This window comes from Ambystoma mexicanum, chromosome 5q (assembly GCF_040938575.1).
Source record: "Ambystoma mexicanum isolate Mex_15411 chromosome 5q, UKY_AmexF1_1, whole genome shotgun sequence".
NCBI lineage: Eukaryota > Metazoa > Chordata > Amphibia > Caudata > Ambystomatidae > Ambystoma > Ambystoma mexicanum.
Window position 1 is genome coordinate 1,200,212,771 of NC_090933.1, and position 288,358 is coordinate 1,200,501,128.

A 288,358-nucleotide genomic window follows, 5' to 3' on the forward strand; every position below is an offset into this window, starting at 1 on the left:
CACCATTACATTTGGTGATATTAACACCTATTTTTTGTATTGTCTAGAAGCAAACGAATCTGTCAATATGTGTTATATTAAATGTGACATTATTGTAAGTGTGTTATTATTTCCATTTATTCGTCCTATAATAATTCTGTCTGATGCATGCCAGTACATATCTAAAGGGTTGGTGGTGATTGCTTACAAATGAAGTAGTCGGTGGCATCCAATATAGACTGGCCCATTGCAATGTATACATTTTATTACTTGAACATATTTTACAAAACTTTTATTTACCTGAAAATAATTTATTTGTGATCGAAACAAACCCTGGGTCCACTTTGTTCCCTTTTAGTACTTTAACAGGCAGAACTAAACCCCACTCTCATATCTGAAATGCCCTTTCATTTATTTGTGACACACAGTTAGAACAAAAGTGTTAGTAAAGAATATATGAACCTTGTTAGTCCATTATTGACAATATCGTAAAGTTACTTTGGATGTGTCTTGATTCTGCTTTGGGGATGTCATAGAAGCATGATATTGCTGCAATAGTCATACTGTTGATGGTATGACTTGCACCTATTGGCATTGTTCACTCTGTTATTCCCAGAAAATCTGCCTATCCTCTAGTAAACATTAGTATTATGGTGGGTTTACAAAATGCAAGAACACATTCTTCTATCTGTGATGTAAGAGCAGAGTGGGTCATGTCAGTTAACAGAACACACGTGGTGCCACCTAGTAGCCATCCCTGGAAGTACACCTGTTCAGAGTCACAAAGCAATGCAGCGTGGGAATGCAAATAAGTTGAAAAGCTTGCTTTGTAGCTCAATATCGCACAATTGTCATTGTCTTATATAGAGTAGCTCTACTTTGTAATGCATCCCTTTATCAACCCAAGACAGACAATATTTAAGGATACATACAACCACTTTTGCCTTTCACTCTGTTTGGCAAACATCAGTAGTGCAGTCTGACATCCAGTGTTTGCAGCATTGTGGCATGCTTCCCAAATAACATCAATGCTACATGTATGGTGTGTTGACCCTTCTGCCTGTACTGTAGGAGTAGAATAGGCCATTTCAGTGAACACACCACACATGTCACAGCGCCACCTAGTAGCCATCCTTATGAACCTCAAGAATGAACCTCTAGCAAGTAACAACCTTCTTCCACGCATACAACCTCTTAGGTACGGTCATATGCAGGTCTGAAGTCAACGCTGTCCCTCTTCCCACTTGACATACCATATTTAGTGGCTTGCCATGGAAAGTGATTTTGACATCTAAATTGAAGATGGCTGCCTTTTTCCTCTTCATTGTCCCTTAGGGCCATGTTTTTTCCAAGTTAGTTCTCTGTAATGCCAGTAAAAAGGGTCTGAAATCATTTCCAATCCACATTAATTCGGAATCCAAGTCTTTCCGCATTATCTTACATAGAAACTATGAAATCAATAGATATTTCAGACTTCAGACCCTAAAAAGTGATGGCCCACATTGATTGCATGGGATTAAAATGCCATATTTTTAGCAATTTCAAGTTCTTTGCTGTCCGAGCAACTGGCTTTGGACTTTAGGCTGTAGGTTGATGATACAGTGCTGGATTTCTTTACTATCATTAACAGTATGCACCACGATGCACCACAAGTGCACCATAAGTGCACTGCTGGCCACCATGGCAGAGTATTCCAGACCCTGGAATTTGTCCCAGATGAAGCAGCACATTGTTAAACATAGATGTGGATTTCATCAAGCTGTCCTCCTTCTTTTAGCACGTGACACCGCAGGGCATTGTACCTTCTTATGACAATGACGCAAAGAGTTTTCGGAAAAAATGGACACACTTTTCTTTTGTCTGGACCCGCGGCACCTGTTCATTATTATACCGTACTGGTTCTTGCGGTTGGTGCATGGATTCCCATTCACTAGGGTTAAATTCACGTGTGGCATCTCCTTTTCAAACAGTCAGCAAGGCCACCAAAGACTGAGTTTTTGCAGTAAGGAAATTGCCCTTGTCCATGCGGCAGCCATTTTGTTGCACCTTGCTGCACTGTATAGGAAGCCATGATAGTGACCACAAACTGGCTATATCTGGGCATTATTGGGTAAAGGAATGTTCAGTGGGGAACCTATTATGTTTGAGATGGCGGTTATTGTGCCCGAGCCCTTTGAACTCTTGTGCATACTGATAATATCTGCGCTAGTTTGCTCCCGCTCATATTTTCTGAAGATGTTTTTAACGGTTGACTGAAAGTTGTTGGTGACGAAACAGTACACAATAGGATCCATACAACTGTTGAGGCTGCTCAGGGTCACTGTAACATGGTAGACAATGAGGCTAACATCGCGGGGCGTTTCGGGCTTGGCACAGATGGCCACCTGACTGACATGGAATGGGGTAAAACAGATGGTGAAGATGATGAGCACCGTGGTGAGAAGCTGCACGGCCCTCATTCGCCGCTCTCGGCTTTGGTGCATGAGGCTCGACTTGGACAGGGCACACATGATCCTGATGGTGAAGAAGGTGATTATGATGAGCGGAAGGAAGTACTCGAAGACCGTCAGGACAAAAAGCTGGAAGAGGCAGCAAGAGGCAACGTTAATGGCCGACGTGAGAATGGAGAACGTCACGACAATGGCGAAGAGCCAGATAAAAACACACATTCCCTTAGCAAAGTTGGGGTTCCTCCACTTCCGCGAGGCCTCCACTTGCACGATGGCCAAGTAGCGGTCAACACAGATGCACGTGAGGAAGAGGATACTGCAGTACATGTTCACAAAGTAGCTGAAGATGTGTACGAAGGAACATGTTTCACATTCCCCTGCACTGTAGTACATAATGATGCGTGTTGGCAAAGAAAAGCCAACTAATAAATCGGTGATGACTAGGTTGATCGTATAGATGACAGAAGTCGTTTTATTCTTGGTCCGAAAACAGAACACGTAGATGGCCAAACTGTTCAACACAATGCCCACAAAGAAGATAATGGAGTTGACCACCATCAGAGTGATCCACAGCTTGTAAAAGGTATTGTACAGTGCAGTGTCCAGGTGGTCCAGGTTGTTTAAGAAAGGACAAGGGGTGCTGTTTTGTTGCACAGCTTGCGTCATTTTGGAGAAATCAGGCTTTTCAGTGGTGGTAGACTGCATGCTTGACCGTTCAATCACCTGAAAAACAAACAGATAAATAGATGAAACTTTTTTATTTTTTCTGAGTACAGATATTATCCTAGATTCAGATTAAGGTTTCAATTAAGAGGAACTAAATAGGAAAGTGTTTCCCAGGGCCCGTTAAAGGGATAGGTAACCTAGTAACTTGTCTAGGGCAGCTTTTGGAATGGGTGACAGACCTGCAACTGTTTGCTCATCTATGTCCTTTGTTTTGAAGATGAGAATGCAGTGGAGTGTGAGTTTGGCAGGCTGGCAGAAAGCTTTCATGAATGCACTCTACCACAAACACCCAAAGGCCTCAGAGTGCTAACACAGAATAACAAACACCCAAATATGAAACAAGAACGTGGAAACAATATATGCACACATTAAAATCAGAAGACAGCTAACAGTTACAAATAATCCTAATAACACTAGAGTGAGACATTTCTGTATAGATGATTAGACCTCCTTCAAGTCGACTACCAGTCTCAAGTTCGAGGAGCCCTTCGGCAGATGTTGGCACATGCTTGGGAAAAGTGGCAAATGACTGGTCCCACATTCCCCCAAAACACAATGCCTGTTCTTCTGGGTACACCAGTCATGCACCTCGAACCTGCGTAAAACCAGAAGTTCTAACAATGTCGGGCCCTGTTGTCTGGCAAAGCCATGCCAATATTTTATTACTGAGAGCCTCTCTAGATTCTTTCCCTCCTGGCTTCTCTATATTAGCAATGATACCATGTCTTCGATCCATGAAGTATTCTCTTGTAGTTTTATCCTTTATCTCTGGCATTTGGGATTTTCCCACCCACTGACTTCGGGAAGTGGCCGGGCTAATTTTCGCATTCACCAATCGAGGTGGACAGGAGGATACTAGTATTGATTTACATACAGCAACAGAAGGTGTAGGAATCGGTGGTCAGTCAAATAGTCGAAAAAGGAGTCGAATGACAAAAATGTCGAAAATTTTTTTTTAAAAAAAGTCGAATGTATTTTTTTTTTATTTATATGTATTTTTTGGGTTCGGTAAGTTAAAAAAAGGGGTTAAATAAAAAAAAAAATAGACAAAAATGGGGGTTGGTGTGGAAACCCCCCATTTCGAAAAAAAACGTATTGAAAAAGAAATTCGACTTTTTTCTTTATTTTGACTTTCAACATTATTTTTTTCGACTAAATGACTATAAACCGTAGGACTCAGAGCCTGAGATTGCCCACTAGTTGCCAATGATGTGAAATGCATCACATGTGGGTGAGATATAACTTTGCGGAGGTGGGAAGAAAGGTCAGTCACACCCAGGACACCACGCCAGAGAACACCCCATGCCCAAACTTTCAATTCTTTCTGCAATTGCTGAACACTCGGCTAATAATGCACACATCACTCACTGGTCAGCCGCCGGACAGACATAAATACCCGTCCCTATCTCCCTTAGCATTCCTTCCAGTAAGAGACGCAAACTTAATTGGAAATGGCCAGATGCGCCTACGTGTTTCAGTGGCGGTCAGGAGCAGTAGGTGGATTTGCATCGTCGTTGGCTTGGCTGTGTGTTCATCTGATCCAAAGACCATCCAGATTTGTTGGGGGCTGCTGCAGATAGGAAAATCCCATACGATGTGGGGTGGGGACTTTGGATTTACCTTGTTTCATTTATTGAGGAAGAGCTGCTGGGAATACATGATGGGGCCTCAGAACACTGTCCAATCTGACCAGTTGATGAGCAGGTGCAAGTGGATCTAGGTCACGTAGCCTAAGCCTCACCCTCCTTCTAAGCCTTGACTCTTCTTTTCTGCTCTTAACTCTTATATCAAGGACATCCCTCGCCTGTGCATCCGAAGTGAAGGGCAGACGAAGAAAAGGGACCTGTTTGGACCTGTTCGGACCGACCGGGAGGACCCAGGCCCAGAAACCAATCCCTCTTAACATCAGGTAAGCTCCCTTGAATATGTGTTTCACTCCTCTCTCCCAACAGCCCATTCCCACAATCACCACTCATTGCCAACCACGCTGCTCACCAGCAACATCATGGACACCGCATCGCAGCAACCTCACCCATGTCACCACACACCCCGTCACCACTCCATCCTCCACCATTACACGAAAAATGATGCTCGCCAATGTCCACGCTGCAATCAACCATGCAGCTGACATCGCCGACCTTATCACCACACATGACTTGGATGCCATCTTCATTACTGAGACCTAGATGACATGCACCTCCACCAGCATCCTAGATGTCCTCACCCCTACAGAATTCTACAACAAGACTGACCAAACAAGCTCAGTGGAGGCCTCACCATCATTGCCAAGGGATCATGGTCATGAACCCAATTGGAAGTTGCCACCATTGGCTTTTTCGAAAACCTATCCTGCCACTTCCCGCTCTCCCCAATGGACACAGTCACTTTTATTCCCATCTACAGGCTACCCATGCCCAACATCTCCTTCATCGAAGACGTCACAGACATGGTCACCACCATGTCTCTCAATGCATGCCACCAATATCTTCCTCAGTGACTTCAACATCCCTGCAACCCATCAACCAAGTCAATGAAGAAAGATCTCCACTGCCTACTCAACACACTGAACCTCACACAGCACACAGAAGAATCCATTTTCAGGAAAGCTAATATCCTCATCCGCGTCACCACCACACTACCCACCCTTCCTCACAGCTCTCCTATTACCTCTCAAGCAAACCCATTGGAAACCATGTAATCAAGACCTTCAGATCCTTCAAGAACTTCCCAGTGGGGACTCTCAAAGAAGACCTCACCAAACTCCACCTCACATGGGCTGATGTATGTCTGATGAACCAGGACTGCAACTCAATTCTCCAAGAACTGAACACCACCCTCACAGACAACATCACCCGCCATATCCCAATGAAACAGTGCACCCTCAAGCATAAACCTTGAAAACCCTGGTGGAGTGTGCTCTTCTTGAGCAGCTCTTCCTCAATAAATGAAACAAGGTAAATCTCAAGAACTCAATCACAACAAACAAACCATCGGAAAACAAGAAAGGAATTGGCGAAAATCCTACAGTGCATCTAACCTCGCCAGGTCTAGGAACTCAGTGCAACATGCATGCGACTTATCAATACTACCAAGGCCAACTACTACTACCATAGTCAAGGTGTACATTGAAAGCAGAGCCCTCCTCAAAACCATCAAAGCCATCAAACACTGCATCAACCCTCTGCCTGACCAACCCATAGCACACTCCACCGAAACATCCATGGCCATCAACTCTTTCTTCATCAACAAGATCAACATGATCTGCCAACACATATACACTAATGCCACAACTGACAGCACACTACAGATCCCATCTATCAAACCACAACTACCTGGGCAACTTTCAAGACACTAACGAAGGTAGACCTCACTGACACATCGTATGCGGATGACATCCTCCCTGCCTCCTTACTCAAGAGCTATTTGACTGAAGCACTCCTCCCTTACCTGACAATCATCACCAAATCCCTAAGTCAAGGCACCTTCCCCTCGACCCTCAAGACCTCAAGACCTGACAAATACTCCTGCTACCTAAGAAACCAACACTGGACCATGATGATCTCAGCAGCTACCACCCCATTACCCATCTTCCCTTTCTAGGTAAGATCTTCAGAGAGCAGTAGACCCACAACTCCTCCAACACCTCAAAGTCAATAACCTCCTTAAGTCCTACTAATCTGGCTACAGACCCAGATGGATTTGTCACCTCTCTTTTTCTGTTTTTCAACCTATGTTAGGTTTTAAACAAGGACACATGCATAGGCCCTGTGTCACAGAATCACACAATTAGAACATGATTAATTGTTTTTGGTGTATTTTGTTTGCAAATGTGAATAATGCATACACTAGACCATCTCGGAATCAAATTGACAGTCTTCACACCTCACATAGTATTGTCTGGTATTCATTGAATATTTGGATGTATATATGTATTTTTCTGAACTAAGAACACAACATTTTGTACACTCATTGTACTGTTTATGTGGTACACAAAAAAGAAAAAAGTAAAAAGTAAAAAAAGTAGAAAGTTAACTGACAGCCAATTAAAGAAAGCGGTTTGGAAGAGAACGAGGTGTATTCGTGTATGCTTGTAGACTGATCTTGCAAACGCAAAACAGCCTTGAGACTGGGTGCCAAGAGCAAAATATTCAAAGCTATTATACTCTCTAAATAGCTTCTGACATCTATGAATGACGAGATGTTGTAAACATTGAGTGGCAGGACGCCTCCTTGTGTATATATTTATAGCCCTTAGTCCTTCCACTAGTAGGGCAGTCCCTTCTATTACATTCAGACCCAGATGCAGCACAGAAACAGCTACCATCAAGGTGACCGACGATGCCCTTCAAATCCTCGATGATGGCCATTGTTTCCTCCTAGTTCTCCTTGATCTCTCAGCAGCATTTGACACAGTAGACCATGAGACACTCACTGACAATCTACATCTCTGCATGGGGATCAGCGAGATCAACCTCAGCTGGTTGAAACCCTGCCAACAGTTTGTACAAAGGTATTCTTCCATATCACCAACTCTACCCATCACCTGTGGAGTCCTGCAAGGATCCATCCTGTCCCCTGTGATCTTTAATCGTTACATAGAACCACTTGTAACCCTCCACTCCACACACCATCCATATTCACCAATACACAGATAACACAAAGATCTACTTCAGGATATCCTCCTTCGAAGACATACTCAGGCTCAAGGCCTGTCTCACAATGATCCAGTCCTGGATGCCCAGTGCTTCCCTGAAGCTGAAACCCTCCAAGACTGAATTCCTACTGCTGACCAACAACACCTAACACCCTGACATCCAGACCTGTCTCTCTGCTATGAACCTCCAGGGATTCACACCCCAACTGACCCTTGCCAAGCCCCTTGGGTTCTACATTGGCAGACACTTCACGTTCAAACAGCACATAGCAAGGGAGACACAAACAGCTTGGTACCAACGTTCTCTCCTGCAGAAAATCAAGCCTTTCATCCCAGAAAACAACTTCAGATCTGTAGTGCAAGCCTTGGTCGTCTCCCACCTGAATGGTGGCAATGCCCTTTCGGAAGGCCTTCCGGCGACTACCGTGGCACCCATGAAATGTCTCCTGAATGCTGCAACCAGACTAATTAAAGGACTCTGCAATTCAACCAAGTCATCTAAACCCTCATCGAACTGCACTGGCTCCCTCCGCAAGCCTGTATAATCTTCAAATCCTGTCGCATCACCTACAAGACTGAAGTTCCCCAGCTACATCACTGAGAAACTCAGCATCTCCTGAAGCCTGTAATCCACCAGAAAAACTGGAATATGCAGACATGAATGACGACAGTGGTAGGAAGGAAAGAACCAGAAGACAGGCCTTCTCTGTCTACGCTCCAAGACTCTGGAAGCTCTTCACCATCAAACCTCTTTTATAGAGTTCAGGAACAAGCACAAGACTTTCCTATTCAAGGAATGGCTCCTCCTTAACACCTAGGTCCACACACCCTGCACTTCCCTCACTACCTGAGTCTCAGTGACCTGCTACCCATTGTCTTCCCCACTGTCTTCCCCACATAGCCAATTGCCCACCCTCCCCTGTTAGCAGATTGTAAAGTGCTCCTGTGCTTCCCGAAGCTAGGCTTCTGCTCAATACATACTGTAATAATAGGTTATTCTTGGAATAGAAGCTTATATTGTCCCTGCTTGTGATGTACCAGTTAAGCTTCTGAAGCTTGCAGTGTTCTTGCTTATACATACCCGGAAAATGTGAGGAATCTGCACTGCCTGTTTTTTTTTCACATGTACTGCAACAGGTGACGGACACTTAAATTGCTACATTCTTTCCTCATTTAAGAGGAACTTGAACTGTTCCAATGCACATTCTCTTCTTGTGAAGGAGGTCTGCACTGCTCACTACTTGTACCATACCCATTCTACATGTGAAGATAGCTCACATTGCCCTTGCTCATGATATATCTGTTCTGTATGTTAGAGAAGCTTGCACATTCCGCTATACCTTATCTGCATGCGGGGGAAGCTTGCACTGCCCGCTGCCTGTCCTATACCCATTCTGTATGTGAGGAAAGCTCAGACTGCTCTTTCTATACCTGCTCTACCTGTTAAAGAAGCTTGCACCTCCCTGATGTACCTCAAATCCATGCGAGGGAAGCTTGCACTGCTCGCTGTCAGTGCCATAACCATTCTGTGTGTGAGTATAGGTCACACTACCTTTGCTCAGGCTATATCTGTTCTTCATATTAGAGAAGCTTGCACCTTCCCGCTATACCTCATCTGCATGGGAGGGAAGCTTGAACTACTTGTACCTATGCTGTACCTGTACTGCATGTCCAGAAGCATTGCTAGAGGGGTCATAAGGAGGCTATAGCCTGCCCCGGGTCTTTTTGTTGCTGCCCTGGATAGAAGCTCAGGTGCTACAACCAAAGGGCTATCTAGCCCTGAGTCCCGACCAGCCCCGACATAAGCTTAGCGCCAGAACTTTTCCAGTACTAGCAACACCACTGTACATGTCTAACGGTGCATCACATGCTTGTAAAAGTGGAATATGCTTGCATTGTAGAAGCACTGCCAATTGCACCCTAGTGGAAATTGCACTGCCCCAACCACTTCTGTAGAAAAATATATAGGGCGGTGACCCCATTTTTTGTTGTCGGGGAGCCTGACTCTAGAGGGTAAATAAGTAACAAAGAAAAAAGCAGAGAGTCAAAAGCTACCCCTCTCTTAGACACACAGGAGGTGCGAGAAACCTACAGGCAGCTAGGAATTATTATGCACTAGCCATTTGATCACACAAACAAAGTGGGAGAAATACTGATAAAACAAAATGGGCCTCATTACAACTCGGCGGTAGCCGTGCCGTTAAAAACGTCAAAGGTGCCGCCAGAGTTGCATTTTTTCCGGCACCCGTGAATGGGAACGATCCGGGTCATGCCGAGCTCTGCGGAACCGGTAATTGCCCATTTGCGGGTGCCGGAATCAAGGACGTCCCGATCCCCATTCTGCCCCACAGCGGCAGAATGGGGATGGGGACGTCGGATGCACCGGCACATTCAGAGTTGTGCCGGTGCTTCCGACATGCTCTGCTCGCGGGTGCTGTTACACCCGCCAGGAAAAACCTGGTGGCTTAAACGGCACCCGCGAGCAGAGCACGTAGTATGGCGGTCCAGGAGCTACGGTACCGGCATGCTTACTGATACCGTAGTTCCCAGGCCGCCATGGTTGTAATGAGGCCCAATGTATTCTTATTAAAGAAGCATACTAAAAACATAAATACTCATCAATTACTGAATGTAAAGCATACAGATCTGTGCAAGGTGAGTTTAGTGACACAATGGGTGATATTTTATGTACTGTCAAACATTATCAGTACATTGCTACTGTCCAATTCTGTGCCTGTTCTGTGGCATGTGGATTGGCCCCGCCCAGACTGCACCATTTCTGGAGCATAGAAGGAAAACCTGCACTACCTCTATTTGAGATGTACACAGACTACATGTGTGGGACGATTGCACCGAACTTGCCTGTACAGAAACCATTCTATTTTTAGAAACACCTGCACTGTCCCTGCTCTGCTGAATGAACCTGGTGTGCACTTGAGGGAAGCTTGTATAATAGTTGCTTGAACAGTTTAATGTAAAGGGAGGTTGCATACTAGCAGCACTTGCAAGAAAAGCACATAGCAACCCTTCTGCGCCCTACCCAGAAAGTGCATTGCTCCAGCTCTACTCAATCTAGTCTGCAGCATGCGGTGGAGCTTGCATGTGGCGGGAACTAGGCGGTGCATGTTTTGCAGCATTTCAGGGAAGCTTGTACTGCCTCCACCCGACCTGCACATATTGCACATGTGTGGATAGCTTGCACATCCCCAACCTGTGCAGAAATCATGCTGCTGTGGGGAAATCTCGTGCTGCCCCTCCTGTGCGGAATGCACTTGAGCAGCGCTTGCTTCGACCCCGCTGTGGTAGCGCTCTGTGCGGTGGAGGGAGTCTTGTGTGGCTCCTGCCTGGAACTGCTCTGCTTGCAGGAGAGCGTGCACTGCCGCTGCTAAGTTGTACCAGTTTTTCATGTGTGGCAAGCTTGCACTGCCCCTGCCTGGGCTGTATTTTACTTATTTATTTATTCATTTTTTGCATTTATAAAGCGTAAAAACAGCCCGCGGGCATCGTGGCGCTGTTACATGGATGGACGACTTAGTTACAGGGCGCTTGCATAATGTGTAGCATTTAGAGACATTACATCAAATTACCTATAGTTCCTGTAACTTTACTGGTAGATCGATGGGGGAGAGGGAGGAAGATACAGTGAGAGATAGCGAGATGAAAATAGAGAAAGAAAAAGAGGGAGCTAGCAAAGCTTACAAGTAAGCGCACCAGTGGTGAAGTGGAGGTAGCACACGGGGGAGATACAGCGCAAGCATTTGAGGTTGTGTGGCCCAGTTGGGGCGGTGCATTTAATGGGCAGGTGCAAAGGACGTGTTTGAACCGGGCTCTGTTCAGGATGCTACAACAACTAACAACAGGTGGAAGGCTAAAACACCTGACAAGAAAGGGAAGCCAAACCTCTCGCAAATAAGGATAGGGTAGACAGAGCAACAAGGTTTAACTCTCAGGTAGGGCCAGTAGGCCGACTCACACAGGGACAATTAGTCCAAACACAGCTCTAGAAATTACACACCAATGATATACTGAAAAACCTATACTTTCATAAAGTCACCACCATACAATAAAAAAATACCAGCATATTATAAAAAACAGTAATGCCTAAACAAGGACCCCTAACCCCAATGTCTATATGTGGCCCCTCTGCCAGAGGTAAGTACCCAACCTAAAATGACAGAGGGATGGAGAGAACCAGGATACTATAAAACCTAACAAATTGGTGACTACCCAGTAGTCTGCACAACTAAGTTCACTGTTCTAAAGACATGCCCCAACCCTAGTAGAGGTAGAAGGCCTGAGACCTGATGGTCTGAGAAAAGGAGGCCGACCCCAACACCCTCCGGGCGCCAGTGAATGTACAGGCAGGCACCCTCTCAGCACCTCCTTATCTGCTAGGACAGCACCATGGCAGAACACAGTAGAGAAGAGGGTGGCTTCACAACAAAGAAGTGCAGGGGAAAAGAGGCCACAGAAGCCGAATCGAAGCTGCAGGCAGCAGGCCCCGGTGTCATACTGCAAGACATCCAAGATACAAAGACAGCGGACCAGCAAAGGAGAGGAGCCTGCACACCAGGAGAAATTAATTAACGCGTAGAAAAGGAGGCAAGGCTTAAAGCCCTCATCAAGTCTACCAAGCCCTCCCCTGTCACACCGCCTGAAAGCAAGGTGAGCCATTGGTAGGGTACGTTGGCCAATCCTGAGAGGGGAGGGGTAATTAAGAAGGAGCTTAGAAGTTGTTAAGTATGGGCTACAGTTGAGTGAGGGCAGTTGGTGTAGGAAGACTTCAGAGAGACCAGAGGAGTCGAGTGCGACAGGAGTGCGGAGGCTATTGGAGAGAGGTTGTCTATAGAGAGTGAATGCGGGGTGAGTGAATTAGTGATAGAACAGAAGTAGAGAGGTGGAAGTAGTAGCTGGGAGTGGAGGTAGTAGTAGTAGGAGTAGAGATAGTGGTAGTGTGAGTAGCAGAGTAGCAGGGAGAGGAGGTAAGTGGCAGTAGCGGCATGAAGAAAAGGCTTGGGTAAGAAGAGGTAGTAGAGCCATAGCGGTAGTAACAAGGAGGCAGTAGCGGTAGAGTGGGAAGAATGGTAGTGAGAGGTAGTAGTGGCCATAGAGGAGGGGAGTAGCAGAGTAAGGGCTAGGGGTAATAGTAGCCACAGAGGCAAGGAGGAGGAAGGAAGGAAGGAGGAGAAGATACACCAGAGGTAGCAAACTGTATTGACAGTTGTGAGTGGAGGAATTGAGAAGTAGGAAGAGTGGTAACATCAAAGGGTGGAGGTAGGAAGGCAGAGTGTGAGATTGGAGGGACAGTATTATAGTGGGAGGAGAACATCTTGCGCCCTAGTGTAGGGAAGGGTCAGGTGAGACGTGTGTGCAAGAAGAACACGTGGAGCGGGGTGGAAGGAAGCACCATCCCACAACATCCCTAGGGTACTAAGCATGCTAGGTGGGGGACATCTAGAAGACCATTAGGGAGACGGGTAGCCATCGTCTTAGGGAAAAATGATTACTCCAGTCAGAAGATCAGACAGACCATTCAATAGAACTAACATCCCTGTTACAGACGCCTGGGCTAGAGAGGAGGGAAAGGATGGGGAAAACGAGCCAGAGAGGAACGACCCTAATGGCCAAAAATCCAAGCCCTGAGAACCCTAGAGAACACCCAAATTCAGTATCCAGTCTGTCTATTGAATATCAATAAAAACCCTTGGACTTGCATCTTGAGTCAGAGTGGTTATTTGTGGTGGGCCTCCCTGTCACACAAGGGAAACACAGTTTCACCCAAGGGAAAAATAGGCTACAATCCCCAAGGCGTAAAACACAATTCACCTTCTATATAGACCTCTTAGGGTCCTGTAACAGTATTAATGCCAAGTCACCCCGAATAATACATTAAGGTCACAAAGAGGATGGGACCATAGTAGACCTTAGCAAAAGGTTCCAAGATTCAGTAAACATTTCACTAGCAATTACCTTCCTGATACATTTCATGGCAAAATATAACCGTTGTTACTAGACTGCAGTTACAGTGTTTCAAGTTACTTTACCATAGCAGAAATTAGAGGGATGACTTTAAAAATGGTTATGAAATCACAGATAAGTACAGAAAAGATTAAACGTGGCCCAGAGCTTACTGGACCAATAGGGGATCTAGAAAAAAGGTCCAGGGGGAGGTAAGGTACCCAGAGTCACTTTACGGAGAGTTCAAGCGTCAGTTCACAGTTCCATGGGAATTGATTGGAAAAGGTAGAGGCCCATCTACTTTGAAGGAGGTAAGATCGACCCAACAAGTGCAGATGCTGTGATGATCGAACCCGGGGAAGGCCACAGGAGACACTAAGGATGTGTTCCAGAGGTCGGAAGCCAAGAAGAAGTTGCAGAACAGTAGGACCCTCTATGGGGAATTATGGTAACTACTTGCCTCCCAGGAATCTCTACCACAGACCAGAGGGCACAGGACCTCACAGTAGACACTCGCAATGGTGGTTTCGGGCTTCAGTGCTTTGAAACAACCTGATAAGAGAACAATTCAATTCCACAGGTACAGGTTTCAGGATTTGGTACTCAAGGTCTTCCACCCTGATCCAACGAAGATCCCAGGGATGCAGGAAAAGAACACAAGCTTTTCCTGGAATATCTACCTTCAAGCCAGGAGTGAAAGATCCAATGAAGAATACTTCGCATCACAGAGGAGGAAGGCCGCTCCACAGCAAACAATATCAGGACATAGACAACAGCTCAAGGGACCTTTGTACCTTCAAAGACGACAACCTGGTGGAGTGCTGAAATCTCAGCACCTCTATGGACTCAGATAGCAGGAAAAAACCAAGCAGAAGATTGTGGCGGTAAACAGCAGTATGCGGCTGTAGAATGGCCCAGAAATGGTTTTAACGTGGAGGGCTCGACTCAGTAGTTATGGGAAGTCACCAGGAGACTTCCAGAAATCCAGACGGGACTTATAGCAGCAAAAACCCAAACCCGGGATATGCTCAAAGGCCCTGAACGTAAGTATTGCCAAGTGAGGGATTTACAAATGGCGAAATCAGAGGGAATCAGTGGGAAAACTCCATCAGGAGGTCAGCAGACCTGGCACCTCCAATTTCAGGAACAGGCAGGCGAGCGAGTGAGTTAGGGGCAGCGCAGAACCTAAATACCCCTGGGTTAGCCAAAGGCCAGCCAGCCAATCCTAAAAAGAGGCTGGGCAGAGGGTCACATGACCAATCATACTGTTTGGCCGCTCAGACTGCCACTCAGGAAAGCCGCCTCCACAGGCTGAGAGGGCTAATTCAGGAACCTATACTAGTCTGAACCAGTTAGGACCAATATGGTGGCTGCCAGGGTCAGCTCACAAACAGTCCACATGGTTAGTATGGCCATTGTAGGGCCACATCGTGGTCACCTAGTGAACGGGAAGCCATAGAAAACATAATGGCTGGGACCAGGATTTAGAAAAATACCATTGGCCCCAATGGCTAACAAAGAGGTGCATTGGACTGGCAATGCGGTAAAATGGCTTGCACCCTTTGTGAAGCCAAATGTGAAGCATAGCTACCACCAAACTATTCCCTCAAACCATTTCATAGTGAAGAATCACTCTCGGGCGGAAATAGGGTGTCTGAGAGGCACTGCTGATATTTGATACCTTATACCTTATTTAAGGTACAAAAGGGATGTAATGGCAGGGTTATTTCAGGAGAAGTGCATGTGGCCACCAAAAAGAGATCAAGGAATGAGAAAAGGACATGGGGAAAAACAAAAATGTTAAGGGGCCCCAAATGTGGCCATAGAGTTCCTCTCTCTTAATTTTACTTGATTTATCTGCTGCCTTTGACACTGTGGCTCATTCTTTGCGATTGTCGTACCTTTCATCTTTTGGGTTTTCTGTTCTGTTCTTTCTTGGTTTGAGTCTAACCTGTCAAACCGCACTGATTCAGTGCCTCGGGCAGGCAAGTCTTCTGTCACTGTCTATCTTCTTCATGGTGTCCCTAGAGTTCTGTTTTGGGCTCCTTTCTTTTCGCTCTTTATACTACTCTTCTTGCTTCAATTATCTCCACATTCGGAATGTCTCGCCATTTTTATGCTGATAAAACTCAACCTTTTCACTCCTTTTCTTCCTTTACTTCTGTTAGTCACGACACTTTGACATCTTCTCTTCTGGCCATTACGTCATGGATGGCTGACCACTATCTTGTCTTAAATTCTACCAAGATGGAAGTGCTCTTTTTTCCTGCAACTACCATTCCTCCTCCTTCTCCTTCTGCTTCTATATCTTTTCCTGATTTTCTGCTTCCTATTTTTTTCTCTGCCCATAACCTGGGCCTTTATCTTGATTCTGAGCTTTTCTTTTCTCATCGCATCTCTTTACTCTCTCGCTCATGCCGGTCCCATCTTTTTAACATCCGCATAGGAAAGGCGACTTCTTAATTTCAGAGCAGTTAAACTCCTAATCTCATCTCTTGTGTTTTCTCACCTGTTTTATTGCTGTTGTATCCTCTTAGTCTCCCTGCTTTGCGATTGGCTCCTCTAAAATCAATCTTTAATTCTTCTGTTCGTATTATTAGCTCTCTCTCACCTCGTGATTCTATTTCTCTTTATCCTCTCTTGGAGGCCGTCCTTTCCTTCTTATATTAAACTTAACTTTCTCTGTATGGTCTTTAAATCGCTCTACAATCTTGCTCCTCCTTATCTTTCATCTTTGGTATCCTTCTACGTTCCCGCTCGCTTGCTTCATTTTCAGTCCCTCTTCCTTCTGTTTGTTTCTCGTCCTTCATGTGTTTTCTCCATGTGTTTCCTGTTTTCTTTCTTTTTCCTTACTTGCTCCTTTACTTTGGAACGCTCTCCCTCTTTCTCTTCGTTCTTTGTTTTCCTATGCACTCTTCTGCTCTGTGCTCAAAGCCTATCTTCTTTTGATTTTGACTTCATGAATTGTAATCATGTCATTGTACTGTGATGTGACATTTGTACAGCGCTTTGACGTATATCGCTCAATAAATAGGGATTCTGGCTTAACAGCAGGTTTCTAGGATTCTTGGGGTTTAGGTGGCAAATTGATATTTCACCTAGGGTAGCATAAAAACCTAGTCTGGCCCAGAATGTTGGTTTGCCTTTTTGAGGCGCTATGCCAGTTATAATAATGTAGGCATGCAGGCGCCTCCAGATCTGGGAGCACCTATTGATGTTGAAGCTTATTTTGAAGAACAATGTATTTTGGTATGAAATACAGGCATATAATGCATTCTGGGAATGGTATGCATAGCGAAGCTCTCTTTTCTTTCAAATGAGGCAACAATATCAGAAATCTCAATATCAATGTTATATGAACGCCATATCCCTTATATAAAATACACATGACATTCAGACAAACAATTGGCTTCCACCAATTACTCTGCACGACGCTTGCTTGAAGTACAGTGTTTCTGGATAGACAAGAAATTACCCCAAGTGCAGTTAAAGTAATAATGCAGTATTACCACACAAATTGCAGCATTGTTAATTCACCATAGTCATGTTGTAATTGTAATGTGGTGATTTATAATGCACCTAATACCCAGAGCAGACCCGGGGATCAAACTTGTGTTACTCTGCGTTGTCTTGTTTCCAAGGCGAGCACCTTGTCCCTGAGCTATCTTCCCGAGCTATATGTAGGGATGCCTAAACAAAGGAAACCCAGAGCATGGCTGTTGTATTCGAAACAGTTTATCACACCACACCTAGTATCACACTGTAATGCCAAAGACGGGATGTGCCAATGCATGGGCTACATGGTAAGCTTTAATGCAACATTACTAATGATCAGATCATCCATGGCAGAAAAGACTAACAGTAGTCATGCCATTCTGTACCTCAGAGGGAGTTATTTGTTCGCAACACAACCCAAGAAAAATGTAGCACAGACGTTACTGTGCGTTGAGTGATGTGGGTTTCCAAAAATGTTGAACACATGGTATACATATTCTATATAACGATGTTGGTAGGCCTTGTCTCTGTAATATCTTTTCAATGAATTACATATTAAGGCCACCCTTTGCTTAAGCATTGGGAGGCAGAAGTAAAAAAGGTCTGATATTGAACACTTTCAAGTAATAAGGTACAGCGTGTAAAGCGCTATCATGTGGAATTATATGCTTTACATGTATATAGATAAGAATGCTTAAGTGCTGAGTTACAGAAGAATTAAACATTTTTTGTACATGTTCCATATGCACAAGGAGTGATAGTTTAAGAAATGCTATCAAAGGTGATTGTGTGCTTTTAAATTATCGAAGAGATTGACCTATTAACCAAATGATAGAAGCTGCGTGCATTTTCAGAAATGTAATTACAGTGCGTTTTACTCAGAAACAGAGATTACAATTCATCCTGATGAATTCTCTGAAGCAACCAAGGGAAAGAAACATGTAGATAACAAAACAGATGCACATTAACTGTACTTTAACTGAATATGGTTGAGAAAGCTTAAACATTACAAAGCTAATGTAGTAATACCCCCACACTGTTTAGATATATGCGTAAAACACATGTTGCACAAGATTTTATTACAAGGCTGTTTTTGTAATAGTTTGCCACACTGTTTGGACATGTGCTTAAAATGTGTAGTACAAGAGTATTATGGATGCTAAATGTTATTTTATGTTACTTGGCATTTATATAGCGCTCTATATATCATTGGTATGACCTCAAAGCGCTGGTAGGTTGAACGCCCTCGGGAATCGTAGTTCTGGTCAGTAGAGAGAGATAGTGTCGTACGGCGAGTGGGTGCACCAGATATGTGTGCAGCTGATGTAATTATCGGTTGGTAGATGCATCCTAGCGTTAGGTGTGGTGCTGGAAATATCAGTTGGATGTGTGCAGTCTGGGCTCTGGCTGCGTTAGGCCTGAAGGACGCACATGTGAGCAACTAGGCCGGAATGTCCTCGGCTAGCTGCCTTTTATTAGGATGATAACGTGTTCATGGGGTAAAATCTTTATGTGAAAAGCTATGCTGAATAAGTAATAAGAACCTAATGTATGGTAATGAAAAGATTTGTAACAGAGGGCACACAATGCAGTGATTGTAAATGCTAACACGTCTGTGACTGTACTGTCTAGGAATCAGGACCTCATAACAGCTTCAGTGGAATTCCTTGAAGAAAATTCTCATTTGGAAAATAACACTTCCACTGGTGCTAATCTGAATAGTGAGACCTAATTACAACATTACTACTGGTGCAGTAGCAAAGGTAGTGTCTTTCCTAGATTACCATTGGTGGTATTCCAGAAATTCCATTTGATATTTTCTTCTGTCCATGGATAGGGGCAGTGTACAGTAGTGGGCCGTACCACTCCTGCACATGTTATTCATGTACTTAAGGGTCAATTCAGACCCTGTATGCACTAGATGGCAAGAGGGTGTGCATCAGAGATGTACACTCTTTCATACCTTTCAAATCTTCCCATTACAACGTTTGTCCTCTGTATTGAATGAAAGCGTGTACATGTCCATGCTGGACTGGAACCATTATATTTTTGAATTCATTCTGGAGAAAATGGAGTGCAAATGCTCCTCTGCATACAGCAAGGTAGGTTTTTGTAAATGATAAATGATAAATGATGACACAATGATATACATATTGTACAGGACAATCTTGGAAGGCTTGCTTGTGTATTTGTTTTTTTAACAAATTATAGATTAAATGCATTCTTTGTTTAAGCATTGGGATCCTCAAGTAAACAAATTCTGAGATATAGCACTTTCAAGTAATAAGGTGTATCCTTGTCATGTTGAACGAGGCACATTACATACATTAAGATAAGGGGGCCTGATGATTTAATACTGATTGTTTCCATAGGAAATTTGGAGAAGCAGCTTGCAACTTGAGAGTTGCTGTTTCAGTGTGTTCCACCCTAAAAAGAAGATGAAAAGTATTCTCATCCTGATGAATTCCTCGCAGCATCCAAATGTAAGAAACATGTCGATGCCAGAATTAACTGCATTTTAATTTGTATATTGTAGAACAGATGAAAACAATGCAAAAGGTATTTTGCAATGACCCCTGAACCATTTACCAATATCAGCACAGGTCAGTGCACAGGGCCGCAGAGAAACACGCCACACACCCTTGCACAGTGTACCACAAAATAGGGAAAACCTTTGAGGAGCAGAAGGAGCAGGGAATCTCAATTGCATACAACAATGTATTAGACCAAGATGTAGAGTGGGTCTAGTCACAAGGACCCAGCACATATAAAATTGCATTGTGTTTTAGAAAACATCAACAAATATGCCAGTTATGGAGAGAGGCATTGATTGTGCCAATCTTTAAAAAGAGCAACAGGGCGGAACCTAGAAATTACCGCCCTCTCGCCCTTTTGGATTCTATTGGCAAGTTATTTGCCTCTGTACTCTTGCGGGACCTGAGAAAGTGGGCTGCGAAGAAGGAGATTTTAGACCCGAGACAAACAGGGTTTGTAAGGGGAGTGGGTACGGCCCTTAATCTTTTTTATAATAAACTTATTAAAGGAAGAAAGACTTGAGGTGGGATCTAACCTGTTCTTGGCATTTATGGACCTTGAACGGGCCTTCGACGGGGTCATCAGGGGCCGTCTTTGGGCTAAACTCAGAGCATGGGGATGTCCAGGGGACTTAGTGGAGGTTACAGAGGCCCTATATACGGGTACCTCTGTACGCATTAGGTTGTCTGGGAAGGGGACACTAACTCTTACAATCCTTACATTTAGAGGGTTAAAGCAGGGATGTGCCTTGGCACGGCTACTCTTTTGCCTATACATGGCGGATCTACCATCCTCTCAGTTAGAGGTGCAAGCTTTCCCGCCAAAAATCAATGGAAGTGTGGTTCCCTGGATTCTCTTTGCTGATGATCTAGTTTTTCTGGATCTTACCCCGATTGGACTCCAGCGCCATCTTGTGGCCTTTGAAGCTTACCTAAATAAGAATGGCATGAAGATCAATGCAAAAAAATCTAAAATTCTTGCCATGAAAAAGGCGGGAAAAGTAAGAAGGGATAACTGTACTTGGAAAGTGTGAGGTTCCACTCTAGAAAGGGTTGAATCAATAGTATACCTGGGAGTTACACTAAGTAAGAATCAAAATGACTCGGCCCAATTGACCTATCTGTGGTCGAGAATGATCCCACTGGTAAATCAGGGTAGAGTGTTCCAGCGTCGATATATTAGAAATTCACCCTCATACCTATAACAACTTTTTACAAGCAAAAGATTGCACAAATACTCACGTATGGGGCTGAGGTGGTACACCTCAGTCTACCTGCATGTGTGATAAGGTTGGAATTAAGGTTACAATCATTGGAATTGATGGTGGTTTGGAAAATCATGTCCTTTTACAGAAAATGCTTCCTGTCAGAGGACATGAAGCCCTTTGAGATCCTGACTCTGGATAAAGGCCTGGTAAAGGGGCGGTTAGAAAGGTGGAGAATGAAGGTGGAAGCCTTTTTGCAGGATAAGGTGGTTCAGATAAAGACCCTACTGCACAATCCAATGGCGGTTAAGAAGAAATTGCTAATTAGTGATTGGATCTCTACGGTTGATCAATGTAATGACATGAAATCGAGAAAATGTGTGCGGGTGGATACAGGGAGGGTTAATGAATTGCCAATGTATCCGAAGAAATTTCCCTGGCCAAAGTACCAGGACATTCTGCTCAGATGTCACCTAAATATTTTAAAGACCAGAGAAGTACAATGCAGAAGGAAAATGCCTGGGGTGGATACTGCAGTTTGTCGGTACTGCAGATTGACTCTTTCAATTGAGACCCCGGGGCATCTAATAATGCATTGTGATGCTGTATCAGAGATTAGATCCTTCTTTTTAGATGAATTTAGACATATGGGGGAAACCTTGACTAAAAGTGAATGGTGGGAATGGGTGCTGATATGCGATCAGATCAAGTTGATCATTGCTGTTCTGAAAATGCTGGCTACACTAGTATTCATTCATGAAGATGCTTGAAGGGGGGGATCAAAGATAATCTGGAGGATGTGAGGAACCATGAGGAAAATTCAATTTAATGAGTTGAACGTTAAAGGTTTATTTTTAGTTGACATATATGTGTTTTTTCCTGTATGATTGACTTGTAACCAATACAACTTTTTAAAAAATATGCCAATTATATTCTCTTACATATTCATTGAGAACCCTGAAAACCTGACTTCATTATTTGGTAAACAAGTTCTCTCTAGTGTAGAAACAATTCCTCCACCTACGGCAATAATATGAAAATGAATTTTGGATGCCAGTAGTTTAGTTATTGTAGAACTCTTTTGCAAATAAAGAGGACAAAACACAGTTACTTCAACAGGGCAGAACTAAGAAGGAGGCCATTTGTGTTGCAGGAAAAGCGGGACCAACATGGGTACCCCTGTTTTATTTTTTCATGCAAGGCAGATGAGAAGATTTAGAAACTGACAGAAATGTGGATATGCTGCAAGTGCTCAACCAACCAATATGAGGACTTCCACTGCACCATCATTGTGGTAAATTGACAAGAAACCCTGAGGAGCATAGCATCACGAAACATTTGCCTTGAGGCGAAAGCTTTTATGGAATGCAGCACATTATTATGACCAAATAAAATGCTTCTTAATGTAGTTACCTCAAAAAGATTAATAACTGAATGAGTCATACTGAGTATTTAATGAGAATCAATTTTTGTAAACTTCGACTTGACAAGGGCCACGAGTGACACGCAAGTTCTCTGAGGGCAATGTGAAGTTAGGTTGGCAATTTTTGCACAGCATTGTGTTGGGGGGGCAGATGAATGCGTCATCCAATACCACAAAGGTGAGAGACGTTACTCTTTGAGACAGCCGTTCCGCCCTTATCCTCCACAGGTCCTGCAGGGCTTGGGGACTGTGTGAGCAGGAGATAGCCAAAGCTTCAAACTAACATTGTAACAATAGAAAAGAATGCATTATACATGAAGCAAACCTGCACTCCACATGAAGAACACGCACAATAGGTAATATATCCATTTACACATGGACCATTAACATAGCATCCACAGACATGAAGAACACTAAGATGACCAATGTACACAGTTAATGCAACATGAACGACACGCAAATATAGCTTGTTAACATGGAATAGCTTGTTAACATGGAAGAAAGAGTGTCATTGGGCAGCCATCTTATTAATAATTGAAGCACGTCTCTGAACGAGCACAGGCCTCAAAGCTGAATCCACAGAAATACTTATCCGTGCAGAGCTCACACAGTGGCTGGCAACTAGTGCCAAGGTTAAAGTGAAATTAGGGAGGATCGGAACGACGGAACGATGGAACGAAGACACGAGATAGAAATTCCCAAGATGCAAGCAGTATACTCCCAGATTAATTAAAGTTGTATAAGAGCACAACCTGACTTTGTTAGCCAGTTGCAGTACAACAGTAAGCCAAAAGACTGTAGAATAACTCAAGAGTGTCCCCAGTGGCAATAGAAAACACAACACACACATTAATATTAGCAGAAATCCTGATAAATAGAAGGTAAATCTATTCCAAACATGGTCCCTTTGCATGTGACCCATAATTGCAGAGCAAACACAGATAGGACACCTGCCGTACTCCCTAAATGCACACGTAAACATGAGATGCCAAACAAAGCCAAGTACAAAGGGATTGCCCAGTCTCATAGCCTGAGCATGAGGAATGGTAACTTTTAATTGAAGGAAGAATGGTCCATGGGCCCCTTTCCTGTTACTCTATGTCTGGCTCATAGCTAAACGACCTGTCATGTATACATGGTTGGTTAGCAATATGACAACATATCAAAATCCTTAAAGTCATGCCGTCCATCAAGTTGTATGCCAACCAACCTCTTGACATGAAGATGATGCAGTTTAACCTTCATCAATATAGCGGTCGTTACATCAGATACTTGTAACCCAATAAACTGTTTAACCTGTATGGAATCTATATGTAACCAAACCCACTAACGTAACACCATTCCCCGGAGGTTTTGTAAACTGATATTATGACGTCAGTGCTGATGAGTTTGTAAAATTTAAGCAATTGTGTTTGAGAAGTATGTTTAGAGCAGTGCGAATTGAATGTTTTTATGCTGTCCTGGCCTTGTTTCAATATGAATAAAGTTGGGTTTTGCCATGCACGTTGTCTTCCCCAGTCTGGTGTGCATTGACTCCGATTCCTCTGGGTCTATTTGGGATTCTGGGCTACCTTAACAATTACAAAATTGGTACAGTCGTTTTCTGGAGTGTGACAAAGCCCCCAGCCTCACTCCTATGGTGGGTCCAGCTGCTCTCTCTGTTTTTGATGCTGGGCCTGGGTTGGTGTGTGAAGGATTCCCTAGCTATGCTCATCACACCAGATGCAAGATAAAGAGGATAGTCACATTACCTACCTAGTGACCTGTGGCCCCTTAAGAACAGGGCTTAGAAATGTGCAGAACTCAGCCAGCTCTTTAAAACAGGACTTGCGTCCTGAGGGGGGACAAGAAGTTGTAACGCTGCTTATCTGTCTCCAAAACGCGATGAAATACTTCTGTGGTGAAATGGAGTGAAAGAACAGCATAGCCTGCGAGCTTGGAAGATCCGCTCAGAGGAAAAAGTGTGAATCATTGAACACACATTAGCAGGCTTAGGCAAGATGCATGTGCAGGCATAGGGAAGATGGTGGACCAGTTATTTATTACCTCAGCCTGCTTCTTCAGTACTGATTGTTACCCACAATTAAGCACACCTGAGACAAATAAGTGATTACTCTGGGCCAATCTCTAAAGAGAAACAATACAGATGCAGGCCCTTATACATTGCCTGATCCTGCTGAAAAAAGGAAGGTTTAGACCAGATTAATTGCGCTTATCCAAATAAAATTTGAATCCATCAAATAAGTCATATAAGTCGTTAAATCAGGGAAAGAACATAAATCTAGAAAACATTTTGAATACATTTTTTAAAAATGGACTTTCTCAGACATGTCTTCTATTCAATTTTCTAATAACCCCTGCCGACACGTTTTTCGACCCAATCAGTTTTTATCAAGGCAAACAATGGGTTCGAAATGACCGTAATTGTCACACATAGCATCCTTAAACAAAACACAGTTACAGAGTACATCCAAATGGAAGCATGTAAATCCAAAACAAAATCCATCATGACATATACACAAAAATAATATTGCATTTCCCCAAAAAAATCAAATAAAAAGGCTCCAAACAGACTTCAGCCACAAACAAGAAAGCAGAAAACAAAAAATGACAACTAAAATTTGCACATTTGTTTAAATGCATGTATCTATTTGACATTAGTAGTCATGCAGTTATAGGATTACAGTGTACCCTGTCTATTAGCATGTTAATAATCTATTAACATGTGTTGTACAGTCTGGAATACATGCAATTTAATATAAAGAACTCCAATATCTCATTGGGTTCAGCCACAAGACGTCACACCTATGTATTCAAAATAAAACTATTGAATTCAGTGTGTGATAATTTAAAGCAGGCACAAAGGTGTTCCACATTCCACCCAGTGCGGTGGTAGTGTGCACATCTGTCTATGCAGCATGCTACCCACTGGTGGGTGTTAAATGTGTGAGTTTAAAATCACCTAAAGGGACCAGTGCTATTCTTATTCCAATAGTGATTCTCCAACATACAGGTCCTCATTCATACAAGTGCTACTTGGGTTATCTGTTTGAGCTGCGGCTGACGTCATGTGTACGTGGCATGCGACGTCACGCGTACGTGACGTGTGATGTCGTGGCTGTGACGTGAAAAGATACATAACAAAAACCCTATGCTATTACGACATCTGGAGCCTTTTGTTGTGTGCATACAATATTATGTACAGTTTACAAAATACCAACTGTTGAACAATGGTGATCTACCATTGCCCAATGGATCCCAAGATGCTGCAGAACAAGAAGTCTAGCACAAGTGCTACCATTGTATGAAAAAGAGTCCCTATTGCAAAATGAATGGTCTTCCTATGTGCATCTGTTAATATTGGGAGGTTCTCTTAAAGCGAAATGGATCCTCTATTTATTTAATTAATTGGATCAAATTTTACCAACTGGCTGCACTATATAAACAAGCAAGATTTGGATTGTAGCATAAAGTTAATTTCCCGTAATTGGTTGGGTCAATAGTCTGCAAAAATAAAACCCCTGCAAGTGCCATGAAGCTGGTAATTAGGTCTGAACATAAGTGGTTAGTCTTTTGAGTTTACTGCACAAAAATACCCATACTCGCTTTTAAGTGGAAAAGTTTGCTTTAATTTGACAAACCACAGCTCACAAAAAATGCTAACCTAGCTCCTTGGCCTTACAGACTAACATATCCTTTTTGACAAATTGGCAAACAATTAAATAAATAAGAAAGACAAACGCTCGTCCAAACCGTCGCTTGCTTCCAAACCTTCACTGCCCCTTAAATTCCCCCCGCGGCGCTCTATGCACAGGCCTGTGCAGCGCACAAAATCACCCCGGGGGAAACGCTTGCGCGTTCCCTCCGGTCACCCCCTTGCAGTCCGGGATTGTTAATGCACTCTTACAGTGTGTGTGTAAATCAATCTTGGCACAACCATAAATTAGAGGGATGACGTAACTTTAGATCATTACGCCACCACTATCCCCATGCAAATACATTCATCTGATCAATGGCAACCGAGCCGCGAGACTAGTGGCGTACGTATGAGACAGTAGAGGAGTGACTTTGTAGTAAGTTGGAGTGCAGAACACTTTGGGAAGAGTGGCAGTTAGAGAGAGGAGAGAGGCAGAAGAGAAAGCGTTGGTTGGAAAGAAGAGAGGAGTGGAGGAGGAGGAGGAGGTTGAAGTGAGGCGGAGGCAAACTAGCTGGGAGTGGTGAAGTGGAGGGATGGACACAGATCAGGGCGAGCAGGTGGGCTTGAAAGCAGAGGTGAAGTATTGAAGCAGAGGTGGAAGAAGTTGTAAAGGAGACAGAGGTGGAGGGAATGCTAAAGAAACAACGGGAGGAAGACGTGAAGGAGGAGGAGTGGAACATCACTAATTATGTGGAGACGGCGAGAACTACAGTAGAGTGAGAGGAAGGAAAGTAAAAGATGCGAGCTACCAACAGAGGCTTGCACAGGAAGTTCCCCCTTGCAGGATGTCCCCTGAAAGACTTTTCTGTTCCTTTGCCTTTTCCTTTGGTCCCTTCTGTTTGAAAATCCCAAAGTACACTACCTTAAATGCATTCCCCCGTCTCATGACTAGCTGTAGAAATCACTCGACTTCATGACAGTGGGCAATGCGAAACTGGACGTTGCCAATTGTCTCCAATCGTTGTGGCAACATGGCACATTTTCTAGGAGAGATGGCAAATACCATTGTGATGTTGTAACAATATCTTTGGCTAGAGCAATATGGAGCTGGCATGGTGATGCGGCAAGTGGCATGACAGTGTGGATAGAGGCAGGATGGTACATCGAGCTGGACTCCTGCATATTTGGAAGCACTCTGGCACAATTGGACATTACACCTGGAAGGTTGGCACAACGATAATCCTTAGCAGCACCACGCAATATGATTCACAGCACTCTGGATTATTTGAGCAAGACTCAGATATATGTTGGGAGTACCTGGGCATGTGAGTGCAGCACCCTGCGACATAATAGCATTCAGTTTCATTAGTTAACACAAGTCCTTTAGTGTGCATCAGATAGCCTAGTGACGCATTTAAAGCGGCTGTAATTATGTATTCTGGCACAATAGTTCCAGCTGGCATGTTTTCATTGATTGTGGCAGCAACTCTGTCCGAATACTCAAATATAGCGTAAACTGCTTCCAAAAATATTGCACAATGATTTGTCTACTGCGCATCCAACATTTGTAACGGGTGCCCAATTTTGTGAAGGGCACATACATGATTTAGTAATAGACATATCCGTGTATACTTCGGTAGACATCCCCCTCCGAAGTATTGCACTGTTCAAAGTATTCCAATTCATAATGGTCTGTAGCTCATATGTCTGTTCAATTTCTTTGTGCAATTCAGGTGTCAAATACAAGCACAAGTGCCCATTACTCAGCTTTCCTTGACTTTTTTCAATTGTCACACACACACACAATTGAGTTGGCACTGGCCACCGGCCGCCACATGCGGCTGGGAAGCCTCGCATGATCAGCCCTCCAGCAGGATGACTAGTTTGTTTGTTTGTTTGTTTTATTTATTTATAATGCGCTCCAGACCCTTAGGTTACCGGGCACAGCAGCAAGTATATGCGAGACTTACAATGTTACAATGTTACATGAATGAATTTACAATATTACAAAATTACATGAATGTACAATTAGCGGTTGCAGTATTTACATGAATGTACAGTTAGCAATATACAGAGTTAGCAGTTATAAACATAAACATAAGACTAGTGGGAGTGTGTTTCAAATGATATGCTTTGTGAGGCACTTAATCTAAAAATTCAGTTTCATGTGTCCTTCTCTGTTTTAGGGCTGTATATGTAAAATCGAACAGACATGCTCAGACTATGCATGCGTGTTCCTAATAATGGCACTGCAGGGCAAGTGTCTTAAAAGATCTCTGTCTGCCATGGTGCTTTGTCCTTTGCCCATGCAGTGTCTGACATGTCTGACCTGTGGCATGGTGAGGGCATCCCTTGAGCCACCTTTCTGAGAATCAGGGATGCAACTGGGAATTTGCTTAGCATACTTTCTGGCATTCCCCTACAACATATATGTTGCCTTGGGGGCAAGGTGCTTGTGCAAAATGATTTGCAAGTGCATTGATTCACTCCGTGAATTGCCCCTAACATGGGGGCTTTTTTCCCTACTTGCGTGAGCAGTTGGGTGTCTCATGTTGTAGATCCCCCCTGCTGGTTCCAAGGAGGGAGCAATTGACGTGTGTCAGTTGCAGCAGGGGCTGTTCCGCTATTGGGCGGAAAGAGCTCCACCCCCAAATGAAATACATGCCGCGGACACGGAGGTCTCCTTCCAAGTCACGACACAATGGGGGTCATTACGAGTTTGGAGGCAGCTATGGCGCTATTGGCAAATACAAATCCTGATGCCCTTCTTCTCCTTTGTACACATATGAAAATGTCCTGGCAGAGGGCGCTTTGATGCTGCCCCACTATTCAGCCATTGCCAGGACATGGCAGTGTGTCAAAGAGTGGCGACGGGAGGAAGGTTGGAGGCTGCAACCCCTGCCTCAGCAATGCCTTTTTACTTCACCTGAGACACGGAAAGGGAGTACATCACAGCACCCTGTCCTTGCCTGTCACAGAATATGAGTGTGTGGGTGTATGTCTGTGTGTTTGTGTGGTATGTATCATGTTTGTAAATATGACAGACTGTTTGTGATCAGGCAGGTTCTTCGATATTGAGCAACGTGTATGTGAACATGGCAGGATTTATATCTGTGCAGGGTTGGAACCCATGATGCCTCTGGCCTAATGCCATCCCGATCATCAGCCATACCCCATTAAAAAATGGATCCTATTTTATGTTTTACTGCAAAGCTAGCCCCCTGGTGTTCCTTTGCTACTGGCACCCTAGTAAGCTGTCTCCCAGGAAGAGAGTCAACGCGCGTAAAGGATTATTCACCCAGTAAAGGGTGACTTGTATATAGATCATAGGTCTGGGCCTGTGTGTAGTAAGTGCTTGTGCATGTGTATGTGAGCATCTGCCTGTGTTTGTGTACACGTGTGTGTATGTCACAGAGTTTGAGTCACATACACACACACACACACACACACACACAATACTGAGCGATTTGGTAGGGATATATAACTACTTAGGTAGTGTGTGCGTGCTTGTGTGTGTGCACACTCAGGCATGTGTGTTTGGAGTGAAGGAAATTGCACTCCCTCTTGTGTGGTGGTGGGGCCAGAGTGTGGGTGCTAGAAGGTTACCTAGACATAGTGCAATTTCATTTTCTGAGGCCAAGTAAAAACTGGCAAAAATAATTGTCATGGGCAAAGCAAAACTGGCATTGACAATTCCATATGGGCAATGTGAATATGGCATATTCATTTCCTGAAGCAATGTGAAACTGGAATTGGGTAGTTATCACATAGCAACGCGAAACTGACATATCAATTTTCTGGAGACAATATGCAAATAGTCTAGTCTCATTGTTTGGAGGGAAAAATGAAACTAGCCTGGTATTTTTCTGGGGGCAATGGAAGACCATCGTGGTCATTTTCTAGAGTTTAAATGAAACTGGCCAGTCTCAAAGTACAGGTTGTATTCCTGTGGTTAAGGGAAGCACAAGCGCTTACCTTCACTGCAGCAGACAACTTCCTGAAAGCGTTCGGTCAAAGAGGGTGGAAAGGTGGGTCTTCCTGATAACAACATTCTCCCCCCTTGCAATTTAAGGCAGAGAAGGGTCAATACCTTCTCTGCATTATTAATACAGTAGCAGTTTGGGAGGAGTGCTTGATTGCAACTCGCTTGCCTGGGGAGTGGGAGCTAGACATTGCCATGTGGCATTAGTTTCATACCCCAGTCAGGATGCCTTAGCCCTTCACATCTCCCATCAGCAGGAGATGCATTGAGTACCATGAGTGCGAAACAATAAAGACATTATTATAGCATGGAGAAGTTGGGGGAATCCAGAATGAAGTGCTATATAAATTCCCCTCAGGAGTATTATTATTATTGTTACTGTATATAATTCATGTCCATGCTCAAGCTGAGCATGGAAATGGTAATACATGTAAACAAATAAATGATGCGTGCAGATTTACTGAAATATACTTGATGGTGCTTCAGTGAATCTTCATCATAAATGCCTTAAGGGTTCTCCTGCAATCAGGTCGCACACCTCAGGCGTCCAATGTGTTAACTCTAGTTATCACCCACATCCTGTCTCGGACAAATAGCTGGACATAACCAGCTTCTGGCAACTCTTTTTAGGTTTGGGTAAAGTTTTCTGACAGTGAGATAGCATTCATAGAGTTGGGGAAGTCTGAGAAACCGTTGTCCAGTAAAGAAGTGAGGTGCCATCATTGCATGTTTATCCTGACCCTAGTGGGCTGTCCGGTAGTGTGAGAATGGAATGTCTACTTGGTCTGTCCAGTTTAGTGCAATGGTTTCCACACAACGTAGGAGGGCATGCGGGCCTAATGGGTTGTAACCCAAAGTGACTAGCGCCCACCCGCCTTAGGGGTGTACCCTCTACCTCATTTTATGCGCACATGCCCTCCTAAATTGTGTGGAAACCATTGTACTAAACTGGACAGACCATGTAGACATTCCATTCTCACAATAGCGGACAGCCCACTAGGGTCAAGATAAACATGCAGTGATGGCACCTCACCTCTTCGCTGGACAACAGTTTCGCAGACTTCCCCAACTCTATGAATTCTATCTCACTGTTAGAAAACTTTACCCAACCTAAAAAGAGTTGCCAGAAACGATGGGTCAGAAAAAAACTGGGCGACGCCAGAATGAAAATCTCCACATGCTTAGGAGCTCTCCATCAACAAACAATCCATTAGAGCTCTTGAGAAATGCTGGTGCAAGGCCCACAAACTGGAGGACCTTCTATCTCTCAAGGCCTTACGTTCCAAATGGTGGACTCTGAAATCAGAAGTCAAGGCTACTTATTACAGCACTACCAGTATGGCATCCTCTAACAGGAGCAAAGCCATGTTTCTCGCATAAGTCAAACACATCTGGATGCCCACATCAGAACCAGAGGTATCCGGTAAGAATCCCAGGAGAAGTGTGAGGTTATTATTAAAATAATAATTTATCAACAAGATCGATAATATCAGCCATCACATTGAGGAAACCAAACCCTCTGACCCTCCTCCCCTCATCTTTCCACCGGCACATCATCCCTGGATTGACTTCTATCCCCTCTTGCCCGAGAGCCTCCCATACATGCTTGGATCCTTGAAACCGACCCGTTCCACTGACAATATCCTCATGGCCACCATCCTTAAAAAATGTACCTGTCCTGCCCTGACTGCTCTTCTTAGGTTAGTCAACACCTCGCTTAACCAGGATATGTTCCCAGATGTTCTAAAGACTGGGCTTATACACTCATATGCCCACTTCTGAAAAATCTACCCTTGAACTGGAGGACATAGCAAACTACTGGCCAATCTTCAGCACCCCCGTTTTTTACGATAAACTCATCAAGAAGATAGTTGCTAACCAACAGCTTGCAGAAATCAAGTAACTCCAGGATTACCAGTCTGGGTTCTTTCCCAAATACAGCACTGACAGTCGTCGATGATGCCCTACATTATTTATTAAGGGGGCTCATGCCTGCTTGCCCTCCTAGGCTTCTCTGCTGTGGTTGACATGTTCGACCATCACAAAGTCATCACTCTCCTCTTACACAGGATGGGCTTCTCTGATACACTAGTTCACAGATAATGCACAATTGTATCTGATTGTCAAGGACCCAAAAGATATTGCTCCCCTTCACCTATGTGTTGCAAGCATTCAAACATGCCTGTTTAAGGCTTAACACACCAAGACTGAATTTGTTCTTCTGGCCAACACCTCCAAGCATGAACCCACTCAAATGTGGCTGAACAAAATGCGCTTGGATGGGCTGAATCCTCACCCACCCACTCAGCAAAACCCCTAGCCTTCATTGTGGATTGCAATCTATTCATCCGACACATCATGAAAAAGCCTAAAACAAGCTTGGTATCAGATTGCTCTACTCTGCAAGTCCTCGCTCCTGCACCAGCACTTCCGAATGGTGGTGCAGGCCCTAGCAATCTCGCAGATAGACGGGGGGGGGGGGTAACATCCTCCTCTCAGGGCTTGTGACTGCTCACTTGGCTATCCTCAAAGCGGCGTACCATGCCACAGATGGATCACCTGATCCTTGCCATTTTAAAATGTTACCTCATCATCATCACCTTGGGCAAATTCCATTGGCTCCCTATCCTGGCAGGATCCAAAAGCCAAAAGGTACCAGTATACTTATCCACCTAATATACAAACTAAAATCATCGGATGGCACATCTCAAGTAAGACCATCACCAGATTGGAAACTAGATTGGCAAGCAAGAAGAACATTAGGAAACAATCCTTCTTACACCACGCTACAGTCATCTGGAACTCAATAACAGTGGCAACCTAGACTGCTCCAACTCTCCTTCTGTTTTTAAAAGAACAGAAGACCTGGCTTGTCTGACAAAACCTTGCTGTAACCTAGATTCTGGTATCTTGTAGCCACTAATCCATATATTTATCTGCAAACATTACAAGTAAAGTTTACTTCTTTGCTCTCGCTACCAATGTTTTGCTCTATGACATGCACAGCTCTCTGCTACTCTAAAGCTAGGTTTGCACTATAAAAATACATGAAGGGAATAATAATAATCTAATAATAATAACGATAATAATTTTAATCATTGGTGGTGATCTGGCCAATATCTTTATAATAATAACGATAATAATTTTAATCATTGGTGGTAATCGGGCCAAAATCTATCAAATCTTAAATGGGGGACAAACTATTTTGCGGCCACACTTCACAATATGAACCATACTTCATGACGTGTTTGTTCCTGGAACCAATGGCGTAGACAGGGTGTGGCATGAGGGGCAAGGCCCATCGTCGTTGCACTAATGCCCAAACTGCCTTATCAGTCACAGCTCAGCAGTGTTTAGAGATTTTGGGGGCCATAGTTGCATATTTTATTCACAGAAAACATATTACAATTTATTTCTGGAACTTCATGCCTTTCTTAAAAAGTGACTACACACACGTGAGTTTATCACACATGGGGCCTCATTACGGGTCAGGCTGTAACCCTGCCACTGAAACCGGCAGGTTTCCGCCGGTACCGATATATTAATGGTGCCTGACTTCCCGGTGCCACCAGGCTATTCCAAGTCCAGCGACTGGGAAGTCAGGCTCTGGCATTTTTAGTCCCCATTCCTATCAGACTCTATGGGAATGGGGACGCAGAAGCACCGGTACCCTTGACAACTGTGCCAATGCTCCCGTGACAAGTCTGCCTACCGTGGGTCAGACCTGTTGGGGACAGCAGCTCCGGCATGCAGACTTGTAGTTTGCCAGTCTGGAAACAACTGTGCCCGTTGTTTTCCAGACCGGAAAACTTATAAAGAGGTCCATGGTCTTCTGGGTTCTTCTAAGACTTGATGGTAGCAAAACTCAGATGGCAGGATCGCAGGTTGCCCCATGCCGGGTGTGAAAGAGTAAACTCTTCCTAATTAGAGTCACATCATAGTGCAGGTCAAGCTCAATTAAGATGGTTTATCCCAAGTGGCTTGGTTTCACATATATGTGGACCTCCAGAGATCTTTTCAGGGCAAATAAAGTAGGCTGTGAGGTGCAGCCAGAGTCCAATATTTTGTACAAGGTTTTTAACCTGGGGCATGTTTTGAGAGAATGTAGTAACAAACACTAATCACGTATCTGCTGCGGGTGATGTGGTTGTGTAAGATTCACGCTTAGATTGTTTAAGTAGTTTATACGGATATCCTCTGCCCAGTAACCTCTTCACCACAGCAGTCACTGTGCAAAATTAGCGATGGATGTGTCTGTCACCACAGATGTGTTTTTGATCACTACTTACCACTGTATTGCTTTGAGTTTGAGTCCTTGGCTCAACTTGAGGTTAATTGTGCATTATTATTATTTTGACAGACAATGTGCCCAGAAGGTGGGTCAGCCATCATAATCGTGAGACCAACTTTGTAATGCCCTGAAGAAGGGTGGTCCGCCACTTCGAGTAGGCAACTTACAACGAAGTTATGGATGCTCTTGAATATTTCTGATGGGATAGATGTGCACTGGCTTGCACACGTCTACCTATTTTTCAAGTGACTTAGGTACATATTAAAGCAATAGGAGCCAGAGCTGACACTCAAGTGCAGGTCATGGTGTATTCTAGAAACAACCATCAAATTCGTTTTTTGTACCTACGTGTTTATTTTTGTACAAATGTATAGTGTTTTGACCTTTTTATTCGATGTGGTGTATTCACAGGTGGTGGTGGTGGTGTTTCTGTTGGAGTTGGACACGTGTGGTGGTGTGGCTTCATTGTAATTGTTTACTATGTATTTCCATTTCCATTTTTAGTTTTTTTGTTATTGTGGATTAGGGTCTACTCTACATTCTATATTGTATTCCCTTGATCTACGACGTGTAATATTATATATGATTACGTTGTCTTTATTGTTCATTCAAATCAATCTGCCTCATTGAGTGTATTCCCTTGAGTGTTGGGCATGGACCACGCTAGGAAATGTTTGCTCTAATTTTGCAGGAACCCCTTCTTTTTTGTTTGTGGTTTGTCCCCACTGTTGGGGTTCCTGCCTTACAATAGCTACCCGTGGGTTGCCTCATATACATATGTGTGCCACCTAAACATTGACATGCCCACTTTATCCATGGAAACCCATTACGAGTTCACAGTCGTGATGCCCCACTCCGAGGGTCAGACAAGGTTTATCCCTTCACCGCAGCATCAGTGATGCTTTGGTGGGATGCAGCTAGATCAGACACACACAATAGAAGGCAAGGATTGCAGTGTGATCGCTCTGCCTCAAAGTGTGGGCAAGTCTGTCTCTTACTCTCTGTTAGCATAGCCATGTATCTTTCACAATAAGCCCTGTGAAAGTGATGTGTTGCATCACGATCTTAAGACCAAAGACAAAAGTGAAGACTATGTAAGGTTCCCTGTTTTGGAGTAAACAGTTGAATGTGGAGACTAGATGGGCCTATTAGTCCTGGTATGCTGTCAATACTTCTGCTTCCATGGTAGGTGTATTTAGTGTGATGGCAAGGACCATTCATCGTGATAACCAGTTGAAGACTGAAGGGCCCCTTTTTAGTCTTGTTGACTACATTTGGTTATTAGATGCAATCAAGTAGAGTATTCGTGACCCTAAATGTACATGAATTTGTCTGGAAATTTGGCACCTGTTGACATCAATGTTTGCCATTTGAGGAGTAGGAAGGGTCAGTAATTACTGGCCTTGTGCTACTACTTGCACCCTGTGTAATTCTACCGATCCCAGTGGTCCCCATTTAACTAAGGCCTTAGCCATTGAGATTGTTAGTAGCTTGTAGCCCCTGTTATGGACCAATGGATGATAAACAACTACCTTAAGTTTTGATGGGCTGTCACTGAGGTCAAAGATCCTGTGATGTTACCTCCATAATGTCATTGACAAGAAGAGTGCAAGCGCTTTATTGATATCACTTGCAATTCCCTTCTGACCCATGATTGTGGTGGAGTGACATCACTGTTCACATAATTTCAATAGGACCTTGTTTGTTACGTGGTTTTGTGATGTCCAGAACCTGCAGCTGTTAAAATTAAGCTAGCTATGTGTGTATTGATTAGAACAAACTTCAAAGATAATGTTAAGTGGCACCAATGAGGGTGTTGGCTGTTTTGCATATTAAATAACATTTTGGGAAGATAAGATTGACCAAAGAGCTTTATATCTGTCATATATGTCTGTGAGGGTGGTACGACTGAATCACTAAATACCTAAAGCACGCTGGGTTTGGTACGCGTTTCCTTTCTTTAAAAATTTAAACAAACGTCACCCTAAAAATAAAGCGTTTGCAAATATCAAGCATACATACAAGTTTGGCCATCAAACACTTTAGCTGTTAGAGTGGATTGAATGATAGCAACTGACATTTTTTTTTATAGTGTTTTTGAGTTACCCAGACTTGGATAAACAAAATTGACTTTATATTTAAAAAATAACTATGAATAAATTGAAAAATAAAGTGCAATAAAATGCAGATTCTCTGGCAATCTATCTGCCTTTTTGTTAAAACGTCTATGGTTGGCACCTCATTTTGTTGTGGTCAAAATGACTAGTAATTTCGCCATGAGAAGCTGAACGAGTAACGCTCCTGTGGCCCTCCAGACGTGCCAGCATAGGAAAAGATGGCTGCTGCTCAGTCTACGTTCCCTGCCTGTTCGTTTTCCTTTCCCGCCTGTGATTTATCATCACATATATTATGAAGGGTTAAATCGCCCAAGAAGCTCGACTGAGAACTTCCATTTCAGCAGCTGGGCATGTTTGGAGAGTTCCTGTTTAACAATGGCCCAGACTGGCCAAATATGGTGTTTTCTAGAAGGTCGACAGAACTCCCTCAGCTGTAAACAATCGGTCGTGAAAGCACTGCACTTGTTACTAAAAGCTTGGGGTGTCACGAGAAAGGCCTGACACTTCTAATTCCGCCTCCACGAGAAATATTGCGAATTTAAGCAAATAATTGAAATGTCTGTTTACATTTGACCGAGGCACTTAAGAATTGTATTTATTTTATCTTGCAAAAATCCCGAAAGAAGCAAGTACTCAAAGCCCATGCAGAAAAACATGGGCGCCCTGGAAATATTTCCTGAGAGGTTCACGAAACTGCTGAACGATTCTGCTGTGTTTAATAATGTCCGAAAAACGTACACGATATCATTTTAATATCATAAAAGTCAACTAGTATTATGCAGTTTTTGCAAGGGGTGCACTGAGCTACACAGTTAACACAGCAGCCCGATTCTCGCAAAGTGTCCATGTTCGGGTGCCAAAGGGCCAGGCAGGGGCAATAACAAGGATACGCTTTTTCACTGAAAGGCAGTAGGGGGAGCCTTGGAATGGGTGAAATGGATTACACCGGGGTACTCATTATCATGTAAGCGGATGAATACTGCCAGATCTGTAGTTTGACCCTTAAGAAATGGAGTGCACTTAGATTAGTTATTTTTGCACAGTTGCCAACATGATTCATTCCAATCTGTAGGTGCTTATCGAGTCCTGGTTTTCTCTTTGAATTCTGGGTCTTGACGTCCGAGCTTCATAATGGGGAAAGTGCAACTACAAGTCCCAGAATGCAAAGAAAAAAAAACAGGACTGGATAAGCTCCTTTAAAATGGAATGGGCTACGTTGACAACTATGTTTTGGCATAGTCTAGTGTAGATAGCTCCAATGTGACAACTGCGCTAGTTCTTTCGTATGGGGTAAGATGGGGCCAGGAGAAGGACAGGCCAAGTTTTCACCAGCTGTGCAATCTTGTTTCCCGTGGGGGAGTGTTGTTAATAAGGATGGGTAGGCTACCAGAGGAGATGGTAAAGGGTAGTTTGTCGCCATTTACTTCTTCATGCATTTACTTCGTATTACCTTTAGTTCGTCTGCATTTACTTCTTTGTGCATTTACTTATTACCTTTAGTTTGCCTGCATTTACTTCTTCGTGCATTTACTTCATCTAACCTTTAGTTCATCTGCATTTACTTCTTTGTGCATTTACTTCACCTGACCTTTAGTTCGTCTGCATTGTCTTCATCTGACCTTTAGTTCGTCTCCATTTACTTCTTCATTCATATATTCATCTTACCTTTAGTTCTTCTGTATTTATTTCTTCATGCATTTACTTTGTCTTAGCTTTAGTTGGTCTGCATTTACTTCCTCATGCATTTTTCTAGTCTTACCTTTAGTTTGTCTGCATCTACTTCTTCGTGTATTTACTTCGTCTAACCTTTAGTTCATCTACATTTACTTCTTTGTGCATTTACTTCATCTGACCTTTAGTTCGTCTGCATTGTCTTCAGCTGACCTTTAGTTCGTCTGCATTTACTTCTTTGTGCATATATTAATCTTACCTTTAGTTTGTCTGCATTTATTTCTTCATGCATTTACTTCATCTTAGCTTTAGTTTGTCTGCATTTACTTCCTCATGCATTTTCCTAGTCTTCCCTTTAGTTTGTCTGCATCTACTTCTTCATGCCTTTACTTTGTCTTACCTTTAGTATATCTGCATTTACTTCTTCATGCCTTTTCTTCGTCTTACCTTTAGTTCGTCTGAATTTACTTCTTCATGCATTTACATTCGTCTTACCTTTAGTTTGTCTGCATCTTCACATTGTCAAGGTGGCAATGGATATGGTAAGGTTAGTTGAAAGGTAATGGTTGGAGTCAAAGGGGGGGTAGGGTGAAGAATATGGGTATGAAAAGAGTTAAACGAAGTGAGAGTTAGAAGTGAAAGATAGAAGTAAAGGTAAGAAGAGGTACACGTGACAAAGTGAATGTAAAGTTATTCCTATTTTCTTCAGGGCCAATATGGGTGACATTCTAACTGGTTAACTGGACAAATGGGAAGGGATTAGAACTTCTGCACACAGACACAGATCCATAGAAGAGCCATAATATAATGCCAACGGAGGACCCGTCAAGCATTGGCTGTTGATGTGGGCCACATACAGGGCAGCTACTGGAGGAGGCACACAGACTTTGTGCGAAGCAGTGAATGGGCAGTGGCCTGACCCGAGAACAGGTGTCTGTAGTGGAACATGCAGATACTGATGAACAGTGTAGGTCTCAGCACACAGGTCTTCCATGCAGCTATGTGTGAGCTACAAGCAAGTATGGGGTCTTGCAATAGTGCTGAGCCATGTGAGAGTGGTGTGCAGGGGGAAAGGCGGCAAGGGGCTGGTAACATCGGGAACACTGTTCATAATGTGCTCCATGCCATGCAAGGCCTCACCCATCCTTGGATATCTTTGCCTTCACTTCTCATTGCACTTTATGCCATGACCTAAGATAGATAGACTCACAGATTCACCTGATACCTTGCCATGTCCTGGCAATATCAGGCCCCCATTGCTGCCGGTATACCTGGTGGCTATGGCATACATCATACAGGGGGTAATTGTTGTCTGTGAGATGCTGTGTTGACACTGCCTCATAACTGCTGCAATCCTTTTTTGCGAGATGGGTCACTCATTTATGTCTTATGCCAGCCCTTCACTTGGACCCACCCAGGATTGGAGGGCAAAGGTTCACTCTCCTCCGATTGAATGCCCACGGTGTTCCAGCAGGAAAACGAGCCTCAGATGGAAAGTCTGCCAAGTTGCACTGGCAGTGGTGTTGCTAGGTCTGGAAAAGATCCGGGGCTAAGCTAATGTCAGAAATGTTAGGAGAGTCTGTATTGCCTTTGGAGCAGACAAAAGGCCAGTTTGTCAGAGGATGTGTCTGATGCCCGCCACTTCCACTCAGCCACCCTGCACTTGCATTTCAGAGAGGCTAGGTCAGAGTCATACTCAGTGTTGTGCTTGGAGGCGGGCTTCATTTGGATCCTCATAAGAGGGGCAAGGATATCTAAGGTGTTGGAGATAGAAAGGTGATGATTAGCAAGGGCAGAGTCAATGGGAAGTCCATGGCAGCAGTGGGTGGAGGAATGAATGTGGCAGCAAAAGCAGCAACTGACACTCGCTTCCTTGTTCGAATGAAGGAGAAGGAGACAGGCAGTGCAGGCAGAGGCTTAGTAGGGGGACCTAAGAGATCCAGATAAGAAGACAGGAGGGAATGGTTATATCAGGATAGAGGTGTAGTGAGAGGGTTGGAGATAGGAATGTCTGAAGAGATGAGAGCATCCAAGGTATGTCCGGCAGAGTGCGTCGGACCGGAAGGATGAATGCTGATTGAAAGAGCGGTGTCCAGTCAAAGGGTCGAATACATTCGAATTACAGAGAAGGAGAAGTTTGGAGTTAGAGGCAAAAAGGGAAGAGGTGAGGCCAGACCACTCTGATAGGAAGAGGGCGACCAGACCAGGGGTCCTGTAGATGGCGGTGAGAGTCAACAAGAGGGTTGGAGAGACACCAAGCCTGCAGACAAGGCCTTCAAAGGAGGTGTAGGTCTGAGTGGGAATTATAGTAGTAGGGATCCAATCAGGGAAGATCAAGGCCACTCTGCCTCCAGACAGGTTAGGCCCGGGCTTAGAGAGGATTTTGTAGCCCTGAGGGAGGAGTATATCAAATGCAGTGACAGAGCTGGTAGTGAACCATGTCTCAATGAGGGTGAGAATGTTGAGGTCAAAGTCTTCGACAAGGAGACAGATATCAGTAGCGTGTTTGACAGCAGGGCGAGAGTTGAGGGTAGCTAGGCGTACCTGGTTACCACCTTTGAAGGTCTTCTGAGGAGGGGGTACAGGGAAGTGGTACGCCCATCGGGGGTGGAGAAGGAGTAAACAGAGTGACTGCTGGAGGAGTAGTGGGAGAAGGGAGGAAGGTGATGAGAGACGGAAGACGCCTATTAAGAAGCAGAAGGTTGGATGAGAGCCCTGGACCATGACAGTGCTATTGTGAAAGACATTAATGATGCACCTAGCGGATGAGAAGTCAGCCAAGAGTACTTCCCATTTGGTGCCTCAATGAATGGGAGACGAGTAGAAAGGAAAGAGGACAGAGACCATATGTGGATTACATATGTCTGGGGAGAGAGCAACAAAGGCTGTCAGTGACAGTCTGCCTGGAAGAAGCATTGATGTAGGTGTTGGTGGTGGACAAGCCTGGATTGGAGACCAGGAAATCGTTTATGAATGTTTTCTTTCCATGCTCACAGAGGGAGGGAGGTAGGATTGGTGACAGGGGAGCAGTTGGAGTAAATAGGTAAAATGGAGAGCACCATGGATGGAGGGAGGGAGCAATGAGATGGAAAGAAAGAGGGGAGAGGGACAGAGAACTGCACAAAGCCCAACAAACTCACCAAGCGGCCTAGCAGCAGACAGATGCAGATAAATCAGGTGCAGACAGTGTCCTATCTGGACTCTCCAAGCCCTCCTTCCAATGGGACATATGCACAGATGCAGCGGGTGAATGCCTTCACCTTTCAAGTCAGTGGTGCCTTCAGGTAGGTAGATTTCCTCTCTGGTGAAGGCCTCACGGGAGGAGTCAGAGGGCTTTGTCAGTGTGAAGACCAACTACACACATTATGCTAAAAGCATTGCTTAGATAGTCATAGAACCAAGCAGTTGTCCCAGCTCACCCCACCAGTAGGGGAGGGTAGGAACCAAGACATCAACACCAGGCAAACCACAAGACCCTCAAGTAGGCCCCTCTCGGATTCACACTGAGCCACACAGAGCTAAGAGTAAAAGACCCCAGGTCTTCAGGGTCTGTAGGAGCAAAGTAGGACGTGCCGGACCATTCCCTCCATTGAACTTTCCCTGCTTCTGGAGAAATTGCTGCAGGTTTGTGACTGTTGAACACAGTTCATTGGATAATCAAGTTTTGTTGTCATGCACCAGGCTACCCAGACCTGGAGCCCAGCTTGGAACGTGCTCTAGTGGTGGTTGTCTGTGGATGTCTCTGGTATTGTTCATCCACCATGGTCAGTAGGACGCCAGTCTTCAGCAGAGTGATCTAACTTCAACAAATGCATTGGTGTGGAAATATGTCTCTCCTAGTGCATCTGGTGTCCCTGGACACTGTTGCCGCGCCTCGTTTCTCTCATTGTGGGTATTTTGTATGATATCATGAGACATGTATTCACTGGGTAGCCTCTATCAACTCTGAGGGGAAGAGGAAGGTAGTGTTACTTGACAGCACATGTTTTATATGCCTGTAGTTACACACCTGTTGATAGACACTGCTTCTGGGTTGTGAGGTTAGTCAAGCACCCTACACAGTTGGGTTGAATAGACCCACATCTTGCAGGCCTCAGTCTGTGTATCAATCTTTTCCAATGTGCTTTGACACCCAACTGGCCTATATTATTTCTGTGTCATGTCAGGTTCCTGGTATTTATTTTGAGAAGATGGTTTGAGAAATTCGACCATCTGCTCAATGGGTGTGCGCTCACCTGGGCTTTTTTGAAATTTTATATGAAATTGAATGATGGTAGATCAACCTCCTGAAAATGTGTGGGGCTAATCTGCACACATTTAACTATGCTCACCGCACGACATACACATAGACCCATGTAATCTGGGTGGACACAGCCTACAGGTGTTGTCCCACCTGTCCTATTTAGTTGGGATATGACAGCCAAGTGTACATCATGGCATCTCAGAAGGGGAGGGTAAAACCATCCTCCTGCCATGGCCAGCCTAATCAACTTACAAAGGCTCCATGGATTCACCCTTCCCTTTGTTTAGGCTCTGCTGCTGGTGGCAGCTTCACATACTAATTACTAATCAGAGTTTAATTCAAACATAATCAGAGTTTAATTGAAACAGGCCCACATGGGGCCTGGCTGCAGAGTTTAACAAAGGAGACAGGAAACCCCAAAAACTTTGATATGCGCTGTGTCAACCTGAAGCCAGCTCCACCTCTCAGTATCAACGGCTGTGACCTGTCATGTCTGGGACTATGTGTTTACGTATTTATTTATTTATTTTCATTCTTGATAGAGCACCAAATCGCCCACAGGCCTCACGGCGCACATGAAACACGACAAACAAACAGTGAGAGTGACATAGATTAGAATCAGAGACAGAGAAAGAAGCACAGAACTTTTAAAGTCAGATAAGGAAGTGGAGGACTTGAGGTGAAGTTGAGTCAAGTTCCACCAGGCTGGGGTGAGAACATCGCAATTTGTTTTGCCAAATTTGGCAAGACGGAAGTGAGGCTGAGAGAGTCTGGCCTGATCCGTGGACCAAAGAGGATGACCTGGAATGTAACGATGAATCCGTGCTGAGAGGTAGCTGGGTGCAATGTCATTCAAGCATTTATACGTGAGTGTAAGTATCTTGAAAGAGACCCTGTGCCGGATAGGTAGCCAGTGTAGTTTTTTCCAGGCTTCAGTAATAGATTGTCGTCTGTGTAGGCCAAGTACAGCATGTACCGTGCCGTTCTCACTGGTCTGAAGAGCTGTGATGTTAGCGGAAAATGTGCTGGCCAGAAGGCTATTGCAATAGTCCAGCCTTAAGTTGATAACGGCCGTAGCCAGAAGGGACATGCAGTTGACACGTAGAAAAGGACTTAGTGAGCAGAACTGTTTGTTGATCCAGCCACATGTGGCTCAGGTTTTGGCCACTTGAGGATGCATAGAGAGTTTGGCTTCAATAGTGACCCTGAGCATCGTGACGCTTTGGACAACAGGGATACAGACATTGGCTATACAAAATGAAGCATATTCGGCGGGAAGGTTCTTTAGCATATAACTGGAGGCAGGAATCAGAAGCTCGGTTTTGTCAGCATTTAGAGCCATTGAGTTATGAGCCATCCAGGAATAGAATATTGAGTAAATGGCCGAAATAGCTTTGGCATCAGACGGGTAGGAGCCAGTTAGTTCAGGGATGACTTAGGTGTCATCAGCGTCGTTAGTGTACAGGACACCTAGGTCATCAAGCAACAGAAGAAGAGGGAGTATGTAAATATTGAAGCGGGTGGGAGAGAGAGAGGATCCCTGAGGGACGCCTCACGTCAGCAGAGATGGAGTGGATGAGGAATTATGAATGGCCACTCGAGCGAAGCGAGGGCCCAGGAAAGAGACTAACCATTGGGTGGTTAACTCGGTACAGCCTACAAGAGATTGCAGCCTGGCGGCCATGAGCTTGTGGTCGACTAAATCGAACGCGGCGGAAAGATCTACCAGCATCAGAAGAGCTGGGTGGTCCCGATAGATGATGGAGGACAGATTGGCTTTTCAGTCGGGCATGGCCGTTTCAGTGCCATGATGAGCACAATAGCCTGATTGACGGGGACCAAGTATAGCATGTCCTTCAATGAAATTTTGTAGCTGAAGGTTTGCCACTCGATCCATTACCTTCTGTAAGAATGGAACATTCGTTATTGGCTGATAGTGCTTGGGTATGAGTGGGTCAAGATTAGCTTTCTTGAGCAAGGGGGTGATGCATGCCTCCTTGAGGTCAGTGGGTAAACGACCCTCAAGAAAGGACTGATTGATCAGGTTGGTAATCCAAGGTCCGATAGTATCGAGACACTGGACCAACAACCTGGACGGACAAGCGTCGCCCTTGCATGAGGTAGTTTTCATGCCCAGAATAATCTTGTTCACCTCGGATACAGTACAAGGGGAGAAGGAGAAGGAAGGTTTGTTGGTTTTAATGTTGTCATCTGGACATGGTGGCGGTGCTGAGGATGGTGGTAGTGTGGGGCTGGAACTGAGCTGCTCAGAGCCTACAAGTGGTGTCGGCGAAGGAGTGGAAGGCTGAGGAGGCATGGGGGTGGATGTTGGAACTGGTGCTGGCAAGGAGGGACTGGGTGTAATGACGGTGGGTGGTTGAGCACTCACTTCCAAGTGAGAGGCAACTTTGGCGGCAAAGGCATCATGGATGGTTTGACATCAAGTGTCGCTGGGTGGAACCTGAACACTACTTGGTGTGTTCGGATTAAATTCCCGAAGAATGGAAAAGAGCTCCTTTGAATTGGATTGAGCTTGACAGATGAGATTAATATAGTAGGCGGATTTTGCCTAAATGGCGGCGGTTTTAAAGTTTGTAACCATGCTTTTATACCCCCCCCTGCCCCTTCGGCTGACTCCCACCCTGACACAGCCCTCTCCATGCTCCACTCTGCTATATCTGTTACTCTTGATATCCTTGCCCCCGTCATGAAAATCCGCCTGAAGCCCAAAGCCAAATGTAACTCCTGGTATGACTCGGATCTCGTCACCCTAAAACGCAAGTGCAGGGTTGCAGAGAGGAAATGGCGTGCTTCATGTTCATCCTCTGACAAACTGGCCTGCCGCCTGCTCCAAAGGCAGTACCGGCTCTCCGTTTTCACCAAGAAGAGAGCCCTTATCCAAGTCCGCATCTCTGCGGCATCAAACAACTCCGCCGAACTCTTTAAAATCTGCAAGGAGCTGGCCAACCCTGTTGTAGTCTCTACCTCTCCTGTCCCCTCCCAGGCCCTCTGCACTGCACTGGCATCTCACTTCATCTCTAAAACTCAGGACATCCTGTCCTCGCTCTCCTCCTTTCACCTCCCTCCCTCCCTACCCGGCCCTTCCTCTGGCCCTTCTGCGGTCACCCCTCCTCCCTCTTTCTCTGCCTTTCCACCTTTCTCTGCTGACGAGGTTTCCAGACAAGTCCGATCAATGAAAGTCTCGTCTAAACAGGTTCACCCCTTTTCCTCCAAAACTATCAAGGACCACATTGACTCCCTGGCTCCTGCCCTGGCTGACCTTTGCAATCACTCCTTCGTTTCTGGAGTCTTCCCTTCCCCCCTCAAGCACTCCCTTGTGCACCCTCTTCTCAAGAAACCCTCTTCCGACCCCTCCTGCCCGGCTAACTATCGCCCTTTCTCCATCACTCCCTTCCTGGGCAAGCTCCTGGAGAAACTGGCCATCTCCCAGCTTAACCTCCATGCTGAATCTGTTGGTAGTCTTCATGACCATCAATCTGGCTTCAGAGCTGCCAGAAGCACGGAAACTGCTCTCCTGAACATCCGTGAAGACCTGCTCTTGAACCTCGATTCCAACACTCCGTGTGTTCTCATTCTGCTCGATCTCTCCTCTGCCTTTGACACTGTCAACCATGCCATCCTGCTCAACCGTCTCCGGGAAAACCTGGGTATCACTGGTCAGGCTCTGGCGTGGCTGACCTCTTTCCTTTCAAATCGACCCTCCCAGGTCCAACTGGGGTCCTTCCTCTCCGACATCTTTTTCTCCACCTGTGGTGTCCCCCAGGGATCTAATCTCTCTCCCTGGCTGTTCAATCAGTATCTGGCACTCCTTGCCCACCGCATCGCCGCTCTCTGCCCTAATTTCCAGTGCTATGCGGACGATACCCAGCTCATTTTCAGGCTACCCTCAGCCTCCCCCTCTCCTTCCCTCATCTCTGACTGTCTGTCTGCTATCCAAGAATGGTGTGCCGCCAATGACCTCTGCCTTAATGCCAGTAAGACTGAGATTCTACTCATCGGTACTCCCACTCCCTCCTTCCCTGCAGCTCTCTGGCCTGCCTCCCTTGGCCCCCTCCCTGCTCCTACCTGCAGGGCAAAAAACCTTGGGGTCATCTTTGACTCCACACTCTCCTTCTCTCCTCATATTTCTGACGTCGCCAAGAGGTCACACTACCAGCTGCACCTCCTCAGAGGTATTCTTCCCTTCCTCTCCTTCCCCCAGAAGCTCACTGTCTCCCGAGCCCTGGTTCTCTCGAAGCTGGACTTCTGTAACAGCCTCTATCTTAATCTGCCTGCCTCCACTCTCCGCCCTCTGCAACTCATCCAGAACAGAACTGCGAGACTTGTCCTTGGCCTCAAGCCCAGGGACCGTATCTCTCCAGGACTGAAATCTCTACACTGGCTCCCAGTGGCTGCGAGGATAAAGTTCAAAACCCTCTGCATTGTCCACAAGGCCTTCTGGGGCCTGGGTCCTAAATACCTTCAACTCTCTTCCCAAATATCTTCCTTCCCGAGCCCTTCGCTCATCCGCCTCCAACTCCCTCAGGGTTAGCCGTTTCTCGAAGCAACGAGCTGGGGGTAGATCTCTCTCCGCGGCAGGGGCCTCCCTCTGGAACAGCCTTCCTGCCTCCCTGAAACTTGAGGAGAACCATCTCCGGTTCCGGAAGCACCTCAAAACCTTCCTCTTTGCTTCTGCTTTCTCTCTCCCTCTCCCCTGCTGAACAGCTAATTAATTCTTCACTGAAACTGCACTGATCCTGCAACTGGACCACTCTAAACGGCCTCGGTCCTGGGCCCAGCCACTCTCCACTTGCACTGATGCCCTGGAACCCCTCTGCACTGCGGGACTGTCTCTGTATCCCTACAGCCCCCCCCTTCCCCAGCACTTGTTCTGCACTTATCTTGCACTTGCCACCAGCTGGCCCTATTTATTTATTACTTTACGCCACTTACCTTGTACTGCACTTCCCCCCCTCCCCTTCCCCTTGCACTTTTCCCCCTCCCCCACCCCTGCACTTGCGCGATCTGAATGACACCTGGCCTAGTAGGATCGTTGTCTGTCTCCCCTTGTTCCTCCCCTCCCTGCCTCGTCGCGCCTTGAAACACCTGTGTATAGGCGCGTTACAAATACCATATCATATCATATCATATTCAGCAATCAAGGTGGAAGAGGGCTGTTTCTGCCAAGCACACTCTGCAGCACGTCTGTGATGCCTGAGTGAGAGAATGTCATTGTTGAACCATTGCTTAGATAGAGTTTTGGGTTTAATGAGCCTGGTGCTAATTGAGGCAAGATCATCAATGATTTGGTCAAGTATACTTTTGATATGCGCTGAGATGGAAGTGGCGCTTTCAAAGTTTGACATGTTGCCTAATCTGCTTTCAAGTTCCAGAGACATTCTGTCAGGAGCAAGCTTTTTGAAAGATCTAGATGTGACAGGTAGTCTAGGTGTGACATTGACTCTGGGAGAGGCGACGGGCACAGTAATGAGAGCAGTAAGCAGAACGTGATCGGACCAGAGACATAACACTGGTCACAGGACTTGATGTAGTGATTTCGTGGAACAAGACCCAATCGAGAGTGTGACCCCCGACATGTGTGGGCTCTGTGATTTTATGAGTATAGTTTATAGCAGACAGGGCAGCCTACAGAGATTTTGCAACCCTGTCAGAGGGAATATTGGCCCACAAATTGAAATCCCCTAGCAGTACCACAGGGGCGTTGTTATTAGTAACCTTACTGAGAAGATGCAGGAGTTGCTCTTCGAACATGGGAAGGTTACGAGGGGCGTGGTAAATAAGGATAAAGTGCTGCTGTTGTTAATCTTCATTTTGACCACCAAAGATTCTTATTCATCCAGCGGTTCTTTTGCACAGAGGTGGTGTTGCCATGAGTCTTTTAAGAGGATTGCTACCCCTCCCCCTTTGGTATCCATGCTATCTGCCCTCAACATGATGTAACCTGAGGGAACAGCAAGGGTAGCCTCATTGGGAATACAGTCACTGAGCCAGGACTCAGTGACTGCCAAGAGTTTGTGACCTAACTGTGACAGCATATCTTCGACCTCAACCCCTAAGTAGGCAACCCTGCAGGGGGGCCCCATTCAGAAGGTATGAGAATGGGGTTTGCAGGAGACAGAAAGTCCGTTCTTGCTGCAGCTTCAAGGGAGACCTGCCGCTTTAATCAGGTACCAAAGAGAGCTCCATTAACTAGAGAGACCCATTGATCTACAACATACACGAAGAAAGATGGGACTTAGTATCACATGTTTTCACCCCTTTACCTTTTCTGTTGCAAAGCACTCTGGTTATGACCTCATGCATACATGAGATTGTTGGTGGGGACCTGGGATTGGTTCATTAATGTAGGCTTAGCCTACACCAATCACTATGGCCCATTTGGCTTTAAAAGAGGGGTGACCCCCTCTTTTGGGCAGATCATTTGAAGTCTTTGCAAGGAGCAACAAGAAGAACTCATTTGGACCATGGCTGAAGGAACAGTATGCTTTACAGCCTGTGCCATTGAAGGAAGGCCAGGATTTCCAAAGAGGGAAGTAAGATCACTCCCCTTAATATCTCCCATGGAACAGAGGGAGATATTGAATCCAGAGGACCGTCCAGCAGCTCGAGAACTGGTACCCAGCCAGCACACAGCATGCCCTGCTAGGCCTTGCAAGCAAGCTTCCTAGAAGGGAAATGCCAGAGAGTCTCTGAACCAACCCCAGTACAAGGCTGGTGTCTGCAACACTCTCCTCAGCTTTGGGGCTTTCGCCTTAAAGGACAACACAAGCCCAGTGAAGTAGCTAGGAGGAGTGCACCGACAAGCATCCACCGACGTCTGCCTTAAAGGACATTTCCGAGCCAGTCGAGCACCTCGAGCTGCAACCAACTGCACAGCTGACTGTTTTTATGCCGCAGTCGCTCACACCATTCGAGACACGTAGACCAGCACTGAGACAACGATTCCTGAACCCAAGCTGCTGTGTAGGCCAGCCTGCAGCCGTCTGTCCAGCCTCGCTCGCCGATATGCCTGCCACCTGATGCCCACAGCTGTCTCCTGTCTTGAACTCTGTTGCAGGAGCTGCAAAGCGCCCTGAAACCGACTCGACCCTGTTGAGCACCAAGAACATCTACAAGCATAAGGTACATTGTAGTTCTGCCCCTTGGTCCTTCTCCGAAGGCCCCCAGTGACATTTTACAATCCATTGCTCCCCTTGTGATGAAACCAAGTACCCTTGAACTATTGTGGTTAATTTCTTTACCGACTACCCTCCTGTCAGTATCCAGAGTGCATCCCTTTCCTTCTTGAAATTGTCTGTCCTCTGTATCCCTTTACAGGGTCGGTTGTATTGTGTAGAGTGCTAGAACTGTCGGTTGAATAATAGTAAAGTAGATATTTGTATAAAACCTTGACTGGACAGTCCCTTCTATCATTGGGTAATAATTGTATTTTCGCTGTGTTGCAACTAACCAACGATTCACGACCGTTCTGACCACAATACCAAAATTGGACAAGGAGGTTTATAATGTGCTTGTGTTTCCAATCTGTTCATATCCCTTCTGGTGTACTAGAGGTGTGAGACTGATTGATGGTTTAGAAACCGATATTCATCCCATGCCCACTGGTGCCCCGGATGTTGATTCGTCACAGATGATGAACCCTAGGTGTGCATCATGCACCAGCTCTGTGTTGAGGTTGGTTTAGCGTTACTGGTTGCTGTGGGTGAAGGCACTCTGTCGATGGAACAAGTTGCACACTGCTGTTACTGGTGGGTGTACACCACCGATCCACGAGCCTGTGTACAATATGAAAACGAGTAGTGGCATTCAATACGGCTAGTGCTGCCACCAGTGTCGTTGAGTATCACTATTCCTGTATGAGGCAAATGCTCTGGTGACAGGCCTTTTGTTAGCCAGGTTGGTGCCATCTATGGCCCCAATGACCATGGGCACTACAATGTCATTGTAGGCCTCCTTGGCAGCGTGGGTGTTCTAAGCGGGGTGTTGCATGAGACTTTAGCACCTCTGTGTCTTCTCTTCTGTTTTCCAGGGTTGGGATGGCATCCAATAATTTTACTGAAAAAATTCAGAGTGGTAAGATATACCGAAGTAAAAAATACAGAAAAAATACTGAACATTTAAAATAAATATATATATATATATATTAGAGAGGTAAGGGGTTAAAATGGGTGAGGATGGGGTTAAAAAGGTAGGAAAACGGGTTTGGGGGTTCCCCAAACCTTTTTTTAAAAAAAATACATCTGTATTTCTTCTGTATTTTGTACCTCAGTGAAACTTATCACTCTGAATTTTACTTCGGTAAAATCACATATAACCAGTTGGGCTATGCCCACAGTGTCTCCTGGGGCTACTTCCTGTGATCCCTCTGCATAATAGCATAGAGCAGGGAGAAGTTTCAGCATAGTTTATGGAGTTCTCTTCTTGCTCAGATGCCGTCCTCCAATATGTTCAGGAGGTTTCATGCAAGGTCTTTACTGAGGAGGTATTTTCCATACATTGGTGGTTGGTGCAGTGAGCCTCTTTCCTGTGTTTGTAGAACCTTCTGTGAATGTGTGCCCTCCTAGTAGTTGTGCACGATGGAGAAGGGTGACTGGGCAAGCAGCAGCGTCAGGTTCATCTGTTTGAGTGCATGCCACTGCCCAGGGGCGTTGCTAGGGGGGGGGCTAAGGGGGCTATAGCCCCTGATCTTTTGGTTGTAGCCCCGGATAGAATCTCAGGAGCTACAGCCAAAAGACTAGCTAGCCCCCAGTCCCAACAGTTCTGACATCAGCTTAGCCCCGGGTCTTTTCCAGACCTAGCAACTCACTGCCTGAGTGTTTGAATAGGTAACATGGTGACAGTGGGCCTCATTACGAGTGTGCCAGTCCGGTAACAACAGTGCCGCAAAGCTACCGGCACCGTTGTTACCGGACCGGCACACTCTGAGGTCTGCGAGCGGGTGCCTTTCCGCCCGCCAGGTCTGACCCGCTCGCAGACCTTGGCGGATGCACCGGCACCATTCATGAATGGTGCCGGTGCATCCGTCCTCCCCATTCCCATTGAGTCCAATGGGACTCAAATGGGAATGGGGAGTCATATTTTCAGAACGCTGGTCAGAGGAGAGAGGACCTGGAGGAAGGGGGAAGTTATGGAGAGGGGTTTTAAACTGAGTGTTGAACACAGCATCTAGCGCGATGAAGGTATTATTTCCATGTGTCAAACAAACAGGAGTGAATGCACCCAACCCCTAAATCCTGCCACAGGGTTTTTAAACTAAAAAAGTGTCGGGACACTGGGACGGAATGATAAATACCATGACCGTCCCGGCAAAAGTGGGACATCAGTCACCCTACAGCTAAAAAACCTCCTCTGCATCCAGCCGTATGAGCAAACTACTGCACAATTTTGCAATTTCCCTGTCTGGGCAAATTGCGTGAGGCATTGGTGACATCACAAAGTGGGGATGTCTTTTATTGTTCTTCCCCATGATTGGCCATTGCCATGGTAAGGCCTATGTGATAGTGCCTCGATGAGGCTCAGGCCGGCTTTAGGCCTGGCTATAACACCGAAGCAGTGGAACTGGCTACACTCATGGTAAAACAGTGGGTTGACGCTGTTGCAACAGGTGCTCTTCTGTTTCTTGACCTGTCGGTGGCATTTGATACCATGAACTTGATATGCTCTTGAAATGTCTCTTTAACCGTGGGCTACAGGGTTAGACCTGGGATTGTATTCAATATTTCTTTTCTACTCGGAAGCAAACAATTTTCCTGCCACCGTTCCATTCAACGTCGTGGGATATCACCTGCGGCGTTCCCCAGGGTTCTTCATTCCGCCTGTTGTTGTTAAATACATACATTAAACTGTTAGCTGACCTGATTTGTGGTTTCGCCATGATTTGCAATCCGCGTGCTGATGACACGCAGCTCATTGTTTGCTGGGGAATACCACAGAAAATCCGCCTGAGCAGTTTAAACCTTGCCTTGAACAAGTGAAGAACTAGACGAGTTCTAATAATATTCAATTGAACGCACAAAAGACAAACATACTTATCTGTAAGCATAACACAATTCAATATCTGTTAACACCGGTTCTATTAGCAGAAGAGCATTTTGGGGGTCTTGACTACTGGTCTCCAGTATTGGGCCACTGTCCGAAGCCGCCTGAAGTTTGGCTGGATCCGGAGCTGTCCATGAATGGTCAAATTAGTAAGGTAATCAGCAGCTGCTTTTCACAATTGAAAACCGCAACATTTCTGAGTAATTCTACATTCTGTGAGAAGATTCTGTTGATGAACACGTGTATAGCCAGTCAGATTGACTATTCTAATTCTGTCGACCTCGGCAGCCGAAAAAAACTGCTGTGAGGATAGCTCAGGGGCAACAAGTTTCTCTTGGAAGAAAGACAACGCACAACAACACAGGTTCAAAGCCCGGTGCCTCACTTGGAGATTGACCTTGGGCACTAGGTGTGTTATAAAAGATTAATTAATTACACTCCAGTATATCCATAGTGCAACAGCAAGGTTTCTTCTCCATCTTAATCACCAAGAGCCTTAGGCCACCTGATTGTTTATTTGTATAGCGCCTATACACAATGGGCCTCATTACAAATCAGGCGGTCCAGAAATAACGGTGGCGGTAAACCCCCCGCCACCGTTTTTCCGGACCGCCTGATCCCGACTCCTGCAGGCGGGAGGTGACGTTCCCGCCAGGTTTAACCTGGCGGGTTTAACACCGCCCGCCTGCAGGCGGCCGAGGAAACACCGGCAGCATTACGAGATGCTGCCGGTGTTTCCATGATCCCCATTCCCATCGAGTCCCATAGGACTCGATGGGAATGGGGATTAACACCATTCCGCCTCCGTGATTCCCGGGAAACCGGGGTTGTAATGCCCCGGGAATCACGGAGGCGGAATGGTAATACGAGTCCGGCGGTAACCAGGCGGTTTTACCGCCTCGGTTACCGCCAGACTCGTAATGAGGCCCAATGTGTTTCACAGCGCTTCAAGGAGGGAGGGAACATGGGGGAATACATTTACATTACCAATAATCAAAAAGGTGGGGTTTAAAACAAACTGTCGGACACATAAGGCCATCATATGTCAGGCTCTGTGCTGATACATGACCACTTCTTCCACTAATGGCCTGGGCTCATAATTTCATAAATGGGCCGGTTGTTCATTTGTGATCATGTGTGGGCTATTGAAGACTATATGGGTTTCAGACATAACTTAAGAGACTTTGCTGTTTCCTAGAAATTTCAGTCTGGCTAAATGGGTATACTCAGTGGCGTTTCCGATCCCAGCGCCTTGATGCCTCTGTGGAGACGAGTCCTTGCGCTATACAAAACCTCTACCTAGCTACAATCCAAGATCGGGCTGGTTTTTAAGACCTATCTATGTTTTTCCTGGTGGTGCTGGTATATGATTTTTGTTATGTAATAAAACATTGCATTGCTCGTTTGTGGTATGTTGGGTTCAATGAGTGATATGTGTGTGTTCGCATGTTGGGTCTTTGTTTCTGGGGGGGCATTTGGTAAAAACATTCAGAGCATACAGTTTGGTAGTGTTTGCTGTTTCCTTCGCTCATTGGCGTAGTTGCTTTGGGATGGGGTGTGGCTATGCTGATGAGGTAATAGTCGCTGGACTCTGGGCCTGTTGTTGTTTGGTGACTACTGCCTGAAGGATTAAGTCATCATTTGTAAGGTCACATCTTCTGGTCCAAGCCTCTGGTGCACAGTCTCCAACTCTGCAGTCACACATTCTGGCGTCTGCAGGATTTCTCTGTCTGGCCAGATATCTGTAACAAATTGCTTCTATCTTTTGCAGGTTTGCATCAAAGGCCACATGCACCGTCTTCTGGGCACACAGACACATTCTCATTCTGGAGCAAAGCTTCTGAATTGCAACACCTCGCATCCCGTCACTCGTCGCTAAAGGGATGCAATCCTGTACTCATTGGAATACTTTACTGAAGGTCACTTGCAAACAGCATTGCGTAGAGCTTAATCATACTTCAGCCATGGAAAACCCACAAGTGGCCACAAGTACCCTTATATGGTCAAGAAGGCCAGGCCAACATGGATTTATATGTATTAGGACAAAGATGGCTTTTGTAAACAGAACAGTTGTTAGTTTGTTAAAAAAAAAAACTCGTTTTCTCTTTAAAGGGGAACCTGCACAGTCTTTGGGCCCGATTCACAAAGATGCTCACAGGGTCAAATCATGAGATGGCCGGAGCATCTAGGCTTGGCTCCTGCTACATTATACCATAGTCTCAAAGTCGACAGCTAGAGCCAATGCGGAGATGCCAGAAGCAGCTCTGAGATGCCTAAGAGCATATCCATGTGCATCAGGTTTGTACATGAGCATCTCTAGATATATATATATCTAGACATATAATAATAAATATATAAAAATATATATTACAGGACATGCTGTAGCAGCCCTGTAGTTATGGTTAAGTTGCTCAACCCATAGGAAGAGCACTTTTTGTGTGGCCTATAACTTCGCGCCCCCTAGCCCCCCAGACGAATCATCACGAAACTCTGCAAAATAAGTATATAGCTGCGTCAGATTGATTCTGCAAAGTTTGGTGAAAATAGCATAAGGTGGCAGAAGCAAATCCGAGATGCTAAAGGCATCCCCTAGTTTGCTCCAGTGATAGGTCCCTGTAAATCTGGCCCTTTATCGCTTCCGTCGCAGGTCCTAGTACTCTGCCAGCATCCCCCTTCCTTTGCATGCTGTTCATGTACACAATTTAGGATCAGCACGAGTTACATTGTCCCCCTCTGTGCTTTCCCTGACTAACTCCTAAGACTCGTCTTCCATAAGAGTCGAAAGGTTACTAGCACCTGTCGGATTGTGTTTTTTTCTCCGCCTCTCGCAGGAACCAGCCAGTAATATGCTATAGGGGTGGATGAACTTTCCACCGGTGAAGTGAAATTGTCACATTTTACTATATATTTTGCTTTTGCTGTTTTGTGGCAAAACAAGCATTTGATGCGACAGATTTTGCCCATGCGAATCCCACATTTCTGCATTTCTTATGGCCAAAACTGCAGAGATTTCGAAACTTTGCTGTAGTTTTCACCTGCAAAATTGCAAAATCAAGAAATGCTCAATTTCTCATGCAGAAAATGAATTTTCAGGCAGGCAAAATATGGCCAAATGGGTGATTTCTGCATGACATTCTGTGAAATTTCTGTCTACCGGATTTGCATAATTTCCCACGCTATTAGGCAGGATGTCCTATGCCCAAATTGTAGGTGTTATTGTAAGGTTGTGAAATCATTTACTAGTTTTCTGCTCTCTCAACCAGTTTTACCTGTGGACACGAACAGAAGTACCAACACTATCTACCCTGACCATGACTCACTCAAGCATAAATGTCCACTTGCAAGACAAATAATGGACGTCAGGGTTCTCTATACCAACCACCCAGAATTAAAATTAGACGACATTATACTAAGAACTTGAGTAATCTCTACATTAATACTATACTACATCTGGTGTACAAAAAAAAACAACATAGTTTCCAACTTCCAATAAAAGAAAGTGACTTGCCCGCAAAGCTAATTCAACATTGTGAAAAACCATTGACAGCTTTATTCATCTTCATTAAATCATTAACCAGCAGGTACCAATATTTACCTACATTGTAGTACTTAACCAATTTGTAGTCCAATTAGTAGCAAGGGAATAGTTGCAAATGCATGCCCTCAACCATGGCAGCCCCACTGAGCCAACTGGTCCATTGTAACTAAGTCACATGCTTGCAACAGCGCCTCGATGCCTTTGAGCTGCAGTGCACTTTACAAATACAAAAATAAATAAATAAAAATAAAGGGAGGAATGTCAGTATTTGGCTTGGAGTGGAAGACATTTTAGCGGCCCATGGTTCAGTGGTCAAAGCCCACAATGCAGCAAGTAAACCCAATGCAAACCTCTCCCCGCCCCGCACATTCTCCCCAAAATAATGATAATACATATATAAAAATATATATTACAGGGCCTGCGGTTGCAGCCTTGTAGTTTTGGTTAAGTTGCACAACCCATAGGAAGAGCACTTTTTGGGTGGCTTATAACCCCCCCCAGCCCCATCATGAAACTTCGCAAAATAAGTGTATGACCCGTCAGATTGATTCTGCGAAGTTTGGTGAGGTTTTGTGCAGGGGCGGCAAGGTTATAGGGGATTCCCAAAATATGTGTTTTTTTCCCATGAATGCAATGGAAAACATTTTTTGCTCACGCCTACAGCCCAAACCGCTGGGTGGATTTTCACCAAATTTGCAGCAAAAGCGGCGGCTTGGTCCCAAAAGTGTGCTTTTGTAAATTTGGTGTAAATCCGTCCAGTAGTTTTTTTAGAAATGGGCAAGAAGTAGGTAAAAAAAAATTGATATCTGGTTTCGGTCCGCGGACTCACTTCCCTGTCCGGTCCACAGACGGCCCTCCAATTGGTCCACAGGGCGGCGTGAGGTCTGTGGATATCGGACATTAGACGTGGCATCTGTTTGGATAGTGAAAAGCATGAGGTTGGTCAGATGTTTGGAAATGTCCGCCATGTTGCATTCGCGGCCACGCCCTTGTTCATGAACATTGCAGTAAAAACCTATTAGAAAACACAACATTGCGCTTGTCAAACTAATGAAACAATATCGGGGGAGGTGATGGGTGGTGAGGATGAAAAAACGCCTATTTTTGAGGCTTTTCAAGACCATATCCCAAAAATAGGCGTTTTTTCAACTCCGACGTCCACGAATAGTCTGGATGTCCAGGGCAGTCCTATGATGTTCTACATCTATATGACTTATAACGTTGGCACCATTCAATGAAACTGCATGAGGTTTTGGAATTTCATTCTAGACCTGACTCTGAATGGTTCTGCTCCTTTGTCAAGAGAGAAAAAAATTAGAGGGGGGTCCCAAACTATTTTAAAGGCTTATACATGTGGTGTCATTTGACAAATCTGCACACAAGTTTGCAAAATGATTATACACCTGGATATGAATGTTTCTTCAGATTTTAGTGGAGTTTTGTCAAGAGGGAGCAAAATTAGAGGGGGGTCTCAACATTTTTAGATGGCTTATAACTTTGTTGCCGTTTGACGAATGTGGACAAATGTTTTCAGAAGGATTATAGACCCCACATTGAATGTTTGTGCAAAGTCTGAATGGATCTTGTCAAGTGGGGGCTAAGTTATATGACTATTTTAAGTACATACATTTTTACACTTTTCAAAAAATAAAACATGGGAGGATTTGCAGCAAACTCGTGCAAGGAGCATTGGCAAGGATCTGAAAGCATTGTTTTGCAAATGTGTCATAATGAAGGTACAAAAATAGTGATATAACTTTGGTGACTGAGTTATAGGCTGTGGCCATGGGCAGTGGGCAGAATGCCCGGGCCATGGCCTAGTGCCATGACCCAGACAATCTGGCTACTGCCCATAACCACGAGGGACCAGTCATGGGGTTAAAGTGGGCATGGCCACCAGGGGCGGGCTATGTGGTAACGTTTTTCAAAATTGGGATAAGTTTGATTGGGGAAAAAATCTGCTTGTGGGTTCAGGTTGTAGTGCTGGATGGGATTGCAGCAATATGCATGAGGAGGTGAAACTGTAAGTACACAACACAGTGATATAACATTGCTGTCTTGGCAATGGGCTTGGATGTCAGCAAGGAGAAATGTATTCTGTAATTTGCTTATTGGGGCATGCGACTTGGCTGAAGCGATAGGTCTGAATGGCAAAAAATATTCTGCTTTTGGTTACAGCCTGAAGTGGTGGACTAGATTACAACAAACCTGTTTGACAAGCATTAGCAAGGACCTGAAAGCATGTTTTATGAAATATGTCTGGTGTTTTATTTTTCCAAAGTGTAAGAATTTAAGTAGAAAAAATTGTGATATACATTTGGTGTCTGGGTAGTGGGCCTGCCCCTCCTCAAACACAAATGTGTACTCTGATTTGCTTATTGGGAAATGCAGCATGGCTGAAGCCCATGCCCCATGGATTCGGAGACTGGCCATGGCTGCAAGCCATGAACACTGGCCATTGGTTACATTATTAGGGTATAGTCGTCACTGAGCTAGGATGCAGGGTAGGTGCAGTGAATAATAGGGGTGGTTTGGTTGGCCTGGGGTCATGGTTTAGCCTTATGCCATAGGCAATTGAACGATGATTTGTATCCCCAGCATGCGCTGCTGATAACGACAGACATAAGTTAAAACCTTGTTAAAGGGATGTTACGGTTAAGATGCACCCCACCCTTGGGACTCCTCTGCTCTAGTAGTTAGCCAGTGGGATCCCACCTTGGCAACCCTCGGCATTTCCCTCCTGGGTTCTCATGAGCACTTGCCCATTCGTACTGCCCCTTCCATTCATGCACTTCTCTCACTGCACAATGTGTATATGTGTTTATAAGAGCATTGTGTACATTTTTTTGTAATAGTAAGGGAAATGCGGAAGCAAAAAGATTTGTAGAAGATTGTTAAGCAGCAGTTGGTGTGTGGAAGCTTAGTATGGTCATAGGGTTATATGTACAGTTTTTGGAAGTGATTGGTGCATGGATGTGTGTCTGTTTGAAAGCAGGCATTGAGGGAGTTTTACAAATATAAAATGAAACGGGTAGAAGGGCTACCCTGTGCGATGGTGTGCACGTGCCATCTGGGTCTTTTAATGATCCATGGCCTAGAAAGGGGTCTGTGGAGACTGCGAATAGTTGTAAAGGTCCATCGATTATGGTCCTTATTGTATGCTAGAGAAAGGTATTTGGGGCAGAAAATAGTTTCTGTCCTTTTATATTTTTTTCTAGTATACAATTGTCCATTATTCCCATTAGCATAACACAAAATGCTAATGGAAATGTTGGCGAATCTTATTGAGTCTAACTACTCTACTGAGAAATGTAAAGTACATGGAGTCTATGAGATAATTTTTGTTTGTTAGTTTTGTAACTGTCAAATGTGGTTTCTAAAGGAACTGTTGTTTTTGGTGTTTTTTTATTTTTTTTTGTAAGGTGGGGAGGGAAATGAGAGAAGAGGCACCGACCACAAATATGGAGGGGCAGGTGGACAGGCGAAGATGTTGCGTGTGTGTTACATCTAAGGTAGGGGGCAGTGTTTCTCATGCTCCTTGATTACAGCTTCAAAAACACTTTGAAATTGCCCCTCCCTGCAGATTGGTGTGTTGCAGTATTTACAGAGTACTGTTGTCTTCGAAAGATATGGATCAACAGCCTCTTTTAACGCTTGCAAGGTAACTGGTGGAATTTTGTGTCCCACAGAAGTAGGATCTGTGGTTACAGTATTGGTTGAGGAAGGTGAGATGGGGGAAGACAGCCTACTACTTGCTAAGAAAGGAACAACCTTTCTGAGAGCATTGCGGTGGTAGGATTGGGCGTGGTGGCGCATGGAGGTGGTCCCGTAGAAGTACTGTCCAGGTAGTCTGTGACTATGTACAACGTTGCACTCAGTACCTTTCACTTTGGTAGCGTTGGTCTTTGGTACATTGAATTGAATTGATATTTGATGTATATTGCGCTCATACACAAGTGTTTCCCAACATTCACAACAGTTGTAAACAACTGCCACACTCATGATTCTCTCTGGGTTCTAGAGGTAGACACTTCCTCTACCTCATCTTCTTGGTCCTCTTCATTGTCTTTTGAAGTACTGCACTTTTATTGTTGTGTAGGTCCTCCAGCTGGTGGTGGTGGTGGTTCTTGGGGAGGAGGGATGGCATAGCTGATGCCATTTTTCCGATAAATAGCAGTTTTGCTAATATTCTTCCCTTTATGTGCTCTGTGCTACTTTGTGAATGGATAATGAGTAAGAATAGGTGTAGGAGCTGTGCAAGGGTACATTTTGAGCTTGAAAGTTCCTAGATCAGCCACTGATCCATTTGTGAAGTATGGCCCATAATTGGCGAATTTCTGAGGTTTTTTGGTTTTGCTTGCAACCATAACGTCCCGTTAACAAAGTGTTTTGATTGAATTGCATATGTTTTTTATTGCAATTTAACCATAACGTCCCTTTAACAAGTTTTTTTCAGTGAATATAGTAGAACGTATTGACATTACCGTACCTTTATAATCTACGGATATGATGCAACATATCTATGCTATTTTTGTTGTTCATTTGAGACCCAGGCCCCACTTCATCTCCCCCACTTCCCAAACAGAGTAACATTATTTGACCAGGATAATATGACGTGGTGAAATGGAAAAGCTTGGGATTTCAGTGTACAATTTGCCAGGAGGTTGCATCCCAGCTCATGTTTAGATTTAAAACCAATGTAAATATATGGGAAAGCTAAATAATGCATAGGTTGAGTCAATCGAGTGCTGAGAAAGGCAGTAAGACTTCACTGTAAAATCCACCCACGAGCCAGCACGGCAACAGACTCATTCCTGGCCTTCTGGCTTCCACCCAGCAACACAAACTCATAGCAGACACCATGTCTACCCACACTTTCACACAGAGCATAAGACTGCCACTTGGCATCCTGCCTCTTCCCAAAACAAGACCAATACATGGCATTGTGCCTCACCACCAGTACGTATTGAATGAATGGCTAATATTATGATTGTTTATGTAGTAACACTATAGATTATAAACCTATATTAGTGAGTCTTTACCTACAGCCAACACAGAACAAGATCACTGCTGAATGATTGAAATTTGTATAGTTAAGGAAAATAAGGCATAATGAGATAAAGTGATGTGTTCAGGATCACATAATATGTGAAGTGTGGAGGGCTGGATTGAAGCCCTGTAGTCCCTCTTCCACAGTTTGCAATTAAGACTGAAATGGAGACTCCATCTTCTCCTATTCCATCTTTGGCTTCAGAAGCAAAAAAATACTTTCTGCAAAGTTGTTATTCAAGGGCTCAACTAGTCCATTGATCAAAATATTATACATTCACACTGTCAAAGTACTCTGGCTTTCAAAGCAGCAAGTCATGTGATATAGCAACCTGACAAAATTTAAGAACAATCTTAATAGAAACACATGTGCAAAAATCAAGTATGAATCACTTCATTAGAAAAAAATGGGGACGAGCTATCCCCATAAATGGGTGAAGTGGCATTCAGGCAAGGCACAGATGTAATCAAAATAAGATGTAGTCATTGACTTTCACATGAATACTTACGTTGTTATTTAATACATTTGTAGATACATTTTTTGTTTGCTCCTGAAGAAGGGCAGTAGCCGAAATCCATAGAGCTGCAGCAATACAATTCTTTTGTAATTTAAAACACTTGTGTTTTTTTGGCTTTGAATATAAATCATGATTTTGTACACGTTTTCTCTGTACTAATGGTCGTTGACTTGTATCTTTACTTATCATTTCAAAACACTGACTGTTATACAGTGTATTGGTGTGCAGGGGGCGCACATGTCTTAGAGATTAAGACACTTTTTTCTTTATATGTTGTACAGTTGTTGTGCCAAGACTCTTTGTACCTCCTCTGCACTCAGATAATTTTGTTGTTTACATTCTTTGAAGGTTACTTAAACTTCTTAAAAATACTGAAGTGCACCTATGCATTCAAATTTTGTAGAGGAGCAGCTGCATGCCTCTGCAGGAAATCCCGCCCCCCCACCTCCTTTATGTTGTAGGCCTCAGATCATGCAATGTTTGACACCAGCAATTGTGCCAATACCACAGCGGAAATTCAAAAGAAGTTATTCATTGAGAAAACCCTGTCGAATATATTACCGAAGAGATGACAATCTGAGGGAGCAACTCCCTGAAGGAATTTGAAAAGGTGCGAAGAGGGAAGCTAGTGAAGTCACACGAAACATGCGTGACACCTCGAGGAAACTAGCTGAAGAGAATGCATGGGTCTTAGAGAAACTGATGACGAAGTTAAGAATCGAGTAAACTTTCATATGTGAAAAGAAGATTGCTGTAGAAAATCAACTGTTCAATAAATGTACAGACGCTGAAACGCAAGTAGACTAAGTCATCACAGAAGCTGGCTATATCTAATGATCAGACTGCAGGCGAAGCTGCCGTTGTATAGGAGCTGGGCATCAGCGTCATGAATTTAGTAAGCAAGAATAAGCTGAGATTGTGGAAGCGCCTGACGAGGCTGCCTGGCCTGGTATCAAAACTGAAGCAGCCAAGGTTGGTCATCTATTCTTGAAAGCAGTGAATGTGCAAAGGATGAATCATTCCTTGTTAGGTGCAAAGAAAGAACACCAATAGGGTCAAGTTTAATTCATTTAAGACATTTAAATGCTGCAAAATGGACCAAATTGTGGTCTCCTGTCACGTGAGCCAAGGATGGTGCAGAGGTGGAGCCAAGTACCTCCACTCAAAGATCTGCCTCCATGATGCCTATATGTTGGGAGCCAGAGTGTGAGACACATCCAGTGCCAGTGAGAATACCTATACCGAAAAAGAATCCTGGAAGTGAGGTACCGATTAAGGAAACCAAATATGCACTCACGACAATATGATGGCCATTTGAATGAAATCCTGGAGAAAGTGTGAAAAACGAGCAAGGAAGAAGATTGGTGACGGCATGCGAAGCAGAGCTGAGGCATCCAGAAAAGAGGCTGAAGACCATAAGCATTCTATAGGATCTAAGGAGGAGGTGTTCAAGATGAGCAACATTTCGGACTTGAGATGAAGATGCTCATGCTACAGCAATGATGAAGAAAATAGCAGGTCATTTTACAATTGTACAGACGCAGTAACGCAAGTAGACAAAGTATTCTTAAAGGCTGGCTACGTAGTGAATAGATTGCGGTGCACCAACATATATGCACAGGAATGTATACACTATGGATGTTCCACAATGCATTTTAACAGAGTTTGGCCCCAGTAAATAGAAAGGCTTTTTCAGTGTGTTCACTTATTGACGGAGTTAAATTCGAGAAAAGCTTAGCTGGCCCAGCACCAGGAAGTCAAGGCCACATGAGCTTGGACGTTCATGCGTAGCTACAGATCATGTGAAAAGAACACACTCCTGTCCGAGGTGAGGAGCAAGAACATTGAAGACATCAGAGTTTCAAATACAGAAAATCTCTGAAACATGGTCTCTAGTCACATGGACGGATGAAAATTGATACTGAGTTGAGCTATATCGAAACCAAAAGACAAACTATGCCTATACTCCCTTTTATTCTCAGGCACAGAGAACATTTCTATGGCCAATGTTAAAAGGGCTAATTGACTGACTGGCAGACCACAAGAGTGATGATAAATGGCAGGCTAATTAGGGGGGAAGCTATGGTTATGACCAGCCCACCAGCACCTGGGTGCCAGCCTGCGTGCTGCTAGCGTGTGTGGAATAGTACAGAGGGGTGGAAGGGTGCCAGCCAATTGTAGAGGGACACGTAATGGAGAGCCCTATAGTTTGTATAACCAATGGGACGTCATGTATTTGATGACGTTCATAGTGACTTGCACTAGAGGAGGGCTTAGTTGCCCCACCTGATGTTAGAGACCCAATCACTTTCCCAGACAAGTATGGAACGTATACCTAGATGTTCCCTTTAAGCCTATCACTTTCCCAAGTCGGTTTTTGTAGTTTGCCACGTAGATTGACGTCAATGATGACGAGTTTTTGCTATATAACCTGCATTTTTTATGAAACTCGCTGAGTGAGAAGATCGAGCGGATGTTCGTTGATGTATGTTATACTCCCTGTTTTATATAATTGATGTTAAAACAGACACACTTTGTCAACTTCCTGAGTCAGTCTGATTATTGATGTTTGAGTATGTTCTGCATCTCCATCCATCTCAAAGTATTGCTACCTCGTTTTAAGGGGCCTAGTTATTGGTACACGGGTTCAATGGAAATAGAATTGAACTTGGAGTCCCAGAACAAGGATAGTGAGAGCCTGCACTCCCATATATTCCCACAGACAAGGATACTTTGCAAGGCCAAGATCAAAGACAATCTTCATGGCAGAAGGCATGGGTGATGAGAGATGAAGGGCTAATTGGGTGGGGGTAAAGTCAAGTCCACCACCTGGCACCTGGGTCTGAGCTTACATGCTGCTAAGTGAACCGAATGATCCAGACCTGGCACGAGCATGCCAACCAATTGTAGAGGGCCATATATAGGGAATCTATCCAACAAGTTTGGGGCCTTGAAAACAACCTGTGGTCGAAACACTTGTCGGCTGTTTGCTATACAAGGAATTAAACAATACTTTAAGACTTTACTTAACCTACCATTGGAGTTATTGTGGACTGTACTAATTACTAGTGGTTTGAGTGTGAGACACCCTCCCAAACCCTAATTTTGCCTATAGAAAGTATATTTAGATGTTTCCCTTAGACAATCCCAACCCTTGACACATTTTCTATAATTTGCCACGCAGTATGACATCACTTCTGATGCATTTTTTGAATAGAAGGATGTTTTCATGAGAAGATCATTGAGAGCCTGAGCGAACGTCCGTTGTTGTCCGTTGTAACCTCCCTGTTTTAGATAATTGTTAAAAAAACAGACTCTGTGCCATCTTCCTGAGTTGGTTCGATTATTTGGACTCAGAATTACTCTGCAATCCCATCCATTGCATGCACATTACTAAAGGGCCATAAGCTAAATTTTAAGGCACAGATTTCAGTCAGCGCCAGTCAATTGGTAGAGCTACCTTTTCAGATTTGTACTCCTGTCTCATTTGCCCAATTTTTCTTGTTCATCACCCTCTGATGTCCTTCCCTTACAATTAGCTTTCAGACCTCTGTTCCCTTTCTGATCCTTCCCTAAACTCTTAACTTAAACCCGCTCCCATGCACTCAACCACTTTCCTTGCCCATATTGGCCCCTTTAATTGCTCATACATTGCACCAAGACCTTTGCTTACCCCTCACCATGTTCCATCACCCTGGCTCACATGTAGACAGTAGATTATTTTGGTTTGCCAATTAGCCTCTGCCAGACACAGCAAGGGCCTGTGGTTGGGGTCTTGCTTGTAATTGTGGTACTGGCATCTTCACTAGCCAACACAGAGCTAAAGACACCCAGGGTAGCTAAAGACAACCAGGGGACCTTGCTTTCATTGTGCACTATCTTTGAAAGCTGGCTGTGTACTTCAATCCATGAAGGCAGAGGAGACAGAGGAGAGTCAGGATTGGAGCTGGTAATGAAGGAGGAGGAAAGGTGAACTATTAGATGTATTCGTTTTGGGAGAGGCATTGGTGTGTTTGTGTGTGTGTGTGTGTGTCTCGTGTACTTGTTTTGGTCTGTGCAACTACAGGTATGTGTTGATTGTATTTGTGGCTCTGTCATGTTGATCACATTAGAGGGTGCTGGACATGCCAATGAAAGACTAATTCTGTAGTCTACTAATAACTGCCTTTTATATATTTCTGTTGATGTTTTCCAGCTGTGTCCGAAAATCAGCACCACAAACAATCTAATGTCCATACAAATAGCCATCATACAGTAACATCCCTGGGTGCTATCTTTTCGAAATGAACTAACGAGTGGTCAAGGAATTCACAATTTAGGGGGCACATTGTTACAAGGTGATACTGAGGACAAACTCTAAGAAGACATGATATGATATGGTATTTTATTTATATCGATCTCGTACACAAGTGTTTCAGAGATCGACCAAGCAAAGGGAGGGGAACAAGGGAGAACAAAAACAATGATCTTAGTAGGCCCAGTGACATAAAGAACGTGTAAGTGCAAGTGCATGGAAAAGGGAAAAGGGGGAAAGTGCGTGGAAGGGGGAGAAGTTGAAAGTGCGGAAAAGAGCAGAGAAAATAATAAATAATAAGGGAAATAAATAAATACAGGCAATGAAAAAGTGGTAGTGCAGCCAGCAAGTGCATGAATTAGTCAGATAGGGTATATCTGATAAGTGCAGAAGAAAAGTGGGGGACCGTATGGGTGCAGATACAGTTCCCAGTGCAAGAAGGAGGGAGGCAGGGTGAGCAGGTACCTGGGCCCGAAGGAAATCAGATGGCCAGGTGCACAGTGCCAAGGGAGAAAACAGATCAGCAGGGAACATGAGGGGCAAAGGCAGAAACGAAGAGGAAGGTCTTGAGGTGCTTCCAGGACCAGAGATGATTCTCCACATGTTTCAAGGTGGCCGGGAGGCTGATCCAAAGGGAGGCCCCAGCCAAAGACAGAGATCTGCCCCCAGCTCGTTTCTGATGGACCCTTCTTCTGCAACAAGGTGTAGAGGAGGTCCCAGATATGGCCTGCACCCCTGCCCCCCATTGCGAGTTGCCAGTAAAATACTCGCCAAGGTATGTGACGTATGAGGAGCAACTGAACCAACGGAGAGCCACGTTGGGCCTCTGCCCTGTGTACATTAGAAGATCAGTACCTGTTGAAATGCCAATAAGCAGACAGCCCTGGGCAGCACGCTACCCAATCAGACAACCATACCAGCCACCGATACGAAGCGATGAGTATTTACAGACTGTCCATGAGGAGACACAAAGAGCCCTGATGGAAGGCAAACAATGATGAGAAGAGGGCCTGGACAGACTAACGCATGAGAAAAGGCGACACGCGAACGCACGTTTCCACGAAAACGGGTGCAAGAGACACGAAGGACAACACAATGTTAAAACGTAAGAAACGTCATAGCAAAAGAACCAAGATGAAAGAATCAAACCTATTAAATGTGTGTAAATAGGCTTGAAATGCAAGATGCTAAGAAATCAATACTGCTTGCAATGCTTAGTAGAAGATAGGTCGGCAAGCGCCAACCATATATCTACCTCAAGAAAGCACAATGTACACGTGCAACTCCATTTTGTAAAAGCAGAAGTACGGCCAGGCGGCCAAGGTCTAACTGGTCGAGTTTCATATCCAAGCCCAAGCCAGGGGAAAGAGCGGAATCGAAACTCAACAAAGGATGGCTCAGGCCTGGGAAACCCAAGAGAGGGAGGCGAGCCTCAGCTAAGGAGAATCGAAACTTCAGAGCATACCAGCCTGCACTGTGAAGGTCAAGCTAAGGACGCCCGGGCAGGTGGTGGAGGTACATGGAGAATTAAATACACGAAAAGCTGGAAACTGAAGCAGATTCACAGTGAACCAACACGTGACCAGCCAGGCGCGAAGATGTACCATCGTCTGATGTCATCCAGATCCAAGGGGTGCCATAACTTTTCCTGATAAGAGACTACAGTTTCGAGGCTTTCCTTAGCCAACTAATTGACACATCACCCTAAAACCACTGATTGATGGAAGGGAGGCAGGGTGAATCTTGGGACACGAGGCACCTGGGTGTCCATCCTGCATGCTGCTAATTAAAGTGGAGATTTATGGTTAGGGGTATAACTTGCCCAATCACAATGGACCATGTAATCTAGGGTCCTATAGTCACTGTAACCAATAGGACGTCGTACTTATAGTGACGTCCATCACATGTGATGTAGAGGGATGGGCGTAGACACCCACCAGATAAGAGTTAACCAATCCGCATGCTCTATTGTCATATACAGATATAACACCTATACTTAAGTTACCTTTCCCAACCAATTATATTGCGTGATGATTTTTTGTAGAATTAGACGTCAATGATGACGAGTTTAGCCTATAAAAACGGCTGTTTGACTGAAGTTCGAGGAAGTCAGAGCGAGACAGGTGTTCGCAATGCTGTTGATTTCCATATGCTGATGTATGTATCATTAATAGGACTTCCATTTGCCAATTTACTGAGTCTTGATTTTTGAGATGTGCTGGAGTTTGTGAATCCTTCACCCTGTCCTCACACGGTGCAGCTATCCAGTATTACAAGCTCTCAGGGGTTGAGTACTGACCAATGGGCCCCTCAGTAATTTCCTCTCCTCCTGAACACTTGGTAGCGTGAGGATGGTTTCGGCCATTGATTATTGATAATCGATTAATATAGCTATAAGACACCCTTAAACCGATGGCACAAAGTAACTCTGGGCCTTCGGTTACATCAGGAGTCCTTTCGCCATTCCGGCTGAGTAGGCCGAGAAGCTCCCCGTGGACAATGATAGAGTAAAGAATTTCATAAAATCTGCAGTGGGTCTGAAGGATCCCGCCTTTCCAAGCATAACCCTCCTCATTCCCATGGGCAGCGGATCGGATGAAAATGTTAAAAGCGGGAAGAGGAAGGGGCGGTGATCCTGAAGTTCCAGAGAGGAAAAAAGGCAATCAGTGAGTGAAACAACGAAACTTGTTACCTTGGCAAATGTCTCATAGGCATTAGAGCAAGTAGGGGAAAGGTAACGGAGGGTGGCAGAGAAAAATAAAGTAGCTAGAGGTAGAGTAGACGGTATATATTTAAAGGGTTAATGACTCAAGTATAAAAAGAAAAACATATATAAAGATATATAAAGAGGAATACCAGGGGGGCACCAGAGCTAAAACGTAAAAGAATACCAGGGGGGCACCTGAGCTAAAACGTAAGAATATAGCAGGGGGCACTTGAGCTAAAACGTAAAAGAATACCAGGGGGGGGACACCCGAGAGAAAAACGAGATTTCGCCTTGTTCCTGCGCTTTAAAGAGTGGTCAGAAGGAAAGTGAACCCAGAGCCCACAGAGGGGGGACAATTTAGGCTACGATTATGTTTAAAGACGGAATTAACGGGGTTCCTTCAAATCCCATGGTGGGGTATTAATTAGAAGGCAGGTACATGTATGACCAACTGGTGTCTGTCTAGTATGTCAACTGTCCATCATATGTGTCTTACTGTATGTTAAATGTACAACAGATGTATTGGTGATTGATTGAAATGCATTTTGGCCTTACGCGATTCTGTAACTAAGAGGCAATCGCCAGTGAATTGATGGTTTCTTTTGAGTTAATTGATAGTATACATTTTGGCGGGAAGAAGTGGATTGGAGCTTGCGGTTGTGGTGCTCGCTCATACAAGTGGGAAGATTAAAAGATTATGTGAATATTGTTGGTGTCAAAGTTAAAAAAATGGAAGAGGCTACCCCACTTGCGCACTTGTGCAAGCAACTGCCCAAGCATGCAATAAAATTGAAGAAATATAGCCAGGAGTGGGTTAAGGGTACTGCCAATAAGATGTTTATGCCTTGGCCCCAGAATGGGTCCTTGTCTAAGGCTGTTTTACAGCACATGACAACCTTCCTACATGCCACATATACTGGCAAGAAGTTTGAGAAACGCCTTGCTGTTCTCGAGCTTTGGAAGATGTTTGTGCAAACGAAGGAAGAAGAACCACCTGCAGACTGGATATTAAATGTATGTACGGAGGGGGGTGAAACGCCTACCGCGCCACCAGCCCCGCCAGAACCATTCATTGAGGGAAGCAAATCAGAGGGTCTTTACCCGTTACGAGAACTCAAAGTAGCCACAGGGTACAGTAACCCTGCATATGAGTCACCTACTCATAGATAGATTAGAAATTGGACAGAACGAAGATGATGCAAGAAGTTGTGTAAACTGGGAATATTCAGAGTCTGACTCCAGTGGGGATACGGAGGAAGAGGTACAGGAGGAAGAGAGGCGATGTGAAAAGCCGCTCCCTCCAGTCCAAGGGGTACGATGGTCCGACGCCAGTGAAACTGAACCTAGGACATTGAAGCCTACCAAGGCACATGGCAAACGTGAGGGAACACCCTGCGATCAGAGGGGGGAGCCAGCATCCACCTATACTGGCAGATTAAGGGCATTGCCAGGTAGACAGCAAGGTGGTAATACTGCCCTGCCAGTAGGCGGGAGGAGTGGGGGAAAAGAAAAGGAAGATTGTGCCTTTCAATTCCCGCTGCTAGAAAAAGGGGGAGTAAGGCCACAATACATTCCATGGCCACACATGGACCGAGAACTTAAAAAATAAGCTGCCAATGCTGACATCGGGGACTGGGAAATGGATACACGAGTTAGAAAAGATGACCTGGGTAGCCACCTTAGCTATAGGGGACATCGAGGGCCTCCTCATCGCCATACTTGGTGAAAGGGCTGACGATGTGTGGAAACGGGATGGGTATCCAAAGGTAACGATAACTAACACTACCCATGTCGGAGCACCGTTTAATAATTGTAGAGCAGCAGTGTGGAAAGCGCTGTGAACGCTATACCCAGACACATCAGACATGGGAGCTATAAGACTCGGAAAATGAAAGAGTCAGAGGATCCGTTGATTTATATCCAAAATTTTCAAGACGCGTGGGTGCTCGAAACGCATGAGTCTTGGTCAAAGTCTATCTCTGTCTTCTACCACATACTGTGTCAAGGGTTGCCTGAACCGGTGCAAAAACAGCTCAAGAAATTGGTAGGGATCGAAGCCAAACCGTGGGCTGAAATTCAATTGACAATTGCACACTACTGCAGATTGTTACAAGAAAAGAACCGAAAAAAGGAAGCAACCCGTAAGGGGGAAGAAGCGAAGCTGGTACAAAAGAAGCTCTCGAAGTATACTCTTGAGGGAGCCATGTTGACCAGCCCAGCCGAGCCCAGCACGCAGCAAGTAAATAACCAAGCAAATACGGGATATTACCCGAGGGGTAGAGGATTTAGAGGAAGAGGATGGCAAGGTGGCGAGGAAGGTTTCCATGGTAATCAGGGAGGTTTTCAAAATAACCAAGGCGGATTTCAGAATGAACAGATGAGCGATCAAGCCATGCCGGATGGGCAGATGGTCCGACCACCGCCAGTATGCTGGCTGTGCAAAATGACAGGACATGTGGCGTGCATGTGCAGAAACCAAGGCATGTGGCAAAATGGCCAAGGAATGGGAGCAGGTATGGTGAATCAGCCTGCCGCCCCGCAACAAGGCAGTGCGCAGGGCCACATAGTGCAGCAGCAGACAGCAAGCTTGCAGCAAGGTGCACAACAAGGGTTTCAACCCTCAAACATGGGGAACTTGCAACAGGGGCAGCCCAAACAGGCACCACCGCCGGTGCCACAAGGAATGAACAATGGAGAAGGAACCAACCCCGGGAATGGGGGTATTCCACAAACGTACAGTGGGCCGAACCTATACATAAAATAGGACAGCTCACGGGAAACCCTGATGTGCTCTATCCTATCAGTGACACCAGACCCTAATAGAGAACCCAGGGTAAATGTCACCATAGGGGGTAAAGAATATTCCTTCTTAGTTGAGATGGGTGCGACGCTCTCGTGCATACGAGAAGGCAAGTTTTCCTTGTCCGGCGAGGCTATAGATACTCAGAGTTTCACTGGAGCTCATAGCAGAGCTCCCTTTGCAGACACACTACCAGTCTCAGTGGGAGAGCGTGAAATGAATGTGCCCTTATTGTACTCACGTCAGTCCCCAGTAAACATTATGGGTCGAGATTTAATGACAAAGTTGAATATGACAATCTCGTTTACTGAGGATGGTATAGTGTGCTCCACGCCAGGAATGCACTATTCTAATGTGTGCGAAATTATCAGAGGACACTCTGGACGTGCAGCCATGAGAGCTATACCGCTGGAGCCAGAAGTTTTCGCATATGGCGTATAAGTGCTTATGGCGGGATTGCCAGGCCTCGCAGACAAACCTATGAGAACCCCTGACGAATTTCTATTTAGACCAAGAATACCCATGCATGAGGAAGAGGGACAAATATTTCCCTTGGAAATACAATCTGCCGCAGTAAAGGGGAAGGTGGTCCTGGTAGAAGGATATGATGACAAAGGAAGGCAATGGTGCTCTATTATCGCCATTGAAGAAGGGTATCGAGTGACTGACGTCACGGATGATGATCTGTTCGAAGAACACCCTGACTTAGAAGAGACAAGAGTGTAAGTAAGTCTCATATTCTGTGTCAAAATGATCAAACGAGAAGTGCCACAGAGAATGATGTTGGTGATGGTACGTCCAGAATACTTTGAGGAGGACATGGCCCAGGTGTCTGTCGCAGTATGGACAACAGGGCCTTATGACGTAGGACTCCTGAAGGGGGTGGGTGCGGTGAAAATCAAACTAAAGCCAGGAGCGATCCTACCAAGAGCGCGACAGTATCCCATGTCCAGAGAAGCAGATGAAGGGATCGCGAAGACAACTTCAGCCATGATGGAACAGGGCATCCTAGTGACGTCAGAATCACCCTGTAACACTGTGATCTATCCTGTCAAGAAATCGAAGGGCGGGTCTTGGCGCTTAATCCAGGATTTAAGGGCATTAAACAATATTGTCAAAGCCGAGTTCCCTTTAGTCCCTAACCCGTCTACAATTTTGTGTAACATACCCACTGAGGCAAAATATTTCACAGTGATCGATTTGAAAAATGCATTTTTCTCAATTCCGTTGCACTGTGACTTGCAAGACTTGACATCATTTACAATCAGGCAAATGCGCCTGAAAAGCATGAGGCTGCCACAGGGGTATTGTGAGTCCCCATCCATTTTTAACAGAATCCTGCAAATGGACCTAAGCAATATTGCGGTAGATAGTGTTGTTTTGCAGTATGTAGATGACATTCGGATCTGCAGCACCACTGAGGAGCAATGCAGGAGTGACTCTGTCCGGCTACTAACGATACTAGCTGAGAAGGGGTACAAAGTTGATAAAGAAAAGTTGCAATACTGTCAGCGGGAAGTGCTGTACATAGGGCAACTAATCTCTCATGAAGGGAAAAAGATAACCCCAGAAAGGGCTGAAGCCATCATGAACACGGCCAAGCCACACACGATCAAGCAAATGCAAAGCTTTTTAGGCCTGTGCAATTATGTCCGAGCCTGGGTCTTTGACTACAGCTCGTACACCAAGCCCTTGCTTCAGGCCCTGAAGAAGGCCCAAGCGACAAAGGAAGAAATCAAGTGGACTGAGGCAATGGAAAAGGGCTTTTCAGTAATCAAAGGGGCAATTTATAAGGCCCCACTTCTCGGGATCCCTAATTATGCAGAAGAATTCTATCTGTTCTCACATACCGATGGCAATTTTATGACGGCAGTACTTGCTGAACGAACATCGCTGGGGTGCAAACCTCTAGCATGTTACAGCGGGAGTCTGGACCCGGTTATGAGGGGCCACTTCCCATGTGAACAAAATCTGGCTGCCCCGCATTTGCCATCGAGAAGGCATCTTCCATTGTGATGGGGTGCTCCATGACATTGTATGTCGAGCACTGACTGTTCGCCATATTGGAAAAGCCAAAAGGCACATTGACATCACAGAGAGCATCCGCCTATGAGGTGATCATCTCTAATCCATCGATCAAAATAGTTCGATGTAAAACAGTGAACCCTGCAACGTACATAATGGAACCAGTAACCGAGGGTGAACCAGCCCATGACTGTGCAAACTATGAAGAATTCTACGATGAAATCCCAAGGGTAAAGGAAAATGCCCTGCCAGGTTGGGAGGTAGGTGACGGGTCATCTAGAATCGACCAAAAAGACGGACAAAGGTATACAGGCGTCGCCGTGGTGAAAGACCAGGCGAATGGAGGGTTTCAGGTACTCGTCAGTGCGCGAATACTCTCTCACTATTCAGCCCAAGCTGCAGAACTGGTGGCACTGATACTCGCCATTGAAAATCATGCAGATCAGGAAGTGACGATGTACAGTGATTCCGCCTATGTGACTTACACTGTGCACGCAGGCTTAGCACGATGGAAAAGGAGGGGTTACCTCCGAGCAGACGGCACGCCAGTGCAACATGCAGCCTTACTGGATAGGCTGATAAAAGCACTACAGCTCCCAGTGTGCATAGCGGTCATGAAATGCACCGCTCACACCAAGGGGACAGATTTCGTGTCACGTGGAAACCATGAAGCGGACACGGAAGCCAAGCGGTTGGCATCCAAGAATGAAAGAATCATGGAAGTGGAGGTGGCACGTACCCATGAACGAATGATGGTAGCGCGAGCCACACCAGAAGCCTATAGCAATATGGGGCAGACTCAGTTAATGGAGCTCCAAGGGGAGGCACCTCAGGAGGAGAAAAATTTATGGAAGCGTCGAGGGTGTTCTTTAAACCCTTCTGATGGATTGGGGAGGCAAGACAGCACTGATAAACCAGTAATGCCTGTTACCCTTCTAAAGGCAGCGTTAGAACAGCTCCACTACCTCTTACACATGTCAAAAGAAAATCTTGCTGCAACGCTTGCAGAAGACTGGTTCACGCCAAATTTAGCAGATCATGTTGCATTTTTTATGGTCAACTGCATAATTTGTCAGCAATTCACCTCTGGGCCCACATTAAAAGTAGTGAGAGGAATCACTCCCAGACCTAATGGACCGTTCCAGCACCTACATATCGATTATGTCGATATGATTCAGGTGTGTAATGGGTACAGGTATTTAATTGTGGTGGTGTGTCCTTTCTCAAGATGGATAGAAGCAGGTCCCTGTACAGACCCCGATGCAGCCTGTGCCGCAAAATTTCTTCTGGTGAGGGAAGTGTTCCCTAGGTGGGGGGTGTGCGAGGTAATGAGATCAGTTAATGGGCCCCATTTTGTAAACACAGGGTTTGAGAAGATTAGCTTGTTGCTTGGTATAAAGCACAAGTACTCGTCGGCGTATCACCCAGCGGGAAATGCAATATGTGAGCGGCTCAACAGCCTGCTAAAAGAGAGAATAGCCAAGTTGAAGCTCAAATTAAAGAGGGGATGGATGCACTGTCTACCACTGGCATTGAATGCTCTTCGGAACCAACCAGGCTCCGACCATCCACTTACTCCGCACAAAATTGTCACTGGTAGAAGGATGAGGACCCCTCTTACCGCCCGAGACAGGGCTAGATGTGATGCCCAGCCTGCTAGGGAGGTTCTGGGAGCAGAGATGAAGGATTACCTTGACTGTCTCACATCCAGCGCCACTGTCATTTCAGGCCAGCTGCAGCGATGGTGTAAAGGGAACAGCACAGCACAAACCACAACAGACAGTGCTGATACTGGCGCAGCTCACAGCCTTCGTGCGCCCCTTGTCTTCCCTGGCGACCGTGTCCTTGTACGGAATTTTACAAGGAAAAAATGGGACGAGCCAAGGTTTAATGGCCCTTTCGTCGTAGAGGACTGCACCCCGTCCGCGGTCAAGCTTGAGGGCAGAAGAGCCTGGATCTTCCTAAACGACATTAAACCGTTTATAGGAGAGAGCACTCCTACTGTATCCACCTCCGAGGAATTTACAGACAACAGGGAAGGACCTCAGCACATGCAGACAAGATCTATGGCGAGGAAGAAGGACGCATGAGCAGAGAAGAAAAGAAAAGAGCCGTTTGTGAAAATCGTGTCCTCACTGAACTTGCCCTTTATGCACAGAAAAAGACAAAACCAAGCAAACAAACACTCTGTGCAGCCAAAAGTGCAGGGTAAAAAAGGAGAATCATATATTCCGAAACCACAGTGACACTAGTAACTTGAATACGTTGAACCACACAAAGCATTGAACATGAATTCTAAGACTCTGATAAGTAGTAAAATAAGACATTTCTGAGAACCAAAAAACATTATTCTAAAGCATCCAGTACCAAGACCTTGTGCACAGAATTTATGGTACATCCCGGCAGAAGTCTCAAGTGGGATGTACGCACCTACTTTCAGCTCGTGCTCCTAACATATCCGTCACTCATAGGGAGAGCAACAAGTGTCACAGAATACATTCAAGATCCAGAAAATAAGAAGGTAATCAGGCAATCAGTAGTTACTGACTGTCATCACAGAGGTCTTCGCCGAGTTGCCCGAGCATAGTGAACAAGAGACTAATGCTCCCACCCCAAGTGATCATTGATGAAATAACGTATACATTATTCTTCCGAATCATAGAGGAGTGCCCAGGACTTGTCGGGAGAACCACAGATACACTGACTTTCATCAGAGATCCCCAAAACAATGACTTTTTTAACCAAGTGTGGTATAAACTGAACCATGTGATAGCACTCCACGCACCAGGAAAGTGCAAAAACTGCTCACGACAAAAGAAAGACTTGTGATCGGGACCCAGCAAAACAAAGCAAATGTCCCTGTCCCCTGCAGACACGCAGCTAGCCCACAATGTCCTGATTGGACCAGTCACAGACTATCCAGAAATGGTGGGAAGGCCTGCTGATGTTGATGTTGTCACTTTCCTCAGAGATCCAGTCAATTTCCTACACATGAAGGCTCTTCTCCACAGGATCATGCTCCAAGTGGAACTGTCCAACTTCCAGCGAGAATTCCTAAGGGGATTCCTGTGAGATTGTTCGCCGAGGGACAGATCGAGGGAAGTACAGCGACTGTACATGTCACAAAAAAAGGGCCTGTCATCTAGAGGCCAGAAAGTAACAGCGAATGTTGATGACACCAGAAGACAGCAGATACGCATTCCGAGTCTTCTTCCACCTCATTGAGAACTTCCCAGAACTAGTGGGTAGACCCATCACTGTCGACATGCCCACCTTCCTCAGTGACCCAGCAAAGAATGTGCAATTCAACAGGCTCCTGACTGCTATCATCTTGCAGCTGAGAAGCAATTACGGACATCCATTGCTGAGGAGAGCCTTAGGGGGGGGGAGACCCACGATAAAACTCTTCATCTTCCGTCTACCGAGGACAGAGTAAGAAAACAGGGACAATGTTCTCCATTCTGCTAACATAGGACAGATTGAGAAGAGCAGAAACGAGGATAACCACATTGTGTTCGTATTTTATTTTTATTTTATTTTATTTTTGTATTTTTCTTCTATTTTTCATCATCTTTCTGCCGTGGCGCAGATGGAGGAGAGAGACACTACTCTTCAACGTGTCAACGAACGACCAATTGAAAGGAACGGACACAAGAATTTCACCATTGTGTTTTCCATTTTCAACATCTTTCTTATTTCTTCCTACCTTCTCATATGTTCACTTTTATTTTTATTTTAATTTTAATTTTTTCGACATTTTATTTTTGTGTGATTTTTAGCGAATCCATCTCTTCATGGTGTCACTGCGAACAGATTCCTACATGTCCTCAGGGCCATGGTGAATTGGAGGGGTGCCCTGGGGCTGTGTTTATTGTAAAATTGCAAAATGAAAATGATATGATAAAGACGGTAGTCTAACCGTTCTCCATAGTCTAGCTAAACGGTACTGTGCCTCATATCTCAAGACTACTGGTTACACCCATAAGGGGGACATTTGAATAATACTCGATACTTTAGTATTTGCTGAACCTTTTGAGCAACAAGATCAAAGTAAGAAAGGAAATCAACTATTGACTATGGACTTGATCGACATGGGGGCCCAGAACAGTAACCTAGTTTTGCCACCCACGGAGGGGCGCCTCCGCTTCCCTGGAAGGAAATGCTGCAAGCTATCGTTTGAAGCCATTATTTGTATATGCATAGTGATTATTATTGTGTTTTTGTCTCTAACTATCAGAACTGCATTTTTTATTGTTGCACGGAGTGTCCCATTGTCTGTGCATCCACCAGATAACAAATATCTGGGTCCCTCAAAAACACCCAGACCATATATCGTCATTCCTGTTCCTAGAAAAGCTGGTGGTAAAGCAAACAAACGAACTGAAACTGAATGTAATAAATAGTGACAGCTACATGGTTGAGGTTATGAAAGATGAGAAAAGCTGGAGACAGGGTCAGCTCGGAATGAATGATAACATAGCATTGTCCACGGCACGCACCCACACACTAAGTGCACATGAACAAGGGCAAGTGTCAATGGCTACGAGACCTCAGACCAAATCAACAGTAAAAGAAAAACTGCCTAAGGAACGACCAGCTCCAGAAAATAGTGGAAGTAAACAAGAGGAGCCAGGTGAGAACCCAAGCAGAGGGGGCATGCCAGAAGCCCTCAAAGAACCGGAAGAAGCCACGAAGGAACTTAATGAGAAAACACATGCGTTGGTTGAATATGTGTTCCCACTCATGCTTAGAGCAAAGAAGCTATATGAGGAGCTGAGTGAGAAAACCACAGAAACTGCAATAACGAGCACGCCTGCTCCAACGCCAGAAATAAGCATCAGGCCTACAATGCCACCACGCGCTGGGAAAATGACGAGCCAATGGTGGTGGGAGGAGGTCTTCAAAAGAATGCATGAGGGAAGGAGAAGAAATGCAAAACATCCCCCTATTACTGCAGGGCAGGAAATGAACCCTGCCCCACCAAGTATAATACCCGAAAGCCTACCCGAATGGAAGAGCAGTACAGACGCATTCAGAGACATAGTGATAGCCAATACAGAAAAATGTTAAGAATCAAGAGAAGCCCATATGAAACCGACAACGAACTAACTGATTGCTTGGACAGCACAGCCCATCTAGGAAACAACATTTGGTACCAACACATGAAGGAAGTTGGAAGGAGGCAATCAGAAGGGGAATGTTTCGTCTGTGCACTCCTGCCATACAGCATGGGCAAGTCCAAAATCTTTCTGACGATAGAAGTTGATGTCCCCACTGCACACTGCATGTCACACGTAGCAATTTGCAACACCAGAGGGCAGTTTATGGGGAGAGACGCCTCCCTGATATGGGCCAACGAAAAGGATTTTCCTGATGAAGACAGTTTTGTTCAGGACATCAAAACAAGAAACAGGGCCCACACCAAGAATCATGTGATTAGATATGAGAACCCAGATGTCAAAGGATCAGGAATAAGATGGGAAATAAAGTCGAGACTGAATGTCCAAGGGAAAACAGCTGAAGAAGCTCAAATCTGGAAGAACCGAGGCCAAATGCAGATCTGGGGGTCAGTAGTGTCCCAAAACGGATCGGAAGAAGGGGTCGTGATCTGCCGAGCCTGGATGGTCCTTGGAGCCTGCCAAGAAGCAATAGAAAATTCACAAAGACTATGCAAACCATTGTGGCATCAGAAGTAATGGCACAAGGAAAATGGGTGAGAATCAAAACTGCGGACAAATATATGAAGCCCCAGGGATGTTGCAAGGAACCGCAGTCCTGATGGACCATTACTGGGAATGTGGATCCAAGGCATACATAGGGCTACCAAGGAACTGGGGAGGCTTCCAAAAGCTGGCGCTTTCCCGCTGGCTGGAAATGCCTCCTGACACCGTTGCCACTTTGTAGTGAGAAGCACAGATTGCGGGTGGTATCCCTGCCCACCTCTGAGTGGTCCATACAACCCACTGGCATAAAAGCGGTCACCAGCGCTGGATAATCCTTCTGGGGGGCCTGCTATGAAATACTTCAGGAGCCAAGGTGATTGGGAGCATCTCTGCACAAATACGTTAGCCAGACAAGCTATCTTACTAGGATTGGAACCTGTAACCAGCAGGCACCTTAACATGTAGAACAATGTAGAACCTGTAACTGCTTAGCCAGCACTGCAGTGAATGGTGTCACTTCAATGCCATATCTATGGTCATCACTCCAATTCACTAGCTTGTGCCACAAGAGCCATCAGGGACGCCATTTGGGGGTGGTCAGGGGTTGCAACTGCGACCCCTGAGTTCTCCCTTGCTACTCCTGTGGGTAAACATTTTTTACATTTGTTTTTTTTTATGTAAGATCCTGGGCTGGCTGTGGCCAGTGCCATGTGGCTCTTGGTTGTAATTGTATTTGTATTTGTATTTGTGTTTGTAATGCGGCGAAAGCCCGCAGTCATCAGGGCTCAGAGAGACAGATTCAGATAGGAGATCAGGGAGCTGGTAGGAGACTGTCATGTCGGGAGTTTACTTAAACAGGTGAGTCTTCAGATTTTTCCTGAACGTTTTGTAGTTCTACTCGTATTGTCAATGGAAGGTTGTTCCACTGCCGAGCTGCCTGGACCGGAAAGGATTTCCCGGCACCCAAGACTCGGTTTACCATAGGTACCTGTAACTTGTCTAGTGCTTGTGATCTCAGGGTCCTATTCAGGATGTATCGGGTGAACTTGGATCTGAGGTATGACGGGCCTGCTCCATATAAACATCTGTGCACTAACGTCATGGATTTAAAGAGGATTCTCTCCTCAACCCTGAGCCAATGAAGAGATCTTCTGCCCTCCATCACGTGATCTCTTCTATTGATCCCTTTTACAACCTGAACCGCATTATTTTCCATTATCTGGCATTTATTGATGCATTTTTTGGATGCTCCCAACACTAATGAATTGCCATAATCAAGGTATGCCAGTATAATGGCCCTGGCTATCGTGGCCGCATTGTTCTCATTGAGAAGTGGGCGGATGGCTCTCAGGAGCCTTATATAATAGGCATTGTTTTTGTAGAGGTAGTTTGTCTGAGCTTCTGTGCCCAAGTTGGACTCCATCATCATCCTGAGTGTTTTTACATGACAGACTACCTTAATACGTGAGTCTTTGACCACAAACTCCTCATATTCTGATCCGAGCATATCCCTTACTTGGCTAGAGCCAAAAATCATTAGCTCTGTTTTTTTGCTGTTCAAGCACATCCAGTTTTCTTTCATCCATTTATCAATCAGGTTGTATAAAGTCATGGGGCCTCTTTATGACCCTGGCGGAATGGGTTAACGGGTGCTGCTAATGGTGGCGGACCCGTTAAATCCATTCCGCCTCATTACGATGTTCCCTCTCGGGTCCCGATGTCGACGTCTGGTTTTGCCAGGTGTCCTTACCAGGTCCCGCGAGGGGACCAGGGGGTTAATAACCGGCCGGTTGTAATCGGCCCGTTGTTAGCTCCCTGCACCCATTCCCATTGAGCCCTATGGGGGCTCAATGGGAATGGGGAAGGTCCAGGCCCGAGTTTCCTGAATGAGGAATTACCGGGCCCTCCAAACTCGGAATGGCCCGGTAATTCCCCATTCAGGGAACCCGGACCCGGTTTTGGTGGCAGCCATGCCCTTGTTAAGGGCATGGCTGCCACCAAAGTCGTAATGAGACCCATGATCTTTTCCTTATCTGATAGGTAGTCACCCTCCAGTTCTAACACTAACTGTGTATCATCAGCGTTTCTGCAGTGGCTGGCTTTCTAGTTCAGGCATCTTAGCAAAAACAGGGGGTTGCACTAGTGTAACACTTTGAGCAGTGACCCTAAATAAGAATGAATAGGAATACAAATAATTTGTCTTTCTGGAATTCTATACAATAATTGCTAGACTCATTAAAGGTTTATTTCAGGCACACTTCAGGGAGTGAGTCCCTGATTTAGCCTGTTCTTAAACACCTCAACTCAGCCTTTCATTCTTCTGAGGTCCATACATGAGTACCAACACTGGTTGGGTGATATTGTATGCATATTTGTTCTATATAAAGCGCTTAAGCGGAAGTGCTTTATTCATTTGGCCTTGGAACTCTTCTTGCATTCACAGTAATTTGGTAATATGAGCCTATATACACTGATATTAACGATACATATGGTGATCCATTCTTGTATGAAACGTATATCACATTATAGTGACCTTGTAACCATATTTCTCATTGTGTACGTAGGAACAATGCTATATGATGCCCCTTCCATCTTTATCAAGGGGTGAAAGGTCGTGTTCCTTCGCTTCCCGTGATGTCACTTCGGGGTTGGGTCAAATGACAACACTTCCTCTGATGTCATCATAGTTCAAGGGTCATGTGATGTCACTTCCGCTACCCCTGGCATTTTGGTGAAATGACATCCCTGAGAGCCATGCTCTGCATAACTCATTGTAATGAGTGCCTCCAGGGATAGAGGCTCCTCCTATGTGAGGCAAGTGATGTAAACAACTCAGAAGGTCGACTCACAATACAATAATGGCAAAAGAAAGCTGTTGCATGCATGCAAGACTGTCTCCTAACCAAAGTCCAGGATGAACAGAGGTGTCTATACAGTTGTCTAATACGTGTTTACAGCTTTCTGTTTCTGTGCAGGGGTCACCAAAAGGCCTCTCAGAGCCGTTCCTTCGGTGGGTGGAGTTGGCGGTTGTCTGAGAGGCAGGTACTTTGACCGCGAAGCACCAGCTATTTTTTTTTACACAGTCAAGATGGAGATTGTTATGAATCCCTTCAGTTTCCAAACACACAGTATTGCCCACAGTAAGGGACATCCCACTAACAACAGTGACTGCCAATTACCCACTCACAGCTGCCTCTGCCGTCATCTACTTCTAATTGCACCCCATTTAATCTGATCTGCTGGAAACGAAGATATCTTAAAACATATTTGACAGACTCTATGTCATCCTATTTCTTTATTTATATTTGAATAGCAAAGCAAATAAGCCAAACGGGTACAGTGCTTGTGTAAAAAAAATTACTTAAAGCAGATGAACCTATTAGTATTAGGTAAATCAAAACACAATGATCAAGGTCTTTATGTCACACGCTACTGCTTCAGTTAGTTCGCGCTAGATCATTCCCAATTATTTAACCAAAATACAATTTATATTCACATACAAAAACACTCATAATTAAAAAGACATTCTCATATTCAAAAAGTCCACATTTAGACATTTAAATATATTATGTGACCCATATTTAAAAAACTCATTCAATTTCTAGACACAGAAATATAATCCATTGATTACAAAGTAGGGACCGATCATCCACATAGGTTCCACATTTATATGTTGAGTTAGAAAACCTGGTTTATTACAGAGTTCATTTTCTTTTTCTCCTCAGTTTTGCTGCTTATATATATGGCCTGCCTGCTATTAGCAGTGCCATTGTACATTCAGAAAGATGTTGACACAATGTATTTAGGCTATTCTCAAGTACTCTAGTTGCTCTGTTCAATTGCAGCCTTCATCATGACATGACCAACTTTTCAATATCACTATGTGAATTTTTTGTCTTAGTCGTAACAAGAACCAAAGCGGTGAACCGATGACCAGCTTGATTATTTGGGAGTAGAATTCAATCACCCGTGCCTGTTGAGTGCAGGCCTTTATAGCAGAGTACAAAGCCCTCCAGTACTTCGGGGGTAAAGGGGCTCCCAGCTGGAGAGTCCCACACTTTAACCCAGGAACCAATCCTGCAGAAAGCCTTTAGTGCACGGAAACCAAACTGATCTCGCCCAACATGGCTAACAACTGTGTTATTAGTACTAGTGCAGCTGCAAACCTCAGAGAAGATTTATTCAGGTGTAGGCTTCAATTAACACATATTTGTGCAAATTAGAGCCTAAATTGCAGAGCTCAAATATCAGCTTTGCGACTTAACAGTAGTATGTGATCCTTGGCAAATAATTGAACTTCAATCTGCCATAGCTAGCAAAATTGTGGGTCCTTACAGGAGCATCAGTTCGCAAAGTATACTATTCATAAAATGACTCACTCTTGTTTTACCACACTTAAGTTATAGACAAAAACAATAATTGTGCGCTGTGGACAGTGAAAATGCTTTCCTTAGTAGGACATATTCACCATACAAAGAAATATTTGTTGTTTCCAAATGTGTGGGTCACCCTTAGAATCTTGGTTGCACGTGTTGCTGCTAATTGTTGAGACGTGTTTTAGTCATTTAAACTGTTGTAAAATCATATCAGCGGTCATTAATGCCTGTAGACAGTCTATGGGCTCTAGTTATACATTAAATTGAGACCCAAATGATTGCAAAAATAGATTATGTAGCAGAAATGCATCCTCCTTTGCAGCAGCAGAATGCAGAGATTCTGCGTTAGACAATCAACATGTACAAGACATAAGAGTGAATTAAATGTATAAATATTGTCTACTTAACTGTCTACTTATTACTTTCGAAGCACTTTGAATAGTCAACAATAACAATATGTTTTCTTTTATGTGGCGCTACATACTCGATATTCCAATTTTGGAGATATGCAGTCTGTCTAGCTATCCACCCCTCATTTAATAAAACTAGTTTTTATTTAAATTGCAATGATTTTATAATGTTGGTTGAGAGTTGACATTTGGGTGCTGCAGGGGGGCATTCCCGTATTTTGCCCTTCGGCGCTGTGTTGTCCACAACCTGTCCTGCAAATCGTCCTCCCAGAGGCCTGCCCCTCATTTGACAGGAGCTTTTACCATGAGTTTGAGCACTATTGTAAACCACAGCTAATTATTTAGCTGGTTAAAAGAGTCTCTACTGTAACACGTTTAGGCAGTTCTTGAATTGAACGTGAGTGACAAATTGGATTCTGCTTTGCATGAGTACAGGGTTGAGTAGGGGGGAAATGGCCCACTTAGCTCTTACACTTCTACTAACCAAAAAACAACACAATCATGAAGGTAAAACAGGGACAGTTAAGAGATATACCTCCTTCACCTTTTGTGGTAACATGTGCCGAGGAAAGGCTATGCTCTTAAGAGGGGTTTGAAGGTGAACCAGTCGGACACAAACAACACAGTATCACAGTCCAAAATAAAGAGAATGTCTAATCAAGGTTCTATACTAATATAAACACTGTAATGAAACACACCATCTGCACGTAGAACGAAAAGAGATTACTACTCAAAAACCCACCCCAAAGAATGAACAGAGAAGATGCAATAGACTGGAGAATGTAGCACTCTGAGTGTAGTTCCAGGAGCTATCGTGACCAAACCAGTCTCTAGGGTCCAGGTGAACCGTGTGGGCAGTTCAAGGTCAACAATACCTGGATTCAGTTCTTAGTTGGCTGATGCAGTGAGACCCGGGGTTGAACGTTGATGCAAGCTGAAAAGGCTCAGTTTGGGCACATAGGATCATGGAGACCCCGGAAGCAGCAAGCAGACATTGAATATGGGTGAATGTGGGTGCCCTTGTGGTAGAACGGCTGTTCAATGATGCAGGTCGTGTGGTCCCAGGAACTCTTCACAGTTGGCCAGGCTGAGTCAGGCTTTAGCCACTGGGAGGGGTCGATGAGTGATGCTCCAGCAGTTCAACTGGGCAGGCGACGGTCGTCGAAGTGGTGATCTTGGGTGCGTTGATGTGCGATCATTGAGGCAGCAGTTCAAAGGCTAGCTGGGCCAAGCCACGGTTGTCTCTGTGGGAGGATGTTACTGGCCCTCACAATGGAGTTTCTGTCCTGCCATTTTGGCAGTACTGGCTCGTCTGACTCAAATACACATCACCTTCCACAGCAGAGCTGACTCACAGGAGCTGACACATGTGCAATATCAATTGTGATGTGGCGGCAATGGTCATAAGTAGTGCCATGCACTATGCCTACACTCAGACATAGCTTATTTTTAGGGATTACCCTGCCACCAGAATGGGGTACTCACGATCATCATCATTTTGGTACAGGGGGCATATCTTAAATGCTGCTGCTGTGCTGCAGTGAGTTAGGCGTCGTTGCAGCAGTCGAGTGGCCATCTTGTGAACTTTGAACCTTCTCTGCGACACGAGCAGAGTAGGTGCTGCAGATCAGGCTACTGATGCAGTAGGGCCCGAGTAGGCTATGATTCTGGCACCAAGTTGTGACAAAGGGGGATCTGGTTAGCAGATTACCCTTTGGAGAAGAAGTTACCCACATTGTTTTATGTATTTTTTAAATGCCACACAAACTGAATGGGTTGGATGTTTATCATTGCAAATATTAAATTGCACATATTCATAGCAGAGACAGACTTTCTTGAGAATAGAAGCAATAGGGCTTTTGTGAATGGGATAGAAGAGGTGCGACCACCAGCCAGATAAGTTGCACTAAGAGCCTGGTGTAGCCTACTACGAAGTAGAGCTTTAAGTCCACTCTCTATCTTTGTCACCAGCCTAGTTCACATGCAAAGTACAAATAATTCCATTTGACCTTTCAGGTTTTTGATGTAAACAAATGGGGCCCTGTGCAGGGCACTTTCCGACATTTTGGCCTCCTCTTTCACTCTAAGTCTGCACTTAAATAGAAAAGACGTACACCTTCAGGACTTAAATAGAAAAGACGTACACCTTCAGGCAGTTCAACCCTGAACACCGAGCCCTGGCCTGATTCTCATCCTCAAAAACGAAAGTGTGCCCGCAAGTAAAAAATCCAAGTTCTGAAATGTATTATCTGGGGATGCATTTATAGTTCTGGGGGGCCTGGTTCAGATGAACCTTTTGTTCTATAATTAATCTGGCCCGGGGGGCCACAATGCCTTCATGCGATTAAGTACCATTGTCTTCACATCCTCCATTTGGTATTGTTCTTTTTTGTGCATTGCTTACATGGTCCCTTGCTACTTGGCCTCTTCATATGTGTGCAAGCACTAAGTGAGATACCTAGTTATATTTTTAACATATATTAATTTTGCAAACACCTTGTTCAGGGTGAACCTTATGAAGTCAACATTATAATAAATGTATTTAGAGATATCGGCACTGCTGCCAAGTTATCTCACTCCATGCTGGCTTCATATCATGCACTATTATTTAATTTTTTGCTTTAGTCAATGATAGCACAAACATTAACAATAAATACAATTTTTTAATTAAAAAAAACAAAAAACAAGTGGGCACAGTCTGTAACCTTGGTTCCTTCTCAACTTTCATTTTCCTATTAATCTAATGGAAAAAAAAAGGAATAGCCTTTACAACTATTGGTAATTCATGGCTGAACTAATTCATAGATATGGCTGATTTCTTCCTTCTTCCGATAACTGCACCAAGATTACATCACGCCTTGATTTATTCATTTCCTTCAAGTTCATATTACAACACAATTGTTTTTCCGCAAGTTCTGATCACCTTTTTTTACCACAACCCTATTTTGCATTATTGTAGGTTGAGTGAAGATAGAAGTCCTACCATGATGCCTTTTTCTGGTGGAGACAGATTATCTCTGTTATTTCTTTGATTCCAGGTTTCGTTCGAGCTTTTGTCTTCTATTTTGCAATTTTTCTTTCCCACGTTCCACTTATGGACGGAGGGGGCACCGATAACCCCTCTTTCCTCCACTACCTTTCCACCATAATTGTATCTTTCCCCTAATTTGGACACTTTCGAAATGGGATTTTGTAATCGAATCTAGAAATTGGGGAGTTCTGCAAATTGTTCATTGAAACCATTTGTTGAAATTGTCTATTCCTAAGACAATAACACCTGATTTTTCTGTCTGTTTTGTGTTTTTTAAACGTCCATGGTAGTTAAGACTACATGTGCATTTTCCTTTAACTCACACTTACATCTATGTAGTGTTGGTGGTAATCCCCTGGGGAAGAACTCTTACCTTCCCCATCTTGAAAACAATAAGTAATTTTTAGTAGATTTTTAGGAGGCAAGTTTAGTAGTTAAATGGAAATGTTTAAACCGCTTTTATTAAATTGTGATTTTATTTTGAACAGTTCTATCATGATTTGAAAAAGGAAAATGGATGTATTTGTGTGGTGGTCTGTTTAAACAAAACATGACATTTAGACATCATGTTGTATGTGCCTGTATATTCATTGAAAAACTTTAGTTACACGTTAGTTAAGGTGAAGATATGGCCCTCATTACGGGTCCAGCAGTAACCGTGCCGGTAAAACCGTCAGGTAGCCGCCTTACCCAAAATTATTTACTGCTGCCTGACTTGCAGGAAACACTGGGGCATTACAACCCTGGCGGGCCGCTAAGTCAGGCGCCGGTAAAATGTTGATCCCCATTCCCATAGAGTGCTATACTCTATGGGAGTGGGAACCAGGGAAGCACTAGCACCATTAATAACGGTACCGGTGCTTCCGTGAAAGTCTGCGGGTGTGTGCCGTTCCACTCGCCAGGTCTGACCCTGGAGGGCAGTACGGCACCCACCTGCAAACTCGTAGTTTTCCGGTGTGGACCGTCAAACTTGTAATGAGGCCCACTATGTGAACAGAGAAGTCATATTGCTAAAAATTATTCAGACAATACGGAGACAAGGAACAGTACATTCATCAATGCTGATCGAGAAACACGTATACACCGAATGAATTAAAAACTGCATCTTAATCTTCAAATAACTTAATTTTATGTGAAGGGAGGATGTAAACCCTGCAAACAACATTGATAATTGCACTCTGTTTTGGAGTGAAAAAAAATATTTGCGATTCACGGTTACAAAAACTCTGCAAACGGATTGGCCTAAGGGCACGTCCGTGTTATGAAATTTGAGAGGTGATTGGCACACTTCAGTGCCACGTCCTACTTCCTCAAATCCATTATCTCTGCTAATGACTGTGACATTATCAACAAAGAAGCCGACTTCAGAAAGTATGGCATGGCACGACACCACACCACAAGTTCATATTTCTTTTTTTAATTAAACACTCTCAGCACCATGCGGATGGCAAGGGTGTATAATTGGGAAAAATACAATTACCTTGTGGCACACCTCAGCACCATGCCCTAGTTACTGAAATCCATTTTCTTAGTTGATGATCGCGACATTATCAAAAGATAAATGGACTTCAGAAAATATGGCACACCGCAAGTTCATTTATTAAATGTGTTATTAAACAGCCTTCACCATGCAAAGAATACAGCTCACATTCTAATCACCCTGATTGGTTAGCGCCCCCTTCCACGAAAATAAGGACACGTAGTGGCCACAGCACTTTTCAATCCTTCTGAACTCTTTTTCAGATAAATATAAAGAGAACAAAGTTAACTCAACACCATCAACTCCTAATATACAAATGTGCAATCTGAATCGAGAATCAAACTTCAGGAACCAATACTCATATAGCTTTTACTTTTGGAAAATAAACGTCACCTTTTTTACTTTGCATACTTTTCGTTAGTCACGTCTTATGAATCGAGAAATCATGAGAAATTGTGCAAATGTATCTCTGTGCTCTCTGCCTCTTTCCCAAAACTAACAACACTACTCTAGCTCCTACATAACACTCACATCCACCCTTCAAACAAATCAAACATTTAACAATCCTAAAATCAAGTTTTCAAACTTCTGCACCAATCACAACTTCGAGAACCGCTGCGTACAGAACGCTAGATCAAGGAGCACGCTGTTTTACACTGTATAATCTTTGCTAGTTACATCTCATGAATCGAGAAATAATGTGATATGGTGTTTATTTATCTTCGTGTCCACTGCCTCTCTCCCAAAACTGACAAGACTAATCTACCTCCTTTATTCCCCTCACATCCTCCCTTCAAGCAAATCAAATGTTAAACAAATCTAAAATCAACTTTTATAACTTCTATGAAAATCCTGACTTTGAGAACTGCTCTGAGCAGAAACACTGAATTGAGAAACAGATCTTCAGATCATGGAAAAACCTCACCCAATCAAAACAAAACACAATGGGCCTCATCACGAGGCTGGCGGTAGCCATGCCTGTAGTACAGGCACGGCTGTCGCCGGTATTGATTCTTATCCAGCACCCAGAAAAGGGCAATTACTGTGTCATTACGACCTTGCCGGTCCCAGTAATTGCCCTTTTCTGGGCGCCGGTAAACATTATTCCTCATTCCAATTTGAGCCCCATAGGGCTCAATGGGAATGGGAAGGGTTGTAGCAACGGTACCGTTATTAACGGTACCGTTGCTACCATCAAGTTCTGCATGATGGTAAAACCTGGTGGCTGCAAGGGCACCCGCGAGCAGAGCTCGTAATATGGTGGTACAGTAGCAACGGTGCCTGTAGCAATACCGGCGTAGTTTTTGCCTTACCACCATACCCGTAATGAGGCCCAATGTAACCATGGCTCAGCGGTCAACAACTTCACAGTAGCACACTTTATGTTTACACATTGGAATTGGACATTTCTTTATGGAAAGTGAAAGCGAAAGTGAGAAACAGACCCTTTTTTACCCATTATATCTTTTGAACCGTTACACGATTTTGCACAAAAACGTCTCATTCCTGGGGGACCCTGGTTCTTATATAGGAATGTGACACACAGTGCTGATCTGTGCTATGGCTCAAAAGCTATTAACCATAGAGTCTTCACTGATCCTATGGATGATAGGTTTCACCTTAACTATAGGGTTGCGAGATATGTAATTTAATTTTTGTGTAGTATGTGTGAAATGTTTTGTAAACTTTATCACACTTCAATAAAAAAAAAATCTTACAACATGTATTAAGTGATTGTTCAAATTCCCTAACAATAATAATACAACACTAGGAATGCATCAAACAATTTTCCAGATGTTTCAGTTGAATAAAGGAGGGAAAAACAATGCATAACAACATAAATAGTGCAACACAAACACAAACTGAATTATCTGTATGTGATTAAAGGAACATGAGTGATAATTAGTGGCACTTCTGTTTTGAACCTTAGACAAAAGGATAAGCCAGTCCAGCTGTGATATGAACATGGGATTTGCTGGTCTCCTGCAGGGCTATTATTCCAGCTGTTGACAGTAGTAGCAGCTTGAATACACATCTCATTCTCAGAGCAGGAAAATTGCCCAACAGCCTGCATTGCGCAGAACAGGAGGACCTCACACCTCGCCCACACCGACCGCTGCTTATTTAGACCATATCAAAAATATACAAAAGAGCACCATGTCACAACTTAATATCGAATATACAAGCAGCAATTCCTTTAGAAACATCTGTGAACAACACGTTTCAAACTAAGACTTTTAGACTGGCATTATGAAGAGTATGCAAACATAAGTGCCCCTGCAGAGTTGGGAGCAAAATAATGGAACAATTTTAGATGTATTTGGGGCCATGAAGCAACACATGATGGGCTTTAAGTACCACTAATAGATCATTGAGGCCGTGGCAAGCCAAATGTTTGGCTCAGCCCTGATGGTCAAAACAGGAGTCCAGCCATTAATCACTTTACAACACACAGGAGAACGATTTAGTAAATCAAGAGAGAGTGCTTATTTATTTTCTTTCTAAACTGCTGTTTTTTTAGATGACTTAAATGTGTTTATTCTATTTAAGTAACGTAAACAGTTTCAAGCAACAAAATAAAAATGTGTTTTTCATGCAAGAAGAAAGCATTGGCAAATCCAGCAGTTTTGGCTTTTGTCTAGGCATGGGATAGGCATTTTCCAGGCACTTCCATAATGGCACTACCTTGCAAAAAAGATGACAACAGGTGGCAAATGCTGATAGCATCTGGGCATTTTATTGCAGTGGCTGGCAAATGCCTATCAAGAGCCGCAACTCTCAGCTTTGACAATGATTATTTCAATTTTTCAAAAGGAATTCAGCGCAAGGACCAAAAGCAAGGACACACATATTGTTTAGAAATCCAATGGTTGAAGGCACACATGGTTAAGACGTTTTTGTTACACCCAGAGCAGGTTCATAGGTCAGGTTTGTGGCTCAGTGGATTAATGCAGCAATTACTGGGATATGTGTTTACCTCATGGTCACAGGGTTGAATCCCAGCAGATGCAATCAGCCCGTCATCTTTTTTAGGTCAATAAAATGAGTACCATTGCGTTTGGTAACAATAACCATCTGTTATCTGTCTACACAGCAAAGATACCTCTGTGGGGGTAAACATGCACTCTCCTAATACACAAAGCCATTACCTGTCAGAAGACTGCTCGAAAAGCACAGAGCTAGCTCAAAGATATCCCAGGAGGGTGTTTTTTTGGGAAGAGAAGGGCAGGTTGCAGATTAAAATGGTCATAACAAACATGCACATTAGGTGGTCAATGATTAGGTAAAAGGCCAAACAACACCAACACTCACTGTATTAAAGTCCAATACAGTGCATAATTTTCCATTAAATTGCACAGGGGGGCGACCTCTTTTTGCACGTTAGCGCAAAATCCCCCTTCATGCAACTTTCCTCATTTCCACAACATATTGGGAAACTGGCGAGTTAAACAAAGATGAAATCGACAATTAATAATTGCGGGCAGCATTTACAATGGATTCCTCTGGAAACCGCTCCCTTTAGCAGGGGGTAATTTCAGTCGGATTCCATAGGAATCCATAGCATGACCGTCAGCATGACAATCCATGCTGGCAGCAAGACAACCAGAGGTTGACCCGGTATGACCAATCGCTCCCAAAATCCACCTGACAAATGAGCCGGATCGTTCAAAGTGGTAAAAGAGCGTTTTTCAACATTTTTTAAAACTCTGGTTCATGATGAAAATGATCGCTGTAGAGATACTGGTAAGTGGCTCATGAAAGTATCCAGTGAGTGAACACCATGTGCCCATATACGGGGGGGGGGGGGCACTACTGAGGTATTTCCGACATTTCTGTAGGGGCAGTGCTAGAAAGTGCCCTACAATATGCAGAGTTCGTTCATTTAACGTAATCTCATGCACCAATTTCACATGGGTTAATATTGCATACACTATAACCAATTGGGTTGGTGCATCCTGCTGACACCAATAGCTAATGATAGGCATCTTATCCTTGGGAAGTTGGTCCAGGTGTAACTGTAAAGTCAAAGGGTTGGTAATGGATGCAGCAGTGTTAGCCACATTGATCTGTAACCTCAGAAATCACTATGGGTGGTATTGCAAAACGTTTGCACCAGTAGAAGTGCAATTAACACCACAACAAAAATTACCCTAGTGCAAACAACATATGTTTTCAGTGCATTTTTGCACCAGGTAAAATAATACTAGGACTTGAGCAGACCTTGCCCTCATACAAACCTGTAATGAAAGAATATTACTTTGCACTTAGGACGTTTTTGGCATAGTGCTTTGCACTTGCACTGGTGCAAAGCTGTGTATAATACTACCATGTGTTTTGGCTTCATTGCCCAGTGTGCTTATAAACATTTAATGGAATGAGAAATGTATTTGGGATTTTAGGTTTGTTAAGGAAGTTTCTCATAGCCTTGTGTCCGGGTGGAAGTCGCCTTCTTAATCATAGGCAAACACCATTTCCTTAAGCTTGTCTCACCTCCTGGTAGCTTTCGCTCAACATTCAAGGTTGACTCTCAGGATGGGAGTGAGGTAGCTAATAATACAGGTTAACTCAGTATGTATAGATCAAAGGCATGCTCACAAAGGGCTATCATGAAAATGTACTTTATGCCTTGGTAAGGTAAGTTAGATGTGGGTGCATATTACAATTGCGCAATACTGGATCAGAAGGTCTCTAGGAACATTGGTTATTTACTAACCACCAGATTAGTGTTCTCGATGGGGATGATTAACCAGAAGGAACGGGTGCATTACAGTCCTGTCTGGTTCAGTCGAGCCTCTGCTGTGGCGTTGGGTAGGGTGCAATCACCCCCTGTGACAATAAAACAGATGCATAGCCAATCAGGAGAGGACAGCCACAAAAGCAATGGCACCAATTAACTGGCACTTGTTATGTTGAAGGGCACATGACGTCACCGATGTTTGTGTCCTCACTGCCCATTCACTGGATTGAGCTTTGCAGTTGAAGTTCATAGGCTTTGTCAGTAACTGATCATCTTTTTCATTTTTTGTTGTCTCTTCATCGTCAGGGGTAAGGGCAGGGAAACAAGTCTTATGTCTTATGTCGGGCACCAGGTTTGAGGCCTTCCGCTTGTCTTTAACTTAGTTATCTGTGATGGATGGCCATGTTAGGCCTAAAAATGCAGAAATACCTTCCAGTAATTTGAAAGCACACTTTTGACTGGCAAACTGAAGGCCAGCATGGAAATGGCAACACTGCCAAATACACTAACAATGTTGTCAGAAACAGGAAGACTACAACTAAGTTTGCCATGTGTGCGAACAACAGGGCTGAAAAGAAATGAGGCCTGCTTTCCATTACAGGATATTGAGACACTGAAATGTATTCTTCCCAAAGAGAAAAGCTGCCATAGAAATGAATACATTATGCAGTTTGGTATGAAAGGAACGCTTTACAGACAAAAGTGGCTTGCACCGTTCAAATGTATGCATCTATTAAAACTGTGATTAGCCCAAAAGACATTTTCTCATGGTATTCGAAGGCCCAGGCACTGCATACCTCGCCCCTACACTTATCCAAATATCAAGGAATGTCGTTGAAGCTCACAGAGCCATGAAAAGGGACGGAGCTTGTGTCCAACTAAGGGAATATGACACAAACAGATGGCCACTGTGAAAACAAAAGACCCAGTTAATGGAAGTCAAATCTTAACAATACATAGAATTAAAATGTGATTCCTGGTGGTCCCGAAGCAAACTGACAAGTGACAAGTTACAGGAGACTGCAACTTGAGTGATGAGGCAGAGTTATACCCTCTGTTCAAGGAAAATAAGGACATTAGCCATGGGAGAAAGAAATATAAAGTGCTTTTATGGCAGGTTTGGGTCAAGAAAGGCCAGAGGACAGGTCTACATACTGATCTTACGAACAAAAATATGCCAGTTATTTGAAGGGAAAAGTATGCATACCATTATTTTTACATAGGATTGTAAATTGGGAACTAAATGTATGAGGTCAAATGTGATGGTAGGAAATGTCAAGGAGCGGAGTTTCGGGGAGATGATAGCTTGTTGAATTAGATATCTGTATAGAACATCTTGTGTTCATAACCTTCATCTTTGTTGAATACATTACACAAATCTGCCATTTTAAACCTGCAACAACGTGCCGAAATCATTTAGTCCGGCATGATTAGACCATTTCAGAAACATTTTGTTTGTGATTCTTATTTGTACATTTAAAAATATAGCAATGTTGTTGTTTTTAAGGTAATTACTGAAGTGGTCAAAATTGCAATTTCACAAGGTTGGAGTTATAACTCACAAGGATGATGTCTTGTAACTAAAGGAACCAATCATTGCAATGGGTGTGGATAATAGATGTCCGACCAGAATAGTTAGCGAATCAGCTGGCACATCCTAATTTAGATAATTTGGGGAGTGGCTAAAGATATATGAGGAGAAACACAATGGGAAAGAGGGAGAGCTGTCTGAAATCATCTGAGAAGGAACTGCTGGAACAATTGCTGGAGAACCGACATCAGCTGGGAGATGGATTAGACCTGTAGGAAGATTAAAACCTGGAGGGAAACTAGCGAGGCCAATAAGGGATACATTCTAGAGGTCGCCATGACTGAACCTAGAGCGGCAGTCCAAACAAGCACCTATGTTTCCTCTGAGTATCCAAAATCCTTGCAGCCTGATTCATGGAATTATTTGCGTGACAAATGCAGGTTTGCGTGCCTTTCTGCCAGAAAATCCACATATTTCAAACAGGTCAGAAAGGAGCGCAAATCTGCGTTTTTCATGCAAATAATTCCATGAATCAGGCTGACAATGTCTTTTCCTGACCACAAAACCCAGAGATATTCTATGTAAGTGAACTTGTCTAACCAAACCAAGTCTTGTGGGGATCTGTTTGAGTTAATACCTACACCTTATTTAGTGGGTGAGGTACAGAAGTAGCTCCTTCGCATTTTCTTACCAAGTAATAATTTGATTGATTCCCCTATAGCCAGCTGACACAGGGTGATTTTGCTGAAACTCAAAATCAAAAACATTGCTTCCAGTGTGGATACAAATATAGTCTGTTAGAGTAATTGGGCACTCCTATTTGTTTTTGACAACCTCAAAATTCCCTAATCGGAGGGGTGTATAAACATGATATTCCTAACTGTTCACCATTCCCCAGACCCTTCCTTAAAGCAGATGAGTGTTAAATGTTAACTGAATATCTGGGTTTGTACTGGGGCAGAATAGTGTTTTACCAAATTAAATAGAGTGATGTTCCTGATTAAAAGCATACCCTCTACAGAGATTGATAAAGTGACTCCTGGTAGAAGAGAGATTCAACATTGCATAGTGGTGGAGGAGAAAGGGTTCCATATATATATATATATATATATATATATATACAGTGTTTTGTTCTTAAAAGTCTGTTGTGCTCCAACACTGATAGCATTAACAAGTTCTCACACTCACAGATTTTAAAAATAAAGAGCACTGCACAATTCAAATGTATTTTTACCAACATAAATGTGTTGCATATTATCTAAAGTTAACCCCATGCACAGTATATTGTGAAGTTAAATTGTTTTGTCATGTCCAGGGGGCTGCGCATTTCTATACTTTTAGAGTAGTTTATGGGTGACCCAGGTATCTGAAGTATTCTATAGACCTGTGTTTCTACGTAACCAGGGTGGAAAAGAACCCAAGAAGGAAAACTGTACTTGTTGTTGGGTTAAAGAGTTTGTGATCTGTGTTTTCCTAAACCAACTTGTGTCTTCAGTTTGTGTGAAAAGTGAATTGTTAGGAAAGAAAAGCATTTGGGCCATGGAGTGAGGCGGCATGTTTTGTGATTTATGCAAATATTCTGTGTTCCTATTTATTAATAAATATATATCCTTTCTGCACACCGTCCTGATTCTTGGCGTATCTATGGCACAGGGATGAGGGATCTAGGTGGTACGATTACGGTTCATAGACAGCGCTAGATTGAATTATATAAACATGTACGTTGGTAGGGTGCTTTTGATTGGGAGTGAGGACTAACTTGCTGCATTAATTGTTGCCCTATAAATATAACCCACATTAGGGTATTAGCAGCTGCTTTTGCCTTTGCCTAATCATCGGATGCTTTGGGTGTGGATTATCAGTTTCTAATCATGCATGTACTGCAGTGACAGTACATGCAAGTTTAGCAACCATTTTAATATATGCAGTTATCTTACTGTCCTATGAAAAATCTGTTCTCTGGGTGTTGTGCACTAGTACAAATAGTAAGCAAAAAGAAAGAGTGAAATTGTATTTTATCCCTGATGTAATCATTGCATACATTTTTGGTCATTCACATAGATAATAGCACTAGGCCCTGCACGTTCATTCAATGTATGTCTGTCCCTTAATGTATGTCCCTGGTCTGTGCTCCTTGTATGAACTACCCCATCATCATTGGCTTAATTGCAATGTACTCATTAGCGCATACTGCAAAGACCCTCTCACCCTCTGTCATCGGTTACATTAACTTATGTAACTGATCTTTTTGAAATGACATCCTTACTGCCTAAATAAATAGAAACACAAACGAAATAAGCACAAATATCAAATATGCTGTGCTCCACTTAGGTCTAAATTGATACCATCTGTCCATCATAACTCTCGTCTCATTTTACAATCCCAGAACACAATTGTGTATTGCAGGTGAACATATTTATTGTACTATGTACCTGTGGATTGTATTTAGTAAATGTATTAAAAGCAATTATAAGATGCATATTACAACAAAGTAATATATGCACTTGCGCCAGTAGGAACTGTGGAAATTCCAACTGTATTCCAAGGCAAAGGTAGGTAACACAAACCACAGCAAAAGAACTTAGAAAACTCTTAAAATTACGAGTACAGTTTCACAAAAATCGTAGGGAGAGTTAGACTGCAGAACGTTAGATCAAGGGTGGGAGCTAGGTCTGGAGAAATCAGATATTGAAGATATAATAAAGAAGGCCCCATCCTCGAGAGCAGCAGGCCCAAATGGCTTAACATACCAGGTTTTAAAAGAGGAGCCACTACTTTGGGCAAAAATCTTAAAATATCTTTTCTCATCGATCCTACGGAGAAGACAGCTCTCACTGTCTTGGAGGACGGCTCTGGTGATAGCTTTCTTCAAGGAGGTTGACAGGACAAATCCAGCAAATTATCGTCCCATCACCCTCCTCGACATAGAGAGTAAAATCTTTATGGAGGTATTGCTAGGGCAGCTTTCATTCTGGGTGGAGGGGGAGAACGTCCTCTCCAGCTTCCAGACGGGTTTTAGAAAGGGGTTGTCAACAATATTAAATGGCATGGTGTTGAACTTGCTTAGTGAATTCACGGCGATAAAGGAGGGCATACCGGCATATGGAGCATGGATAGATCTCTCCAAGGCTTTCGACCATATTGACAGGGTGAAGCTGTGGTACAAACTTAGGAGCAAAGGGATCCCAGAAAGACTGCTCTCAATAATAATGGAATTCCACAAAGGGAATACAATAAGGGTGAGATTGGATAACAAGGGGAATTTATCCGAGACAATCCCAGTGAAAAGAGCGGTAAGACAGGGATGTCTGGGAGCATCCACGTTTTTCAATTTATTTTTAGCAGATGTGGGAACCCATTTACCATCGTCGGCTTTGGCCATCCCGAAATTAAACGGGAAAAAGTTCTTTTGGTTGGCTTATGCCGACGATATTGTTTTGTTAGATAACACTACTCTAGGTCTACAATGGCTGTTAAATGGTCTGGGAGACTATGCAGCTAAACATGGCCTGAAAATAAACCAAAGTAAATCAAAGATTATGGTGTTCAGGCATCCTCTTAAGAAAAGGATGTTTGAACACTGGGTACTTGAAGCCCAAGGAATCCTGCAAGTGGAAGACCTGGTATATTTTGGGTACAAGCTTTATGCTTGTCCGACAAACCATAAAGTAGAACAAGATATTATGAGCAAGAGTCTCCGCTTTGTTCCCCATTTGAAAATAATCAATTCTAAATATTGTAGATTCTCAATCATTCCCATGAGGAAATATTACCTGATGAAAATTGTTCCAATACTGCTGTACGGGCTGGAAGCCAAGCCGCTAATTTGGGATCTTGACTGGGCAAAACTGGAAGGTAAAATATGGAAGGGGGCTTTAAATCTGTCCTGTAGTACCCCTGGATGGCACCTGAGGCATGAATTAGGTTTGAAATCGATAGGGTGCTGGCCAAATGGAAACTGATGTCACTTTTCAGAGAGATTATAAATCCAAAACCAGACTCACTGTATGAGGACATTAAGGCACACCTGGGGGGCCGAAATCGAGGGCTTTGTTGAATTTGGAATATAGAATGGAACAAGAGCTAACCAAAATAAGCCTAGATAGATACGTCCTAATATCAAACCCTTTAAAAGTAAAACGGGAAATGTAACTAATGGATTGGATCGATACCACTGCTAAAGCCAGGACATCAAGCCCACGGAATAGCTTTTTGGTAGTCGATTCTAAACTAGGCTTCCTTCCAGGATACCTGGTAAAGTTCCCAGACAGCAGAATTAGGAACGGCTTTCTAAGGGCGAGACTTAACATACTGCCCACAGGTGAGATTCTGGAAACTAGAAAACAAGAGTTAAAAGCAGTAACATACTGCAATGATTGTGATCCACCGATAAACCAGTCATTAAAGCACCTGATGTTAGACTGTGAAGGGAAACGGGCCCTTAGGGAAAAAAAGCTAGGAAGATTTGCAGAGAGGTTGGAATGGGTATCATCTGAAAACATGTGGCATAGAATGATCTCAGGGTAAAATGTCCAACTTACAGTAGCTGTAGTGGAGACCTTGAGTGCCCTAAACCTTCTCCGGTGAAAGGAAAGTCATTTTTGGGATAGAGACTTAGAGGGGGGGGGGGCTTAGGAGCCCAAGCAATGGAAATCCGGGAGCAACTAGGCATTTGTAAATTTTTTAGGTTGAAATACTGGAAAAGTTTTAGAGTAGGGAGGAGGAGAGGGGGGGTGGGTTCATTATGCGTTTTTTAGGAATTTTACTTTTTTATCTGTTTGTATGGTTGTGGTGATTATGAAAGTTGTGATATTGTAAAGGTTTGTCTATATTATGTGTATGGATTATAACCAACCACAATAATAATAAAAAAATAAATGGCACAAGGGCCGCACGCCGAGAAGAATCCTGCGCGTGTCGTGGCACAGCAAAGAAATTGCGCTCCCCGCTTATTCAAGGATTCATAGGTGCATTATTAGCCGTCGCCCAAGTAACAAAAAGCTGCCCGAGGAACACCCTCAACATGCCCCCAAACACAACAAAAAGCAAGATAAAGGCCAAACCAGGCGCAAGCCTCCGCATCCACCCATGAAACACCATCCAGGACCCCTGTGAGAAGGCGCACCGTCCCCCGCAAGCCCAGGCTGCACCCCAGCAAAATTGCGTGCATCACCTTGCAAGCCCAGGCTGCACCCCAGTGGAAACGCTGGCCCTACCTCACAAAGCCAGACTGTACCCCAGCGTAATCGCGCATCTCACCTCAGAAGCCCAGGATGCACCCCTGCACAAACGCGGGCCCTTTATCGCAAAACCAGACTTCACCCGAGCAAAATCATGTGCCTTACCTGGCAAGCCCAGGCTGCATCCCTGTGAAAATGCAGGCCCTCCCTCGCAAAGCCAGACTGCACCCCAGCAAAATCGCGCGTCTCATCTCGCAAGCTCAGGCTGCACCACAGCAAAAATGCATGCCCTCCCTCGCAAGCCCAGGCTGCACACCTGCAAAATCGCACGCCTCACCTCGCAAGCCCAGGCTGCAGCCTCCAGACCGGACACCACCCCCGAGCCCCCATCACCTGTGAACCCCCCCAGGCAGCCCCCACCAGACTGGACACCAACCCCCAGACCCCCTCACCTGTGACACCCCAGGCAGCCCCTTCCAGACGGATCAACCACCTCCCCACCCCCCTCACCTGTGTCACCCACCCAGGCAGCCCCCTCCAGACTGGACACCACCCTCCAGCCTTCCACACCTGTGAACCCCCCAGGCAGCCCCTCGAAGACCTAAAAACAGCCCCAGGCAGACCACTCCAGACTGGCCACCCCCCCCGGGCAGCCTGGACACCACCCCCCATCCCCCATCACCTGTGAAACACCCCCACGCAGCTCCCTACAGACTGGAAACCCCCCGCAGGCAGCCCCCTCCAGACTGGACACCACCTCCAGCCCCCCTCACCTGTGACAACCCACAGGCAGCCTCCTCCAGACTGACGCCCCCCAGGCAGCCCACTCCAGACTGGACACCCCCCCAGGCATCCCCCTCCAGACAAGACACCACCCCCTGTACCCCCTCACCTGTGACACCCCCCAGGCGGCCCACCCCATACTGGACACCACCCCAGGCAGCTCACTCCAGACTGGACACCCCCCTCCCCAGGCAGCCCCCTCCAGACTGGACACCACCTAGTGCCCGCCTCGCCTGTGAAAGCCCCCCAAGCAGCCCCCTCCAGATTGGACCCACCCCAGGCTACCCACTCCAGACTGCCCCCCCAGGCAACCGGCTCCAAACACCGCCCCCCAGTCCCCCAACCTGTGATACCTTCCCAGGTAGCCCACTCCAGACTGGACACCCCACAGGCAGCCCCCCATACTGGACCCCCACCCAGGCAGCCCACTCCAGACTGGACACCCCCCAGAGAACCCATTCCAGACTGGACACTCCCCCAAGGCCCCACTGACAGTCTCCCACAATACCAGTGCAATGCATGTCTGCAACTTACCTAAACCTCTGTGGTCTGCCAGCTCCATTAAGTGGAACACCAATATGGCCACCGCAAACATAATTAACAGGAAGCACCAGAGAAACAACCAGGACTGGAGCATCTGCTGACACACCCTTCCAGACCTTAATCAGCCCACCCCATACACATGTGACTAGTGAATGCAATGGCAAGTGGCACAAGTGGCATGTGCATGTTGTCCATGGCACATTGCCAAGGTATCAAAGCACACTAACTGAATGTGTGCCCACGGCAGAAGTAAACCTACTAATAACTATGAAATATACACAAACAATGGTCAAGTGCTTCACTGCCTTAGCATCAGTGATCTGGTTGGAAGGGGTGTCAAATTATCCGACAGGGAACAATAACATAACAGGGCCATACATAGGTGATGGGAGGGCAGTTAGAGAGTGAATGAGTCACAGAGACCGGAGAATTGTGCTGCCACTGAGAAAGAGCAAACATGGCTCACTACTGCATTCCAATGTCTGAGGTGGAGCAACACATGAGAGAAGGCAGTGTGTGACTGCACATGCTGATGGGCATGTCTACATGACAAGGGTTTAACAGTGTCCAGTTAAAGATTTGAAAACAAAAGGATCGAATGCAAAAGGTGAGAGTGCATTCGACCGAAAACCAAAGGATCGAAAAAAGAATGTTGCTCTAGTTTAGCTTTAAAAGGGTGTTTTTACACCAAAAGCAGGGGTTGGGGGGGAACCACCCAATAAAAAATAAATTAAAATAAAATAAAAAATGTCGATCCTTTTTTTCGGTCGAATTGACTCGACCCTTTTGTCATTCGATCCTTTTGATTCGGTACTATGACCTATAACCGGGTTTAACACAGCAATGACAAACAAAAGTGCCATTAACGGGCCAATGGAACACCTCGACACTGAGCCCACCTACCTCCACCCCAACCACACTGATGGCAAACACACAGTGATGCTGCACAGCTAAAAGCAAATGAAAACATACAGTACAGACCCAGCCATCTGATGGACCTACCTCCACATGTCAGGCACATGTGCATCCTTCCAGCCACAACCATCACAGCAACAACAACACACATGCATGCATACATGCCAGAAGACACATGACTTGCAATGGAGAGATGCACTGGCTGAAAAGTGAACTATCAAAGTTGTTGACACACAAATGAACTGCATGGAGTGTGGAATGTAACAAAATGAAATATGTATTGCATATACATTTTTACAATTAAAACTGGGAATGAAGATGAAAGCTGTCTAGGGGAAAATAAGAAAATAAATAAAAAACGTACACCTAACTACATAAATTAAAAACTGGGAAGGAAAGTCTGCCAAGTCCGAGGAAAATAATAAATAAAAAAGGAAACTAACATCTAAATAACTATTTACAAAGGCAGCAGGCTAGTCCTCCTCTCAGATCTCAATCAGCCTTTCCCCCAAGGCTAGATCCCACACTACTTCTCCCCGCCTCAGGCAGACCTCAGTTGTTGCCTGACGGTCTTGCAGGTTGTCCAGCATCCGTGTCTCTATTACTTGCGCCTCCCTGCAAGTGGCCTCCAGATGGCAGCCCATCTCCTTGCAAGACAGAGCGCAATCCAAGCCCTGATCATCACTACTCCTGCTTTATGTGCCCACTGCCTCTCTGCCATAATCTGCCCCTCATAATGCCTGAACATGGAAGACAATCTGTGCCGCATGCGTGCCCACTGCCTCACTCTTGCCACAAGCCTCCTTTGGGTGGCCTGCCCTGTGAAAAATCATCTGCTACGCATTGCCACCTGCTGGCCCAGTGCCTGGTGCCTGCTACGTTGGCACATCCTCTGAGCTGATGAGGATTCCCAGGGGCGTACGGCACCTGCACTGCTCATAGGTGCCTGCTGTCCCTCCATTGCCTATGCCATTGTCAGTGCCTGGATAGGCATGGTGGCCACCTCAGCTGCTGTGTCTTGGACTCCCAACATGCTTGTATCTGGGGTGGAAGAGGAGGAGGTGGTCACACAGGGAACACCCCATGGATTACAGCATGGAACAGGCATGTTGCAAGCCAGGACATGAAGCGGTATAGCGGTATAGCTCACTATAATGATGTGCAAGCAGACTACGAGTAGCCTGAAGATCATCACGAATGACACCTGTCCTCCTGGTCAACCCAGCCAGCAGGGGCAGCACATAATCCCGGATGTATACATCACATGGTAAGGGGGTGTCGGTTTGGGTGGACACACCAGCTGACAATGGGGGATGGGTCTGGGAGGAGGCATCCCGGGAGGCGCACACTACTGCATTCGATGGCCCAGGGACATGATTTTGCACAGGCACCTCCACAGTGGCCTGCACAGCCTCATGCCACTGGGACAGAACTACAATATGCACGCCCACGTCAACACCCCCACCTGACACCATGGGCTGAGCTTCAACGTCCACCTCCTCCATCTCCCCTCTGTCAACCTGGATGACTCTGGGGCGTCTTCCGCCATGGAAGGCCTCTGTGTGGCATCAACTGGCCCCACCGCTGCTGAGGAGTCCACTCCAACCTTCACCTTCTTGGACTTACCCCCAGCAGCCAGGCCCAATGTCACTGGTGCTGCCACAGCCAAATCACTCCCCAAAGAGGAGCTGTCATGAGTGTGTGGCTGTTGCCTGCGCCTCTGCCTTGTGGAGGCATCCCTGCATCCCAGCTCCACAGCACTGCTTTGGTCCTCTTTATCAGTTGAAAGGAGACACAGAAAAGTAACATCAGTGTACTGGACCAAAGCCAGTGTGGCATCACCAACATTCACAGGAACATGACTTGTCAAGAGAACCACCATAACACTCCACACCCACACACATGGACATGAAATCCACATCCATGCAGACACCTGCCTGGCCATCACTCCACACGATCACATCAAACTACAGGCCACGGTCACAACCAATCTATTGGGTATGCCATACACACATGCATCAATTGCACATGCACATGTGAGCATGCCTTAGCAACAAGCACACACACATGTCATGCACACTCATCAGCTCTGAGGTCCCAAGCAGTGCCATGACCAATCACATCAGAGTCCTGTGAACTGCAATGCCTCAACGTGACTAAGCCAGACATCCAAATGCATTTGTTTCATCCAGGCATGAGTGATGCACAGTCACACATTTCAATTTTGGGCACATACACATGAGCATCATGCATGCACATGACGTGGGCAACACCACTTCAACTGCACACTTACCATCCTGGAACATCACAGACACAAGTAACATTGCATGCGCATGGTCTGCAAGACAGCAGTACAACACACAATGCAAGTAAGAGCACATTTAAAATGCAATGATTTCTCAATGCACACATGGAGAGCAATGTCTGGAGCATGCATGCAGACATCCGTCTCAGAAGAATACTTGCTGCAACCCTAAGGGGGTCACTGACAACATGCGGGCACATGCGCAACACACATGCACCGTACATCCAGCACCTGCGTGCACAGTGCCCCTACATGGTAGCACTGGCCTGGATGAATCGCAAGTCCTTGCCGTGGGTCCTGGATTGAAGATCCTCCCCGCGCTCTTGCACAGTCTTGAAGGAGTGGACTGCCACTGCCTCCACGTTGATGATATCAGTGATCCCATCCCAGATCTGCTGATGTCCTTCCTTGCCGCGTTGCATCACAGGGTTCAAGAGGGCATCAAAATGCTCCAGGACCTTTGTCATCAGGATGTCAACTTCCCTGGCGCTGAAGTTGACAGCCCTCTGCCTCGCTGCCAAGGGGTTGCCGCTCTAGTCCGAGGATGGTGGTGCAGACATGGTAACCCCCGAGGCAGGTGTGGGTGGGCAAGGTGGTCCTGGAGCTGTGCTGTGGAGCGGTGGTGGTGGAATGGCACGGTGGGAGTCCAACAAAGCAGCTCAGGTGGTGCCTGTGAGAGTTTGGCTGAGAGCATGGATAGGGCCACTTCCATGATCCCCCGAGCAACACAGTTGGAGCAACAGCTGCAGGTCATTTGGTCTACATGCCGCTCTCACAGGCTGCGCAAGAGGGTCAGGCACACAGCTATGCCCCGAGGTGTGAGTTGTTGGTCCACAGAGCTGCAATCCATGAGGAAGATGCAGCCAGCAGAACACTGTTCCACTAGGAGTTGTTAGCATTGTGGCTGACAATCTCGGAGGAACTCTGTGCAACCTGTGAGGTTGTGCATAGTGACCTCCAAGCCCTCAGTCTGCTGGTGCAGTCATCAGTGACAGGCATGGCGGCTGCCACTGAGGACCAGGCCATGGCACTAGCCCATGGAGAGGAATTTTTCTTTTATTTTTTTTTCGGACGTCCACCCATGTGGACACTGACATGCATCCTGCCCCACATCCCCCATAGGCCGACCCCCCTCCCCCCAGTCCATGATGGACATTTTTGATTTAAAAAAAAAACTGCTTTGATACTTTTGTAGACACCAGGCTCGGATGTTGCCCTTTCAAGGTTTTCTTTTATTTACCTTGAGTTGTGCAGTTGCCCTCCCAAGGCCATGACGTTTGCAGTGTTGGACATCCAGCCATGCATAGGGAGGTCAACTTGCTTGTTTGCATTGTGGTGCGCAGGATGGCATGTGCAGGTAACTGTGGGTTCAGTGTATCCTCACACCTGTTTTCTGTGTGAATGGTACTTCACTATGGCTGTTGTAATGTCTTCTCCCATGCTGTTTCAGTAATCTGTAATGTGGTGGTGACTGCTGTCCCAGGGGAGACACCCTGCACCCTTTGACGTACATGCTCCCCATGCCCTCCACCAGGCACTGGCCATCCTGTCACTAATTCAGAGACACAGTTCCTGGTGAAGGTGATGCAGAATTCACACCATGCTGGCACAGTCAGCGAGTAAGCATGAGCACTGCCTTGCATGTTGAACATGCGTAATTGTTCCCCATGTTTGCTGCATGTGTAACTTTACTTATATGTGCTTTGCATGCTACCATGCCAGGATGGTTTTTTAAGTGGTACTCATGTCACTGTGTTACCTCCCTCGTTCAAATCATCTATGCCTGGACCTACTGTGGTGTAGTGCATGTCATTGGCCATCTCCAATCCAGGCAGTGTACTCCATGATGTGTGTTTAACCTGGACTTCCCTCTCACTGTCACTTTCTCTCACTTTCTCTGTTGTGCCACGCTGCACTCATGGGCAGATCACAATCTCTGACCTGCCACCCTCTTGCACCCTGTGGTACTTCTGCAGTGGGTGCTCTGCATATTTTCAGGAACCATTTATACATTGTCATGGATGTGCATGTTCTTTCTGTTGTTACTATGCATGTAATTGCATTTAGGGGATGCGTCTCCCGATGGGTTGCATCGTATGCAAGGCAGGTGGGTACCCTGTGCAGGTAAGTGAAGGCCATTTGCAGACGCTTAGGTGGTCTTTGGCTGTGAGTCTTGCACTATGTGTGATCACTTTAGATTCACTTGTCTTGTGGGGCACCAGCACTACTTCATGGGTGCATGTTTCACAGGGTGTGGTTCTGGTGATAGGTCTGGGCATGGTGTTGTTTCTATGGATTAATGCGGCCACTGGTTTCATATTCAAAACTGTGTGGGCCTTCCTTGGGTGGTTGGGAGTGGGTGGCAGGGCTGGCTGTTTGTGTCCTGTGGCAGGTGTTGATGGTTGTGCTGGTGTGTGTCTCGTTGCACTTTGACCATGTGTACTGAGTGACACTTCACATCCCTTGCAATATTTTTGGGGTAATGGGTCAAGGGCATATTTGGCCTCTCTTGCTTAGGGATCCACAATTATGGTGTGCAGCCCCAGTTACGAGCCACAACCATGGAACCATTGATGCACATTTTTTGGAAGCTATGTTGTGAACTGGCACATTACGTTGTGCAGTGTTGGTGTTTCCGCATGCATGTCCAATGCATGCTGGACCATGGTGTTTGCAGCTTCAAGTTGACCGCGGCTGGGAGCATGGTTGTGCTGCATTCAGCTGAATGCACAATTGGACCAAGCGTATGCTGTCACAATGAAGTCTGAATTGGCCTTTCACTTTTACTTTGCATCCTACGTTTAGCATTCATGTATTCTTGCTTGCAGTATCACATAGCTTTGTCTTGTCTGCTCATGTCTTCCATGGCAGTTGCCTCGTTGGCCTGCCTTCCAGTCTGAAATCGGCCTCTGTGAATTGATGCCTCAAACATGATTGTGTCTGGAGTGCAAGAGGTGATTATTTGTGTACTGGCCTTCTTGTGCTTTGCATCATGGGCTCCCATGACTGTGTTCACTGCACTGTTCCAATACTACGCAGGGGACGGCATGCCTTGTCATGTAGGGGTGTCCCTGCTTTTTTGGGGGCTCAATTATCTGCAAATGTGATGTCTTCTCATTTTCATGCAGCATGTTGACTGATGCGTGCGCTGTGTATTTGCCATCGTCTTGGGAATGGGGATATGTGACATTCACATTTGCTGCATGTCATTCAGGGGGACATGCAGTGTGGGTGTTGTTATTTGTGAGTGTGTGTATTTTGTGTGTTTGATTTGCATGCAGTGTGCAGCTGTTGCTGCATGTGTGCTAGGACATATGTTGATGGTTGTCTTGTGAGTTGTTGTTTGCATGTGTTGCATGTCACTGAGGGGGGCCCGTGGCTCTTGAGGTTTTGGGTCCATGGATGTGTTGGCTGCACTCTGTTTCATTTTGTTCAATGTCTGCAGAATCTTCCATCTGGGAATAATGGCAATTTCATGGGATGACATTTGACTGTTGACTGCATGCCAAGGGGACAGGTAAAATGTGCATTTATCTTGATCGTTATGGGATGTCTACTTTAGTTGCTGCATGTCTGGATGTGGCCATTCTGGTGTGTCGCCATCTTTGTCACAATTGTAAATTACCTCTTGTTAATTTGTGCTTTTGGGATGTGGTTTATTGTGGTCATGTTGCCAGATTGTGTCACATGTGTATCGTTACTGCACTGCTTTTCTACACCCCACAATAGGGACATGTGTGTGCGCATCATGCGCATTCTATGACATTTGTGCAGCAATATGCCATTGTGCTTGTTGTATTTTGTGTCCATGTACATTTTTTTAGGCCATGTATGGCTTGCAGCTCAGACATGATGTTTCAGGATTTATCACTGCTTACACATTTGACAGGTCTGTTTTTAACATGCCTCAACTACGACAACTGCTGTCCACCCAATCTATTCAGCGCTTCCTCCTTTCCTTCTCTGTACAATACCAACGCCTCAGAATTCCACATTCTTAGCCAGTACAGCACTGCTTGGAGTATGATGGAATATTTTATTTCAGTTAAACCAGCCTTACAGGGCACCGGACCTGAGGGTGCACTTGATGGTAACCTAAGGAGGCACACTAAGAATGTATTCTCTGCTATTTGGATCGAGGCACAGAGAGCATATCCCGATATACAACAGCTGGAATCGCCTAAGCCCTATAGAGCTTAAGATGGACTGATGCTGTACTGCCTTCCAAGCGAGATACAAGGCTCGCAATTAGACCACTATGACGTACTTATATGGGATGTTTTTGGTGCCAAAGGAGTGGTTTCATTAAACGGTTGGCATGGTGGTAGTGGTGTCCTCCCTCTTCAATGTGTTTCTTTAGGAAACACAAAATGAAATGTCTTTTTTGTTATAAGGGATGCACACAAATTTGCACTTCCAAGGGCACTTTCTCAGGGTGGTTTTGTGGGCACAGTGGATTGGCTCATTGTCATCATTGAATTGCACCTGGGATTTGCCAGGATCGTGTGCACTCCAAAGGGGAAGGATTGTAGGTGAAAAAAGATTGCACAAACTGGGTATGTGCAGCCTCTCCATGTGCCCTTTGCCCATCCATACGCAAGCAGTGTGCCTGTGGGTGTGGATGGTGTGCCACCACCATGTCCACCGGGATGCCACGCCATGTTGCAACATTGTGCAGGACACATGCTGCCACAATGATCCTGCAGACCACTGGTGGTGCATATAGCAACACACCACCAGAGTGGTCAAGTGAGCAGAAACATGACTTGAGCACTCCAAATATGGGCTCCACTATGCCTGAGTCGCAATATGGGCAGTGTTGTACCTGACCTCGGCAGGTGTGTTGGGGTATTGCATATGGACGTCATCATGTATGTGCTCAGAGGGTAGGCACTGTCCCCTGTAAAGGTGAGAATGTTTGTCATTGTCATTTGTTGACAGTGTCTATTAGTCTGTGTGCAACATGCATGCATGTGCATGGCTATTCATACTCACCAATGAGCCATGTGCTGCCATGCTTCCTTGCCTCCAGGGCCCGGTGTAACTGTCATGTGTGCTACCCGGATAGTTGGCATCCACTTCAGTAATGATGCCCTCGGCATCACACACAACCTGTACATTGATGGAGTGCCAATGTTTCCGGGGACGGTAGATGTGCTCTGTTGCTCTAGGTGGACGTCGAGTAACATGGGTGAAATCAATGGCTCCTGTCACTTTTGGGAAGTGCAGCACCCCATAAAAATCCTGGACCACTGCTTGCCTTTTTCCCAGTGTTCTGGGCATTTAGATATGCCGGCGGACAGAACGACGTGCAGTTATCATTGCCAACTCCTGGTGTAAGCAACAAGACTGCATGGCCTAGGAGATGCCATCTACTATGGCAGTGAACCCCTGGAATGAACCAGTGGCCAACAAATGCAGAGCAGTGAGCACCTTTTGCAAGGGGCTCAGTACTTGGGAGCACATGGTGGGTGATGTGAGGTCATCTTCCCACTCCTTGATATGGGGGGGGAACCTATACCTGCCATAGACCTGGTCAGCAGGCATCCCAAAAAGACTGGTCCTTGGGTGTAAGATCCAGGCCCTGGCCATCCTCCTCCTCCTGCAGTGTCCCTGGATGCTTGCTGCAACAAATGGTGCGTTCATCGTGGCTGTATCTGTGCGTTTGTTGAGCGTGCATGTTTTTTATGCCTTTGTTAGTGTGCGCATTGATGTTTACGCCTGCTATCACGTGGCGTAGGTGTTTCTGGATTTGCACATGCTTTTTGGTGACCTGGCTTTCCCTGTTCAATTCCATGAATACGCTTGGTTTGCGCGCGTATGGGCAGTGCAATTGTTTGATGGTGGAATGCCCCTCGTAATGCCCTCATTCCACGTGTCCCGCACCCTTTTTAGCTTGCTGCGCAACCCAGGCCAGCCCTTCTCTTGGAGTCTCACGCAAGGCGTTTGTTGGGTCGCAGTGACGTGGTGGACCAGCGTGGATTCCTTGAAAGTCCTGGGTAAGCCCTGCACATTGTTTTCCATGAATCGACGAACGGGGACTTGCGCACGATTGCGTGCACAACTACCATTTTTTCTGCGCAGGTTATTCCATGAATCGGGTTCACAGTCTCTACTGCAGCATTACAGTCCAGGGGATAAGGGCTGTAACATATGTTATAAGCCCACACCCGATTTACAGGCCAGAGGAGAGGCCGAACGCTCATACCGTGGGTAAAGAAGGATACACCCATTTACAGTACTCTTCCCAGAGCTAAAATTCCATTATAACCTTCCAAACTCACAATGCAGACTAAAAACAAAGGAAAACAGGTGTAGAAAGTTCCTGGATCCTTAGAGGAAGCATTTTTCAAGTGCAGTGTTGGCTAAAGAAGACACTGAGCATTGATGCGTAATGTTGGCAGAGAAACAACAACAGGCAATATATTGTGGTTAAGGCCCTCTGCTGACCTATTGTTTTTAATGTCTGCCAACATTCCAGTATCATAATGTTCCTGAGACTTCAAACAGCTTAAACCATAAACCAAAGCGGACAACAACAAAAGGAGCGTGGGGTGGTGTGGGTGCGACTGGTGGTGAGGGAAGGGGACGTGACAACGATGGGGATCAAGGCGACCCAAGCAGATCAACATCTTTCATACAATAAGAAAACTCCTGCCTCCTAATGTCCCTCTTTCCTCTACGACTTAACAAATCCTTCCCTTGGTACATCAATCCATGCATTTCATTTCACCATTAATGAGGTCTTGACGGATCACTTCATTTATCTGGGCTCTCTATGGAATTGTCTGACTCACCGAATTAAGAAAGTCATCTGAAAAGGACCATGGTCTTGGCAGGGGCTACTGGCCAGTGTCAAGCCGCCATGTCAAGTGCTCTGGGCTTCGTTCTTCCGCAGCTCCGTGTATTTTTATCCCTGCCTCGGCATAGCACCAGCCCAGTGTCTGGGAATGGCAGTGTGGGAACATGTCCGGCTGCGAGTCCAACCAAAGTCGCCTTCTTTTCTGTGGGAGCACCGAGGGCCGAATGCCATGAACTGCCAGGGCTGGTGCAAAGTCACAGGGTTGTGCTCATCTGTGTTAATCCTCACATGGGGGCACATTCTGCCTGTTGATATGTTCAGACATATAAGGTTCTAAAAAAACAGCGTGCGGTCGATGTTTGCTCACATTACAACAGCACACATAATAGTATTAATATCCGTTTTTTAACCTGTATTTTTTCCACCGAAATATTACAGACAAATTAGGTTTTTACATAGCGCCGCATGACGGATTTCACCCACTTCTATGTGCTGTAAACGGATCTGGTATTGCTACCCAACGTAACTCTCAATGTGTGGACTGCAGAAGGATGATGGGCTCAAGTCTTCACTGCTGGTGCTTGAATTTCTGCAGGACTGAGCAGCCTGTGTCAGAGGCCAGTGCTTTACCGGTGAACTATCTGCCCCGGGTTCAAGAAGGGGAACACTCTTCTAATATAGTTTACCGCCACCGTGTGCCACATTATTAAGGCTGGAGCAATGATATGATATGACATGTCATTAATAACGCGCCTGTGCACAAGTGTTTCTAGGTGTGACAAGACAAGGAGGGGAAGCCAGAGGGAGGACAAGACAAAGGATCTTACTAGGCCTTGTCTCATTCAGATCGTGCAAGTGCGATACGCAAAGTGCAGGGGGGGAGGGAGAATGGGGAAGTGCCAGGGAAAGGGATGGGGAAGTGCAATCAGGGCAACATTGCTCTGAGTAAGTGCAGCCAGGGCAGCGCGTCTCTGGGTAGTGCGGCTCTGGGTAGTGCAGCTCTGGGTAGTGCAGAAGGCAAGGGATTGTAGAGGTTACAGTTACAGCCCCTAAGTGCACGGTAGGCCCGGAGGCAGTGCAGGGGGGACTGATCATGGAGGAGCCTGGAACCCAGTGAGACTCTGACGGAATCCAAGCAATCAGTCAGGGCAGCAGACAGGTAGGTCAGCAGGGGAGGGAGAGAGAGAAAGCAGAGGCGAAAATGAAGGTCTTGAGCAGTTTCCGGAAATTCAGGTCGTCAGGGTCAGGTTTGAGAGGGGCAGGGAGGTCGTCCAGAGGGAGGCACCTCCAGAGGTAAGAGATCTAACCCCCACTCTCTGCCTGGAGAAGCGTCTGGCCCTCAGAGAGTTGGAGGTAGATCGAAGGACTAAAGAAGGAAGGTATTTTGGAAGAGAGAGGTGGATGAGGGAGCTGCTTGGAGGGCAGAGGTGGCCAAAACACTACATCAATCACTGCCACCAGAAAAAGCCCAACAGCATCACCACACGTCCACCCACTGTGGTTCCCTTTCTCTTTGGTATGACCCCTTTCCAGCAAAGCCAATCAAGACACACATGATGCATCTGCACGCTCCCCGACTACTAGCATCGAGAGCATCAACCACATCAGCAGTCCAATGATGGCTGCAGCTACCGTTGGCACTAGCAGCAAAAACACCTCCAAAATATTCATCAGCACCTTCATTATCTCCTTCAGCTCTTCAACTCATCACTAATGCTGCTATCAGTGACTGTCAAATACATGGCAAGTTCCCTCCACACCTGAACATACTGGTGTGAAATTATGGGATGGGAGGAGTCTGATCAGCTACTATTACAGTGAGCCAGCAAACCAGGCAACACCAGTAGTAGGTAGAAACAAAACATTGCTGTGGGAGGAGCTGTTGGACCAAACAAAGAGGTCAGGTTTTAGCTATTACAGCACAAGGTCTCCAAGCAATGCCCCACGAGGCTCAAACTACACTAGGATTTAATCATAATTACACACTTGTTAAATAAATTCCTTGTATAGAGGCAAATGAATGCATCATTCATGATATTGGCCCCTCCCCCTCCACCGTATCGCAGATATGAGAGAAGATATTCACTGAGGCAACCATATCAACCACTTCTAGGAGGAATGCAGGAAGAGGCACACCTGCCGACGGATATGTAGTCTGAACGTGAAGACGGCTCAAGATATCAAAATACTCGCATTTACATATAGACATGAAGCAAATGCGCATTCACTACGAAGTTACATAGACATTAGGCTAAAGATGGAGTTTAGACAAGAAGAATATATACACTTAATATTTTATAAACATATACAACACAACTAAATATAGTCAATGAAATGCAATGCAAAATAAACACGCTGCTTGCTTTACGGTAGATCGCAACATACTATGGGTAGCCATCTTGGATTAAATGACTGACAAAACAACATTACACGAAGGGAGAAGCCTGAAGCTACAAAAGAGACAATGGAGAAAATAAGTTGAAACCACAGAGTCGTGCTGAACTAACAGAAGCTGAGTAGCCCCTGTTCGAAGGTCACTGAGAAAATAAGGGAGGATTGAACTGTCTGGAGATGAGTCAATATAAGAAGCTATTGAATGCCAGACAAAGTTTGCATTAAGATTAGTCGGAGAGAAGCCGACCTCATTAAATAGCTGGTTCAGTAAATAAACAGTGTTCAGATGACGACATACGGATCTCCCAAGTCTCTTATGGTCAGAAAGGGCAATGACACTTGGGTTTATATGAGCTTGAATCAGAGGACAAACAGTCTGAAATATGGTCTTCCTGAACGTGATTCATAATTGGACTAATGCAGAGAACATTTAAACATAGACACAGAAAGACACCTGCTCGCCTCCCTTTTACTTGAAGGAGCTACAAGGCCAAGAAAAATTAACTACAAGGAAAATAATTTGGCTCAGGGCCTGGGAGATAGGGATGACAAACGTATCAAGGATTGAAGTAGCATCTGGCTCGCTTTCGCCCCATACTTGTATCAATCCATGTCTGTGCAGCTTGTTAGATTTCCGCGCTCAGTAGGACCATCTCCAGCCATTTATTTGTATAATCTGATTTTCTTTTCTTCAAAGCAATGTTAAGCCAATTAGTTAGAGTGACAGCGATAGTCTTTATATTCAGCAAATATAGGTGGTCCAAGGTGTGGCCATCTGATATGCAAGGTCCAATGAAATGATAGATACATTTTGTTTTTATATGGTAGTTGCAATATTAACCAATGTGTTCCTTCAGTAGGTTTTTCACGAGAAACGTAGAATGACGTCATATATGATGAGTATCTGTAATAAAACACAGCTCGCAATAGGTAATTGTGTGAGAGCTACTGAAACGTTATGCTTATATTCTGCTCCTCCGTTATACTTGTAAAATAAAGTAGGCCTGATTTGCCATATCCTTGGCTCTGTCTGTCATTTGGTTGCAGGATTTCCTAGCCTATCTATTCCGCTCAACGGGGAATTCCCAGCCACTTTAACACGTGGTAGCGGTTGGATGTTTTCACTACTACACTCGGATAGTCAAGGTTGACTTGCCGAAAACTGCTGACTACGGAGGTGGAACTGCGGATACCAAAGAAAAACACATGTACTGAGCCGGTCTGGCAGGAGCCCCTTTGGATAAAGACCTGTCTGATCCCTGCGGGAACACCATGAAGATGGAGGGCGACTGGCTGATTGAGGGAGGATCAATACCGAATGCGCCCATTGGTTCCACGGATATTTGTAAAGCATCAATAGGGCAAAAAGAATATTGGGGTGGGAAATGTGTATATAATACAGTTTTATAAGTTATGCTATAAGAATGAATAAGAGAAGAGCAGATGCTCATCACAAGGGGATGAAAGATGACACATCTTCACCTCGGAAGACGAGGGAATTTTAAACAGTTTACTTCAGGCAAGGACTGGTACTTAATGGGGTACTTAATCGGATATTGAAGGCGCACCTGTCTATGTGTAAATATGTACAATGATTTTTGGCGCCAGCAAAAGAAGTGTTGATAACAGTGAAAAAGTGTGTGAAAAGCATAATATATAGGATCATTGGAATTGTGGTTTTCAACTCACAGAGGTGAAGTTGGAGAGCGAAGTTGTAGAGTGGGCAGTGATCGTGGTGCTACCTAAATTAGATTGGTTTCTTTTTTATCACATGGTAGGGTGTGATGGCAGGAGAAAACAAAAGAATGAAAAAGGTTAAACACTATTGAGTAAAAACGTAGAGAAATAAGAGTGCGACAAAAGATCAAGGTTTGGTAAGTATTGGCAGTCAAAAGTGACACGCCACCATGGGAGATACCCTGCTTATGCACTTATGTAAGATGCTGCCCAAATACGAGGAAACCCTCCTTAAATACCATTCCAAGTGGGCAAGGGCCACAGCTGATAATATGTTCTTACCTTGGCCCCAAGAGTGAACATTGTCTAAACAGTACTACAACACATGATATGTTTGCATTCAGCATATAAAGAGAAGAAATTGCAAAAGAGATCAGCCATTCTTGAATTATGGAGGATGTATGAAAATAAGAAAGAGGATCCACCCATGAAAGAATGGATGCTTAATCAGCATGAAGGGGAGCGCATAGCGCCCTCAGCTCCTCCATCTCATTATCAAACTGATGATATATCTGATGACACGCGAGGGTTGTACCCATTAAAAGAGCTAAAAGCATTGACAGGATAAACTAACCCTGCATATGAGCAACTGACTAATAGAGCCAAAATAGTCAAAACCAAACCAGTGCCTATATGTGACGTGGATAGTGAACAAAGCACATTAGAGGAAGACTAACAAGAGCTGAGGAAGAAGTTCTGAGACATAGGGAAATCAAAACAACATGGAAGAGATAGCCATTACCCCCAAATGAATGGGTAAGAGGGCAAATAATATTAGAATAATATGGGAAAAATGTGAGTGAGCTCGTAGAATGGGAAAGAGACGGTAACAACAAAGATGAGAGAAAGAGGACAAAGAGAAAGAGAGGAGAAGAAAAGAGAAGGACTGAAGACAGAGAAAGATGAAGAGAAGAACAGGAAAAAGAGCAAGAGGAGGAAATAGAAAGACAAAACAAGGAAGAAACAGATAGAGCTAGGAAAAGAAAGGAAAAGAAAATGAGACAACAAGAACAAGAAAGGGAAAACGAAACGTGGCGAGAAGACCATAGAGACAGGGAAATTGAATGAGAAATGGCATTAAGTAGGAGGAGATGGGAATAAAAAGAGTGAGGGAGCGCAAACAAAAAGAAAAACAATAGGGAAATGGAAGAGATGTTCAGAGGACGTTCCTGTCAATATGAAAATGAAGGGGCAGCCATACGCGAATGGATTAGAAACCTTTACAACAGCAGAGAGGACAGTGGGTCACATAACATGACTAAGGGTATAGGATAGCCACTATACAGAGACGAAAAAGATACTTGTGACGAAGAAGTGGAGGAATATTAAAGATCCAGCATGAACACAGGAACATGCCCTAAAGACAAAGGAGACAAGGATACTAATGAGTTTGTATCCATAATAGGACAGCCCACAGAAGGACTTGATGTGCTCCATACTATCCATTATACCGGCTCCACATGAGGAATCAAGGGTCATTGTAACCATTTGTGACAAAACGTTTTCTTTTCTTGTTGGCACGGGCGCAAGTCAATCTTGTGTCAGAGACGGAAAGTCTTCAATGTCGGGCATTGCAATGAATGCGCAGGGATTTTCTGGGGCAGCTACAAGAGTTCCATTTACTGATGATTTACCTATTCAAATAGGAGAACATGCCATTTCCTTGCCCCTATTATATTTTCGACAGACACCAGTTCATATTTGAGGGTGAGATTTTGTGAGCCGACTGAGGATGACTATATGGTTTACTGACCAAGGGATAATATGTTCCACACCAGACATTCATTATATGAATGTGCGAGAATTTATCTCAGCTTTTTATGGTTGGCAGGTTGAAAGAGGTGTACCTCTAGACCCGTAAGTATTCTTCTATGGGGTACAGGTAATAATTGCGTGGCTTTCGGGAATAAAATGCAGAACACTGCATTTACCTTTAGGTTGTTTATTCAGACCTGAGATACCAATAGATGAGGAGATTGGACAGACAGTTCCCATTGAACTAGAAGGAGCCATTGTAAGGGAAAGAGGAGCGATTCTCCATGGGACTGACAATGATGAAAAGCAGGGAGAACAGTGATATCACTTCATGAGGGAAGTAGACTGATTGATTTGACCGATGAAGAACTCTTTTCATATAGTGACATGGATAGTGAGGTAGTGTTCTCCATAAACCTTACGCATTGGATCAAAATTCAGAACAGGGAAGTGCCACAGAAAATGTTACTAGTTAAAAAGACACCATTGTTTTTTAAAGAAGATTTGGCACCATGAACGAGTATCACTATCCCATCACTATCCTCATCTCCTTTGTCTTGTAACCCTTTTCTGCTCACACATTCATAAAAAATATAGAATCTTTCGACACTGCTCTTCTGTCTCGCTGCCTATACGAATATTGTCAATTTATTCTATCACTGTGCTTTCGAGGTGTATGTTGCCTAAATCCATTTGAAGTACTCGATTAAATATTGACTGGGACTTACAATACCCCTGGGGTAATCTTGAATGTCTCCACTTGGAATTCTATACGAAAATGAAGTCAAGTCGTGTGATTCTTCGTGCAGAGGGATAAAGAAGGCATTCTTCAAATCTATCACAGTAAAGTATCTAGCTGTACATGGAATGTTACATGATATGTTTTCGGATTTGGGACTAATGGAAACTCTGCTTCAAAACTATGGTTTAAGGGGCGGAGACCCCAAATAAAACTCCATGATCACCCTGTTTATTTTTTGACAGGATACACTGCTGTATTACATGGTGATTCAGATGGTACCAATATCTCTTGTTGCATTTGATGTGTTCCATACTATCCGTTATACCGGTTCCGCATGAGGAACCAAGGGTCATAGTAACCATATGTGACAAAACGTTTTCTTTTTTTGTTGGCACGGGAGCGAGTCAATCTTCTGTCAGAGAGGGAAAGTATCCAATGTCGGGCATTGCAATGAATGCACAGGGATTTTCTGGGGCAGCTACAAGAGTTCCATTTACTGATGATTTACCTATTCAAATAGAAGAACATGCCATTTGACGTACTTGATTAAATATTGAATAATACACCATATGGAACTAGATTGCAAAACCTACCAGGAAGACAATTACTCTGACAGACATTATTTGAGGAGGAGAAAGGTTGACTGGACTTGGAAGAGGGATGACTATGACACAGTTCCCATTATTAGAGAAAGGGAAGAACGACCACAATACATAGCGTGGCCACAACTGAATGAAGAAAAACAAAGGTGTAAGCTACCGTCTTTAACTTCCGGAGCGTGAAAAAGGTTTACGAGTTAGAAAGAATGACTGCAGGGATGATGCTAGCAATAGCTGACATAAAAAGCCTTCTTGCCATCATTATTGGGGAGAGAGCTGATGACATTTGGAAGTGAGCAGGGTATCCTGGAATAACAGTCCAGAATACAGTGCATAATGCAGCTCCATTCAATATTTGCAGGGCAGACATATGGAGAGTGATTAGAGTACAATATCCTGATATGACACACATGAGCGTGATCATGACAAGCAAAATGCTTGATGAGTAAGATCCTGTTGCAAATAGTCAGGAGATTGAAGAACACTGGCATCTTGAGACGAGAGAACAGTGGGAGAAAAATACATCTATTTTCTATCACATACTATGTCAGGGCTTACCTGAGCCAGTGCAGAGACAACTGAAGAAGCTAGTGGGGATGGAAGCAAAACCATGGCTAGACATCCAATTGACTATAGTACACCATTGTCGATTAGTGCAAGAAAAAGCAAAAAAGAAATGTGAGGAATGGAAGTTCGAGAAGCAAAGTTGGTTCAAAAGAAATTGGCCAGGTTTGCCATAGAGGGAGCTGTATTGACAAGCGCAGAAGAAGGGCGGATGTCAGAGGTACAGCAGATTCAGCCAGTAGCTGGAGGGAACTTTGCAGGAAGGGAAGAAAATATTTTTTGGCCATGACAAAGAGGAAACATCTGAAGAGGCAGAGAATTTGGACCTCAGCCACCACAAGGGAATGGGTTTAATGAGGGACCATGCAGATTTGGAGGACAGATGCAGGAATGTTGGTCATTGCGGATAAACAGGACATTTTGCCTGAGCATATAAGAGTATGGGAGGAATGTAATAGAACTGGCAAAGTCAGAGAGGGAGGACAGCTTTCCCTCCAACATACAGTGCAGAGCAACCTGCATATTATGCCCAAGATCACACAACATATCAGACATCTGCACCTCAAGTACAATTAATCAGACAGAAATGGCCGATGCAAAGTCAACCAATACCCTCGCAGCAAACAAGTTTCCCGACAGACACAGTAAGAGCAAACACAATAGACTCCATTGCAGGCACAGCATGCATCAATACAGCAATTCTCAACCACCTGCACAATAGAATGCAGTCACGACATAGAACGCTAATACAGGACAATCAGCAACAACCCCTAGAATAGGGAATGTGACCATGGTGGCAGGGAGTCCTTTTATCAGCATGATAATGAGTTTGTATCCAAAATAGGACAGCCCACAGAAGGACTGGATGTGTTCCATCCTGTCCATTATACCGGTTCGACACGATGAGCCAAGGGTCAGAGTAACCATGTGCACTGAAATAAATGCAAAAAATAGGAAAGAAAGAAACAAACAAAGAAATAAAGAAAGAAAGTAGGAAAGAAGGAAAGAAAGAAAGAGCGTCAGGATATGAACTAAACATTTCCACACCAGCGCTCAAAGTTGTTAGGTGTAAATTAGTGAACCCAGCAACGTTCATAGCAGAACTAATATAAGAAGGACAGTATGTGCATGATTGCACAAAATACACAGAACAGTATGAGGAGATACCACAAGCAAAAGAAAATGCCTCTGAGGGGGGAGAAATTATCTTTATTGATGGATCAGCATCAACCAGAGCACAGGGAAAAACATGTTGGAACGGCAGTAGTAAAAGGAAATCTTATTGGTGATTTTGAGAAGAGTTTCATTACCATCCACATTTTCAGCACAAGCAGCAAAATTGGTAGCACTTATTATAGCACTTGAAGCACATGAAGAGGACGAAATAAATGTGTACTCAGACTCCGCCTACATGACATAAACAGTACATTCAGGACTGTCACAGTGGAAGAGGAACGGTTTTCTATGAGCAGACGGCACTCCACTATTGGAAAGACTCATAGACGCACTACAAATACCATAGGCCATTGCCGTGGTAAGATGTGCAGCGCATACAATGGGTGTAGACTTAATTTATCATGGTAACGCAGCCGCAAATTTAGAAGCAAGAAGAGCAGCATATATTCCTGAAATGATTTAGTTTGAAACAGCACCTAACAAACATGTCCGAACCGCACAAAACATGATCATGCAGGAAGGGTTCAGTGCATTATCTATGGCCCAAATTATTGAATTACAGGGATGGGCACCAATAGAAGAGCACGAAACATGGCCAGGTGGTGTTCTCTTTCACCGTAGATGCAATGTGGTGACAGAATAGCACCGGGAAGCTGGTTATGCCACTTACGTTACTTGATGTTGCATTAACTCAGCCACATCATCCCACCCATGTAACCTGAGAGAGCCTTGCAGTTTTGACTTCAGAACATTGGTTCATTCCCAATCTGGCTGACCATTTAGCAGCTTTCATTGCGAAATGTTTAGTAAGCCATCAATTCACTGCAGGACATACATCATGAACAGTGCTAGGAGTGATACCCTGTCCTACTGAACCATTCCAGCAACTGCATATTGATTATGTAGACATGCTCCAATATTTGTAGTGGGTACAGGTATGTGCTGGTGGCTGTATGTCCGATACACGATGGATTGAACAAGTCCATGCAAGCATCCTGATGCCTTATGCACAGTGAAGTTCCTCGTATGTGAGGTCTTCCCAAGATTAGGAGTGCGCAAAGTCCTACGGTCCGCTAATGGCCCACACTTCGTAAATGAAGTGTTTGAGCAGATCACGATCCTATTGGGTATAAAGCACACATTTTTATCCATTTATCACCCGCAAGTGAACAGTATTTGTGAACGCCTCAATGGATTGCTCAAAAAGAGAATAGCCAAATTAAAGGCTACTCTGAAGAATGGATGGCTCCATTGCCTACCCTAAGCTTTGTTCACTTTGCGAAATCAGTCCGGCTCAGATAACCATCTGACTCCTCATTAGCTGGTGACTGGACGCCGTATTCACATGCCACTCGCTCGTTCTACTCGAGCACTTGCTGATGCACATAGTATGTCTGAAGTTTTAAGTGATGAAATGCCTTATTACCGGATGGCTATGACCGTGAGTGTTTTGCTTATGTCTCAACAGCTTCATGACTGGTCTGGGGGGGGTCGAAGAAGAATAATGATGATCACAGACAAGTCAAAATACAAACTTTGCTCCAGCAACCTATGTTATATCCTGGAGACTACGTGCTAATTAAATGTTTTGTAATGAAGTGGTATAAGCCTTGCTATGACGGGCTCTATGTTGTGGAAAAGACCACATGCACAGCTGTGAACATGGAAGGAAGAAGAGCGTGGATTCATGTCAGTGCTGGCAAACCATACAAAGGAGAGACCTCCCAGCCCCAACTGTCACAGGTTTCGTGTTTTCTCACCTGATTATGTTGCCTTGCGGGATCCTTCGCCGGGGTTTTCTTCCATACTGTTCGGGTCTTGTATAAGCCCGCTCGGCCTTCATCGGATTCCAGGATTCGTTCAGCTTCTTCGTCCGGGATCAAGCAAACTCCAGGAAGACCATGAAGGAAGAGTGCACACGGGGTAGGTGTGCGTGGATCGTGGAAAGAACGGGTACAAGGAAAGGGAAGGAGGAGAGGGTCCGGCAATTAGAGCAGCAACTCATTTCCAGGAGCACAACGCAATGCACGTCTAGCCTCAGCTAACGATAGCGTTGAGAAGCGCAGAGCCGCAGGGGCGTGGTTAATTTATGGAACGTGCTGCATGGACGTAAAGGTCAGACCGCGTTCTGCGAATACGGCCATGTTGGGTGTACTACAGCAAGTAACCCCCGACATGCCAAGGACCAGGAGGACCAAAAGGGGCGTGATCAATGGATCATGACACCAACTGCCTGAGACTGAGAAGGAAGAAGAAGCAACCGAAGTTCAGATGAGAGCAATGATAAGAGGCAGGCAGCAACTGATAGATTGAACGTAACTAAGAACAATGCAGTTTGTGTCAAGAAAGAAAAATAACTTTTCAAAGTGTTGTGTCAAACTCCCAGGTGTGCCAGAGGGCCACTAGAAGTTTGCAGAATCTCGTAAGGCCCAACACCCTCCACAGGATAAACAGAGGACTCAGTCAACGGCAAGTTCAAACTGTGGCCTATTACAGACAAAACCAACAGGGATCAGCACAGAGACCGAAGAAATCTGTGGACGTCTCAACTTCTCCTGGCTCGCAGGCAAGTTTGATGCAAAATTACGTCACTGCTTCGTCATTACTTGGACCTTTCTCCAGAAACCTATCACCCCTCCTAATTGGCTATTGAACCTCCTACTACCTATAGTGGACACTATACATGTTATTCTACTGTTCCTCGCATGTCAGGTGGCTGGCCAGGTCCATCGCTAAGTAACTATGTATAAGATTGTTGCAGTGTACTGGGATTACCACTGGTCCTGACCCATTGCTTCCCACCCCTAGGATACTGAATGATGGTTGGCTAGAGCTGACGTCCACTGGCCTGGGATCTGCAGAGGTTCTCAGCTCTCTGTGTACCTTTTCAAGGTAATAATAAGGATTATGTGTCTGCATTGTAACTTGTGTGTACCACCATAGTCTATGAGAGTCTATGAGAGTGCTCCTTTGCTCTGTGTAATACTTGTCTCACATTATAGCATCTTTGTTGTAGTCTTCTGTCTGGTAGCCTGAGATCGGCTCCCTTTCTCAGTCCTGGTTGCAGTCCATTGTCTGCGTTGGCCGGGTATACGGGTTCAGAGACCATGATTTTGAGCTTTGCAGTTCTGAATTATGAGGAATTATTGCTGCAGCTGGTGCTTTTGTCATCCAGGGAATGGAATGTCATCCGTATCTTGTGGCTTTGTCAGCGGGTCCTGTCTCACACGTTTTGCTCTTTGTCCAGCCTGAATTCTGCTCAGCTCGGCTCTTGCTGAGAGGCCTGTGGTCTGCTGTAATTTTCCTAAACCATTATAATGCAGTTTCTACAGTGCTTGTGCTGTACTACATTCTCTATAGGTTAGTTACACTTGGTTCTGTCAGGTCCCATAGATGCTCCTGCAATTCCATAAGGTTATTTGCATGTAAGCATCTGCAAGCTTCGCTCAGGATCTCTTGCTTCTTGCGGTTTCTGCGTTGCTGTGTCTGGCTAGTGGCAAAAATAATAAAAGCAACTACATTATGTATATGTGTCTGTCTTCTAACTATAGAACTGTACGCTCATGTTCCTCATGTATTCGAGTGTGTGTTTAAGTCACAGAGTGTGGATGGCACGTGTGCTTCATGTCTAACGTTGCTTAGTCGTGGTGTTTCTAATGACATCAGCAACATGGCTTCTTGCCGCTTTAATTGAGACTGTTGATTGGGGTGCCTTTAGTTGCAGCCTGGAGTTCCTCATCCACTCTGGGGTAAATTTGTACCGCACCTGTCTGTAGGGCTGGCTGAGGGGGTACCTCTTGACATACTTGTCAACCATTGGTCCACTGGGGATTCGCCCAAAATAGAATGGGTGATTGCAGTGTTTCCTGGCCTTCTTCAATGTCAGGAATTTCGTGGGAGGAGAAAGAGGTGGTAGACTCCCCCATTCCACTTCAAAGGTATTTTTGGAAAATAAATTTTTAAAAAACAATATTAAACTGTCACAAAACAGAGAGGGTGCACTTTAAACCCACAGACAGCGTACAAAGATACTACAACTAATGCTTTGGTTACAGAAGTTACTTCCTGAGGTTCTATTGTACATTGTGAATTGTTACCCTGTTTTAAGAAGTAAAGACTTAACTACAGAATCAGCTATTAGAGGTTTGGCAGATCCAAAGATGAGTTTCATCTTCGAAAGGCTCATCATAGCCAGTCAAGTGGCACAGCGATTCGTAGCGTTATATAAATGCCAAATTATTATTATTATCATTGAGGTGTTTATACAGTTTTTGCAGTTATATCTGTAAACAGTCACCTACAGTGTTTAAAAAAAAGTGAATAACATAATAAGTTAAGCTTGATATTGCCAACAAAGACCCTATAGTTTTTAATTTTCTCCCACATAACAGATAATTTCCCTGATTTCAGAAGAAGAAACCCTTCACTTATAGCTTTACTAGGGAACCCTAAAAATGGTTTCATTATTGAGAGAATTTTGATTGCCATTTTTGTGCAGATCTCCTATAAGCATTAGCCTTTCTTGAGCACAATCAGACAACATGGGAGTATTCAGTTCTATGAGATACATGATGCTAGGCCATAGACATCCTTGTTAAAGTGAATTCCCCCTTGAGCGGAATAGGTAAGCTAGGAAATTCTGCAACCAAATGACGGATATAGTCAAGGATATGGCAAAATGGCCCGCTTTATCAAACAAGTATAACGCTGGGGTTGCATATAAGCACAACGTCTCAGTAGCTCTCACACAATTTTTTTACAGATACTCATTACATGTGATGTCTTTCTACTTTTCTTGTGAAAAACCTACAGAAGGAAAAGATTGGTTAATATTCCAACTACCATCTAAAAACTAAACCTGTCTATCATTTCATTTGCCCCTGCATATCAGATGGCCACACCTTGGGCCACCTATATTTTCTGAAAATAAAGACTATCGCTGTCACTCTAACGAATGGGCTTAAAATTGCTTTGAAGAAAAGAAAATCAGATTATACAAATATACGGCTGGAGTAGGTCTTACTGACTTTGGAAATCTAACAAGCTGCCCACACATGGATTGATACACGTATGGGGTGAATGGGAGCCAGATGCTACTGGGGGGTCCCCAAGATGAACCACTTCAGTTATTAATACTCAAAGGCCGACCTATTTTTCGGCAGGGCCCTTGCTTTTGGTGTAAAACGAATCAATCAGTAGACACACAGTAGGCACACAGCATCTGGTAGAGCAAAACTATTTTTATTTTATTTGATTTATTATGTAGGTCAACAGGTCCTACCACCTCATATATAAAAACAAATGTATATGCTTGTTGATCAATTTTAAGTTAATACAAGTTTGTTCAAGAACTGGTTAATACAAAATACATGAAAGCACCATAAATATGCCACCTAAAATCTGTGATACAAAATACCACTCCCAATCTGGAATACAGAATATAGAATATAAGTTGAAAGTACACTTAGTACATATATGCATGCCTGTTGATCAAGTGCTGAATGTCATCACAAAACCAATTCTTGTATAAAGTGCATAGGTAAAGAGTAAGATATAACACACAAGGGTAAGGTTGCAGAAATGGATTAGTCAATTCCATAAATAAACAATTTCAATCCTGTCCTGCTTGCCCTATCTGACTAGGCTAAACAGAATACATGTTTACCAATACCCAGTGGTTACTACAACAAGATCTAGATGCACATTCCAGGTCTATGTCCCAAATATATTCATAAGAAAAGAACTATATTCAGTGCCAGAGATAAATAGGCAAGATGAATATGAGTTTTGAATGCATTTGAAGGACATACTCTGGCTTTTTACACCATACCGAAGATCCACAAGTACACCCGCACACCACCAGGGCACCCTATTGTGGCGGGATGTGGCTCGGTTTTGGAGCCAGTTTTACAAATACATTGATAAATTCTTACAGCCCCTCAGCCAAAAAACAAATGCCTATCTTCGTGATAGCACGTTGATGATCCAATTAGTTAAAGGTAGACCCTTCAAGGCGGAGAATGAAATATTGGTCATCCTTGACATACGGGCACTCTATACGAGTATCCCGCACGAGGAGGTGATCCAATGTATACGTGAAATCTTAGTCACCAAACCACCACCTCAGGACATTCCGGCTGTATTTCTTCTGGAATTACTCACTTTGGCACTTGAAAAAAACATTTTCAAGTACAAAGATCAGTTCTTTTTGCAGACTCAAGGCACGGCTATGGGTGCAGCTTTTGCACCCAGCTTAGCTATTCTATATATGGCCATGTGGGAGAATCATTATGTACTCACAGACACCAACCCTTTTTTGGTCCATATTCAGTTGTGGCATCAATATATCAACGAAATCTTTAAGATATGGCAAGAGCCGGCTGATATACTTCAACAATTTCTTTAATGGCTTAATTTACGTCACACATAAATCAAATTTACCATCAACACCAGCACTAGTGAGATCCATGTTCTGGATCTCAACATTTGCATGAGAAATCAGATACTTGAGTGTTCTTTGTTTAGAAAGACAACAGACAGAAATACCTTGCTTCACTTCACTAGTTTCCAAGGAGTGTCAAGGATAACCTTCCATATGTCCAATGTCTTAGATTGAGGAGAAATTGTACTCCCACCTCTGATTTATTACATCATGCAGAGAACCTTAAAGAGTTTCTCATAGCAAGAGGGTATCCATCTAAATTGGTTACCAAGACTATAAAAAGAGTCCGGTACACATCCAGAGATGCCCTACTAAATGCTAAAGAACCCCGCAAGGAAGAAAAACTGGTATGTGTATTACCATACACTACACACAACCATGCGGTGAAAAAAGGTAATCAAAATAGTTTGGCCTCTTGTAAGATTGGAGCTTACGGATGAACTGTTGCTCTTCTTTGCAATGACAAGGCAAAATAATCTTAAGGATCTATTCATGCACTCCAAACCACAGGTGAATAGGAACAAAATGTCTGGTTGGGATCTTCGTCTGATCACAGGTCATTTCCCCTGTGGCTTAAAGTATGTGGGACAAACATCTAGACCCGTACACACCAGCATTGTGGGGCAGAGATCACGCCTCAGATGCAAGAATATAAATGCACCTCCAGTTTCCCACTTCATGGAATATGGCCATACAATTGATGATTTGATCTGGTGGGTGCTAGAAGCCCTGACTAGGAATACATGCACTTCACATCAGCTGAATGTCTCAGAATCAAGATGGATGCATCAATTAGACTATATTGAGAATGGCCTCAATGAGGCTAATCCACATTATTGGTGAGATGACAACAGTATTTGATAATTGCAGTCGCCCCTCTTCGGCAGGTGTCGTAAGGAACATCTTACTAGATTTTGTTTCGACATTCGTGGCCCTTGCATCATTTATACAATATCATGGATGTTGGCCATATGTTTTGGACTATACGAAGCAGGTGTTTTTTCACTTTTGATTTTGAGGTCCTCCCATTGTTTTGGGAGTGATACCTTACAGGTGTTGTTTATTTTCACACCATGTTCCATTCCTTATCCTTTCCAGTATTTCGGGATTAGTATCCATTTTAGCAAGTACATGTCTATATGTCTATTTAACAATTCCATTAGTTTCTTGGATGTATGTTTCTTTTCTGGAAATCGACTATCTGCCCCTCAGGTATTACCTACGGGGTCATCCTTCTCTACATGGTGTCAGCCGAATTATCATCCATATTGAGGAGTGCATTCAATACGACTGCAGGTCCCCTGCGGTGTTTCTCACATTGGGACACTGTTTGTATATAACGAATGCCCAGTGGGGTTATTGCTATGCACTCAGCAGCGTAGTGTGTGGGTAACGAGCTGCCCTATTTTTGTTTCCATGAATTTCTGAGCCCTGGACGTGGTCACTCTTGAATACAATGCAGTCACATTTCTATTTTTATTTATTTATTTATTTTTGGATTTGTAGAGCGCACTACAGCCCACAGGCATCGAGAAACTTTAAGGAGGCTTGCTTGAGGGTTAAAATAAGCGTCCCAAGAATAATGCTTAGATACAGTTTGTTAGGTTACAGTTGTTCACAGTTTGTTATGTTACAGTTGTTCACAGGATTCTTATACATAGTAACATATGCAATACAGACAGGATTCTTATGCATAGTGACAGAAAACAGGGAGGTTGAGGGAAAAGAGCGAGTCACACGCAAACCCTCACATAAAGGGCGGAACCCTTGTCAAACGACGAAAAAGGCATGTGACTCTAACGTTAACCCCTGTCTTACCAAGACAGAGCCTTCAGAAGCCAATTTATGGGGATTCCATCAAAGATAGACGGTAACAGAAAGATTAATTGAAGAATCTAAAATGGATTGCATATTTTAATTAATATTCAAACACAACAGCATTAAATAAATTTGGTGCATCAACAAATGAGATTACCCTCTCATGGAATTAATCGGGGGAGAAGGGAAATCTAGTAAAACAAGATTAAACATACACATTGGATATAACGTCACTGTATTGGGCCATAGTAGTGAAATTCCATTCTTCTACATAGTAACATATGCAGTACAGAGCTCATAGGGATAAGCTCTTTAGACAAAGAGCCTGGTTTTTAAGGTCTTGCGGAAGGCTGCGTGAGAGTCGATGGATCTGATCTGTGCAGGGAGGTTGCTCCACAGGGTTACTGCCCTTGTTGGGAAGCTAGCGCCTCCTGCACGCACTCTGCACATGTGAGGAACCGTGATACGGTTGGCATAGGCCGACCTCGAAGGTCTGGAAGCTGTTTGTTTGGTGATCCTTTGCCCTAGGTACTTAGGTGCCTGATCGTGAAGACATTTATGTGTTAGGGCCAAAGTTTTAAAGATAATCCTTTCCTTGATGGGAAGCCAGTGTACCAATCTCCTGACCCCACAGATGTGCTCCCTATGTGAGATGCCTGTTGTGGCCCTTTATTTTGGGCAATCTGGAGTTTGGGCAGGTTTTTTTGAGAGGTTCCGATAAAGAGGGCATTGCAGTAGTCCAATCTGGATCTGATGATGGCTCTGGCTATGGTGATGCAGTTCTGTTAGGATATGTCAAGTGACATTCAGCTTCTTTTTAAATTTGTACGCTCACGAATGTCGAGTTCCTCGCATCATTCGGAAGAGACGATGGAAGCGACACACCAGTTATTTGTTGGTTCAGGTGAGAAGCATATAGGGGTCTATGCTATCAATTAGACTGCATGATTCATGCATGCACTTGCTGTTACTTTATGTACAAGGGATCCCAAGTGCCCCATTAACGTAGGTTGCAAGACCCATGAATGCATTGGTTTATGCACCATGTTTAACAGACCTGGAGTTCCCCTCAGTATTTAAATGTACCCCGAGTTAAATATAGTGCTTCGTTGGTATACCTTAGCGAGCGCAACTGCATTATCAGTCACCAGATACTCCATTTGCAGTACTTGGTCAACAAGCATGCATATATGTATTGAGTGTATTTTCAACTTGTGTTTAGGTAATCTATAGTCTGTATTCCAGATTGTGAGTGGTATCTTGTATCACAGATTTTAGGTGGCATATTTATGATGCTTTCATGTATTTTGTATTTAACAGTTCTAGAACAAACTTGTATTAACTTAAAATTGATCAATACGCATATATATGTGTTTTTATATAGGAGGTGGTAGGATCTATTGGCCTACATAATAAATAAAATAAAATAAAAAATTGTTTTGCTCTACATCCAACTGTGTGCCTAATGATAGATACGTTTGCACCAAAAGCAAGGGCATTACCGAAAAATAGGTTGGCCTTTTGAGTATTAATAACTGAAGTGGTTCATCTTGGGGACCCCCTGAGCTTGTTTATAGTTTTGCTCATTTGTCCCCTACATGCCTTGTGAGTATTTTGCCCTCTTGTGTGAGATGCTACTTCAAGCCATGATACGTTCGTCATCCATATCTCCCAGCCCCTGAGCCAAATCATTTTCCTTGTAGTTAATTTTCCTTGGCCTTGTAGTTCCTTCAATTAAAAGGGTGGTGAGCAGGTGTCTGTCTGTGTCTATGTTTAAATGTTCTCGGCGTTAGTCCAGTTACCAATCACATGCTGGAAGACTATACTTCAGACTGTTTCTCCTCTGATTTAAGCTCATATAAACCCAGGTGTCCCCTTTCTGACCATTAGAGACTTGGGATATCCATATGTTGTCTCCTGAACACTGTTTATTTACTGCACCTGCTAGTTAATGAGGTTGGCATTTCTCCAACTAATCTGAACACAAACTTTGTCTGGCATTCAAAAGCTTGTTATCTTGATTCATCTCCGGACAGTTCAATCCTCACTTTTTTCTCAGGGCCCTTCGAGCAAGCGCTACTCGACTTCTGTTCATTCAGCATGACTCTGTGGTTTTCACTTATTTTCTTCATCGCCTCTTTTGTAGCTTCAGACTTCTCCCTTTGTGTAATGTAGTTTTGTCAGTCATTTAATCCAAGATGGCTTCCTATCCTCTGTTGCGTTCTGTTATAAGCAAGCACATGCATGTTTTTTGCATTGAGTTTCATTGCCTATATTTAGTTGTGTTGTATATGTTTATAAAATATTAAGTGTATATATTCTTCATGTCTAAATTCCATCTTTAGCCTAATGTCTATGTAACTTCAGGGTGAATGCTCATTTGCTTGTGTCTATATAGAAAGACGAGTTTTTTTATATCTTGATTAATAGCCGTCTTCACACGTCCAGACTACATATCCATCAGCAGGTTTGCCTCTTCGGCATTCCTCCTAGAAGTGGTCGATACGGTTGCCTCAGTGAATATCTTCTCTCATATCTGCGATACAGCGGTGGGGGAGGGGCCAATATCATGAATGACGTATTCATTTGCCTCTCTACATACTCCTATGTAGATTCCGTGTATTCAAATACATTTTGTGGGTATAGGCTGAAAACATGGAGTGACTGTAGCCTAGGAGGACCTCACTTAGAGAATCCTCAGCATTTAGCACCACAAAGCCACCCACTTGTGGATAGTGGAGAGGGTTGTAGTAACGCAAACAAAACCCATCATAGTTTATAAGTACTGCGTTGCATTGGACATTACTAAAGATTTGTTTTCAACATTCTCAAGCGGGATTGATGATTTCAATTAGGTGATAGAGGCATCTTTGCTGGGCCGTACCATGTGGTAACATATCGCTGTCCTGGGGTAATCGCAGATCAAAGCAAGGGCATTACTCTTGGGAGGAAGGCCTTCACTACAAGTTGAAACCATGTGCCCCCCAACTTAATTGCTTTTGGGCCGGTGCTTATGCACAGGCTATATTTTGTGACAAACTAGAATTTATTGATGGATGTATGTGCATGGTGGCATAAAAACATGTAAGCACATAAGCGGGCAGACATAACAAGCAAATGTTGAGAACGGGGCAGCGAACAGTCTGGTCTCGCATCATGGGCACGGTGCGATTGAGGGAAGAGATTTTGTAGAGTGAGTAGGAAGCCGCGACATAGAGACGACGGCCCTGACACGGGGGCACAAAGAAAATGGCAGTAAGGAATCCAGCAAGATAGAAACGTGGGCAACGCAGACTTGCAGAGAAATCCAGTGTTCCCCGCAATCTGATGGGATACTCAACGCCCCAATGGTGCTAATAGGCTCTAACACCATTGAGAGGGAAACCCCCAGACACTTGATTCGACTAGACGCATTATTTTGCTAGATCCTACACCTGACAGCCTTCCTCAGGCACAGGCAATATGTATCTAAAATGTTACTGTGTAATTGTTATCATTCTTCACAGTTGGAGCTGGTCTCAACATGGGAGGGCACAGAGAAACCCAGCACAACGTTAAGTATCGTTGCTTCAAAAATATTTAGTTAGCATTTAGTCTAAACTCAAATATTGCCGTGTATCTCTTTGTTCTCGGATTTCTACTTGATTCCAGGGGGAAGATAAACAGTTTACATTTTATAAAGCCCCTTAAAGTCAGCCGCCAGCAGTGTAGCGAGTGTAAACGAACCGGTGTGCCGATGTCATGAGGCGATTTCACCACCCTGGTCTATCCAAAGAAATAACAGACTATAAACAAAATATAAACACCCAAACTGCTGCTCCAGGAACAGAACATTCAAGGTGATAGGTGTGGTCAAAGCGTTCGTCATTTTTTCCAAAACCTTTTATGATTGATACCTTTGTTCTGAATCAACGATGGGGCCCAGCTAAGCTTCAATAGACACGTGCTTAGAATTAGAATATTTTTTCATTGGCCAGGGCAGTTGCACGGTTTCTAGGAAGGCACACGTGCATCATTCAAGAAGTTGCCGAACACACTCATGTCAGTTTCGTTTTTTCGCCACCGTTGGAGGGCGACCATTCAGTCAAACGACATTGTAAGGAAATCAATAATAAATGCTGTTAAGGTAGCTCGGCGGGTTGAGTGCAGTCAGTGCTTAGCGATCAAATAATGTGCAGCATGCCTGCGCTACGTCGGAGTGCGCAGCTGTCGCCCATTTTTGACACCACGCATGGCTGGTCCCCACAGTGTCAACATATTTGGGGGGTGCAGCTGCAACTCCCACCTGGTCATTGGGGGGTGATGAATGCACTGCTTATGGCAGATGTCAGTTTTAGAAATGCAAATCACCATAACATAAAATAACAAAAGGTACTAGTTGTGTCTTGAAATGAGACAATGCGCGTTTATGTGCTTCATACAGGGTTGTCCAACTCCAGGCCTCGACAGCCAGAAACAGATTTTCAGGATACCCCTCATTAATATTCATGAGATAAATGTGCATACAATAATTCTAACAGTATGCACATTTATTGTTATGAAACAAGATGTTCTTTTATTTGTTGGTGCTGATAACAGGCACTGTTTTTTTCTGGAATGGCCTTTGCCTGGCCTTCCTCTGCTTTTTGTTTCCTTCTCTGCTGGGTGCCCCTCTGTCTCACTAATGGCACTGCTGACTGTGCAGCGCCAACCACAATGAAATTCAAGCATGTGTTTAAGACCCAGTGAGTTTGGAGACTGGCATATTCACCCATATCAGCACACCCCATCCCGGGTGCAGCCTGTATGGGTCTGATGAGAAGTGCGGCCTGTGGTGTCACAGCGAAGCTAGAGTCGTGCATGCAGGTTTGTCAGCCACCTCACTTACATTGACAGGCCCATTTGTATGTGTGTCTGACTCTCCCCGAAACAAGTTAATTGCCCTTTGTACCACAGGGGCCTTGCTTGTTTGTTTGTTTATTTTATTTGTATGGCGCACCAAACCCACAGGTACCTGGGCGCAAGAGTTACAAGTATACTTCCCGCTTCAAAATGCACACTGTCTGTGGCAGTGCTGCCGTCATTACTGGAGCAGTGAGATACTGTGGCTGGCTGGCCTGAACGCCCAGTGTTGTCACCTTCCAACTCATAGTTAGTTCATAAATATTGATATCTAGCACAACCGCTCCAGCATGGACCATCAGTTCACCAATAACATTAAGATGGCCCACGATGCAGAGACATGCTGCCTGTGAACATGGTTGTGTGTGTGCAACTACCACTGACTGAGAGTTAAAATAGTAAAGTTGTCAAATAACCATATCATAATCAAAAATAAAAACTCTCATAGTAAGTGTTGATGCTAAGAAATAAGAAATAAGTGCCAGGGTGGACACCTGCCAGAAACCCCTGCAACAGGATAGCACAGGGGCAATGCGTTGGTCTTGGAAGCAAGACCACGCAGAGCAACAGAGGTTCCAATCCCAGACAACGTGTTGGTCTTGGAATCAAGACTACGCAGAGCAACAGAGGTTCGAATCTCGGACAACGCGCTGGTCTTGGAAGCAAGACTACGCAGAGCAACAGAGGTTCGAATCTTGGACAACGTGCTGTTATTGGATGCAAGACCAGGCAAAGCAACAGAGTTTCGTATCCCAGACAACGTGCTGTTCTTGGAAGCAATACCATGCAGAGCAACAGAGGTTCTAATCCTGGACAACGTGCTGGTCTTGGAAGCCAGACCATGCAGAGCAACAGAGGTTCAAATCCCGGACAACGTGCTAGTCTTGGAAGCCAGACCACGCAGAGCAACAGAGGTTCGAATCCCGGACAACGTGCTGGTCCTGTATGCAAGATCACGCAGAGCAACAGATTTTCGAATCCCGATTCCACGCTTAGAAACCAAACTCAGGTATGATATTAGGTGCGTTATAAAAAAACAAGTAAATAACCTGCAGTCATCGGTTCGAATCCCAGCAGGGCCTTCTCAGACCGTCAACCTTCCGAGGCTGATGAATTGAGTGCAATTGAATTGGGTGATAATATTGGAAGCATGAGCTTTATTATGTTTTTCTACAGTAAAGCAGAAAAGCGCTGGTGCAGGGAGGAACATAAGGAAAGAGGAAAGGGAGTCATAGAAAAGGGTGAATTGCCAATTGGAGAAGAGAAGAGGCAGGGCGGGATTTTACCATTTTGGGGAGAAAATCGGTCAAAAAAAGCATAAGAAAAGAAATGATGTCTAGTGATTTGATTTCACATTCCCGTGGTCCACCATTTCCATATGTAAACTTTGTATGTTCAGAACTTACACACACATGCGTTCAGTCACATTTTTCAATTGCATGTTTTTTCAATTTTGGGGGTTTTACATTCCACCAGATGAAGCAGGCATCGTGCATTATGCAGAGTGCCTTTTTATGAGCACACTTCAGGCAATGTGTGCGTTTATTGGACGCAGTCATACGTGGATATCGTCAGCTGGCTTTTCGGCACATTTTCTTTCACTGATCTCAAGCCAGATCAGTGAAAGTTTAGAAGAGCAAACATTTAACAAAAGTCAAGTTTATTCTAATAGGCCCCAAGGTAAATCCCTGCATCAGACTGGGACTGTGAATTCCTGATGTGTGACGCTAGAAGCTTGAGGAGAGAAACACATATGCCCAGTAAGAAATGCCATGAATGTGATTATGTGTGTGTGTGTGTGAGAAGCTGGAAGCCCAGAGGTCAGGCATGGATGCCCAGTATAAAATGCATCTATCATAGATGCCAAGTAAAAAATACCATGCCTGTCTCCTGAAGTCCTAGCAACTCACATGCACACCTAATCAATACATGAGATTATGTGTGCGTGCAAGGTGCTGGCAAGGCCCAGACTTGCTAGACTCGGCCCCCCTCCCGTCCCCACCACCCGGTTCAGCTGTACCCCTCCTCTGTCCCCCTCTGTATCTGACCCGCCGCTGTATATGGGTTCTGTTGTTACCTCTGAGAAGCACTCTGTATGTATCTGTATTGGTGTATACCTCTGTAAAGCGCTCCGTTACTTCTCTGCGATAGGTCTAAGCTCAATAAATACAATAATAATAATAATAATAATAATAATAATAATAATAATAATAATAATAATAATAATAATAATAATAATGATGATAATGGCTGGTCCCAGAATGGGACCCATTCCCTCAGCATCCATGGTCCGCTGTAGTAATGTCCAAGCACTGAGCAGGACTGTGTTGGAGAGAATTTGATCTCCATTGCTTGATTGCTGAAAGTGCCACTTGTGCCGTGAGGCTGAGCGGTGAGCGGGAGGTATGTGGCTTCTGCCACCAATCGTGCCTCTTCTCGAATCCCCGATTACCTAGAGGGGCTGGGTTATTTACCCTTTCCCTTTGCTCACATACAAGTCTAAAGAAAAGGGGGACACCAGAGTCTACGTCCTAAGAGGACTTGACACCTGCAGCTTTTCTCAGAGCACTTTCCACTGATCATCAGCAGGGGTGACTTCCAGTGGTACCCGTTCAAGTTACCCCTAAATTGGCATCCACAGGAGCCTGTCTCACCCAGCCCTCCATAAACAAAAACAGTGAAAAATAAGCCTCACAATCATTGTCTAGAAGAAAGCTAAGCCTTTTAGCCATCAGCTGGGAGGCTTTTGGCCCCCATTGCGAGTATGGCTGTGACGGCAAAACAGTTTCTACCCCTGAGTGATGCTTGAGTGATGGTGGCCCCAGAGCGGGGATCTTCAGCCTATGACTCTCAATGTGTTTTGGACTATGGGCCTCATTACACAGTAGGCGGTAAGGGGTTACCGGCACCGGTAAGGGCACCAGTGCCGGTAATCCCTTACCGCTCTACTACGAGGTCCCTTAGCGGGTCCCTCCCCTAACGCCTGGTTTTACCAGGCATTATGGAAGGGACCCGTTGAGGGACTTCAGAGCCAAAAACGGGCCCGCTAACAGCGGGCCCGTTATTAGCTCCATCCCATTCCCATTGAGCCCTATGGGGGCTCAAATGGGAATGGGGAATGGTTCCCGGAAAGGGGACTTGCCAGGTCCTCCAAGGTCGGAATGACCCGGTAAATCCCTATTCTGGGAACACGCACCCGGAATGCGGTAAGGGGGTAGCCATGGCGCTAACAGCGCCATGGCTACCGCCTACCGTGTAATGAGGCCCTATGACTCCCATGGCCACTCACTAGCTGATGGAAGCTGTAATCTGAAACCTCTGGAAACCTCTGGAGAGTCAAAGGCTGAAGACCCCTTCCCTAGAGGAACTGGTGATGTGTTATCAACGTCACCTACCTCATCATTTACCTACAGTTTTACCTGCATTTGAGGTGGAGGTTAACAACAGTTTCCTCTAGTTTTTAAAACGTGTTTTCCTGTTGTGAAGGAATACAGCAGAGAATGCTTGCCTCTGGAGACGCTCAATATAATGCCAGCGACGCTCAAGGGGGTCTGCATCGACCACTGAGTGCATTTATGATAATTATACAGTGGCAGTAGAAAAGGCTATCACATAGAAACTAAGGCTGGGCATGGATTTAAAAAAATTGAAAAATAGAAAATTAATGAATGTTACTATCAACGGTGCAGATATTTCATAAGGAGGTAGATTTCCAGAAAGGCCACATGGGTTAACGTGAACTACCACATGTGGTCTTTTAATTCGGAAATCCTCTAATTGTACAAAGAGGGCCCTCCTGACTCCAGTCAGTGTGTGAATCCTGCTCACAGAAACTGGACTTGACTCATCAAGAGAGAAGCTTTGCTTGGAGTCAGTGCCAATCCTTTTCATCCTCCTGGCCAAGAGACTAGGACCTCTCTATAGTGCGGTCAAGGTATTGTGTCCAATTAACACAGGTGTTCTTTTTACCACTTTCACGTGGCCTCGGTCAACATTTTATGTTCTCGACCTTGGTACCTCACCACTAAACATTTTCACTTTCTTGTCATTATATGCTGCAATGAGTGCTAGAGTGCTAGAGTGCTAGAGTGCTAGCTAAGAGTAGCTAGCTGTCTTATTCAATGGCAGGGCGTTTTTGAACGTATTCAAGGATTTTTGTACCCACTCCCCGTCACTCCTCGGCCCATCGCTTCTAATGCTATGACTTGTGCTTGGTCAGCTCCAATGAGTATTGAGCCCCTCTTCCTGTGTGATTGTTACTGATACATGTTCCTGTTTGGAGCCAGACTATACATGTCCCTATGCTGTCTTCCCTCATACTGAAGGCTGTGATAGTCCAGGGGTGTTGCTAGGTCTGGAAAAGATCTGAGGCTATGCTAATGTCGGGACTGTCAGAACGTGGGGCTAACTTGCCTTTTGGTTGTAGACCCTGAGCCTCTATCCGGGGCTACAACCAAAAGACCCGGGGCTAAAGCCCCTCATCCCACCCCCCCCCCACCCTAGAAATACCTCTGTGCGATACAGTGGTTGAAGTGTACAATAATAAGTAGTGGAACTATTTTCCCTGCTGGTGTGCCCCCCCCCCCATCCTCTGCTTTCCACAAACCCCATTGCCACGCCCCCTCCCACTCACAGTCCAAAACCCCCAAACAAACGCACCTGCTATTTAAGGGACTTCTTCCTACACTTTTGTTTTAGAACTAAACCATCCCAGAACTGTTTCTTTTGAAAATAAAAATATCGGGACAGTTAAACTAAATAAAATAAAAGTAGAGGAGCACCGCTCCCAACCACTCCCGCTCACTTCGACCACTGCTGCGATATAACATACTACATAGCTCATGAGCAGAGGCTTCGTGCTTCATTTATGTTCCCAGAAATCGACTGACCGGGCAGGCCCAGGACTAGAAAAGAGGTTGCCATGGAGAGGGCACCAAAAGAAAGCTTGAATGAATGCTTGAATTAAAGCTTGAATAAAAGGTTTCCAGGGAGAGTGCAGCTTTCCAGTAGAATTAGCAGGTACGTACATTGTACATTGTTTCAAAAGAATTGGGACAGAAAAAGGGGACCATATAAAGTTTGCATGCAAGGGTAAAACTGGGGACCCGGCAAGGCCAGTAGGTGCCAATGTGATGCTTCCATTTCAACGATTTCTTTTTGTTAACCATTTTGCTGCAATTATATGCAGGGGGAACCCCTCTCCCCTTCCAGTCCCCACCTTCATTATTACCCTTACTCAGCGCCCCATATATATTTGTTGCCACATTCGATTAAAACAATTAATTGAAATTGAATTCGATGAATTCTCCTGCATAGTAATCTACCTATCCCAATGTGATTGCTCGACGGGCCTGGCTTCCCTTATCTGCTGTTAAATGGCATGAATGTTTCTAATTCAGTATTGTTTCTTGGGGACAGGATCTAGCCTGTTGATATGAAAAGGAGGTTATTTTGGTTGCTATTTGTTTAGTAGCAAATGTTGCATTTAGGATCTGGGTATATGGTTGGACTACCCTGGGCCCTGGTAGCCACTTATCCTGTAAACCTCTGTCTGCATCCTCTATGCCCCAAATACAGAGAGAAGTGCATGCTCGCCTTGGGTCTCATTGGAGATCCCTGAAAGGGAAAATCTATTTGGAAATCTCTTGGATTAGATAACATACAGTCTCTGTGTCGCAGAGCCCCCAGCTGCCGTCAGCTGCACTGGTGTAGATGGATGCGATACAAACTGAGCGCGCACCCATCATTCTGATGTGAACAGCCAACAAAATCACAGTATATTCCGAGCCCTCTGTCATCCACACAACACAACCTGAACCGCAACCAGGAACAAAATAAAATAGATTTTTGAAACTAAAGTTTAATATCAACTATTTTGCCCATATCAATGCAATGTTCTGCTTGATTGTGTAATACAGTATCAGGCCAGATGGACGCAGTGCTTCGAGGGCATACCAATGGCAGTTAAGCAGTTTAATAATGATAAATATCATCATGCAATATAATAAAAGGCCAGATGTATGTTTGTCTGATGCAGTCATGCGCAGTAGAGACTGCCCGATTCGCCTGTTGTCACGGCGCGAGGGAGCTGTCACCTTAGCAAATAAACTGTTACCTTTGGAAATCTATTAGGCCAGCTGTACGTTTGCTCCTCACGCACTGTGGTCCGTGTGCAGGGCTTTCACACTAGTAACAAATAATAGGATATACCATATTTGAACCTTATGTAAAGACGGAAGTAAACCCCCTTACATCCAGCCATACAAGCTGGAGTCACCTCTCGGAGCACAAGTAAGGGAAGGTTCAAGAGGGGGTCGAGATAATAGCAAAAAATTCAGAGAAAACACAAACTGGTGGTTGAGGTGTAGTGAAGAGCTAGGAGACTTGGTCCTGGACAATCATACACTTTAACTCTTTTTGAAAAATATATTTACACAATAATTCTTCAAGTTGATGCTGTTTCAATGTATTACTGCTTTATGCACTAAAACCCAAACGGTTTTACACTAGTGTCCATAACATCTGCTCACATGGATCTTCAACTGAGTTGGTTTTAGTTTTGGATTCAAGGTTGCTATTTGCGCTGCTGGAAGGACACCAAGAGTAATGCTATAGAAGGCAAGTTACTATTGCAAGCAGAGGAAAAAGCATCACTACTTTTCCCCCGCTCTTTTGTAGCACTAACCGGCATATTATGTGACAACGTAGTATTTGAAGGATATACAGAGAAACCAATTTATCTATACAAGAGCCCCAACTATTGACCACTTCTTGTTTTCGCCACTGCACCATCTGACTTATCACGACACATCTAGTTAACAAGGATCCTATCAGATTGTTCTATTGCTTGAAACTAGGGTCAAAGCCTAATTTAACGCCCTAGCATCTGTCGGAAAAATGGAAGTGAGCATGTCCCAAAATCAAAATCCTGAAAGTTATCTGAAGTTTGGTCTACTCATATCTGAAATGGATGATGTGGCCATACATCGCCACTGTATCTTTTTAGTGTTCGCTTTACGGGATGCACCCTTATCTGGAATACTACTGGGCATGCCAATGCTGGAAGCCTACAATCCTGTTATGGATTTGGAGACTGGAACTTTAACACTGGTAGCCTTGAGTTGTGTTAACAAGTAGAGGCAGGATTTGTAACCCCAGTCTGCATATCAGATCTTTCAAAATATTCCTATCAAGTAGGTAATGACATTGTACCAATACCCAAAAGATATTAGAATGCTCAGGATTTATTTAGCGGAACAGGAGTCAATCATTTCCCTGCATCGTGTGAACATGATTACCGGGATGACCAGCTGCACGAGGGAATTTTTGCAGAGTAAGAGTAGGACCATATTTGTGAAAACTTGCAAAAGAGCCCTAACAATGTATGTATGTTCCATTCAAAGGATGCTGCCACCCTCACCCCTTTCTTCTTGAGTAAGAAGGGAGTATAGCATCCATGCACCAGCAGCCGTGCAATCAATGGCATATCCTTTGCACTTGATACCCACTTGATACCCGTCCCGCCGTATCAAGACCACTTTGGGACAACTCAGACTAAGTTAGATAACATCTTTCAATCTTACTCGGATCCGAGTGAGGGATGAGTTGGAAAATGCTTTCGGAACCAAATAAGGATTCTACGGCTATCTTGCAATGCCTGTCCATTTTCCAATGCGACTATATTGAGACTATATTGACCAGTAATACTTAGATCAATTTCTTTTGTTCCGTTTAGATGCTATTTTCACATATCCTGACGTGTTACAGCAACATGTTGATCATGTGAAAAAGGCCTTGCAAGTCTTAATAGAAAAATTGACTTAGTGAAAACATTATAAAAATACACAACCTCCGCCCCCCCAGAAATCTCTTTTAAATGTATGGTTTATATTCTGTGTTCTGGTGGAATTACGAAACACCCTGGAAAAATCCAAACAGAGAATTTGAGATTTCACTAATTTACATGCAATATAGGCACGTTCTTGTCCAGCATAATGTCTCTAGAAACTGTGCTTGCTGATAAGAATAGACAGCTAGAGCACAGAAAGTGCCCACCAGCAGAAACACTTGTTCACCGCAGCGCAAGTTTGACATCATCTCAACACTGACCTGCAAATTCTCCTTGTAGCGGCAGAAGCTTCCATAACTGCACTGGGTGGCATTTAGTAGCAACACCTCTCAGTAATGCACAAGAGGCAACCTGTTTCTCTCAGTGTCTGACGAATGCTCCGATAAGATATAGCATGGCTGGCAAAGAGCTCCTAGCCGTTCACATGAAGGTGCTTGGCGTGCTTAAGCAAATGTGTTAGTTGTCCACACTTGGAAATGCCTAAACTCTTCTTCAGCACACCACACGTTCATTTATTTATTGGTGTGTGATCAGTGGCATATTTAGGTTTTCTGCTGCCCTAGGCCCAACTAAGCGCATGCACCTCCCCCCCAACTTTTCTCCACCTCCGTCTGACTTGGCACCTTCATCAGATTCTGCCCCTTCAACAGACTCTGGCCGCCTTGGCCAAACTACGCCCCTTCACACCCTTTTTGTCCACCATTTTGGCTCCATAACAACACAAGGACTTTTTTAAGGTTGCAGGGGTTAGAAGGTTATTGCTTTCACTCTATTAATTCAAGCCTGCTGTCTTCTATGCTATGTTAGTTGAAGGAGTGGTTTCAGATCTCTGCTGCCCAAGATTTGTAGTAGGGAGTGTGTTCTACAGTTGAGTGTGCTAGTGTTACTTGTTGAGGGCAATTGTCTACTTTTGGTTTGGCCAGAAAACTATATTTTAAAGGAAGTGATCAGAACGTAAGCTGTCTGTCAACTGGACACAAGTGAAGAAGGTTTGAATGAGGAATTTTGTCTTCAATGCTAAAGTCTGTTTTTTCACATCTTGCCTGCTGTCACCCATGTGAAGCACCAAAATAGGTCTGTAATAGGACTGCTTCAGGCAACATAACTAAATTCTACATGACATCATGTCCAATGATAAGGTTTACATGTGAAATAGACGGTACTGGCACATCTTACAAAAATGTTGAACAAAAATAACTCAAAATCCCTCTCATGGGTAAAAGGGAATGAGGCAAGTTACCACCTGCAGCAGGCCATGTACCTCCAACCCTTGGGCTGAACACCACAAAATCACACGTGAAATGCACAAACTCTGCCGTGGCATAAACACCTCGGTAGCGTTAAGGCAGCCTGAGAAGGCTCTTGGAACCTTTGTCGGAGCAATCTCACGGTGGAGTAATGGATAAGGGTGACGCTGAACATTCATGGGTGGGAAACAACAGCAGTGCACGCAGCTGCACAGTGCACGCAGCTTTTATAACAAATGAAGTGGTACATACTGTTTACATCATTGATGCTTGTACTATTGTCTGAAATACCCCAAACTGAAAGAGTAAAACTCAGTAATGGGTTGGGAATTCCAGGACAACATTACATTTGTGAGTGTGATATAGGCCATGGAATATGCCTGCTTGCGTTTACGGTCATTTAAAATGTTTGTTAACCCCTTAGATTTGGTTGGGCTTAACAATACATAGGACCATTTTGATATTTGTGGGTTATAGATATAGATGCCCTGCTGTCGTTTGAGGTACAGTTTCACAGTAAAAGTCCTACCTGGTATTTAAAATCTAATTAATGTAAAGGATACTGATAAACGTAACTGTTTTGTATTGTGTGCCATACTTTGCATTGGCTCTCCTGGTAGAGCTGAGAGGGCAGCTGAACGTCATCAAAGAACCACGAGGAACGGATAGCTTGACGGGACACCTCAGGTTTTCTTCTTTACAGCTGTGAAACAGTATGTACCATCGGTATACTTTGAATCTTCTCTTGCATCCTTCTATGACTTTGGGCATCCTTTCATAGGTTTCTAAATGCACTTGCACATTTAGATTTTCTCCTCGCCATTTTAGCTTTGTGGTCATCCCTGTACACTTACACCTTTTGGGCAGCTAGAGCTAGAGACATCCGAAATGGGGAGGGAAAGTAGTGCTTGCTCCAGAAGATCATTTTAGTGGCCAACTATGTGAACTCTGTGCTTGACTTCCGCAGAGGCGTGTATTTCATATTGTGAAATGATGCATCAGTTTCACCTTTACCAAGAGTTAATTAAATGTGTGTCCTGTGAAGTCGACGTCTCATAGACCCATCAGTCTAATAGACATTATTTATTAATTTATTTTGACATTTGTATAGCGCACCTAACCCATAGGCATCTAGGCCTATTGATTGTGTAATGTTTAGCCATATCATATTGACAGAATTAAGCAAGTGGTTAGGGGATAACGCAATCCGGAACTGAGCTCAGGATGTCTTTAGACAGTCGATCATATTGTTACCCCCTCGCATTTGATAAATAAGTATGCTTTCACAAAGAGCATGTCATTATATGGACGTCAGCCTGTGACCATGTGTGAAGAGAAAGCTATGAATCAAACTGGAAAACGAGGCCATTGACTAAACACTGCTAGATATCATTAGGGCAGAAGGTTCCGACAGCTAGAGGGGTCGGACAAGGTTTTCCTGTTAGAGCATGTCATCTTCTGCCTCTAAATCAACGACATGGTACAGAGCGCCCAATAGCCAATTGTAATTGGTTATTTATAACACACTTATTACCCACAGGTTTCTAAGCATGGACCCGGGGATCGAACATGTGTTGATCCGTGTCGTCTTGTTTCCAAGGCGAGCGCGTTGCCCCTGAGCTATCCTCCCGAGACGAGGATGCTTTAGTATGTGAACAATTCAGTCTTACTTGCTAGGACACCTATTTCCCTTACAGCTTAAGTGAACAAAGTGGCAGCGTACTGTGATACGAATCATTTAATTTGGAACAAATCCAAATCAAAAGTGATGGTGTTTAATTGCCAGCATAGTGGGAAACCCACGCCATGCTTTAGGCTTGATGGTGAATTGACTGAGCTAGTTGACTGTTTCGCTTATCCGGGGGTATCCCTAGAGTCAAACTTATCATGGAAATCCCAGATAGATCTTGCTTTGCAGTGGTTGCGAGAACTATTATAAAGCTTCTGAAAAAACATAGGGATCATTTTGGCCAAGAAGATGAGTTAGGGATTCAAGGGAAGTTTGGTTATTCCAGTAGCCTATCGAACGGACATATAGGGCCTCATTACGACTCAGGCGGTAAGGGTTTTACGGCGGCTTAAACAGCGCCGACCCTTACCTCCTGATTCCGAGGTCCCTTAGCGCCATGGAGGTTTTAACACCTGCTTTTAGCAGGTGTTAAAATCCATGGCGCTAAGGGACCTTGATGTTAATTACGCCACCGTAATTTACGGTGGCGTAATTAACGCCTTCCCCACTCCCATTATGCCCTATGGGGAAAAATGGGAATGGGGAAGGGAAAATGGGAAAATGGGGATTTACCGCCCCGCCAAGGTTGGAATGGGGCGGTAAATCCGCCAACCACCATGGCGTAAATGTAGTTTACGCCATGGTGGTAAAGTCACGGCCCAGGCGGTAACTTACCGCCTGGGTCGTAATGAGGCCCATAGGGTTGAGACAAAACATTCGGAGAGTGAAAATGGGCAAACTTAAGTTCTGGAAACAGTTCCTTTACCTACAGCAAGGGATTCCGTATGCCGCTCTGCGAGCTGATGTGGGATCCTTCTTGCAATAGACGAGGGTGATGAATTCTCCTACCAGGTGCACGGTTAAGAGAGTGACATCACAATCAAGGGCGCTGGTTGATATGGCCTGGCAGCAGCATTTGTCACAGTCCTTTATCTTGCCTTACAGGAAACACCTGTTGTGAAATACACTGGGTATGGAGTGCATATTGACTTCAGGTTTCCTTGCTGCCGATTCCTACCGGTCCCTTTAAGTTAAATTTAAAAATAGACAAATGGAGAGATTGAGGGGGACTGAGGAGAGTGATTTGGCATGCCTCGCCCATCTTGGCTGAGGAGATTTCTATGCAGGTAGTCCAGGGGAGCAACCCTATTTGTACACTTGTGTACAGGCGCGTTATAAATGACTTATCATATCATATCATTTAAAAGATATACCCAATGCCCGAATTAAGCATCTGTTTGCACTGACCAGAACTAACAACCTGGCACGGGCATGTAACATCAAGAGATGGACCTGTTTATCTAATCCAATGTTGTGCCAGGCAGAGGAAGCGACGCGCCATCATATCTTCTTTATCTGCCTGGAATACGAATATTTAAGGTCAATATGTACTGCTCCTTTTTACATAAGGAAGACCTTTTAGGTAATTTATTGCAGCAATGTCTTATCGTTTTGGATACTTTGACATAAATATTAACCAGTCAAGTGCACTTTTTATCTTTGGAGCTTGGAGAATGACTAACAGTAGCGGTGTTGGAGGTTGACTTTTATTGCCTTTTGAGTCCTTCAAGTGACTGCGAGTTATGATATGATATGATAAGTCATTTATAATGTGCCTGTACACAAGTGTTTCTAGGCGCGGCCAGACAAGGGAGGGAAGATAGGGGAAGGATAAGACAAACAATCGTTCTAGGCTTTGTGTCATTCAGATCGTGCAAGTGCGAGAATGAGAAGTGCAAGGGGAAAGGGAGGGAAGAAGTGCAAGTGAGAGAGGAGGGGAAATCAGGGCAGCAATGCTCTGAGTAAGTGCAGCCAGGGCCGCGCGACTCTGGGTAGTGCAAGGAGAACAAGGCACTGTAGAGTTACAGTTACAGCTCCTAGGTACGTGGTAGGCACTGGCAAGGGTGACTGATCCAGAAAGAGCCTGGTACCCAGTGACATTCTGAGGGTAGCCAAGCAACCAGTCGGTACAGCAGACAGGTAGGCCAGGTAGGTCAGTAGGGGAGGGAAAGAGAGAAAGCAGAGGAGATGAGAAAAGTGTTGAGCTTCTTCCAGAATATCAGGTGGTCCGGCTCAAGTTTGAGAGGGGCAGGGAGGCACCTGCAGAGGAGAGAGATATACCCCCCATTCTCTTCCTGGAGAAGTGTCTAATCCTTAGAAAGTTGGAGGTAGCTGAGCAAAGGACTCGAGAAGGAAGGTAATTTGGAAGAGAGCATTTGATGTAGTGCGGCCCCCAGCCACAGAAAGATGTGTGGACGATGCAAAGGGTCTTAAACTTGATCCTTGCAGCCACCGGGAGCCAGTGGAGAGATTTCAGGGCTGGATGGATATGATCCCTGGGCTTGGGGCCAAGGATAAGTCTTGCAACTACATCATATTTAACTCTCCGCTATAATGATGATGGACTGATACAGGTCTCTTTCATGTATGTGTCTCTCTTTCTTTTTTATTTCTGGTATAATTGCTGGTTTCAATTTATGGGTCTGATTCTATTCTTCATTGATGTATTTTGTATTGGTCATTGTACCTTTTATGTATGCATTTTGCATCATATTGTTATTTTTACGCGGGATTGTTATATTTATGTTTTTGTCATGAAAGGGTCATATGAGCTAAAAGTATACCAATACAATTCTAATTCCTGTAGTTACAAAGCTTCACTGGCTTCCTGTCAGCTCTAGGATCAAGTTTCAATTACTTCCATTGATGCATAAGACCCCCTATAGCTTGGTTCCTTTGTATTTAAAAGAATACTTCACTCGTTATGGGTCCGTTAGACCTTTAAGATCTTCCATGAAATTGATACTTTCAATAACTAGATTTAGAGAAACAGCTGTTTCGGAAGATCATGGACGGGGTTAGGTTCCAACTCTCAAATAGCAAAATGTTCCCGTATGAGCAGTGGCTGCAGAATCCATCTCGTTTTTGCTACTCTGCCAGGTCCGTTTTGGTGATCTGAGCACTTAGAAAACTTTGGGTAGTTCATATAGAATTTTGAATGGGTAGTTATCAATTACAGGGACATGTTCCCCCAAAGAGGTCTGAGTGATACCTGATAGACAAAGAGAGTGAAGCTCGAGTTGCCAATGATGTTGATGGGAACACTGAGGTGGAATACACCCTGTAGTTGTAAAGTACTCATCTACATGTGTATGTTATGTATGGTCCACCATGCACCCTTTACCACTCCCGCACTGTCTCCACAGACCAGCGACAAAGATGGTGTGGAGGGCACCATACACATCACGTTTCTTCTCTCCTCCACAACATAGGAATCCAAAAGGAAGAAAACTATTCCTGACAGAGAACGTACATTGTTAGAATGGATTTCTAAACTCTGGTCAACAGATGTCTAGGAGGCCACCCTTGTTAGTGAAAGAGGGAACACTTCTGTGAAATTAGCCAGGACAATTCAAGGTAGCTTGGAGAGCAGCCAAGGCTAAGTCTTACGAGTACTGGGGGTGATGACAGGAATTACCCTTAGACAGTATTATATCAAAAATATACAGTTTATTACGCCCCGAACAAACACAAGTGAAAAATGGCAAACTCAGTAATATCACTACTTAAACACACGCTATGTAAAATACATGTACAATCACTTTTCGGTCAATGCAGTAAAGTGTGGATTCCCACCAAAACCTGTCTGGGGGAAAGCAGACACACTTTAATACATTGGCCAGCTCCAGAAAAGAAAATTGCTAACTTAAAAAGTCCAGCTCTATGAAGATTGGAATTTTGTGTTCAGTGTCCGGTTTGTGCATAAACACACTCAGTGATGCGTATAGCCTACTAAGGACAATATTTAATGGGAAGAAAAAGTTAGCAAGATGATTCTGGAGTGTGGGAATTTGATTCCGAGAGTCAGAGGAGGATCTGCTGCGGAGAACAAAGCTGTCCTCAACTTTTGGATGGCTTTAGGAAGCAAGAGCCACCGAAGCCAGGGCGAGGACCACAAGGGATACTTTGTGTGTAAAAATGGGTTGGATGAACTAGGGCCACCGGTAAGTGGTAGGATCACTCACCAACCTTAGGTCACTCTGGGTCCAAACTTGGCAGGCTTGGAGTATGAAATCCCCTCCTTAGTTAAGCTTCAAAGTGCACAGGCACTGCAGGTGCAGATGCGGGTCCAGTTTACAACTGGAGTTGGATCTCCCGTCACGATTGCAGGACAAACAAACCACCAATGCAGCTGGTTTCAGGACACAAGAAGAAAGGTGGAAAAGTCAGCAGCAACGACCCTTCACTGTCGCACAGTGATGCAGGGGCACCCAAGTCTCACGGACTGACGCACGCTCCTCTCTCGCAACCCAAAGCAGCTGGGTCAAGGAAATTTGACAAGGAGATGCTTTGCAGTGCGAAACTTGGAATTCCCCAAAGCTCACAGCAGAATTTGATGTAGCAACGCTCGAACGCAGGTGGCAAGGTACAAGCTGGTCAGTCCACTGGGGGGCCCAGGGACAGTTCCGAGAAGGCTCATTTGCGGGGCAACAAGGAGGCATTGAGAGTCATTGGCCCCACCACTCCAAGGGGTTGTAGCACTTTTGCAGGTCATTGTAGATCAAGTGCAAAGCAGGGCTCTACTGGGACAACAGCAGGCTCAGGGTACCAAACCTTCTCTGCATGATTCCGGATAGTCCTTGGATCTGCTTTACTTCTCTGGATACTTGGCTCTGTGTATAGGTCGATTCAGACCTATCCGTGATCTGCCGGTCTGCACTCAGGCCCCCTCCTCATATCCCAAAGTGCAGTGAGTGCTCGCATCCAGCAGGCCAATGAGGAGATCTGCCCCACTCATGCACGTCAGCAGTGGTCCAATCAGGGACCACTGCTGCTCCTATGTCTCGTGCACAACGGACATCCTGGCACCAGTTGTGTGGATTGGGACCAGGCAGTCCCAGACAACTTCCTGGTTACCCACACAAGTTACATGCATTAGCCTGCAAAAAGTGCCAGCTTTTGCGGGAGAATGCATGCCCAAATATGTCCCCTCGGGTCACAAGCACCAGGAGGAAGCCCAACAGACAAAATGGCCAAAGGAGAAGACAAAAGACCTCGTGGCACAGCCATGACAGATACTAACCACTGTCATGAGCCAAACGCAGTAAGTGCAGTATGGCTTGGTAAAGAAATGTAAAAACACATGAAAAAGATTCTGCTGCCACCAGTATACTCCTAGGCATATTATCCAGTTAATAAAATATCATTAAGGGAAAAACGCAAGGACCCCAGTGCGCGGTACAGTAATGTACTTTGCGCACCACTTAAATACATGCCAAAAGTGGCAACAAAGTCATAAGACTAAGAGAAACAAAGTTTCTCAGTACTGACTGCCTGAAGGACAGTAACGATGAGCGAAAGCCCAGTGAAGTGCAGTTGAACGCTGTACTTCACTGGCAGAAAGTCAGGACAGGAGGTTGAAATAAAAGCGAAAAGTGGGTGGGAGATGCTCTACAAATATAGAGGCAAACAGCAGTAAGTGAAATTGTACCTAACATACATAGCCAGTGCTGTGGCACCATGTTTGTTGATTATGAATTTCATAATCCTCTGCTAAGACGTCACATTATGCGAATACCTCATGCTGAAAAGGGAGATTGTTGCTAAGGACTTCCATGGAAGCCATGCACAACTCATGGTCTGTTTCCCATAAAGGCATAGTGCATCCCTGGCACACCGCAAGTTTATGTATGAGGTGGTGGTCAGATGTTGAGGTTCTACCACCAGTAATGGCATCAAAAGAGAACCTTGTAGCATCGGGAATGTGGCATCTCCAGATTCCTACTCAATATTGCTGCATCTGAAGCCCCATGGAGTTATCATTGCTGCTGTGGGGTAACAGCTCATGAAAGGAATGGAGAGTGCCTAGGTAGCAGAATATTTGGAGTGTTTGTCTTTCTTGCTGAAGAGAGGTAAAATACAAATTCTACTGATCAAGTTTATACAGTTCCTCTGGCTGTACATAGCGAGACAAGATACTATGGGGTTTTCTCTCTCTTAAATTATAGGTGACGATATAACCAACCACTGTAATTGTGGGCATGTCTGTGTTTACCAGAATGTTATGTTTGGCCTGTATCTGATTTCCTGTTCTATATCTATGACATTTCCAAGTTGAAACTCAATGGCAACCTCATACTGTTAGCTACCAGCAAGTACTGCTGGCACCTCAAATGTGTCTCCTCTTTTCACCATCTAAAATACTTGTTTAGATGGTGCTCTGTACTGGGATGCAGAGGAAGAAATCATATCATCACCCATCTGATCAAATGCACCAGGCCAGTTATCAAATAAAAGCAGGAGCAGCACCAGCAAATGTCACTGAGGGGAATAAAAGCAGGAGCAGCACCAGCAAATGTCACTGAGGGGAATAAAAGCAGGAGCAGCACCAGCAATGTCACTGAGGGGAATAAAAGCAGGAGCAGCACCAGCAATGTCACTGAGGGGAATAAAAGCAGGAGCAGCACCAGCAATGTCACTGAGGGGAATAAAAGCAGGAGCAGCACCAGCAATGTCACTGAGGGGAATAAAAGCAGGAGCAGCACCAACAATGTCACTGAGGGGAATAAAAGCAGGAGCAGCACCACCAATGTCACTGAGGGGAATAAAAGCAGGAGCAGCATCATCAATGTCACTGAGGGGAATAAAAGCAGGAGCAACATCATCAATGTCATTGAGGTGAGTAAAGGCACGAACAGCACCAGCATTGTCACTGAGGGGAATAAAAGCAGGAGCAGCACCAGCAATGTCACTGAGGGGGATAAAAACAGGAGTAACATCATCAATGTCATTGAGGTGAGTAAAGGCAGGAACAGCGCCAGCAATGTCACTAAGGGAAATAAAAACAGGAGCAACATCATCAATGTCACTGAGGGGAATAAAAGCAGGAACAGCACCAGCAATGTCACTGAGGGGAATAAAAGCAGGAGCAGCACCAGCAAATGTCACTGAGGGGAATAAAAGCAGGAGCAACACCATCAATGTCACTGAGGGCAATAAAAGCAGGAGCAGCACCAGCAATGTCACTGAGGGGAATAAAAGCAGGAGCAGCATCAGCAAATGTCACTGAGGGGAATAAAAGCAGGAGCAGCACCAGCAAATGTCACTAAGGGGAATAAAAGCAGGAGCAGTACCAGCGATGTCACTGAGGGGAATAAAAGCAGGAGCAGCACCAGCAATGTCACTGAGGGGAATAAAAGCAGATGCAGCACCAGCGATGTCTTTGAGGGGAACAAAAGCAGGAGCAGCACCAGCAATGTCAATGAGTGAAATAAAAGCAGGAGCAGTACTAGCAATGTCACTAAGGGGAATAAAAGCAGGAGCAGCACCAGCAATGTCACTGAGGGGAATAAAAGCAGGAGCAGCACCAGCAAATGTCACTAAGGGGAATAAAAGCAGGAGCAGTACCAGCAATGTCACTGAGGGGAATAAAAGCAGGAGCAGCACCAGCAATGTCACTGAGGGGGATAAAAGCAGGAGCAACATCATCAATGTCATTGAGGTGAGTAAAGCCAGGAACAGCACCAGCAATGCCACTGAGGGGAATAAAAGCAGGAGCAGCACCAGCAATGTCACTGAGGGGAATAAAAGCAGGAGCAACATCATCAATGTCACTGAGGGGAATAAAAGCAGGAGCAGTACTAGCAATGTCACTAAGGGGAATAAAAGCAGGATCATCACCAGCAATGTAACTGAGGGGAATAAAAGCAGGATCATCACCAGCAATGTAACTGAGGGAATAAAAGCAGGAGCAGCACCAGCAATGTCACTGAGGGGAATAAAAGCAGGAGCAGCACCAGCAATGTCACTGAGGGGAATAAAAGCAGGAGCAACATCATCAATGTCACTGAGGGGAATAAAAGCAGGAGCAGTACTAGCAATGTCACTAAGGGGAATAAAAGCAGGATCATCACCAGCAATGTAACTGAGGGGAATAAAAGCAGGATCATCACCAGCAATGTAACTGAGGGAATAAAAGCAGGAGCAGCACCAGCAATGTCACTGAGGGGAATAAAAGCAGGAGCAGCACCAGCAATGTCACTGAGGGGAATAAAAGCAGGAGCAGCACCAGCAATGTCACTGAGGGGAATAAAAGCAGGAGCAGCACCAGCAATGTCACTGAGGGGAATAAAAGCAGGAGCAGCACCAGCAATGTCACTGAGGGGAATAAAAGCAGGATCATCACCAGCAATGTAACTGAGGGGAATAAAAGCAGGATCATCACCAGCAATGTAACTGAGGGAATAAAAGCAGGAGCAGCACCAGCAATGTCACTGAGGGGAATAAAAGCAGGAGCAGCACCAGCAATGTCGCTGAGGGGAATAAAAGCAGGAGCAGCACCAGCAATGTCGCTGAGGGGAATAAAAGCAGGAGCAGCACCAACAATGTCACTGAGGGCTATAAAATGTAAACATTAGCACACACGCTAGGTTTAGATGATACCAGTACTGAACTGCCCATTACATCGAGCCTCCCAATGCACTCCCCACCTGCTGCATCAGACCCGCCATGGCTCGGCCCCTCTGATTTAGAGTCACAACACAGCATGTACAGGCCACCGCTACCTTCCCCATCAAAGACGAGAATGGGTAGGGAGGCTAGAGAACCCACAAGTTTAAGAGGGGCTGTGCTATCAGCAAGATGCACCACTTTCACGTCATTGCCGTGCCGCTCCAGAGTGGTGCTTGTGCTTCTGCTCCACCCTATTTTGTATCAATGCACCCAAAACTTTCCCTTACATCAGTGCTGCTTTCTCTTGGCTAGCGGGCAGCCTAGTGGAGCCTTTGGGAGGGTCTGTTTTCACACCTCAGTTCTAGGGGGAGGCACATGGTCCAATATGGTTTTAGCAGGTGTACAGCACCCAAATCACTTGGCAAATGGCTGCAGCTCCTCTAAATGTAGGAGGGGGATCCTTGACAGGATTTAGCCCTCCTGCCGGCAGCCCGGTAGCACCAGGGGTGGACTGGGAACCAAAAGAAGCCCTGGAAATAAATTTCAAAGTGGCCCCATATTACACATTTTGAGCAAGCCCAACCCTTTTCCCATGGGAACATTTGTCAATACCACACAAAAGAGGCCCAGGGTGCAGAGGCCTACCGGGAAATCTCCAGAGTTCCCTATAGGCCAGTCCACCCCTGGGTAGCACACAGCGACAGGACGACTACCCTACACTCTAATCGAAGCTTAGCCTGCCAACTCCACAGGTCAACACAGATGTGCCAGCAGGGAGCTGCGAGTTCTGGTCCTGGACGGGGGCTCGACTCTTTACTGCACAAGCCTGCCCTTCAGGGAAGAAACTGCTGCACCTTTTCTAAGTGAGGGGAGCTGGCAGTGCTAAACCCTGTTCCATACAGATTTTCAGTAAGGGAAACGTTCACCTGTGAGGCCCATGTTGGTGGATACCTGGACCGGAGATCCGGGGAGCCCTGTAGTGCTTGGTGGAGAGATAGCACTGCTGAGGCCCATGTAGGTCCTGTTCTATGTGACAGGAACCTGCACTACTTAGGCCCATGCTAGGCCTATTCTATCTGGGGGGCGTGGAGGATTACACTCCAGAGCCCCATACTATACTAAACTTGTTCTTAGTGATGAATTTGTGCACTAAGCAGGCCCATGCTGCCTCCCTTCTGTGTTAAAAAGCTTTCACTGCTGAGCCCCATGCCCCATCTATGTATGTGCTTTCCCAAACCGATCCCATACCGTTCCCATCTCCATTGCCCATGCCCTGTGTCTCATCAGTTTTGTTCTTCCAGACCTTTGACGTCTGCTCTTTTCCCTGTGCACTATGTCTCCCAGATGTCGTGTCTGTTCTCTACCCGTGTGCTGCGACTGCTCAGGATTACGAGTTTCGTTCCCCTGGCCAACTGAGTGCCCAGGGTCTCTGGCAGAAAGCTACTTGTCCCTCTTCAGGCCAAAGCCATGGGCCAACGTTGATGAGGTGCGGGGCGAACGAGAGGTGGAGGCTTGGGCTATTTTGGGAGTCGCAGGAGCCATCACTGTGCCCTGTGATTGACCTAAACTAGTTGAGGCTCTGATAAATGTATGCATACCTTTAGCTTTTGGGATATTTAGTAGCTAGGTGTTTGTGTACGTTATCAATCAGTTACTTTATAAAGCTTATTATAAATATAATTTTATAAACGATCCACGGATCCATCATTGATCATGTGATGTCACTTCCTGTGATATCATTTTTGAGTCAAACATTGTATGCTATCACTTTTGCTACCCTTATGATTTTGGTCATGTGGTAGGTACCATGGTTGATGGGTGAAACAGACATTTTTTGGGAAGATTTAAGTGCTCTATTTCATGAAGGTCAATGAAATGACAACAAATGTCATTGCGGTTGCCCCGCCACACCCGTTTATTTCTCTGTGTGTTATTGCCGAATACACCTTATTAAACTGATATTTTAGTTGCATTGGGAGTTAAAAAAAAACAACTAACACTGACTGCACTGGTTCTTCTGCTTTGTGCACAAGCATAAGCCATACCAGGTCTCTCTAGCCTATACACTCTGACTGCAGGACTTCTAAAGAGCTTTACTAACTACCTCTCCTTCCCCCCAAATAACCTATTCACCTTTCAATCTACTATCACTACATGCACAGACCCCACCACACTACAGGTTCCCCCCTTCTAGCGCCATCAGCCCACAACATCTTTAGCAGCAGAGCATAGCCCCTGCCTCCTTTCCAGCCAGGGGATCGCCTAATACCTCAGGGCTAGAAGTGACTAGATTGTATGTCCTGCCCTCCAGATAAACACACCCCCACGAGTTAATGACACCGACCACACCGAATCACAGCGGCCCACAGGACTCGGGCACTTCCGGGTGCAAGATCACCTCTAGCTTTACAGCTGCATCTCTCTCTGCCGCCACAATCCCTCCCTCGCCTACCACTTTTCTTCCAGAATCATCAAGTGACAAGAGCCCACCAAGATGGCAAATGTGCTCTGTACAAGATTACAAATAATGAAGGCATTTAATGTCAGCCACCTTTATTTTTGCCTGTTGTTAGATGTGTGTGTGTGTGTGTTTTTAGCATGGTAGCATTTCAGTGCGTTTGTACTCTTTTTTTCCATAATGGAAAATTGGGCGTGCGGGAAAGGACCCAGAGGACTATTTCTTTGGCTACTATTGTACAAACATGTCCTTCTTTCTAGTTCCTTGGGGTCTTTTCATAAGTTTAACTTCCAAACTATCTAAGGTTTACACCATTTCACTTGTACATTTCGTCGTTTTCTCAGTGGGAGTCATGCATTTGCAATTATCTCTCAGGGTCTGTTATGTTACGTTAGGAATTTTCGTACCAAGGTACAGCACAACCAACACCCAAAGGCTACCTGGCGATATGACTGAATGAACACTATTGAGAAGAGGAGGAAGGGCTAGAAAAGTAAACTTTTCAGAGCCCTTCTAAATTGCAAGTTGGCGGCCACAGAGCGGAGAGCAATGGGAAGAGCATTCCACTGCATGGCAGCCATAACAGAAAATGAACGGCTGCCGATACTAGTGCGGCGAAAACTAGGGACAACAAGAAGGAAGAGATTCCTAGAACGTAGCTCACGGGTAGGAATTTAGGGTCCAAACTTCAACATGGCCGTCTTTGCATCTACTGCGATTCCTCTGTTGTCAGATAATGTGAGTTTCAGTTGTGCTTTCATTTTTAAGGGCATAAACTGTCTGAGCTACGATTACGAAAGGGCATGGAAAATGCTTTCAATGGCCCATCTGATGATAGACTCAAGAAGATGAAACTGATGTATTTTTTTAACTGAGGGTGGGGGCTCATATTCAATATTTAAAGTCAAGGTTTTTGACCACTGCAACATTTGGGTGGTAGTATTTGGGGTCCTAGAGACCAACACTGCCACACACAGTCACGCCTCCTGTGTTGTTGGTGTTCAGCATAAGCTAATAAGAGTCCATCCAGTCCCTTACGGCAAATGTGTAGCATTTGGAGGAATCAGGTTGTGCAGTAAGGGGTCCTTCCCAGTTTCATGTGGATCTGTGTGCCATTGACATGTTCAGCAGTCTCCATTCCACGGTTCTCCAAAGCAGACACCAGAGCAGCAAACACATTGCCTCTGGAGTGTTGAAGGCCCACCAGGAAAACATCCATGTCTTTCCACAAAGTTTCTAGGTTTGACCATGACTGCCCTTTACACAAACTTTGCAGAAAAAGACTTCATAACAATGGGGTAATCTTTTTTTGGAAGGGCTGTTACTAAAGCCTTAACTGATCTGTGGTTAACAGAAAGGACAGCCCAATGTAGCTTGTACTCTATATATGATAAATACCAGGACTCTGCCTGCAAGTTTGGAAGCCACCTGGAGCATTGTGATAGTCTCCCAGAGGGTCATGAGATATACTGCCTCTCTTATTCAGTCTCCTATGGGCGTCCAACCGGGGCCTCCACAGCCAAGGACCAAAAGAAGAAATAAGTCAGTTCCTGGTTTGGGCCTGTCAGGGCTGGTAAGGGCCTTGGACCAGAACTTCCACTCAAGCCAGGACGTCACCGAGCTCACCCTTTATCAGACCTCTGCTTCCATGCATAGGGCTCTGAAAATCAGAGGTCCAAAAACAGTATAGCTCTCTACCTAGTATTTGCCAATAAAGAGAAAACAAGAGTGGACAGTGGTATGCTAAATGCAAGGTAACCTAGCTTTATTGGAAGTATGTGAAAGCTGGGGAGAAAACAAGATCAACAGCAAAGTTTTCTCTCTCAAATTCTTCCTTGTTTGATTGTACAGAAACCACAGTTTCTATAATCCAAATGAGTCACTCTGATGTCATCATAATCACTGAGCTATGAAAACCTAGCTCTACTGCTCATTGGTCCTAATCGCTAAGATACATATACTATCTATATGTCCCACCATACTGATTGGGTAACTCTCTATCTAAGGTCCCACCCATAAAACATGCCATAAAAATGTATGACCTCATTATGCTTGAATAATATTGGTAGGCTCTAAATTACTTCTGCAGTGAAAAGGACATATGCTTATCGGTTAACATGCAGTCACACTATCTGTGAACTGGCGGCATGATGACACGTCTATCTAGTTGGGAGGAGAGGACAAGCGCATCGCCTTTGTTCTTAATTAAATAAGACAGACCATTTTATCTGTGCCATGATGTCTCTGGGTTCCAAGGACTTTGTTCTTGCTCAAATTCCAGTTATCAGGACCTCTCCTGTCTTGCAACAGTGAACACACCATTCTGTTCTTGACACATTTATGAATAACTATTATTATGAGTCATGCTGATTTCACCATGTGAATTTGTGTTGCAGTAATTAATTGTCTGTTTAGCTGCATCTGCATTTCTCTGTCACACCTAGCCGATCGCTGAGACATTTATCTGTCAACTACTTATGAAATGTCCTAGTCTGCATAAATGATTCACCTTAATGGCTGAACGGTCGGTGCCCAGATATTGGTATCTTGTTTCGTTATGTAAACTTGGTGTTCTCTGCTTTTGACATTCCTTTGAGGCAGCTACGATCCAGCCACTGCAGAATCTTCCTGAATTAAAATATATTTGTTTCAAATAGCGTACGTTGCTGGGAAATCTCTCTTAAAGCTACAGAGCTTAATTCTGCTATGCTTGTGCTGTTTAAAATGGCAACTGCTTGTCATGTTTTTATCCTCTGCAGGACACATTTGCTTTGCTATCTACTGATTTTCTGATGCATGCCTGACACATTATTTGCCTTCCTATGGGTAGCAGCAACCTTATCTACCTATAATGTTCTGCCCTAGTTGTGTAGTGAGTCCCTATCTTGTGTACATACCTTCCTGTCACCTAACCTATTCTATTTTAAAACACACTAGCTGTGCAAGCTAATGCCTTATCTCTTCCCTTCTTGTGAAGCACAAAAATAACTATTCTTTGTGCCAGCGGCATTTCCAGGAGAATTTAAAGTGCAGTTTCAAATGTGTCCTTTCTTATCTTATAATTGTGTTTCTTCTGAGGAAGGCAGGGGGGCAGAGCTTGAATGTGCTCTCTAGTCAATGACTGCCCCACTACAGATCCTTCCACACATTGACTAATCTTTCACAGCAAATCATCTGTTACTTCACAGGACAAGGAACATTGCTTTGCTGGGCCTCTCCACTTTCCTTTAGCTACCTAAAGCCTCATTTTAGAACAATTCAGAATGTACACCTGCTTCTTTATAGCCAACCATCCACCCCTTCTCTTTCTGCTCAACCACCTACCCTCCCTGTCTCTCGGGCTGCACCCTTTATTTGTTGTCTTCACTTGTCTGTTTATTCTTGCATCTTGACTTCACTCCATTGTCTTTCTACTCACTCCTCTCATAGTTTTCAGTCTCAACTTGGAGTAGATTTTGCATTACTCTACTATCTCCCCATGTTCCTCTGCACCCCTGCACCATCACCCCTCAAATAAGATGCTCCCTTTATTCCAGGATCTCCAACCTCCTCCATCCCTCCTCATCTACAGCAGAACACCTGTCCCTAAGCTATCTTGTGCCTTCTTTCTTTTGGCCTCTGAATGCACAATCCCTCTGCAGTGTTTACCTACATCACTGACCACTTTGATGCTTATCACCCTCAACTGTCACTTCTTGCTATCACAAAACCAGAATCGTCCCTCATGACTCTGCCACTCTAGCAGCTCCTCGCACTAACTCTGCTTCTTTCTCTCAACCTCCATAATCTGTTGCAAAGGGCAGTGGTATGGGGTTCCTTATCAATAAAACCCTCAACACTGTCCCTCCACCCCATCTGACATCAGCTGTTCCTCTTTTGAATGTGCCACTATTTAACTCCTCCCTCCTACGCCTCTTCCAGTTCTGGCTCTCTATGAATCCCCAGGTTCTCTCAACAACTTTTTCAATTATCTGTCCGTTCTCTTTGAGTCACTTCCTACCAATATCCCCAATGTCCTGCTGGGGGACCTTAACTTCCCCAAGCCCTCAGCAGCCACCTCCCTTGAACTTAAATCACTCCAATCTGACCACTCCCTCTACTTCCTCCATGACTGGCCTACCCACTCTAGTGGGACCTCCCTGACCTTCTCCTTCTCTCTAATTCACTCTCCTCCAGTGACCTCTACATTGACCCCTCTCCTCTGATCAATCCATTGTTCACGTCAACAAAGCAGCCTCACCACCTTCTAATCCTGAACCCCCTCTTCAATGACTAAAAATACATTTAGGCAGGACTCCCTTGACCCTTCCCTTGATGATTTGAGGACATCTCTCCTGTCCCTTAATCCCCTATTCAGGCCTTCATTGACTATGCATTCTCTGATTTTCACTATGCACTTATGACTTAATTTGACCAACTCTATCCTGCTCACATATTCACACCTTCCTGTCCCCATCCCTACTCTTCCCTGCCTCCTTCAAATCTGCAACTCTCTTACCCCTATTGGAGAAACCCTCTGCTGACCTAAACATCCGACAAGAATATGCCCACGTTTCCCTCCTCCCCCATTATTCAAAGGTCCTTGAGCAGGTGGTCTTCGATCGGATCACTAAGTACCTTGAGGATTCATGGTCTTGGAGATCCACTTCAATCTGGCTTATTTAGTAAACACTCCACTGAGTCTGCACTCATGTATGTCTCCAACTTTCTCTCTAAATATCACCACTCCAAATTCTTTGCTATTCTCATCCTTTTGGACTGTTCTGCCACTTTCAACACTTTAGACCATGCCTCTCTGCATTTCACTCTCCAGAACCTTGGGGTTGTTTTGCAAATTTGCTCTTGCTTGTATTGCATCGTGGATGATTCACCATCTGTACCCTTGTCCTAGGATGTTTGACTCATCCTTTGGCTATCACCATCACCTTTTTGTTGATGACACTCAAATATGTTTCTCTTTTCCTTCATTCTACCAACCATCTGTCATATAAACTGTCTCACTACAATTTGTCACTTCGTCACTCTCTGCTGCCTCCTGCTGAACTCTTCAAAAAAAGAACTCATCTTTCTACCAGCTTCCAATACCACATCTACCCTCTCCCCCCCACCTGACCTTCTTTCTCCCTCACGCAAGTCTCAGATTCTTGGGGCCCTCTTTGATAGTAACCTATAACTGCAACTATTCATCACTACCACTGCTTCTGCTGCTCGCATTAACCTCCATAACATTCATAAAATGTACCCTTTTCTTACTAATCACTCTACAAAAAGTTGGCTCTCCATGCCCAACCACACTATTTTCAGGGTTCCTCTCCTAGTCAACAAAGCAATCAATGGTCTTTCTTCATAGTACCTGTCTGATAGCATCTCAGTTTACTCGCCATTTTGTTCCGTCCGATCCTCCTGTGCACTCAACCTCACCATTCCATACCCCGCCTGTGCCTCTCCTCCCGCTCATTCTCCCTACTTGCCCCGCTCCACTGGAACCCAGTGCCAATAACACTCAAAGCAAACGCCCCACTGTAGATCTCTTCAAAGCTCAGCTTAAACTTTGCCTACTTGCTAAAGAGGGAACTCCCCTTAACCCCTCCCCCATCCTCCCTATCTGACTCCAGCATTGTCTCAATGATGTGCAATGTAATTTTGTATATTTAAACAGTAATCCTCTTTAGTTTGAAGCATGTGTCGCCCTTTGCTACTTTTACCTTTTTAAGTAGCCTGTTTTCTAAGGTATATATTTTTTTCTGTTTGTGTTGTTTTGTCCATGCTATGTGTCCCACTTTTTTACACCATCATAAACTGGCTCGCCACTTGCTCTCATCTTTGTGTTTTTGTACAGACACCATTTGTGGCAATGCCTCTGCCATCTGTAAGTGTGGTATTGTAAGCCATTTCTGATCAAAATCGACATCCCTGTTCATCGAATAAAAACAAATAAAAATACAAATATCTATATATATCTCGGGAGGATAGCTCAGGGGCAACGTACTCGCCTTGGAAGCAAGCTCACACGGAGCAGCACAGGTTCAATCCCCGGTTCCGTACTTAGAAACCTCTGGGTATTAAGTGCGTTATAAATAACCTATCATATCGTTTATATATATATATATATATATAATTACCATAAGGCACAAGAGTACCAGGTTGGTTGGCAGTTGGTCACTGCAAAGCATGTGATTCTCAATGGTGCATTTGCAAATCTGCCAGTGTGCGTTACACAAGTTTGCATTTTTTAAATGATTTGCACTTCTGCCCTAAGAAAGCTCTTGGTTCTCCAAAGTCCTAAACTATTATGAAAGTTGATTGCCAAAGTTGTTTTTTCAAAATACCAGTGCCTTTGCCATACTTATAATACACAAAAAAGAAAACAATGAATAAATACTTCCCATAATAGCCTTTTCATATAAGGAAAGAATATTACCGACATGGTTGGCCATTTTACCCAACTAATTTCAAATGATTTTGCCCAGATCTGCCACCAAATGTACTTCAATAAAATAAAAAGGTAAATAAATCACAAAATTGTACCAGGCTCATTCTAAAGGGAACTTTTTCAGGCTAGTACTTTATTGATGTGACAGCCAGTGATAAAACGCCTGCACGTCCTGTCCATGGTGCCTTGCTGTTTCCTAAATAAGGACTCCACTAGCTAAGAAAGGTTGAGATCCCTCTGTGATACGAAATGAGTGATTAAAGGAATTTATCTTGAACCTTTGCTATGACAAAATGTTTCGTCTATTTCAAATAAGGATTATTGGCTGTCATTCAATGTAAAAACGGTATTGCTATATAATATCATTACAAATTACTGTATGTCATTTTATATGCATTTTTTAACTGTAATATTTTTGGCTATAGCACACGTTAATAAAAATCAAATTTTAAACAAGTTAGTTTGCTGAGAGGGACCTTTTGCTGCATTTGTACAGCACTGGACTGACCAGCTTCTGGAGACCAAACACTACATTAGAAGTACTAAGAAATGTTGGTTTGTTACCTTGATGACTTAGCACCTCTGGTTGAAGGGAAGGGAGATTTTGCCAACTCACTATCATGAGCTCTCTGGAGAGGAGAAGGAAGAGTTCCATAAAGCCCAGATTGGCTCTCTAGTCACTTGAGTAGCTGAAAGCTGGCATGGATCTGGTAGGTTCTAAGAAAAGTGTTTTTGGGCTTTATGGTATAGAAACATATTGGCCCTCATTACGAGGTTTGCCAACCCCATAACACTGTTACCGCTGCCTGACATCCCGGTGCTACCTGGATATCACAGGCGGCGACGGTACGTTTAGGACTCCATGGGAAACCTGGGAAAACTGAAGCACCGGCACCGTTGCTGAACTACCGGCAGGTCAGGCCTGACGGGAGATCCGTGCCCCTACCGGCATACTTATAGACTGGCAGTCCGGACCACCAAACTCATAATGAGTCCCATTGTCTGTTAAAAAAAAAAGTTACTTCATCGGATGCCCTCATCAGTCGTGCTTAGTGAGGCTCTCACTTACTGCAAAACACCAACCAAGAAGCTCACTTGATTCAGACGTCGTCTAATGCTTTTCCCCTTCAGAGCGGTTCCCATCTTCTCATCCTTAGACCACTGAGCGAATCTGCAGTTCTGGAGCTTACGGCCTGCACCCGCTAAAGAAGACTTCTCTGTCTGAGAAGCATCTGTGAAAAGCCTGGATCACTGAGCAGTGGCTGGGTCTTCTGCTGTCGTCTCTCCAGCGTCACTCAGGGTTCTTGCCGAGCTGATCACGGCTGTGGGACCGGCTTTGTAAGTTGTACTCTATAGACCCCTGTTTAATTGAAAGCTCTGAGAATTCTTCTGAGGCAGTAGTACACTACATTATAACATGCTGCACTTTTTTAAGCACTCAAATGCTACCTATATATAATTGTGAGCCATCTTGCCTTCGATTTTGGTCCTACTAAAAACACCCATAGAGACGAATATAATAATTTCTGAACATAGCTTAGGACTTGTGTCTAAAGTAAATAAAAAGCATTATCGCCCAACCCCATTGATTACTATTATAAAATTGATTTTTATGAATTCTGCGGCACACAGCATTCAGTTTATACATTTTTGTTTGGTTATATCAAACTTTGTCCTTATTTTAATTTCTAAATCTCCTAATCATTTTCCATGGTTTGCTTGTGTTTCCTGAATAACCCAGAGTTCCTGCCTGGGGTTCAGTCTTTGGCTCAGCCAAGCTACGCAAAGTGTACAGGGCCCCCTCAAGGAGACTTGCGTTACCATTGGGCACATTATTTATTTAGGAGCAGGATAAGGAGAGATGTCTGCGGTGAGGATGTTAAAACCAGTCTTCTCTCCACTTTCTACTCCCATGGTGGCATGCTCTCAAAAGACTTTTTTAGCTACCTGCGAAAATGTAGAAAATGTGGACTACTTAGCTGCACTATTATTATGTTATGTTAACATGAAATTATAAAGCACAAACGTACGCCAATAAAGGCATCGTGGCACTAGAGAAAACCTAAGGAGGAGAACAGCAGGAGAAGCCAAAAAAGAGAAATCAGAAGAGCATGGTTTTGAGTAATCGGAACAGCAGAGGGTTCTCAGTCGCGCGAAGAGAGCATGGCAGTTTATTCCAGAGGATGGCCGCTGCCACCGAAAAAAAGGCTCATCCCCCCACCCGTGAACGTTTGAAGCTAAGGAACTTGAAGCAGGTGAGAATGCTCTGACCTTAGAACTCGAGAGGGCTTAGGACGACATTTTTCCTGAAAGTACTCTGCACCAACTCTATAAAAAAGCATGGTGGACGATGCAGAGGGCCTTAAACTCAATACAGCGGGCTACCGGCAACCAGTGCAGGTGGCGGAGAGCTGGCGAGATGGGGTCACGCAAAGGGGTTCCAGTGGCATCCCTTGTTGCAGAGTTCTGCAGCACCTGAAGCCTATTGAGAAGGCTAAATACAATGAATTACAGTAGTCACGTAGCCCAAAGATGGAAGAATTTGCCACCGGGGCACGAAGGTGTGTAGGCAGAAAAGGAAGAACCTTCCGTAAGATTTTAAGTTTGAAATATCCATTCTTGCAAACCATACTGACCTGGGCTTCTGCCGAAAGAGATGAAGAGATTTTACAGCCCAGATCCTTCACCACCGCAAATGGGGTCGGTTGTTAGAGTAAGGCACCTCCGACCAGTGGCACGAACAGAGCTGGCAAGATACTTTCAAACCATTAGCACAGCAAACGTCACTCTCCATTCAAATCCCGAACCGACGAGCCGAGCATCCTGTGCTGTCTCGAACAGAATGTTTTCCACTTTCATGACAATACAAAGGTCTGATCGGACACAGGCTTTCCAAATATTAGCCTTAGACTGTCATAGCAAAGGCAGGTCTGTTTTCAGTTTCCTTGAGCAGGACGTCACGTCTATAGCCTGCCCAAATCAATCATGTCCTGTATTTAAAGTGGAACCTGCTCCACATGTGCAAGGCAATGCCCACGTTTTTCCTTCACCAGTGTCATCACAATGAACTAGTCCCTGCTGCCCCCCACCCCGCTCCCCACAAATGCCATCACCACGCCCGCTCCCACGCACAATCCAAACCCCCAAACAAACACACCTGCTGTTTAAGGGAATGTTCAGGGCAGTGCACTGAACTTCTTCCTACACTTTTATTTTGAAACAAAATCATTCCGGAATGGTTTCGCTTTTTAAATAAAAGTATAAGAACAGTAAAACAGTAAAACTTTAAAACGAAAGTAGAGGAGCGCCGCTCCCAACCACTCCCAACCGCTCCAACCCACTTCGGCCACTGGGGTACAGCAATAAAACCCAATTACTTGGCTTGGGCACTCTGGGGACAATTGGGAATGTTGTTTATTCTGGCAAATGAAGCAAGTGGATGAAGCACAAATGTCAGGTTTCCATTCGCCCAGGAGCATAGAAAGTGATGGAGATGGGTGTTGCTAGGCACCCCTGCATCCTCTTAGAAAGCTCACAGAGCCCAGCCCCAAGTTGCATCCTCTTTTCAAATCCATCCTTACCCCATTGCCCTTACGGTCAATGCCCTGAAAAGGCTTCCTGCCTGAACAAACCGCTACAATAAAGTCTGGAAATGGCTGTCAATAATAGATACCATGTGCCCACCTGACACATTTTAACAACATGATCACATCACATTTAAAGTGTCCCATTTAATGTGAACACTGTCTCTTCACGCGAGCTCGTACGAATAGTTCCCTGTTTCACTGAGACATATTTCACTGTGACACACGGACGCCCCCACAGCACTTAGTCCTCTTTCTGGTGACTGAATCAGGAAGTGGAAGTGCAATCAAAGAAGAGTGCCAATAAAGGAGACTATGCATGCCACAGTTGACTTGAGTGATTGCCTCTGACATGCTGCTGCACATTAATGTTATGGTGCTGACGACATAACAACATGTAGACAAAGGACGGGGGGACGCCCAGGCTGCAATCATCTAGGGATCCTGTTGTAGGTGGAATGGCAGAGGACCACCTTAATGGATGAACAACCTTAAGGATCAGACAGTAGAGGGCAGCACGGGAGGAAGAGGAGGGGCTGCTAGAGCCCGAGAGAACCAGAACCCTGTAGAGGGAAATAAGCGAAGGTCATAATCATTCATGGCTCTGTCATTTCTAGGCCTAGTCCGAGATGTTCCCCAAAGCCCCGCTCTGTCTGATGCATCCTCTTGGCCCACCTAGAGGGGGCCACAACAAATCCACTCACCGCTACAGTGTCTAACAGTGCGGGTGGCAGGCCCAGCAAGACACACACACCTGATGAGTCTACGCAGGGACTTCATTTAGGGGTCGCCAGGGGTCGCAACTGCAACCCCTGAGATCTACCTTGAAACAAATAGTGTTGTTTTTCTTTTTTTAAATGTAAGCTCATGGGCTGCGGTCAGCCCCATGCGCCTCTATATTCCCGGAGTGGCTGTCTTTTTTGTTGTGGCCTCTTAAAAAAACAGGGGGTTTCACAAGTGTAACACTTTGAGCCGTGACCCTAAATAAGAAGGAATAGGAATAACACATTCAAGGGGTGAGTCACTGATTTAGTCTGTTCTTAAACACCTCAAATTCACAATGCAGACAAAAACTTCAGAAAAGCATTTAGAGTAGAATAAGCATCCAAGTCCGACTATTTATCTAGCTTTTTGCAGGTTGCAGTTATAGCATGTTTTTAGTCTGTTATGATCATCACAAGATATTCCATCCCGGTTTGCTTGGTCACTTGACAAAATCCTTGTGCCTAAAAGCTTGTGTACAGTGTAGAAATGTTTGACCATAGCACATAAAGTTGCCCTTGATTTCATTGTGCCACAATGAATGCCTTGTTGTAATTAATGCCTTATTGTAATGTGTCTATCTTTTCTATCTGCATTGCATGCTGTTCAGGATGTTCGTTTGCATGTATGAGGTAACGAGCGCCTAGAGTACGGGATGCCATGTGAGGCCAACCTCTGAAGCCTGAAAAATAGATCCACGCAGGCTTGACATGTGGCAACATTGCACCAGACCAGCACATGAACTTGCCTGCTGTTAAATCTGTTACCAGTTTAACGGTATCACACTACAGAGTTTAATTTGCTTTCTGACTTTGAGAACATTCAGATATGCTCATTTCACTATAGCCGGTAAGATGGCTATAGCCGGTAAGATAGCTCAGTGAGTTAAGCGCTTTCTGCATCAATGTGTGTGTGTGTGATCGGCAGGTTGCAGGTTCGAATACACCAAGGCCAACTCAGCCTTTCATCCTTCTGAGGTTGATACATGAGTATCAACACAGGTTGGGTGATATTGTACGTATATTTAATCTACATAAAGCACGTAAATGCTATATAATAACTTATTATTTGGCCTTGGGCGTCTGCTTGCATTCACAGTAATTTGGCAATATGGGCCTACACACTGATATTAATGATACGTTTAGTGATCCATTCTTGTATGAAATGTATATCACATTACAGTGATATCGTAACCATATGTTTCGTTGTATACTTAGGAACAATGCTATGTGATTCCACTTCCTGTTTTGTCAAGGGGTGAAAGGTCGTGTTCCATTGTTTCCTGTGATGTCAGTTCGGGGTGGGGTCAAATGACATCACTTCTTGTGAGGTCTTCAGGGGGTCAAGGGTCATGTGACCTCAGTTGCGCTACCCTTTGCATTTTGGTGAAATGACATCCCTGTGTCTACTATCCCTAGTGTATGCACCTTATCATTTGGGACCAAGTAGTGTTTAAAACATGCAGTCCCCTTTTAAAATGGTGATACTTCTCTTCCATGCAGGTTATCACCCACGCAGGGAATTTGTATAACAACAATTGTTCCATAAGTGATGAATGACAAAGATGAGATTGCAGCCGTGTAGGAGTCCACTCAGGTAATTAAATACAAGATGTGCTCAGTCCGGTTACTAGTAATACGTAGTAGTAATCAAGTACTAATTGGTACCAACAATAAAGGGCATTAGAAAAGCCGTAGATGGCGGCTTCATATACAATCTTTTCTTGGTATAAAAGAAAGAAAGACAACAAAGTGTCTCTTAATAAAAGGAGTTTAAATCCCAAATTAAGATACATACATGTGATCAAACAAATTGTTAAAAATGGCAGGGAACTAGATGAAGAGTCTCTGTTCTTGGGCACAAATGAACAGCACAAAAAATACATATATGTATATATATTGTTTTCCTTTGCAGTATGCAAGGATTGGTGTGACAACTAAATAATCAAATCTCCTCACACGCTGAAAAGAAATTTCAGGTTAGCTTTGATATATCAACTATTTGAAACATAGCGCAAAGAAACTGGTACATTTTAGTAACCAATTCTATGTATGTTTTGGTTTTTAGATTGTCATGGAATGTTAAAAAGTCATCTTAAACAGCATGCCAATTGTAACAACAAAGTGGAAATAAGTGTCCTGAAGACAGACCCAATGAAACACGTTATTTAAATTAAGTTTTCTCCGTGTTTTGAAAATGTATTGGTTCTAGAAACACATGCTGAGTGTTGACACATTTGTTTCAAAAGCCATTGAGAGAGAAAATTTAGATCTTTCAATCATATCACTTCATTTCTGTAGTACTAACCTCACTTCTATTTCTAGAATTGGATGAATGCTTATTTGCACATCATGGTGTTCTGTTATACAAGACTGACTTATATTCATGTTTTTTATATGTTTTAGTATGTGTAAAGATTCAAATATGTATCATTTTTTAAGTCTACCTACCTTTGTCTAAATCAAATCTGACAGTTTTATTTGCGAATCTTTGTTAAGTGGATATTGAACACCAGAGGGTGTGAGGAAAGGAAGCTGTTTTTGTGGAATACCCCTTTTTTCTGACATTTTAGTCCTCTTCCACACCGCCCCTTAAAAAAGAGGACAACGTGGCTCTTGTTTAGCCGATCCCTCAGTCTACGGCCGAGCATCCCCCTCTGGAATTGAAACTGGGTAATGTTAGGGCAATTAACAGCCCTGCAGAGAAACGGGGAGCATGGCATAGGTACAGTGAGGTTGGCCCCATGCTCACTGGCATGATGTGGGCATTCAGGGGAGGAATCTTGTCGGGCACGGGCCATGGTTTGGCGCATGCATCTCCTAGTCCCTCAGTGTAAACTGTTGTTGCTTCCTCAATTGGCACCAGAATACCATTAGACCTGGACCACCCCGACGACTACTTCAGAGCAGTGAACGAGCACGGCGTGGGGGAAGGAGGTCTGTGCTGCGTCATTGTGTGTGGTACAAACATTCCATTGCGTTTCCCAACACCAGGCATGAAGATGAATATGAGTCTGCCAGCCCAGTGCTTATATTTTTTAGTTCTTTAGTAAATACCTACTTTGAGGGGTGCAACATTAGTCCGATGGCAGTCTCATGCCATCGCAAAAAGGGCACATTCCTGAATAGGAATGTGGAAACGTTTAGCCAAACAGCAGCCATAGACCATTTGATGGCCATGAAAAAACGCAACATGGCGAGTACCGAGCAGTATAAAGGGCAGGAGGTGGACGCACGCAAAGTCCCCTTTTAGCCTTCATAACCTGGAACAGACGTGGAGTTGCGGCGGCGAGTTACCCCACAGTCAAAATGTGCAAGGAAAGGAGCAATCATGAGAGGGCCAGCATCTAGAAACAGCTCATGCAGAAAGACCCAGATCAGCAAAATGTGCAAGGAAAGAAGCAATCATGGGAGGGCCAGCATCTAGAAAAAGCTCATGTAGAAAGACGCAGATCAGGAAACTGTGCAAGGAAAGGAGCAGTCATGAGAAGGCCAGCATCTAGGAACAGCTCATGCAGAAAGACGCAGATCAGGAAACTGGGCAAGGAAAGGAGCAGTCATGAGAGGGCCAGCATCTAGAAACAGCTCATGCAGAAAGACGCAGATCAGGAAACTGTGTAAGGAAAGGAGCAGTCAAGAGAGGGCCAGCATCTAGGAACAGCTTATGCAGAAAGACACAGATCAGGAAACTGCAAGGAAAGGAGCAATCACGAGAGGGCCGGCATCTAGAAACAGCTCATGCAGAAAGACGCAGATCAGGAAACTGTGCAAGGAAAGGAGCAGTCAAGAGAGGGCCAGCATCTAGGAACAGCTCATGCAGAAAGACGCAGATCAGGAAACTGCAAGGAAAAGAGCAATCACGAGAGGGCCAGCATCTAGAAACAGCTCATGCAGAAAGACGCAGATCAGGAAACTGGGCAAGGACAGGAGCAATCATGGGAGGGCCAGCATCTAGAAACAGCTCATCCAGAAAGACACAGATCAGGAAAATGTGCAAGGACAGGAGCAATCACGAGAGGGCCAGCATCTAGGAGCAGCTCCAGCAGAAAGACGCAAACCAGGAAAATGTGCAAGGACAGGAGCAATCACGAGAGGGCCAGCATCTAGGAGCAGCTCCTGCAGAAAGATGCAGATCAGGAAACTGTGCAAGGACAGGAGCAATCACGGGAGGGCCAGCATCTAGGAGCAGCTCATGCAGAAAGATGCAGATCAGGAAACTGTGTGGCTCTGGGGCGATGACTACTATCCGGAACACTGTTCAGGTAGGGCAGTTGGGATAGACTAGTTGGGAAATTGGAAATCAGCATTACCACCCACATCCACTACTAGAGGTTCAGCCGGAAACAAGTAAAGCAATTGCCAGATAATCTGTAGATGTCCTTCATGCTAGACCGAGCCCTCTTGCGATCTCCTTTTGGCATGAATGATGAGATCAGAGACCAGGTTATACTTAAATATTATTTGGCTTAAAGAGGATGGCATGTTTTGATGGAAGTGGAAATGCAACCAATTCTGAATTTTTCAGGGAGAGATGGATTTGCAGAAACCAGGCTAAATGCCTAAGAAACTATCACAATTCAACTGGCCAGTTGACTGAGTATGTGTGTTGACGGGGTTCAGCTTCGGAGCATTCGAGATTTAGTCTATCTGTCGTCATCCACACGTATGATACATCCTTTGAGTTCTAGGATGGAAACTGATGGTGGCCCTTTCTTATCCAGATATTCTAGAATGAGTAGAATCCTTTGGTGAAGTACGTCACGATTAGATCCCAGAGTTCTTGGGTTGGTATATGGGTTGTGTTGCAGGCCACCAGATTTTTACATTCTCTAACTATCTTGAATGTTTTCTTTTGCCTGTGTTGTGCTGAATCAATGCATCTGGAGTAGTGCGCTTTCTTGGCTTCCATGATTTCAGCTTAGGTGTGATGGTAGGCAAATCTGTCTGCTTGTAAGTTGTCTTCCCTCCAGATCTTATCCAATTTAATATTCTCTTTCTCTGTGCAGTGTAATTTTGGTTGCGTCCCCGTTTCACAAAATGCTTCTTCTGTTACTTTTTAAAGGGAACAATCTCATCGAAAGCAACATTGGTCCAGCTTTGGCTGTTATGGAGTTTTTCATCTGCAGCGTTTGCTGGTCGGGCCTGTGTAGTGGTTAGTTTGTTTAACGGCAGTAATTTGAAATAACTTGGTACCTGAAGTAACACCCAGACCAGCAGGTAAGTTATTATTAGGTTTATTTGTAGTTAGTTGCCAGGAAGACACCGGCACGTCCCTTCATGCCAGCTTAGATCTCAAACTGTAAATCATAGAACCTGCATTCAGAACATAACACACCAACACTCCACACTCACTGATATCACCACATTCCACCATCAGTGATGTCTCCCACACTCAGAGACACATTGCAACATAATTCTATTAAGGTATTGTATTAAGATATTTCCAGATCTAGATTGGGTCGAAGGAGGGTGCTGCAGGTGGCAGAGGTTCCAAGAATACTGTGAAAGGAATGGATAAATGGTTTTCATAGTGGAGGTAGGTGGGGAGCAGACTGTGAGCATATTCTCATTACAGAACATGCAGTTGAGCTTGTGGCCAGCTATGCAGGAAGGGTATAATGCCGTGAGATTAGTTGCGCGAAATGTCGTGGTGGGGTTCTCATTTTATAGAGCCAGACATTCAAATTGCAGGGTGTTGTCAGAAACAGATTGTCCAGAGATAAATTGGCGGCTGCATTTTTTATTTTATTTTTTATTACTTAAAGCGTGGACCTAGCTCGAGAGAAGCAGAGCGCTGTACAGAGTGTGGGTAGCCAGCATTTGGGCTAGCACATTTAAGCAATAGCTCAGTACTGTGAGTGGAGGTCTGTGCGCAAGTCCACGCATCCACTGGAATTATTCCTTGGTTAGGTGTTGTTGAAAAAGCCATATTTGGAGAGATTTGTGAAACTGGAGAATTGTCAGGACATACTGGTCTGATATCAGAATGGAGGTTCAGAGCTGCGTGACAAAAGGAGGATTGTTTGCGGGTCCTTTCTTTGCGGATGAGTTGTGATTCAAGCCGGTTGAGGAGCCTGTGCCACCAGATATGTGGAGCTTAGCCACCAGTTATGCTGGTGGGCTACTTGTGACTTCTTTGTAGATGATGCATCCAGCCTTGAACAGTATCCCGGCCTGGAGATGAAACCAAAGTAGTTTGCTTGCGATGTGGGTGATTCAGTCCAATTTTTGCACACCTGTAATAAGACTTATCTGCAGCATGGTGCACTGATTTTTACGGACGCCGAGTGAGCATGTGGGAGCACCATCATCCACAAGTTTGTCTGCAAATGATGGGCTGTAAGAGGCAGCTTACAGAGAATGTGGGAGAGATCGTGCAGATAAGTGTGAGGTTTTCTATCCGGGAAGTATGGGGGGAGGTAAAGGGCCTAGGTGTTAGTGTCACAGGGCTGTGTCCCAGCCCCAACTCCTAATTTTCCTCTAGTCTACAGCCTGCCTTGGTGTCGCTGCACTGGGGAGCCCCACCCCCCTGTGCAGCCGCCTCCATAAAACCTGTGTTTTCTCCCCGCAAGGGGTAAAGGGCGTGGTTTTTAGCGCCGCAGGGTGTCTACAGCAGTAGGGGTTTGAGCCACTCGTTGGATTTCGAAGCCCCCACCTGATTGTTGAAAGGAGCAGTTACCCTTCCCCTAACTCGCTGACTTACTTCTTGTTGTCATCTAGCGAGGCCGCAGAAAAAGGCAAGGGGAGAGGAAGCAAGATCCTGGAGAAATGAAATTTGCATGGACAGCCCTATGAGTGCACAGACACTAGGTGAGATCAAAGCAGTGGATGGCCAGGGGCAGTGCAAGGGGGCATTGTCACTTTTTTATGGTGGAGATTAACTTGCCTTGCAGTAACTGGTAGGGAAGGACTAGCGGCCCCCGCCTGAAAAAGTGAGAATGAGGATGAGCCACCTTGTTTCTTTCCCTGAACACAGAACAATGAATTTGACCTCGATTTCCAAGAGTACGAACAACACATCAGCCTCCATTTGGTTAATTATTAAACATGTCAACTCGCACCATGCAGGAATCACCTATAGCAGCACCCGCATATGCACCTGATCCCCTGGCCCCCTCAAATGCAAAATGCTAATTCTAAAAAGGAAACTACCAGCTGTGCCCGCCACGTCCTCACTTAGCGCTGCTTCTCAGGGATGTTACATTGCCCCTGTAAAACGCTTGGGGGAGGTTCATTTGTTAATTAATGAAATCCACCAGTATTTGGGCTCATTCACTGCCCCAGCTGATTTGGATCCCTGTGGAGGGGAAGCCACTGAACTTAATGTTTAGCCCTCCATTAAATCCGACTCAATCAGCCCCCCACAAAATGGAGATGAGGGCTGGCTCCCTGGAAATAGGCCTGCGATACAAACAGATCATCCATGTCTGGGGGTACTTCCCTTTATCCCGATGCTTATCCTGACCCCTTGAGAATGTGGCAGCAGGAGATTCTGATGATTGTGGCTCGGCCACTACTTCTGCCAGCCTGCGGCTCCCCACCTTGCGGCCCACTGTTCTTGCTGTTCCTGACATCTTCACATCTTCACATGCTTCATCAAAATACTTTCACCAACAACAGATGGGTAGCATGGATAGCATGGAGTTTACAACCAGGGAAAATCTGGTTGAGGGGGTTCAGGCTAATCTCTCCAGGAATATCTGTGTTGCCACGCTGAATGAAACCCCTTGGCCATTAATTCCTCGGGTGCAGGAGGTCAGCCATGTCCCAGAACAGCTGGGAGACAGGGGCCCAATGAACAAGGAATGCTGTTGTGGTAGGGTACTACCTGAACGTCTACTAATTAAGAATGTAGTCCTTTCCTTCATTGAAGCAGTTGGAAAGGGAGTGACAGAAGGGCACTCACAGTTAAACCAAGAGGGCTTAAAAGGGGCCCCAAACGATCTGGGGATGGCTGGATCTAGTGTTAACAACTGTAGAGATCCCGAGGGTGGAAGATGCCTTACAACCGAGATACATCAAAGAGCATTAGTACCCGGCGAGGGTCAATGAGCTTGTAAAACGCAAGCTCGTTGGCCCTCGCCAGAGCCTTACCTGCCCCAGAAGGCTCCGAGCTCTGAGCGGCCCGGAGTTCTTCCCGTGACTGGCTGCCATGGAAAGGTAGAAGGGACTATGTATAGTCCCTTTTCTCTGTTCAATGGCAGCCATTTTCTTTGTGTACTTTTTTTTTCAATGTACTTCAATGGTTGCCATGAAAAAGGAGAAGGGACTACATGTAGTCCCTTTTCCCGTTCCATGGCGGCCATTTTATTTGTTTATTATGTTCACCATGGAAAGAGAAAACAGACTATGTTTTCTGTCCACGGTGGCCAGTTTTTTACTTTTTGTACTTTCTCTTTTCCCGCCGCAAAGTGCAACGCGTCTAGCAGCCGGGGAAAAAAACATTAGTACCCCGGTTTAACGGGCCGGTGTACTAATGGTATTATTCCCCACAAATGCGCGCCTGATGCGTTAATGGCCTGCAGTCTCGGGGCATATTGCCTAAATAATGATGCTGTCTATGTGGGGAATGGTGAACTTTCCAAAACTGTGCCAAGTATCTATTCTGGAAGTGTTCAATCCTCTGCCCTGTCTCGATCGAGGCAGCTCTCTGGCTGGAAGGCAGATAGCAACCCCAGGGGGTATGCCATACATACTAGGGTATCAACTAGGCCAGGCCATGCTCCATTTATCCCCACTGTAAAATCTAGCAGGCCACCAGCATCATGGGCAGTGGGGGGTCAATATTCCTGCATGGGGTTCCCAAACGGGCCCCACATCGGCATGAACCCAGGGAAGCATTAGTCAACAAATCCATGCACTGGCTCCAAACTGTGAGGGGCTGTACTTTGCACCCCGGTATCAAACTGTCAACTGTACCAGGTTACTCCAGAGTGGGGGGGGACTCAGACACTGTTAGAATAGACTTTGGGGAGCCCCTTATGGCCAATGATAAACTGTGTTTTGGCACGGCTGGCCACACACCGATAATTAGCTCAATAGAACTTAGTGCGGCCCTTTGCCAGAATATGCAGGGGAGGCCTGTGCTCTCGGGAGCAAATGCTGTCCCGTTGGGGAAAAGGACGTTGGGACTACCAGTCGAGCACAGACAATAATGTCTAAAGGTAAACAAGAAGCCCATAGTCTTCACCTGGCGCTAGTGTGCGAAGCCCAGCCATGTTCCTAGTCATTTGTGTGATAAACCGGACCTCGAGGGCGACTCCACCATACATAACTGAATTGTATTTTGCATTGATGTTGTGAGCTTGGCGTTGAGACTTTGGTAGAATCTCTGTGGAGTGTGTATGGTTCATGCACATATGTGTACATATGTGTATGAACCGTATTGTATATTCTTTATGAAATACATGCATGAACCATGACATTTAGTCTCCATCCAGGTGAAATTAACTTTTGTATTTTCATATCAGACAGTGTTGTGGAATTATGACCAAATAGACACCTTCATTATGAGAGAGTTGGAGATGGTTAAACAGGCGGTATTTGTAATAATCGCCTGTTTCACTGCTCCCAGCGTTGTGAGTTTCAAGAAACCATATGTCAAAAACAGACTGCTTCGACAAAGAGGTAAATCCTCCAGAAGAAGCGTCAGTAAAGGTTCTTGCGGAATTACTACATGCATCCCCAGTGGAGTTCAATGGGACTCTTCAATGGGGACTCCCCCAAACCTTTCATCTTTCTGAAAACCACCATTGCAGGTGGCGGTAACAGAAGTCAATTGTGGCTTTATTAGCACTGCTAGTGCGGCCAAACTCGTAAAGAGGGCCAAATACTTTAGTGCAGTAGCCTCCCTGCCACTGGAACAGGCTCCCTGCCACTATGAAACTTGAGGAGAACCATCTGCGGTTCTGGAAGCACCTCAAGACCTTCCTCTTTGCTTCTACCTTCGCTCTTCCTCTCCCCTGCTGATCTGTCTGCTTCAGCACCGTGCACCTGGTTACCCTCTGATTTCATACCCAGGTCCCTGCCCAACCACACACCCTCACTGCCTCATGGAAACCCTTACACTTGGGTCTGTATCTGCAACCCAACAGTCCCCTTACCTGCACTTATCAGACACCCCTTGTCTGCACCTTAAACCTTGAACTTACCACCTTGCTGGCTGCACTACCACTTGTTTTTATCCCTTGCTCAGCACTTTCCATTCCTCCCCTCTCCCTTGCACTTTCCTTCTTACGTCTCCCCTGCACTTGCGCGTTCTCAATGTCACTGGGCCTAGTAAGCTTGTTGTTTTGTCCTCCCTTGTTCCCCGCCCTTGCCTCGTCGCGCTCTGAAACACTTGTGTATGAGCGTGATACAAATAAAATATCCTTTCATATCATATCAATAACTTTGCAAAACTGATATGCAACCCATTGCTATTTTACATTAAAAATCACTAATGCAAGGTTTCAAAATAATCCATCATATTCCTTTTACTTTTCCTAATGCTTATAAGACAAGTGACATGCTCTAAGTCCAATCAAAGAAATGTTCAACATTCATACACAATGCAGTGCTCATGTGACATTACAGACATTTCGAACAGGTGCAAGCGCAGTTATCACTAGGGCTAACATTGCCAAAGTGCAAATCACATTCTTTTAAAGCATTTTTCACTAGGGCAGAATACTAGGACTAGGCAAAAATTGTCCCGGTGCAAAAAAGCATTAAAAGTTATTTTAATTTTTGTTATTTGCACTTGGCCAATTTCTGCCCTAGTGTAGATTCCATTGTACTGGTGCACGTTTGCATAATAGTGGGCCTCATAATGAGTGTGCTGGTCCGCAATCAATGGTTCCGGTAAGCCTACCGACACCGAGGTTAGCGGACCGGCACACTCCGAGGCTGCGTGTCACTGCCACCCCGCCTGCCAGTCCTGAACTGGGGAGCAGAACGGCAGCCCCACCAGACTTTCACGGAAGCACCAGCACCGTTATTAACGGTGCCGGTGCTTCCGTCATCCCCATTCCCATTGAGTCCTATGTGACTCAAGTGGGAATGGGGATTAACGATTTTCCGGCGCCTGACTTCCAGGAACACCAGGGTCATAATACCCTGGTGTCTCCGTGAAGCCAGGTGCCGGAAAAATTCACAAGTCCGGCTGCATCCTGCCGGTTTTACCGGCACAGTTACTGTCGGACTTGTAATGAGGCCCAGTGTCTATAAAGTTTGAACAACCTTCAAGTCTGCTCCTCTTTCACTGGTGATTGTACAAACATCCTCAGGGCAGTTTATGTTTGGTATCATTTCAGCTATATTCACTTCGTACTATATTCACTTCGTCTCAAAAAGGTGTAAAAGCTTGGAATTGATGTGGTGGTTTTAAAGTTAGACTAACATGGCATCCAACCTTTTTTGTACATCGGTCAGTTTGAATCCAAGGCTGGTCTTAATTCTGATGTGTATGACACCAGGTCATAACTGATGCCGCTGGGGTTATGGTGCTTATTTATGTATGTATAATGCCTCTATAGCCCTGTGACTAATTGATTTCTGCTCCCCAGGAGTACAAGGATGAGAAGAGGCTAAAACGTCCACTCAGCAATCACATGTCTTCAAACCAAGAGCCAACACAGTCATAAAGGTAAAACAGGCACAGTCAACAGATATACCTCCTTCGTCATTCGTGGTAACCTGGGCCGAGGGAAGACTATACTCTTAAGAGGGGTGTGAATGTGGATCAGTAGCAACCCAAACAGCGAAGTATAATAGTCCAAAATAAAGGAATGCCCAATCAAGTTTCTATACAAATATATACACTTTAATTAAACACACCATGCACAGTAATAACTAACTAGAAAAGCACTAGACAAAACCCACCCCTGAGAAAAAAACACAGATTAAGCAAAGCTAGTGGATACAGCCTTCTGGGTAATTAATCAGGGGTGAAAGGCAAGCAAAAGCAACAATGCTCTTGAAAAATGATATAAACTGGTGAGCAAAAAGGGTTCAAAGTGACCAAACCAGTCTCCACGGCCTGACCCCAAAATGGACCAAGGGGACAGTTAGTCGTACCTATTTTGCAGATCTTGGTGGTTCAGCAGTGGTCCTGCTGATTGCCATGTGCTCAATACATCTTGAAACACAATCCAAGCAGTTCAATGGCAAAAACCACTAGGCTCCTGGTTGTCTTGGCTCTCAGGGTGCTGTGAGTCCCAAACCAGAGGATCAGGGGCAAGATGAGCCCCTTTCTCATGCTCCCAAAAGAAACGGGGGATGCTAGCACACAGCTACAGCAGTTCTCCAACATGGTGAGGTCCTGGGTACCACTGTGGCTGGCAGAGAGGCAGCCTTGCTGCATCAGCAGGTCACTTCTTAGGTTGCTGTGAGTTCCACTCCAGAGACTCAGGGACAAGATGGGTCCTTGTTCTCAGGCTTCCAAACACGGGGAGGCTGGCACACAACTATAGGGGTCCTCTAACTCACGTCCTGTTCCAGGAGCTCACCGCCAATGGTCTATGGGAATGGTTTGGGGGGGGGGAGCGCTGGTCTGTGCCTTGGAGCCCTGCCTTCAACTCACAAGTGGAGGACTTTAGAGAGTGCTGCTCTCCCAGCAGGGTGCAATGAAATCTTCAGCATGGTTCTAGATGATTCCAGATGATTCATAGAAGTGGTGGGAGACCCCTTCTTTTACAGCCAAAGGTCCCCAGGCGATTGGACTAAAGGTATCCTGATTTAGGAGTCCAATCCCTGCTCTTGATATGAGTAGACTTTACCCTTATGATTTCACACCCAAAGTGTTTTTCTCCAGAGGATGTGGAAGGGCAGGAAAGAGAAATAGAGGCAGAGAGAATCAAGATGCCAGAACCCTCCACAAATTGGGAATACCCCTCTCTCACTCACCCCTAACTCTGCCCCGTCCCCACTCAATAGGATCAAAGGTGGTTGTCCTGGGGGAGAGGGTGTTACCTGCTCTTGCAAAGGAATAAAGAGAAGCAGCCCCCCATTGCTAGTCCTGTCAGTGGTCAGAGGTGGGCCTTCTATGGGAGGGATACACACAATCCTTCCACAGCTGAACTGGGTCCACGGGGCTGACACACGTGCAAAACCAATGTAATGTGGCTGGGATAACTGAATGATGCTGGCCATCATACCCTGACGCAGGTATGGCTTATATTTACCGTTTTATGTGCCATCAGGACCATATCTGCAAAGTTATGTTGTTTTTGTAACAAGGTGCATATCTTAAATGCAGCCCCAGCGCTAAAGAGACGTGGGTGTCGTTGCAGCTGTCCCGAGGGCACCCGTTGCCTCTGAACCTGCCACTGGTAGAGCAGGTGCTGCGAATCAGGATACTGACGCAGCAGGGCACAAGTACACACTATGCTTATGGCATGGAGTTTATGAAAGGGGAATCTGATTGGCAGATTTCCCTTTCAGAGATGGAAGTAACTGAAGCATTTTATTATTTAATAAAGGCTTTCACACTCTTGCCAGATGATCATCATGGGGGCTGGAGGGCCACAGCAGGAGTACAGTCAGCCAACATCCATGTTGGACTAATGAAAGGCTGTCTATGGTCCTTCATACAAGAGAAATACATGGTCCTATAAGTAAAGGAAGCGGAAGACCGCCAGTGATTTAATAGAGGCAAAAACTGAGAACGGTCCAAGCAACACAATATCAGACCCAGTTCAAAGTGTCCAGAGAGATTGTCTGATCCTCTGGGGGTCCGGCACAGGGGCACACCAAGAAGAGTCTGGACCTCCAGTTTCAGGGACACGGCTGCCTCCATCTGTTCTATTCCACTGAGACTCCTCACATCCTGTTGGTATGCTACCACAGCTGCATTTACCTGCCCTTTCAGAGAGAGGTCACCTTGTGGTCCAAGCAGGCTGGTAGTCCATGTGGCCAGAAAGCAAGACTCCGATCCTTGAGGGCACGTGCATGACCTATCAAGGAGCATCGTCTTGCTGCAGCATGAAGTTGTCATTCATAGGCAAGAGAGAGGAGGAGACTGCAGCGATCTGGCACCGGCTCCTCTCCAGCCTTGTTGATGAGCAATGCCATGACTGGCAGACTCCCCCTCTTCCTCCGTGGAGCTGCTATCATGCATACACCTTTGGGGGAAATTGTAGGCATGAATGGCCTGAACATTTGGGACATGCTTGTTTATTTCATGGTTCTTGAGTATTATTAAACCCCCATGGGTGGGTGGGGATCTCTGTGCCCCATGCCATGTTAGAGGCCTGCTTAAGCATTCTTTCCTTGAAGAGGCAGTGGGAGGAATGCATTAGTGTGGCACTGGGAGCATGCTGCAAGGAGCATACATGTGCTTAATATGGAAACAATCTATTTCAGTAATGTTGTATATCTGAATGATTCAAGATAAGCATTAAACCATACTATTCAGCTTTGTTATTAAGGCTTCTGGTTTAGGGCTTGACTTTATGAAACGTGGTAATACCCCACTAAGAACACATGTTGAAACTGTAAAAACACAATTTGCATTCCCAATGGATGTGTTATTTGTGTGCATTGCATTTATTGTGGTTCTTACTGGGAGGGGAGGGGCCTAGAACAGTGAATGAGAAAAAGGAGATGGTAGGAAGCTTGCCCTGATGGATGCTGTGTTCCAGGCACAATTCTTTTTAAGTGTGTCTGGCTCATGGGTTAGCTTATCTGTAGAAAAGGCTGCCTCTGGTGTTTTTATTTTGCCTTTCATTGTGGTAGGCCCTGTGCTTACAATTTAGCAAAATGTTCAATGCACCTCTACAGCACAGCTGAAACGTTTTATGAGTCTCACCCTGCTTACCACACCTCTACATTCCTCTATTGCACATCTTTGGATGATATCACAGAAACCTTGCACCGTTACAACCCTCCCTGGATCCATATCGGCAGTGCTGTAATCCCACATGACTGGACTGGAAATGTTCTGAAGCACCGCAGCACTTTGTAAAGCCTGTTCGAGTCAGCAAAAGGCATTTCCCTGCGGCTTTCCATCTAGTGAATGTGCTTTTGTGCCCCCGGCATTTTCAAACTTGTAAATTTAGTTTGCTGCACAGTTCATGTCCCAGATGACTTTCCTTGTTGTCCCTGCTGTTCCCTCCCTCCCTGGCTCTCCATTGACAGCGCTGTAATGCCACGTGACTGGAAATTTTCTGAAGTACCATAGCGCTTTGTAATGCCCATTAGAGGTGGCAAAAGACATTTCCCTGCAGTGTTCCATCTAGTGAGTGTGCTTCTGTACCCCAGGAATTTTTAAACTTGTGAATTTTTCTTATTGTGCAGTTCATGTACCGGACAACTTCCCTTGTTCCCCAATGTTCCCTCCTTCTGATTGGGCTTTCAGCCCTATTTGAGTGTTCCTGACAGTGCAGCCCCACTGCCCATTGCAGCCCCTCTCCCAAGGACCATGAGACAAAGGACAGCTCTCACAGAAGCAGCTCCAGATGGTGTCTGCCGTTGTCAGCCTGGGAAGCATGAAACCAGTAGCCGTTGACCTGCTGCGGCTGACCAGGTAGATGCGGTGTGGTTGGGCGGGCAGGAATCACTGCACCCTACTACACTTTCCCACCCCTCCAATTACTCTAATTACTCTTATCGGACCATCTCATTGAACTGTATTGTTTAGACATCCCTCACATCCCTCCAGGATAGTCACATTCTTGCATTTCTGTTGTGTTAAAACTAGGTCTTTTCCCCTCCTTTTTAGGAAAGTCGAGTTTGGGTGTTTTTGTATTTCTGTTGTGTTAAAATTAGGCCTTTTCCATCCTTTTTAGGAAAGGTAAACCTGGGTGTTTTTGCAGTGTGCTCACCCCGTCTTCCGTCCACAATGCCCTGGTGTTCCACTGTGGTGTGTTGCCTGCGTGTTGCTTTCTGCATGCTCCTTTCTGCATGAACCCACCCCCTCTGGTACTCCCTGTGGTCGTGGCTGTAGTCCATGTTTCTTTTCCTCCCTCACTTCCCCTCTTGCACCCCATATGGGGCTCTCTATCCCTCACATCTTCTCAAACTGCTACTCTATCTCCTGTCCCATACTTCTCACTAAGTCTGGAAGTAAAAGATTCAAGCAAGATATCCTGGTCTCCAACCCAGGCTTCCCTATCACTGATACCCACATCAGCGCTTCCTCCTGACAGACTCTCACGGACATCCTTTTTCTCGTTCCGTGCCCAGACCTATGGACCCCTCATATGGTCTTTGTTCTCTCTCCTTTCTCCTACTCTCCCATTAATGGTGGCACCCAGTGGGAGGACCTTGAGGCCCCCTTCCAATCCTCCAAGACCATTATCAATGTCTATCTAAATAATACTGTCATGGTCCAGGGCTCTCAAACCAATCTCCTCCTTCTTGATGGGCGTCTCCTGCATCTCATCACTTTACTCCTTTCTCCTGCAACTCCATCCTACACCCCTCTGACCCCTCTGCCACCTACTTCCTCCTCCGCCACCTCTATGGCACATACCCCCTCTGCCGCTCTCTCCCCTATGCCACTTCCATCTTCTGCCTCTGCCACTCTCCGACCCTTCGACCACCTCTGCTGGGTATACTGCACTCCTTCACCCCAATCCAGAAGTCTTTTAAATGTGGCAACCAGCTCCACATAGCTACTCTTAACTCTTGCTTCACCATCAAACATTCCTCTGACATCTGCCACCTCCTGGACCTGGATGTCCTTGCTCTCTTCGAGACATGGTTCACGGCCAACTCTATCACATTTTTTGATGCTCTCCTCCTTGAGGGCTTCAAGATTTTCTCTGAGCCCAAAACCAACTGGCCGATGGTGGACTGGCCCTGATCTTTCCAGGGGGGTCCCTGCTAAAGTCATTTCTACGCAGGCATACTCCTCCTTTGAATGCCTTGTCTGCAGACTCTCTACCTCTCCTGCCCTCTCTTTGACTACTGGCCACCTGACCAGGTCATCCTCTTCCTCTCAGAATGGGTTGACCGCTCTTCTCTGCTTGAATCGACCTCTCAACTTCTCCTCCTTGGTGACATCAACATCCACCTGGATGCTTCCAATCCCTCCTCTGGGCTCTTTCTGCAAACTTAGCGGCTCTCTCTCCCTTTCCATTCTTCCCTCTGGTCCGATATACTCTGCTGGACACACCTTGTTCTCATCTCCTCAGACATCCCCCTCTCTAACCCTTTCACCACTCCTCTCTCTTGGACTGACCACTTTCTGCTCGCCTCTCACCTGAAGCTTCTTGCCCCTCAAGCAAATCCTACCTCAGCACTGCCACCTTCCTTCTCGGTCATTCAGCCTATGAAACGAGTGTCAGTGGACACCTTTTCCTCTACCTTTCTGTTCCTCCTGCTACCTTACATCTTTCTGTCTCCAACATGCTGGATATCCTTGCCCCTGGTATGAGAATCGCCTGAAGCCTACCTCCAAGTGCACCTCTTCGTATGATTCTGACCTTGCCGCTCTGAAACGAAAGTGTAGGGTAGCTAACAGGAAGTGGAGGGCTTCGGGCGCATCCGCTGACAAACTGACCTGCCGCCTGCTCCAAAGGCAGCACAGACTCTCTGTCCACTCCAATAAGAGGGTCCATATCCAAGACTGCTTCTCTGTGGCCTCTATCAACACAGCTGAACTATTAAAAATATGCAAGCAGTTGGCCAATCCTACTGCAGTCTCCACCTCTCCTGTTATGTTCCCTCCCATGCCCTCTGTATGGCAATTTCACCACAGAAACTCAGGACATCCATCCTGTCTTCACTTTCCTCTTCCTCCCCCTCTTCCTCTCTCTGGATGCCATTATTCTCCTCTCCCTCTCCTTTTCCTTTTTCCTCCTTCACTCTTAAAACACATGACAATGTCTCTAGACAAGTCCGATCTATGAAAGTGTCATTCAAACAGGTGGTCCTCTGCTCCTCTAGAACCATTAAGGAACACATTGCCACCCTCACACCAGCCTTCGCAGATCTCTGCAATCACTCTTTCGCCACTGGAGCTTTCCCCTATCTCACTTGTGTACCCCCTCCTAAAAAAGCCTTCTGCCGATCCTACATGTCCATCAATTTATCGTCCGATTTCTATCACTCCTTTCCTGTGTGAACTCCTGGAAAAGCTGCCCATCTCTCAGCTAACCCTCCACACTGAATCTGCTGGCGGCCGCCATGACACCAGTCTGGCTTCAGTGCAGCCAGAGGCACGGAAAATGCTCTCCTGAACACCCGTGAAAGTCTGCTCTCCAACCGTGATTCCAGCTCTCCCTCTTTCCTCATCCTCCTTGACCTTTCCACTGCCTTCGAATCGGTCAATCACGCCACCCTGATCAACTGACTCTGTGTGAACTTGGGCATCACAGATCAGGTCCTGGCGTGGCTGCCCTCCTTCCTCCTTGACCGTCCCTCCCAGGTCCAACTTGGGGTCCCGGTGGCTGCAAGGATCAAGTTCAAGATCCTCTGCATCGTCCACGAGGCTTGCTCGGGTCGGGACCCGAACTACATCCAACTCTCTCTTCTGAAATAACTTCCTTCTAGAGCCCTTCGCTTAGCTACATCCAACTCTCTGAAGGTGAGACGCTTCTCCAGACAAAGAGTGGGTGCCAGATCTCTCTCCTCTGCAGGTGCCTCCCTTTGGATTGGCTTCCCTGCCCCTCTCAGATTTGAGCAGGACCGCCTCAGGTTGTGGAAGCAGCTCAAGACCCTCCTTTTTTCCTCTGCCTTCTCTCTCTCGGTCCCCTGCTAATTTACCTGCCTGCTGCGCCGAATGGTTATTCAGTTACCTCTGAGTCTCACTGGGTACCAGATTCCTCCACGACCAGTTTCCGTTGCACTACCTCCTGGCCTACGGCACAATCAGGAGCTGTAACTATAACCCCTACTGCTGCCCTGGGTGCACTGAATCATAGCCATGTTGCCCTGATCACCCCCCCCTTTCCTCTCCCTTGCACCTCCCCCCTCTCCTTCCCCTTGCACTCTATTGTCCAACTTGCACGATCCAAATGTCACAAGGACTAGTAAGATCGTTTTTCTTGTCCTCCCTATGTCTTCCCTCCCTTATCTTGTGGCGCCTAGAAACACTTGTGTACAGGCACGTTATAAATGCCGTATCATATCAATTACCAACTGGGGAAAGAATTGCCCTAGTGGAGAAAACATATTCTTTCAATGCATTTTGTACACAAGGCAATGTATTCCCTAATCCTCCTCTTTTGCCCTGGTGGAAAAATGTACTGAAATAATATGTTTTTTGCACTAGGAACATGTGTGCAATAGTGCTAATTGCAATTGCACCAGTTCAAAGTTTCTGGAATAGAGCGAGGTGTGCGTTGCATGGCTTTTTGAAACGTCACACATCGCACAGATGGCTTAACCTTAAGTTTGAGGAAAGTCAGTTCCAGATTTTTTGTTTTTTCGGGGTACCCCGATGCTGCTGCTGCGCGCCAGCTGACTGAACCGGCAAGCACAACCTGAAGGCAGTGAAGAGGCCCAAAAACAGGCAAGTCGGCGGTGATGGGTGAGGCAGCATGGCGTAGAGGGTGGCCCCCACATTAAAAGAGGGGGTGCAGGGTGTGAGGTATGGGCCCCCCCATTGCAAGTGTGGGGGTTGGCTGGCCGGGAGATGCTAAGGAGGACTTGCAAAAGGGTAAGCACTTGCTTCCTTGCACAGATCTGTTTCTTCTGCAGGTTCAGTGACTTTTATTAAACTTGCAGTGAAGCCAATCTGCAGGCTTTCTAAAGTTATAGACAGGAATGCAAGACAATTAGGATTGGGAAGCTTGTGCCAAATCAGAAGTTCTATTAATAATAAAAGCCGTATTTTTAGCGAGTGGAAAATATTTCGGTTTCAAAAACCTTCATAGTCACTGTGAGATTGCTGTTTGAACCTGTCATCCATGCAGTAATAAAAATGAAAGTATTTTTGACAGCAATGGAAACATACAGTTGTCTGAGATTTCATGTGTTGGGGGAAAATGGGAAAACACTTATAAAAACAGATTTCATTTTTTAAGCACTGGAAAAACACCACCAGAACTAAAGAAGTTAAACACTGGACTGAGGACACCCTGTGGAACTTGAACTAATGGCTGATTTTCTTAAAGGAGCAGCACATGCAAACAAAAGTAGTAATTGATGCGTAAGACTCCATCCATCAGGCCAGCCATATTTGCAAACAGTTTCTAATAAACTAAGCTAATTAAGTAAGGACGTGAAGAGCGTAGCCTGCAGATTTAAATACCCCAGCTGTCTCCAGGGATATCACACACCCTCAAAATGTGCATGAAATGTCATTTTATATCTGCGCTCTTCATTGGTTTACTTTGCATTACCGCTGTTATTGATGGCACAGATGAGGCTGATATCACAATGTGCAGGCTCCACCCTTTGATGTGATACTCAGGGTAAGCATAGTTCTATTTCCTAACCGGTAAGGTAGCTCAGCGGGTTGAGCGTTCCCTGCTTCAATATGTGTGTGATATGCACGTTTGAATCTGGACAAGGCCAACTCAGCCTTTTATCCTTCCGAGGTTGATAAATGATAAATGAGTACCAACTTTGGTTGGGGTGTAATTGTATGCAAATATGTTCTCTGTAAAGTATATTGGCAAAGCCACTATATAAATAACACATCGTTGCTACTTTCTCAGTGGACAATGCTTCTCTTCCATCAGAGGAACAAAAGGCACATCTTTTAGGGAAGGGCGCTGCAGCTTTTGGCTCACCAGATGTTTTGGACTACAACTTCCATGATCCTTAGGCAGCATACTCAATGGTGTGGTATCATGGGAGCCGTAGTCCAAACATCTGGAGAGCTGAAGATTGCATATGCCGTGTTCTATGGCTACCCCACATACACAACATAGTGATACTTTATCTAACAAGCAAATAAAAGTTGATTAAACTCTTAAAAACGAAGTGTTGCTACAATTGAGATCTTTGAATAAACTTCAATTAATAATACATTTTATATATTTTTTTGTTTTTATTGCATTTACCAAAAACTATTTGGTTTTAACAAAATTGTCAAAGCCCATTTCTCCTTTTCTTAGCGAGAGCAGCGAAGAGGAAACTCATATAAGAAATTCTCTATGCCAAAGTGTACAGCAGTTCAGTTGCGCCACCACCACTTGAAAGAAGAATTTAGCCACAACGTACAGAAGAAAAACAGTTTTAAAAGCACAAGTGAGGATAGCGCTTTTTACATGTCTGGGTTGCACTGTGGCACCTTGCAAGTATTCGATGGAGTTAGGGTCTTTAGCAATGAGGGGTGGCGCATTCTGAAGAGAACATTAATAGCCGCAGGCATAGCTTGAAAATGATGGCATGGGGGATCCCGGTTGAGAATGCATTACAGATTTTAGGATGTGTTAGGAAGGAGGATGCGACACTATTTAAACAAGACTGTACGAGACAGTGCTTTTCTCTTTAAACATCTGGCCCCAGATGATCACACGTTGCCCTTTTATAAAAAAGTGGAGCAAATTAAGGTATCACCAGTTGTGCTGCTTAGGTCAATACGGAATGGAGTCATGTTTTCACTGGGGCAAAAATTAAACAGTCTGTTTTGTTTACTATGTTTGCCGTGTAAAGTGAGCATAAATGGAGTAAACACATTTCTTTTTACGTTATGCAGCAAAAAAAGGCCTGATTCGCTTTTGCATTAAGGCATTAGATTTTGGATAATATTGATTTTGACAAAACCTGTTTGCACCATTCTATATTTTCTAAGTATTTGCTCAGTTTGTAGCACTGGTGCGAATGTTGGATAATCTGCCCTAGAGGGCATCTCAAATGTGTTCAGGCACCAAGAGATGCAGCCATTTGCTTTAAGTTACACTTTTGCTTTGGTCACTTGCTGCAGCCGGGGTTATGACTTATATGACAAGGTGCTGAGGTCAGCAATTTGCCACTACGCTGCATTACCTCTCCTTCCGACCTTTTATAAATACAAGGCTTACATATACGCACTGTTATAAAGTCAGGCACACATGCAATCAGGACATAGCTGTTATTCTTTGGGAATATATTTTAATTCTGGAAAAAGAATGCACTGGGCAATTATAAAGAGGGGTGGGGGGGGTCCGAAACAAAATGATTGAGGTAATGATGTGTTATTTATATAGCGCCTTAATCCAAAGCGCTATACAGAGCACATATTTACATACAACATCACCCAACCGAAATTGGTACTCATTTATCGACCTCTGAAGGATGAAAGGCTGAGATGGTCTTGCCGGGATTTGAACCTGCTACCTGCAGATCATGATCAGATCACAGCAGCGAACGCGCAACCCACTGAGCTATCTTACCAGCTCAGCAGCAGAATGCAACAAGCCTCCCCCATTAAACGTTCTGACTCTCCGGGAATACCTGGAGAGAGTCATACATAGCCCGACTCAGGCAAGGGTGGGAATCGCTGCTACTGTCCCAGGAATGATCACATTGTGTGACACTCACAGCCATAGAGATGTAATGGGAGCACAGCTGTGGATCCACCAGCAGATTAACCAACACAAGGTCTGTGTTAACCTTGCTCCCCTGTATCCCCCGCCTGCCACCCTCAATATCCCCTGTCTCCATGACCTTTCCTGTCCATCCCTAATAGTGCACCCTTCTAATTGCACCTGTGCTTGCGCATTCTAATACCGTATCCCCTGGCACAGCGGTCCGATGCCTCACAGCTAGGTTCGCACTATTAAAGCCCAGCACCCACACATGCACCGGAAGTGACCTCACTCCCTAAGTAGAGTTTATTCATTTCTTTTGGAGTTTTTTTGTGAAGTGCTACAAGGCAGTCTTCAGTCGCTTCAGGGCACATGGACAGAGGGGGGGGGGAGTGTGAATCTTACGAGTACTCAGTGGAGACAGGTGGACACTGGGTACCCACGTTCTTCCTCAGTCCTTCTTGTGATGCTGCATGTCGATGTAAAGTTCCTTCTAGTCCTCAGAAGGGACACACAGGTCACACAAGAGATGGAGCAGGGTATCAAGCACCTCAGCAGCTGGATATGAGTTCTGTTCAGTTGAGGTGGCTAGGGAGAACATTTCAGGCAGCGTGGACCACACATCTCTGTGTGCAGGAGTGTCTTCAGACCTTTCTGGAACCTGTGTCTGTGTGTCTTTCCCCGAGAAGAGAAAGATCGCCCTGCCATGATGAGAGGCCTTGAACCCACAATTCAGCTGCTTCCGTGAAATTGTCCCATGAGAGCTATAAGTTACCTTCAGAGTTATTTGTTTGTAGATATGAGTAACTCTCACGGAAATACTGCAATACCTGCCCCACGTTTTTCTGATGAAGCTACGTCTGAACCTTCAAGGACTAGCTCAGTGAGTCATGCCTCACTTAGAACACCTCTAGTGTGCGCTTACACATAAAGAGAGTTATGCCTAGTCCAGCTAACAACACCTGCAGCAACTTACTGGAACTGTTTCTAGACATGCTAAGATTAACTGGCGTTATGTTTTTTAGCTAGTCCAGACAGTGTTCACCCTTAGGCGCCAAGTGTAGGGTTGCTGAGTGGAAATGGAGGGCATCAAGCGCACCCTCTGACAAACTGGTCTTCCGCCTGCCCCAAAGGCAATACAGACTCTCTGTCCTCTCTAAGAAGAGTGCCCACATCCTAGCCCGCGTCTCTGCAGTATCTAACAACTTGGCCAAACCTTTTTTAAATCTGCAAGGAGCTGGCCAATCCTGCTGCAGTCTCTACCTCTCCTGTTCCCTGCCAGACCCTCTACACGGATTTGGCATCTAATTTCACCACTAAAATCCTGGACATCCTGTCCACTCTCTCTGCCTCTACCGCCTCTCCCTCTACCATTCCAGGCACCCCTCTGGCCATTTCTCCTCTGCCTTTCTCCACTTTCCCCCTGTTCACTTCTGACAAGGTTTCTAGACATGTCCGATCTATGAAAGTTTCGTCAAAGCAGGTGCTCCCCTGTTTCTCCAAAACCATTAAGGACTACATCAACACCCTTGCTCCAGCCTTGGCTGATTTCTACAATCCCTCTTTTTCCACTGGGACCTCCCCCTCCCCCAAGCAGTCCCCTGTGCACCTCCTTTTTAAGAAGCCCTCTGCCGATCCTTCCTCTCTGGCAAACTATCGCCTGATCTCCATCACTCCTTTCCTGGGCAAACTCCTAGAAAAGCTGGCCATCTTCCAACTTAATCTACATACTGAATCTGTGTGTTGTCTCCATGACCATCAATCTGGCTTCGGAGCAGCCAGAAGCACGGACACTGCTCTCTTGAACACCTGTGAAGACTTGCTTGCCAATCTTGACTCCTTCTGTCTTCATTCTCCTTGATCTATCCTCTGCTTTTGACATGGTCAACCACTCCACTCTGCTCAATCGTCTCTGTGACAACCCGGGCATCGGTAGTCAGGCCCTTGCCTGTTTGACCTCCTTGCTCACTGATCAACTCTCCCAGGTCCAACTTGGGTCTTTCCTCTTTTAGGCGGATGACACCCAGCTCTCCTTCAGGCTCCTTAAAGCCTCTTCTGCTCCTTCTCTCATACTAGACTGCTGTCCACAATTTAGGATGACTGGTGCACCTTCAATGATCGCTGCCTTAATGCCAGTAAGACTGAGATCCTCCTCAATGGGACACCTGCTCCTGCATTCCCTCTCTCACTCTGGCCGCCCACCCTGGGCCTTCTAGCTGCTCCTTCCTGTGAGGCTAAGAACCTTGGGGTCATCTTAGATTCCATCCTCTCCTTCTCTCCTCCTACGTCTCTAAGAAGTCACACTATCAACTGCACCTCATCAGAGGTATTCTTCCTTTTCTCACTTTCCCCCAGAAGCTCACTGTCTCAAGAGCCCTGGTCCTGTCTAGGCTGGACTACTGCAACAGCCTCTTTCTCAATCTGCCTGCCTCTACTCTTCGCCCTTTACAACTTATCCAGAACAGGACTTCAACACTTGTCCTTGGCCTCAAGCCCAGGGATTGTATCTCTCCAGCCCTGAAAACTCTCCAATTGCTCTCTGTGGCTGCAACGATCAGGTTCAAGACCCTCTGCATTGTCCACAAGGCTTCCTGGTGCCAGGGACCACACTACATCCAACTTTCTCTTCCTAAGCACTTTACTTCTCAAGCCCTCTGCTCATCCACCTCCAACTCTTTGAGGGTCAGACGCCTCTCCAGGATGAGAGTGGGGTTAGATCTCTCTCCTTGGCTGGTGCCGCCCTCTGGAACAGCCTCCCTGCGTCTCTCAAACTTGAGCAGGATCATCTAAGGTTCCGGAAGCAACTCAAGACCTTCCTTTTCGCCACCGCTTTCTCTCTCCCGCTACCCTTGCTGATGTCCCTGTTTGCCGCACACTCTGGTTACCTGGCCACCCACTGACATTACGGGACCATGCGCCTGCATGACCAGATGCCCTTGCGCTGCCTCTGGGCCTCCCAACCACATAAGGGATTGTATCTGCAACCCTACAGTCCCCTGACTCTCCGCACTTATGAGCCATAAACTGAAGCACTTACGAGCTACTTGCACTCTCCTCTCCCCTTGGCACCCCTCACTCACTTGCGCAATCTGAATGACACAAGGCCTAGTAAGATCGTTGTTTTGTCGTCCTCTGTCCCCCCTTCCTTGTCTTGTCGCGCCTAGAAACACTTGTGTACAGGCGCGTTATAAAGACCTATCATATCATATATGTACTTTTATCTAAGCCAGGCTTAACTCATTTCATGCATTTAACTAGACCAGGCATATCTCATTATGTGTACTTTAGCTAAGCCAGGCATATCTCATTATGTGTACTTTAGCTAGGCCAGGCATATCTCATTATGTGTACTTTAGCTAGGCCAGGCATATCTAATTATGTGTACTTTAGCTAAGCCAGGCATATCTCATTATGTGTACTTTAGCTAGGCCAGGCATATCTCATTATGTGTACTTTAGCTAGGCCAGGCATAACTCTTTTTATGTACTTTTATCTAAGCCAGGCTTAACTCATTTCATGCATTTAACTAGACCAGGCATATCTCATTATGTGTACTTTAGCTAAGCCAGGCATATCTCATTATGTGTACTTTAGCTAGGCCAGGCATATCTCATTATGTGTACTTTAGCTAGGCCAGGCATATCTAATTATGTGTACTTTAGCTAAGCCAGGCATATCTCATTATGTGTACTTTAGCTAGGCCAGGCATATCTCATTATGTGTACTTTAGCTAGGCCAGGCATAACTCTTTTTATGTACTTTTATCTAAGCCAGGCTTAACTTATTTCATGCATTTAACTAGGCCAGGTTTTCCTCGTTATATGTCAGAAATGACCCATTACATGTACTTTTAGCCAGGCCAGGCATAACTCGTGATAGGTACTCTGAGCTTGGTGAGGCTCATGTCATTTGAGATTCTGTATTTTGAACAAAGACAAGCACAGTTTATTACGCACACTTGTACAGGCATTACTGATTTCACTTACTTCGAGGTGGAAAAAGGCAAGCGTAGCTCATTGTAAATACTTTTCGCGCGACAAGTCATAACTGATTACATATGCATTTATCCAGGTTAAGCATAAGTACGTGTAGTGAGGACTACCGGTACAACAGGTTGCTTTAGTTAACGTATATATATATTGAAGTTTATCTGTATAGGTAGGATGCCCGCCGCGCGCGTCGCTGCCACGGTCTTGCAGTTTTAGGCGCCACTGCGTCACCGCGCTCGCGAACCTCTTCATTCTCTCCTTCCTGGCACCCTCACAGTACTTTTAGCTAGGACAGGAATTACTCATTTCATGTTTTTGAGCCTGGTCAGTCATAACTAATTTCCTTTATTGTAGCTAAGCCAAGCATAGATAGTTATCTGCACTTTTAACTTAGTCAGGTGTAACTCGTGTCATGTATTTTTAGCTGGGCCATGCATAATTTGGAATCAAATTTAACTAGTGCAGACATATTTTGTTGAAATAATTTTAGCTTGTTCAAGTATAACTAATTGTGTTTATTGTTAGCCACACGAGGCAAATGTCCCCTTTGTTTTTATTTTAAATAGGCCTTTCCTAGCTAAAAGTACTTATGCCTGGGGAGTATGAAAATAGCTAGTAGCCTGGACAGGGCTGGCTTTCCCATCACGTTTCCCCTGTCAGGGACACATGGCTTTCCCCTCCAACAACAGGGCCTGTCTGTAAACCCTGCATGCCCTGATGTGACATCTTTTATTATCCTTCCAATCCTAGCATTCTAAATGTACATGCCCTTAAACGTCATCCGTCATAAAGCATCTTTCAAGCCCGTGACCTTTCTCATCGTCTGGGTCACGAATCCAAAATTACTTGTGGGTAAATAAAAAAGTAAACTACAAAATCGAGAGAAGTCAACTGTCCTTGGTGAATGTGCATGAGGGAGAGGGCTTTCTGGCGCGTGTGAACCCGCCTGACAGGGGCCGGGCTCGGGACGAGGCGGCCATCCCTGCCCCGCTGGAATGCTTGGAACACGCGGCTCTTCCACCAGAGCGCTCCGGTTAGGGGTCCGCGAAGTCCCGCAATAATGCGAGTCCTGGCAGAGCGGGGGGGGGGGGGGGTCTCCACAGTGTCCGAGCTGGGAGAACAAGGAGCGCGGAGAGGCGGCCTTCTCTGGGGGCGCCTCTATAGCCCAGAGGGTCTGCAGGGGAAGCGCGGCAGCTGCACGGAAGAGGTCCATTCCTTTATATGCCCATCTGTCTCAGGACATAAGGACAGGCATGTCACCTGTCCTCTTTTTTACTCCTATTGTGGGTTGCAGCCCACCATGCAAAACCTAGAGGGTGGGTGTAGCGCCTAATGCGTAGTTCGGGAAAAGAGTCATCATTTACACGTGTGCAAATTACGGACGATTCTGCACGAAGTGTGCATGTGCAAATTAGGGACGATGCGGCACAAAGTGCAATACCCATGTGCTTGGTTGCTGGAACTAACCAGTGTGTGCTGCGTTCACACAGAGTCACCCCAGTTATGCCCTCGCCTTTAGCTGGTCAAGTGGCACAGCGAGTAGAGCGCTCGCTTTGACATCCGTGCAGAGCCTGCTAACGCAGGTTCGAATCCCGTACTCAGCCTTTCATCCTTCAGAGGTCGAATCCCGTACTCAGCCGTTCATCCTTCCGAGGTCGATAAATGAGCACCGCACACGGTGGGTAATAATAAGCAGCCCTCAGATACCTGAGGGTTCGTAGCGCTATATAAATGCCAAATTATTATTATTAGAATGGGGTTCGCTCTGCGTTTTGTTAATCGAATCCCGCAGCAGGGCCGACTCACCCTCATGCGGATGCTTACATTGAGTAATAACACCTGTTATTGTAGCGCTGAAATCACACACGCAGCGCTAAAACCACTTATCATTATTTGGATTATTATGCACATAAAACTTTCACCCATCTCTGCTGAGTGGGCATTAATAGCAGAGTGGTGTAAGACAGCTCAGCAGGTTGGGCGCTCAATGCAGCAACATGAGTCTCAAGCACGGAGTACCTATCACGAGTTATGCCTGGCCTAGCTAAATGTGCATGCAATGGGTCCTTTCTGGCCCAGCTAAAAGTGCATATGATGAGTTAAGCCTGGCTTAGATAAATTACATATAATGAGGAAAGCATGAAATGAGTTAAGCCTGGCTTAGATAAATTACATATAATGAGGAAAGCCTGGCCTATGCATGAAATGAGTTAAGCCTGTCTTAGATAAATTACATATAATGAGGAAAGCCTGGCCTATGCATGAAATGAGTTAAGACTGGCTTAGATAAATTACATATAATGAGGAAAGCCTGGCCTATGCATGAAATGAGTTAAGCCTGTCTTAGATAAATTACATATAATGAGGAAAGCCTGGCCTATGCATGAAATGAGTTAAGACTGGCTTAGATAAATTACATATAATGAGGAAAGCCTGGCCTATGCATGAAATGAGTTAAACCTGTTTTAGATAGGAGTACATATAAGGAGCGTGTGATCTGCTGGACACAGGTTTGAATCCAGGCAAGGCCAACTCAGCCTTTCATCCTTCCGAGATCGATACATAAGTACGAACCTTGATTGGGTGATCGTTCTATGTTAAATTGTCCTATTTACAGCACTTTGGTGAAAGTGCTATTTGAATAACAAATCAAATCAAACATCCGCAAAATGGGACTTCTGTGCGTTGCCAAACATTTGCAAATGTGTTCCCCCTCTTATCTGCCCAATACACTCGCTCATACCTGAACGGCCTGGGTTTTCGTTGAGCGTTTGTCCAGTTGCCGAGGTTCAGGGATTTTCGGTTCCCCTATCACAGTTTATTTTTTGTTTGTTTGAGGTTTTGACAATCGCATAAATATTCCTTTCCAAGCAGCAGCCAAAGATCAAGAGAGCACAGTTACTGCTTTGGGAATTGTGGGAACTGGACGAAAGGGCCCGGCAGCGGTAGCGGCGGTTGTGGGGTGTTCCTGGGGAATCCTCCCTGTCACCCTAATCAAGCCCAGCTCGGGTCCACACAGTCTGGCCCTGTGCCCATGTCTGGGGGCTCACTCCCTCTCATCAACCCCCAACCTCAGAATCTCTCCAGGGTTAGGTTCACAGAAGGATGTGGACTAGAGGCTAAGATTTACTGTATGGTGACCGGCTGGATCCCGTTCCATATCAATGGATAGTTGAACATGGAAAATGTTATTGACCTCCTCTCGGCCAATTAGAATGTTTACAGTGGAGTCAATAACTACTGGTATTGACTGCATTCTGAATATTCTGTCTTTAGAAGCAGACAGGGAAACAACAATGTGATTTCCAGGCAAGATTTTGTTTCAACAAGACACTTCCTCGCGGGCAGGATCTTTTTGTGCTGCAACATAGTATTTAACACAAAAGAGAGATCTAAAACATTGGAAAATGCTTTCAGTCTCTTATAGAGTCGGTAAAATAGCTCAGCGGGTTCAGAGCTCGCTGCTGCGATTTATGTGTGATATGCTGGTCACAGGTTTGAATCCCTGCAAGGCCAAATTAGCCTTTCACCCTTCTGAGGTCGATAATGAATACCAGGTTCGGGTGGGATGACGATGATGTTTGTAAAATATCTTCTATGTATAGCGCTTCGGCGTGAGCGCTATATAAATAACAACTCATCACAGAGAAACCGTTTATTTTTGCATGACACCTAATGCATGCTCTTGTTAAACCTGTTCCGGTCCAACCAAATTGCAATTTAAATGCTTAACGTACAAAGACAACCATGTTATTTAAATACCACAAAATAGAACCACATTTAATTTACTCAGTATCTCTGTTTACTTTAGCACCGTTTTTTTTACGTCACCACGAAAACTCCAAAACGTGTCTTGCTACTACCACCATGTGCTAAGAGCTTTATAGACTTTGGGAGGGGTCATTATCACTTGGGATAATGACCCTTCCCCGTTTATAATATAGACCTCCAATAGCTGAAGTCAAAATATTACATTTCTATTAAGTGCACTGCATTTGGTGCTAGAATATCAATCCCCTATTCATTGCATTGGGTTTCTGGGTAAAATAACTCATGCCTTTTGACCAATGCATTTTCCATAAATAGCTCAGTTGCTCCATTTTAAACCGGGAGAGACCCCCTCACCATACCCCACTTTTCTGTTCAGCTACCCATTTCCCCCTGACCTCTCTCTCTCTCTCTCTCTTTCCCCGCTTGCATTACTATTAAGGCCAATACTTTGAAATATTGAACCTGTTGCACTCTTCTGTATAGCTACTTTATTTTCCACCCAATAGTTTGACCTCTCACCTCTGTACCATGTCATGGCACTGGAACAACACTCTTTCTGGTCCTACATGTTCATTTATTAAATGGCTGCCTCCTGGGCCCTGTAGCCTTTATTACCTTCAATTTCACAAGTTGGACCGAGGCACCTGGTATCAGGGAGTCAGCCCCAGCAACAAGTGCTGTCTGTGTCAAAGAGAGTCATCTGGCACAACGGGATCTCTATTTTCAAATGAATATTGTTCATAACATTTTTTGATAAGTTAGCTCAGCATGCTATGCGCCTGCTTCAGAGATGTAGACACAGGTTTGAATCCTGGCTGGCCTACTCATCCCTTCACCATGACGAGGTAGATAGATTAAGTGCTAAAATTGGCGAATATTGGCACCGGTTTTTACAGCACTTAGAAGCGGGAGAAATCTGGCATGCAGCACTATATGGAGATTTAATGAGTTATCATTATTAGAAGTAATTTGGTAGTGAGGTATAGCTTTGAAAAGCGGTAAAACACTGTATATAGGGGCGGGGGGAGTGTTGGGGTACGACCTAAATGCCGTTTACAACGAGCGTGTGGGTGAAAGGAAGATGCGAGTGTTCTGATCCCGGCTCTCCCTTCTACGACGTCGTGTGATCCTCTGCCAATCACTTTCTCTTCTTGAGTCAAAGTATGTGCCCCACAAACAGCATGGCCTGGGCAGTGTCAACCCCTGTAGAAGAAATGCTGCCATGGCAACTTCGAAGTGCTTGGAAAGGAGTCCAGGCGCTTTACACACGGGGACATTTGCTGAGATAAGTGGAGTTAGTTAACAGCCCTAGGGCTCATCTAATTGCTAAGATATAATGGGATGCCTTCAACAGAGAACGATGACACTCAGGATGTGAACGCTTTTATGATAACTTGCATAAACGCAGGAACCAACATTGTGAGATAATGACAATGATATTAATGATATCTGAAAAAGAAAATATCTCACTGCAAATAAAGACATTTATGTCCTTCCAATGATGAAGATGTTTCAATGCACTTCATTCAAGCAAAGTGTATGGGAATGCAATCAGAACCCTTTTTACGATTCGGCGCAATAAATGGTGCAGATTGTCATTTTAAAAGCACGGCCAGTTATTCTTTGCTAACACAACCTAAATAGGCAGTTTATCTGAAATGTTTAATACTGAGGTTATCTTATTTTTAAGTGCACCTGTTTCTGGCAAATAATAACCATTGTCACACAGTGTGAGTAACTCCATCTGCCCAGGATAACACACTGCGGTCAAATCAGAGAAGCCGAGACTGTCACCCAGGCTTCCAGCTTCCTCGGCCCAGGCGAAGAACAGCACAGCTTGTGTACAAAAGACATGGACATGCACGTGCAGCCTCATTATGCTGACAGTAGTGACAAAAGTCAGCCCACAGCATATGTCAACCTGTATTTCAAGTATGACAACCAAAGTGTCCGTTTTAGTTCAATGTATGAATCATTAATTCAGTTTACATGGTTAATGTGCTCTGAGGTGGCTCAGAGCAAAGTAGCGCTATAAAAACATGCACAAAATAATAGTGCTATAAAAACACAAATAAAATAAAAGTTGTGCACTCTAGTTAGTCTTTGGAAGGTAGTGATCAAAATGCACAATTTAAAACATTTAGAAATCTTATTATCACTGGGCAAGACTGGGTGATTCTTAAGCTAATGGCAACCCCCCTCCCCAGAACCCCCAGGATGTGAATGTTTCTGATCCATGGGGTGGGGGCATGGACTGCACAGCCTGTCCCGGGCCCCTGGCAGGGCACAAGAGAGAGTACTTACGGAGTCTAGGCGAGGCTGCTACGCTGCGGCTCCCCCAGCGTGGATCCCAGGATCCTGGACCGAGTGACAGGCATTTGCGTTCTAGCCCTCGCAGCCCCGGAGGAAGAGAGCACCCAGGGCTGACAGTTTACTTTAGACCTGACGTCACTCCTTTCCCCGGCAGCATCCACGGCGAGTTCTGCAGCCGGGCAGGTCCTGGGGTGGGGGGGGGCGGTGGGATGAGGGGGCGATGGAAATGCCTCTGCAGAACCCGGCAAATGGACTGAGAGTGGGGCGCAGTGTGCCCTGCACGCAGGGGGTCTGTGGCAGCTTCGCTGGCATTCTGTGAGGGCACAGGAGGGGGTGGGGGATACCGACCACACACCCACGGGGGACCAGGAGCCACAAACACGAGTCGCTGGTTCTATACTTTTTCCTTTCAGATGGGGAGGGAGATAGTGGACGGTGTCTAGTTAGATGGGGCTTGAGGCGAGGGGAGTACAGGTCAAGTAACCATGGGAACCAGCATCACACTCCTCCTCCCAAAATGTTTTTTTTACTATCCTTGGGCTACCTCAGCCCCTCCTGTTTCAATGGCTCTGATGCCCCATTGAACACAAGGAAGCGTGGCCTTGATTTCTGTCTAGTAAACAACCTCACAATACCCAACGAGACACCATGAAACAATGTTTTCTTTTTTATTTTATTGCTTAAAGCGCTGACCTAGCTCGAGAGTTGCGGAGCGCTGCCCAGGCCATGAGTAGCCAGCTTTTGGGCTGGCGTCTTTTAACAGTAACGCGGTACTGTCAGTTGCGGTCTGTGGGTTGGTCGGTGCCTCCATCACGATTAGTCCTTGGTCACGGATTGTTGAAAAAGCCACGTTTTGAGAGCTTTTGTGGAATTGGAGAATTGTAGTGGCATTCTGATCTGATACGCGCATCGAGTTCCAGAGGGTGTGTGGGTGAAGACAAGTGTTGCATGGCACCCCTGTGAGGGGCCATGGTACGTTCCATGGAGTTGTGTGGTCACATGGTTACCCATGTGACCAACCTAATAAAAGGTCCGAGCCGCTTCCGGCTCGAGAGTCATGAGTGAACCTGACTCCGCGTGGTGTGTTGTGTTGGTGCCTGGGGGGGTGCCTCGCCACGTGTGCTGGGCCCAAGGTCGGGGCCCAGCTGGAGGACGGTGCCCCTGCCGGGCAACGCCGTCCGGACGGTGCCCCTGCCGGGCAACGCCGTCCCTGTGGGCCCCCCAACCATGTGAGGTGGGTTGGGGATGCGACCCCGGCCTGGGTGCCCCCAGAGCCGGGGCCGCGGTGGCCAGGTGGACCTGGCCACGTGTGTGGAGCTCCGGTGTCCCGGAGCGGGTGGGATGAGCCCCCACCCTTCGTCACGCGGCGTGATCGCCGCACTGCAGCGTGTGTCGTCGGGTGCTACCCGACCCGAGTGTGGGGCTGCCCGGTGGACCGGGACAGCCCCTAACAATGGCGACGAGGCGAGGGGCCCCGCGTGCCCCCAGGAGGTTTTGATGCGGGCCCATTTCCAACGGGGCCCGCGCAGGAGAAATGGCGTGGCGGGCCCAACACCAGATGGGCCCGCGAAAAAGGAGGAAGGCGTGCTGCCTGCCCGTCCCCTGAGGGAGACGGGTGAAGCCCGCGGCATCGGCCGAATGGGTGGCTGCGACCCTCCCCCACCTTGGTAGCGGACTCTGCCGCAGCGGGGGAGGGGTGAAACAGATGGTGGCGTCAGCCGCAACGAGGAGCGGCTCACGTCGCCGCAGGAGGAGTGATGCAGGCCCTACTCCAACAGGGCCTGCAAAGGAACTGCTCCTCTCCCAACGGATGACGAGGATGCTGCCTCCGCCGCCCGGAGAGGAGGAGGGTCCTCCCCGCGAGGGGAATGGGGCCCCCACAAAGAAACGCTCACCGCGGTGGGCCGCAGTGAGACTCCAGGCGGCTCCCCCGCAACCCCCCCTCTTCCAGGAAGAAGTGAGCGGCATCCGCCGCAGTGGTGAGGTGGGCTGTCCCTCCACCGCGACCTGGCCGCGACGCGGAGGAGGAAGATTGAAAGGAGGGGCCGCCGAACAGCTGAGGCGGCCCCGACAGAGGAGCGGCATCGGCCGCGGCACCGAGTTGGGGCATGGGCCGCTCAACAGCTGACGCGGCCCCCAACGTAAGGCGGGCCCATCATCAGCTGGGCCCGCAGGAAAAAAAAAATGAACAATGGAGGCCCTGCCCATTCCCCGTCTGTGAGCCGTGCGGAGGAGGAGCGGCGAACATCGCCGCATCATTGTGCAGCGGGCCCAGTTTCAACTGGGCCCGCAAAGAAGCTGCCCGCCCCGTGTGGGGGTGAAATTGCGGTGTCGCCGCACCGTATGGTGGGCTGTCTGCCCCCCCCAACAGAAGGAAAGCATGCGGCAGTGCCCCTCGTGCGAGCCGGCTGGTCTATTTGCCGCGCAAGGTGCGTGGGCCACCAGATTTCTGGAGCTTAGCCGCTAGATATGCTGCCGTGTTACTTGTGACTGCTTAGTAGATGCTTAGGACAAGGGTGATTCAGTCCGGTTTCTACACATCCGTAATGAGGCATGCCGTAGCACGGTGGACTGCTTTTAAAGGAACCAGGTCAGCAGCTGGGATCCCCGTCAGGAGGGAGTTTACCCCATCATTGTGCAAGACCTCAAGGGCCTGCACTACCATCCGGAAGTCCTACGGTGGGATGAAGGGTTTGATTTTTGAAAGGTTGGAGATTCGGAGCCAGGCTTTTTGGCCTTCTTGGCCTTGTGTTTCTGGAAGCACAGGCTGTTGTCGATGTTGAAGCTTAAGGTTTTTGCAGAATCCATGAATTGTGGATCAAATACTTCTGAGCACATATCATTGAGTCATTATTGGATCAGTCATTGTTTAGTGCAGGGTAGGATTGGCCCCTCGGCCTTTCGGCTCGTGGCCAGGCCGAAATCGTCCCTGGGTAGTGGGGCCCGGTTTCTGGCCATGCCTTGCCTGAGCCGGTTTGGATTATTTTTTTTTTTTAAAATAAACATTTTGTTTTTTCAACTTTCTTTTTTTTTCAAAAAGCCTTTCATCCTTCTAAGGTCAATAAATGAGTACTAACACAGGTTGGGTGATACTGTATGCATATTTGTTCTATCAAAAAAGAGCTTAAGCGTAAGTGCTATACAATAACATTATTATTTGGCCTTGGACGTCTGCTTGGATTCACAGTAATTTAGTGTACTTAGGAACAATGCTATTTGATGCCACTTTCTGTTTTGTCATGGGGTGAAAGGTCGTGTTTCATCACTTGCTGGGATGTCACTTTGGCATGGGGTCAAATGACACCACTTCTGGTGATGTCATCAGAGGTCAAGGGTCGTGAGGCAAGGGGTGGGCCACCTTTTTTTGGGTGCCCGGGCCTATTTCTTGTCCCAGTCTGACCCTGGTTTAGTGAGGGGACCAAAGAGGACCAATTTGGTATTGGAAGGGTTATGTGGGCGGTAGGCAGTCAACATCCAGGATGGGAGGATTGCTAGATCTAGATAACTGCAGAGACGGCGGCCGCCCCGTGGGATTTTTACTGCCATGTGTAACTGAGTATCATCTCCGCATTGGTGCATTGCTATATTGGCATCCTCGAAGAGGATATCCAGAGGCCCCATGGAAAGTCTAAAGAGGACCAGTGAGATGATGGAGCTTTGGGACTCTTCAGAGGAGTCTGGGGGGGTTGTTAGAATGCAATGTGGTTATCTAGATGGCTTGGTGTCTTCCCGAGCGTTAGGAGGTGAACCATTTCGGGACAGTGGCAGTAAATCTTATCCTTTTCAGAAGGACAGAGAGGCAGATGTGGTGGTTGACCTGTTACCGCCAGCCCCCTAACTGAATTGTTATTGGGCTGGGAGGACCCCCTGAATGCATGCATACCTAAGGCAGGAATGGTGATGTTCACGCAATACCGCACAATGTTTAAGTCAGGCTTTGTGCTGGACCATGGGAAAGAGATACCAAGCTGGTTATTAATTGCCATGTACGGTACGTGAGGTTTTTCTATTTTGCCCTCATTCTCGCTCTGTCTTAGTCATGCACAGGTGATCTTAGGGGTTGTTGTGCACTCTGCGGCAAGTGCATTTTGCCTTTGTGAGCACCAGAGGCATTGCTGGGGGTGGGGCTGGGGGGGCTATAGCCCTAGGTCTTTTCATTGTAGACCTGGATAGAAGCTCAGAGGCTACAACCAAAAGGCGAGCTAGCCCTGAGTCCCAACAGTTCCGACATTAGCGCAGCCCCCAATCTTTTCCAGACCTAACAACACCCCTGGAGTGCACCATCTTGGCAGGTGAGTTGGGATACCCAAGAGCGGTCAACTTCCTTCCTGGGGCCTTCTAGCTAATGTAACGTCCTCTACAGTTAACCAGGGAGTGGGGAATGTTACATTTTACACCCGCACAGCATCAGGCGAAGAGGAAGCGGGGGGAAGGGGGGGTGGTATTGGCATCGTTAGGTGCCAGTAGGAAGTGACATGATGTGTGTCCAGATTTCCGATGGCTTGGTCGAGTGACAAGTGTTTCCTGTTAGGTCCTTTCGTCTAGTTCACTGCCCGACGCAGAGCGGTACTCAGTGCCTGGAGTCTGGAGCTGCCAGCTGAAGCCCAATTTTCCTGATAGGGAACTGTGTTGCAAGACCCCCCCCCCCCCCCTCCCACGCGCACTGATCACAGAACGAGGTGGACATAAGGACTTGAGGGAGAGCAGAGGAGGAGCACGACCTATAACGGTTACGTTGTGCTGGGCATCTCAAGTCCCATCCCTCGCCTCTTCTCCCACCGCTCCCTCTGTTTCCACCAGACTCCGACAGTCTCTGCTGTCCCCTGCCATCCACTGTTCCTGGCTGTGAGTGCATTCCGCACCCTGCAGGAATAGGAACAGTTACAGGTCGGACAGGTGGTTTTGGCTGGTGGACACACTTGGAGCAGGATTGGGTGTCTGTTTGCAGTGATTGATTGGGAGGAGCCTAACTGCAGGAACCCTCAAGGAGAAACCAAATACACCATTTGGAGCGCGCAGCGTAAAGTGGTTGATTACGGTTTCTACGGTCTTGGGGCTCGAGGGGCAGGGAGTGTCCAAATCTCTATTGAGGCAGAGCCTCCTATTTGAGCTGGTAGGAGTGCGTGCTGTCTGCACCGCACTGTTATTTGTTTGATCCCTCCTCCAATTAACTGTGCTATGTCTGCATATAAACTCCAGAGCGGGAGACTAAAAATAACAAACAAGGGTCTGGTGGCTCTCCAAACAAGGAAATGAAGCTTAGCGTTGGAAGTCCCCCTTGCTCAAAATGCTCCATCACTTATGGACGCTAATCTAAGAACTTTTCAAGATGTGGAGAAAAAGCCAGATTCCTCCTCAGATCTGCTCGCCTTGCATGATACGCTTCCCCTCTTCTCACAGGTGGCAGGCTCCTCGCCTGCCACAAACAAACATCTTGAATAATCTGCCCTAAACATAACAAACCAGGCACCCGAGACCAGGACTGAAGGCCTTTCTAGTTCCAACCAGCAAGTGACTACAAGGGGGGGTCCAAGAGCTTTCCGTCCCGCAACTACCTGGCCTAGGCTCTGCAGCTGCTAGCCTTGAGGTGGACCACACTCCAGAAATGGCCAATGGCTTGAGAGGGAGGGGTCTCCAGGAGCCATAAGAGACTGAAAATACAATTCAACCTAAAGACCCAGAGGACTCGACTATGTTGGATGACGCTTTCGAGCGCTTGTGTTAAAATGTGGAAGGCATTACTAATACAGAGTATAGAGCAAATGCCTTGGGGTCCCGACCTTTTAGAGTTCCAGTTGACCTTTTTTCAATCCCTCTCTTGGCTAACCCCACACCTAACCCCACACCTATACTCAAATTGCCCACAAACAAAGACTTCTTTAAACCTTGCTATTTCGAAATAAGACGCAATTCCAACGTTCTTCCACAAACAGATTCTCTGGAGCCAACCTCTATTTCTGCCTTGCACCTTCTTCTGGAGTCTATACGAAGGTTTCATGATTATATCAAGGACACCGTACAGGGAAATGCCTATAAACTAGGATGGCATGATGTAAAAATGGATAAACTCTTGGAAGGCTCTAAATCCGAACGCTCTAATTTGCCCCTTGCATCAAAGATGGGGTTGAGCAATCCTCCACAGTCCACGGATGCTTGCGCAATTCCGGAAGTAATCTGAGTCGCTCATGAAGAGATCATTGAGGTGCATCCTGCCGAACAACCTATGGACCATGGGGTGACTCCTGATACCCCGTCAGCTTTACTAGACTGTCTTTCTGGGGAGCAGTTGCCAGAGCCAGATAATACCCAGCTACAAAAAGATTGCTCGGCCAGCGAACATCAGGATATTGAAGAAACCTCTGTTTCAACTAACAGGGGCTTTCAGCAATACAAAACCCGCAGACAGCAACCTAAGGAATAAAAGAGAGCGCCAGAGAAGAAGAAATCCAAAAATCTACCAGCTCCAAATCTGAAGAAACGTAAACAAAATGTTGCAAAACTTCATAGGCACTCTCTCAAACATCGACTCAACCAAGGATCTTGCAACCGAGCAGCAGGAAGTATTCTTGCACCCACTAATTGCCAAACTGATTCTGATTCTCTGCAACCTGGGAAACCTAAGAAAAAGGCTCACTCTAAGCAGAGCAAGATAACTATATTCTTGGGTAACTCAGTGCCTACTGCATCTAACTGCTCAGAAATTTCCATAGAACAATCAGCTGAGCCCTCAACCTCAACATCTACGCAATCATTGGAAGTAAGTACTGGTGACACCCACCTTGAAAGCACTCACTACAGGCTTGACGCTACCATCAGATCTTCTCCCTCAGGAGACCAGCCCTTGTTCCACCTCCAACCAACAAACCTAATCAAGATATCTTTCAAGGCACTGTTATGGTCTGGGGTTCTGATGTGCAAGGGATGGGAGAACCTGCTATGAATAGATCACAAATTCTGAAGGGATTCCAGGAAATTCCTTTCCTATGCGCCTTATGATCTGGTGATATAGTGTACGTCACTTTCTTTAAAACAGGGTTTAACAGGTCAGCCTGTTACTTCACTTTACGTTAATTTGATTGCTCAAATTGTCTGGAGAGAATGTCACTCACTGAAATCCGTTGGGTATGAATTGTTTGATTTAAGCGTAGAAACAGCACTGTCTGACTTTTTAAATCCTCTACCCCTGTCTCAAAATAACACTTTTCTTCCTGCAAACATCTCAACACTACGTCCCAAAACTCGACCTGGCTTTACATCGAACTCAGTTGAGGATTGGTCCGGTTTCGAAGCAGCTGTACAAATGTTCTCAAAAATTGCAAAACCTCTCTAGCATGGGGGGCTTACATTTGTATCATGGTACGTTTGTGGTTTGGGGAGAGTCCAAACACATTTCTGAGAGATGTGAACATAATCTTGATTCAGGAATCCATGGCTACCACTCCAATAGCACTGGGAGGCTTTCATATGTACTGTTAGGTGGCAACAAAACTGGTAAAGGGTCGCCCCGTGGGAGGTTTGGTGATTGCCATTGATATAAGACTAACTTGAAGTTCACCAGGAGATTGTTACTGTTACACCTGACTTACTGGCAATAAGCCTCTCCTTGAGAGAAGTTTTTGACTGTGAATGTGTACTGGAATCCAGCCAAACGTCCTTTGGCTGATTTTCTTGAGGACTTGGATGTAGTGTTAACTGGGTGGCAAGGCCAGGCTTCCACACATACAGTGATCTTGGGTGGTGACTTCAATGCCAATTGGGCAGTGGGAGGCAATTCAGTGGGGAGGGGTGCACAACCCATTAACTTCCCCCCTAAATGAGAGTGCACCAGCAGATGCTTGGATTAACCATTTGGCAAACTGGGAGTTGGAAATTTGCTTGCCGAGGGATTGTGAGCTGCAAGAGCCTTTTTACATCTGGTTTGGATCATTGCTTTGTATCACGCTCGTTAAAACCTCAATGTGGCTTCTTGTCTAGAGGTTCTCGGGCCGGCAGTGACCACCTGCCGTTGACACTCACCTTGCAAACTATTCAGATTCTATCGCTTGAGCTGGCGGCAGCTTTTTGCTCGACCGTAAGTAGTGGGTTTACGGTGAGATGGAATGCTGTGGCCTGTAGAAACCTCTTGACCACATTTAAACAAACCACAGATCTTGAGAAGGACACCAGAGGCTGTTTTTCTGTTGAAAATGTTGGTAACGCACTGAATGCATGCCTGATAGCGATGATAAAAAGGGGAGGTTCACTAGTAATAAGCCACACCAACACAGGCATGACGGGCACATTGTGGAACTAAAAAAACACAAAAGGCAGGAATTGAAAGCTCTGAGGTTATGCTCTTCCCGGGAACAGTATAACCTAAAAAAAAGTGGCGATCAACGCCCGCTATAAGTCACTGGTCAAATCTCTCAAGCGAGAGGCATTTGTTGCATCAAACCAGGCCATATTTGAAACCCTGGTGAAAACCAACAGTGTAGGTTTTTGGCCCACGAGTAAAACAACCGTCCAAGGGGGCACCAGGTTGCTAAATTGTGATATATTGGAAGCCACTCGGGTGGCTTATCTGAGCGAAAGGTGTGCACGTCCTATGGGGGAGGACGATTCCATCGCTAAAATAGGCCATAAGGGCTGGGGTCCCTGTCCATGAGGAGAGGATGACATTCGATGGCTATTAGGAAAGCTAAAGCATCCAGAGCACCAGGGCCGAAGGGCATTCCCCCGATGCTCCTAAAGCAGGAGCCGGAGGTCTGGCTGACCCCACTACAGACCCTCTTTGAGAACATTTTTCGAACAGGTAATATTCCTTGCTCTTGGCAGCAATCAATCATTTTACCCATCTTTAAACAAGGCAACAGCACTGACCCACGTAATTACAGGCCCATTGCTTTACTGGACTCTTTTAGTAAAATATTTGCCTCGCTAATTCTGAGAGATCTTTCATCTCAGGTCAAATCCTTAAGTCTTCTATCTAGGTATCAAGTGGCATTCAGCAGGGAATGGGGACCTCCCTTAACGCCACAGTTATTTCCCATCTCTCAGCAGCGGTTAAAAGAGGGAAGGTTGGCCCGTTTTACATGGCCTCCATTGATATGTCCACTGCCTTCGACACAAACAGTCGGCCCACCCTATGGAACAAACTACTTTGGGGTAACGTGCCGAGGGAAATGGTTGAGATCCTGGCATTGCTGCACAATGCTTTGTCACTTAAAGTCAGTCTAACCGAGGAGGGGGCTGCCTCAGGAGCAATCAGAACATTTGTGGGGCTCAGACAGGTATGTGTGGTGTATCCTAGTCTCTTTATTTTATACATGGCATATTTGATATTTGGCCTTTGTGTGGGAGGCAGGCATCACAAACCAAGCAATAATAGGCACCCTTGTCCTGGACTGGCTAGCCTTTGCTGACAATATTGTCCTATTTGATAAAACACCTATTGGGCTATTTAGGAAGTTAAGGCTTTTCCATCAGTGTGCTGGGTATAGTAACTTAAAGATAAATGATGGTAAGTCTAAAGTTATGGTGTTTACTGCTAGTAAGCGTTATATCTCCTTTACCTGGAGGGTGGGTATGACCCCCCTGGAAAGGGTGTCCTGCATGAGGTATCTTGGATACAGTGTGATCTATGCCCAATCTCTCGACACTTGGAGGTCCCTCTTCAGCGGTGTATTTTCTCCTCTGCTAGCCTTTAGGGGGATTTCTCACACAAGTGCTTAATTCCCTCTACCTTAGAGCCCTCCAGCTCTTTTGCTCTATTTTTGGGGTTTGAACTTTTCCTTTTCAATGTGTTTTACATTTTGTGCTCATGGGCTATGGAGTCTCACCCACTCCATTGGCATCACCTTTTTACTGTGTGTCACACAGAACCTTCAGTGCAGTGACACAGGGTTGTCTTTTTAAGACTTCCCACTTTAAACTTCATTTTGTGGGACTGACTACTGTCTCCCAGAACATGAAAAGTTGCCATTGACTTTACTAGTCTTTTTAAATCTAGAGACCCAGTACACCCTATCTTCCCATAGAGTACTGGAAGGGTTTATAGTTATCCCTTTTCGTTCCCCTTTCTCTAGGATTTGGCTGGTGGCAGTGGTATCTACCATTTTTATTCTACCGCGGGCTATGAAAATAACCTCAGTACCATTCGAGGCTATGGTGGTAGCCGCAATCTCTAACATGCTGGACCCCTTTTATTTTTATTTGTTCCGGTCGGGTTTATTCACCATTTCTTTTTGTAAAGGTCATTCTCGTGTTTTACTCTGCCTGGCGAACTAGGTTTGGTTCCTTTGTTCGCCATCCTTTAGCGGGCTTCTGCACAGAAGCCCCCCTTAGGCGCGTAGGTTTCTGGGTGGACATAGTGTGAGGGAGAGGTTTCAGGCCCCCTGCACAGGGTCTCCCTGGAAACCCAAGTCGCACTCTAGTTTGAATGGCCTGTCAGGACAGCCACCCTGCTGTGTGATTGACAGCCAGCTGTGTGAATGGGGGATTTGGTGCATAAAAAGCCAGGCTCTGGGACTGGAAGGCAGAGTCGCCACTGCATCGAGAGAACCAAAGAGAAGCTGAAGGAAGACGACTGCTACAACTACTGGACATCCCGGTGAAGCCCTGCTGCAGGTCCGAATCACCCAAATCTTTGACGACAGAGAAGATCTGCAAGGAATCTTCTTCCCTTGAGCTTGGTGGGACCAGCCAGCTCACCAAACACCAAACGCCGGCATCCCTCTCCTGGTCGAATTTGCTGTGCATCGCTGCAGTGAACCGGATAGCCAGGAGGAACGGAACCTGTTTGGGTTTTAAGGAGCGCTCCTTTTATTCAACGTTTTGCTCCGCTGCTGGCTTCATCCCTGGGCAGTGCAGGACCCTCCAGACGTCCATCTTCTTGTTACCACGACTGACGCTTCAGGAACCATGAGCCTGCAGGAACTGCCAGGAACAACTGCCTCAGCTACAGCATTCTTCTCCATTTAAGGTACTGTGCAAATCCGGTCGTTCTTTCAGTCCGACCACGGTAAAAGTGCTTGAAATCTTTCGCCTCTCCGAAGGCTTGTGCTTCTCTTCTCCTATGAATAACTTTTCCTCCGACCAACTTCGTTTTGAACTCTTGGCAAAGACTTAACCGCAAACTACTTTGAACTGTGTGATCCTCTACAAAGACTCTGGACCATTAACATTGGCCCAGGCCTATTGACTTGAATCCTAGTGTAGTAGCCTTTTCTAGATTTCCCTGCCTATCACTTGTTGGTGTTGTTGATTTTGAATAACGTTGCCTTTTCTCCCTTTCAAATTGCTGGCATGCCATTTTGCTCACACTTTCTTTTTGAGCCTAACTTGTCCAGAATTGATTGGGGGTTGTTGTAGTATATTAATATTGTGATTTCCTGCTGCTTTACGATAGTGAACTGTTGTATAACTGATGGTGTAAATAAATGTATATTCTTTTACTCAGAAACCTTGAATCAGTGTTTGCTTGAATTATATTAATTGTTGTCCTTTGTGTAAACTCTTGTACTGCTCACTTTTCTCTTGAGATAAGTCTGGCTGCTCAGCCATCGCTACCACTTTAACTGAGTAGTACAGACTTGTACCAAAGGTGAAATTGTACTTACACTTGTAGTCTTATTTGTGTGTGGTGTTCCCAAAGGGTACTGCATATGATTCTGCCTAACACTAGCTAAAAGGAGCAGAGTGTATTCACAATGATGCCAATACTCCCTCTTGCCTCTCAATAGGTTCTACCTACAGAAGATTGAGCCAACAATCCTCTTTGGGCTGGGCATTGCAATCCTTGACTTGGGGGGCTTCCTTTAAACGTTCTACAGGGAAAACTTTGGAAAAGGACCTTGGGGTTAAACAACTCAGTGCCAAACTCGGTGGTGAGGCATGAATTAGGCATTAGTTCCCTAGCAGCCAGGGCAGTGTGGAAAATGCTGCCGGAATATGCATAATGTTTAAATGCTCCTGCCAATTCCGTTTACCAATGTACGGGGGGGGGAAACATTGATTCTCCAGTTACAACTAGCGACAGCAGAACATGGGTTGCATCTTGCTCCCGATCGACGCCTCAATTGATGAACTAAGGGCTACCCCGCAACTGGTCAAGAGGAAACTGAAGCTGATTAGGCCGAGACATCTCACTTGCTTCCTACTTGCTCTCTCTATACGGAATATGCTAAGTTTGGGAGGAAAAAATCGTAAAAACAAATGTATGTGTCGTTGTTTCCATGTCCTAAAATCCATGGTACATATATGCATTTGCGTTTAAATCAATTCTCTACCCTAGAGAGGAGGATCAAGTGGGATGAATCAGTAATGAGTGCTGACTGTAGATTTTGGCAGGAGAAAACCGTAGAGACCTTAAAACACGTAGGGCCTCATTACGAGGTTGGAGGTAGCCATGGAGCTATTAGGGCCATGGCTGCCTCCAAACTCGTTCCGACTCCGCCCTGGTGAATGGAGCAATTACCGGTCCATTCCAAGGTTGGCGGGACCGGTAATTCCCCATTCACCAGGGCCATTCCCCATTCTCATTTTGGGCCCCATAGGGCTCAATGGGAATGGGAAATGCGCTAATAACGGTACCGTAAATTGCGGTACCTTTATTAGCTCTAGAGTCCCTTTGCGGGTCCCGTCCTTAACGCCTGAAAAAAACAGGCGTTAAGGAAGGACCCGCAAAGGGAACTCGTAGTAGGGTGGTAAGGTGCCCTTACCAGTGCCAGTAATCCCTTACTGCCCACCTCGTAATGCGGCCCATAGTATCACAATGTGTGGCTTTTGAGGAGGCTAGATGCTGCTACCTAGGGGTCTTGAATATATCGGAGATGATTCGGATCAGATTGATGTAGGGAATTGGAGTTCCATTAATATTAGCTATGCATTTTTATGTGTTGCTTTAAAGAAATTGGATGAATTTTAGATATGCTTTGAATGTGATTGTTTTTCCAATTTTGCTCTTCTCATTTTGTAAATCTTTGCTATTTGTGAAAGGCTTGTTTTCGCAAGCTATCATTTTTTTACCGGTTGAGCGGTTTGGAGAATCGGTATCACACCCGTGTTTGATTTTGCAATGCAGTTACTCTAATACATCTTTTTGAAATCGACACATTGTTCCAACTTTTGCCAACAGGGCAACAGACAGGATTTATGAAGGATTACCACCAGAGCAGGGCTGCCACAGATCCTTGGATATTTTAACCTTGTTAGATCGTCAGATGGCCCAGTGGGCTTTGTCGAAATCTGAGTGTCTGCATGTCACACAAGCAACGACTGCTTGCATTGGACCCCTCTTTCATCCTTCTGAGAACGATGCATTGTACGACGATTCAGTTGAGTAATAGTAACTCCAGTTATTTAGAGCACTATGAAATGCCAACACTGTAGGAATGAGCATTTCATATAAGCACATGTATATTAATATTATTATCTGTATTATTATGATCCTGCACATAACACAACGACAACAATAGTCTTGCACTCCTGAAGAGCATCCCTTGTGTAAAAAGTCATTTATTTCAAGAATATTGTTCATCTCATTCACCAGAATTTTGGTATTTAACAATGAACTTTTCATCTCCGACTGAGCTTTGTCATGGCCAACATTTGCAACTCCTTTTTCACCATGGGTTCTTTGACTAATTAAAGTGTCAAGTGCACCGCACTCAGCACTTGTAGAGGCCAGCAAACCTACAAGTGTTTCCCTATTTCTCTTGCCGAATGCAACATTGCTGAGATTCTTCTCTCGATGTTGCACCTTTTTATTTTAAAAAGCAAGGGTGGGGGGACCCTGTGTGCTCCTCTTGAACTCACCACCTATCCCCACTATATACCATACCCCTACTTACCATCTGTAGTTTTGAGGTAAAACACAGTGGTAAAAAACTCAGCTAAAACATTTTGGCAAATTTGCATTTGGAAAAAGTGTGGAATACCGGTTCAGCCATGACACGGGGTGTCGGGAGCATATACAAGTCCATTCACAGTACTTGGATCCTTCTGAACCTTGCTGGGACTTGCTAAATAGCTTTTGCAGCTTGTCAGTAGAGGCAATAGACGCATCATCCAGCTCCCCTCTTTTACCACTTGTGGAATCTCTTTGTTGCTCCTTTGCGTCTGATGCTTGGCCTAGAGCTAGTGAGTCTCACAGCTACTCACACAGACTTCCTACAAAGGTCACTTTCTGAGTGTTGGGTATGTTTACACATAGATGTTATGTTTTTAGGATGTGTATTGCACATGCCTGCCATGTGCATAGTCTTACATGATAACATGTTCTGATGTCGTACTGTGTGTATAATTTGATGATTCTGCAGATGTAAGCTTTTCTTGGATACATTGACATGGTGTTACCTTTAGCTGCCCATGGTTAGGTGTTGCTTGAACGCTATCCTCTTGCACCAGCAGTTCTCCTGCTTACTTGAGTCTTCCCAGATTGGCATAGTCAATTACAGATGACATGCTAATGTTGGTCTAATGTTTTAGGTGTTGCAGTTGCTGTATTCCTCTTTGCTTGAAATTGTTGAAGGACTGAGTTTGTTGCATAGCCGCAGCAATATATGCTTCCCTCTTTATTTTCGACAGTCTCAGTCCACTCTATTATTTTTATGTATTTCTTTGTTTTGAACATTTTATAGAGCATGGATGGTCAATACAATTAGCATATATCAGTACATTTACATCGTATCAGCGGGCCTTAAGGTAAAGACCCAAGCCATGAAAATAGAGAATGTAAAGTAGAGTACCTGTCATCAACCCTACATGCAGGTAAGAAGCCTCCAACACATGTATTTCTTTTTTTCCATCACTGACAGATGTAAGGGCACATTAACTGCACCCCGACATATCGAACACAGGATGATGCTATATGCAATGGGAAAGGCTTTAGCGATATACAACATGTTGCATTATCTACTGTCCTGCAGAGTAGGCTTTCAGTGCCGTGATCAAGATGTCCTCCCGGGAGGATAGCTCAGCGGCAACGTGCGTGCCTTGGAAGCAAGACAACACGAAGCAACACAGGTTCGAACCCCGGCTCCGCTGCGTGTTTAAGCGCGTTATAAATAACGCAACTAAGACAAAAGAAACTACGCTATATAAAAATTAAAAAATAAATCCTGTAACAGCGCCTCGATGCCCGTGGGCTGTGTGAGCGCTTTGAAAATAAAAATAAATGTCACTGAGATTATAGCGATATTTGTGCTTGTAAGCGCCTCATGAGCTCAGCATGCATAGGGTAGAAGTTTGAAAATGGAAACTGTTATGGCGTAAAGCAGCCTTTATTTTTTTTTTTTATAAACTAGTTTATTCAATTTACATCAATACAGATATCCAAATATACATCCCCGTGAATGCACCCTTAACATATTCTGTACAGTGCAGAACAGTATTTCTCCCCCCCACTAAATATAAATCACATTTAAATATAAACTGAAACAGAAAAGATTGAATGAAGGAGAGAAGACAAGAAGAAGAGGGGAAAAACCAACCCACGTATACTGTGAAGATGTAAATATACATTTCAGTCAATGAGCGGGAAAGCTAATTCATGAGATTATTGAAGCAGACTTATCTTAACATCCAGATTCCAACATATCGCCACATCTTCTTCATCTTCACCAGTTTAATCCGATTCCAGACTTAGAAAACTACCCCATACTTCATCAAATAGTCTCTCCTTCTTCTGCAGGATCATAACAGTTCTAAAGTTGTTGTGCTCCGGGACCCCCAACCATCCCATAGAGTCGGGTTTTGCCCAGAAGCACTTTAAGACAAGATAGCAGCACCCTTGAGATGGAGGGGGGTGCAGATTAATACTCCAACACCAAATCAATAATGACAACTTGACGGTTTGGCAAAGGGAGTCCGTTTAATGACAAGTACAAAAAACTGGGAGTCTCATGAATATCAGCGGATGTGTGATCTTCTCTCTCGCTTCACAACTCCAATGAACTTCATAAAAACAACATCATTTATACTAAATTCTCGTCATTACTGACGTGTAACGCTCAAAAGTTGTCATGCAATTCTATTGGTTTAGGAATGGTAACTTTAATATAGGTGCTATAGTTGTATATGGTAACGGAGTAAAGGGATTGGATAAACACTGTCAGGTGAGACATCTAAGCCCTACCTTCAAAATGGTTACTGTAGATGTCACTAAAAGTACGACTTCCCATTGGTTCTACTAACTATAGGACCCAAGATTACTTGGTCCACTGTGATTGGGTTGGCACCTAACCCCACACATACTTTTCACTTTGCCTAGCAGCTCACAGAATGGACGGCCAGGTGCAGGGTGCCCCTTAGCTCCCCTGCCTCCTCCAATTATTGTTACAATCAATTATCACTTTAGTGGCCATGTGTCAATTATTTCACTGTGGTTGGCCTCGAGACTGCATCTTCTGTCTGGAAAAGTTCTGATATCTTCGCCTGGCCTGCTGCCATGCATAGGTGTGAAGGTCTCACTTCTCCTTGCTCGGCTGGTCATGTCATTCAGACACCGCAAATTTGTCTCTTCTTTATGTAATTAGTGTATTTGATTTTCGTTTCACCCACCATCTGCTTTCAGTTTCTTATCTTGACCTTTTGGAGCAGGATATTCTGTTCTTAGCTTCAATTAATTGCAGCTACTGTCATCTATTCTACTGATACGACCTTGGTTTTCCTGGCACGAGTTGCCTCTGCTGAGTTTAGTTTTTGCTGCTTATTCTCAATTTTGCTAAATACGAAGGTCTCCTCGTGTGGCCCTTAGTAACCTTTAGTTAATTCTGCTTCTTGCGCAAAGTGGATGTATACTTATATAACATGCTTCCTTTGAGTTAGATATGTATAGTGGCGCTTGCCGCACTATCTTCCTACTAAGCATAGCAAGCCGCACGATTTTCTTAGCTTTCTTGCAGTTCCAAGCATATGTAGATGCATAAACTAGTTGAATATCTTCATCATGCTCATGGCTCAAGCTTCTTTACGTCATTCTCTGGTCATCATTTCTTGTATATGTGAGTCAGTCCGGGTTCTCGTGTCGTCACCATTCGTCTTCCATTTAGACATTTTTGGTTTCTTCAGGCACTGTTCTTAGACGATCTTCATTTCATTTCATTTGTTGATATGGTTTCTCAATGGGTACCTTACTGTCCATGGTTTCCTTGGTACTGGTATTTCAATAGGCATTGTTCTTCTGATGGCTACTGGACAGAGCCCTACTGCGGCTCTCTGCTGGTTTATTTGCTCATCATACGTCACATATTTTGGTGTGAACGTTCCTGGTACTTCAAAATTGACGGTTGGAGTGCAGGCTGCATAAGGGACCTCCTCTACACTCCCCCCTCTGGGCGATTCATCAACCACTTTCACCTCTTTCTTTGGATCCATCTTCTTTGGTTCTTCTGTATTCACCTTCACTTCATCACCTGGGTCCATTCTTTCTTCATCTTCTGGGTCTATACATGATGGTCTGAAGAAATGTCTCTTTGGGGTCCATATTTTTATTACTCCTTTTAAACTTCCTGCTGTTCTTACGTGTTCGTGCTTGTTCCACGTCATCAGTTGACACTGTCCATTTGGGCTGCAGTAAACCCATCTTCCCACATAATTTCTATGCTTCCTGGGATATATAAACTTTGTTCTTTCTGGTGCACGACTGCTGGCCTTCACAAAGTCTCTTATTCATCAGTTAGGTCTTTGGGCTTCCATCCTGGCTTGACATCAATCATGATCTTCATCCCTATTGCTTTCGTCGCAGTTTTCTGGCATTGAGAGATTATTATCTTGATAACACAGAATCCTAGCACTATCATCACAAGCAGGGCTCCCAGGAACTGGAATGCATCTGCCATCCGTTGTGGAACCCATGAGAATAGTGATCCAAACCAACTGTCATCATCAACTTCATCAGTTTCATCCACCATCTGATTCTGTAGTTTCATCAGCATACCTATGGCCTCCATTAGAGTTCCATTTTCTTCATCGTGAGATGGTGTAAAGGTGCAACATGATTCTCCAATTTCTGCACAAACACATCCATCCATAGCTGTTTTCATGCAAAGTACATATCTGTTCTGGAGTGTCATCAGTCGGATTGCCCTTAACTCCTCCTTGATTGCGTTGAATCCCTTTATTGTTGTATTGATGGTCTGCAGTAACTCCCATCTGGTTATCTGCAACCATGTAGTATTCACTCCAACTTGAAATCTTGGCATGAAGATTGTCGTGAACACTGATGAGGTGAGGCTGAACAGCCTGTGTTCATATGGGATTGCGTGAAAAGCTTCTTCTGATTTGGCAGAAAAGTAATTCTCTCTCTTCATTCGATTCAGCAGTTCCACAGATCTCTTCTTCCTCAGGGGAGCATCTGCTTTCGGGAAACTGTCAATGTTCAGGTCACTTTTCGGATCATCAACACTGGAACGTGGACATTCACTATTGTGTATATACCTCCCCAGTTTGTGGGCTTCATGTGTGCAATATTAGATGGGTGCACTGGGATTGGAACGCTTTGTGCACCAATAATAAATGCAGTTCTGATCGTCAGTGACAGTAAAACAATGATGAATATAATACATAAATACATAATACCCATGTAGGTCAATCTACAGCATTTACTTCCAGAAAAGTATGGACGTCTCTCCTCCTGAGGGAGGACAAGATTGCTGCTCTGGATCCCCAACTCAATCATCAATTAAAAAGATGCTAACTTTTATTAAAACTTCTAAACAATGTTATCTCTGGATTCTGCTTGTGAGTTGCAGGTACTAAACAATTGACCCCCTTTGTCTGAACAATGAATTATCTATTATCTCTGGATACAGTTCTCTTGCTAGGCTATGGGAAGTGTCAAAATCAAGCAATAATTCAGCAAGTCTCTTTACTGTGCATGTTCAAAATATACTTGTTCCTAGTCTGTGCCTCTGATTTGCTTCATTCCCGAAGACATGCTGTGTACTTGTCAGTGTAACAAAAGTGAAATCTCTTGCACGACTCTCTCGATCTGTCCCTCGGCAGAAAGTTTAAAATCCTCTCAGATAGTTCTGCTGATGATTAGAAAGTTCAACTAGCATCACGATACCATGCAAGAGCATGCTCATCTGCGTAGAGTTAGCTGGGTCTTTGATGAATGTGAGGACGTCAACACCGACAGGTCTCCCCACAAGTTCGGGGAAATCCTCGATTTTGTGAAAGAAAATGTTGCTCGCCAACTTGCTGTCTTCTGGTGACAGGGACATTTGTCCACCCTTTCCTAAGTTTGGAACTGCTTGGTCCTCACTCACCGTGAACAGTTTCTACAATTTTAGTGTGCGTGGAGCGCAACTTGAATAACTATTCCATTTAGGATTATACTTAGACGTTCTATATTTGCTGGATCCCGAAGAAATGTCAATACGTCTGTATTTCTTCCGAAACAATCTGGACAGTCTTCAATTAGGCGAAAGAACAGTACTAACTAACAGTATTAATAAACCTATTCGCTTCTTCCTCCGCTTGGGACATTTGTTTTTTCCTCACTGTATTCCGGAAGTAGGAGGAACTGTTCGGCAATTACAGTAAGCAGCCTCCTTATAGTTTTTTAGTTTTCAGGATCTTGAAGAAAGTCAGTGATACTGGTGAGCCTCTCCACCAATGACGGGTACGATCTTAGCACTGGGATGGAATATGTCAATACATTTTGGTTGATGTCGCTACTGTGGGACACCATAAGTGATTCCAAACAAGGTCTCTGTGTGGAAAGAGTCTGGATACTGTATTTTCTTACAATTTATGTGTCCTCAATCAAAATTTGGCATATTCTTTTCTAACCAAGGCTTCAGCATGCCTCAGTCCAAAGTTCAAAGTGAACAGACTATGTGTGGCTTACAAGTGCAATTTTCTTCTTCACCCTGCAACTAGAATGCACAGAGTGTCCGTTTATATGTCCTTATCCCCTTTTTTGCTCAGAGGAATGTCCAAAATGAAGCCACAACTTTTGCACAAAAGTTCCTTGTCTTTGCTTTGTTGCTGGTCATGCGTCCTTCTTCCTCGTCATGGATCGCGTCGGCACGTGCTGTGGTTCTTCCCCGTCGTCCGTAGTCTCTTCGCAGTGGGGTGCAGGCAGGAGGCCTTCTCCGATGTATGGCTTGATGTCACCCAAAAAAGATCCAAGCTATTCTTCCTTGTAGTTTCACTGCAGAGGGAGTGAAGTCTTCTACTATAAAGTGACTGTTAAACCTTGGCTGTCCCACTTCTTTCTCGTGTGGTTCTTTACCAGGACGGTGACTCCAGGGAAGATTGATGGTACATGTAATCCTTGAGCTGGGGCTGCAGTAATAGCTCCTTCTGTGTTCCATGCTGTCCTGCACTCTTTTTGTCATAGCTGCAGCTGTCCATAAATTACAGTAAGACAAGATGTCATGAAATTCAAGTAATTTTGCATTTCAGACCCTAATATTTCTTTTGTTGGCTGGGCATCACATCTGGCACTGTCTCGAGGTATCAGGGGAGTGCGCATTCTTTTTCCTGTGGCTATTTAGTGCGGCATAAGATGATGGTCAGAACCGGGTTGGTTCCTGAGTCCATACTGTGTCAAAGGACGGCAGTGTAACCATCTCTTTCTTAGAGTAAGCTTCAACTTGGCTATCCTCTCCTTTAATAAGCCGTTGAGCTTCTCACACACACACCGTTACCTTGCGGGTGATACGCCAACGAGAACTTGTGCTTTATACCAAGCAACAAGGTAATCCATTCGAAAACTTAATTTACAAAATGAGTCCCATTATCCGATCTCATGACTTCACATACCCCCCAACTGGGAAATACCTCTCTCACTAGAAATTTGGCTGCAAAGATAGAGTCTGGGTGTGTACATGGACCTGCTTCTATCCATCTAGAGAATGGACACACCACAACAATTAAATACCTGTACCCGTTACATACTTGAATCATATCGACGTAATCAACATGCAAGTGGTAAAAAGGTCCATTGGGCCTTGGGACAACTCCTCTAATTACTTTTAGTGTGTGCCCAGCCGTGAACTGTTGGCAAATTATACAGTTCACCATAAAAATGCAACATGCTTTGTTAAGTTCGGTATGAACCAGTCTTCAGCAAGTGTTTCTGCTAGATTCTCTTTTGGCATATGTGTTGGAAGTGTAACTGCTCCAGTGCTATTTTAAAAAAGGGCTATATGTATTACTGGTTTACCAGTGCTGTCCTGTCTCCACAAGCTTTTTGAGGGGCTTAAAGAACACCCTCGCCGCTTCCAAAGGTATTTCTCCTCCTGTGGTGCCTCCCCTTGGAGTTCCATTAACTGTGCTTGTCCCATATTATTGTAGCTCTTAGGCTCACTCCGTGCGATAATAATTTTTTCATTCACATTTGTGACATCCACATCCATGATCGTCTCGTTCTTGCATGCCCTACGCTTGGCTTCTGTGTGTGCTGCTAGATTTCCACGTGAGATAAAATCTGTCCCCTTCATGTGGGCAGCACATTTCACAACCGCTATGCCCACTGGGAGCTGTAATGCTTTAATGAGTCTGTCCAATAAGGCTGCGTGCTACACTGGTGTGCCATCCGCTCAGAGGTAGCCCTCCTTTTCCAGCGCGCTAAGCCTGCGTGTACTGTTGATGTTACATAGGTGGAGTCACTGTACACCGTTACTTCCTGTCTGCGTGATTCTCAATCACGAGTTTCAACGCTAATAATTCTGCAGCTTGTGCTGAATAATGAGATGGTAATCATGCACTAAGAATCACTAGAAATTCTCAATTTGCTGTGTGTTTCATTACAGCCGCACCTGTATATCTTTGTCCATCGCTTCGATCGATTCTCGAGGAATCGTCAACAAAGACAATTTCTCCTTCTGCCAATGCATTTTCTTTCACTCTGGGAATCTCATCATAGAATTCTTCATAATTTGCACAGTCATGTATTGGCTCTCCTTCAGTGACTGGCTCTGCTATGAACATAGCTGGGTTCACTATCTTGCATCAGACTATTTTAATCGATGGATTCGATATGATCACTTCATAAGCAGAAGCTCTCTGAGATGTCAATGTGCATTTCGGTTTCTCTACGATAGCAAATAGCAAGTGCTCAGTGTACAATGTCATTGAGCATCCCATTACAATGGTTGTAGCCTTCTCGATGGTGAACGCTGCGGCAGCTAAACCTTGTTCACAGGGGAAATGACCTCTCATCACTGGGTCCAAATTTCCACTATAATATGCCTGGGGCTTGTACCCCAATATGGTCCTCCGTGTGAGCACTGCCGTCATAATGCTGCCATTAGTGTGTGAAAACAGGTAAAATTCCTCTGCATAATTGGGAATCCCTAAAATTGGTGCCGTGCTAATGGCTCTCTTGAGTTCAGTAACTCCTTCCTCCATGGTCTCAGACCATTCAAACATTTCTTTCGTCACCTGTGCCTTCTTCAAGGCTTGTAGCAAAGGCTTGGTATATGAGCTGTAGTCGAACCCCCATGCCCTGATATAATTGCAAAGGCCTAAAAAGCTCTGCATCTGTTTTATCGTGTGTGGCTTAGCCGTGTTTAGTATGGCTTCAGCACTTTCTGTGGTAACCCTTTTCCCCGCATGTGAGATCAACTGGCCTATGTATAGCACTTCTTGTTGACAATATTGTAACTTCTCCTTGTCAACCTTATATCCTTTTTCAGCCAATATAGTTAATAGCTGACAGAATCGTGTCTGCATCTTTTCTCTGTAGTGCTGCAAATTAAGATGTCAACCACATATTGCAAGACAACGCTTTCTAATGCAATGTTGCTTAGGTCCATCTGCAAGACTCTGTTAAAAATAGGAGGAGACTCACAGTTTCCCTGGGGTAGCCTTGTGCTTTTCAGATGCATTTGTCTGAACGTAAATGACGTCAGATCTTGCGAGTCTCGGTGCAATGGGATTGAGAAAAAGGCATTTTTCAAGTCAATCACTGTGAAATATTTTGCCTCAACAGGTATATTACATAGAATTGTAGCCGGGTTAGGGACTAAAGGGAACAATATAATTTATCGGCCTTAGATCTTGAATTAGCCTCCGAGACCCTCCCTTTGATTTTTTGATAGGGTAAACTGCAGTATTGCATGACGACTCTGACGTCACTAAGATGCCCTGCTCTATCATAGCTGAAATTGTCTTAAAAATTCCTTCACTGCCTCCCTGGACATGGGATATTGTCGTGCTTTTGGAAAAATTGCTCCTGGCTTCAGTTTAATTTTCACTCCTCCGATTCCTTTCAATAAGCCTACATCATAGGGGCCTGTGGTCCACACTGAGACAGGCACCTGGGCCAATGTCGTCCTCGAAATATTCAGGACGGTTCTGTGCCAACATCATTTTCTGCTGTACTCCTCTTTTGTTCATTTTCACCCGAAAAGTGATGTTTACCTCAAGTGCTGTTTCTCCCATATCTGCTTGCTCGTCAAACAGAGTGTCATCAGTGACATCAGTCAATCTGTACCCTTCTTCAATGGTGATTACTGTGCAACATTGTCAGCCTTCATCATCACAACCATCAATCAAAGCCATTTTCCCTCGTATCGCAGCTGTGTGTATCACCAAGGGAAATACTTGTCCCTTTTCCTCATGCATAGGTATTCTTGGCCTAAATAGAAATTCATCTGCGGTCCTCATGGTTTTCTCAGCAAGGCCTCACAGCCCTGCCATTACCACACATATTACATACGCTAAAATTACGGGCTCTAATGGTACAGCCCTCATAGCGTGTGTCCTGCGTATGCTCTAATCATTTCGTAAACGTTCAAATAGTGCATTCCTGGAGTTGCACATACTATGCCCTCCTCCGTGAACGAGATTGTCATGTTTAACTTTGTCATTAGATCTCGACCCAAGATGCTTACTGGGGTTTGTTGTGAATATAATAGCGGTACATTCATACCACATTCTCCTATAGAAACTGGGAGTGCATCTGTAAAAGGAACACGACTTGTAGCTCCTGTGAAACTCTGAGTATTTATAGCATCGCCGGACAAGGAAAACTTGCCTTCACATATACACGAACGTGTTGCACCCGTGTCAACTAAGAAGGAGTATTCTTTATCCCCTATAACAACATCCACCCTTGGTTCCTGGTGAGGGTGTGGTGACACTGATAGGATAGAACACATCAGGGTTCCCAGTGAGCTGTCCTAGTCCATATATAATTTTGTCTCACCTTGTGTGAATGGACTACCCCATCACCAGTGCTACTCCTCATTGCAGGGTTCGCAGCCTGTCCTGTACTTACGGTCTGTGACAGTTGCATCAGCGACTGTTGAGACTGTCCTTGTAGAAAACTCATCAAATTCTGAGGTTGCGAGCTTTGCTGTGCTCCTGGCGTTTGTTTTTGCACCGTGTTATTCTGTTCAACTCCATTTCCTCCCTGCTGTAAAAACACAGGTGGATTCTCCAAACCTGCTCTTGTTCCTTGGTCGTTTTGCATCATGCCCTGATTCCTGCATGTGCGTGCTAGATAGATGTCCTCTCATTCCACACAACCAACATACTGGCGATGGTCTGATTATTTGCCCATTTGACATATTTTGCATGGTTTGAAAGCCTCCTTGATTATTCTGAAAACCTCCCTGATTACTCTGCCATGCTTTTCCTCTGAATCCTCTTCCCCTGGGGTAAAACCCCATATTGCCTTGATTATTCTACTGTGGATTATTGGCTTGTTGCATGCTCGATCCATCTGTGCTGGTTATCATTGCCCCTTCAAGGGCGTATTTTGACAATTTCTTCTGCACTACTTTTGCCTCTTCACCCTTTCGTGTGGCTTGTTTTTTGAGATTCTTTTCTTGCAGTAGCCTGCAAAAGTGTGCGATGGTCAGCTGTATTTCTGACCACGGTTTGGCCTCGATTCCTACCAATTTCTTGAGCTGTTTCTGTACTGGCTCTGGCAGCCCTTGGCATAAAATATGGTAGAACACAGGTATAGATTTCCCCCAAGATTCCCGAGTCTCGAGTACCCACGCGTCTTGGAAATTCTGGATGTAAATCAAAGGGTCCTCTTACTCCTTAATTGTACGTGTCATTATAGCTCCCATATCGGAAGTATCTGGATATAGCAATTGTAATGCTTCCTATACTGCAGCTCCAAAATTGTTAAATGGAGCTCCGTCATGTGCGGTATTAACTGTGGTCAAACCAGGGTACCCTGCCCATGTCCACGCGTTGTCTGCTCTATCACCAAGTATGGCGATTAAGAGACCTTTGATATCCCCTATAACTAACGTGTTCCTTCCCGTCATTTTGTCCAGCTCGTGTATCCATTTTCCGGCTCCCGATGTCAACATTGGAAACTTATTTTTCAGGTTTTCCCGATCCATATTTGGCCATGGAATATACTGTGTTCTCGTTCCACCTTTCTCAAGCAGCGGAAATTAGGACGCATAGCCCTCTCTTTCTTCTCTCATTGTTCTTCGATCTATTGCAGAAGTAATGTTCATGCATCGCCGCCTACCTGACAATGACCTTAGCCGGCTCACATAGGGTGGTGGAGACACCCCCCTCTGACCGTGAGATTCTTCTTCTCGTCTGTCTGACTGTGGGGCTGATTCTGATGCCCTTGGTGCAGACCGGTTCTAGGTTAAAAGTTCGAAAACAAAAGGCTCGAATGCCTTTTTTTCGACAGTAAAATGACCAAAAAAAAGGGTTGAATTGCTTTTATTTTTATTTTTGATGGGGGGGTTCCCCCAAATCCCCTGTTTTCTTTTTATAAAAAAGTTTTTTATATATGCCCAACTAAAAAAATATATAAATAAATACATTTAAAAAATTTGATCCTTTTTTTCAGTCATTTTACTTTCAATCAAAAGGTCATTCGACCCTTTGAATTCGAACATTTGACTAGACACCGTGCAGACCCACTAGAATCTAACCATTTTATCCCGTTTCCTCCCAATAATTGCTTTATGCATCTTCTCTCTTCCTCCTTTTCCTCATGCTCCTCTCTTTCGGTGTCAGACATTCTCTGTGCCTAACTTGTGCAACTTCTTGTATCCTTTGTTCCTACTTATTTCCAACCTATCTAGGGACAGTTCTCTATTTCCACTAATTCGGGAGACACCCTCAGTATCGTAAAGCTGAGTGCTCTCTAGGCGCTCGTCTTTCCCCTGCCCTTGGGGTACTTGTTCTAGCCCCATTTCATCATATATTCTATCAATCGTCTCTCCGATGCTTCTGGTGTCTAGGTCATCCTCAATATTTGCCCTAGACGTTCCAGGAACTGAATCATACTTAGGAAAGAATTCTTCTATATCTTCCCAATCTACTACTGGCTCAGGTTTTTAAACCTCCCTTTCCAGATATTCAAGATTGCGTGCTCTTTGCCTTCGCTTACGTTCGACATCATCATCGAATTCCCTGCGCTTCTGCGCGTCTTCTCTGACCCTTTCTTCCTCTTTCTTTGCGTCTCTACGTTGATTTCCCCTTCGAATTTCCTCATCCCTTTGTCTCTTTATTCTTTTCTCCCGTATCCTTTGTTCTTCCTCTATCCTTCGCTGCTCCTGTCTGTCCTGATTATTTGCTGCTCTCTGTTTACGATCGCGTTGCCTTTCTTGCTCTTAGCGATATAACTGCTCTCGTCTCTGCCTATCTTTTTCCCTTATTCTTTCATCTCTTAATCCTTTTTCTTTTTCCTTCTATTTTCTCTGTAAGTCATCTAGCTTCTCTTTTTGCTTCACGTCATCTATGCCTTTACTATCGAGTTTCAATAAAATCTGACCTCCCATCCATTCATTCTGTGTGAATGCTATCTTATCAGTTCTATCCTCACTTACCTTTCATCTTTTACCCTCTCTCTCTGTGTCGAGAGATGTACTTGCTTGTGCCTGGTCCTTTCTCTCGTTCTCGTGTCTCTTCTTGTCCCTCGGGACTTTGGAGGTGATATCTCGATCTTTATTCTTGTCTGGATTTTCATCACTTCTTTGCGTAGGTGACTCATATGCAGGTTTGCTATACCCTGTAGCTTTTTTAAGTTCTCTTAGAGGGTATAACCCTTCGTCCTTACTGCCTTCAATTTTCGTTTCAGACGGGGCGGGTGGTGCTGTGGGCGTCTCACCCCCCTCTGTGCATACATTAAGTATCCAATCTACTGACGGCTCCTCCTCCTTATCCTGTTGGTACATTTTCCACAACTCTAGACTAGCTAGGCGTTTGTCTAACTTTTTGCCTGTGTATGTGGCATGCAGATATGTCATCATGTGCTGTAGGACTGTTTAGATAACGATCCACCCTGGGGCCATGGCATAAACATTTTGTTTGCGGTTCCTTTAACCCATTCTGCACTGTACGTTTTCAGCATAGGTGCATGTTTCGGCAACTGTTTGCACAGGTGTACTATTGGAGTTATGTCTTCCATGCTTAAATCTGTTCACTTTCTCCTTATATAACACTTGCTATGTTTTTTGTTACCTTAAACTATTTAAACAGTATGACCGACCACCAACCGCCGCAAGCTCCATTCCTGTTTTTCACAAAATGTTATATCTTCTTTTTTACTCAATAAACATCAGGTTGCATTCTACAATATTTCAAGTATCTAATCGCATAATTTTTATGCTAGTTCCTTGAAAGAAAAATGTTCTTCCTATGACGTCACAACAATAACACGTAAGACAGACGTTCACAGACTAGACAAACTCCAGCTGGTTACAAAGACCTCTGCCTCTAATATTACCCCGACATGGAGTTTAAACTCATCCCTTTCACGGGCGTCTTTAACCGCTATGGTGACCTATTTGTTCCTCTTTATTCAGGTCTATGGATGCAAGTTTTTTCTAGCCGCTATATTAAAGCGTAGGAATAAGGCAAATCCTCTCTCTTCTCGGGTGTCCTCCCCGGTATACCCTTCTGCTACTTTAGTCACTCTTTGAGTCACTATTACCTTCCCCATATATATATATATATATATATATATATATATATATATATATATACATATCCTACTCTAATTCTGACTATACTTTGTTTTCCCGCCTCCCTCCGTTACCTTTGCCTTACTTGTTCTAAGGAATGCACTTTTTGCCAAAGCGCTTAGTATTTTTCACTCACCGTTCACATGTTTCCTCTCTGGATGCTCGGGATCACCGCCTTCATCACCGCCTCTCCTGCTGTTCGCCCGCTCAGCTTCCCGTAGGAGTGGGAAGGGGTTATGTGGGGAAACACAGTTTCCTTCAGACCTCTGTCTGCAGATTCCATTTTTTACTCTAACCACTGTCTACGGGGAGCTTCACGGTCTAGTCAGCTGGATGGCAAAGGACTCGTTTTATGTTGACGGTCAATGAGAGTCTTATCTAATCGATAATCGATAACCATCCGATCTCTGCTACCAAGTGTGTTCTGCGACCCCCAACCGGCCCATAGAGTCAGGGTTTGCCCAGAAGCACTTTAAGACAAGATAGCAGCACCCTTGAGATGGGTGGGGGTGCAGATTAATACTCCAACACCAAATCAATAATGACAACTCAATGGTTTGGCAAAGGGAGTCCGTTTAATGATAAGTACAAAAAACAGTGAGTCTCATGAATATCAGCGTATGCCTGATCTTCTCTCTCACTTCACAACTCCAACACACTTCATAAAAACAACATCATTTATACTAAAATCTCGTCATCACTGATGTTTAATGCTCAAAAGTTGGCATGCAATTCTATTGGTTTAGGAAAGGTAACTTTAATATAGGTACTTTATCTGTATATGGAAACGAAGTAAAGGGATTGGATAAACACTGTCAGGTGGGACATCTAAACCCTACCTTCAAAATGGCTACTGTAGACATCACTAAAAGTATGACGTCCCATTGGTTCTACTTACTATAGGACCCTAGATTACTTGGTCCACTGTGATTGGGTTGGCACAGAACCCCACACATACTTTTCCACTTTGCCTAGTAGCACGCATAAGGGTCGGCCAGGTGCAGGGTGCCCCTTAGCTCCCCGGCCTTCCTCCAATTATTGTTACAATCAATCATCACTTTAGTGGCCATGTGTCAATTATTTCACTGTGGTTGGCCTCGAGACTGCATCTTCTGTCTGGAAAAGTTCTGATATCTTTGCCTGGCCTGCTGCCATGCGTAGGTGTGAACGTCTCACTTCTCCTTGCTCGGCTGGTCACGTGATTCAGACACCGTGAATTTGTCTCTTCTTTATGTAATTCGTGTATTTGATTTTCGTTTCACCCACCACCAGCCTTCAGTTTCTTATCTTGACCTTTTGGAGCAGGATATTCTGTTCTTAGCTTCAATTAATTGTAGCTACTGTTCGTCTATTCTACTGATACGACTTTGGTTTTCCTGGCACGATTTGCCTTTGCTGAGTTTCGTTTCTGCCGCTTATTCTTGATTTTTCTAAATAAGAACCTCTCCTCGTGTGGCCCTTAACCTTTAGTTAATTCTGTGGATGTATTCTTATATAACGTGCTTCCTTTGAGGTAGATATGTATAGTGGCGCTTGCTGCACTATCTTTCTACTAAGCATAGCAAGCCGCACGATTTTCTTTGCTTTCTTGTGTTTCCAAGCATATGTAAATGTGTAAACTGGTTGAATATCTTCATCATGCTCATGGCTTAAGCTTCTTACATTTGACATCGTCATTTCACTTTAGGTTCACGATATGGCTCAAGCTTCTTTACGTCATTCTCTGGTCGTCATTTCTTCTATATGTGAGTCAGTCTGGGTTATCGTGTCGTCACCATTCTTCTTCCATTAAGACCTTTTTGGTTTCTTCAGGGACTGTACTTAGATGATCTTCATTTCGTTTCATTTGTTGACATGGTTTTCTCAATGGGTACCTTACTGTCCATGGTTTCCTTGGTACTGGCACTTCAATAGGCATTGTTGTTCTGATGGGTACTGGACAGAGCCCTCCTGCGGCTCTCTGCTGGTTTATTTGCTCATCATACGTCACATATTTCGGCGTGAACGTTCCTGGTACTTCAAAATGGACGGCTGGATTGTGGGTTGCATTTGGGACCTCCTCTACATTGTAAAGCTGCCTTTAATGCCTACAATTAAAACAAAATAATAATATAATCAGGTATACACAATTTCCCAGCTGAAACAAAGGCAAGTTTGACTATTTCCTTTTTTAATTAAGTGAATGTCACTCTATAATGGCATACACAATGCAAAACATAATGGACTAAAAAGAAAAATATTCATATATGATCTGTTATACAAAGGATCATTTTTACCAGTTTAAACAAAAGGAACGTTTGACATTTTACTTTTAAATGACTGTACTGTCACTCTACAATGGGCAACAACATACAACATACAAAGGGCTAAAAAAAGAAAATACTAATAATATGATCATTTATACAAAACATAAGTTTGCAGCTTAAACAAAGAAATGCTTGAATATTTTCTTTTTAATTACTCTCCTGTCACACTACAATGGCCTACAATTAAAACACACTGCTTGAATGAAATGAGTGCTGATGTATGCAAACTTCAGCACTGTGTCGAATGAAAGGTTTTTCTCACCCTGATTTTTAGATGTTTATCATGTTATGTATTTAGGATTACAGTACAACTCCCATAAGGCATTTGACAGACACCTGAAAGAAGCCTAGATGACTGATGTACTGCTTGTGAGGTGTGATTAGCACTTTCAGGCTATGCCCAAACTCTAGAGAAATGTCATTCAGGTAGACAGTCCACCAACTATCTAGCCAGGACGGATTTTCGATATATGTGAATGTTAGGTGGGCAACCCCATATTTTCATGTAGGGAATGCTGAATTCTGTTAACCCGGTTACCAAGCCACATTTGTAGTCTTTGGCCTTTTAATTAGCATAAACAAAATGTCTGCCAAATTCCATTATTATGGTGATATATTATAAGCTAATGTTCATGTAACCTATCTCATCTGCATTATAATGCATTCCATAGTTAAATTGGATTACACATTTTGTAATATATTGTTGTTTTGTGATTGTGGCTGTTTTATGTTTCTTCTCAACAGTTGTATCAAACTGTTTGTATGATGTTTCTTCTCAACAGGTGACAATGGATCCATTGGTTTCCTTGAAGAGGGGTTCACCTTTGGATTATAGATTGTGTATATTCTGCCAAACCCATAAAGTCAAAGTTTCCATTAGTACAGCAAGCGACCATGGACTTAGTATGATAAAGGCTGCTGCATGTACCAGAAGGAAGCTAAGGGTCTGGAAGAATATAGATTATATTGATTGTCTTGAAAATATGTTCCAGTCTGCTGCACCCATAACACTTGTGTGGCACAAGTTGTGTTATGCTCACTTCATGGAAAAGAGTAAAATCGAACACTTACAGATAACTCAGGTACAGTATTTGAAGGAGGAACAGGTGACAGGCCTTTGTTGCGAAAAGGGGTGCAACTGTCAACTAGGAAGCATGCATTTTCTGGCAATTCACTGATAGGAAGCAACACCTGAGCTCAGTAATGACAAAAATCATTGAGGGATTGTATTCTTCTGGCTTCTCACCTTGACTACAAAGTCGGCATTCGTTTGGCCGGAGTGACTGACCTCATGGCAGCTGAAGCCAAATATCACCTCAAGTGTCTAAGACCATTCTTCAGATCGACCCCAAAAACAAAGCAAGAATCATCCAATACATATTTTGCTATGATATGGCTATTTAAGGAGCTACACCAAGCAGCTGACAAAGGTCACATACTTCTTGCGGATGTCTGAGAAAGGTATAAGGAGCGGGCTGAGGAATTATCTACCACAATGCAACAGTGAAGCACAACATTCAAGGACAAGTTGTGATGTGCCACTTCCAGAGAACTGGAACAATTGTCTGTCAGTGGCTGAATAGAGGGAAAGGGCAGGATAGAAGAGGTGAGAGGGCCGCGCACAGAGAACGCCGGCAACTCTCGATAAGGGAGGGGCAAAAAGGGGAGAGGTGGCCACGCTTGGAGAACGCTGGTCGCGCTCAGCAAGGGGGTTAGAAAAGGGGAGGGAGAGGTTTGAAGAAGAAGGAAAGAAGGGAATGCTTTAACTACACCCCTCCACCACATTTGCACGTCACTATCACCATACAAGGAGTAAATTATCAAGTACAGTATTGACTGGACACAAGGAACAGACAACAAAATACTGACACCATGGCTGCCTAACGGCAGCTTTGACTCATGCACCCAACACTCGCTATTGACATATATACACAACACGTATAAGGGAAAGAAATTAGCTCACCATATAGAGATGTTTAACTTATGGAAGTTGTTTCAGGGAGCCATGCCAGGGGCAATGGGGATGTTTACTATGGAAGGGGCAGCAGGGGAGAAAGGGAGCAAAGAAACGATGGGAGGCAAAGAGAGAGAAGGAGAACGGAGGGGGCACCGGCACGGCGAGCAGAAGTGTACTATGAGCAGAAGAGAGCAAGAAGGAGAAAGAAGGATCGGGTACAGTATCAGAAGAGAAGGTGAAAAAGGAAGGGACAGAAGATATGCCTCTGGTGAAGGTAGTGAAGAAGGAAGAAGGGGGTTGGACCCAGTAACAGAATTAAGAGAAGCCGCCAGTCAACAACTGACAGCCACTGAGGGATACTCCAACCCCGCATACAGCCCTCCACCATATGCCACTACAGATATCTACCAGAGGGGGGAGGAGGTGACGAGCATGATGAACTTAAACTCCACACAGGCAGGAACGAAGGGAGGGAAGGAAAGTGGGGAACACATCGAAACCATAGGACCAGACGAATGGGTAGCAGCACAGGTGCTCCTAAAGCTCCGAGGGACATTAACAGGGGAAGAAGAGGACGTAGTGAGGAGGATGGCAAAGGATGAAATGGGTATCACACAGATAGGGACCGAGGTGGGTAAGACAAGAGAAGGACAACTGTCACAGGCAGAGGAAGAAATGTTGGAGGAAAGGTTGGCTGAATTAAGAGACGCACAAAGTGCACTGATAAGACAGTTTGAGCAAGAAACACGAGGAAGGAAGAAGGAGAGAAAGGAGAATAGGGACGAGCAGGAGAGGACGAAGGAACGAATGGAAGAAAGGAAGAAGGAAGCAGAGCGGATGAAGGTGATAGCAGAGAGGGTGTCACGAGCCGAGCAAAGAGAAATGAAACGGAGGGAGGAAGAGAAAGAAAGGGAAATGGAACTGTGGAAAAAGAAAATACTATCTGAAAGCACCCGGAAATATGAAGAAGGTAAAGTAATAGAGAGCATATTAAAAAGGGAATGGGCCAAATGGGAAAGGAAGGAAGAGAGGATACAAGCGAAGGTAAGTGCGGAGGTGTCGGAAGAACTAAAAAGGAAGAGAGTAGAAAATTGTGGTGAAATAATAGGAAAAAAGGATGAGCAGAGTGGAGATAGGAGGGTGGAGCACAGAGTAAGAACATACACACGCCAGGATTTGGAGGTGGCTACAACGTCAACAAAAGGGGCAGCTGTTAAAGGAGGAGAGCACAAGGAAGCGGACTTAATAGATCTAAGGACGGTGACAGTGGGCGGAAAACGCACGGAGTGGGGATTGTCTTTTCCTGATGGATTTTGCAGCGAGGAGGAAGAATGTTTAGGCAAAAGTGGAGGAGATGGCAATGGGGAAAGTTTAGAGAAACTGTACATTACACGCACCAACCACGAGTCACCATGGTCGTGCGAAAGGAGGGAAGAAGATACGAAAGGTGAAGAGAAGGTAAAAGAGGTAGCAAGGAGAGCGTCACAACTATTCACACCGACACCAGTACAAACGCCACGAACTCTAACAACACGACCTCTAGCACCATGCCCACTGACGCCAACCCCTGCGCACACCCCGTATGTCGACAGACTTAGGGACCTCCCAGGACGCAGACAGGAAGAACGTGTAAGAACGCCCACGTGAGAGAAGAAGGTAACAGGAGAGGGAGGAAGAATGAAGAGGACAATAGAGCAATTAACTGTAATATTGATATGATTGAAGAAATACCCGACACAGAGGAAGAGGATGAGTACACAGACATAACCCCACGGGCACAGTGGGAAATGAGGGGGTACAATTTAATGCCACTTCTGGAAAGGGGAGGGGCCAGACAACAACATGTCCCCTGGAAGCATGCCGATAAAGAGAATATTAAATGCAGACTCCCATCACTAAGTGGAGGAGCAGGGAAGTGGATATATGAGATGGAAAAACACACTGCATGGCAAAAAGTAGCAGTAGGGGACGTGAAGGGACTCCTAATATCAATATTGGGGGATGCTGCAGATGACATTTGGAAAAGGGCGGGCTTCCCAGGGGTCACTGTAACTGACACATCACATGATGGAGCGCCATTTGCCAACTGCAGACATGCGTTGTGGCAGGCTCTAAGGGTCCAGTACCCAGACATGTCAGACATAGGAGCTATAACGTCACGCAAGATGCGTGAGAATGAAGATCCTGTTGATTACATCCAGGAGATTCAGGAGAAGTGGCGCCTGGAAACTCGGGAGCCATGGGATAAAACACTAGCAATTTTCTACCATATATTAGTACAAGGGCTCCCGGAGCAAGTACAGAGACAGCTGAAGAAAATAGTGGGGATGGAAACTAAGGCCTGGCCGGAAATACAATTTACTATTTTACTATAGTACACCACTGCAGGATGTGGCAGGAAAAGATGAAACAAAAGGAGGAAGATAGAAAGGCAGAGGAGGCAAAATTGGTGCAGAAAAAGCTATCTAAATATGCAATGGACGGAGCACTAATAACAACGCCCATGGTAGTAACACCAACCCCCACACAGGTAACGGTTGCACAAGACACAACACAACAACAGGTAGCACAATTACAGCAGCCAGCCCAAATTATAACACAGCAGATGCCCCCGCCCCCACCATACATGGCAAACGCAGGAGGAGGATATATGCCAATGGGAAATGGATACTATAACAACTACAGGGGGGGCGGCATGATAAGAGGGAGGGGCTATGGCCAACCTGCACAACAGCAAGGGGGAGGGTTCCGGGGCTACTACCCAAATGGACAGCAAGGGTACCAGGATAACATGGGGAGTTTCCCTTTGCACGCTGGGGAACCACCAATAGGTTGGGTTTGCGGGATGGTGGGACACATGTCACACACTTGCAGGATGAGGCCCACACCAACAGCCTGGGGGGAACAAGGGCAGCAAGTGCCTATGGGGGAACAACAAGCATACCAACAACAACAAGGAATACAACAATGCCTACCACAACAACAAGCGCCACTGCAACAACCACAGCAGCCGGTACAAACATACACACCACCACAGCAACAGGCGATAACAATGCAACAACATCAAGTACAACCGGCACAACAGCTTATACAGATACAGGACAATGCAATTTCAACAACTGCTGAACCACTACAGCAGACACAGCTGGGGAAGGTGACAATATTGGGTCACAACCCTTACACAGGAAGCGGTCAGTCACTATATCCACAATAGGACAGCCCACAGATGCCTTTGATGTGTCCCATCCTATCAGTAACACCTAATACTGTGGAGGAACCACGCATACAGGTAGCGATAGGTGACAAAAATGTTTCCTTCCTAGTTGACACCGGGGCCACTAGGTCCTGCATAAGGGAGGGTAAATTTAAGCTGTCAGGCGAAGCCATGCACACTTAAGGATTCTCTGGGACTCGAAGGTTGGTTCCCTTCACTGATAACATCTCTTTATCTATAGGAGATCACGACATGTCTCTCCCACTCCTGTACTGGAAGGAGTCACCAGTATACATACTTGGGAGGGACATAATGAGCAGGTTGAATATGACCATATCCTTCACGGAGAAGGGCATAATTTGCTCTACACCAGGAATTAACATGCTCACAGCATGACAAATACAGCAGACTTACTGTGGCCAAACAGTGGCCCGGGCTGAGCCTGTAAAAGCAGAAATCTTCCAATATGGGACAGACATGGCAATTGCATGGTTGCCTGGAATTGAGGGAAACATTTGGAGGAGGCCAGCAGCATACCTATTCAAACCAGAGACACCAGCAAGTGAAATTGAGGGGAAAATGTTTCAGTGAGCATCGAGAGCATTATGGCAACTGCTGACTACATCGCAGTACATGCCCAGGGCAGGGAGGGGAGAGCTTGGAGAGCTGTAATAGAACTGGCAGAGGGATGCAGGCTTACACAGGTGTCTGATGAGGAGCTCTTCTCAGATGACAACGGAGAGGGTGAGATGGTGTTTGGGATGAGCATTAACATTTGGTTGAAGGTAACATACAAGCAGGTGGCACAGAAAATGGCAGTGGCACTCGAGGCACCTGCCCCTACACCAGTGCCATTTTACGAGGAAGACATGGCAGCTGTACCAGCATCACTGTGGACCACCAGTCCATATGACGTTGGCTGCATCAAGAGCATTGGTGGCGTAAAAATAAAACTGAAAAAAGGAGCAATGCTACCAAGAGTGAAACAATACCCACTATCAAAAGAGGCAGATGAGGGCATATATGAAACAATAACCGCCCTAATAAACAATGGTTACTGGTACCATCAGAATCACCTTGCAACACTGCTGTGTACCCTATACGCAAAGCGAAAGGAGGGTCTTGGCGTTTTATCCAGGACCTAAGGCCCTTGAACCACTTTGTAGAGGCAGAGTACCCCATAGCAGCTAACCCGGCTACCATACTATGTGGGATACCAGCAGAGGCATCACGGTATACCGTGATTGACCTCAAATATGCTTTTTTCTCAATACCTCTGCACCCAGACTCACAGGATCTGACAAGTTTCACATACCGCAACACAAAATGGAAACACACAAGGTTGCCCCAAGGGTACTGTGAGTCACCATCCATCTTCAACAGAGTAATACAAATGGATTTGGGAAACATCGAGATGGAGAGCATGGTGCTGCAATACGTAGATGACATCATCATTTGCAGCACCACAGATGGACTGAGCGTATTCCTGCCGTTACTCTAATAAACAGCAGTAGTTGCCTTGCTCCTTGTGTGTGTCTCATACTCCTTTTGGGATGCGGGAGGAGATGGGGCCTCCACAACCCCAAGGACCGCAGACGGCTCGGCCGGCCCCAGGGAGATCACCCCAACAGGTGATTTAGGATAGAGCCTATTCTGATGTCACTGAGTCCAATCCCAGAAGGTTGCCTTGAGATGATTTCATGTGCCAGCCAGAAGCAGTGCGCGAGTCGACGCTGCAAATGTCGCTAATCAGAACTGAGGTGCATATCAACGTGTGCCTGTCAGCAAAAGAGCTATGGTCAGGATCAGACCCCTTGTATGAATGTTATGTAGTTTAGCAAAATAGGTTGACATTTTGTGTCATATAACATTTATGACTGTTTGTGATTCATTATTATTAAACTTTAACTTACTAATGTCAGTTCCCATTTTTTGGTGTCCATTATTAATAGGCTTATCGGATTGAATGTCTGTCTCAATATGTCCCTAGTATTAATCAGGCTATATGGATATATGATCAAAGCCATGTACATTCTTTCTGGGGTGAAAGTTGTATGGTAAATGTATAACAGCTGTATGTATTTACATGATATAGAAATGCTTGCTTAATGACAAATTATGGCAATGTGTCGTCCATTTTGTTTATGCTAATTAAAAGGTCAAACACTCAAAATTTGGCTTGAGTACTGGATTAATCGAATTCAGCATACCCTAATTATGTTAAAACATGAGGTTCCTAACGTGTATCTAAAATTCACCTAGAAGCTTATGTATGGTCTTTTTTTGTAAATCTGTCTAGGCTAACCCCATGTTTTCCCATGTTTTCCTTTTCTTGTTATTCATTTGAATAACTCTTGTTTAATATAGATACTATAAAAATATGTTTGTATATTCAGTAATATTTTTTGGGTGTACAATTGCTAACAAGAAATCACCAGTAGACTTATGCAACTGCAGAGAAAGAATGCATTTTCAAAATGTCTCCTCTCCTCTACTTCTCTCCTCTGCTTTCCTCCCCTCCTCTTCATTACAGTAAGAGCTCTATGTAGATATGTCAAACCTGATGCACAGAGTCGGGCAGGGAGCCAGTAGTGTATAGGAACTAGCTGGGTCCAAACTCGTACTATTATTGTGCCTAGAAGCTCATTTGATTCCTCCTAGCCGACCAATGCTCATTAGAGGAACTGGCAACCTCAGACATTAAAGGAGTCTCTCCTTAACACTGAAGCCATCACCCCGCACCACCCTGCTAGCTAGACGCCGTCCGCTACTCTCCTCCCCACCACCCTGTACAGCTGTACCCCTCCTCTGTGCCCCTCTGTATCCTACCACCTGCTGTATATCTGTTCTGCTCTTACCTCGGAAAAGTGCTCTATTATGCATCTGTACTGTTGTATATCTCTGTAAAGTGCTCCGTTGTGTATCTGTACTGTTGTATACATTTTCAAAGCTCTATGTTGCTTCTTGAATATAGGTCTGTGCTCAATAAATGCAATCCTAGATATATGTTTTTTATTAGCATTCTGTTTATTGCAAACTTTTGCTATGTCATTTTTACCAAAGACATTTAAAAACCAATCAAATTAAACACCCTCCCCACGCCAAGTATGTCCAAAAACCATAATCAAAGGAAAAAAAAAACAAAGCAAGTGGAGAGGAAGTGATCCTTAAAAAAAGAAAAATATCCTTTAAACAATTCAAGTAGTTGTCCTCGATAACTCGCATCAAATTCCATATTCGATAGTTGAACTTATTCAGTTTCCTCTTCATGTGGGTCTAGGAACAGTTTACCTTCACACAACATCCACCAAGTTCTATACTCGATAGTTGAACTTATTCAGTTTCCTCTTCATGTGGGTCTAGGAACAGTTTACCTTCACACAACATCCACCAAGTTCTATACTCGATAGTTGAACTTATTCAGTTCCCTCTTCATGTGGGTCTAGGAACAGTTTACCTTCACACAACATCCACCAAGTTCTATACTCGATAGTTGAACTTATTCAGTTTCCTCTTCATGTGGGTCTAGGAACAGTTTACCTTCACACAACATCCACCAAGTTCTATACTTGATATTTGAACTTATTCAGTTCCCTCTTCATGTGGGTCTAGGAACAGTTTACCTTCACTCAACATCCACCAAGTTCTATACTCGATAGTTGAACTTATTCAGTTTCCTCTTCATGTGGGTCTAGGAACAGTTTACCTTCACACAACATCCACCAAGTTCTATACTCGATAGTTGAACTTATTCAGTTTCCTCTTCATGTGGGTCTAGGAACAGTTTACCTTCACACAACATCCACCAAGTTCTATACTCGATAGTTGAACTTATTCAGTTCCCTCTTCATGTGGGTCTAGGAACAGTTTACCTTCACACAACATCCACCAAGTTCTATACTCGATAGTTGAACTTATTCAGTTCCCTCTTCATGTGGGTCTAGGAACAGTTTACTTTCACACAACATCCACCAAGTTCTTATCTTCAATTATGTTGTGTGGGATTCCCTTTAAAATTTTGGTTGAAGATTTCACCAAAAGTCTTGTTGACGTCGAGTTAGATCCTCCATAAAGACATTCCCACCATGCTTCTGCATCTAATCCAAAAGATTTCACTATGTGGTCATGCAAGTAAATTATTCTCTTAGATCTTAACTCGGGGCAGAAAAGAATCAAGTTCCAGAGAGATTCTTGTTGTAATTTACATAACCGACATTTGTCGTTTCCCTCCATGCCACTGTATCTGAACAGGGTGACCTTAGTATGTAAAATGTTCAGTCAAAATCTTAAATACATATCCCTATATTTTGAATGAGGACATTTTTTCAAATACTGAGAAGTGATGTTCAATTGTCCTATAAGTAGGTTAGATAGGGTGTGTATCTTAGAGTTCGATCTTTTTGCTTCAGTTGCAGGCCAGTCTGCTTCCCACAGTTATTTTCTGACCAGTAACGTATTGCAATAACTGGTGGAAGGGAGAATTTCCCATATTTTCTCCCTATCATTGTACCTTGGGCCATCAAAATCATAACAATAATTTGTATTTGTATTTTATTTTATATAGTGTCTTACACCAAACCGCTGTACATAGAATTAAAAACAGTACAAATCATTTTTTGATATCTCTGCTAGACCAGGCTATGGTTCCTATTACTCAAGCTCGTTCCACTGCTATTTCAAAATGGAACTGGGGGGCAATTGACCTCAACCTGATGTTAGCTGTTATTCAAAATAGTTGTGAGAATGCTGCTTGTGTTGATTTATCTTTTTTGGGTCAGGCATTTCTGGATGTTGCGGACCAAGTGGCTTTGTTGAAACATACTCATCTTCGGAAGGCGGGGTCAACATTACATCAGTCGAAGGAGCTGCTTTCAGTTGTTACATCATTTTCTTCGACAGCCCGCTTTATTCCTAGTTTGCTTCCTACTCTAATTTTATGTAACTCACTAGCTGAGTTTTTTACCAGTAAAATTGTCAGCATCCGTGAGAATATTCAACTGAATTTTTCAAGTACTACCAATTTGAGACTGGTGGAGATCCTGCTTGTTGTGCCACATTCCTGCTCTAGTTTTCCTGTGTTTTCATCAGAGTTGGTGTCTCGGCTGTTACTTTGCCCAAATCTGCTGCACCCTCTGATCCTGTTCCTTTGGCGGTACTCAACGAGACCATGCATGTCATGATCTCCTGGGTTACTAGTGCTGTTTATGCTTCTTGTCAGTTGGGCACTATTCCTGTGGAGCTGAAACAGGCCTTTGTCATTCCTCTTCTTAAAAAACCATCACTGGATTCTTCAGTGTTGGTAATTTTCATTCGATTTCACTTCTTCCGTTTCTTATGAAACTGCTTGAGTCTCTGGTTGCACCTCTGCTCTCCTCTTTTCTTGAAACCTCATCCTTTCATGACCTCTTTCAGTCTGGATTCCGACCCGGTTGGGGTACAGAGAGTGTGCTAGTGTCTGTTATGGATGATTTGGCCATAGAGGTTTGTCGGGCGGAGTGGGTGCTCTAATATTGATAGATCTCTGCAGGTTCCAACACTGTCAGCCACTCCATCCTGCTGTCCCGTCTGTCCTTGACTGGCCGCCCAATCCCCGTCCTGGCCTGGTTTACTTCCTTCCTGCCGTATAGGGGTCAACTGCTTTCTCTCCCTCCTTTTCTGTCCACCTTTCACTCTCTGTCATGTAGTGTGCCTCAAGGCTCTGCATTGTCCCCGTTGTTGTTTAATCTCTATGTTCAGCCTCTGATGGGTCTCATCCTCTCACGGCTTCCAGTGTAATTCGTATTCTGACAACACCCAGATCCTGGTCCGTTCAGATCTTGACCGGGCTGAGGTGTCTTCTTGCTTTTGTGGATGCCTGGTCCCTGTAAAGGGTTGGATGGACAATAATTGTCTGAAGCATAACAGGGACAAGACAGAGATTCTGCTGGTGGGTTCTGCTGCTGATTCTGCATTTTGGACTTCTTCCTTTTGGGTGTTGTCTCTGGGTGATTTTCCCATCCCGGTGACTTCGGTAATAAATATGGGTGTCTCTCTGTCTTCATCATTGTCAATGGCTGCCCAGGTCAGTGAAGTCTGTAAGTGTTAGGAAAGATTCCCATCTATGTGTCATTTTCCCTCCAGCTATGTACCCCCCAACTTTTTGCTGTGGTTTAAACACCATAGCCTGACTGCTGCCAGTGGAGCACAGCCTTCTGCTGCACTCCACTTCGGCTTTCGCTCACTTTATTATGGGGAAACTGACATGCCCTTAAAGACAGTCAGTACTGGGAGACTTTGTTTCCCTTAGTCCTTCCCAATATTGCAACCTCTCTGGAACATGGTACAAGTATACAAAGTACTTTACAGTACAGTGCGCTTGGGTCGCCCTTTCATTTCCAAAGGCCATAGACTCCCTCGAAGGATTCTTTGGTAGAAGTGCAGATGTGCCTTGGACAAGGCTGGTGGCAGATCTTTAACCCTTTCTTGGCACAGGAAGGTAGGCTGGCTCCAAAATGGCCATGACAGGAGGCTCTTTGTCCTGTCCATTGGCCATCTTGTCCCTTTGCCTTCCCAAGGTCAAGCCAACCTGTGTCAGTCCTTATTTGGTCATGCACTCTCCCGCGAAATGCCAAGCTTTTGCAGGCTTCTGCATGCCTTCTGTGTGTGCCCCCAGGATGTGGGTTGGATTATCTAGTTCCAATACACATCCTGGGTGCCAGAGTGTCTGGTGTGCTGGGAATGACTGGGACCACTGTGGTCCATGACTGGTCCATGTCTGGTGTGCCTGTATGTGAGCAGATCTCCCATTGGGGCCTCTTCATATTCATGCAAAGGAGATTCTGGTTAAGAGAAGGCTGCAAACACCCATACCTAGTCAATCTCTTGAGGTCTCACTGAACCTGGATAAGGATCCAAGCATCCTGAAACTAAGAAGCCGAGTAGATGCGTACCATATCCTATATCCACAAATCCTTTTCATGGTCTTCGATAGTGATGCACATTCATGGCCACTCGCTGGCAGATCCCCTTCTCTGCTCTGCAGCTTCTCATTAATCTGGCATGGCCTTCCATGGGGCGGCATTTGCAAAGCCAGACCCAGCACCCTCCACCTAAGAATGTTGCAAGGTCTTCCTCTATTGCATCCTTTTGGTATCAGGTCACTATTACCTATCTTGCTTCTTAGACCACTGGTCAATACAGCTTGCTGACCTGAACACTGTGGAAGACCACCTCTAGTGCAGAGTTGCTTGAGTTACACTTTCTCCTTTGGGTTACCCTGAATCTCTGGCCGGGAGCATCAGTGGAGAATGCAAATTTGTTACAGCCCAAATAGACATTTTCTGAAACTAGAGTCAGAGCAAGATGCTCAATAGGTCCTCCGAGCACCTACTTCACAATCATGTCAAGAATTCCTGCTTCAGAGGGTAAAGAGATTTGTCAGCAGATAGCTATGGGACTGGGCCTAGAATGCCACTGAATTCTGGTGGTGTGTTGGCCTGGATTCAGCAGATCATGCTGAAATACTCCTGTTTTGGGCTTGTATCTGGAGTGCAGTCCTGCTCCTGCCCCCCTGAGCCACTTCACCTGTCTCTATATGGGTGGCATATGGGCTTCATGGTTAGGACCCTAGTAATTGCTTTTTGAGTTCCTGGCATATGGGTCCAAGGTGAGAAATATCTTTTCAAGCAGATCAGCTGTCCTTTCCAGTGCCTTCTTCTGCTCTCTTTGCGCTTCTGCTACGAATTTCCAAATGACCCAGCTGCAGCCGCCCTCCTCATCCTCACTGGGTGCGGCAGGGATTAACTGTAGAACACATAAGAGGGATCTGCCCCACCATCTGAGAAGTCTTCATCCATGTCAGGTGCAAAAAGAAAATTGAGTAATATGCATGCTGGATTGCTTTTCGGTACGCGGACGGGCATGTTAATCTGGGCTTTCATGGGTATGGAAGTCGCCCATTTTTGTGGTTTGAGGAATGGGGGCTTAGCTGGCTCCTCCTCAGTCAGCACTCTACTGCCTTCCTCTTGCAAATGAATCAGTGGTGGGCTGGACACTGGCGCGCAGAGTAAAACACGAGAAAGACCTTTACAAAAAGAAATGGCAAATAAACCCGACCGGAACCAAAATAAAATAAAAGGGGTCCAGCGGGTTAGAGTTTGAGGCTACCACCATAGCCTGTAACGTTACCGATGCTATGTTCATTGCTCGCGGTAGAATAAAAATGGTGGATACCACTGTCACCAGCCAAATCTTAGAGAAAGGGGAACAAAATAATGTTGCATGAGAATCATACAAAAAGGGATAACTATTAACCCTTCCAGTACTCTAGGGGAAGGGTGTACTGGGTCTGTAGTTTTAAAAAGCCTAGTAAAGTCAATGGCAACTTTACATGTTCTGGGAGACAGTAGTCAGTCCCAGATAATGGAGTTTAAAGTGGGAAGTCTAAAAAGACAACCCTGTGTCACTGCACTAAAGGTACTGTGTGACACACAGTAAAAAGATGATGCCTATGGAGTGGGTGAGACTCCATAGTCCATGAGCAAAACATGTACAACACACAGAAAAACACATGTAAGAGTGGGAAAAAAGGCTCACACTCTTATCAGGCAAAGAAATGAAACCCTAGAAATCCAGCAAAGCTGTTGAGGGATTCAACAGGTAAGGGAAATTAGCCATTCTGGAGAATTCTCCCTAACAATGGACATTGGTGAACATCAGTTTTTGTTTAGTGGTGGATGATGGAGTGCTAATTGTGTCTATAGTGACACAGGTGATGTTGCTGCAATGCGATGTCCATGATGTTGCTGGTGAGCGGCATGGCTGGCGATGAGTGCTGATGGTAGGGATGGGCTGTTGGGAGAGACACATATTCAAGGGAGCTTACCTGATGTTGGTGGTGGAGGTCCGAACATGTCCAAACCTGAATTGGCATTTTTTGACCTGCCCTTTTTTTGGAAGCCCTTAATTTAAGAATTAAGATAGGAAAGGTAGCGGCAGGGCCACGCAGGTGGGTGGGGCTTAGGACATGTGATCAGGATCTCCTTGCACCTGCTCACCAACTGCAAAAGAAAAGAGGCTGGATGGCTGCTTAAACTGGTAAACATCCATAGAGAGAAAAGGTACTGGCATTAATATGACTTTCAGGCAGATCTCTTCACATTAAAAACCCTCCACAGTTCTCACAGGCCCTTATCGCAAAGGGTAAATATACTTGCTGCTCTGCAACAATATAAGTAGCAGATAAACTCAACAAAACCCTATTAGACACAGTTAAACACTGCTACAAATCACTAGCTGAGCCATCAATCCCAGAATCTGTAGAAAAATATAGCACTATAAATAACTACGTCATCGACAAGCGAATACAAATAAATGGACCTGTCACTGTCACAAATACTCCTACCACACTACTCACGATTTATCTCCCATTACCCCTCGAGTTCCCACAAATTAATTTTTCTTTAGGCAATGAAAAGGAGATATTTTCACAAGTTGAACATACTGAGAGAGGAGACCGGAAATTAACACTCACACCAGCCTTCAGGCCACTCACGCCTGATGACCTTAACAAAATGCACACATTCATACATTGCTAAAAGCAACATCCTACAAGGACCACATCCTACCGGCTGGCACCATAAAATAGAGATCCTGAGAACCCCACTAATCCATCTATATTAGAGACATTCTTCCCAACTCCCTCAAAACAGGATGAATTTGACTACTACTCAAACCACCCACACAGGACCCAGAAGACCTCTTAAACTAAAGGCACATCATCTGCCTACTTTTCATAGGTAACATCGCTGAGAAGGCAGTAGTCAATCAGCTCCTAGGCAGGATTGCTCCACAAGCCCTGGCAGTCTGATTTCAGACACAAATGTAGCAGAGCAACAACAATGGACAAAGGAGACTCCTGCCTACTGATCCTATTAGATCTGCCTGCTGCAATTGACATGGTAGATCACACCCTATCAATCACATCCCCCAGCACTGCCCTTAACTGGTTCACCTCCTACATATGTACTAGGCACCAATCAGTTTAAACTTGTAATTTCTGAACACCATCCAGTCTCATGTGCAGCCCCTCAGGGCGAATTCATCTCCCTGTTAATCCTCAACGTATACATGGAACTGCTCAAATCACTCCTCATCCACCCAGACATGTCAATTTACCAAAATACAAGTGATAGACAACCATATGTAAGTACATTTTGCACAGGGCATCCCACACCTCAGGGACTGCCTCACGACCATCCAAACCTGGATGCCAAGCACAATGCTGAAGCGCAACCCAAAGAAAACAGAGTTTGTCCTCACAGGACACCTTTTGAAACATAAGGCCATCCATGCTTATTTATTTATTTACTTAATTTCTTATAAGGCAACACATGCCTGCAGGCCGCAGAGCGTTCCAAGAGAAGAATAAAAGACAAGACAGATCAAAATGAATCAGGTTTGACTAAATGATATGGCCTCATCAGCAAAGTTGCTTGGTTTCATCGCCAGCAGTGATATATCCTTCTGATAACATACTGTGAAAAAAAACCCTAACCACTTGGTATTAACAAGCTCTCTTCTGGAAGCTGAACTCTTTTTCCCCTGAATTGGAAGTCCGCGCCCCAGTTCAGGCCTTTGTGATTTCACACCTAGACGCTCCCTGACAACTTGCCTGCCTATTGGCAGTCCACCATGCTGCATCATGCTTAATCATTGGAAGCACAATTTGACCATATGCCTCCAAACCTACAATAGTTACACTGGCTGCCCTTTCCGGCAAGAATCATTATAAAGGCAGCACGCATTACATGTAATAACACGAACCATCTGACTGCGGCCAACACTGCTGTGTAACTATCAACATCAGGCAGCTAGCGCCCACCAGGGAGTCACATGATCTCCAGACTTCAGACCAAGTGAACCCGCAAGGAGAACACAAGGAAACAGGAATTCTCGTGCTCGCTATTCCCATCCTGGCTTGAATTAGAACATCTCTGGTTCTCCGCTCAGTTCAGGAAAGGGCTAAGTCTTTGCTCCTCATGGAAAAATGACAGATCGTAAAGACCCAGCTTCCCCTGCACCCCTGCCCCGCCATGCATTGGGTGTATACTCTTGTGTCATATTTCTTTTATAACTGCATCTTTGCTTTCCAGCTGGGTGTGCTCTATATGAAACCAAATACAGATATACATTTGGCTGCCGTCCAGAACCCCTTTCAGTTATTAGTTAGTTATTGCAGTTACACGCCCAAACCCAAGGGTATTACAGCGTAGGTTACTTAGCATCTTCACTGGGTACAATCCGAGGGAAAGGTTAACTGCATGCAGGTTACAGAAGCATAATGGAGGAGAAAGGGAAACGGGCAGAGTTAGTAAGCTGCAGTCAGGATACTGGTTACAGGTGTATCCTATGGATCAGTAATACGGAAAATAACACGCTCTCTGTGCAGGTTACATGCTGTACATTCACATTCCGTAAGTTGCAAGGCTCGGCAATCTAGTTAAAAGAGAAAAGGGACACGAGATCTGATCTGTTCCCAGCGATCTGGACGAGAGAATTTATAAAATACTGCACCCTGCAGGTTCTGTGTTACCCCGCTCTGTATGCCTGCATATATTTTGAAAGAGTACATTAGAGCATTTCCTGTGTCTACCAATATTATGTTGGTCCCCGTTTAATCGAGTTTAGTTGAGAAACAAGGAACACTCTTGCCCCACTCGTTTGCACGGGGGGGGTGCATTTGTTGGACACCAATGCTTTTTATACGTGTGTGTACATTTGAAGTCCCCATTGTGCTTGCAGTAGAGTCGACACGCGTTTCGTGTACTTCCTCAGGACACTCTTGCTGCACATTTAGGCACTGGTCCTCAAGTGAAGGCTCTGCATCTACTGTAGCTGCCTTTTTCAGGAGAGCATTGCCAGCGAAGCAGGTTGTCTTTTGAAAGCAGTTCCACTAAAAGATGGGCAAAGCGCTTTGAGATTGGGGTAATCACCTCAAGAAGTTGTGCTCTGATGCCTACCTTTATTTATTTATTTTGTCATTTATATAGCGCACATAACCCGGAGGCATCTTGAAACAGAATTGACTTACTGTATAAGCGCCTAATGAATGCACAATAAATAAATAAATAAAATTCAACTGTTTGGGACATCCAGCCCTCATGCCTATCGGGCATCCCGGATGTGTCCTTGCACTCCCTTCTGTGACACCAACATGCACAGTACCTAATGCATTGAACGAAAACACATATATTCTGCACCCGCTCTGCGCCCGCACTCATTATGCAATCGGCACCTATGCCTTCACCCTCTATTATAGATCCAGGGTGGTGTCTGTAGGGTGGCAGGATATGAAACTAGTCTTGGCTCACAGTTCCCACACATTGTTCCTTCTTTAGGAAATGAAGAGGAGGTATTTTCACAAGAGAATTTGAGAGGAGATCGGAAAAAATGAGACAAGCTCAATGACCCCATCTTGCCAAGGTCGCCTTGGCAGCAAAGCGGAACACAGACTACATTTTTAGAATAACATGATGCTTTTTGTGTTCCAGGGTCCCGTGGAAGTGAGTTGCACCATGCATGCGAATGGGACGCCGCTTCCACCAATCACTCACTACTTTAACAGTGGTTGCCATGCGACATGTCTTCTTAATGGAATGCACACAAAGATGTATTCATATGTGTTGCAATGCAGATTATGCAGAGCTGCTGCTTCAGGGGCCAGATGATCACAGTTTTGCACTGGTGCAAAAAAAGTGGAGCAAATGAATTTAGCGCAGATTTTCCTGCTTAGATAATTGGGAATGGAGAAAACATATTTAGCCCCATTTTGTATTATCTAAAAATGTTTTCACAAGGGCAAAAAGGAAACAGACTCTTTTATTTACTATGTTTGATGAGTAACATGAAAAGAACTGTAGAAAACAGATTTATTTTTATGTTATGCAGCAAACATAGTACAAAAAACAGTATTATTTATTTTTGCCATAGTGCAAATGTTTGTCTATAATACAGATTGCCTGCTTGCTCCATTGTATATTATCAAAGCATTTTCTCACTTTTTAGAACTTGTGAATATGTTTGATAATCTGGCCCCTGGAGATTGTCAGATGTCATACCCTAATATTAATGCAAACTCCATTTTCTTGCTTGCAAAATGATTGCTGAGTTTTCTGGGCTGTTATCCCTGCATGATTTAAATGCTGTATTCATATATTGTCTTCATTTCTTTTTTAAAAAATATATATGTATAACTCATAGAAAGAGTTTTTGGGTGGCTTATAACTTTGGCGCCGTTCTTTGAATTGTCACCAAACTCTGCAAAAAAAGTATATGGCCAAATCGGAATGATTTTGTGAAGTTTGGTCCGGTTTCAACATTTGGCTGACACCAACAGCCCAAACCGGTGGATGGATTTGCACCAAACTTGCCCGAGGAGCGGAGGCTTGGTCCTGAATGCGTACGTTTGCAAATTTGTTGTAAATGCATCCAGTAGTTTTTTTTAATGGCCTATATTAGGCCCACAAAAATTTGTGATATTTTCGTCCGGTCTGCAGACTCATTTCCTGGTTTGGCAGCAAAGCGGAACACAGACTACTGGACCGATCAGAGAGCTGCGTGAGGTTCACGGACATAGTACGCACCTGCTGATTGGTCAATTAAAAACATGAGGTGCGTCAACATTTTTGGAACAGACGTCATGTTGGATTTGCGGACGGCGCCCTAGTCCGCGAATGCAACGGTTATACCATATACAACGACTCAACATTACACTTGTAAACTAAAGAAACAATCTCTGGGGAAGGGAGGAGTGATGAGGATGGGATAGGATATAGCCATAAAAAGCTAAAAATCAGGTGTGTTTTCTTCATTGAAGTCCACCAGCATCTCAGATGTCCAGGGACATTGTTGGGATTTCGCGAACAGTTTTTGGATGGCCTATAACTTTGCCGTCATTGAATGAAACTGTATGAAATGTTTCAATATCATTTTATACTAGACCGAACTACAAATGCTTCTACAAAGTTTGCTGCTGGTTTGCCAAAAGGGGGTATTTAATGAAACTGCATGAAATGTTTCAATATCTTTTCAGACTCGACCGAACATTTAATGCTTCTCCAAAGTTTGGTGCTATTTTGCCTAGAGGGGCCAAAAATAGAGGGGTGGGTCCCCAAAAGATAGTATTGCTTATGCATTTGCTGCCATTTAACGAATCTGCATATATGTTTGAAAAAGATGCTAGAGCCACCTATAAATGTTTTTGCAACATTTGTTTGCATTTTGTCAAGAGTGGGCAAAATTATAGGGTGGGGTCTCAACATTTTTAAATGGCTTATAACTTTGGTGCCGTTTGACGCGCCTGCACATAAGTTTGCAAAAAGATTATAGACCCAACCTTGAAAGGTTGTGCACAGTTTGAATGAATTTTGTCAAGTGGGGCTAAGATATATCAATATTTTTTGTACATATATTTTGGTACTTTTCAAAAACTAAAACATGGATAGATTTGCAACAAACTTGTGCGAGGAGCATTGGCAAGCACTGTTTCGCAAATGTGTCAGTATTTTTTTTTTTGATGTGCGATAATGTAGGTTCACAAAATAGTGATATACCGTTGGTGACTGAGGTATACCTTGTGGTCCTGGCCAGTGGCCAGATAGGCCATGACTAGGACAAACTGGCCAGTGGCCATGGCCACAGGGCACTGTAATGGGGTTAAAGTGGGCATGACCACCAGGTACCGGTTATGGGGTAAAGTTTTCCAAAATCAGGATAGGTGTGAATGGGACAATAATTCTGCTGAACGTGCTGGACGGGATTGCAGCAAACCTGCATGAGGAGCATCAACAAGGACCAGAAAGCATGGATTTGTAAATCTGTCCTGTGTTTTACTTTTTCAAAAGTGTCAAAATGTAAGTACAAAAAGTAGTGATATAAATTTGGTTCCTGGTCGGTTGGCCTGATCCTCAGCCAGGGCAAATCTCTACTCTAATTTGCTTGTTGGGCTATGCAGCATGGCCAAAGCTGCAGGTTTGAATGGCAAAAGAAATTCTGCTTGCCGCTACAGACCAAAGTGCTGTACATGATTGCAGCAAACCTCCCCGAGTAGAATCAGCAAGGACCCGAATGCATGCTTTTGCAAATCTGTCCTGTGTTTTATTTTTTCCAAAGTGTCAAAACGTAACAACAAAAAATAGTGATATACCTTTCGTGTCTTTACAGTGGGCCTGGTCATCGGCAAGGAAAAATGTCTATTCTGGTTTGCTTATTGGGAAATGCGGTATGCGGCACTGCCGAATGCCGTAGGTTTGAATGGGAAATAAAATTCTGCTTGCAGCTGCAGCCCGAAGTGCTGGACGGGATTGCAGCAAACCTGCAAACCTGCAGCAAACCTGCACGAGCAGCATCAGCAAGGACCTGAAATGATGCTTTTGCAAATCTCTCCTGTGTTTTACTTTTTCAAAAAAAAAATGATATAGGTTTGGTGCCTGGGCAGTTGGCCCGGTCCTCTGCAATGACAAATGTCTACTCTGATTTTCTTTTTGAGGCATGCAGCATGGCCGAAGCCCATGCCCCATGGATTTTGGAGACTGGCCTTGGCTGCAAGACATGAGCATTGGCCTTTGATCACATTATGAGGATATAGTGGACACTGAACTAGGTAGGTTGCAGGGTAGGTGTGGTGGATAACAGGGGTGGTTTGGTGGGGCTGGGGCCATTATGCAGCCTCATGCCCTAGAAAATTCAACCATGTCTTGCATCCCTGGTATGTGCTGCTCATAACGACACACATCAGTATGAGTTGCAAATAATATGTTTGTTAAAGATGGTTTAGAGTACTTTCATATATGTTAAAAGAGGAATTATTAATAACTTATATACAGTGATGTAACGTCATGAAACATTTTCACTTATAAAAACCTATCAAATTCACTGAAAAAACGTGGTTAAAGAGATATGCTTAAGTTGCAGTCGCAAAAACCTTTGCAATTCAGTGGAAAAAAAAACGTTGTTAAAGGGACTTTTGAATATGTTGAACTAATAAAAACCTATCAAATTCAGTGAAACAATGTTGTTAAAGGGACGTTATGGTTACAAGACAAACCCAAGAAATTCACAAATTATGGTAAGCTATGCAACGATAACTCGCACCACTGCTATCCACTGCTAACAATATCACCCAGGACATCACAAATGACATCATTGATGATAACACTGATGACATCACATTTTATATTACTACTGTGTAACAATGCAAATGGAAGGTCTGTATACATTGTACAGATTACAGTGTCATTTACAACATATCAAAGGTGATCAGTAGCCTTATAATAAACTACTCTGTGTCACAAAAAAGGTGCTTATTGAAAAAGAAACTTTGTACTGACTTTTTCTGTGAAAACAGCAATCAAATAATACATAAAGAGAAACACTGAATGCAGTATGGATCATAAAACTAAAGAATTCTTAAGATGGTATGTTTAGTTTGTGCAATGATAAGTAGAAGCATATCACATTCTGGAGAAATGTGGGGACGTGCTTCTATGTATGTGCAGTATTACCTCAGGGCAAACCCTACAGAAAAGAACTTCAGAATATAGCACAAGGTCACGCTCTACATGCACAGTACCTTTATAGTATGTGTATGATGGTTTCAATGTAGTATAAACAGATGAAGTCCTCAGCTTAAAATTAATACTGTCACTGAACAAAAACAACCAACCCAGATATGTGATGGCATGTGTGATGTCATCTTTGATGTCCTACTTGTTAATGTTAGCAGTGCATGGCGGTGGCACGAGTTATGGCTGCATAGCTTACCATAAACGGTAAATTTCTTAATGTGCCTTTAACAAAGTTTTTGCATTGAATTTGAAAGGTTTCTATTAGTGCAACCTATCCATAGCATCCCTTTAACTATGTTTTCTACCTGAATTTCATAGCTTTTTGTCACTGCAACTTAATCATATCGTCCCTTTAACAAAGATTTTTCAGTGAATATTTATGTATATATTTTTTTAACTGAAAAAGCATTAGTTAAGGTGCATTTAAGTTGTGCAGATGGGAAGTCATGACCAGCTTAACTCAATAGGATCCCTTTGATGTCCCCCATAATCCCCTGGCTAGTGAGCACAAAGACATGTGGTCACCTAGCGGGTCCAAAAGAAACATATTGGGGGAACATGTACAGTGGACTTGTCCTAAGGCCGTGGCTAGTGGCCTGTAAATAAGCGTTGGTATAGCAAAACCCTTCCAATTTACTGAAAGAAACCTTAGTTAAGGTGCATATTTAACATGACAAAACACTTGAAATTCAGTGGATGTGAAAGTCATGACCAGCTGAACTTGGCGTGTTCCTTTTGCAAAGCCCATGAGCGCATACATAAGAGAAAGGATTCGCAATGACATACAAAATGGCATTATGGGTGACGTCAACAGGCGCGCGCCGAGTTAAGTTGATCATAACTCCCCAAATCTGCTGAACTTTAAGGGTTTTGTTGTGTTAAATCTGCACAACTACTTAAATACATCTTAAATAAGGTTTTTTGGGTGAATATTGTAAAGAACTCATAGTGACAACAGTAAAGACAGGCACAAGTGATCACAGTTCAAGGGTGCTAATTGAACAATGAGTGCAGGGAGCAAGCGTCAACCATCAAATGAAAAATAAGTCAGTCCTTGGGGCGTTGTGTCAAAATAATAGGCCAATACTGAAAAAATACTATTACCAGTTCCTTACGTGAAATACAAAAGAGTGTGGGATAGGGTTTTCAAAAAAGAAAGAAGTGTTCTCAAATCATAAGTGAGGATGTGATTGCCAGGGGTCTCCCTTCCCCACGTTTTCTGTACAGGACAAGGTGGGTCTACTGAGCACAGCACACACTCAAGCTTTCCTCGCACAAGCCAATAGTTCTGCTCCAGCTATCAGGTTTTCCAATGGGAAAAAGGTCTCTTTCTAATAAAAGGTGGCTTGCCCTCTATGGCCTGATAGTTCCAACAAACAAACAAACAAACACAAAGTTCCATTCCACAGTTCATGTTGGGAGATGGCTTCACCCCTGGCATCCCCTCTTCTGGGCGTTGACCCCTCAGAACACTGTTGGGTTCTGCTTTCACCATTGGGTCCCCCTCTTCTGCTTGCTGACCCTTCGTAACTCCTTTATGGGTGATGGTTTCACCCCTGGATATCTCTTGGCCGGGCTCAGACCGCAAATGACCAGCGGGATAGCTCACTCCGCTTTGCTTTTCAATATCTCTTGGTTTTTCCCTCGGTTGGGTTCAGCCCTCAAATGAAAAGCGGGCAAGTGTGCTTCTCCTTGTCTTCTAATAACTCATGCGTTCACCAACCTTAATGTCCATTCAACAGTTCACTGTAAACCTCCCTTTCTTGAGTTCACTTCATCAGGGTGATAATGGTTCACCTCTGGGTCCCCCTCTTCTGCGTGCTGACCCTAGCTTTTCTTGTTAGTGGGATTTACTCCCCTTTCTTTCTCTAAGTGCGGGATTCATGTCCCTTGTTTTTCTCTGTCTTTTCAAACAGTTCATAGTGGACATTCCTCTGCCGGGTTCAGATCTGTTGACACACTGCTTCTTGGGACTTTAGACTTTGCCCCTCTTTTCTGGCATGCCTTGGTCGGGTTCACTCTTGCCATCTCTTTTACATAGTTCAATGTTGCTGGGATTCACGTCCCTTTCTTTCACACATTTTTCGTCTTTCGATTGTACAGGGATTTTGCTTCACCCTCAGTATGACCACTTTGACTTAATTCGGTGGCTTTCCTGTGTCCTTCTGGCAATTTCACTCAGATGGGGTTCAACCAGAGTCTCTTGCGTTAGCACCCACGTGGTGCCAATTTCCCTCTGCATCTGGTCTCCCCCTTAACACTTTTTACAGTTCTTTCACAGTTCAAATTTGCCACTTTGCACTTCTCATTCAATGCCCAGTTCTTATTGATTCTTCCCTTGACTCACCGGCTGTGATGAACCGCTTGGCTTCCTCTTTACTGGAGTCAAGGCCGGTACCATGGTCGCAGGATTTTCAATCGCTCCTGCCTATCGGCGTAAGCCTGCCCTTTGTACCATTGACATCTGCTGCAAGACACTTGTGCTATTGTTCGCAGTATTATGCCCTCTTCCATGGGCTGGGATGAAAAGGGCAAGGTCGCTTCTCTCTGGGCCACCCTCTCGATTCCCGCCGCCTTTCTCCTTCTCTTGAACTGCCGTGCCTGCTTAACTGTGCCGGCGTGCTGTCTGCCGTGCTCGCCTTGCTCGTACTGTGCTGTCATGCTCCACCCTTTATCCCTGCGGTGAAAAGGGAGGGACGTCAGGTGAGAGTGATTCAAGTTAACTGCCTGACTTTGCCTGAAAGTCAGGCAGTTAACTTGAATCACTCTCACCTGACCACCATCCACATGGTGTAAACTACGCTTACACCATGGTGGATGGCGGATTTACCGCCCCATTCCAAGGTGAGTGGGGCGGTAAATCCCCATTTCCTATTTTCCCTTCCCCATTCCCATTTTTGCCCCATAGGGCATAATGGGAGTGGGGAAGGCGCTAATTACGCCACCGTAAATTACGGTGGCGTAATTAGCATCATGGCAGGTTAGCGCCATGGATTTTAACGGCTGCTAAAAGCAGCCGTTAAAATCAGAATCAGGCGTTAAGGGTTAACAACGGCGTTAACCCTTAACGCCTGGGTCGTAATGAGGCCCATTGATCACAATACATCAATCATAGCAATTGCATCAGATCGTCACTAGAGAAGGGAGGGCACGAGACCTCATACTGTAAGAGTAGTCCCTGACGGCCAGGGGACAGGCCAGACCTGGGTGTACCTTCGCTTTGCTTGTTAAGATAAGTGTTGAATTCGACCCAGTTGTTCTTGGGGCGAGAGTGGGCGGGGAGCATGGTCAGGTATTCTTCCTCGCAGTTTCGTGACCAAGTGAGCAAGCGCAGCCATTTCTGAAAGACCGGTAGGGAGGAGCTTTTCCAACTCTGGAGTATGCACTTTTTGGCTATCATACAGCTTATGTTCAAAAATTTAGCCAGACGTCTTGTGTCATCTGTTCCCCAGGCCCCAAACAGAACTGCTAGAGGATCAGGGTCAACCACAGTTTCAGTGATTACAGTGAGTTTTTAAAAAATGTTTTCCCAGAATGCAGACAGTCTATTACAGGTCCAAACATGTGTAAGTGGTCAGCTTCTACCACCTCACAATGAGGGCAGGGGTACACCGTGATGCGGGCGAACCTCGAGGTCCTGTGTGGGGTATAGTAAAGCCTGTTTAGGAGTTTGTACTGCATGGTGCGGTGACGGAAGTTGAGGGAGACTTTTTGGGTATGCAGGGACATTTCCTCCGAGACACTCTCGGATATTTCTAGGCCCAATTCAGCAGCCCATTCATCACGTGCCCTGAGAGCTGGGGTCGGGGTGATGTCCTGTAGGATCTTATAAAGTGAGGAGACGACGCCACGGGTGCCGCCAGAATTAGCAATATATGCGATTGCCGGATTATCTGCCAGCTCATCTGGAAATGAGGGCCATTTAGTGCGAAACGCAGCCCGGAGTCTGTAATATTGGAGGGTCTCTAAGGTGGATCTGGTGTGCCCTTGTTTCCATGTTTGGGGGTCAATGAACTTGCCTTCGAGATAGAAGTCAGACAAAGCCTGGAATCCCAATGTCCCCTAGTGTCGGGCCAGAGCAGTGTCATGCGTTGGTTCCAGGCCGGGGAAGGCCCACACAGGGAGCCATTTATAGTATGGGAAGGACTCGGTTGTCGGATATAGCAAGAGTGACCAGGCATGAATGGTCGTGTTGATTGGTCAATAGGAGAGTCAGATGTATAATGCTTATGCAGTATAAGGGACATTATGTTGATGCCAGCGGCTGCCGATCGCTCCAATTTGACGTGCGGACGCGCTGGAGAGCCAAGGTACCAATGAGTGGTGTGTTGGGCCTGGGCCGCAGTCCAATAAAGTATCAGATCCGGAGCCGTGATTCCCCCCTGCTTGTATGGAAGCACCATGTCAGTCCACTTCTTGCGTACCGCACCAGAGTGCCATAGGAACTGTGCACATAGTGTGTGTAGTTTGGCGAAGTATTCCCTCCCAGGCCATACCGGTACGTTGCTGAATGTGTACAGGAGCTGGGGAGCAGAATCATTTTAATGAGGGAGAGTCGACCAGCCATGGACAATGGAAGAGTGCGCCACCGTGATAACTTATTCTCGACTGTTTGTGCTACCGCCGAGTAATTATCAGCGAGCAAGGTGGATTTGGCTAGGGATATCTGCACACCCAGATATCAAACACCATCTGGGGACCAACGAAGGGGATATTCAGTGGTGGGTTGTTGGGTAGATTTAGTGAGTGGGAATATCTCAGACTTTGAATAGTTAATTGTGAATCCGGAGTGAGTGCCGATGTGAGTGATATCTCTCAGTACAGGGTCAAGATGGGTTGTGGGATCTCAGATGTATAGTAGGACATCGTCCGCATATAGGGATATCATTTCGGAGTCATCTTTCAGTCTTAATCCCCTGCGGGCATGGTGTGCACAGACATAATCCGCCATCGGGCCTATTGCCAGTTCAAAAAGAATCGGGGAGAAGGGGCATCCCTGTCGGGTGCCTCTCAATAGTGTGAAAAGGTCAGATGTCAATGAATTAGCTTTTACTCGTGCCACAGGGGAAGTGTATAGTAATTTGATGAACCCAATCATGTTTGGGCTGATGCCCATTGTCTCCAGCAATAGCCACATATAGCTCCAAGAGACCACTTCGAAAGCCTTCTGAGCGTCCAACGTGACCGCTACAGCTTGGACGTCCTGGTCTATACGGGACATCACATTGAACAATCTTCTAATATTGTGGGAGGTGGACCTACCAGGGACGAAGCCTGCCTGGTCTTCATGGACTAGATAAGTCATGATGGGCAGAAAGCAATTCGCTATGATCTTTGCAAAGATCTTTGTATCAAGGTTCATGAGGGAGAGAGGTCTATAGGACCCGTATTCGTCATCGGGTTTACCAGGTTTGAGCAACACCATGATGACAGCTTCTCGCATGGATGGGGGAAGGATAGAGACACGAAGTGCTTCGTCCCGGACCTCAAGTAGCTTGGGGGCTAATATAGTGATGTGCTCTTGGTAGAATTCAGTGGTGAGCCCATCAGGGCCCGGTGCCTTGCCCTCGGGTAAGTCTGAAATGGTTGTTACTATCTCGTCTAATGTAATTGGGAGGTCCAGTTGATTCCGGGTAGAAGGGGAGATTTCTGTAGTGGGGATCTGGGTAAGCAACTCGTGCATATGTTGTTTGCTGTGTTCGTTAGGCTGGGAGTAGAGGGACCTGTAGAACTCTGTGAATATATCTAAGATTTGTTGGTCCGCCCACTGTGTGTTGCCATGTTGATATTTAATGGAGGTAATCTAAGTCCGGGCAGATTCCCTTCTTACTAGTGTCACTAACGTTTTCCCCGGTTTGTCCCCTTCACCATATTTCCTGGCAGCCTGTGGGTGGCTAAAGTACTGGACTTCATTGGTGGCAAGTGCATTGTATTTCTGGAGTTCATCACTGATTAGGGCTGGTATAGCGGGGTCTGCACTAGTGGAGCATTGTAGCTCCAATCGCTTCAGTTTGGCTTCAGAGCAACCGAAGGCCAGCCCGTGACCCAAATGCGTGCTGTAGGAAACCAGAATCGCCCAGCAAACAGTACTATGTTACCATTAACACATCATAGATCGAGGAGCAGCAGATATAGTGAGTCTCCTTGAGCCACACTGTTCGTGATCAGTTGTCGTTGGCGTGGTCGCCTCTTGGATCACAGAGCGGTATCTGCATCTCAATGAATTTCACTGCTTCATCTGGGACGGTGAAAAAATACAGTTTGTCATTACAGGTGATCTTGAGTCGTGCAGGGAACAGGATGGCATGTGGGACGTTACGCTCCCTGAGCATTTTCTTAACGCCAAGGAATTGACGTCTCTCCTGCTGCACCGCCACTGAGAAATACTAATGGTATGGCCTCTAGTCGTAGGTCTCCCTTCTCGCGCGACAGGCGGAGGATGAGGTCCCTGTCGCGATAGTTAAATATTTTGGCGATGATGGGTCTGGAGCTGTCGCCCAGTTTAGGTCTTGGTGATAGGGCTCGGTGAGCACGTTCCACTGTGAAATATGGGGAGAGGTCCGGGCCGTCCAGTAGGTCTCTGAGCAGTTTTTCTACTGCGTCCTCCATCCACCCCTTGAGGGCATTCTCAGGGACCCCATTAATGCACAGTTTGTTTCTGTGGGAGCGAGACTCTAATTCATCGCATTTCGCCTTTACACTATTCATGTCGCGTGACAGGGAGGCCACAGTGTCTTGAAGCAAGTATATTGCATCTTCATTGGTGGAGATTCTATTTTCGGCCTCCGTGATTCTAGACCCCGCCTGATCAACACGAGTTTTAAGTGAGGCAACATTTGCATTGATGTCATCAAGCTTTTCGTGGAAGGAGGCAAGGTTTTCGGTCATAGATTCCATCAGCCTAGTAAGATCTGGCACCACAACCCCAGGATTAGGGTCATTGTCCGGTTTCTCTTGTAAGGATGAGGTGTGGCCAGCCTCAGCCCGAGGGATCGCTTTACCGAACTTGTCCATGGTACCCCCTTTGGCATTTCCCTTGGAGCAGCTCGACATTCCAAGAAGTAGGATCCTGGATCCGATGTGGGCGCACCAGAGGGGAAGATGGTGGTATGAAGGAAACGGGCCTCAGTGAAATTGAAGGTTCCCAGCCAATGTCTCAGAGATAGTAGGCTGCACTAGGCCTAGCGGAGGTGACTAGTCACAATGAAGCTGCAGCACAATATGCAGTACGTGTTGCATGGGCTAGACAGGTCCAGCCAGTTAATCAAGTATGGAAGGGGTCCCGGTCCTGGGGAGCCCAGCCGTGCAGCCACAGCCGAGCACGGGCCACGTTACAAGCCCCCCGGGGGGGGGGCTTCCACGTTATTATGGGCAGCTCCCACGGCCCGCACCTCAGCAGGGTCTGAAGCAATGTATTGGCAGGCCGTTCCCTCCGATGGACGTGACACAGGGAAGTGGAGGGAGGCCCAAGCAGAGACTTGTAGTTGGCAACTGTTTGAGGCTTCCCCCGGCAGGCATATAGTTACAGTGCAGGCAGTGGAGGGGCCATCACAATAAAACAGTGCCTCTGAGCGAGGCCCGGGGACTGTAGGCAGTTTTTATGTTCAGCACCGGAGGAGGGAGAAGCCGCAGCGGCAAGGACGGGGGATGGCAGGAGAACACAGAGCAAAGCCACCCTTCCCGTTCCTGCAGCACACGGCGCTGATTGCGCAATGCCGAGTGAAGGTACACCTCCAAGGGCCATGGAGTCCCTGCCGGGACGCAGTACAGGAACGCAGCTGCGCACCTCCAGAGGTACAGCCAGGGTGCAAAGCCCGCCCGGCAGCGGCAATACAATTCCACACCGCAGAGTGACAGTGTCAATGGGGGGCCACAGCTCACGGCGGCAGCGAGATCTCCCTTGCAGGTCTCCGGGTCCCAGGAAGCCAAATGCAGCCCAGCGGGCCAGCCCCCCAGAGGGAGCGGGCTGCCGGCGGCCTGGGGGCAGAGCACACTGCAGTGGTCCCGCCCGCCGCCTCCACACAGCGCAGATGGGCCCTCTCAGCAGCCGAAACGAGCGCCACCCGCACTGCGCACCCTTCGTGAGGGGTCAGGGTTCCCAGCAGGGTCAGGCCAGGCACGGAGCTTCAAAGCTAAGCAGCCATTTGTAGGCTGCGCAACAGCGCCCCCAGTTTTAAAAATATTTGACTGGGAAGTGAGTTGCTCCTCCCAAATTTATAGCTTCATCTCCCATGGTGCTTTGCAATGGTGAGACTTTTCAGAAATGAAATCTGCCATTTTATTTTTTTGTTCGATGCGAGAGATAGCTGTGGTTATTACGGGTATGACCGGGGTTAGTCGGGACAAAAAGTGGAAAAAGTGCCATTTGGATGAGGAAAAATGATGAAATGGGATCAGGCTAAAAAATATACAAAATGATGAAAGTGTCAAAGCTTTCAGGGGACTCGTACTGGCACCAGTTGACTAAGTGTTTCCCAGATGTCGGACCTATCCACAAGCCTACAAGCACAAGGGGAATGAGTGTTGCCTGGTGCCTGAACGTCAATGTGCTTGAAAGTGCGGCTACATTTAGTATTTTGTTGCAGGAGTTAAGTGCAACAAATTAGATAAAAATATGCACTAAAATACTGCTTGACATGACATCATACTGTATATGTAGGACCAATACGTAGGGCATCATTCTAAAAACCGAAGGGAACAAAAGAACAATAAATAATGACAATGCATACTGAATGCTAAATACTGAATGTATTCACTGGAGTCCCACTTGTATATACCCTACAAGGGTGCAGGCACCAAAACACGCCACTAGATTTACATAGAAACATAGTGGCATACACTAAGTAAAGTTGACTCTATACAATGAGAGAATAATATTGATGAGGCGGAACACATTTTTTTGCCCAGTTGACTCCAGGATTCACCCTTTTGTTTGAGGCGTTCACTAGAATCTAACCCTGTTTCCCAACTGATTGTCGGTATACCAGCCAGGCACTCAGCCTCAGGACCGCCAACAATACAGAAAACAACAAGTGCCTAAATCTCTATGCTCTTCAAAGGATGTCAACATCCCACTGCTATCCTACTCACAGTGCATTTGGGAGTGTTTTGTAGCCAGGGCGTGCAGGTGCCAAGACCCACACTGAATGACAAGAAGCCACATAGAGGTGAAATAAATAGTGGTGACATGTGTCAGTGAGCTGGTCAGCTCAGCTGGTAAAAGAAGAGCAACATTTTTAGCTGTCACTCTCAAGTACAGTACGCCACCCATTTGTCAACCGCAACCACTTCACAGTGCAAATACACCACATGCACCTGAGGTGAATAATGTCAACAAATAGAGAAAATCCTAATCTTTTTTGAGCAAATCAATCTAAGGCCAAGAGTGGGTTATGTTTGAAGAATAAACTTGTCAGCATTAAAGCAAATGCAGGTTGGCTCCCTGGGGGTTTCCATCTGTTTGGGGAGTTCATCTAAGTAGTGGGCTGGGTGTTCCTGTACTCCCAGTTTTTAGTTGTGGCTCCTTGATGGGCCTTAAGAGCTACTCAAATGGTTCTAAGAGTAATGCAGTAAAAGAGATAGAAGATTATGGCAATTACATGATAGTTCACGCTTCATTTTCACTACATTTATGCCTATGAAATTAGATTTTAATTATTGCTTGTCTTTGATCAGCCACCAATCATTTATCACCAATTCTTTAACTTGTAAGTAATTTCTCTGATCACATAAGATGATATGTTGTAAAGCAGCAACGTTTGGTCTCTAAGTTCTAATGAGGCGATAACCCCAGAGGTGATGGTTTCCTGTGAATTATGGTCTGATGGCCAAATTAAGGGCCCGAGGGGCATATTGCCATTAGCACCCGTGTAGATCTCTGCCCAGGTGCTAATGGTTTTATGTTATTTTGAAATAATGAAAGAAAACCGTACCTGTTCCTTGCGGCCGACGCTGCACAGCCTTTAAACTAGGAAATCTGTCTTCAATGTTGATGAATGACGTCATCAACATTAAAGAGGGGACTGCTTGGATGAAGGAAGTACACGGTAGGGTGGTGAGGAAAAACGGTATTTCGAAAGAAAAGCAAATCATTAGCACCCGTGTAGTGAACTACACGGGTGCTAATGGGAAGGGGGAGTGGGGAGCAGGTAAGGGAAGCACCAGAGCTAATGAAAGTGCTCGGAACGTAGGCTTACCTTTGTGAATATAACTCGCTTTCTGAGCATTTTCATTCGCTGTAGGCGCCGGACAGGGTGCTAATGGATTTTATTATTTCACCTGACAGCAGCACGATGGCATTTTATGTCATGTTAAATATAGTTTCTGTAGAAACACCCGCATTACAGTTCTGCCGGTATCCCGCTGGTAATTCTGGCAGGATACCTGCAAAACTGCCCTACTGTTTCCGCTGCTCGGTATTACCGGGATTTTACCTGCACCAGAGCCAATAGTAAGTTCCCATTCCATGGAGTCCCATTGGATGGGATTGTGGGAATTACTGGCACCATTACTACTGGTGCTGGTGATTCCAGCTTTTATTTGCTGGTAGGGGCATGCTGGTATTGGCATAAACACCTAGCAGTTCAGGCCTGCCGGTAGTTCACTGCCGCCACCAGCAAACTTGTGTTTCCTGGTCCGGAAGAAATGCTGGTGCCTGAATTACCAGCATTTCTTCTGAGCCCCATAGTCTCAGTATGCATTGCTAATTTGGAATGTGCATTACTTTAGAATATGGGATAATCCTCTCACTCCTTTTAATGTCAGCACCAACAATCTGTGTTGGTTTCTACAGCAAAAAGGTTATATGGATCAATGTCAAGTATTCTGCAATCTAGGATTTGCACAGATCAATGTATTACAATGGCACTATTGTAGTGCATAGGGTAGGCCCTCTTAATTATTTATTCCTTGCACAACTTAATTAGTGCTTGGTAACTTTAGAAACAAGATATTTAGGGTGATCTTAAATAGTGTCCCTTTCTATGTGATTCTATTTATTTTCATGCAATCGTTATTTGGTATCATGGTGCTTGATTGCAAGGCCTGTTGTGTGTGAGTATCTGGCATATGATGTCAGTGCCTGCACAATGAATGGAGTGCCTGGGAATATGGTTGCAAAGCCTGAGTAACTGACCATGGAATAGTAGAAACCTGGCAAATGACGTGAGCACCTAGCAATGATACAATTAGCTTGCAAACTGTATGAGTGTGATGCCAATACCATCCAAATGGTGTCAGCCCACACGAGTGCTAATCACTGGCAAATAGTATGAGTACTTAGGCATTGAATAACAATACCTGGTCAACTCTGTGAGTAAGCAGGCTATTGGTAGCAGTATGTAGGATGTCAATAATTGTCTAACGGCGAGTATGTGGGCGTAGAATGGCAATACCTTGTATGTGATATCGGCACCTCTGCTTTTTTTGACATGCCCAATATAGGGTGTGGGTATCTGCCATGTGAAATTAGTGCCGTTCTAGGCCCTCACTATGGGTATGGGTAGAACATATGGTACTTTAAATGCAGCTTATTTTTAATATATTAACCATGATATTTATCTAATGAGGTACGTAGACAGTACTGCTGTGGCAAATATGTGTCATTTGCACCAATTTAGGACATTCTCAGCACCCATGCAGTAAATACCCGACAGGTTTTTAGTTTGGGCTACTATGAGGTGCTAAAGGTTCCACTCATAAACCAGCACTATTGGTGTGTGCATTAAGGGTAAGGGGGACATAGCATGTGAGGCGGGAAGCATAGCTTTTGTTGTGTGGCTATGTGCCCACCAAGTGCATGTCCTTGACCATTGTATTACTATAAAAATCCACACGCCTAGCCACTCACCCATGCCCTAATCCCACCCATTGAGCTCTCATGTTGATTCATTTTTAGTGGCAGAACTACCAGAGGCTGCCATTTTTCCTCTCAAGATGGCGACCGCTTTGTGTTGTTTTGCTGCTTTAGAATGAAGTGAGCACCATATGCCGATACAGCTTCTCGGATCGATAGAAGATAGGTTTTACACATCGCTTTTTTCATATACACATTTATTCCGATTATTGTACTTGACAGACATATGTGCATGTTGGGACTGCAGTAAACAAGGCTTGCTGTGGGGTGGATGTGGTGTGCATTCTGCCTGAGAGCTGCTGCCTGACAGGATTCAGTGTAAATAGGCAGGTTGGTTGCTGGCCTCACATCTGATAATGCTGCAGCTTTTCAGAAGGCATATCAAGGGCTGTGCAAGGCGAGCGGACAATGCTAATTTAGCACCCAAGCTCTGGCCCCCTGCAAGCATGGTACTCACCAGACAGGGCCAATCAGGGAGGTTAGGACTGGCTGGGGTGTTGCTAAGCAAAATCCTCATACAGAAATATAGAAATATTCATTCCTTAAGAAGAGGTCTGCCTGTGACCCTGTATCCCATAAAAATGGAAAATATTACAGATATTTGGCATATTGTTCAAATGGATGGAAACTTGACCGAACTATACACATATACGAATGCTGGCTAAACCGTCTGGTGCCGGCCCTCATGTCATGCAAGGCGAAGGGTGCTGGTGATCAAATGGTAGCAGATGATGGGGAATACCAGTGTTGATTTTCTTTGCTAAAGTTTGCAGTCTGTTGTGAACATGTCACCTTGCCTGGAGCAGAGGGAAAAAGACTAGGCAGCTGCAACAGAGAAGCGCACACATGTCCTGAAGGGGAAGGTGAGTCATGGCTCTCTTTGGGTGAGGGATGTCCCTTTCTGGGCCCAGGAAAGAGAGGATTCCAGAATCAAGGATATTCCTAAGCTTTGCAATTGTATTACACACACTTGCCTCCTTATCGCGCCACACAAACACATACACAATGCCATTGCTCCCCAAACAGAAAATGTCCTTCCCAGATCTGCAGAAACTGATGTGAAAGCTCCTAAAGAACAGGTAAAAATGTGGATACGAAAAGGGGAATGCCAGATTTTAATCAAGAAATACTGTGCATATGAGGATATACACTACCCATTACCTGTCTAAACATCTGTGCAAAACATAATGCAGAATGCATAAATAACATGTATCGTCTGCTTGCATTAAATTAAAACCTTCACAATTAGGATGACATCTGTTAAAGCCATGTATGCTGCCCAGGTTTGTACCTTGAAATATACACCCTCTACTGTCACTCTCACTTCCTGTGACAAAAATCAAGGGTCATCGGTAGTAGTAGTATGTGATTTCTATTAACAGAAAATATCCTGGATATCACCCAGTCCTAACAGGCTACACATATCTATATTGCCTACCCACGAATTACCTTGCCCATCCCTGGCCCTAGAAAACCAATACCCATTGGCTCCTGCATCACATTGAGGACTGCATATGCTTGCACTTCTGGCTCTTATGGTGCAACTTTCTTTGCTGACATGTACAGTGTAAAACATGAACCAACTTCCAATTGCTCGGGGGTTCTGTTCATAATTTATGCATGCATGCCACACATTGTTATTGCTGTCTGTCATTATAATCATGGCAGATGGCATTCACATGGATCCCTCTGTAATCTGCCTGGTTCATGCAGTTGCAGGGACTAGGCATATTCCATTAAAACCCAATCTTCTGCGTCCACATGAACACGACATGCAGAGAACAGCTGTGATGTGCGCCCAGTCTTTCCTCTGCACTACAAAACTGAGAGCATGAGTTGCATGTATTGCTTCACAGCATCTCTCATTGCCATGGCAACAAAGGCATCACTTCCCTTCCCGCTTGCCCGCGAGTGCGAACTCGGAGTGGAGCATGTATCAACACTTGTTGTGCTTTCTCTAAGGCATTTTCCCCATCTCCCTCTCAGTCACCTGTAGTTTTCCTCTGTTCCTTTTTACTTCTTCCGTGCTCTGTCCTTCTAGCCCTTGCTCCTTCTTGATTTTCCCCCACCTGTTCTTGTTCTTCTCCTGGCCTTGCCTATGCCTCCCTTCCCTTTTGCCTTGTTTCTTCTTGCACTCTCTGGGTTTCACTGCTACCTTCAGTTTACCATCTTGGAACCCTGGTTCAGTGTTTGCCCTGTTCCTGCTGAAATAAAGAGGCACAAGGTATGGGAGAAGAGAAAAGCTTTATTTGAGGCCCCCAGGTAGCTGCAGTGGAAGCATCAACTGGCGAGGCACTCTCAAATGGAATCTACATGCACAAGGTTCTAAGGAGACCTGTGCATGTATTACCATAACATCTCCCCCACGTGAGGCAAAAGAAAAAGGAAAAACAGGTGGGTGAAAAGCTGGAAAGTGAAAGGGAAAAAAAAGTGTGTCAAGTGGGAGAGGCAGAGGGAAGATGGGTAAACTGGGGTACATTAGTAATAAACATAGTCATTGTTGAAGTTTTGGATGATTTTGCGGTTCCTTCTGGACATTCTTCCAGTGGGGACTCCTTGATGCATGGAGTGAGGTCTGTCATTGTCCACATGTTCACAGAGGGATTCTCTTGGGGAATGTGAGGTGTGTTGTGATGGTTTGTCAGGACTGTTGTCCTTAGATATGCTGGTCTCTTGGATCTCTTTTGTTACTTTTATGAGATAATCTCCAGACCATCTCTTTCCATCATCGAGGATGACAGACTTCCCATGACAATTCACAACCCTCTGTGGAGGTCTGAAGATGGATTCACTCTTGAGAGTTTTCTTCGGTTCTTTGACACGTACCCAGTCTCCTTCACGAACCATCATCTCTTTTACTCCATGTCTGGAGCCGTATTGTCTTTTGTATTTTGCTTGTTTTTCTCTTACTGTCTTTTGAAGTAGATCCATGTTCACCCTTGCTTCTCCTGTGTATAAGAACATCCACGCCGGTCTAAATCGGTTAGTTGCAACCCTACCTCGCATGAGGATGAAGCGCTCTATGTTCGTGGTGGTGTGTGGGGTAGTTCTATACGCATGCAAAGCTTCTTTGAGGGTTTCTCTCCACGGGAGGTTGTTGGCCGTGGCCAGTTGCACTACGCTCTTCACGAGCCTGTTCATGCGTTCCACAAGTCCGTTGGAAATTGGATGGTACAAAGATGTTGTTATGTTGCTGATGGACCTTTTCTTGAGGAACTGAGACCCGTTGTCCGAAACCAATTCCTTGGGGTCTCCCTCCCTGCTGAAGATCTCTGTCAGGAAATCTATGACTTTCTTTGAGGTCACATTGTCCTCAGCTATTCCCCATTCTGTCCATTTAGAGGTGTAATCGACAAGTACTATGATATATACTTTGACTGTTTTGAGGTTCTCGAATGGACCCATGATGTCGATTGCCAGTTTAGACCACACATGTTTGGGACGTTCAATAGGCTGTAAGGGGGTCTTTCTTAAGATCTTGCACTTGTCACTCATGGCACACGTGGAGCGATTTTTGACCAGTTCTTCTCCTTCTTTCCACATTCCTGGCCACCAATAGTTGTTTCTCAACTTGTTTTTCGTAAAGCTTCTTCCTAGGTGACCTTCGTGTGCCAGTTGGAGTACTTTTTTTCTGAGTTGGGTGGGTGGGATTACTCGATCGCCTCTGAAGATATGCTCATCGTCCATGGATAATTCTTCCTTGAAGGGAATGAAGGTTGTTAAAGCCTATCACGTTTCCACCCAGTCATTAGCTATCGCTTCCCTGATTTCCTGCTGTTCCGGATCAGTATTGGCATTAATTTTCCATTCATCTCTCGAGATGGCAGGGTTTAAGACAGCTATGATGTCCTCATCTGGAGATGCAATCTCAGTGTCGATGTTGGTCGATAATCTGGAAAGACAATCTGCTACTTGGTTTTGTGGACCAGGAGTATAGCATAGTTGGAGGTTGTATTGCATGATGTCGAGGAACCAACGTCTTATTCTCGGTGATATAAGGTGAGGAGTTTTGGACTGAAGGACATTTACTAGAGATTTATGGTCTGTTTTCAGTATGACGGGTAAGCCCCAAATTAGGTTCCTGAAATGCTGAAGAATCCACCTCAGACCTAGAGCTTCTCTCTCAATGGTGGAATAGTTTAGTTCGGCTCCCCTCAGTACTCTCGATGCGAATGCGATCGTCACAATGTCCTTATCTTGTTGCTGTTCTAGGACACCACCCAGTCCGGTTTTACTTGTATCTACGGATATGATGGTTTTAGCTTTACAATCGAACATTCCTAAGGCTGGGGCTTGGTTAATTTGAAATTTGATTTCTTCGAATTCGTTCTTGCATTCAGTGGACCATATCAATTTGGTTCCCTTCTTCAAGATGTTTCTCATGTTTTTGATCTTATCAGCATAGTTGCTTATAAAGTAGTATTCTGTCATCCCGAGGAAACTCCTTAATTGGTCTTTATTTTGAGGCTCGGCGATATTCATTATGGTGTCCATGAGTTTCCTCTTGGGGCTGATGCCGTTGGCGTCAATGGAATGGCCCAGGTATGAAACTCGGTCGCACTTTATGTTGCATTTCTCTAATTTGAGTGTGAGCCCACTTTTTTGTATGACCTGTAGGACACCCACAAGTTTTGCTTTGTGCTCTTCTTCTGTACTGGCTGATATGAGGATATCATCTTGGAAGCAGTGTATGCCATCAAGTTCTCCAAATAGATGTGACATGAGTCTCTGAAAGACTGCTGCGGCTGAAGCGAGTCCGAATGGCATTCTGTTAAACATGAATGCACTGAGAGGTGTGACAAAAGATGTTAGGTTCTTTGAGCTCTCTTCCAAAGCAATCTGGTGATAGGCTGAGGAGAGGTCCAGAGTTGTAAAGTATTTTGCAGGTTTCATGGTCGATAGGAGTTCAGATATATTGGGAAGTGGGTGTCTGTCAACCCATATGTTTTTGTTTAGGTCTCTCAAGTCGACGCACATTCTTATGGAATCGTCCGGTTTTTTTACTAAGACAATTGGGGCAAGCCATTGTGAACTTTCGATGGGCTGTATGAAATTTTCATCGCAGAGGCGCTTAAGTTCTTTCTTCAACGCCTTTTTTGTTCCAAAGGGAATACTGCGGACTCGGTGGGCCACTGGGACAGCACCTCTTTTGAGGATTATTCTGTGTTGGAAACCTTTTAGGAGTCCAATCTTGTCGCAGAACACCTTGGGGAATTCTTTTGCTATATTAGATTTGATGTCCATATCATTATTGAGCACACTCAGCAAGGGGATTTCTTCTCCAGGGTGTATTCTTACTCGAAGAGCGGCTTGTTCTTCCCATCCCACAACGGAGGAGCCATCTTTGGCTACAAAGTGTTTGCAATATGTTTCTCTGTCATGGAACTTGAGGTTCACCCACACATATCCCATTATCTCGATGGGCGTTTTTCCATAACCAGTAGCTCTTACACAAGTGCTTCGCAGGTCATGTATCTTTCCAGAGAGTACACTCAAAAAGGTCTTGAGATCCACGATGGTGTAGGGGGAGCCAGTGTCTACCATTACAGGTAATGATATGTCATTGATTTGTTGATTTCATCATTGAATTTGCTGCCCCCAATGGCTCTTAGGTAGACCTGCAATCCATCGATCCATTGTTCCCATGGGCAGGTTGGGCTCCCAGGGCATGGAAGAAACTTGGTGGGAGGCGGAACGCCCTGCATCGTGGTGTGCCTCATTCTAGGTTGTAAGTGGTGAGGAATAGCGTTGAGTGGCACCAGTTGCTGTAGTGTAGGCAGAGGTTTTCAGTACTGTTGGCAGTTAGCAAGGAGGCGCTGAGATACAGTCTTTATATAATTGCTTGCATGGCAGGGAGGGACCCGATTCAGAGAATGCCCAGGTGTATCTGTACTGCAGAGTCTTTAGGCTTCAGTGTATGGATGGTCCTTAGTACAGATTGTGACCTCACAATGGGCTGGGAGCACAGGTTGGCTGGTTCAGGGAAGACCTGATGGAATGTTCAGTTGTGATGTCACAATGGACCAAGATAGTGAGTGATTAGTCCGGAAAGTCAGATTAGCCATTGAGAGAATGAAGACTGCTAATGCTGTGTGTGTGTTGCTGGGCAACAGCTAGCATCTTTTGAAAATGATGCAGGGTTCTGCTCAGGGCAGCAGTGAGGGTTTTACACAAAAAAAATGCCAATAAAAGGAAAGCGTACGTTTCATTTTGTCCGTTTTACACATAAAATGCCAAATGAAAGGAAAGTGTAAGTTTCACTTCGTCCTCCCCCCTCCTCTGACCTGATAGATGGACAGCTCCTGCTGTCTGAAGCACTTTTGGAGTAGGGCAGGAGTGCAATGTGCACCGCTCTAGACTCCCAGCGGGGAGGAGCGGCACCCTTTACATTGGAGAACTGAAAGGTGATGTCGAGGCCTCTCTTGGCTGTTCCTCTTGGCTGTCCACAGCTGACAGGCAGGCCGCTGCAGGCGCTGGCAGCAGAAGTCGGCGGCAGCGAAAAAAGGGGGGGGGCTGCGCCCAATCAGGTGACCTAATACGCTCCCGGGGGACTCGGGGTACAGTGCCTCGTCGCCATATGAAATAAAGAGGCACAAGATATGGGAGAGGAGAAGAGCTTTATTTGAGGCCCCCAGGTAGCTGCAGTGGAAGCATCAACTGGCGAGGCACTCTCAAATGGAATCTACATGCACAAGGTTCTAAGGAGACCTGTGCATGTATTACCATAACACCTGCCCACGTAAAACCCTATGGTGTTGTTCTGTGGTGCACGGAGAAAGTGTCAGAGCACTACCGCATATCCGCTTTGTGGCTGTGACCCTGTGACAGATTCCTGCACCACTTATCATCGACTTGAGATATCTCTATCGACGACACTGTGGCGAAGTCGGGATCTTCCACAACAAAGAGGAACGCAGGTATGCAACATCGGCGCTCTGTGCACCTTGACACTTTGGCCTTTAGTCACATCATGACATACTTTGATCATAACGTCCTTGATTGATGCTGAGGAAAAGGAAGTGACACAAGAGCTACAATGGAAAATAGTGACAAAAAGACTTTTAGCTCTTCTCAAAAGACTCTTTAGCAGTAATATATATAGCACCATACAAATTGAGAGATATTCTTTGAAAATGTTGGAAAGGAACTAATGAATGTTGAATAAATAGAGTCTCAACTATCACTGCATTGGCCTATGGGTTATTGAAGCGTGAAATGACAAGTCTGTGTGCTTCTAGCTTTCAGAGAGCCTTTCTATTGTTTGTTCTAATAGGCATAATGATTTAATGCTTACTGAAAGGCAGACAAATATTATTTTTGTCATGCTTTTTGACATGTTTTGCATTTAAAAGAACATTTCAAATTGATACAAACATTAACATGTTCCATCAAGTACACTAGAGCTGTTAGCTGTAAAATTGCAGGGACATAGGTCTAAAATTGGTTATATAGCTACATTCATTATCTTAAGTTCAGGTTTAATGTCTGAGGAATAGTCTTAGTAATCATTTAGGTCTAGGTAAAGTTTACATTCTCTCCTTTGGTAGTCTTGATGATCTTCGACCATGAAAAGATGATTTGTTATTGTCTATAGCTACATCAATCGTCAGTGTTTCAACAACTGATGTCTGCAAAGTATCTGCTCTCAATCTTTACCGTATTGGATAAAAGGGCCCCATATTTGCATGAACTTGCGGCTAAGAACTATGTATATTCCCCAGAGTCTCACCCGCCATGTGGGAACACCAGGACCCTGTGGACGTTTCCAAATTGTGCCAAATGTATTTGGACTGATAATAGTTCATTGATAATTAATGTTGCCCTATTGCCTGACATTGGATAGCTTCTATCTGTGTCAGAGTCTCCCAGTATTATGATTAATGGGTGCCATGGAATAGTAGTGCCTGCCATGTTCTTAATTTGTGCTAGAATCTCCTTCCAGTAAGTTGTAATTACTGGGCAACCACACCACAAATGCCACATGGTGCTAACTAGACCATATCCTCTCCAGGAGAGCTCAGAGACTTGGGGGAAGATTTTATGCAATTTACTTGGGGTAATGTGCCAACGTAAACAAATCTTATAGGCACATTCTTTAATCATGATGCATTTGGAGCTTCTTTTTGCCCTTTCCCCTATGTGACCAGGATTCTACCGGGATGGTAAATCTTTTTCCCATACTCTCATATACGGATTTCTGGATGTGTCCATTCTAAGGAGCAATTACATTTTGAAACTATCTTAGCAGAAGTCCCTTCTGCTATAAATGTATTTACCCCTTTAAGGGATCAAGGGCTCGCCTCCTGTACCTCTCTGCTTGTTAGACAATGGCACAATTGGACATAATGGAACCCTTCTGAGTTGGTGAGACTGAATTTCCCTTTGCATTCAATGAATGTGTATAGGGATTTGCCGTGATATAATTGACCAACCCTAAGGGGACAGTTATCTTCCCATTTGCTGCATGCAGAATCCAGTAGCCCCAGAGTAAATTCTGGGTTGTGTGTGATAGGGGTAAGTGGGCTTAGATCCTACTTCATTCCCAGGAGTTTGCAGCCTTTTCCCCAATAGCTTGGAGTGCACCTAGTAGATGATAAAAGTAACCCTTGCTGGTCCTGTGACCTTCTGGGTAAAAAAGGGAGGGGTGATGAAAGTGGGACTTTGGACACTGCCTGTTCTATGGCAGCCCATCTTTCATGTTGTTGCTTTGCCCAGGCTGACATATGAATAATTTGCAAAGCAATCCATCAATGATTAACGCAGGGGGATCCGAATTTGCCTAGAAGGTGATTTTCATCAGAATTTCTTGGGACACTTGAGGTAACTTCCCTGCCCATATACATTTCAATATAACCCCTTGTAAATATTTGATCATTTTGTATGATATGTGGGTTGGTAGGGCTCTGATTACATATAGAAGTTTGGAAATGAGGATCATTTTATTCGAAGTGATACGACCTAACCATGAAATCTCTTGAAAATCACATTTAGTTAGTTGCTTTGCTGGCGTTTTCCATAATTCTGGGATATTGACCCGATATAGGGAGCCATAGCGAGATACATAAGTAATGGATTGGATTATATCACCACGCATTAGGTGTTTGTGTGCACAATAGATCTTTTGATTTAATTGACATGTTTAGCCCTTTGGATTTTGGAGGATTTATTTAAAATCCTGATATTTCTCTGAATAGCTTATCCTTAAAGACAATTATAGTAGAGCGCCGGCATGATTCCACAAACACACGAGGATATCGTCGTCATATAAACAAAAAGTGTGTATGGAAGGAAAAGCAGCCCTGTCATGTGCCTCTCTTTATTTTGATGGCTTCAGTGTACTGTCCATGATATTTAAGCTTGGTGTATGGGATCTGAAATTAGACATTATTCATTTTCTAAAATTCGGCCCAAATCTCAATTTTCCCAATAACTTGTGCAGGTATGTCCAGTTAATGCTGTTGAATGCTTTTTTAGCATCTAATGCCAAAAGTACACATTTCTGATCCGATTGTGCTCCATGCAGTTTTAAATGTACTGTGGTCCTTATTTTATCATGTATATCTCTTCCTTGTATGAATCCCATTTGGTCTGGGTCTATTAATGCAGGGTGGCTTTCCATTAATCGAATAGCCCGGATTTGAGCATCAGTGTTAAGGAGTGAGATTGGGTGGTAGGGTATGCATTCTGTGGGATCCTTAACCGGTTTTTGAAGTACGTTTGTGGTGGATCCTTCCATAGAATTGGCCATTACTGCTGAGGGTACAAACAAGTTGAATAGCTGTAGGAGTCTAGGGATTAGTGTATCTTTATATGCCCTGTAGAAAGAACCAGGGAAGCCATCAGGGACTGGGAGTTGTGCTGTGGGGAGTTTCATAATGGCTTCACCTTTTACCTGTGCAATTATTGGCCTTTCTAAAGCTTCCCTCTCTTCCTCTGCGATTGTAGGGAGGTTTAGTGGGGTGAGATAAGTGTCTTTTTCCCTGATGCCCACCAGGACTTCTGAAAGCAGTTCCGAGAAGTAGTTTACTAGAATCATTTTCTTCCTCTGTCATGATCAGTGGGTCTGAATCATTTTTGAGGTTCTGCAGTTTGACAACCAGGAACCTCTTTGCCCCTGGGGTAATATAATTGTTTAGTTCTTAAAAAATAGTGATTGGGCTGTTTTACCTGCCAAATGTGCTTCCAGAATATTTCTCACTATTATGAGTTATCTGAGAGATTTAATGTGGCTTTTCTGCTTGTGTTTTACCTTCTCTGTGCTGCTCATGGCCGTAGAGCTGCAGATCTGCCTATACCTGCTGCCGTTAGAACCGCCTTCCTAGCATCCCAGAGGATTCCCTGGTCAATATTATCAGTATCATTCTCTTGTAAGTAGTCCTTTACGTGTTGAGCCATTACCGGGTCTTGCAATAGAAGTTCACTGTAGTGCCATTGTCTACGTTGGGGGCGGGGGAGGATGGTCATCAAGTTCAAGAATCAATTGCACCGGGGAGTGTTCTGAAAAAACGTTTGTATCTATAGAGATTTCTGGCACTTGTAGATCAAGAGCACGTACAACCTAGAAAACTCTCTATGCACTGCTGAGTAAAACATATATTCCATCTTCGGTGAAAGAATGTCTTGGTTTCAATTGGGCAGAGGTCCCTAAGTATCTTGGCTATCCCCTTCCAGTTTCTGCTGTAAGACCTCATTCTATTAAGGAACCTAAGAGCGGAATGAGTGTACTGTAAAATTGGTCTTGATTTTCATTGTGGGCAGATATTATGACTAGAGTAACTGTATGGTCTTTAAGGATTCCCTTAACATTAAATCGAATCCCGTAATATGACCTGTTTTGTAAAAGGGAAGCTCTCCTTGATGAAAATTCCCACCCCTCCTTTTTTTGCTGCCTCTCGGTGCAAAGAAAGTGGGGGTAAATACTCTGTTTGCTAGCCTTTTCTGATCTGATTGATTGATTGATTGATTGATTGATATTTTATTTCTATCGCGCTCGTACACAAGTGTTTCAGAGCGCGACAAGGCAAGGGAGGGGAACAGGGGAGAACAAAACAGCGATCTTACTAGGCCCAGTGACATTGAGAACGCGCAAGTGCATGGGAGAGGGGGGAGGGGAAAAGTGCATGGAAGGGGGAGAGGTGGAAAGTGCGAAGCAGAGGAGAAACAGATAAATAACAATAAATAAATAATAAAGGCAACAAACAGTGGTAGTGCAGCCAGCAATTTGCAAGTGCTAGGTTTAAGGCAGCAGACAGGTTAGGTCCGATAAGTGCAGGAAGAAAAAGTGGGGGCTGTATGGGTACAGATAAAGACCCCAGTGTAAGGGGTGGCCCGGAGGCAGTGCGGGAGGGTGACAGGATGAGCAGGTACCTGGGCCCAAAAGACAGAGGGTGGCCAGGTGCACGGTGGCAAGAGAGAACAGATCACCTGCTTCTGTAGGAAGCAGGTGAGCCTTTTAGAGAAAGACAATCAAGAGCTCTTTAGAAACCACTGTTTGTAGTATAGCCTTACATTTCATTAGGGAATTGAAGCCCCAAACATGAAGCGTTCATATTTTAGTGTTATGTGGACTGCTCATTCCCGCTCTTGTATTACTTTTCAGAGGACTCTCGTCCATTTGTGAACGGATTTTATTCTGGATCAAAGACATTCGAATGCCCCATCCTCTGAACTACAATGATTTGACCCTGTCATCACCAAAGAATATGGGACATGATGCTCAAACCAGAAACATCAGACTTCTCCCCCTTTTCCCACAGAGGTATAAATCAACAACATAACAGTGAACCTTGTATCTGCCTTAACTCTCTCCTTGACCTCAATTTGGCTGTAATCCATTACCCCAGGAATGTGGGTTTGCAGCTCCACTAACATATCCCCCCAGCCTGTTCTGTAAGTATTGAAGAAATTGATGAGCGTGCCTTCGTCCGGGTTGTCTTCTCATTGGAGAGCAATTCACCCAAATGAGACTGGATAATGATGAGCTTGTAGAATGATGTACAAGTTTCATTGTTTTTATTTTGGCAGAACATGCTGAATTTTGGCTGCCATTTCATTTTTGAAACCTATAAGAGCCACGTTTCAATCCTCAATCTGAGTCAGCATCCTCAGTATTATTTGTATCTTACTCTTGCGAATGCTTTCCAGTGATCTCTTTATTTGTTAGCTCTTCTGCTTCCTCTTAATTAGTTATTGAGTACTGTTGAACGTTCAGAGAAAATAGTAGTTTCATCAGGAACCCCATCAGTAGCTGATGGATTTTCCTCACAACCATTACGTTACTATGTTCAACTGCCTTCTCCTGGATAGTGTTTTATTAGATAAATCTTGCAATAAAGCTATATTTGCACCACTGAAATGGATTGATTTCGAGGTTCTGGACGCTTTCATGATTCTCTCCTTCATCTGATAAAAGTGTACTCAAGTAAGAACATCTTTATCTGCTGAAAGGATGAGAAGACTATGCGTTCTGTCGAGAACACATTCTGAGATGTCCTCAAGTTCTAGAATCTGACTGAACAGTTTCTGCATTCATGCTCAAAACTCTTGATCTATAACCTCCCTTGGGATGCCCCTCAGATTAATATTGTTGTGCCAAGCACAGGTTTCAACATCCTCCTGGGGTGAGCATAGCACTATATCCAAAAGGTGATGGGTGGACGGTTTTGAATTAATCTGAACAACTGGCATTGCTTTGGGCACCTTCCACACCATTGGTTTTTTACCTGTCTGCGCCATTGCAAATGGGGTCCAGCCATATGCAAATCAGTCATGTACTATATTATACAGAAGATAGAGTTCAGAATCACAGGGAGCATTGAGCAAAGTGAACCAACATGATACACTAGCGTACAAAATCAAGAGAATTTTAATAAAGGATAAACTCTGATTAAAACAAGATTAAATAGATACATAATATTTAGCACTGAGGCTAAGTGAAACAAACTGTGTGTCTAAAAAACAAACAAAATTCATAGGAAAACGTCACAATCAATGAATGATTTGTGTAACAAGTTAACAATTTTCAGTGTAACAATGCATTTCATTCATTGTATACCGTTCTCAAATTATTGACAATAGTGAAGTCTTTGTTAGCTCTGTGATAATCCAGAGCAGAAGGAACTCGACATGTTTCTGTTCTTTGGGAATCATTGTAGAACATTCATCAGGAGGAAGGTTTTAAGATCGAAATCCTATTCAGAAGCTCCAGGTGGAGAAGAAGATCAATGCAGCCTTAGGAGGTGCCTGTGGGGGCACACCACATCGCGGGTGAGTTGGGACTTCTTAATCAGTCCTGAGTTGGAAAAACTGGATATTGGCAAGAGGAATTGGCCAGTAGATTGGTAGGTCGAACGTAGTGTTAACGGTGAGCATTGTAGAATACAGGAGAACTCTCAGGTTAGAACCCGTGGCAGGGTAGCAAGCTAGGTGAGCGGCACCACCTTCATCGGCAGTCTGCAGGGGTTTGTGGATAAGTACTAGAAAGCTCAAGGGGACAAATCCCTTCGGTCCAGGCGAGTGACCACCAAGGAATTGTACAAAAATGCCGCCCTCATTTGTGCGCCCCCGCAGTTACTGTGACTTTGGGGGCGCACAAAATGATGGCGACATTTACTGTGCCCAAGCAGAGTGGGGGTTGCGGGGGTGTCCGAAAGAAGAAAAAAAAAGAAAAGCACCCTGCGGTGTCAGCACTAACCCACGTTAGTGGGAGGAGCTGATGCCGCAGGGATAGCAGGGTGCAGGCGACACACACAGAAGTGTGCCACCGTGAAAGGTAACTTGGGGGTGGGGGGCAGGAAGGGAAAAGCAGGCCGGGGAAGCGGGCACAGTGATCTGTATGATCACTGTGCCGCGCCGTAACTGCCGTCGGCATTTCCGCCGTCGCAGTTATGGGCGGCATAGTGATCACATAGATCCAACACCAACAGTAGCAGGTCAGTACTTTTAAAAGACTTGCATTACTTTTCAAAAGCCTTAAGGCTTTAGCAGTCTATCCCTATCTAGGTATGAGTTCTTCAAAGTCATATTGAAGCAGGTAAGGCACAGGTGCAGAAAAGACAAGGTTCCAGAGGATTCTTCAGTCACAAGAAAGTAAAGGACTTTTGTTGCTAAAAAAAAGGTTCCAGGGACCTTGGGAAAGGCTCCCTATCGGTGCACAAGCATTAGGCCTGGGTGAACGGTAGTGGCAAACACCCAAACACCAGAATCAGCACTCCAGCAACAAAGGAGAGACAGAATTACTCAAGGTATGTACTACCACGTGTCCCAAAGAGTGAAGAAGATGAAGCTGAATTGTTTCGCGGTACAGCAACGGTGGACCCGGTCTCCTGTTCCTTGGTCGTGGTGACAAAAGGAGGGTCTGGAAGGGATGTGACAGCAAAAGTCGAGAGAGAGAAAGGACTCCCAGTAAAGGATTCTTCATGCTCATGAACATTTACTGCCCGGTCAACCCCCTTGATTCTTCAGTCCTACACTCTGGAGAGGGGACTTTCAGGAGAGTGGTCTTACCTCTGGAGGTCCAGCAGCAGTTCACCAAAGTGCTGGGCGGATTTGTTCACGGGAAAATGATGGACGGCAATAAGGTCAGAGGTCCCAGGGTATTGGTGGTTTGCATCCCAGGAAGGTCATAGCACATCGTGGGATGGCTCGTTTTGCAGGTTGTCTTATGGCTGATTGGTCCCACCAGCCAAAGGGAAGGAGTCATCCACTTCAGATCTCCTCTGTAAAGTAGAAAACGTGGCCAGGATAGCAGCAGAGTCTTTGTGATTCCTGGAAGGCGCTTCAGGTGTCTGTGGTCATCTTCTTCTTTGTTTCTTCTGATCCAGTGGTTAACTTGTCTTCTGCCTCAGGATCCTTGCCTTTTCTCAGGAACCCACACTCATCCTCTGCAAACTCTCCCACCAGTTTACAGAAATGGGCAGGTGGCTGTCCAAACAGGAGAGCCAGCACCCCAGTGGGAACTGGTTTCTCTCAGGCTAACCAGCAGTGGCGTCGCTAGGGGGGATGCTGGGGGGCCAGGCTCCCCCCTGTGAAACCCTGTGCCCTGTCGATGTCCTCTCCCCACCTAAGACGAGCAGTGACCATGTTCTCCCCTTACTTTTGTCTGTGCCCCCCTACTTTTGTCTTTGGCCTCCTGTGTGCCCCTCCTAAATTTGATTTCTGGCGAGGCCACTGCTCAACAGAGACAAAGGATAGCAGAGATTCGGCTTCATGTCATCGCAGACACACTGGCACCTTGGTGAGCTTCACAAAGTATTCCAGCCAAAGACAAAATTCAAACCAGGACCTCCCCGACCCTGGATGGCAGAAGAAGGACCAAGAAAGGATAAACACACAGGAAGTTTGAATCTGAGCATGACCCTTTCCAAGACAAAATGCCATTTTGGTGGACAAAATGTTGTGTGTTCTTGGCAAGCTACTAAAAAGGGAACTATTTAAGTGTGCTAACATTCTAAACAGGCTCTTTATAAAATTTGACAATGTAAATTTCTAATGATTGGTTCCAGTAAATAGTCATAATAAGAATATTACACTTCTTTTACTAACAAATCACACTATCAAAGCACAGAATAACAATATAAATGATTGCATATTATGTTCGTTATTAATCCCCCTATGAGAAAGTGCAAGGGGACAAATAGAACCAACGAGGGTTCTGGGATTCTTTGCATAGATTTAGATAGCATTTTTGGAACATAAGAATTACCAGAGATCTTCATACATGACGAATATATCTGTGATCAAAGTGGTGCCTGCTTGAATTTGTAAGTACATAATGCACACTGGGCTTGGTGCTCATTTTATTTTTCACAACACTGCAATAAGATTGAAGTGTTCGTAACCATGAACCATGTATACTCATTCAGACAGCTGCAGGATATGGATGTCAGGGTAAAATGTCCACAACATCTGTCACTCATAATTTTAGAAGAGAAGGGCAGTTACCAATGAACAGACATAATAGAATTATTGAACTCTGACAGTTGTTGAATGGTGGTTGCTGGTCTACCAATAGGGGTATTTATCTGTACAAGGAGCTTTTTGTTCTTGGACAGGGCCTCACACAAGAGTGGAGGAGGGGAGTCTGAAGGTAGAAAGGGGCTAAAATGGATAAGGTTGGGTTAGGAATTTCCTTACTAAATGAAGGGTTTTCCAGTTTGCTCCTCGGCTTTTCCAGGAACTAGAGAGTTGTGGTTTGTGTTTCCACATAGCCGGAGCTTTCCCGGATTGCCTTTGCTTTCGGACCATTCAAAACCTGCCCTCTCCTGGCATTGTCTATTGGAGCACACACACCCTAGATAAACACCTACACACGTGTCCCTGGGATTCCCCTCAAGCACTAAGTGTGGGACTTGACTTGGAAAGAAGTAATGCTACTCTAATGGTACGCTTGACTGGGGAGACTGGGGGATACACCATGCACCATCTCCATGCTCTACATCATGGAATGGCCGGAGGCACCTAGCCCTCAGGATCCCTCCAGTTGCACCCCCGCCTACCCCCAGCCAAGTACATTTGATATGGTCACACAACCTGGTTACATTTGCCTGGTGAAAGCACGGGGCATTGTCACATTATTTAATTAATTATTTATTTGTTTATATAGCGCCAGCAGTTCGCAAGTATCAGGGCGCTGACATGAAGATGTCGTGGAAAAAACACATATAATCACAGGACGTGTCGGTCAGTAAATCATTGGGGGTAGCATTTTACTGAGGTGAAAGTAAACCTCTTAAAGCCTCAGCTCAAATACTCAAAACTGTTCTTCCTGTACTGTAGGGAAATTGCAGTGCTTCCCTCCTATGATATTGATTTGTTTTTATACAGCTCGTTAAGCCAAAGCACTTTTACAGAGAACATATTTACATACATTTATCATCCCAACCCAAGTTGGTACTCATTTATCGACCTCGGAAGGATGAAACGCTGAGTTGGCCTTGCCAGGACTCGCAGATCGCACATAGATTGCAGGAGCCAGCACTCAACATGCTGAGCTATCTTACCAACTGCAAAATGGCTACCAAGAAAGAAAGAATATTTCAGCCTTCCATCTTCAATCTTCGCGAATGGGGCAACGAGTTGGTCTTGGAAACAAGACCACACAATCCCTGATCCGCGCTTAGATCTGACCTCAGGTATGGTATTAGGCGTGTTATAAAAAAAGATTAAATACATAAATCACAGCACGTTCTGTAAACCTTAGAATGCCCTTATATAAACCCACTTTGTAATTGACAATGGGTAGCCACATCAACTCTACTTTTCCCCATCCAGAGCTCCCCCTACCCATCTAGTTCCTCAGCTACCCCGGATCCTACTTCTAACCCCCTCGGTGCATTCCGCCTGTTACTCCCCAGCTAGGATCGCTCTTTGTTAATTAAATACATGTATATATGCAAAAAGTATTGAAGTCCCGGCAGTGAAAGTGTTAAACGATTGTTTCGCATGTCATCTCTGAGCATTGGACCTAACACTGCTCCTCCATTTTTGAATGACATGAGGCTAAAATAAGCATATGTGTTATATGCTGGACAGATTCTGCGATTCCACGATTTTCTTCACCGTCCCCAGGTATTCGCATCCCTAGACATACGAGTCGACCACACAAGCTCTTTCAATTTTACCAGAAAGAAATTTAAATAAACACTGTGAAGGAAGATACACTGTCTGCACTGATTATCCAGCCTATAAAAGCACCCAAGTGGTAATACAACCTACATTTACGAGCTATAAAGGAGGAACGCATAGGGAACACTTATTTCCCTGGGTTTATAGGTCTCTTTATAGACTTCAAATAAATATCATTCCTAAGTGCTTTCTCTGTTTACTCTAGAACTTATCACCCATTGAGTAGTTTATTTCTCAGACAGAGAATGAATAGGGGAGTATTTCTGGAATTAAAGTGCAACTAATAGCTATGTACTTATTTTGTGATGCACTTGTGTAATTTTCTCTTCCTGAAATCAAAGCTTTTTCTAAAATAATCCTTCTTCGATCAACTGCCTGCACTATGAAGGGAATCATTACAGCGTTGGCCATAATTATGGCAAGCATTGGCAATGCAAAGAGTTTGGGGTTTTGTGCATGGGAAAGACAGTTGCCAGGCACTGTGGTAGTGATATTAATTGGCTATTGATGGCAGCTGGGGCAAAATGGTGCGAGTACCTGGGCATCTAACAGCTATGCCTGGCAAATGCCTAATACTTATACACAAGCCTAAACTGTTGGATTTGCAAATACTGGTTTTTAACAGGACTTCAGTGAAGGACATGAGTAGTGCTTATAAATCGAGTGGCTGAAGGCAGATCTGGTTAAGACATTTGTATTACACCACTAGCTTTACAACACCAACTAAGTCATTCACTCTCAGAAGATTGCTTTAAGAAAACTGGCAGGCATTTTGAGTGCAAAGTTAGTAGGTAAGGCTTGATTAAAGGAAGATCAAAGAGTTTCCAGAAGGAGGTGTTTTGGGCAGGGAGGGGCAGGAACTGGGGGGGTGTGTGGCCATAAGGATTGGCATGGGCATGGGCAGTGAAGGGGTAGGCAAATAGTCAAACAAAACCTACAACCTTTGTGTCCCTGCTCATGTGCCATTTCTCCCTATCTGTACTCTAATGCAATAGTTTTGGCTAATAGTTGTCCCTAAAAGCGCCACCTAATGGCCAAACTGAAAATGGCAATGCTGTATACATATGCAATAACCATACTATGTTATACCACCAGTCACATTGCAGGGTTGGGGGCGGCGGGCGTGGGGATATTTACAGCCATCAGAAACCAAAAGAAATACCATGAATAGGAAACATCACCTGCAAGGTGAACACGGCTTGAAAAGATCAACATTATTCATCTGCACCTAGGAGATGAAGTGGCAAATTGCAGTTGGTTCCCTGAAGTTTTTCGCTTCTGTTCCTGTTGCAAACGGAATTGCAGGACAAAAACATGGTGACCCCCAAAAGAGGTTAATAAGTGGGCATCTGTGATGCCCACCTTTTCACAACCCCTGCAAAGTAATGAAGCGAAGGGTCAATGATGACCCTTCCCTGCATTATAAATAGAGTAAATTAGTGGTCTGATGGGCTCCTGTACATAAACCATTAAGGATGAAGATGGAAACACAAAAAAACCCAATGTTTTAAGTTCGAGATTCATGCAGCTCTGCTGACATTTCTGACTTGCACCCGCTACCTTACACCTAATACACAAAGACTAAGGGCCTCATTAGGACTCCGGCGGAAAACCATGGTGCTATTAGCACCATGGTCGATGCCGGAGTCCGCCATGGTGGAATGGGGAATTACCACCCCATTCCAAGGTTGGCGGGGCGGTAATTCCCCATGCCACCATGGCCCTTCCCCATTCCCATTTTTGCCCCATAGGGCATAATGGGAATGGGAAAGGCGGTAAGTACGGTACCGCAAATTGCGGTACAGTCATTACCTTGAGAGTCCCTTTGCGGGCCCCTACTTTAAGGTCGGGTCCCGCAAAGGGACCTCGTAGTAAGGCGTTAAGGGTTTAACGGTGCCGACACCTTTTACGGCGTCGTTAACCCCTTAACGCCTGGGTCCTAATGAGGCCCTAAAACTTGATCATGCATTAAGATACTTTGAACATGTGTGCCATAACCTTCAGCAAACATATGTGAATCACTTCTTTACTCCAGTCTCAAAGATGCTCAGAGTATTTCCAGGTGTGCACCGGAGAGAGAGAAAGAGAGAGAGAGAGAGAGAGAGAGAGAGAGAGAGAGAGAGAGAGAGAGAGAGAGAGAGAGAGAGAGAGAGAGAGAGAGAGGCACTGCACCCCTCCCTGCCCCTTATGGCTCAAAGCCCAACACTGACTCACTGCATAGCTGATGCACCCAGTGATGGCTTTTTAGTCTGGTAGTGAGACGCTTGGTAGTCAAATGCAGGCAAACACTTTCCAACATTGCTTGACATAATTACAATCAAACATTGGCAACTATTAAGTTATTTCTTGCCTTCATGTCTTCTCTTTGGAAGCTTTAATACCACATAACAGCCACACGTACCACCGCAGTGCTCATGCAAGTGTTGTTGTGAAGAGAGCGTACAAAGATAATAGAAACGTATTTATTTATTTTTTTGTATTTTTAAAGCACTCACACAGCCCGGGGGCATCGAGGCGCGATTACAAGAATATGGGCCTCATTACACGGTAGGCGGAATTACCGCCCTACTCCAAGGTGAGCGGGGGCAGTAATTCCCCATTCACCAAGGCTCTTCCCCATTCCCATTTTTGCCCCCATAGGGCATAATGGGAATGGGGAAGGTGCTAATTACAGTACCGCAAATTGCGGTACCGTAATTATCTCTGAGGTCCCTTTGCGGCACCCTACTTTAACGGCTGGTAAAACCAGCCGTTAAAGTCGGGTCCCGCAAAGGGAACTCGTAGTAAGGCGGTAGGGGTTTACCGGTGCCGGTAAACCCCTACCGCCTACCGTGTAATGAGGCCCTATGGGCCTCATTACGAGCCAGGCGGTAAGTTACCGCCTGGGTCGTACCTTTACCACCATGGCGTAAACTGCGTTTACGCCATGGTGGTTGGCGGACTTACCGCCCCATTCCGAGGTTGGCGGGGCGGTAAATCCCAAATCCCCATTTACCCTTCCCCATTCCCATTTTTGCCCTATAGGGCATAATGGGAGTGGGGAAGGCGTTAATTACGCCACCGTAAATTACGGTGGCGTAATTAACAACAAGGTCCCTTAGCGCCATGGATTTTAACACCTGCTAAAAGCAGGTGTTAAATCCTCCATGGCGCTAAGGGACCTCGGAATCAGGCGGTAAGGGTCGGCGCTGTTTACGCTGCTGTAAACCCCTTACCGCCTGGGTCGTAATGAGGCCCTATGTCTCTTAGTTGCGTATTTATAACGCACTTAATACCCAGAGGTTTCTAAGAGCAGACCCTGGGATCGAACCTGTGTTGCTTCGTGGTGTCTTGTTTCCAAGGCGAGCACGTTGTTGCTGAGCTACCCTCCCTGGAAAGACAGTAATTAGTTGCTAAATAACATGGCCATATTTCCAAAAAACAGAACAGGACCACAATCCTATTTTACCATTCCTAGATGAGGTATTCAGGTGATGGCTAAAAGCTTGATCCCAAGAGCCAACCACCAGCTTGTCAACTGCATCAACTTTGCTATATGCTATTGGATCAGGAATTGACAGAGGCTGCTGGGGTCTGACTTTCCCTCCAATGGATTTAACTGTGCTAATTCCAAATATAGTACCTTCCAAAAATATTCTGCATTTATAATTTTCTTAGAATGACAATGCATTGCGGGACTGATGTTGCAGCCATTTTAAAAAATATGAAAAAAGAAAAAAATATTCTTGCATCGTTCTTAGCCTGTAAGCGTGGGAGAAGGTGTCAAACCCGTGCTGCACAGCGTTCTCTTGCTTCCAAGACAACCACGTTCCCGCTGGGCTAACCTTCCTGCCCATTTTTTGTGGTTGAAAATAACGTCTTTTTTAATTTTCACAAATGAATGGAGAAGATGTTATCAATATACATGAATGAAAATCATCAATCGCCTAGATCTCCCATTACCTCACTTAATCCCCACCGCAACCCCTCCTCCACCCTTCTATTCCATAAACACAACTGAGGGTATTCAACAACCAATTCAAACTTTTACCACACAGAAAATTACAAATTCAGAGAGGTCATAAAAACTGTACAGCAGCAACAAAGTGCATAACATATTCCAACAACAACATACAGTGGGATTAGGCGTCAAAACCAGGGTCTGAGACCCACTTCAACCCGCACCTCAAAATCTATTACTGAATTGCAACCATTGTCCTTCCATCCCGAGTTTCCCCTGTGAATGGCAGCTGTAATCCTCTCCATGAGGTAGATGCCTAGCCAAGCAAACCCTAGTCACAAGCAACAAGAAATGTGCCATATGGGGCAAGTGTACTCCAGTGATCACCCTGTGTATCTAAGCCGAACAGAACCAAGATCGGGTTTAGGCTACGGGCCACCCCAGGATTTTGGCCCAAAACACCTGAACCTTCGTACACCCCCAGCACATATGCCAGTAATCCCCCATCTCCCTGCAACAATGCCAACACAAAGGGCTCGCCGACGGAAACATCTTGGAAAGCTGTGACGGGTCGTATTGCCATGGGTGCAACAGCTTCACTCCATGCAGTTCATAATAACAGACCACTGATGTCTTAAAAGCCCTCCTACACATTAGAGTTCACGGGTAGTCATCCAATTCCATCTCCAGCTTTCTTTCCTAATGTTGTTGGAGCCCTTCTACTGAACCCTTAGTTGCCCCAGCAATGCTCCATAAAGTAACAAAATGAATCCCTTCATTTCTGTACGGGTATCTAGCATCTTCTCCATCGGGCTGAGATCTCTCTGGAGCAAATCCTTTCATTTATCAGCTGTAAGAGCCTGTTTCAACCTCAGGGAAAACAGGAATACTGGTAGCCTTCCAATGTTCAACTCTGTCTCCAACATAAAACATTGATCCCAATAAAACACCCCATAACCCACAACTGTCCCACCCCAGTCAGCCCTGCCTCAAACCACCCCTGATACCTCTCCAGCTCTGGTGTATCCGCGCTTTGAAACACATAGTGTAAAGGTGCTATATAAATAAACTATTATATCATGTCATATCTTATCAGCAGGACCCAAATATGGCTTAATGGCGAGGGCCATGTGTTGACCCCTTGCATTTCCGTGCATTTCCTCAACAACTCCCACAGAACCCCCAATATCTGGTGTTCCCTGATCCTTCTGGGGACCCTCTCCATAGGGACCCAAAGCCACTCCCCCACCATGGCCGGGGCAGATGATAGTTCTCTAAATAGACCAAATGTTTGCCAGAAACTTCCCAGAGGTGCGGCACCATCTCCCTCAACTGGGTGACTTTGTAATATAGCATCTAATCCGGTAATCCCACTCCCCCACAGTCCTTTGGTAGTACCAAAGAGACATATGACATCCTCAGCTTCTGCCCCTGCCAGAGGAAGCAGAGCATCCGTCCCTTCAGAAGTACCTCTGGGATCTTTACCGGCAACATCTGAAACAAATACAAGATCCTCGGGAGGAAGTTCATTTTCAGGGCATTCAGCCGGACCATCCACTCGACCATCTCACCGTACAGTTTGGTCAGCAACGGGGGGGTGGTTAACCCTACTCAGGTCTCCCAAAGATCTGGTAATATTGACTCCCAGGTAACGCATACTCTCCACCTGAATACTCAGTGGCCCACCCTTAGCAAGTGGGAATAGGACCAACTTCTGCTGATTTACATTGAATCCATAAAAAGACCCATATTCCTCGATCAATGCCATGGCTGCCGGCAACTAGCTGTGTGGGTTTTTTAGGTGCAAGAGGACGTCATCCGCATACAGGCCCAGTTTGAACTTACCCACCGCAACTATACCTTCCACTTGAGGTGCACCCTGCAACGGCTCTGCCAGTGGCACCATACACAGGGCAAATAACAGTGGGGATAGCGGGCACCCCTGCCTTGTCCCTCGCTTCAGCTCCAAAACTCTTGAAAATGTACCATTGACTGTCACATGTGCCATGGGAGAGGAATACAGCACCTGGATACCCTGCAGTATCTGGCCCCCAAATCCGTATTTGCTCATTACCCCATATAGGAAATTCCATTCAACCCTATCAAAAGCCTTTTCAGCATCCAAGGCCAGCAATGTGGGGTTACCTTCCTGATTTTCTGCTAAGTCCATAAGGTGCAGTGTTTTCTGAAATGTATCTGCCCTCTGCCTACCCCTGATAAATCCAACAGGATCCGAGTGGACCAGGTGAGCCATATCATGCTCCATTCTAGATGCCAGTACCCCAGTGAAAATCTTAGCATGAACATTAAGGAGAGATATGGGTCAATATGATTTGCTACTTCGGAATAACTGATATCAAAGCCCATCTAAAGGAGGGGCGCCCTCCCTCTAGCCAATATATGATTAAAGAGTTTCTCCATATGGGGAGCCAGCACATTGGCAAAGGCCTTAAAAAATCCCAATGAATATCTGTCATCCCCTGGTGCCTTCCCTACCTTCATCCCCCGAATCGCTGTCACACCTCAGTTCTGGTGATGGGACACTGCAACTCCTCTGCCTACCTGTCCAAACGAGGTAAAGACATCCCCTGTAAATATTTTTCGAGTTTACATTCTTCATCCACCATTTCTACCTTATAGAGTTCCTCATACAATGCTGCAAATTCATGCAATACACCCCTCGTAGTGGAGTGAAGCGTTCTCTGAGCATCCTCAATTGACGGCCGAGAGATGAGGTTGTCCTATTCCAGGACCTCCTCTTTAAAGCCTCTCAGCGTGATATTGTTTTTATTAAGCCCTATTGCTGCTACTGGCCTGCTTTTAAATTGCTGTTTTAACAATTGTACAAACGTGTAACATTGTTATTGTTTGAATTGGGGGTCTAATAAATCACTGAACCTGGACTACCGTTATTCAATCAGTCCTCTTTTTATGATTACTAGATGTTCCAGCGGCTCGTTGTAGCTTCCTTCCCGGCCTCTGGTACTGCCTCACCCGCGCCAGTATGTGAGGTGAGGTTGTCCTATCCCAGGACCTCCACTTCAAAGCCTCTAAGCGTGTTATTTTTTTTATTAAGCTCTATTGCTGCTACTGGGCTGCTTTTAAATTGCTGTTTTAACAATTGTACAAACGTGTAACATTGTTATTGTTTGAATTGGGGGGTCCAATAATCACTGAACACGGACTATCGTTATTGGATAAGTCCTCTCTTTATGGTTACTAGGCATTCCCGGCCTCGTTGCAGCTTCCTTCCCAACATTTATGTGTCTGCTGCTTCGCCCGTGCAGCGTCCATGCCCAGTTTGGGCCCGGGTTGCGCTACGGCTTAAATATACCTTTACAAGCTCTCTGCTTTTCGTGAGAAGAGCTACCTGTACTTGCTCCAATTTCTACCCTATTACCGGCTAATTTTGGACCCTGTTCTGCCCCGACTCCTTTGGTACGTGGTCTATTATTAAATGCTTGATCCTTGGCCGCTCATGTTTTAAGCTGTTGGGCTCTGTTGGAGGACATTCAAACAGATTTGGCATTCATCTCGTAAACTTGGTTGGGCCCCATTCAGAACCGTTTATTATTCAGCTTTTGCCTTCAGATTATGCTATACTTAGGTTTGTTCGCTCAGCCCCACCCCACCCCCCCCCCCGGATAGGTGGTGGTGTTTCTGTGGTCTTTAAGTCTACGTTTTTAATTCGCATTTTGCCATTGGTGCATGATTTCAATATGGATGTGATACTGGTGGGCATTCCTATGTCTGCCTCTAGTACTTTATATGTATTGTTGACATATCACCCCTTTGGATATAATAGGAGTTTCTGTGAGGAATTTCCTGGGCCGATTAATTTGCTTCTTCTGAAATATCCCAATCTGATTGTTATGGGTGATTTTAATCTTCAAGCTAATGAAACCAGTGTCCTGCTGGCCGAACAATTTACACTTTCTATGAACGATCTGGGCTTCTATCATCTGATTGATTATCCTACGCATCGGCTTGGTACCTTTTTCTGGGCCTATAATGTCTCGCCCTATGTCTGGCCCTCCTCAATTCGCCTTTAAGCGAGGCTGGTATAAAGACTCTCTCCCTGATTTTACATCTGTAATTCTTAAAGATCTTACCAAGGCTACTAACTGAACTTTGGCCACTATCTGTCAGGCCTTCACCTCTGCTGCTGATAGTTTTGCTCCCCGCAAACGTTGTCCTGTAAGGACTCAACGTTCCGAGCCTCGGTTTTCCGCAGAGCTAAAAACTCTTACACTCTACCGGATATAGGCGAAAAGGACATGGAGATAAGCTTATCTGGCTGAGCATCATCTCCTCTACCGGCATGTGACTCTTCAATATCATAAAGACATTAGGTTAGCAAAACAACTTTACTTTAGTAACAGCATTGAGCAGGCTATTAATCCGCCTAAGGCTTTATTTTCTGTCGTTCAGTCTCTTGTTGTGCAGTCCAAATCTCATCCAGGTATTCCAGCCTCCCAGGAATGGTGCGACTCGCTTTTTCTTTTTTTTTAGGAAAAGATAGCTAGTTTTCGAGAAGGCATTGTTGGCTCCTGTCCCTCTGACTCAGAGTGCCTTTTCCCTCATTTGGGTTCCACTATCACTGCCATGCCGGTCCCCCAGTGATCCTTTTTCCCAGTATTTACAGAGGCCTCAGTGCTGGCCGCACTTGATCGCCTTAAGTCTGCATCTCCCGAGGATTCTGTTCCACTTTCTACACTTAAAAAACCTCTCTCGGGATGTTGCTATAGAAGTTACTGAGGCTGATAATGATTCCTTTA

The 288,358-nt window shown here is 45.0% G+C and overlaps 1 protein-coding gene across 1 annotated transcript; it reads right to left on the reverse strand.

Moving 5' to 3' along the window:
- Positions 1–207: 207 nt before the first annotated feature.
- GPR20 (G protein-coupled receptor 20) lies at positions 208–198,350 on the reverse strand. Its single transcript, XM_069621711.1, has 2 exons — positions 198,182–198,350; positions 208–3,152 (listed from the first exon to the last, which is right to left on the reverse strand). The coding sequence occupies exon 2, from the start codon at positions 3,132–3,134 to the stop codon at positions 2,070–2,072; it is 1,065 nt and encodes a 354-aa protein (XP_069477812.1). The 5' UTR covers positions 3,135–3,152; positions 198,182–198,350; the 3' UTR covers positions 208–2,069.
- Between the last annotated feature and the right edge of the window lie 90,008 nt (positions 198,351–288,358).

Excerpts from the sequence above, each read along its gene's own strand:
- GPR20 (XM_069621711.1), bottom strand. The coding sequence starts at position 3,134 with ATGCAGTCTACCACCACTGAAAAGCCTGATTTCTCCAAAATGACGCAA.